A 218,298-nucleotide genomic window follows, 5' to 3' on the forward strand; every position below is an offset into this window, starting at 1 on the left:
TGGTGACTTGACGGTATGTGGAGTCCCTGTGGGTTGAGTAGAAGTCTCATTCATCATTTTTAAGTTAATTGAAAAGATGGATGGAGCTCTTGTCCTACTTTTGCTTTTTTCACTATGATTCAAATCATTTGTTTTCTTAGTTCAGATATAAAGAGGCTTGCTCCTTTCATCTCCCACTTCCATAGAAATCTTACATACCATTATGATGAGAATTGACATTTTCGCAATTCAAGCTAATTTTTATTTTAAAAATGTTTCAGGAGCCGCAGAGCCAGGTCATTGACATGTCTGCATTGTGGCTGCTTCTGGGCCTCCTTGCCCTGACTGGTGAGCGTGGTGCATTCTTCTAAGCGACCCTGGAGGGGGAAGGATAAGCATAGCAACATAGTGGTACTTCTCATACTTGAAACTGCAGCAGAAAACATTATTTTTCTCCTGAGCTTTCCAATAAATCCCTGAGTTAGGAAAAGCCACTGATAAGCAGCCTCTCCCCAGATGCTCCGCAAAAGATAGGATGGGGTCTCCAGAATGTGGGGTGGGCTTAAAACAGTGTTGCTTAAGATCAGACTTCAGATATACACTCTTGACAACTGCTCGTTGTCTACCACAAAAATTATGTGATACATTCATTGAATTTATTTATAATCTATATATTTCCATAGAAGAATTGAGGTGGTTGCCATAAAAATATTAATGTAATTCAAATAGAAAACCAAAGCAATATCAAGGGAATTAAGGAGATGTGACTAAGCTAACCATTGAGACTGACATAGTTGCTGTGATTGAATTTCAGCTTTGGTCCTAAGGTTCATTGCCGCTGTAGCAAAAGGGAAAAGTGCTTGGTTTTTGATAAATAAAAGCAGGAAACATAGTTCCTCAGGAGAAGCTAAACTTTTCCTGGCTCTAAATTAAAAACATTTCTCAGATGGGGTTTTATATTCATTCATTTATTTATTGATCCATTCATTCAACAAATATTTAAAAATTTCTACAAATGCTAAGCACTGGGAATAGAAAGATCTTGGAAGACCCTATGATGTGGTTAGGGAGAAGTCCACAAGGCAGGAAGCCATTAGTGATACAACCAACCGCAATATTAAAGGTATTTGTCACCAATCATAAAGATAATCGGTTGGCTTGCTCAATTTTTGGTATACTCGTAAAAGACCAGGTTTTTCATTTCCACATTTCTTTCAGATTACTCCTCACAACTTTGTAAAGTAGAAGTATTTACGCCAAAATACTAGTTTCTTCAGATGCAAACCCCATGAAGCTCTGAGGAAGAAAATAAAACCTTAAAATGCATTTATGTAAGCATACAGGACATATATGATAATATGCAAGAGATATATTTCCAAAGATCTGCAAATCATTAAGGTTTGATGATGTAATCAAATTTAGTCAAAGAATAAAGTAACTTGAAAAGCGTAATCTACGAGAAATTCTCATAGGCTTACAACAGTGAGACGATTCTCACAAGGACTAAGCTCCTGCCGCCTGCAGGTGTCTTGTTACTGGCTCTCATGCGCCCACCTCCTGGTGTCAAGAGAAGGAAGAACCTTCTCATCACTGGCCTTTGTGAAATCCCAATAGAGTTTAAAACCACTCTTTCCCTTCAGTGACAACTAGGATGACAGAGGCAGGTGGAAGGAGGTGGAGAGGATGAAGAAAGAAAGGGAGGAGTTAAGAGGGAACCCCCATGTTAAGAGCTGGTCCCATGCCTCACTGCATGTGTACCCCTCTTTGCAGTCATAGGCCCCCACCTAGAAGTGCCCCTGAGAGAAAGAGAAGCCAACCATAAGTCCCAGTTTACAAGCAGCTTTACTTTGGGCCTGGCTTTATATGTGTTTCTCCAGAGCAAACATAAACATCTCCTAAATGAGTTAGGAGTATTTGAACGAGAAGTGCTGAGAGTTCACGTAAGATGTAAGATGAGAACTACTTTATAGGGAACAGATAATCTCTGATTTGTTCCAAGATAACCCAGAGACTTGCAAACGGTATAATTGCTCCAATAATTCCTCTCTTCTGCAGGATAGGAAATGCCAATTTAGTATCAAAGTGGTTCCTGTGATAATTTCTTAGCATAGTGTTAATTTTAAATTTCAAAAGAGTTTCAGTTGCAGAGTGAAGTTCATGTTGTTATTGATTTTATTACAGTTATTTTTATTTATGTCATTTCATTCATGGAAGAAGAATGATGAGGATTGTTCTAGTTCCGTGCCTTAGGTTGAACTTTTCTCAACCTACAGACTCGTCTGAAAGCAGCGATTGGGGATGCTATGGAAACATCCGAACCTTGGTCACCCCTGGGGCATCTTGTGGGATTGGAAGACGCCGTGGCCTGAACTACTGTGGTAGTTATACCCCTTACCCACTCCTGCCCTCTCAACATAGCCTCTGGGTTCCCACTGTTCCCCACAAGCCCCATGCTATCGGTGGTGGAAAGAACTTTGGACATGGAGTCCAAAGCCTTGTCAGAGTCCTGGCTCTGCTTCTTGGACAAGTCACTTAGCTTCCCGGAGCCTCTGTTGAAAGGGGGATAACAGTACGGTATTTACTTTACAGTGTTGTCGTAAACTCTGATCAATATGATGTGGATAGGAGTGCTTTTTAAATAATAAAAATGCTTAGAAGGTAAAGCTAGCCAGGTAAATTAGTATTCGTTTTCATTTTGCTCAGTAGACTTATTGTTTCATAAAGGTTTAAATTCACATTTTTTTTTTAGTGTGTCATTTAAGATTGGAAAGGTGGGCAATTGTAAACAGACCCGTCAAGGGAAACTATTCAAGGACTTATAGGGTTTGGGAGAATTTCTCCTTCACATCATGTGCCTGCTGTAGCCAATGGGCAGGAACGTTTTATTGGGCAACCTTGTCTGGAGTGCTTAGGATGGGACCAATGGTGCCTGTGCCCATGGAATTGTCCTGGGTGGGCCAGAGCAGCCTCTGAGAGCCCAGCTGAGGGGCACTGGTGGCCACAAAGGATGCCTGCCTGAGGGCATGCTAACTCAAGCTCACAGGAGGAGAGTCCTAATCTCAGGTCAGAGAATGGCCACTAGAGTTTTAAGACCAAAATTTGGGATTCTCAGTCCTAGACCACTACCCAGATCCTTGGAGTATACTTTGTCTCTCTCCTTGAGCTCCTGTTTCAGCGTAAGTCACACAGGGCTGCATCCTTCCTTCTCTGTTTGCTTTAGGAGTTCGTGCCTCCGAAAGGCTGGCTGAAATAGACATGCCATACCTACTGAAATATCAACCCGTGATGCGAACCGCTGGCCAAAAGTACTGCGTGGATCCTGCAGTGATTGCTGGTGTCTTGTCCAGGGAGTCTCAGGGTGGCAACGTTCTGGTCAACGTGGGCGACATGGGCGATAGGATTAGGGTGGTACAGGTAACTCTCCATTAGTTAACATGACATGTGGCCATTCTGCTGTAAGGCACAACTCCAAGGAGGCACCTTTACTATTTCTTTTTTTTTTTTTCTTTTTTTTTTGGGGGGGGCAGAAATGATGACATAGCTCCATTGCACACAGAGTGAATGAAGCTTCCTGGAGTTCTGAGAGTCACAGTTCTGCCTCAGAGAAATGAGTGGCAACATTTCTGCTTCATTTTGAGCCATATCAACCAGGGTACCATACTGTGGATTTCCAATAAGGCATGGGTCCAGGGGAAAGATCACAGATTAAATCTTTGCTCAGTTATTTTGTAGCCATTGATTTATTCAGTGATTTTGAATAAATCATTTAATTTCACTGGGCCTCAGTGAAATTGAGGCCCATTATAAAATGCCATTCTTATAATTCATAATTATAATTATAATTCATAAGGTTCAATAAAATAATGCAAAAAAAATACCTAGTATGTGGTAGGTTCTCAACAAATGTTAAATTCCTTTTCCCTTGTCTTTTTTCTACCCAATTCTTAGTTCTCAAGATCAAGTTTTATTCTTGCATAAAACCTGCGTGGCATCACTTGTCAGAGAGAGACTTCCAGGGAACTGGTCATTAACCCCACTGTTGGATTAACTCTGCCCTGGGGAATCAGTGATGGCAAGGCTGAGACTGAGGCTCAATTTTTTTTCCATTGTATCTCACACTGCTGTTGTTGAGAAACCTGAGTATTGCAGTCATTTTTTAAGGTTTTAGGAAAATTTATTTCTCAGTGATCTCTTTAAATTTGCTTCCCATGACAACTTTGTATTATGCTTTCTAATTTTTAAAAGTACTTTCAAATGCTTTATCTTATTTGGATTTGGGGACCCATCTAATAATCTGACCAGATGGTGTTGGGAGGGGCATGTAATCCATCCTTAATGAGGGAGAAGAGGGATGAACAAGGAGGGAGTCACTGCTGCAAAGTCACATGCAGCTGGATGGTGCAGGACTGGGACCAAGAACAGTGTCTTGGGATGTTGGAGCTGGCATCATTTCTGCTGTCCTGTTCTGCCTCCTTTGTAAAATCTGATTTTGAGGATAAGGATGAGTCCATCTCCTTTGAAGATGAAATAGGAATTCTCCAGATTCAGACATTTCTCCCAAGTATGGTGAAACCCACACAGAAGTGGTAATCAAAGGTGTATAAGAAAGGTTAGTCAATTAAGTGTGGGATGATATATATATGTGAATAGTTAGATGTCCCTTTAGACATTCAGATCATCTGGAAGGAAAATTATAAATACAGACAGAAAAACTCCTTCCTGGCCTGTTTGGAGGGTCTGCATTTGTGGCATTAAAGGAGGGCATCAGACTGGTATCTACACTAACTCAGCCATTAACTCAACCTCTCACCCTGATGTTGAAGCTGCAATGAAATGTCTGTTTGTCCCTTCCATAGCCGAAACCTTGCAACTACTGTTTTTTTTTCCTTTGATAAGAACACTTAACATGAGATCTATCATTTCATCAGATTTTTAAGTGTACAATACAGTGTTGCTAGCTATGGGCACAATGTCATACATCAGATCTCTAGAACTTACTTGTCTTGCATGACTGACATTTTATACACATTGCTTAGCAACTCCCCGTTTCTCCATCCCCCCAGCCCCTGGCAGCTACCATTCTATTCTTTGCTTCTATGAATTTGGCTATTTTAGATACCTCATGTAAGCAGAATCATGCAGGATTCATCTCTCTGTGACTGGTTTATTTCACTTACATAATGTCCTCAAGGTTCATCTATGTTGTCGTATACTGTAGGATTTCCTTCTTTTTAAAGGTGGAATAATATTCCATGGTATATATGCACTACATTTTCTTTATTCATTCATCTGTCATGGACATTTAGGCTGTCTTCATCCCTTGGCTACTGTGAATAGCTCTGAAATGAACATGGGATTGCAAGAGATATCTCTTTGAGATACTGATTTCAATTCTTTTGGATAAATACCCAGAAGAGAGATTGCTGGATCATATGGTAGTTCTAATTTTAACTTTTTGAAAAACCACCATACTGTTTTTCATGGTGTCTGCACCATATTGCATTCCCAGCAACAGTGCACAAGGATTCCAATTTCTCTACATCCTCAACAACACCCTTTGTCTCTTTTCTGTTGCTTATAACAGAATACCTGAAATTGGGTAATTTATAAGAAATAGAATTTATTTCTTACAGTTCTGGAGTCTGGGAAGTCCAAGGTTGAGGGGGCACATCTAGTGAGAGCCTTCTTGTTGGTGGGGAGTCTCTGAAGAGTCCCAAGGTGGCACGGGGCATCCCATGCCAAGGGGGCTAAGCATGCTAGCTCAGGTCTCTCTTCCTCTTCTTATAAAGCCACCAGTTCCACTCCTGTGATGACCCATTAATCTGTTAATCCATGAATGGATTAATACATTCACGAGGGCAGAGCGCTCATGACCCAGTCACCTCTTAGAGGCCGCAGCTCTCAGTACTGCCACATTGGAGGAGATGAACATTCAAACCATAGCACTTGTCTTTTGTGGTTTTGACAATAGCCATCCTGACAGATGTAAGTAGTTTTACCATTTAATCCTAATCCCCAGGGGGCTGAATCCCCATTGTTTCCACCACAGGTGGAAGGAGAAAAAGACAAGGGAAACTAAGGAGCAGCACTGAGCTGTGCAGCTGAGTCACCCTCCCACCTTGCTGACTGGCTCTTCCTCTGCCTCACCCTCTCCAGGACGCTGGCTTGTCTGCGCCCACATCCTGGATTAGTGAGTCCCAGGTTTCCCAGAAGACTGAGATTCTTACTACTAGAATCAAAGAAATCCAGAGGGAGTTTCCAACCTGGACCCCTGACCAGCACCTGAGAGGTACGTGTAATGCGTGGGTCAGCCGTTTCACAGCACGGAATTAATAGGGATGTGTGTAGTATGTTGCACCAGATTCCCTGAAACCACAGTTGCCTCTTGATAGGCAGTTAGGAAAGAGAATCGAAGTTAACTGCGGAATACCCTGTAGCAGTGAAGGGCTGCTAGGCCAGCAGTGTTAAGGAACCCACGGGGGGTGGGGGGGGTGGGGGGGGTGGTTTCACTGTTGCTCACTGCATAGAAAGCCAGTTACTGAGACCAGGATTGTCAAGGAAGAAAGGATTTGTTACAGTTGAACATATCAACTGGGAGGTGGGAGGTATGGACTGCCTCAAATCCGCCTCCCCGACCAACAGGGTCAGGAGGTTTTTGTGGAGGCAAAACGAATACTGCACTGGGGAGCGAGCATCATTGCCTGTTTGGGGTGGAGTGCAGGGCACGCAAGCGCAGTGAGAAATCATGCTAGTACATACATCCCATGATCAAAAAATGGCAGATAAGTCCTTCCCAGGGTGGGGATTTTAGTATTATAATGAGCTAGGGGTTAATATTGGTCATTCTTTCAGCCTTGTGCACCATCTGTGGGGGGGTGTGGCTTATCTTGTCTTCTTTGGACAAACAGGTGGTGTAATTATCTCCTGGCTGCAAGGAGGTTCCGCCATTTCTGGGAAAGAAACTCAAAGGAATGCATTAGTACAACACAGTTACAAATTTTTGGTCATCAAATCTTATTGAGAGCTCTCTATTTTCTGCCTACTTTGAAACTGTACTTGCTAAGCTACCAGACTTGAGATAAAACTCACTGTCAAGACCACTTAGAGCAGCCAGCCCTAGCCACAAGATGAACACTGAAAACTCATTGGAAATATGAGGGAACTGAAAACACTATTTAAAAAAACCCACTTTCTTATTTATGGAGCTGGTTGCAGCATTAATCTATCATGTGCATTTCAGGTGGACTCTGTGCCTACAGTGGGGGTGCTGGCTATGTCAGAAGCAGAGAGGACCTGAGCTGTGACTTCTGCAATGATGTCCTTGCCCGAGCCAAATACCTCAAGAGACACGGCTTCTGATGCTTCAAGCCAAACCCAAGCTCATTATCACATATGAGGCCTCTATTGTTACATAGATAAAACTAGCCAATGGGACCTCTAACTGCAAGTCTGAGTTTGACCTGAAGGTCATCAGAGTAGCATGAATCACATTAAAGGAAGAATTATAACCTGCATTTTGTGATCTTTGGGGTGTGTGTGTGTGTGTGTGTGTGTGTCTGTGTGTGTGAGAGAGAGAGAGAGAGAGAGAGAGAGAATTAAGGGCTATTTCTCTTTAAAGGTATTTCTATGGACGTTACCTATAATGTGAGTTTCTCTGAAATGAATCCTAGACCTCACTGGCTAGTGCTGCCAGATTTAGCAAATAAAAATACAGGAAGCCCAGTTTAAATTTGAATTTCAGATAAACAACAAGTAATTTTTTAGTATAAGTCCCATGCAATATTTGGAACACATTTATACTAAAAAATTATTCATTGTTTACCTGAAATTCAAATTTAACTGGTATTCTTCTATTTTATCTGGCAACCCTAACATTGACTTCTTTGATAAAAATCAGAGTTTCAATTTTTTTTTTTTTTTTTTTGAGACAGAGTCTTGCTCTGTCGCCCCAGCTAGAATGCAGTGGCATCATCCTAGCTCACTGAAACCTCCAATTCCTGGGCTCAAGCTATCCTCCTGCCTCAGCCTCCCAAAGTGCTAGCATTACAGGCGTGATCCACCATGACCAGCCCAGAGTTTCAAATTTTAATTGAAAACTTTTGGTGAGAAAAAGAATAAGATGGTGACCAGCCGCATCTGCTGCATGAAATACTTTCAGGAAAGTCACTTGCTAACTTTGCAGCATCATCTTAACCCTAGGTTTGTCTCTCTGTCATCTAAACTACCTCTTCCTTTCCTTTCCTGAACCACAGAACTTTCTCCTGTGCCCAAGCTCCCTAGCTTCATACCGAAAGTAGCTAGAACTCATCTAAACGATTCCCTTGTTTGGGGGCACATAAGTCACCAAGAGAACCAGGCCACAAGAGGTAATTCATTAGTTAGAGCTGACCTCAAGAACACTGACTGTGTATTATACTGGTAAAGTATTGAATTTGAGGGTTTGTACTTTGTAAAAGTAGTTAATGTCCCATTTTACCAATTGTACATTATCAGCACTTTATAGAATGTCATTCTAGAACAAGTGTCATCATTTCAAGCAGGTTTAGTCTGTCCCTAAACAATTCTTTGAAGCAGCTCCTATGTGCTCAGCACTGTCTGAAGCACTACACCAGAGTCTCTGCCCCCAAAACTGTCAAATTATAAAATGTAACTGGGGGTAGCAGCCCACACAGAAGAGAAGAGAGCCAAACACACACCTGTGCACAAGGTACAGACACAAGGCTGCACCAGGAGACAGTGCCAGATGCTCAATACTGTGTCAGTGGCCCCTGCAACCTTCTGGTGACCTTTGGTGCCCTTCACCTACCCCGGGGCCACTTCCTTCTTGGTCTCCCAGATAAGTAGTTTAGGACAAAATAAGCTAATTTCTCTAAAGAAGAAATAAATAAAAATGGGGGGGGGGGCGAGGGAGGGATTTTGGAGGATTGAGGCCTGAATTCACACAAGAGACCAGGCCATTTATGAGGTGCTGGATTCTCCCACCAGCCCCAACAGGATGAACCATTTTTATTCCCTTGAACAGACAAGAGAAGTGCCAACCAGAGTTGTTGATAGTACAGTCAGCCCTCCATAGCTGTGGGTTCTGCATCAGTGGATTCAACCAACTGGGTATCAAAATATTAAAAAAAAAATTGTGTCTCTGGAGGCTGAGGCAGGAGGATCACTTGAGCTCAGGAGTTTGAGGCTGCTATTATGATGACACTGCACTCCAGCCTGGGTGACAGAGCGAGACCCTGTCTCTAAAAAAAAAAAAAAATTGCATCTGTATTGAACTTGTACAGACTTTTGGGGTCATTATTCCCTAAGCAATACAGTATAACTGTTAGGGTGTGAGAGCTACTGCACAAGAGTATTGAGAAAGATCTCTCCAGGCAAAGATCAGGACAGAAAGAAGTTTATTTACTTTTCCTTAGGCAGAAAAGGGCCAACACAGAAGTGAAGGAGGTAGAGAATGTTGGCAGAGAGAACCAGGTATTCAGGCTTTTTATTTAGGGGTGGAGGTTTATGGCTGCAGCCAGATTAACAGGGTACTGCTGCATCTGCTTCGTTCTTTCTTCTCTGAGGCAGGACGATGACAGAAACTGCAGCAGTATGTTGAAGTCCAAGGGTTGGCTCCCCTGCCTTTCCTTGGAGGTGAGATTATCGTGGGAGATGTGACTCTGCCCTCAAGATATGGCTGAGGCCTGGAGCTTATTGTCCTGCTGTTCACTCAGGAACTCTGTAAAAGCAGATTCTCAAAGCAATTTTGAAAGAGAAAGATTTACATCTCTTTTCTGTCCAACTCTTTTCGGGAATTGTGCAAAACAGAACTCCTGTGGGGTGCCTGTTGGCAAGTGAACTCTTAGGATGGATCTTTAACTGTTACTAGGAAATTGCAGCATTAGATATTTTCCTGTTAATTTTTGCAAGGCTGCCCCTTTCGATAACAACTATTTAGTATAGCATTTACATTTTATTAGGTGTTACAAGTCATCTACACATGATTTAAAGTATACAGGAGGATGTGCATAGGTTATGTATTATGCCACTTTATAACAGGTACTGGAGCATCTGTGGATTTTGGTATCCATGAGGGTCCTGGAACAAATCCCCCATGTATACCAAGGGATGACTGCAATTCATCAACAGAAACTTGCCTTAGTCACAAACCTGGTAAAGGAGAGGATCATAACCCAAAACCAGATTTCTTCAGTGGTAAAGCCTATCTTTTTAAGTTTTTATTTTCCCCTAAGTGGCACACATACATAATTAGATGATTGACACATGCAAATATATATGTGCAAATATGGTGGGGTGTTTGGGTGACCAACTGTCCTGGTTTGCCTGGAACTAGTGGGTTGTCTGGGACATGAGACTTTTAGTGCTAAAATTGGTAAAATTCAGCTAGAAAAGTGCTGGGCAAATTGGCATGAACTGGGCACTCTAGCTTGGCGTTCTCTTTCCAGGAGGTATTTGAAGATATGTGAGGGCAGTTTTCTCCCCTCCCTCCCTCCTCTTCACTCTCTTTCTTTTGTTACCGCCACAATGCCTGGGATAGGGGCTCAGGGGTAGACTTTACTGCCAAACATTTTGCAATTTGTGATGGGCGGATGGTCCTACCCAGTAAAGGACATACATTTTTTTTTTTAACTTCCTGAGTTATCTTTTTGTCAGCTTTACAATCTAGAATTTTTTTTTTTTCAGAAATCTGGGAGCCATCCCTTTGAAATGTAAACACCTAGGAAGACAGTGCCTCTGTGTCCCTTTCACTGTGGAAGTTTAGCCTCTGGGTACCTTTCTGTTTTTATCTTCTTAGTCATTTGCTTGTTACAGAGATAAGAAAATTTTTATTATCCCTTCTGATAAAGGTGAATTTAGAATAAATCATGAAAGAATGTGCAGCAAATGGTGCTAAGTATTCTTATAGGAGGACAGGTTACTGTTAATTGAGAACATATGTATGTAAGGCAGTCTAAAAGGATGGTTGACTGTATAAACAGGGTGGAATTTCTTTCTGTATTTATAATTTCTTTGGAGATGATCAACCTTGTCCATGGTACTCTGGTTGATGTTTATTCAATAATAAAACTGCTTTCCTTCTTTTTGATGTTTTATGGAGATATTTAAATTCCCCAACAATACAAAGAGGGAAGAATATTTCGATAAAGATCACTAAACTCTGGGCTGACAGTCAGCTGAGTGTGTAGGGTACTGGTGTCCCACAGTAAGCCTTAATTACACAAAGTTGGGTTTTGTTTGTTTATTTATTTTTAAGTGCAAGCTTTTCATCTGGATCCCAGAGATTTCTTCCTAGAGACTGTGAATTACATCACACAAAATGGTTCTGTCCCAGAGCAGATACTATGCAAACTCTATTCACAGCCGAGTTGTGTAGTTGCCTGAGATTACTTTACTTTTTTGAATAACTTTTTGTTGCCTATGGAGTTAATAATCGTCCTTTGCTTGCTGTCTTGGTTTTCTCTGTACTTATCACTAGTTCAACTCTAAATCTCAATTGGTAGTTCATATCAAGGAGTTATTCAATTGTTCTTCATGAAGAGCTCTTTCCTGGAAACTTCTTACCTGCTCCTGTCTCAGGTAAGTCAGAAAGCTCTACAAGCATCCTGGGAGCCCCTTCCCCATCATTCCTTTGCAGCTCTCCTATGTTACATCTTCTATTTGTCACATCCTTTCTTAGCTTACTCCTTTGTTTTTATGGAGCACATCCTCTGGCAGCTTTCTGAGGAGACTGAATGAGAGGTAAGTTTTTTGAAACCTTTCATGTCCAAAATATTTTTTTTTAAAAACTTTTTTTGTATGATTAAGATTTTTTAATTGAGACACAATAATTGTACATATTTATGGGGTACATTTGACATTTTGATACAGACATACAATGTGTAATGATCTTTCTATTCTCACATGAATTGGTGATTTAGCCTGGTACAGAATTCTAGTTTAGAAATAATTTTCTTTTGGAATTCTGAAAGGATTGCTCCCTTGTTAATCCTTTATATACGATATTTCCCCTCCTCCCCTTTAGAAGATTGTAGGATCTTCTCTTTGTTGCATTGTCGACATTTTACAATGACATGCTTTGGTGGGATTCTAATTTTATCAGAAGAGCAACACCCTGGCCTGGCTCATCCTACCTTTGGGAAGCCTGTTTTTCAGACATCTCCCAGTTTCATCCAACATTAGTACTCAGACTTACAGCAGTGGTTTCATTTTCCTTAGGGAGACAGGTGAACCATCTGTCAGTCCTGAAGGGAAACCTTGCTTGGCTCCTTAGAGGAAAGACTTCACCTCTACCAATGTTTTCCCACTTTTCTCATTGACACATGATTCATCTCTTGATAATTCGTTTGCCTCAACTCACAGAGATCCAGGACTCTGGAATTAGGCAAGCTAATCCTGGGAAAAACACCGTGTTTATGTGGTCTCAGGGAGTCTACTGCTGCCTCATTTGATGAAGCTGCATTGGGACATCTTATTTGAAACAACCCAGGAGAGAAAACTGTTTGTAACTGTCCTTAGAGCCTGCTGTGGCAACACAGGCTCTAAGGACAGTTACAGACAGATTAATTACAGCCTGTCAGGCATTGTCCTCGCTTAAGCTCAACAGAGTGAACCCACAATGCTGCTGAAAACACCCAAGCATTTTTAAAAAGGCTTTTGTTGCTCTGATTTTCCCCTCGGTTTCTGCAGGAAACAGTTTACAGTTCATGATTTTTCATTCATTCCTAAGCACAACTGGGAAGTCCTCCTGGAGCGTGTTTCTCCTGTGGGTGATGTGTTGCCCCAATGTCTCCACCCACGGACCAGCTAGCACGATAATGATTTCTCACACCAACACCTACCTTGCTCCATCTAAATGTACCTCTCCTGGCCGGGCGCGGTGGCTCACGCCTGTAATCCTAGCACTCTGGGAGGCCGAGGCGGGCGGATCGCTCAAGGTCAGGAGTTCGAGACCAGCCTGAGCAAGAGTGAGACCCCGTCTCTACTAAAAATAGAAAAAAATTATATGGACAACTAAAAATATATATATATAGAAAAATTAGCCGGGCATAGTGGTGCATGCCTGTAGTCCCAGCTACTCGGGAGGCTGAGGCAGGAGGATCGCTTGAGCCCAGGAGTTTGAGGTTGCTGTGAGCTAGGCTGACGCCACGGCACTCACTCTAGCCCGGGCAACAAAGTGAGACTCTGTCTCAAAAAAAAAAAAAAATGTACCTCTCCTGCTGCCGTTTTCTGTGTCATGTCTCTGCTTTCTAACTAACCTAAGAAAGAGGGAAAAATAGTGAGAGAGAGGGAGAGAGAGAGAGAGAGAGAAAGAGACAAAATTCTAAACCCACCACTGTGCTAATATGAATTGTAGTTTGCTTGTCTATAAAGTAGGAAAAAACTACCAAGAAGCAGTCAAATTTTAAAATACATTTAGACTTGCAGTTGAGGAAAATGTTCAAGTTACCTCAGATGATGGTGATTTGTAAGGGCAGTGAGTGAGAGGCTGCCTCAGCAGAGGGTGAGTAGGTAGCATGAAGGGTTGGAATGTTCTTCCAGAGATTTTCCCTAGTGGCTCAGGAGCAGCTCTTGGTGGTCTGTCTTTCTTGAGACTCAGGAAGCCTCTACTCTGTATTGACAACAACCACTTCTCACAGCAGTGGACTTTCTGGTTACTCTCTGGTCTCCTGTCTGCCCACTCGTGGTTTCTTCTGCCTCATGGCTTCCGCCTTCTCTCTGTGTCTTTCTGCTTCTGGCTATTGTGCTGTATTTGTCCCCCTCTGTGTCTAACATTCAAACTCTCCAGTCACAGGTTCATGGATTACTCCCCAGCACAATTGCCCACAGAATTTTCCAAACCCGCCCTTCCCCCTGACCCACATAAGTCATTCTCTGAGATGTGTCGGGGTAGAGCGACACCCCTATGTGTTTATCGACTTGGTTTTTCCATGTGCTTTCTCACTTCATTTCCAGTCCACAATCATCTAGTACCCATGGCATGCCAAGTACTGCACCCAAAACCAGGGGTATAAAGATAACTACGACAGAACATGAATCGACAGTCTATTGGTGACACCACCTAGAAAAGAGAATTGAAATACCATAATGCATTAGTTTCCCAGGGCTGATGTAATAAATTACCACAAACTGGATGATTTACAACAGCAGAAATTTATTCTCTCACAGTTTTGGAGGCTGGAAATTTGAGATCAAGATGTCAGCAGGGCCATATTCCTGAAGGCTCTAGGGAAGAATTCTTCCTTGCTTCTTCCTAGCTTCGGATGGTTGCCAAGAGTCCCTAGTGTTCCTTGGCTTACAGACACATCACTCCAATCTCCACCGCCATCATCACATGGCCTTCTCTATGTGTCCCCATGTCTTCATGTGGACTTCCTTTAAGGACACCAGTCATCGGATCCAGAACCCACCCTAGACCAGTAGGACCTCATCTTAATTACATCTGCAAAGACCCTATTTCCAAATAAGGCCACATTTATTCACAGGTTCCTGGAGGACATGAATTTTGGGATGCCTATGTTCAACCCAGCACAAGTGGTAAGGAGTATGCTGGTGGGTGGGGGGACCAAGGAGGACACTTCCTTTCCTCCTCCCCAAATGATGGCTACTTGCCAGGTTGATCTAGTCACAGAAAGTCGAGCCTGACCAAGCAGTGCAGGAGCAGCTGTGATGGTAATGAGGAGCTGCTATTTGTTGAATGGTGGATATATATGGCAGACACAGTGATAGCTTCTTCCTACAGAATATTGAATTTAATTCTCACAAAAATACTAAAAATAGATAATAGCATTCTGTTTTTGTATATGAGGAAATAGAGGTCCAGAGAGGTTAATTGTTCAAGGTCAAATGGCCAGTTAAGGGAAGAGCAGGGCTTGAGTTGAGATCCAAGACAGATACTTCAAGGGAGCCCGGAGCTGATGTGACCTGGTATAATTGTAATTTGAATTACCCAAAAATATCCCCTCCATTGATATGAGAAAAACCTATATTAGGTCACTCCTTTGCCTTAGGACATTAAAGGCTCATGTCGACAATCATTATTTGAAACTGTCCAGTCCAATATGGTAGCCACTAGCCACATGTGGCCATTGAGCACTTGAAATGTGGCTAGTTTGAACTGAGAAGTGCTGTAGGTCTAAACTATATAGGCTTAGTACACAAAAGAAGATTGTAAAATATCCCAATTGTTATATGGATTACACGTTGAAATAATATTTTGGTTATATTGGGCTAAATACAATATGATATTAATTTCCCTTTTTCAATGTGGCTAATAAAAAATTTAAAATTAAATGTGTGGCTCACATATTTCTATTAGACAGCACTGGTATAGAAAGTCTCTGAACATAGAACACCAAAAAGGTATATTTTCCACTGGGACTGGGGGTGGATGTTTTAGAGGAAGTGGACAAGTGCTGGCAGTGTCGAAATTAAAGTGGGCCTCAGTGGCATTGAAGAGGGATCTTTGGGCAGACAGATGGCAGGTGAGAGCATTAATGCCTGGCTGTTGGAAATGTCAAAAGAAATCATGGAATCCTGGAATTTCAGGGCTTAAAAAAGGCATTAAATCATCTGTTGCAACAAATGATGGAAAGGAAATGCCCTGGACTCAAAATCTGAATGTTTGGGTTCCAGTCTCAGCTCCATCATTTATTGAATGGAAGGTCTTGGGCAAATCACTTAATCTCTTTCCAGCGGGAGAGATAAAACCTTCTTGACATTTCTTGGAGGGTTTTTTTTCAATTATTTTAACTTACTTGAAAGCTCATTTAAAATTCTGAAGCACTGTACAAATACAAGATACTAAATAGATGTTGCCTACTTTACAGTCCTGGCTCGGCCCAGTTCTACAGAGAGTTGTTGATAATTTTCAAAGTGGGTAATTAATTTATAGATAATTTGGCATTGAATATATTATTATTATTAGTTATGCTTATGTCTGTATGGAGAAGCAAGAGGAAACAAAGATAAAGAAAGCCGGTAGCTCCTGTTTTCCTCTTCTATTTTTATTATTATTTTCTATCACTGGTACTACCTCCTAAGGGAAATTTGGATGAGAGTTCTGGAACCTGGCAAAATTAATTAAATCAGGCTAAGATGAATAAGACAGAACAAAACAAGCTGTAGAATGATGTTTCGGCCGAGATACTCACTCTGCCCAAGTAGGCACCTTCCTTAGTTGGCCCTTTTCAGAGGGGATAGCAGTGCAGTGCTGCTCTCTGCTGTTACCTGTGTGTCATGACCAGAGGGGGCCATTTACCCATTTGTCCTGAATAGCCAATTCTCTGGCCCCAGGATTGTCAGGAGCCAGAAGAAGCTTGGAATATCCCTGAGGCATTCTCACCCCTGTGCCAGGCACCAGAAAACCCACTGAGCTTGGGTCAAATCTGGAGGGCAATTCCTGTTAGCTGTGATTCCTGAGACATCCTCTCTCCATTGCTTGTTGCTGTGCTGGGCCTTCAGGGAGGACAACATTTTCCTGAAAGTCTCTATTGCTGTACAGAAACTCAGAGTCTGGCCCTTCAACCCTCAATTTAACCCTAAAAAATGTGAACAACCGGTTTGAATGTCCCCACCAAAACTCATGTTGAAATTTAATTGCCAGTGTAATGGTGTTGGGAGATAGGATATTTAAAAGGTGATAAGGTCCTGAGGGCTTTCACCCACATGAATGTATTAATGCCATTATCTCAGGAGTGGGTTAGTTATTGCAGGAATGAGCTCCTGATAAAAGGATAAGTTCAGCCTCCATTTACTCTCTGTCTCATGTGTTCACTTTCATCTCCTGCCCTTCTGCTGCGGGATGATCCTTGTCAAATGCTGGCACCATGCTCTTGCACTTTCCAGCCTCCAGAACCGCTAGCCGAATAAATTTCTGTTCATTATAAATTACTCAATCTGCGGTATGCTGTTATAGCAGCACAAACAGACTAAGACACCATCCCAGTCACCAAGGGACCAGAATTCGGGAAGATGTCCTTGCAGTTCTCATAAAACCCCAGGGGCCCAGGGCCATCTGAAAGGAAGCCCTACATGGCAGTCATCTGTGGGATCAGACTTGGCTAAACTTTAGAGAACAAATAGGATTCTTTAAAAACCTAAAGAATTTTAAAACAGGCAGGACAGGAAAAAAAAAAAAAGAACTTTAAAACAGCATTTCTTTCTGACAATTAAATTAATACAAGTTCCTTGTAGAACACTTGGAAATTTCCTAATGGTACTGTGATTATGTCCCTGTTAATTATTTGATATTTTGTTTTATGTTGAGCAATTCCTTTCTTTCTTTTTTCTTTTTCTTTTGTCTTTCTTTTCTTTTCTTTCCTTTTCTTTTTTGACATATGACTAACAAAAGACTAGGACCCAGACTATAGTATATTAGGACTCCTGTTTTTAAAAATGAGAAAAAGGCACAGACCCAGTGAAAAGTGATCAAGAGATATAACCAGGCAGCTCAGAGAAGGCAAAACTGGAATAGCCAATAAGCATATATGTCCAAACTCAATCAAGGAAATGAGACTTTTTCCGCCCAATTTCAGTCTGATAACAGTAAACCTTGGTGGAGATGTGGAGGAACACTCATACCCTACTTTAGAGGCTAAATGTGGGATAGCCTCTTTGAAGAACAATTCTGTAACATCTTGTACAGTTGAAGATGCAATTCAGCTTATTTTCCATGACTGTATATGCACACACTTAAAACAAAATTGGAAACATTCGTTAATACCATTTAATAACTTGCTTAAGTACAGAGCTTAACAGTATATCATGAACATCTTTCTGTTGTTAAACAAGAAAACTTGTTATTAAAAAGCTTCCAGCTGAGACTCCTAACTTCTGCTTCCTGTCTGTGCTGTGAGGGCCTCTGGCCTGATAAAAGGTCACCAGAACCTCTGCACATACAGCAGGGGATCACCCACTCCGCACGCTCCTCTGCTGTCGGCAGGCACGTGGCATAGCCCCAGGCCCTGCATGCCTGTGTATTCCTCTCACCACCCGTCCTCCAGCCCCAAACGATCCTGCCCTTGATTTTGCTCATGTTACTAAGGAGAATGAGTAGGAAAGATCCACAGTGGATTCTAGTTCTCCTAGAAATCAAGACAGCAGGAGGCAGGGACAAGGGAGTGAGCAGGAGCTTGGGAAAGGGCCAGCACCATGCAGGTGGAAGCTCACCTGCTAGTGTTCATGTGGCCGCCGTGGGTGGGGTCAGACATCAGGTAAGAGAAGGTAAGATGGGGCAGAAACCCAAAACTTAAATCCTCCCACTGGCCTCCTAACAGCCCCTACTTTCTTCCCTTCATTTCCTACCCACCTTCAACTCCACATGCCATTACTTCAACCATTCCCTTGTAAACTGCTGCTCACTTGTCCCTGTGTCCTTGTGTGGCACCTGCTGCACTGCATCTCGGCCCTGGATCATTCCAGCCCTCTGCTTTCTCCGTGACTATGCTTAGGTCGCTGGATCAAAACCTAGCGTTTCAATGCCTCTAACCACTTATGGGCTCCAACCTCAGCCAGTCCATATCTGGACCCCACTAATCTTTTGGGCTCTTGTCAGTTCTCTCTCCAGTTCTCCAGAGTGACTTCCCCACATTTTCTCCATTCCCTAATTCCACATAGTTTTTTTTTTTTTTTTTTTTTTGAGACAGAGTCTCGCTCTGTTGCCTGGGGTAGAATGCCGTGGCATCAGCCTAGCTCACAGCAACCTCAAACTCCTAGGCTTAAGCAATCCTTCTGCCTCAGCCTCCCAAGTACCTGGGACTACACGCATGCGCCAGCATGTCCGGCTAATTTTTTGTATATATTTTTAGTTGTCCAGAAAATTTCTTTTTATTTTTAGTAGAGACGGGATCTGCTCTTGTTCAGGCTGGTCTTGAACTCCTGACCTTGAGCGATTCTCCGTCCTCGGCCTCCCAGAGTGCTAGGATTACAGGTGTGAGCCACCATGCCCGGCCTCCCTAATTCCACATAGTTTTTACTCTGACCACATGGCTTTGATGGCCTATTTCACAGAGGAATTGGGAATCAGTAGAGAACTCCCTCAGTTTTCTCCCATCAACTGTGTTGCTATCTGATTTTTTTCCTCTTCCTGTTAGGATGGAAGAGGTGGTCCCCTTCCTGCCTTCAGCCAATCTCTACTCTTATGCCTTGAACCTTATCTGATCAGATGACCCTTCTGTTTCCTGTATCCTCAACATCTTCTACAGCATTTGGATATGTTCAAGTCACCCCCAACGTAGACCGTAACAAAATGGCCTGGTGCAAGTCCTTCTCCAAATACCGCCCTAGCTCTTCTCTCCACCCCAGGCATAATGAACAACTGTGGCACATTATTTGGAAATCCAGACTTCTAGATAAGTGATTGCTTGGGGTCGGGGGTGGAGGAAAGAGAAATTGGGAATGACTGCTAATGGTTATGAAGGTTCTTTTTTGGGGAATGAAAATGCTGTAAAATTGTGGTGATGGTTTCACAACTCTGTGAACATACTAAAAACCATTGGATTGTACACTTTAAGTGGGTAAATTGTGTGATATGTGAATTATATCTCAATAAGCCTGTTTTTTTAAAAAGCTTACTTTTAGAACAAAAGATACACTTAAGGGATATTGAGAGTCTCTTTGTGGTAATGGGACAGTTCTGTATCCTGATTATGGTGATGTGACTTAGATCTCCACATGGGATAAGTTTTCACAATACCATACATCCTCAAATATAAAGAAATAAATATTTTGCAAGGAGAATATATAAAAACTGGGGAAATCCAAATAAGGTCTCTACCTAAGGGAATAGTATTGTACTAATGCTAATGTTCTGGTATGTACTATGGTTATGGAAGATTTTGTCATGGGGGAAGCTGGGTGAAGGGTACATGGGAACTCTGTACTACTTCTTGTGAATATTAAACTATTTCAAAATAAAAATGTTATAAAAATTAAAAAAACAAAAATCCAGACTTCTCTTTTTTCCTTCCCAAACCACAAGGAGCCCCCTTTTCAAACGAATCTGTTCCTAGACATGGTTGAACAATCCAGAGATGGGCACCTAACCCAGCCCAGGTTAATGGGAATTCTTCCCTGATTTGTTTGTTTTTTAATCTGTATATTATTCCATTATATTGCTGTACCGAAAGTGCTAATCCATTCTTCCATCGATGAATTTTTTGGAGTGTTTCCAGTTTTGAGCTATTATGAATAAAGTTGTGAGGAAAATTTTTGTATAAGTCTTTCAGGAGACCTTTGTTTTCATTTCTCTTGGGTAAATGACTAGAAATGAAATTCCTAGGTCATAGGGTAAATGTATGTTTAACTTTGTAAGAAACTGCTAAACAGTTCTCCAGAAGAATCATGCCATTTCACATTCCAACCAGCAGTGTAGGAGAGTTTTACTTGCTTCATATTCTCACCAGCATTTGATATTAGTCCTTGATACAAGTCTTTGGTTTTAGCCTTTTTAAAGAGTGTGAAATACTTCCTTGTTGTGGTTTTAATTTGCATTTCCCTGATGTCTAATGATGCTTAGCAATTTTTCACGAGCTGTATTGGCTGTTTGTATATCTTCCTTTCTGAAATGTTGGTCAAATATTTGACATTGGAAGACCAGTGATGCAAACTTGTAAGTGGTTTCTTCAACAGGGAACGGCATCTTACCTACCATATAGTATATTAAAGCCAAGACAAGGAAAGCACTTGGAAGTTCAAGCCTGGCATTGAAATACCTTGGAGTTAAATTGAACTTTTTAGTGGAATTTTGTGGAGGGTTCCCCTTCTGCCTTCCCTCCAGCCATTGGCACCAAAGCATCTGCATTCTTAGGCAGCTCCTTCATTCTATAGGTTTCTAAGCTGTGCAAGAGACACTTGGGCTGTAGATACTTGTCTGACTATTTCTGATACTGTCCTTCCCCCGTCCCAGAAGGCAGGCTGCGGAGCCCCAGCAATAGCCCTTGCTTGTCCTGCCATGTTTCCTTCATGGCTGAAGCGAGGCTTCACCTCCTATTTCCTGTCCTATAAATCAACTCATGACTATTTTTCCTGAGCACATGGATAAATAAACAAATGAATAAACCAACAACCAGCTAAGCCATCAGGACCTAAGCACAGTTTATAACATGTTTGTACATATGTAATTTATTTTTATCTCCAAAACAAAGCCATGGGGCATTATTATCACTCTGTTTTACAGATGAGGAAAATGAAGGCTCAGTGAGGTTAAATGAGTTGCCCGTGGTCATCCTCCTTGGCTGCTCCTCCTGAGAAAGGAGAGTTGTGGCTGGGATTCACAAATAACAACGTGGCAGAGACACCCAGTGTATTACCACAGACTCGTGGTGGGCGGGGGGAGGGTGAGGATGAAGAGGGAGAGGAGACCAAGGGGCTAAAGATGCTTAGCCTCCTTTAAATCCCAAGGGAGCTGACCTGGGATAGCTCAGGGCACAGCCCTTTCTGTGGTCTGACTTGAGGAGTCCCTCAAGGAACCCCCACCAAAATCTACCTCCTTGGGCAAGCACGGTGCCTCAGTTTCCATCACTATTCATCTCCTCCTAATTAGGGCAGTACTTCTTAAACTTTCCCATGGAATCGCTCCAGTGGCAGAGGAACATAAAGACCACTCTAGGGAGTCAGAGTAGAGCCCCAAGAGGAAGCTGGAAGACAGATTTGTTTTGAACCTGATGTGCTATCTTAAACATTCATGTAAGCTATGTGCAGTGGCACAAACCTATAGTCCCAGCTACTTGGGAGGATGAGGCAGGAGGGTTGCTTGAGCCTGGAGTTTGAGGCCAGCCTGGGCAATATAGCAAGACCCTGTTTCTAAAAAATAATAATTAAAATAATTTTAAATCCATGCAGATTTCACATTCTTTTCCATAATAAAAGTGTGGATTTTTAAAATGTATGTTTTATCGTAAAAATAATGACCCTTTACAGAAGTGTGTGTCATCATCCCGGTTTCCATCTCCCCTGGCAGATTGACTCATTTCTCACTTTGAGAAAACAAGACTTAAGGCATTGCAAACCCTGGTTAAAATTTTAAATTGTACCTGAAAATGGTATCACTTTAAGTCTCTATCGTTCATTAATACAACTGTGTCATCAGATTAACCTAAGGGAGAGCAGGACTCTACGGTTAGGAAGCTAAGAGGGAGCAAAAGGAAAAGTTGAATATTCTGTGGAATTGTCAGAAGCAGTTGCCTCTAGGCTTGGGCCTGATGTCACAGTAATGGGCACTTTGGCGCAGCAATGACCCCCCAGGCTGTGGCCCCACCTAGTCTCAAACTATAAGCAACAGCAACCAGTACCTGGACCTGACAGTCTCCTGAAAATCATGATAAAAAGCCTCTGGGTTTTCAATTTATTATATTTGTCAACCATTTACATTATTTTGGAAAATTTTGAGGCTACTCTTGACATATGCAAAGTTAAGAACATTTTTTTTATTTTTGAGATAAAGAGTCTCGCTGTATCACCCAGGCTGGTCTTGAACTCCTGAGCTCAAGAAATCCTCCCACCTCAGCCTCCTGTGTAGCTGGGACTACAGGTGCAAACCACTGCACCCAGCTTAAAGTTAAGGACTTTCATTAGCAGCATTTATATCTGCCACGATTTAGGCAGCCTGCCCGGGAAAACTGTAACTATGGCTGAGACTAACAAGCAAACAAACAGCATCTCTACCTATGTTGTCCTTGTCAATGTGAAAAAGGTTGATGATCAGAATCATAAATTCAAATTCTGGGCCTATGTATGATAACAGTCTTCTCCTATTTGCTGGTTGCAAGATAGGAAAATCGAAAGAAAACACAGCATGACTTGCCTGGCATTTATGATTTTGGTGAGAACGAAAATGCACTCCAAGTTTTCATGAAAAATGCTAAAAACTGTAATACTGTTTGAAACTATTTAAACCTCCCTGCTCAACCTCCCGTATCTATTTCCCTCTGGATGCAGGACGGGCTTGGCTCACCAACTCCAGTGACTGCTGGAGCCAGACCTTAGCGACCGGCTGCCCTTCTCCAGCCTTTTCATTCCAGAGATGAGAAAATGACACCTAGCCTGATGCCAGCCCAAGGTCCCCAACTGCCCAGTGGCAGACCTGAGACTGCAAACTGGGTCCTAGACTCCCAGGGCAGGGCTCTTTCTGCTACGCCCTGCTTTTGCAGAGACCAACCAAAGCAAGCTGTTGTTGTGGAACCTGCACACATCCTGTCTTCGAGTCTATTACTGAAGCCACTTAGATGTTAGGGATGATAGGAGTCCTCACCACTAAGGTCAGGAACCCCAAATGCATTCATTAGGACTCAACAGAGGCAACCAGAGATTTGCTGTACTGAAGAGTTTTGAGGGCAGGGGATGAGGTCATAGAGTTTTATTTGTATAGCATGGACATTGCTTGCATATAGATCATGTTTTTATTTTGGGAACTGGGGGACTGATGGATATCATGGCAGGAGCCAGGTCCCCTCAGTCCCTTCTGGCAATATCAATACAACTCACACGCGGTCACTCTTGGCATCCCTGGGATGATGAGGAGAATCATTCAGTAAATTTCTTTTAAATGTGAAGAGATTTCTAAGATCCTCATATGATAGTACCTGCACTTAACCACCCACTGGGGCAGTGGGGGATAGCAGTTGAGAGTCAGGCTTCAGAGCGCAACAAACTTAGCCTGTGCCCCTTACTAGTGTTCTACTAAGCATACTGTACAAGTTCAGTGCACATTAACTACATTATTATTACTGGTGGAGAAAATATAAAGTGTCAGAAAGCCACTGTGGATTTAATTAACTCATATTAATTTGTGTTTTAGAAATTACAACAGCACCCACAAACACTTCAAAGATAGTAGCATAAATATCTGCCACTGGTGTTATATATTCAGACCACAAACAGTGCTTTGTGTGCAGATAGATTTGGACTTGTTACAATAATTGCTCTGCAGGGTCATTGATCCACAGTGCTGGTACCTCTGATATGGTGGAAGAGCTTGGATTTTGTGATCTTACAGACCTGGGTTCAAATCCTGGCTCTGCCACGTGCTAATTGTGCCATCTTTGACTAGTTGCTTAACTTCTCTGAATCTCAGTCTCCTCATCTCTAAAGTAGGTGATAATGCTCACCTCACAGGGCCACTGGAGGATTGTAATATAACGGCCATAGGAATCTGGCATAGGATGGGTGTCAAATATTATAAATGTTCATTTGTTCTCTCACAGTTTGAATGAAACAGAATCATCCATGTGAGTTTGAAAACAATCACTTAAGTTTCTGAGGCATGGACATTAAGACCCTTATACCTAGAGGGTCTTGTAGCCCCACTATCCGAAAGCAGGGGGAGAAATAAAGTATTCTTCACCTTCTACAGTGCTTTAATGTCCTTTTCACTTTTTCCTCCAGTAGCGTTTAAGGACAGCTTCAGCCTCCACCTACTTTTAATTCTTTCTCCATTCCTTCTCCCCTTCTTGATCTTTCTCATTGCACTAGCCTGAAAGCCTCACATAAGTGGCCCCACTCACCCCGCAGTCGGGTGGGCCATGAGCACATCAGTGTGGTGTTGCCACTGCCGCCGGTGATAGCCTGTGTGATTCGAAGGGCTGCCTCCGGGCAGCTGGGCCCCTGCGCAATCCCTTATTAGAGAACGACCCTGACTGCAGCGCTGATGGTGGCGATGGGGCAGGCCCTCCATGACTCGTTTTCCTGAGAGTCAAGGCAGGAATCATTCCTAGGCTCAGGACACGCCCACCCCTTTGCCAAACAGAAGGCTGGAGGCCACCACAAGGCGGCCTGTTTTAGGCAGGAAGGCAGGGCAGAAGTGAGTGCCAGGAGACAGTGCAGGACATCAGCGTGGCGAGGGCATGTTCTCCCAGAAATCGTGGTTTGTTCCTTGCCAGGGAGCTGCAACATCCCCTGCCCACTGCTCAGCTCCCTCACCCCTGCTTCACTTGGCGGCTGCGTGGGAAGATTGTGCGCCGTCTGCGGCACTTCTCACACTCGGGGAAGGATCCAGGCCAGACTTACTCCTCCCCTCTGGGAAATGTGCTTTGCCTGTTTCAAGAATGTCCCTTCCATTTCCTGTTTCTAGGGCTGCACATTGTGCTTCATCTCTTCTTTTGGACATAAGTGGGAAGAAATTTTCATCCCTGGCCAAATCCTGTTTCCCATGTCCTCAGAAAGTGTGGGCAGAGAGCACCCATGTTGCTACCCACCGGCTTTGTGATGATCTCCTAGAGCAGGCAGCCACACTTGCCTCTGTCAGAAGTGTCGTGGAGCAAGGAGCCAAGTGCACCTACCATGATCACGGGACATGGTGGTGTGAGATCACATGACATATTGGTCTGGGGACTGTGGGACACTGGAATGGGAAACAAAGAACAGGAGAATCAGCATTTTAGACAACCAATGAAGAATGAAAGTTACTAGTATTTCCTGTTTATTTGTCTTTTTTAGGCTGATTATCTGTTTCTTATTCTCAAATTTAGAAGCTATTTGCTTAGTACAGTTTTAAATATCCATCAAATATATGCCTCCAGAAGAACGTGGGGGTTCATTAGATTAATTAATTAATAGTGGTTACTAAACTCTTTGAAATCCTTTTATTAAAGGGGCCACCTAAGTCCAAAGGACTATTATAATCAGGACTAAGGAGGTCAGTGGTTTAAAGAGAGGGTTTTAAGCCATATATAAAGCTCCTCTAATGATTGTACAGGACAAAGGTAAGAAGCAGGTGAGTCTACGTGCTGGTGTTTAAAAGCTTCCTTCGTGGTGGTAGACCCACACTGAGGTCTACTCAGTTGAAGCCAGGTGCTCAGTGATCTACTGACTAATTGGATTCGCCAATTGCTTAAACCTAGGTTACAGGACAAAGGCCACTGCTTTGTGAAAGCTTGAAGGGCAGGTTGCTGCTGAGTATAGAAGACCTTCTCAAACAGAGAGGAGATTTTCTCTGTGATCTTGCAAACCAGGTTAGTGCTGGCCCTCTTGTATCTTGTAAAATTTATAAGCTACCTTTCCAATGAAATCAAGAAAAGAGTTGATTGAGGAAGAAATGGAGCAAACCTCTTCTAAGTCATGTTCTCTGATGCTCCTCTTGGTATTTTGTTGCTGTTTTGTTTTGTTTTCTCTATGGAGACTGTACTATCAAGTGTGGGGTTGGGGAAGTGGCTCATGTCTGTAATCCTAGCACTTTGGGAGGCTGAGGTGGGAGGATTGCTTAAAGCCAGGAGTTCAAGACTAGCCTAAGTAAGAGCAAGACCCTATCTCTATGAAAAATAGAAAAATTATCCAGACATGTTGACACACCTGTAGTTCCAGCTGCTTGGAAAGCTAAGGCAGGAGGATCACTTGAGCCCAGGAGCTTGAGGTTGCAGTGAGCTACGTTGACACCACTGAACTCTAGCTGGGTGACAGAGCAAGATCCTGTCTCAAAAACTAAATGAATGGAACAAGCTAGGTGCAACAGCTTATACCTGTAATCCCAGCACTTTGGGAGGCCAAGGAGGGAGAATCACTCAAGGCTAGAAGTTGGAGATAAGCCTGGGCAACATAGTGAGACCCTGTCTCTACAAAAAATAAAAAAATTAGCCAGGCATGGTGGCCCATGCCTGTGCTCCCAGCTACTTGGGAGGTTGAGGTGGGAGGATCCTTTGAGCCCAGGAATTTGAGGCTGCAGCGAGCTATGACCATGCCACTGCACTCCAGTAGCCTGGATGACAAAGCAAGACCCTGTCTCTAAAAAAAAAAAAAAAAAAGGAATGGAACACAATTGTGGGATCACCAAGCTTAGAGATGGGATGGGAATGTATGAGGTAACATTTGTAAGATGTGCATGGCTCATGTCAATATGAAATTGGATTGAACTGAGTTGGGAGTTTATGCTTAGGAATGAGAGTGATCCAACCATGTGCTGAGTCTTTGAGAATACTATCTTGGAACTGGAAAATAGATGTTTTTTTTTTTTTTTTTTTGAGACAGAGTCTCACTCTGTTGCCCAGGCTAGAGTGAGTGCCGTGGCGTCAGCCTAGCTCACAGCAACCTCAAACTCCTGGGCTCAAGCGATCCTCCTGTCTCAGCCTCCCGAGTAGCTGGGACTACAGGCATGCACCACCATGCCCGGCTAATTTTTTTCTCTATATATATTTTTTTTAGCTGTCCATATAATTTCTTTCTATTTTTAGTAGAGATGGGGTCTCACTCTTGCTCAGGCTGGTCTCGAACTCCTGAGCTCAAACGATCCGCCCACCTCGGCCTCCCAGAGTGCTAGGATTACAGACGTGAGCCACCACGCCCAGCCTGGAAAATAGATGTTGAATTGGAAATAGTTTTAAATTTTTTAAAAAATCAAAGCAACTTTAAAAAACTTTCAAGTTTTAAAATTAACCAATTTCTATTTCAGATCAGAACATGTCCTGTATGATAAGAATCCCCACCATGCTACCCTCTGTTGTGTTTTGGGGACTTATTGCCCTCATTGGTAAGTCTCTGTTTGATGTTTGGCATTGTTCACAGGGTGTGCATGAAAACATTCAGCGCAGTCCTGAATCAGAAAGAGCAATGATTGCATGTAATGGAAGAGTGGGCTCTCCTGACCAGGTTGGCCATTAATCAACAGTTATTTCTATAATTAAGAGAGTATTCTGGCCGGGCATGGTGGCTCACGCCTGTAATCCTAGCACTCTGGGAGGCCGAGGCAGGAGGATTGCTCGAGGTCAGGAGTTCGAGACCAGCCTGAGCAAGAGCGAGACCCTGTCTCTACTAAAAAAATAGAAAGAAATTATCTGGACAACTAAAAACATATACAAAAAATTAGCCGGGCATGGTGGCGCATGCCTGTAGTCCCAGCTACTTGGAAGGCTGAGGCAGAAGGATTGCTTGAGCCCAGGAGTTTGAGGTTGCTGTGAGCTAGGCTGACACCATGGCACTCTAGCCTGGGCAACAGAGTGAGACTCTGTCGCCAAAAAAAAAAAAAAAAAAAGAATGTATTCTGCTTACCAAGAAGGTGAAGGCAATATCAGTGAGAATTTTAAATGATCAAATATTTATTGATCTGCTTACTTCCTGTCTGACAATGAATCTATTATGCCTGATATATTTTTTTGAGACAGACTCTTCCTCTGTCACCTGGGGTAGAGTGCCATGGTGTCAGCCTAGCAACCTCAAACTCTTGGGCTCAAGTGATCCTCCTGCCTCAGCCTCCCGAGTAGCTGGGACTACAGGTGCACACCACCATTCCTGGTTATTTCTATTTTTGTAGAGATGGGGTCTCACTCTTGCTCAGGCTAGTCTGCTTGATATCTTATCAAGAGGCATATGGAACAGTGCCTTGGAAGGCAAACATATGAAGAGAAAATTGTCACTGCTAGGCAGTAGATAAGAGTTAAATGATTCTAGATAGAAAGAAAAAAAAAAAAAACACTAGTCTGGGAGGAGTTTAGGAGGAAGAGCTCACATCTAGCTAGGATGTTCAGACCTGAGAGGCTTTTTGGGAAGACATGAAAGTTGAAGAATTCTTGATATTTAATAAGAAAAGGGACGAGTTTGCTCAGGAGTAAGGACTTTGGTAAAGATGCAGAAGCAGAAATACATGAAAAGTGTTTGGGGTACAGTAAGCGGGTCAGTAGGACAGAATAGAAGGGGATTTCTGGGGGGAAGGCTGGGAAGGTAGGCTGGTGAGATGGTAAGGGACCTTGAATAATTAAGAAAAATGAAGAGCCACTGTAAGCAATGTTAAGTAGTCTTTACTCGTAATGACTGAGAAGAAAGTGTTTCTAAAATGTTTAATTCTAAATTTGGAAAAGTGAGGGTACTTAAAAATAATTTCCAGTTACTTATGGTGAAAAGAAGGGCAACAAAGTTTTAAATTTTTACTCCTTTTTAAATTACTAGGTGGAAGCAGAATTATATAGCCAGTGGATTAATTATGAGCTACTACATTAGCTGTGTATAAATGAAAGGGGACTCTAGTTTTAAAAGGGCCTGTGTGTTTATGATGTCAGCACAAGTAGTGTAGGGTTCATGGTCATATTCCAGTTCCCTTAAAGCAGTGGTTCTCAAACTTTATGCATAAAAGTCAACTGGGAATGCTGGTTAAAGTGCATATTCTTAGGCCTTATACCTAAAGATCCTTGTTCAGTAGATCTGGTATGAGGAGCCCAGTAACAAGCATTTGTAATAAGCATCCCAGGTCACTATGATGCCTGTGCTCTGTGGGGCACACAGCCAGCATGGAAAAGGCTGCCTCCCCAGTAAAAGGATATTGAACCTGTCAATATACAGATACTTGACCCAGGTAATTTAGATAATCCCTTTCTTTCTTGTTCCTTCATCCATCCACTTATCCATTCATCTGTCAATAAATATTTATCTTCTACTTTGTGCTAGGCATTGTTCTATTTGCTAACGAGGATATGGCAGAGAAAAACATTGAGTCTCTGCCCTTATGGAGTTTATCTTCTAGTGAGAGGAATAGGCAGGAGGGGAGAGAGAGAAAGAGAGACAGGAAAAAAAGGAAGAGAGAGAGGAAGGAAGGAAGGAGAAAGATAGGAAGGTCAGGTAGTGATATAAATAATATAAGGTAATGTGGGATAAGGAATGAAGTATGAGTGTGTCATCTTTTTAATATAGGTGGACAAGAAAGGTTCTCTGATAAGGTAACCTAATATTTTTTTATTATAGAAAGTTTCAAACATATAAAAGGGAGAATTGTATAATAAACTCTTATTTATTCATAACCAGCTTCTACAGTTTTCAACATTTTGCCATTCTAGTTTATCTATCCCTCACCCCTACCTTGTTTTGATATGTGTGTGCATGTGTGCATGTGTTTGGCTGCTGGAGTATTTTAAAGCAAATCTAAAACATAAAAACATCTCACTTGTAAAATTTTTTGTTCTATCTCTAACATATAAGGATAAGCTCTGGCACAAAAAATATTCCTGGCTCATCTCAAATATTTCCTGCCCCAGACCAGAAATCAGCCAGAAATTATCCTGAGGAGTTCTGGTTCCTCTTAGCAGGAAATGGTATTTAGGGACCACAGTTTGAGTGCTAGGGGTGCCCCACTGCTATGAGTTGTCATTCCTTTCAGGTCTTTTCAGTGGAGAGAACTAGAAAATACAAAGTTTCTAAAAGAAAAACATGTGTTCATACAGACATTTCATATTCATATTTAAGAATACAAGCGTTTTACATTAGTTTTGTATTTGAAAACTCCTGGTTCTAGTGACATTAGCATTATCAATTGTTTATATAATAGTGTCAAAATAACTATGACAGTATTACCAGCCAACAATGAGACTGTGAATATAGTTTAAGATTTTCTTGTGACTCTTTATGTTCATGGGATGTATTCTATTAGTGGTATATACTTACACTGAAATATTTTAAAGTCACTTGAGATAATTCTTCTCTATATGTTAATTAAGCTTTCAACTTGATGTATAGTTAGGTTTATTGGTTTTTCTTTTTCTTACAATTCCTTTTTTTCCTATTTAACTTTTAAAAGGATAGGAACATTTACATGGTTCCAAAATAAAAACTATGAAAAAGGTAATGTAATCTAATCTCTATCCCTGTTCTCTTACCTTCCTCTTATCCCCTCCCATAACTAACAATTTTTATTTGTTTTTAGTTCATCCTGTATTATTTCTTTGAAAATATGAGCAAATTACATACATACACAATTGTATTTTCTCCCCTTTCTTACACAAAGAATATGATTCTATAAATACTATTCTGTACCTAGAGACAATTTTACAGGAGTATATACAGAGCTTCCTCTTTCCTTTTTACAGTTGCATAGTACTCTGTTGTGTGGATGTGGCTTAGTTTATTCCATCAGTCCCTGCATTAATGACATTTGTGTTGTTTCCAGTCTTTTGCTGTTATAAAGAGTGCTGAAACGAACAGCCTATTGCAAAACTGCCCTCCACAGCAATGTATGAGACTGCCTATTTCCTCACAGCCTCTCCCAGCATGTATTTCCAAACTCGTGGATTCTTGCCAATTGAAGAGTTGGCAAATGCTGTCTTAGTAATGTTTTAATATGGTTTTTTCTTCTTTTGAGTGTGGTTGAACATCTTTTTATATGTTTAAGGACCATTTTGTTTTTTGTCTGTGAACCATCTATTTCTATCTTCTGCTGCTAAGGTGATATTTGAACACAGACCTGAAGGCAGCGAGGTGGTAAATCACATAGATAAGCTGGAGAAATAGCATTCTAGGCAAAAGGAACAACAAATGCAAAGGCGTTGAGGCAGAAAGGATAAGCACAGAGAAGAATGTGGCTGGAGGAGAGCGAGCAAAGGGAAGAAGTTGGAAAGGAGCAGCGAGCCGGATCAGGTAGGGCTTGGAGGCCACAGGATGGACTTGGCCATCCTTCTAAATGGGGAGAAAGCCATTGGAAGGCTAAGAGAAAAGACGGGTATGACCCCATGCATGTTCCCGCAGGATCTCTCTGGCTGCTGGGTGGAGAATAGGCTGCCCAAGTGGAGAGAGAGGTCAATTAGAAGGCTGGAACAAGAATCCACATGAGCAATGACGCTGGTTTGGACCATGGTAGTATCACAGGAGTGGTTAGATTCTGTTTTTTTGCATCAAACATTTTAACAAAGATACTTTCTTATAACAAATACTCATAGTCTTAAGGTACAAGTCAACAATCCTTGGAACTGTAGGAACAAACTTTTTAACATTACAGACAATAATGGACCTCCTTTAGAAAAAGCTCTGTATCTATTTTAACAAATAGACTTTGACTTTTAACAAATAGACTTTGAATAAGAATTAGATTGGATTTAAATTCTTTTTTTTTTTTTTTTTTTTTTTTTGTTGAGACAGAGTCTCACTTTGTTGCCCAGGCTAGAGTGAGTGCCGTGGCGTCAGCTTAGCTCACAGCAACCTCAAACTCCTGGGCTTAAGCGATCCTACTGCCTCAGCCTCCCGAGTAGCTGGGACTACAGGCATGCGCCACTATGCCCGGCTAATTTTTTCTATATAGATTTTTAGGTGTCCATATAATGTCTTTCTATTTTTTTAGTAGAGACGGGGTCTCGCTCAGGCTGGTCTCGAACTCCTGACCTTGAGCAATCCACCCGCCTCGGCCTCCCAGAGTGCTAGGATTACAGGCGTGAGCCACCGCGCCCGGCCTGATTTAAATTCTTTTGGTAAATTGAATTTTTTTTCCTAATTTTATTAGACTTAGCAACTCAGCTTCACAATAACATGATATAAAATAAAAACATATTTAACTTGTTATGGTACCCTTCTTTCTTGTCTTTGTAAACAAAGGCAAATTGTTAATCTGGATGTTTATATCCCCAGAAGTGTTTTAAAATTTCTCTCAAGGTTCCTGCTTAAAAATCTTGTGGCAATTTTAATTCTGATCAAGACTGCACAGCCAGGCGCAGTGGCTCACACCTGTAATCCTAGCACTCTGGGAGGCTGAGGCAGGAGGATCACTTGAGGTCAGGAGTTTGAGACCAGCCTGAGCAAGAGCGAGACCCCATCTATATAAAAAATAGAAAACTTAGTGGGCGTCATGGCATGTGCCTTTAGTCCCAGCTACTTGGGAGGTTGAGGCAGGAGGATCACTTGAGCCCAGGAGTTTGAGGTTGCAGTGAGCTCTGATGATGGCACTGCACTCTAGCCCGGACGCCAGGTGACAGAGCAAGATCTTGTCTCCAGAAAAGAAGACTGTAACAAATGCTATAAGAGTTGAATTTTATAATCTTTTACATGATATTTCAGAATTAAGTGCGGTATTAATACAAAACACAAAAGAAAAGGTTGGAGTAGAGTGGGAAGGGGGAACTTCTGTTTTGTCTGATGAGCCAATAATGGCAACAAAGGCTTTGGGGAGGAACAATCTGTGGCCCTTGCCTTTGGTTTAGTGATGTTTCTTATAGCAACTCACTCAAGCAATATTTTCTCCAAGGCTTCATGCGAATTATCATTCTGCCTCTCAGGCACTTGCAGGGGCTCATACCCTTTCACTCGCTCAATGAGCCCTCACCTGCATCCTCGCCTGTACCGCGGCTGCTACGGGGACATCATGACCATGGAGACTGCAGGGGCCACCTGTGATTTAAACAGTTTGATTAGCTGCGGTAAGTGAATAGCAAAACGAATGTTTGGCTTTCCCCGGTCATCATTTTAAGATTCTTTCTTGGGAAATAACTTAATTTTGAAAAGGTATAATCATCATGGTGACAATGTTATCAAAATTAAAAATTAGAAAAAAACAGAATCCTGACCAACCTAACAACTCACTTCTTTTCATTTTTTCCCTCGTTTGTTCTAAACTTTGTCCAGATGTGTTTATTTCTACATATTGAAACTACTGCTTAAATAAAATATTAGATTCGGGCTTTGATTTGTGTTGGTGGTTGTGTTTACTTCATGTTACAGCATGAGCACTTTAAACAAGCCCCCTTTGTAATCTTGTTCCAAAGTCGTCTTGGCGATGTCATCCTAGTATGAGAGTCAAAGCTGGAAGCAACCACAAGGTCACATCTCACCCCACCCTCACGATTTACAGATCAGAGCCCCAAGGCTCAGCAGGGAGGAGACACTTCCAGTGGCCCAGAGCCAGGTATTGGCAGAGCCAGGCTAAAACTTGGATAAGCTGACTCCTAGCCCAGGGGACTTCCCAATGTGCCAGTGTGGCAGAAATTAGGAGAACCTGAGTGGAAGTGGCACCTGTCTGCGCTGTGGACCTGCCTGGGTTTCTGCAGTCAGAGAACAAAAGGACGTCTTAGAATGGTTGTTCCAAGCCGTGGGCAGCAGTCAGGGGCTGTGGCTTAATTTAGCAAACTTTGAAAAAGGGTTCTCTTCTGGAGTAGAAAAAAACACCGCTCTTGTTTTCTTTTTTCCCTTTTGTCTTAGGGATCCGTGGTTCTGAAATGTTTGCTGAGATGGATTTGAGGGCCATAAAGCCTTACCAGACTCTGATCAAAGAAGTGGGACAGAGGCATTGCGTTGATCCTGCCATCATTGCGGCCATCATCTCCAGGGAAAGCCATGGCGGAAGCGTCCTGAGAGATGGCTGGGACCACAGGGGACTTAAATTTGGCTTGATGCAGGTATTTAGCTAGAAACTTGCCATCAGCCCCACTTCACTCTTCCTTGCAGAAGCTCACCCCAAGCTGGAAATCCATCTATGGTGCTTCCATGCCCCAAACACCCTGGATCTGGCCGTAGGTGCTACAGCATAATGTTCTGGGATTTCTGTACCACATCATTAGGGTTTCATTCAAGGCTTATCAGTTATCAGGTATCTTCAAAAAAGTATTTTATGATTTAGTAATTATTAATACAATTCTATAAATAATATGCAATTTACTTAAATTGAGAAAATCTTATAAAGGGCACTATCATTACAGGTGTCCTCTTGGGGTTCATGAAGTAGTAAATTTCATCTCTATGGATCAAAACACTGTAAAATTGAGCCCTTCTTGAACCAACATGTTCCTTTGAGTAAACTGGAGGAAGGGGATCCAAGTATCTGGATATTTACTTCTAGGCTCTATTTTAAATTATCTGTAGAAGCACAGACGTCTAGCCTTCCCAGTTAGAAATACATTTTTACCTGAATTAGCTGGATAATTATTTTTTACTACAAATGTCTATACTTTGGGTACTTCAAAATTATTTGTTTTGAAACCACTTTATTGACTGGTTGATTGACTGTATATTAGAATACTTAGCTAAAACTATGCCATGTCCACTTCTCCTAAACTGTACTTTGTTTCCCTTCTTCTCTTCTCTATGACAATAGAATTGACTCTTTAGGGCTAAAGGAAGGGTGCTGAAGCCAGTGTAGGTGAACTTGACCACAAGGAGGAGAAATTAGGAGCAGCAGAAAAATGTGTTGCTTCATCCAGACGTTGACATTATTATCTGAATTTTCTAGCTCGATAAACAAATTTACCAACCTGTTGGTACCTGGGACAGCAAAGAACACCTTTTGCAAGCTGTTGGGGTTCTTACAGACAGAATTAAGGCAATTCAGAAAAAATTCCCCACATGGACTGCTACCCAACACCTCAAAGGTAGGCCATATTTTGAGTGCTGTTTAAATGAGCAGTGTGAATGAGACCACTGGCGGCCAGATGTGCCCTGGGCCTCCTTCGGAACATCCCCATTGGGTCAGCAGTGGGCCCGGGAGGAGCTGTCTAGATGATGCATTAGCATTCTTTGAACCACTGAGTTACTGTGAGTGGTCTTCCTTCCTCAACTTCCATTTCCCCTCTGCAAGATGCTGGGGTTCTTATTGCATCTCTCATCACTTACTGAGTCATTGAACAATACCTTGAGAGTTAATGCAATAACTTAGAAGAATATGTTTGCCTTCCTCTCATAGGTTTTTTCCTATTGTAAAAAACTGTCAACAGCTTTCCAAATTGTTTGAACAAACTTTTACTCTGTGAGCATTCTCAGGGCTTCAGGTAACATGATATGTCCAAGTAGAGACCACTGGCCCCCTCAAATTCAGCATCTCCCATATGGAATTAACTCACTAGCCTCCCACTGTAAATTTGCTCTTTCTTCTGCATTTTACAGGCACCATAATATAACTAGTCATTCCAGCCAGAAAACCAGACTGTTTTCTTAGGCCCTCTGGTTCCTTCTCTTTATATCCAATCATATAAATTACTATTAAGTTTACTTCCTATAGATCCATGGTATGTTTTCCACACTTTAATGGCCTTAATACGTAGAACAAACAGTCTCAATTCTCTATTTCAAGGTCCTTGAAGGCAGGGATCAAGACCAGGGTCTTTTTCTCTTGACCTCACAGCAGAGCACAATTGTGTTAAACGAGTAAAATAGCACGTGCATGTACACACATGTACACACGTGTATGCTACATGCTATAAAGAAATGAATGTGTCTTGGGTATACTGCAGTCAGTATGGCACCTCTCCTGGCACACAGTAGGTATTTAAAAATATTTATTGAATGAATAAATTATAGAATGAGAGAACAATATGAGCATTCTCAGACTGAAGATTTGCTGGGGATCTAGTTCTGCCAGGCCTGTACTACATAAAAAGCAAATCTGACTCTTGCAGCAAGCAAAAAAAAAAAAAGAAGACTTTTAAAAAGGAGAAAGAAAGCAATCTGGAATTTCCCTAGTGATTCTTGGGGTAGCGTATACTTTTAGGAAGGGAGGAAGAAGGGGGAGGATTTGGGACTACCTGCTTTGGAAGATTTGCCTGCGGGGCTGACATCCTGAGAATGCTCATATCTTATTTTTACTGAAAGTTAATATTTGAGCCTAAACCTCTGTGTTTCATTTCAGGTGGTCTCTCAGCTTTTAGATCAGGAATTGAAGCCATTGACACCCCAGCGGACATAGACAATGACTACGTCAATGATGTTCTTGCCCGAGCTCGATTCTATAGACGACAGGGCTACTAGGCAAAGCTCTGTGAGTGGGCCAGGTTGGCAGTGTGCTCAAATGGCTCCCTTTGAGAGTTTGATATGGATGTGTTGTACCCAATGCTGGCAAAAACATGGTTAAAATTATGAAAGAAAATTCATTTCTCAATTTTCTTAATGAAAGTAAGCATTAAAAGAAAATTCACCCAGTTCACAGTACGGGTCCCATGAAATGTATGTAGTCATACATATAATTGCTTTGTAGTAAATACGAATGTCACAGCAGGCAGCATCTACATATTCCAGGGAGGCCTCATTTTAGCTCAGGATTTCAATGCCCACCTGCTCCCAGTCTACCAGAATTGCTAACAAGAAGTTCAGTGAGCCCGATTGGAGTCTTTGTCCTTTCCCCAGTATCTACCCAAATCACTAGGGCTTTACTTATGAGAAGCTCCTGATTCATAAGCCAGTAGTTCAGGGATGATGGAGCACGCAGGAATGGAATTCTGGCTCTATAGGTAGCTGAGAGCCAGCGGAGGTGAAGCTGATCTTCAAGTGTTGCACATCAAATCCTTCAAACCCACAGCAAGCTCCTGTGTCTTCTTTTGTTCGTGACGATCCAGGGACTGGCTTCTTTTCTTCTATTTTTCGGTAGTTGCTTCCACAGACTCTCTTTCAGGGAGGTCTGCTCCCCACAAAACATGAGTGAAGATAAGCGTATGGGATCCAAATTAATCATGCTTCTTTGGTTACAAGCAAAAGTAACCACTTCTGGAAATTTTAAGCAATAAAAGGAAATTACTGGAAGGCTATCAGAAGGTTCAGAGAATCAACTGAGAAGGTCAAGGAGATGAAGAGAAACCAGGCACCCCTGGGGGCTGGGTAGCAGGAATCAGTTAACCATACTTTATAGCATCCTCAGTGAGTGAATAAATTAACACAATCACTAGTGCCCTCATAAATGAACTGCAAACACCTTTTCCCCATCCCTTCCTCATTCTGCTTCACTTTCATGGTGCCAGGAGGGAGACTCTGATCTGCTTATCTTGGGTCATATACACACCGACCTGTTGGCAACTTTGGTACTTCGGTCTTGCACAGACTACCCACAATGGAGAAAAGACAGTTCTCTAGAAGGAAACCATGTGCTGTTTTGTGGCCTTCGCTTCCACAGTCAGGAGAGGACCCACATAATAATGTGCAAAGCTGACAAAGTCCCTGATGACAGGGCCTCTGCTGGGCCTTTAGCTCCCTTTGGAGATGTTTAATGACTGTTTCTGCCCATCACTTCTCTTTCTGAGAAGGAATCAAAATCATACTCACCTAGCTCTGAGCTCCTGTGGAGAAAGCCAAGTAAACTCTTCTCTGCCCAGCGATCTCTCAACCCAGCCTGAAGGTCTGACCCAGGCAGAACCAGGAATCCTTGTTTTCCAGGGCAGAGGCAATGGTGAGTTGGTGTGGCAGTCCCGCAGCACACAGGCCAGCATCTTTCATGATTGGTTGAGGCCCATGCTGTACCAGGTGTTAAATATTTTGATTATCATTCCTGCATGTTGGCCATCCAGGAATTTCTTCATATGTCCACTTTGCTTAAGAAATGTTTCTTTTGGGTCCCCCCCCACAAGCATATATTAATATTTCATCTAATCCCTAGCCACTTCAATGTCACTACCACAACAATAAAGTACATCCAGATGATATTATTTCCAAGTAATTTGAAAAAATAAGAAATAGAACACTCCTTTATTCCCTGATTCTATTCTGCCAGTGTTCTCTTTATGGGAGGGATGCCAAGAGATGCTCTATGGGGAACCCCATACTGAAGGTGTCTTAGTTTGGTTCCCTCCACAGCAGACCCTGAGGCAAGGGTTTAAGTGCCGGCAGTTTACCCGGAAGGTACAGGGGACACTGGTATGAAGTGGCTTTGTGATTCAGGCAAGGGAAGACAGCCAAAAAAACGTGTCCTCAAGCCAGCTACCACAGTGGGCACCGGAGATCAACTTTGCAGAAAAACTGCTAGGGACGGTGCAAAACACAAACCTCAGAATTATTCTACTCAAGGACAAGGAGACGAAGTATTTATACATGAATTCCTCAGAGCTACTGGTTGAAGGATCTACCTGCAGGGGTTGGGGAGAAATTGTTAATTCCTTGTTACTCTTGTCTGCCTTGCAAGTAGGCAGAACACTTTTCTGCATTTCCAAGGAATAGGGGCTGTAAGCTCAGAGATCCACATAGTAGCGGATGGAAATCAACTGGGAATTCTAAAAAATCCACAGATATGGAGGGTACTGACAGCATCTGCTTCACCAGGGGTAGGTACCCCTGGAAGGTTGGGAATACCCCTCTAACACTGCTTGTTTTCATCCATGATTTAACAACCTGGTAAGAATAATCTGGAAATAACACACAGCCTTCACTATGCCTCATGATTTCCATGCCAAGCTTCTCCACAGCCTGTTAGAATTACTAATTAGATACAATAGGAGTGGCCCAGTCTTCATCCTCTTCCCAGTGTCAAAGATATTACATGCAAATGCGGCACCATTTAATATTCTTGTATCTTCAGTTTTCATCCTATTGTGTAAAATATCACTTCTTTTAGTTGTCCAAAAACTGGGTTTTACTGGAGGATGAAGATCGTCTTACAAATAGTTTTCAAAGCAAAAAAAATCTAAAAATATTTCCCAGTCTGGACTGGAATTATATTCTCATACTTTCTTCTTCTTGGTCATCAATGCCTCACCTGCTAAGGGGACTGTGACATAGTAAGAAATGGGTGTGTGGTCTCTGCAGCATTGTGCAGAGGAAGCAAGGGAAGGAAGTCTCAGCTTCTACACCTGTGACCTCTAACAGTGCTCTCCGCACTGATGTGTAAGTCCTGTGAGGTGCTGGTGCCTCCTGCTTTGCAGTATTAGGGAGACAATCTCCAGAGTACAGTGTCCGTCCTTCCTCATGAAACAATCATGTAAAAGAGAGGCAACCACTTCACTTAGAGGCTGTTCAAACATACCAATTCAACAAACTTTCACCTTAATTGCATCAACTCCTACATCCCCAACTGTATCCTCCATTAGGACCTCAGCAGGTTTTGGTTCTACAACACTAGGTAGGGGAAATGTTCCCCAGTGAGACATAATGTCCATTCCCATAAAACTTTCAAGTAAAGGAGATGCAACTTCTTTACCAAAAGGCGGTTTACCTAAATTTCAACTTTCATGAGCCTACCAACCCTTATATTTTAATATTCTCTCAATCTAACTGTAGCCTGCCTCAGGGCTTACCAGTGGGCTTGGGTATCACAGTGCATGGGGCTCCCGTACCAAGGAGTCCCGAGAACTTCTCTTTCTACCCCTAACATTTTATCCACTCGTGTGCATAAGGCTTTGGGTCCCCATCCAAGAGATTCTGACCCTTTTGTCAATCTTTATCTTGATTAAGCTGCCTAACCACTGTCCCAGTGACTGCTGGTCAGGTTTCTCTCTTTGCCTTGTGACTTTTCAAATTTCTCCAAACTGGAGTGAACAGACTAGACTTGTTCGGAGCCCTTTCATGTTGAGGGACCAGCACGGGGTCCGTTTGTTGTCCCCAACCTTTTGTAGTGCTGTATTAAAAACTTTGTTGTAGTCTATCAATGTCTGTTTTATTTATCCCATTTACTTTATTTATTTTTTTTTGAGACAGAGTCTCACTCTGTTGCCCAGGCTAGAGTGCCGTGGTGTCAGCCTAGCTCACGGCAACCTCAAACTCCTGGGGGCTCAAGTGATCCTCCTGCCTCAGCCTCCCGAGTAGCTGGGACTACAGGCATGTGCCACCATGCCCAGCTAATTTTTTCTACATATTTTTAGTTGTCCAGCTAATTTCTTTCTATTTTTAGTAGAGACGGCGTCTCGCTCTTGCTCAGGCTGGTTTCGAACCCCTGAGCTCAAACGATCCTCCTGCCTTGGCCTCCCAGAGTGCTAGGATTACAGGCGTGGGCACCATGCCCGGCCGAGACCCCGTCTCTTAAAAAAAAAAAAAATAAGGTCATACTGAATTAAAGTGGGCCTTATCCAATGACTGGTATCCTCATAAGAATAGGGAAATTTGGACAAAGAGACATAGGGGAGACACAGAGAAGAAAGACAAGTGAGGATGGAGGCAGAGACAGGAGTGATGTGTGTATGAGCCAAGAAATACTTAGGAATACTAAGGATTGCTGGCAATCCCCAGAAGCTGAGAGAGAGGCAAGGAACAGATTTGCCCTGAGAGCCTTGAGAAGGAGACAATTCTGCCAACCCCCCCCCCTTTTTTTTTTTTGAGACAGAGTCTCACTCTGTTGCCTGGGCTAGAGGGCTGTGGCATCAGCCTAGCTCACAGCAACCTCAAACTCCTGGGCTCAAGCGATCCTACTGCCTCAGCCTCCCGAGTAGCTGGGACTACAGGCATGCGCCACCATGCCCGGCTAATGTTTCTATATATATTTTTAGCTGTCCATATAATTTCTTTCTATTTTTTAGTAGAGACGGGGTCTCGCTCTTGCTCAGGCTGGTCTTGAACTCTTGACCTCGAGCGATCCTCCCGCCTCAGTCTCCCAGAGTGCTAGGATTACAGGCGTGAGCCACCGTGCCCAACCCTGCCAACCCCTTGATTTTGGACTTCTGACCTCTAGACTGTAAGACAATACATTTCTGTTGTTTTAAGCCACTCCGTTTGTGATACTTTGTTATGGCAGTCCTAGGAAACTAATACACTCCTCAGTTCATAATAATGTTGTGTCTGCTCTGGATATACCTTGCCATCATCATACTTGATATATATCCCAGATAAAGATCTTGATATCACCTGACACTTTATGGGCTAAAAATTTCACTGACATAGAAAAAAAAAAACTGGAGCAGAACCTATTAAAGTTTAGATAGATCTTACTAAATCTTTCCCCAAACTCTGCCATCATTCCTTGAAGCCAGAAGAAAAGAAAGGACTCAAATCCATAGCTGAAGACTTTATATCCAAACTCCTTCTTACACCCTGTACTAGCTCTTACAACTCTCATGTCATGCCTGCACACAAAGTGGATGAGGATATATACGTTTGTTCGAGACCTCAGGGCCACCAACAAAATCCCTCACTTCCCAGTAGTACCTAACACAAATGCCCTCCTGTCATTAATTCTGCCTGGAGGCACTTGCTTTACTGCAGTAGATCTTTGCTCTGCCTTTTCAGTGTACCTCAAGACCACGACAGCCAGTATCTTCTTGCCTTCTCCTGGAGAGGTCCACAATATTTGTGGATATATTCATGCCCCGGGGGACGATACATGCCTTAGAGAGTCACCGAAGCCTCCTCTACTTTGTTCAGAGAAGACTGAGGCCTGTAAAAGACATTCCATTTACTTCCTCTCAGCATTAACAGAAAAGGAACAAAAGTTGCAAAAGATAATTTACAATTTTGCAAAAACACAGTGCATACATGGGGCATGACCTATTTAAGGAGGGGAAAATATTTTCTCCCGATGTACTAAAGGCTATCTAAATATATCATAGAGCACTCACAAAATGACAGTTGAGAGGACTTCCACTTTTCCTTGTCTTAGGCCAACAGCTGTCACTGAAAAACGTGTTGATGCTTCTACTGAATTAATTCTAGGCTCCTTGCTTGGTCTCATGATTCCCCATGTAGCTCAAACACTACTACTGACTGAGAACACACAATACTTTTCAGCCAGCCAGTTAACCTCTTATGAGAGACTGTTACTTTCCCCTTTTTACATTATTATTTATTGCTGCAAACCCCTGAATCCTGCCACTCTCTGGCCTTATCAGATGAAGCGGAACCTCATTATTGTCATATCTCAGTTACGGACCTTTCTGTATCTGTCATTGAGAACCTCAACATCATATGATTTGTTGACAGATCATACCTCAAAATAAAACCGGAGGTTATCAAGCAGAATATGATATCCCTAATTATAGCTTTCCTTTAGAATATAGTCCCCTATCTGAGGTAAAATGAACCCAGACAGCAGAACTTGTTGCACTTACTACATCGTGTCAACTCACCAAAGACTAAAGAGCAAACATACCTACGGAGAGCAGGTATGCTTTTGGAGTAGTTTGTGACTTTGGAATGCTTTGGAAACAAAGGATGTTTCTTACCTCTGCTGGCATTCCCATCAAAAACGGATAAGAAATGAGCGGAACTGTGAAAGGATGCATACTTCCTGGAGAGGTGGCTGTTATCAAGACTGAGATCCATACAAAAGAGTTGATATGAAAGCAAAAGGAAATGCTTGTTATGCCAAACAAGCAGCCTCAACCAAAGTTATAATACGAACTAAACCCTCTAAGGAGAAATCGCTGGATGGATTCAAAGAAGCCATTATGAAATATTAACGTTTAGCCCCTTATTCAGAAAAAAAGTAATGAGGGAAAATCTGGTTGCACCCTTCACTCAGGTAATCTTAGGTACTCCCAAGATGGCTGCTTGGTGGCACCAGATGATTTCAAAATGAGTATTGGCTAAATTTCTCTATGAAACTACGCATGTGGTCCAGAAAATATTGGTCACTATCTTAAATTAACATTGATGGGGAAACTTTGAAAAAGCAGCTGAGGTTATTTTGGGGTCACATGTCACCTGCCAACAACATAATCCTAGAAAAACTGTAAAGCTAAGACTTGGTCAGCAGCTGGAGCCTCAATCAACGGCCCTTTGGACATCTTCAGATAGATTTTTATCGTTTCCACCCCCCACGGAATTTGATGTGTTTTAGCTATTATACATCTATATTTAGGATGACTTGAAGCATTTCCTTGTCAAAAAAGCTACAGCCCTTATAGTTGCTAAAAAAGCTGTTTGATTTTGTTTCTAGCCTGAGGCATACCAACTTTTATATCAAGCAACAAAGGCAAACATTTTACTGGGACCATTATTTTTAGTCTCTCTGTAAGGCGTCACTCATAACCCAAAACTACACCATCCTTACCACTCACAATCTGGGAAGTTGGGAGAACCAATGGCATCTTTAAATTAAAGTTCACAAATTTTTCAAAAACCTTTGAGCTCCCTTGAGCAAAGGTATTCCCAGTAGCCCTTATGGCCATGTGGTCCACTCCCTGAGGGACACGTCACTTAGTGCCCTAAAAATGAGTATTTGGAAAGCTCATACATCTAGGAATTACACCTCTAACACCAAACCTGAAGTCCATCCTCTTCAATATAAAGCTTTCCCCCTCCTGCACCTGCCTTTAGAATTTTGCTAAATGCAAGGCAAATGCACTGTGAATGGGTAATTATACCTCAGCCTGAGAACTGCACAGTAACAAGGAGTCTAGAGCTCTCCGAGATGAAGGTCTGGATCATCCTATTGAAGAAGCAACCCAGGCCAGCTGAAGTACTGACTGTGGGTCAGGTGAGCCTTGAATGGGTGGTACGTAGAGGGAGACGGTGAGTATCAACTATGGCTTTGGGATCAACTGAGGCAGCAGGGGCTGGAGTTTGTCCCAATCACCTTTCATTTCTAGGTTTTACTCTAAAAATTGTGACCATTTGCCATTGACATGGAGTAAATGAAAAATAAAGAAAGATGAAATAAAAGTTGTGACCAGTTACCATCCTAGATATTCAGTGGAATGAGCTTACGGTGTAGAAGCAGCAGATCTGAGTGGTGCAAGAAGTGGACCATCATAGATGCTGTTAGTATCTCACCCATGCCCCCATGGACACCTTTGTCATGTTTTATGCTCAGCAGCTTCCTGATCCCTTTTACTCCCAAGAGTCAGCACTGGAGTCTCTTTGTCAGAGGGATGCCCTCTGGAGCAGAAATATCCCAGAGGGCCTGGGAATTTGCCACACACACCTCCAGCCACAAACCTTAAACAATAACTGATGGGCATGGGGGTTCCAGTACATTAGCTTCTTTGCCTTGATCATAACAATGTGACCTACACTGTCTCTGGAGCTAGCTGTGAAATTGAGTCAAAGTTAAAGGGGTTGCTTGATAATGTGCCCTTTCCTTTTCTTTCTTAAACTCCTTTCCTTCCCAGGTGCATTCTTCTACAACATTTCCCCCAGAGAACATTCTTAAATCAATTACTTGCACATAAACTTTCATCTCAGAATCTACTTCTAGGGAACCCAATCTAAGACAGCTGAGGACAGCTGAAAGTGTGCGGTTGCTAACCACGGACCATGAAATACTAACACAGTAAGAATTTGAATAACAATTCCCCAAAGGAAAAAATAATCACAAAGTTCTCCTCATCTCCCTAGCTGTGGGAGGTGGGTTGTAAGGATCGCTGAATGGGAAGAACTGGAAAAGCTTTTGCCATATGGAGTTTTAAAATTGTTATCACTTTGGAAATTTTCCTTCTCCAGGTGAGAGTTACAGATATTCCGGCTCCCAAGAGGCAACAGCTCCAAGAGGAAATAAAAACTTTTATGATGCTGGCCAGGTGTGGTGGCTCATGCCTGTAACCCCAGCACTTTGGGAGGCTGAGGTGGGAGGATGGCTTGTGCCCAGAAGTTCAAGACCAGCCTGGGCAACATGGTGAGACCCTGTCTCTACAAAAAAAAAAAAAAAAAAAAAAAAAGAGAAAAAAAGCTGGTCTTGGTGTCTCCATACCAAATGCCTGGTATGGAGAATGACTCCTGAGTACACCCTTACTATTGCAATGTCCCTGGTCCCACTGCTGCCTAAAAATCTGTCCCTCAAGCAAATAACGGCAGTGCTTTCCTGCCCCTCCTCTTCATTCTGAAATGAAAGTTACTTTATTAAGAGAAGTACCTTTACTTTGGTAACAAAGGCAGGAGTATGTTTAGAAGGCTATCACATACTTACATATACAAGAATGTGTTATTGGTAATTCAGGCTATTGATGTCGTCTCCTTTATACACCCACTACCTGTTATGATCCATCACTTACTACCTGCAAAGTATAACTCTGGAGCTGAAAATAGAATGATAGTCTGTTTTTGAATAAATCCTAAAATGCTTTCATTTCATACCTTTGTTCCAAGAAGAAAAAATTTACACAGAGCTGGGTATGCTTTGCCCAAGTAGAGTACAATAATAATTTAGGGCAAATTAGATTTGCAATTAGAAAATAAATACCATTTTGGTATTAAATTTAGGAATAAAATGAACCCAGGTCCACGTATGTATTTATAGTCACTAAAGCACAAAGCAGCCAGTCTAGCTGTGCCCAGTGTTTCCTGACTTTGGCTGAATCTCTGTTCTCTAGCAGAACAGACTGTAAGCTCCTGAAGGGCAGAAACCATCTTTCTGTCAGCTTTGGATTTCTCCAAGTCATAGCACAGTGTTCACTCAAAGAGGTGAATTCAATTAAACTAAGAAAACAATTTTTACAAAACAGTTAATCACAATGGCTAAGTTGGCAGCAGACTTGAACCTAGATGTTTAAACAATGCCATTCTTACTCATTTGAGAGTGAAACTATAAGAGGGAACGGGCCAGGCACAGTGGCGCATGCCTATAATCCCAGCTACTTGGGAGGCTGAGGCAGGAGGATCACTTGAGGCCAGGAGTTCTAGACAAGTCTGGGCAACATAGTAAGACCCTATCTCTACAACAAATTAAAACGTTAGCTTGGTGTTGTGGTATGTCTCTGTAGTCCTAGCTACTTGAGAGGCCGAGGCAGGAGGATTGCCTAAGCCCAGGAGTTTGAGGTTGCAGTGAGCTATGATGATGCCACTGCACTCTATACCAGGTAACAGATGAGACTCTGTCTCAGAGAAAACCAACCAACCAAAAAAAAAGAAAAAAAAAAAGAGGGAAAGGGGAGAGAATTAAATTGAATTAAGCTTTAAACTAAAACCTTCAAGTCTATAGTAAGGAAGAATCACAGCAGATTTAGTCAATGAAAATCACTGGTATTTGAAATACATTTTAATGAAAATATTCTCATCATTTTTAAATAAAAATGACTTGCATTTTTAAATCTGAAGCTACTCTGGCATTAGGACTTAACTGTTTCCTGCTCAACAGGTTTCAGATGCCACTGCACTACTAATTCCCCAGTGCTCTTGAGGCATGTGTTAGACATGTCTTCCTCTGTTGGAAGTCCTTGTGGCAACTTCAGTGGCTTGATTCTGCGACATAAGAAAATGCATTTACATAGGTGAATTAAGTTCTAGTGCTCCGTATCACTGTACGATGACTACAACATATTACATAGTTAACAATATTACACAGTTTCAAATAGCTAGAAAGAGGATACTGAATGTTCCCAACACAAAGAAATAAATGTTTGAGATGACAGATATGCTAATGACCTTGATCTGATCAGTATACACTATATGTATTGAAACATCACTATGTAGCCCATGCAATTATTATGTGTCAATTAAGAAAGTAAACAAAAAGTTTTTTCAGAATATTAAAAAATAAGAAAATGCATTTCTAGGTAACACAGTTTAAAACTGCTGAGATAGGGCAGTCTACTACCTAATGGCGGGTGAGGATCATGGCAGCCTACACACAGGTCCAAAAGGGACCACTAAAGCTGAAAGGCATCACAGAGCTCAGCGTGACCAAGTGGAAAAAGAAACAGAAGGACAAAGGTGAAACTCCTGGAAGTGATGGGAATGAGCAAAAAGAATGAACAGGAGAAGTGGTGTGGCCTGGGCAAGCGGACCCCAACACAGGTGGCCTTTGAGAAGATGCAGGAGAAGCGGCAAATGCAAAGGATTCTGAAGAAAGCATCCAAAACCCACAAGCAGAGAGTGGAGGACTTCAGCAGACATCTGGATACATCCAGAGAGCATTAGGACATTCCCTAAGTCAGCTGGATGAAGTAGCGTCCTGGCCCTGGGTATAGAGCAGCATCGAGGCAAAGCAGAAGGCCAAGTCAGGGTCATATCTGGTCCCTCTGGTATTTTCCAGAAACAATGCTTTATGCACACCCTCACATCTTCTGCTGTGACAGTGCTTTTAGAAGCTATGTGATCTCATCCTAGAACTTGATCAAAGTAAGACCGTCCTTTTAAAAACAAACAGAAAATTGCTGAGATAAACAACAAACCTTATCAAATGTTTAACCACTTTCAGTTTTGCATTCACTGAAGGGATATTCTTGTGAACTTGAGGGGTATGTGCCTATGAACAAAAGAAACAACGTTATGGATCAATTTAAAAAACAGTTCCATGTTTCAATAAAGTGTTAAATTGAAGGCTCATTCTGTCTAAAACTTACAAATAAGTTACACTAAGTAATACAATTAAACACAAAAAATTATAAACATATACCTTAAAGTTTAAAAAATGTAAAATTTAAAGCCAATTTACACAACACTAAAGATGACTGAAATAAGTTGTATACTTTTTGTAATCCAAGCATCTTTATTGTATCTTTTTCCCAATATGGACGTCTTCTTGTACTTCTTATTCTGGTAACAATATGTAGTTTATGAGGGTTCTGTGGATCCCCACCGTACTTTTCATGATCTTCAGGTGAAGGCTGAAACACCTAGAAAGGAGGAATTATAAATGGTAAAGTTTCAACTTACACAGTTTCTATGTACCTCCCATTTTTTATTAAACCACACCCCCCATGTAATGATCTCATCCTTAATTAGTATATAATCCTCAACTTCAAATTGAACATTTCTACCAGTCTGATTATTGAAATAGATGGAGTCTAAGAATTTCATATAGGCAAGGATTATTATTATTTTTATTTTTTAACCTGTAGTACAAAGCAGGAGCAACTAGATGACACTAAAGAATTCAAATGCCAGGAGAATGTGTTAGCACTGCTATGAGATGGGCACTGGGCTGTGGGTCCCTCTCTATTCTCAGAAGGTTAGGAGTTGACTGTCAAGTAGGGGAACACGTAAGTTAAAAATGACAGTAAACGTGTATTACGAAAATGATGTACAAAGTATTGGGGTAGGTGTGTCAAAGAGAAGGTGAGAATACGTAAAGGAACAGTGTGAAAGACCATGAAATATTTGGGAAAAGCAAGTGGTTTAGTGTGGCTCACACAGAAAAAACATAAAAAAAGCAATGCAGTGCATGAAGTTAAATTATGCTCAACTATGCCGAGCCTTTAGAAATTATGGTCATGGTTTAAAAGGCTGAGCTACAGTAGCTGTAACAGAAAAGGGACCAATATGGGGACTTTGGACAATAAAATAGCTGGATTTGTGGTGGGTGAAGAAGGTTGAGCTTGGCTCAGATGCTGCTAGTATGGGAAATCAGGTGAAGGACAGTAGCATTACTGACATAACACAGGAGAGGCACCTTTTTGTTTGGCTGGTTGTTCAGAAGGAAAGTAAGATGAGTTGAGTTTTGTATATGTTTAACATAAAATACCTATGAGTTACCCACATAGCAATTTCTAGAAATCAGTTGAGAATAGAGGAGTAAGTTCAGAAGACAGGCAGGGGCTGGAGATATACATCTCAGAGTCATTTCTAAGAAGTTTAAAAGTTTTCACATTTATCACAGCTGATGATCAAAATCACTTCCTTGCACATTTTAAATGAATGCCAACATATCTATCCTTCACTTCCAGAAACAGAGTAAGAAACGTGGAAAGATATAAGACAATATAGTTGTGGCAAGGACAGCAGTGGACACACCATGACTTGAAAAATAAAGACGTTTCTGATAAAAGAACACTGAACACATTAAAGGTATCAAAGTAGTCGATGGTAATACTATTTTATCTTTTTAAAAATATCAATGGAGAATGGTTGTTACCAGGGGCTGCGGGGAGGGGAGATTGGGGAGTTACTATTTCATGGATAAAGACTTTCAGTTTTACAAGATGAAAAGAGTTCTGGAGATGGATGGTGGTGATGGTTGCACAATGTGAAAGTACTTAACTATCACTGAAGAGTACACTTAAAAATGGTTAAGATGGTACATTTTATAATATGTGTATTTTGCCACAATAAAAAAAATTAGGGGGAAAAAAACCTGCAAACAAACAAAAAAACCTAGGTTTTACAAAGCTAAACATAGTCTTTACCATACAATCCAGAAATTGCACTTCTAGGTATTTACCCAATGAGTTGAAAACTTATGTCCACACAAAAACCTGCACATGAATGTTTATAGCAGCATTTTTCATTATTGCCAAGAAAATGGAAGCAACCAAGATGTCCTTCGATAGGTGATTGCACAATTAAACTGTACATCCACACAATGCAGTATTATTCAGCAGTAAGAAGAAATAAGCTATCAAGCCATGAAAAGACATGGAGGAGACTTACACACATATATTATTAAGTGAGAGAAGCCAGTCTGAAAGGGCTTACATATTCTATGATTCCAATTATATGACATTCTAGAAAAGGCAAAAGTATAGAGTTAGTAAAAAGATCAGTGGTTGCCAGGGGTTGGGAGGGAGGGATGAATAGGTGGAGCACAGGTGATATTCAGGGCAATGAGACTACTCTGTATGACACTGTAATAGTGGACACATGACATTATGCATTTGTCAAAACCCATAGAACTGCACAACATAAAGAGCGAACCCTACTGTAAACTATGGTCTTTGGTTAACAATGTGTCAATGTTGCTTCATCCATTGTAACAATCGTACCACACCAATGCCAGCTGTTAATAATAGGGGAAACTGTGTATGTTGGGCAGAGGGAACACATAGGAACTCTGTACTTTCTCATCAATTTTTCCAAAAACCTAAAACTGCTCTAAGAAATAAAGTCTATTAATTAAAAAGAAAAAAAACACAACAAAAAACAAACCAAAAGAAAATGAAAGCAAAAATCAATGGAAGGCTTCATCAGTGTTTTCTGAAAGAATGACAGGTACATACAAATCTCACAGAAAAAGCTGAAAGATCCAAAGTAGCAATGATCAATCCAGAAAATGAAGAGTCATATGGTGAGAGCGTGCCTGAGTAGGAAGACCTACTGTTTTCTCAGGACAGTGGTGATATACACACACACACACACACACACACCACAAAAACCATAAGCAGGAATAAACAGACTCTGAAATAATAAAAACCCACTCCTGTGGAGACCAGTGGCATAGGTAACAAAACACGGTTTTATTTTTAATAATTATGAGCTACATAAATACCATGTTTTAAACTGTGCACCACTACCTACAACCACACATAATTTAACATAAAAGCTTTCAATATTACAAAAATAAGTACCTTTTAAAACATGTTTAAAAAAAAAAAACAACATACCAAAAAAACCAAAACAAAACAAACAAAAAAAACAACTTTGTTCTTACTTTATCTGGAATTCTTGACTTGGTGAATTTGTGACGAATCCAGTCTGTACAAATCAGAGATTCTGCACCTTTTGTCACAGTCTAAAATATGATATAAAGCATTTATTTTTTTAGAACTGCCTAGTGCAAAAATCCATACTCACCAATCGTCAGGTGACAAAAGGCTGTTCTAACCTAACCTATAACTGTTAAAGGTTTATTTTAGCACCTTAGCTAAATGAATACATCCCATATAACCACTAACATATAAAACTAAAAGCACATAAATATAGATTTCTAGACCATGCGTTGGTAACCTTTCTCTGTAAAAGACCAGATAGTAAATACTTCCAGCACTGGAGCTATACAGTCTCCACTGCCAAGACTTGAGTATGCCATTATAGGGTGAAAGCAGTCACAGATAATATGTAAACAAGTGGGTGTGGCAGGCATGTTTCAATAAAACTTTATTTACAAAAAAGGCGGCATGCTGAATTTGGCCTGGAGGCCATAGTTTACCTACTCTTGCTCAAGACAACATTCAAGAATTCACCTTCAACAAGATAATGTAAAGGAAATCCAAAATGAGTTTCCAATTTTCTAAGTCCTAACAATGCCACCACTTCTAGTTCTTATCTCTTGTTCCTGCTGTACATTTCTCCAATCCTGTTTCTCTCAGGCTGCCGAAGAGGGATTCATTGCTAACCTTTCATACCAGGATACTGCTCTGTGGATGGGCAACAGGCATTCCCTTGTAGCCTTCCCTATATTTCAGAGATGGCATAAACAACTACAGATTAGGCAGGAGGGAATGGGGGTAGGAAACACTGGGCTTCTAATCCTGGTCCTGCCACCTACTATCTGTGACACATGGGACACTTACCTTCTCAGACGGTCAGCTTCCTCAGTTCTAAAATGGAAATAATACTGACCTCACAGGATTAATCTGAGGTTAAGATGACATACGTAGATATGCGTCATCTACTGCCAGTAGCAAGTCTATATCTACGCTCTGGCCCTTAGGAGTAGATTAGGCTGCACTACTGCACTCTTTAAAAGAAAGTCTAGAAGGAAATACATGAAAATACTAACACTGATGGTCTCTTGGAGATGATTTCCTTCTGCTTTTCTATATTTTTCTAACTTTCTACGATTGAAAATATACTCCTTTCATAATTGAAAGGGGAAAAAAACCCCTAAAACTTTAAGAAGATTAAGGCAGATCAAGGGAAATCAACAATAGCCATTTTTTATTGTCATGTTCTCCAGAAAAAGGTCTTTTTAGAATCCAAATCTTTAGGGATAAAAAAGCAGATAAATCATAAATAAACAAAATTAACCCCCACCATTAAAAAATTTATAAAAATAGGAATTTATAAAAGAATTTAACTTGCCTATGTTTTGTAATTAGAAAAAAATTCATAAAGAATAATTCTCAAAAAGAACACTTACCTGTAGTCTGCCTAAGGGCCTCTGAACTACTTTGCACAAAATCCCTGCCATAAGTGCAGTGATCTATTCTCTTTAGAGGCTGTGAGAAATAGAAAATAGATCCATCAGTCAAACATGTCTTGGAAATGAATAGGAAGTTAATTATGTGGTCTGGAATTCAATTCTCCTAATTCCTAGTACAGTGCATTTTCACTATATCATAATACCTTTCTGTTAAGAAGAAAACTAGAACTTTTTTGCTTATATTTTTTAACTTTTCTTAACGTATATCCATTACTTCTATAACTTAAAACGGTTATGTTTATTAGACACAAAACTACAAAACCATTACAGCCTACAATACTGATTTATACCAAGGGCAGAAATACTAGGTTCATGAACTACATGTGTATCTTGGACAAGTTACTTAATTTGTGTGTTTCAATCCCCCCCACCCCAGAAAAGAAAGAAAATAATACCTATATTGTAAATGAGTTATTCTACAAAGCACCTAAAACAGTACCTGGCACATGTGAAACCCTCAATAAATGGTACATTTTATTATTATAAAATTATTAAACTATTACAAGGCTAATAAGAATATTCTAACACATGAAAATAGGGTAAGTGTTACATTTCAGTGTCCACCAGATTCTAGCTCACTTAAACTCTCACTCAAGTCTTTCCTGTGAGGTGGACAAAGCAATTGAGTTGTGGGAATCAATGCAAGATGTCAGCTGAAAAGGGGCAGACCTAACAAAAATTCCTCAGCAACTGAACCAATCTAATGCTAAATTATTTTACCATACTTTTTCCTCTCAAATTAGGCATTATATGCTAATCCAATTCATTTAGCTTCACACTTTTAAAAATCTTTCTTAGATTTCAACAAAATCCTCCTAATTGGACTTCTGGCTTTCACTGCAGGCAAGATTTGGCACGTTCAGGGTACTATGGCTGTAGATTCTGCTTCCATTTCCATTCCTCTAACATCTTTTTTCCTTATCAGCAGTAAGTCATCTCATTAAATTCTATATCAGATAATGTCACTCTGCTCAAAATCTTCGAAAGAGCCAGGTTTTTAGAGGGGAAGGCTAGAATGATCCATGTATACCCAATTAGAGTTGGAACATGTTTAGCTTAACATGGATATTGACAGATATAGAAATAATTATGGATGTGTATGTATACATGGGTTAGCTCTATTAGCTGGGAGGATCTAAAAGCAATTGCATCCAGTAGCAATGAGCACACCCAGCACCCAGATCTTGGTTTTTAATAGCATTCTCTAATAAAAAGAATCAGGGCTTCTTGGAGAAATGGCCAATTATGTCTGAAGCATTCTGTAGTGCCAGAAAGGTATTACTCAAAAAAACAAAATGATGGGAGTATGTCAAAGGGACATAGGAGCCAAACTGAAAGAGCTCCCAATGGCCAAAGCTGGAACAATTTAAGCAAGAAAATAAGTAATGAAGTACTGGCTTATAACCCAAACAAACAAACAAACAAATAACCATAAGCCCATACTGATATACATAAGTTAATAAATTAATGAGAGAATAGAAACAAATACCCCATACAGAAGGATTCAAAATAATTTGTGTAGATATTCTCCCCTAAAGAAGGTGGAACTGCTGGGCGAGGTGGCTTGCACCAGTAATCCCTGGTATTTGGGAGGTTTAGGGGAGAGGATAGCTTGATGCCAGGAATTCAAGACCAGCCTGAGCAACATAGCGAGACCCTGTCTCTAATTTAAAAAAAAAAACCAAAATATAATAAAATCGAGCAAAACCACACATCCTATAAGTGCAGGCTATGCTTAATGACTTTCTCCCAAAGAGTACAGTATAGAAAAGGGGAAAATTAACTTTACATTAGAGAAACCTGGCAAACACTACCTCAGCCAGGTGATCAAGGTTAATTAACATCAAAAGTCAAGTTGATAGCATGTAGCCTTAATATGATGGAATGAGAAGAATGGCATTTCACCTCTATGGTCTTCCTCCCCAAAATCCACCCCACTCTAAGAAAAAACATCAGAGAAACTCCAATTGGGGGACACTGTACAAAATACTTGATTAGTACTTCATCAAATACCTAACTGCCTCAAAACTGTCAAGGTCATCTAAAAGGAGGAAAGTGTGAAGAACTGTCACAGTCAAGAGAAGCTTGTCTAAGGGAGACATGACCATTAAGTGTAATGTGGCATCCTGGATGGGATCCTGGAATAGTAAAAGGAAATTAGCAAAAACTAAGGAAATTTGAATAAAGTATGGGCTTTAATCAACAATTTATCAATATTGGTTCATCAGCTGTAACAAAAGTACCATACTTACATGATGTTAATAAAAGGGGAAGCTGGGTGTAGCATATATAGCGACTCTGTACTATCTTCACAACTTTTCTGGAAATCTAAAATTATTCAAAAATAAAATTCATTTATGAAAAAGTTAAAAACCTCTAATGCCTTTCCACTTCAATCACAGTGAAAACCAAAGTCCTTAACTCCCCACCCCCCACCCTCCCACATCGCCCCCCCCACCTCCAGGACTCCATCTCCAATTATACTGTCTCGATCAAGCTTCTCCCCCTTGCTTAACCTGGTACTGGCCAATCAGGAATGCTCCCTTTGGCTGTTTCCTCTCCTGGAATGATCCTGATACTCACATGGCTAATTCCCTTACCTTTTTCAATTTTTGGCTCAAATCTCAACTTCTCAATGAGGTCTACCCTGATCACATTATTTAACATTTTCATCCACACTACAATTGTCAGCACTCCCAATCCCTTACTCTACTTGATTTTCTTTCCATAGCACATTATCTTCCAACATAACTTATTTGCTAGGTTTGTTGTTTATTGTCTGTCTCCACTAAATAGCATGTTAGTTCCATAGGACAAGGATTTTTAGTATTTTGTTGTTTGGAGTCTTATATTCACAAATGTATCCCAAATATCTACCTAAAGCAGCACTGCCCTGTAGTAGACACAATATATTTTTGCTGAACGAATGAAGTTTAATTTACAGACTTCAGAAGGTGTGACAGGCAAAAGTTATGTTTTTAGAGACGAAGTCTCACTATGTTGTCCAGGCATGCCACTGGCATTGAATTCCTGGCCTCAAGCGATCATCCCACCTCAGCCTCTAGACTATAGGGTGCACTACTGCTCCCTGGCTCAAAAGTTTTGTTTCAATAAAGTAAAAGTTATTATTTATTTATTTATTTATTTTTTTGGAGACACAGTCTCACTCTGTTGCCCAGGCTAGAGTGCCATGGCGTCAGGCTAGCTCACAGCAACCTCTAACTCCTGGGCTCAAGTGATCCTCCTGCCTCAGCCTCCCGAGTAGCTGGGACTACAGGCATGCGCTACCATACCCAGCTAATTTTTTCTATATGTATTTTTAGTTGTCCATATAATTTCTTTCTATTTTTAGTAGGGACGGGGTCTCGCTCTTGCTCAGGCTAGTTTCGAACTCCTGAGCTCAAATGATCCACCCGCCTCGGCCTCCCAGAGTGCTAGGATTACAGGTGTGAGCCACCGCGCCCGGCCAAAAGTTATTCTTAATATTTATACACATAATTCTTGGACCTTTAAACAATTATACTCCTACTGTACAACAGCTTTTCTCTTGCACAGCTGCAATAGGAAAATATCAGGTTTGATCTCATTTCTCTTTTTAAAAATGTCTATGAATGTGTATGTATACACAGAAAAACTCTGGAAGGCTGTCAGAAAAAAACGTTAACATACCCCTGGACCGTAGGCTACAAGGGCAATTTTTCCTTTTCGCCCATACCCCGCTAAAGTCTGGTAGGTTTTTTTTTTTTTTTTTTTGCCTTTTTACAATGACTATGCATGCAACGGTTCTTTTAAAAAAGCTATTTCTTTTTCTAAAGAGACAAAACATATATCTAATTTAAAAAGGGGGAGAAACACTACTGAAAATGCAGACCATAGCATTTCCCTTGCAATAAACCGAGATCTGTGAAGGCAACAATTGAGTGAGTCTCTTTCCTCAACTCCTAGTGCCTCATAAAGTAGTAAGTAGGCAGCCTCACAACTGCCCCTTGGCAAAAAAGGCAAAACAAACAGCTTTGGGTAAATGGCGACCAAAACATGGTAGCAAAATCACAGTTTTTAGTAAACTAGCAAATATGTGAATTGCCAACTCCAGAAGGTTTGCACTCTAAAATGCAGCAATTTAAAAATATGGCAATTTTGTGTCTTCGTTTTAAAAAATTAAGTAACACTGATCCTCAATGGGAACCTTAAGTTATGAAGAACGGAGAAGCAAAGAAAATGCCAAAACAAAACAAACCTTGAATTTCCCTTCCCAAGCTGTCCAGCCTCAGCGGCTTCGCCTTTGAGCTCCAAGAGTCAGAGGTCAACAAGCCGCGCGGCCCTAGATCCTCAGAATTGGGAAACAGGATCTGGTCGGCCAGTGGTTTTTCCGCAACCAGTAAGAAGGGATCGAGAGGCAGTCCCTATTAGGTCGCTGTGACCTGCCAACTCACAACGGAACAGAGAAAATCAATCAGCATCTACAGACGGTTCCCAGATACATACTCCTGGCGAAAAACGCAATACTTTCGTCCACTCATTCCCCACTCACCAGCGCGCGCTGGACGTTCAACCTGAACCTTCCCACCTAGGGGAAGCCGAACAGAGAAAGAATGGCCAAGTGCGACACTCAAACCCTGCCGTCGCAGTGCTTGCGATCTGCGAAACTGGGCATTTTAGTTCCGGCGAAGTCTCTCCCACTGAAGCAGCGCCATAGAAAGAGAGCGCAGGCGCGTGCGCATCACGTGACCGCTTCCCGGAAGCGCAGCAAATCCGCCCACCTTCAGCCTGGATGCGGAGGGGAGTGCCTGGAATCATGGCGCAGTCTGGGCTTGGGCAGGATCCCGAGAGTACTGCTGCAGTCACCGTGCTAAAGCGGGCGGTGGAACTAGATTCGGAGTACCGGTACCCGCAGGCTCTGGTGTGTTACCAAGAGGGGATTGATCTGCTCCTGCAGGTTCTGAAAGGTGAGCAATGAGCCTTGACTGGGAGGAGCTGAGGAAAAGGAGCTGGTTGTCACCGTGTCTGGGATGGAATGAGAGAGTTAAAAACGATTCTTTCACACGGCGAAGAAGCAGTCAGTTGCTGAAGATGGAATAGATCTTTAATAGACTAATGTCATCAAGAAAATGGGTGTGTGTGTGTGTACACTATGTTAGATTTTAAAAGACTTAAGACACATAACCAAATGTAATATGTAATCCTTGATAGGACCTGAGTTTGAATGAACTTTAAAAGACTTTTAGATCAATCTGCAAAGATTGAATATGGATTGGGCGACATTAAAATTATTAATTTTGTTAGGCAATGTGATTTTTTCTGGAAAACTGTCTTTAATTTTTAGAGATGCACACTAAATCATTTTGGAAAGAAATGTCATGATGTCTGTAATTTAATTTTACTTAAGAAAAAAGTTGATATGGCAAAACATACTAACAATTTTTAAAATTTGGGTGCTGGGCAATAAGGGTGTTAGTATACCATTATTCTTACCTTTCTGTTTAAACATTTTCATTAAAAGTTAAAAAAAATCGGCCGGGCGCGGTGGCTCACGCCTGTAATCCTAGCACTCTGGGAGGCCGAGGCGGGCGGATCACTGGAGCTCAGGAGTTCGAGACCAGCCTGAGCAAGAGTGAGACCCCGTCTCTACTAAAAATAGAAAGAAATTATCTGGCCAACTAAAAATATATATAGAAAAAATTAGCCGGGCATGGTGGCGCATGCCTGTAGTCCCAGCTACTCGGGAGGCTGAGGCAGTAGGATCGCTTCAGCCCAGGAGTTTGAGGTTGCTGTGAGCTAGGCTGACGCCACGGCACTCACTCTAGCCCGGGCAACAGAGTGAGACTCTGTCTCAAAAAAAAAAAAAAAAAAAAAAAAGTTAAAAAAAATCACATAGCGGTATAAGAAGAAGAAAAGTTTTTATTAAATGAATGTACCGAAATTCGGTGTGAGAAATATGCAGGATTTTGAATGGGGACAGTGAGACTTTACTATTGTCAGGTCAGGCCTCTTGGCAGACTGTTGTCCTGCTTCTTTGGCCCCTTGCTTGGAAGATTCACAAGCATGGCCGGTGTGATAGAGTGACCACAGACAGGAAGCAATTCCATACAGCTTTTACTGAACAAAAGAAGGGAACTATACAAAGTGAGAGTATGTTCCAGAAAGGAATGGGTCAGTCTCTACTAGTGGAGAAAGACCTTGAGGACTCTCCGATGGTTTCCTTTTATTGCCTCTTCCGGGGGAGGGCTTACTTCAGGTGTGGAATGTTACCAGATGATTGATATACATGATTGACAGGTGCTCTTATAACAGAGTTGTAGCACCACAGGTGTGGATGCCTTAAAACCTCAACTTCTTGCTCTTTTCAGTTGTTAGCTGCATTTTCCTGCAGTCCCTTCCCCAGCTTCACCACCCCTAGGAACTGCCCTCCTGGCCTGTATCTGCCACCTGCAGATTTGGTCCCTGCCTAATACTATAAGGTAGTTATTCAATGTTGAGAAGTAACCAAATTCCTTAGTGCCCAGCACAACCACTGGCTCATAGTAGACACCCAGTAATTATATACTAAATTGATAAGGCCAACCCCTGCTCCCCAACCCCTGGAGCTCCCAGTCTGGCCCAATCTGGGGTGGGGAACCTGCGGCCTCAAGGCTACATGTGGCCCTCCAGATCCTAGAGAGTGGCCCCTTGGCTGAATTCAAACTTGACAGAACAAATCCCTTTTGAAGATAATGATTATGATGAACATGACAGCAACAATAAGTGTAGCTATCCTTTAGGAGTACTGAGTGCCAGGCACTCTGCAGAGCACATTAAAAGCATGATCTCGTTTCATCCTTACAATTGCCTTGTGAAGTAGAAGTTGGTGGTATTCTCATTTTACAGCATAGAAAAGTAGTTAGCGCTCAAGTTTTGCCACTAGGAGGTGGTAGAGCCACAGTTGGAGCCCAAGGCCTTAATGAGTGTCTATACTGCATCCCCAAAAGAGAGTGTACAGTGTTCCTCAGGTGGACCAAGTCCTGGCTACTCTAGGAATCTAAAGCAGGAGAATCATAGAGGTTCAGCTCTAGTGTGTTTCACTGATCCTGTAGAGGTTACAGAGACAGTGGCATGACAGAGACAAGACCCCGAATGCAAATAACTCTAATGTAGGGAGTAAGTACCAGAAGAGAGATATAGACATGTGCAGTGAGGATAAACAGTTAAAGGTCATTTGGGAGCAGAAAGGTAGAAGTGGTGTTTGATAATGGGCTTTGGAGGAAAAAGTAGAATTTTAGAAGTCAGAAATTCAGATAAGACTATTCAAATTCTGTCTGTGCTGTTTTACCACATAAGTGGTTCACCTGATTCAGTGTGTATCTCAAGAGGGAGACTGAGAAGTAAAGGGTAAAGGTACATAGGGGCTTGGATCACATGTGAAAGGCCTTGACTGCCAGGAGATTTTAACTCATTCCATAGACAAGGAAAATCATTTAAGGTTTTTACAAAATTAGAGTACAAAATTTTTACAAAATTTCAGGGCTTGCCTCTCTTAGGAATATGTTCTTCTCTCACAAACATTTGCATGGCATACTCCCTCTGCTCCCTTCAGATCTTTACATAAATATCACCTTCTTTGTGAGGCCTTCTCTGACCTCCAGTGTAAAATTGTAACCCCATCCCAGCACTCCCTACCCTTTTTCCTTGCTTTAATTTTATTTAGTAGCACTTATCACAATCTAATATACATGTTTTTACCAATTTATTTTTATTCTTGTCTTTCCTCCTACTTGAATAGTAGGGGAGAATTATGTCTGATTTATTAACTACTGTATCCCAGTGCTTAGAACAATGTCTGGCATGTATTAATAGTTCTCAATAAATATTACTTGAATAAATGGCTGAATGTGGCAAGGGTGTAAAATAAGTATGCATCTGTAGAGACTGAAGTCAAACAGACCAATTAAGGTGCTCCTGCAGGAATCAAGATGAGAGTTGAGTGCAGCCATTATGGAAAACAGGATGGAGGTTCATCAAAAAATTAAAAATAGAACTATCATATGTTCCAACAATTCCACTAAGGGCATATATCCAAAGGAAATGAAATCAGTGTGCTGAAGAGATACTTGCACTCCTGTATTTATTACAGCACTATGCACAATAGCCAAGATATGGAACCAACCTAGGTATTCAACAGCAGATGAATGGATAAAGAAAATGTGGCATGCATATACAATGGAATACTATTCAGCCATGAAAAAGAATGAAATCCTGTCATTTGTGACAGCATGGATGAACCTGGAGGACATTATGTTAAGTGAAATAAGCCAGACACAGAAAGACAATTACTGTATGATCTCACTCATATGCAAAATCTAAAAATGTTGATCTCATAGAAAGTAGAAGAGTGGTTACTGGAGGCTGGGGAGGGGAGGGTGAGAGGTTGGTCAATGCATACATAGTTACAGTTAGACAGGAGGAATAAGTTCTGGTGTCCTATTGCACAGTAAGGTGGCTGTAGTTAATGCATTGTATATTTCAAGATGGCCAGAAGAGAAAGTTTTGAATGCTCTCACCACAAAGAAACAATAAATATTTGAGGTGATAGACATGCTAATTACTCTGATTTGATCATTACAAAATGTATATATGTATCAAAAAATCACATTTTACCCCATTAATGTGTACAATTATGTGTCAATTAAAATAAAATAAAAATTTTATAAAAAGATGAGAGGTGATACGCACCTGAATGAATCAGGGAGGCGATACCTATATTAGGATAAGGATGTTGAATTATTGGCATTGGCACATGATTAGATGTGGAAGTGAGGTTCTAATGGGAGTCAAAGGTGGCTGTAAGCTTCCAAGACTGGAAAACGATGGTATGATGATTGAAGTGTGCGTCTACAGTGTCAAACACTGCCAGCTGATCAAGGATGATGACTGAGAAAGGACTGCTACATAATTTAAAACAGCAAAATTGAGGAAAGGTGGTTTTTTGGCTTTGTTTTAGCAAGAGGATGGGGAAAATGAAGTATGTTTATAGGCAGTAGCAAAGTGACAGTGGAGTTTAAGAAAAGAGATATTAGATAATGTATGGTTCTCAAGGAAGCCCAGAGTAAAGTATATGGAAAGGAGTGTGGAAAGAATTACGTAGATGATAACGATGTTGACAGCTAACATTTATTGAGTATTTCTTACATTCTAGACTCTTCTATAATTAATTATCTCAACAACTCTCTAAGATACTATTATGGTTTCCATGTTACAAATGAGGATACAGAGAGGTTGAATAACTGTTCATGGTCACACAGCCAAAAGTCAAAAAGCAGGTTTTGAACTAAAACAGTGTGACTCCAGACACTTTGCTCTTAACAATTATTTATAGTATCTCTTTGTAAAGAGACCATAAATACTTAATCCTGAAAAAAAGACAGGACAGTTCAAGGTTTTTGTGTTTAGAGGAGCATATATCAACCTAGTAGAAAAGTATGAGTTTTCATATCATCTTAGGAGAAGCAAATAGGGTTCTTCACAAGAGATTTATGGATATATTAGGACTTTCTTATGCTATGGTCTTATAGGCATGAGAAAGTTGGAGTCTTAATGATAATAACCTTGGCAGTAAAAGGACTGGAAAGGGAAAGATTTGAGTAATTATACTGCTATCAATAAAATGTTGGGAACAAACCTAAACACTCATGGGTAAGACAGTGGTTGAATAAACTATGGTATATCCACACAATGAAGTACTATACTTCTGTTAAAAAGAGTGAGGAAGATCTTTATGAACTGATATGGAGTGATTTCCAGATACATTGTTAAGTGAAAACTACAAAGGACAAAAGGTATCAATATTTGATATGCTATCGTTCATGTAAAAAGAAGACTGAAGAAAATATTCATTTGTTCAGAAGAAATACAGGAAGGATAAAACCAGAAACTAATAAGATTAATTACCTAAAGTAGAGTAGGTGGGAAAGGAGTAGAAAGAAGGGGCAAATAGGAATGGGGTAGCAGACTGAGGAGTGAGTGATACCTCTGAATTATTCAATTGCAATACATTAGGAGAGGGAAGAAAATAGGTAACCTATGTATCTTTGGAATATAGTATTTTGACTGTATTCTGTAAGGTTAAGACAAAATGAATAGTATACAAATATTGTATTTTAGTTGGCAAGTTTGTTTTTCACAGGGGTGCCAGTTAGGAATTCTGAAACTATTTAATATGTATACTGGGATAAATAAGTAAATATATTGTGTATAATAAAAGAAGTTAAAAAGAGGGAAAAGGGGAAGGCTAGAATGAACACTATGGAACCAAAGTTATCAACATAAACTCATGGTTTTTAACATATATTCAGATGGATAGAAAACAGAAATAAATATAAATGTATGTGTGTTAGTAAACTTACATATACTTCCTAGCTGTGTTGACTGAGAGGGTTTAGAAGTAGTGGTGAGACTCTCCCAGTAGCAGTGGGCACACCTGCACCCAGAATTCGGTTTCTCAATACCATTATTCAATAAAAGGAACCAAGGCTCCTTGGAAAAATGGTTGAATCCAGGGCTGGGGCAGAAATATACAAGAGGAATTTAAAACATCTTTCATCAAAAAATAAGGAAGTACTCAAAAATGATGGAGGTACATTGAAAGGACACAGGAATCAACATGAAGGAGGTGTCAAAGCCAAAGCTGATAAAATTTGAGCAGGAAAATTATACTGTTGGATTATAACCCATAGAATAAAATAAATATTCATGAGTCCATACTGACAGAAATAGGTAACTGAATAAATAAATAGATTAAGAAGGGATGATGGAAATAGGAAACCACCATTTTGCAAACATCACAGTCATAATTGTTGCAGGCAAGGACCATTAATGGATGCTAAAATTAGTGGGAGAAAGAGATGAGAAACAGGATATCTCCCCACAAGATACTTATTAATTACAAAGGAGAAAATAGTGATTTTACAGTGGACAAATCTGTGAACTTAACCAAGTGATCAAAGTTAATATCATCAGTAAAAAGACACATCAACTCATGTACCGACTGAGAAAGGCACATCACTTCTGTGATTTTTCTTGCCTTAGTGTATAACCTCAGTCTAATCAGGAAAAAACATCACACAGCCCAAAATGAGAGACAGTCTACAAAATAACTGACCCACACCCTTCCTAAATGTCAAGGTCATAAAAGACAAAGAAAGACTAAGGAACTTTCACAGATCCCAGGGGACATAACTAAATGCAATGTGGAATCCTGGATCAGAAAACAAACTTTCACTAGTGGGAAAATTGGTGAAATTCAAATAAAGTTTTAGATAAGTTCATAGTATTGTATCAATGTTAATTTCCTAGCTCTGATAATTGTACTATGGTTTTGTGATATGTTAACTTTCGGGGAATCTGGGTGAAGGGAACTCTTACCATTTTTGTAGTTTTTCTGTAAATATAAAATGAACTCAAAATAAAATGTTTTTTAAAATGAGATTAAAAATGAAATTATTATGGGAAGTATAAGCAATGTTGGAAGGAAGGAAAGGAAGGAGGGAGGGAGGGAGGGAGGAAGCAGAAGTGATTTGGTGATTGATTTGGGAGGATGAGGCATTGCGGGTAAGACTTTATTGATTATGTATATTCAAAAATGACATTTTTTTGGTAGCTGTAAAAATGACCATTAACTATAATGGGGAGGTCTGGAAGAGAAGCTGATTTTGTGGAAGATAAATAGATACCCTTTGCTATCTTTTAATTACACTAGAATTTCAACTTGTGGGTAATTAGGACAAAATAGTGCTCAGACTCAAGTTTGACATGTACTAAGCCACCTTTCTCACCCCACCAGCTTTGGTTTCCCAGAGGTAAGGCACAGTATCAGAGTTCCTACTCCTACACAAAGCTGCTTCAGATGCATAGTGTAAAAATGAAGGTCCTGTATGTTCAAGCCAAATTCGAGCCCATCATGTGTATATTTTAGGACTGAGGCAAACCATGCTAAAGGATAAAAAATGTATAGACAACTTGGGAAACTGGAAATAATGCCGGAACTAAATAGAAAAACTGTTTTGAAACTTGAGAATATATATTTTTTCAATTTATAGGCACCAAAGATTATACTAAGAAATGTAATCTCAGACAAAAAATTTCCAACTACATGGATAGAGCAGAAAACATAAAGAAATACTTGGATCAAGAAAAAGAAGGTAAAGAGGCTGTTTTAGAAAATGTATCCATAAACTACTGTCATACAGTCTGTTCGCCCACTGTTTCGGGCTCCTGCCCTTTGGAGCTCTGTGTGGTCTAGGCCGTTTGTCTTGGGAGCTTACAGTTTTATTCTGCATTTCTATCCCCCTATACAGGAGTTATTCTTAACCTTTTTTTTCAGTTGGGGGGTGGGGTCAGACACCCCTTTGAGCATCTGATGAAAGCGATCTACATAGTGCAGAATTTTACATGCCATTTTAAAGGAATTCACAGATGTCCATGAAGCTCATGTGTGGACCCCAGTTTAAGAATTACTATAGAGAAATGCTAAATGTAAATCCTGAATTTTATTTGTATTTCCCCTTATGAAATGACCAAAATCATGAAACTAGCTAAAGAAACTTGTGGCACTTCTCTCAGATTTTCTTGTGAATCAAAGTATTTTAAGAGTTAAGTATTCCTAATGATTAGAGGTGAGGTAGGTATTATTCCCTATTTATTATTAGTTCCCTACTCATAAGTGTCTGGTTTATAAAGATCTATATAAAAGGTCATTGCCACGCTTAACTAAAGTGCACATTGCTGCTGCTTTCTATAGCCAAATATACTACTGCCTTCAAAAACCAGTGCTCCCAGCCCCCAGCTGTTCCTTTCTCTCTATCCTTACTACAACCACCTCTTCTAGTATTCTGTACCAATCCATACCCTGGGGTCCCCACTGAGGTCCTCTGTTGAATGGGAATAAAATTGTATTTCCTTCAACCCAAGTTGAAATCTAGAACAAAATTTGACTCCAGAACATTGATGAAATATAGTACCATCAGCATTGTGGTTTGAATACATTGAGTTAAATTAATCCATGTGGCTAGCTTGGCTTAAAAACTGATGCATAGTTGCTAACAATATCTCTTTGGAAATATTTGGAACAGAATCCAAGCTTCTGATTTTTAAATGAAATGTAAAGTGCAACACCTTAAAAATTAGGAAGTATCATTAGGGGTCATATTTTTAAAAAACCTTAAAGGTCTCTGAAATTTATTCAGTAATTATTCTGAATTAACAAAAACAGTGGAGCTATCCCATTGATCCTGTGACATCTCTGTGTTTGGCTTGGGTTATTAAGTACTAAAAATTTCTACTTAAGACTCTACAAGTGCCAAGAAAGATTTCTGAACTCTATTCTACTGCATTTATGCTTTATATACTACTTTAGCTATTAAATTATAAGACACAAAAAGACAAGTCTGAAGAGAAGGACCGGATAGCCACTCAAGTATAGCTCTACCCATGGAGAAAGGAAGTTATCAGACACCTTTATACATACAGCCCTCCCTTGAATAAACTGCCTGGTCTATAGGATCCAGCTCAAAAACTGGTTCCAGGAAATCTCCTGACTTTCCCCCTTGCCTAGCCTCTATGAAGGCAGAAATCACTCACGGAGTGGTTTGCCTTATTTACCTTTGTATGTGTAGCAAAATGTATGGTATATAGTAGCAATGTGTATGGTATATAGTAGGCAGTTAATAAGAATTTACTGAGTGAATAAGTTAAAAAAATTAATTTGCATCTGATTCTGATTAATCAGTATACATGAAAAATAAAATGTGTAACAAGTGGTCACTGGTTTTATTATTGAAGCATGTGTTTTGTAGATGGAAAATATCACAAGCAAATTAAAATAGAAGAGAATGCAACAGGTTTCAGTTATGAGTCACTTTTTCAAGAATACCTTAATGAGACAGTTACAGAAGTTTGGATAGAAGATCCTTATATTAGAAATACTCATCAGGTATGTGAAATGTACTAAAATATAATGAAGTATTATTTTAAGTGTATTAGTTAGTAATAATACATCCTAATGTCTTTCAGCTGTATAACTTTCTTCGATTTTGTGAGATGCTTATTAAGAGACCATGTAAAGTAAAAACTATTCACCTTCTCACCTGTCTGGATAAAGTAGGTATTGAAAGCACCTACTCTTTCTTAACTTCTTTAGCTTTATTCAGTTACAAGATGTAGGTCAATCAAGGAAAACCTGGACACAGTGCTTTAGCTAGATGTATTTCTTTGGGAATTAACTTATTACCTAACAAAAGGCATAGCAAATCTTGAGAAAAATGTTACTGATCTTAGGATATTGACCTTGTATTTGGCCATTTTGCTAAATGCTTTCATAGTTTAGCGCAAATAGTTTGTCAGTTTAATCTTTTGGATGTTCTAGGAAGCGATCACACTGCCTATTTACAATTTTGTCTCTTTACCAATTATTTTATCTGGGGGATAGTAACATGATATGATAGGGGGCATCTGTATCTTGATTTGATGTAAATAAGAATGCTTCTAAATAACTATGATTTCTAGGATTAATTTGAGAAGATGACAGTCCCACCTGGATGACTAAACATCATTACTAAAATACATGTAAGGAGAGAGGGTGGAGTTGTATTATGTTCACATTAGGAAAAAAAACATTAACTTTGATAAAAACAATTGCTCTTTAAACTATTTCATGTTCTTTGGTTGCTTATTTAGGATAACAGACATTGAAACTAGTATAGAACATTTACATTTTACATTTACATTAATCCACCTATGATATATGTTGTATAGCTTAGGGATAATTTAAAATATGAATAACTGAGGCAGAAAGTTATATTTTTGCTATTAACAGGGCAGTAAGAAAGAGTACCAAATTAGCAGCCTGGAAGAAATAAAAGAGTCACTCAGCAATCATGGAGTGCTGTTGGAAATAGAATACTCTTCTTCAATACATGACCGAGAAATTAGGTTAGTGTACAGTATATTTTAATTTTTATGCAATTGAAATATACTTTTAAAATTTCCCTCAATAAGTTTTATATAATTGCATATATATTACATTTAAATATGTGAATTTCAAATAAAACTCAATTTTAGTAACTTCTCACTTTTGAGAAGAAAAAAAACTTAGTTTACTTTGTCCTGTGTGTATGAGTTTAATATTTCTTTTTTTTTTGAGACAGAGTCTTGCTCTGTCGCCTGGGCTAGAGTGCCATGGCATCAGCCTAGCTCACAGCAACCTCAAACTCCTGGGCTCAAGCGATCCTCCTGCCTTAGCCTCCCGAGTAGCTGGGACTACAGGCGAGTGCCACCACACCCGGCTAATTTTTTCTATTGTTAGTAGAGACAGAGTCTCGCTCTTGCTCAGGCTGGTCTTGAACTCCTGAGCTCAAGCAACCCTCACACCTTGTCCTCCTAGAGTGCTAGGATTACAGGTGTGAGCCACCACCCCTGGCCTAATATTTCATAATGGAATAAAATTTACATGTTCTGTGTCATGTAGGAGCAGGGAGTATTTTTCTGTCTATTCAACTGTACATACAGTGTTATAATATTGGGATAATTTCTAATGAAATTAATATTTACTTAATGTGGTTTTATTTCTTATGGGTTATTAAATATTCTAGTAGGCATGATAATATGCTGAGTCTATAAGAAAACAGTATATACGGTTATTTCAGTGATGTCTTCCCTTTGTTTAGCACAGTGGTTTTCATATGTTTATAGCAAGGGCACCCTCAGTTTTAATAAAAACTTAAGCACAACCTAAATATTCAAAATAGGTGAAAATGCAGCTGCTGTAGTTAAAGCAGAGGTCAGGGGCCAGGGCTCTTCCTGCTGCCATTCCCCATCTCTAGGTAGTGGAATTCCTGAAACACCACTGCTCTCCCTGAATATACTTTGCAACCACTTGTTATCAGAACAGGAAAGTTTTATCAACAAGTTGAAATTCAAGAGTAAATTTTAATTGTTAAATTATTAGCTAATCAAATGAACTCATTGTTTCTATGAGTTTGTTTCATTATAGACACAGCCCATGATTAACCCCAGTTTTGATTCAACTCATGCTAGTGGAGGAAGTGGTTTTCTTTGTTGGGGGAAATTTTGCTGACACTTAATACACTACAGCTTTAATAACTGTCTGACTTAAATGAAATGTCTTGAATATAACACTATATACTAATTTCAATAGGTTCAACAATGGATGGATGATTAAGATTGGAAGGGGACTGGATTATTTTAAGAAACCACAGGTAGGATATAATTTTATGAGTAAATGTGTAACACTGTTTTTATATCATTTTGAACAACACTCTTCTCTTCTCTTCTTAGGGTAATTTTTACCTTGGATATTGTGATTTTGATTTAAGACCATGTCATGAAACAACAGTGGACATTTTTCATAACAAGCACACAAAAAAAATATGATGGGTAATAGCCTAATTTATATATTTCTACTTTAAGGGAATATTGGATTTTTAAAATTTTGAACAGATTTTTATAATGTATGTATTTCACAATAAACTTTCATTTCTAATAATTTATGGATCCATTGTTCAGTTGTGGGAACAATCCTAAATATTTCTGTAAATATATTACTAAGTATATTTACAGTTTCTTTTCAAGTAATACAGCTAATTTAAACATTTTTTACCGGCTTTTCTCTTATTTGGCTATTGGAACATAAGTCAACAAATAATGAGCATCTATTATGAAGATGAGTTGAGTCTTAACCTTGCCCTTGGGGGTGTTTTGAGTTTAGGATGGAAAATCGTCATGGATTAGCATGCTCTTAAGAGACAGATGGGCTTGCGGGTCTAATAACCAGGAAAAAAAGTATTCTGTTAAAAAATGGGAAAAAATACAATGTTAATTTTGTTAACAATTAATTGTCTTTGGCAGACATTTGCCAACATTCAGTTGTCTAATATTAACTCCACAAAGACAAATCAAGCCATTTAGTTATCCAGATACATTTTGCAGCTCATTTACTTTGGCTGGCATATTTGTGAAGCCTTGTAGCTTAGAGTCAACTGTTCTGGGTAAGCTCATCTATCCAGATGCCAATTGAGTGGTTGGGGACAAAGAATAGGTTCCATGGAGACAGGCTAGGGGTCAAATGCTAGATGTAGTGGGCAGTCCATAAGCTTAAAGAACAAGCTAAGCCAAAGTCTGTAAGAGGAAAACTTAGGTACCAGTATTCACTATTGGAGAGTGCACATACAAACATCACATCTGGAGACTATTCAAGCAGAATTAAATGGTGTGGGAGCCACAGGAACAGAGTAGGACAGAGTGGTCTGGGCAACCTTGCACATTAGGTTTATGTTTTGCCTTTGTGGGTCAGCAGGTACACAATTGAGTTGGCATAAAAGGCCAGGAAGGGCTTCCAGAACAGTTCTTGATGTTTTTCTTTGATGTTTTCAGGTTCAGGTGCTGATAATGCTGAATTTGAAAAATTTTAGACTCAAACCCATTTTGCTAAGCTTTAGTGTATGGAAATTTAGGGTCTCAGGAGAGCACCTGGACAATTGTTGGACCTGGTCAGAAGTTCTTTTCTGCAAACTGTCTTAGTGTATCTTGCCAAGTACCCATCGCCACATGGAAGTGGCTTTTCATTCAGGTGAGAACATGTGTTAGACCTCTTTATGGTCATGTTAAAATAACAATTTTGATTTCTAGAGCATATGAATCTGTCACTATAGAGAATCAGCAATCCATAGCCCTGTGAAATTGACTTTAATCCAACTCCTAAAAATCCTGGCTAAGACAATAATGATACTTAAGGAAGACAGTCTACAGACATGTTATCCATTATTCTGGATATTTGGAGTTCTATTCCCAGATCAAATTAGAGCACCAGAAGGCTACCAGGTACACGTTTAAGTATATCAAGAATTGTACAAAAACTTACGAACAACTATAAGCTTTATGGAAGGATATAAAAGAAAATTAGAATAATTTGAAAAGATATATTCCTGAGTGGGAAGCTTAATGTCAGTTCTCCCTAAATTAATGTATTAAATGACAAGAGACTAACACTAGGAGACTTGCTTGACCAGCTATGAAGATATGTAGCTACAATTAACTTTCTTAAAAATATATGGGCATAGGAATGGGCAAATAATCAGTGAGACAGAATAAAGAGTCCAGCAACACATTAAAGAGAGAGAAAGTGAATGTGTGTATATGTGTATTTAATATATAATAAAGGTGTCATTTCAAATTAATGAGGAAAGAGTAGATATTCAGTAAATGGTTGGAAAAAAAATAGCATTAGGTCTCTACCTTACTCCACATAAAGAAATAATTCTAAATGACTTAAAGAGCTAATTAAATGAAAAATCCTTTTAAAAAAAAACCCCACTAAATGAACTAAGCATAACATAAAACCTAGGAACTGTCAAGGAAAGGAAAGAACAAAAAATATCATATAAATATTTAAAACTTGAGTAAAGAGAACCATAAGCAAAGTTAAAAAACATGAAAGATAAAATTTACAACATACAGAAAAAGTTAATATTCCTAATATATAAGTAAGATGACCAGATTTTTGGCAGTGATCTTGACCTGACCTCCTTTAGCCTCCCCAAGGACTTGGTCCTTGAGAGCACTCTCTCCTGCTTTACTGCATTGTTCCTGCCAGTACACATCCCCAGCCAGATGCCACTCTATTTTTTGTTCTCCTTCATGAACAAACTTCTTGAAAGAGTTCTTCTCTCTATACAGGTTTTTCTTATTGCCTCACTAGCTAGTCACACTTCAACACACTTTAATCTGGCCACTGCCCCAATCACTCCACTGGAATTGCTTTTGTTAAGGTCGTGACCTCCATACTACCATATTAACCTGATGTTTCAGGAGCATTTGACCCAGTTGGCTGCTCCCCTCTTGAAACTCTCAATTTTCATGAAACATAATTTTCTCCTTCATCCTACCTTTTACATACTGGAGTTCCCCTAAACTAGGTATTAGGTAGTAACCTCATTTTTTTCAGTTCACACACTCTAAGTGATTGCACCAGTAAGTGCTCTTAGTAAAAAGCAACAAAAATTGCTACTACCTAATGTAAGCAAAAAAAGGAATTTATTATAAGGATAGTAGGTAATTGAACTACAGACTGAGACGTGGAGGCTTTGCAGTGAAAAATCACATCTAGAATCACAGCCCAGAACTAATCAGATGATACTCTTGCTGACCCTGATACAAAAGCTGGATGTGGTATCCTGCGCTTTACATCACTGGCATGGGACACTACCACTGTCTGCCTCACTGCCTTTGTTACCCAAGAAATTCAAGCTCCTGGCACTACTGCCAGGGAAGTGTTCTAACCATCCCAGGTTTTCTGCATCATTAGCTTCTGATTCAAAGTCTGGAGCAGGTGCACCTGATTGGCAGAGCTTAGGTTATGTGCCCATGCCCTCACTTCGAGGGAGGCTGGGAAAACGTATAGTGAAATTTCTTTCCATGGAGGGAAATGGACTCTAGCTCCTACCAAGTCTCATGAGGTAGAGAATTCCCCAAGCAAGCATAAGGGTATTCAGATGCTAAATGGTTTAAATTTAAAATTTTAATTATAAAACTCCAAAATTATCCATTCTCATGACTTAAAATACTATTTATATGCTGTCAACGCTAAAATTTACAAATTAAGCCAAGACTTCTTGGAGTTTTAATTCAACTGCCTATTTCACATTTCATATGGCATTTCAGAAGCACACAAACAGTATACCCCCACTGAAATTTTGATATACATGCTCACACTCCCCATGTTTACTCCCAACCATCTAGTTACTCGAATAAGAAACCTAGGAGTCATTTTGACTTCTCTCTCTCGCTCTCTCTCATCCCCATATGCAAACACTTAAAAAGTTCTGCGGACTCTACCTGCAAAACATGCCTTGAATCTGTTCCAGGTGTTGCTTCCTCACATTTCTTCTGGAATTTGAAGCCCTTAACACCCTTCACCTGATGATATCCTTGCTCTTGAGGAACAAATGGTATTACTGCACCAAAGCACATCATATCAGGATTCTTATACTTTTCTCAGAAAATAATTTTCATGTGTTCCAACAAGCATGTTTAAAAATATGCCCATGAGAAATCTCAAAATTGTGTTTGCTTGGTACTTAATATTGCTGCTAAAAAAATAAATGCACCTGCCTCAAATGAACAGCTAAACTGCCAATTATGTTAGTCCCAGGAACAACTTGGAAAGTAAAATCCCCTTCACTCCACCCTGACTCTAAGATAACCAGTTGTAGGCAAACCCCTGTGTGTCCATTCCTCCTGTTCTTCAAAATAAAGAAAAAAAAAAAAGGGTGGGGGTGGAATGGATCCATTCTGATATATGAAAAGAAAATAATTTATAAAAAAGAAGACTGAAATCAATTTGGTGATATTCAAATACTATATTACATTGTTTCAGGTAAAAAGGTCTCTCAGGGTCCTGAAACGCCTGTGTTTCAGGCTGAATTATGCTTCCCTCCCCTGCCAAATTCGTATGTTGAGGTCCTTACCCCTAGTACCTCAGAATGTAAACATATTTGGAGATAAAGTCTTTAAAGAGGTAATTAAGTTAAAATGAGGTCTTTAGGGTAGACCCCAATCCAATATGACTGGTGTCCTTACAAGAACAGGGAATTGGGACACAGATATGCATGCATCCAGAGGGAAGATCATGTGAAGACATGAGAATGTGGCTGTCTACAAGCCAAGGATAGGTCACAGAAGAAATCAGACCTGCTGGCACCTTCATCTTGGACTTCCAGCCTCCAGAACTGTGAGAAATTTCTGGGAGTGTCACGGCATCTTTAGCAAACTTATACATACTGCCTCATTGTTTCCTTTTTTAAAGAACCAAAGTTAAGCGCTGCCCTATAAATAGGAGTCATCTCTAATTTTCAACAAGTGGGTAAATACACTGCCCACTTCTTTCCATGGCAACTGCCAGCAACATCTCTTGCCTGGACTCTTACAGTAGCCTCCCAACTAGCTCTCTGCTTCCTATTTTGCCTTATACCAATCCATTCTCCCCAGAGCAGCCAGAATAATCTTTATAAAATGTCTTCTCATTGCACTTAAAATAAAACCAAGTTCTACTTTACCTTATCAGTCTCTACATGACCTGGTCTCTGCTTATGGCTCCAAATTCATCTTGCTCCATTCTCCCCTTTGTTCCCACACTTGAATCTGCCTGTATCTCCTTCAATGCCTTAAATAAACCTAGCTCTTTCCTGCCTTAGGGCCTTCCTATATGCTGTTCTGTGTGGCAAATTATCCCTTACCAAAATGGCTACAATAAAATCTCCCATTCCAGAAGCTCTTGTTATAATGACTTTGACATTCCTCCCATGGAAAAGTGGGAGGAATGTCACCTCCTATTCAATTTTAATGTGCTTGTGACAACAGAAGTGATACTATGTTAATTCTAGGGCTAGGTCATAAAAGGAAACGTAGCTTCTGCCCTGCTTTCTTGGGTCACTAGCTCTGGGAACCCAGCCACCATGGTGTGAGGAAATCCAGGCAGCCCAAGCAGAAAGGAACTGAAGCCCTTAGCTCACAGCCCCAGCTGAGCTCCCAGCCAGTGGCTAGCACCAATGCGCTAGCCATGTCAGTGAGCCATGTTGGAAGCAGATGTTTCTGGCCCCAGTTAAACTGTTCTAGCTAATGCTGTTGAATCAAATGGGTCATAAGATCAATCTTTAAAAAAGGAGATAAAGTGGAATATAAAGTATCAGAGAAGTAAACAGTGAAGGATAAGCATTGTACTGTGAAACTTTGTTAGGTACATATCAATGTGTGTGTGTGCGCTGGGGCACAATGTAAAATATATTTTTTACTCCAATTTCACTCTAGTTTTTAAAAGTTTGAAAGCCACTATACCAAACTGTCAATTCCTGAGGTCAGAGACCATGTCTCTTTCACTGACCATGAACATCCAACTACTAGCACAGTGCCTGGCACATAGGAGGCACTTAATATATAGTAAGTACTGTAGAAATAAAGAGTGTGTGAATGAGTGAACTGCAGAGACAGGAAAGGGCTAACAGCGATGTTACTCTTTGAAGAAGTTTGGCAATGGAGAGAAAAGGAATCTTGAGCAGGAGAGTTTTGCGAAAGGGGAGATGTGAATACGTTCATTCACTATACTTAAGGATCCAGTAAAAGTGGAGAGAGAAAAAAACGCAAGATAAGGAAGACATATAAGGGATGGTTTAAGGCCCAAACGCAGGCAGGAGAGGACAAAATCCAGGTTAAAACTAGAGGGATTAGCTTGAAGGAAAGGGAGATATTTCCTTCTCTTACACTAAATGAAAAGAGAAATGTTGAAGTAGAGAACTAGAAGGGCTCATTTCTGAAGTCAACTCTCAAAAATTCTAAATCAAGGTTTCTGACAAGAGTAGTGGAATTCTGAGCTTGAGAAGAGTGAAAACATTTTGGAATAAGCCCTTTCAAGAATAAGTCAATCAGAGATGAAATGAATCTGACACCAACAGAAAGAAGATACACAAATTGAAAAGTATAAATATGAAATTGGGCTAATCTGCATGAGATTTCTGCCCCCCCACCAGCGTTGCCTGCTGGAAAAAGTAAGAAATCAACTGTTTAGATTAAAATTAAAAGTGGCTATGGCAGAAGGCCAAAGGGGAGAAGCAAATGAGAATATTGGTAAGATAAAGAACAGTATATTTACAGTATAATTCAGGCTGGGGTAGAAGGAAAATAAAGCAAGGAGAGATTAAGGAGGGGTTGAGGGCTTAGAAAATTGCATTGGGCTTGATTTAGTGGGATGGAATGGAAAGCTAAGAAAATATAACTAAAAAGGGAGACTTTTAGAGTTTAAGATATGAAAGGTGGCAAGAAATCTGGGTTATATTCCCTAGAGGTAAGAAAAACAAAGAACACTCTGAGGTCACAGTGTCTAATATGATATACATCCCCAAGACAGTAAAAAGGAGCAGAAATGTAAGTATGTGCCAGGTATTAAAATCAATGAGGAAAGAAATAGAGGTCAGTAGAAAATACGGACAAGGATAGGTGACAAACAATTTCAGATGGGGAGAAGTTACTGAAAGAGACTAGGCTTTTTTTTTTTTTTAAGAGACATACAATGTACATGTATGAGGAATTTTATTTTCTAATTGAAACTGTCAGTATTAAGAAATTTACTTGGAATCACATTATTCCCTTAATTTTTTCACAGAGAATATTCCATTTACTGTGTAGTTCATGGTCTTGTGGACATGTTCTAAGTAATATATTTGTTAGCATGGTAGCTTCAGTTGGGCAAAATTTACTGCCAATGAGACTTGAATTTAATTTGTCACATATTTCCAGCGGCAACCAATGATCAGGTGCTTCAATATTACAGATTTCAATTTTTCCATTCTTTATGTCTATGAATACTTTAATTTCCAAGGGTGACTGTTCATATAACACATGGAAGGAAGTAGTTACATTGAACTTTGGAGTTTTGCCATATATCCACTCCCAAGTTTGTAGTTCTTTGGCTTTGCTATTTATTCCAGGAAACAGTGTCTCATCTGTTGGATTTATTAGGTTAATGTGATTATCAATGTGATGGTAAGCAGCATACTCTGCAGCAATAGCATTCATCAGTACTTCGCAGGTCAGAGTGGGATCTTTTTCCAAAATATTTTTTACTAAGGAAGGTATGCTGGCAGTGGCATTGCTCTTGATCCCTTGGTAAGGGCTCCTTAGCAAAGAAGATAAGAAGGTCCCATCAGTACTACATAATAAAGTGCAATGGTGATAAGCAGTAGTCCTGCCAATCTTAGAGGCTGTTCCTGAGATTTTAAACTGTCCATCAAGTAAAAGATCAAATCTTTTGGTAGCTTGCACATCCAGCTGTGGTTGGACAGCATTCAGAGCTCTCACAACTAATTTCAGATTTTGCATTCTATCATACTTGTTTTTGGTTGTAAAGAAAGTCAAGTTGATATTACCCATATCATGGTAGACCGTTCCTCCTCCACTTTTCCTCCGAGCCAGTTTTATACCTTCTTCTCTCATTAGATTCAGGTTACATTCCTGCCAAGGATTTTGATGCCTACCAATTACAACAGAGGGAGAATTTCTCCAAAAGAAAAGAATTGGTTTGCCTTCTAGATTCACATGGTCATGGATCCAGTCTTCTACAGCCAGATTTTGATAAACATCATTGGAAATCGACTGTAGAATAAGCCCACTTTTTACTGTGTTTTTAAAGCCAGCTGCTGGGACCTTGCAGTTAGAAAGTAACTGGAAGCAATTCTTCATTGAAAATGGAATCGGCATGCTTAAAAATGGAAGACAAACAAATTAATTCATTGAAAAGGGAAAAATGAAACTCCATTTTCTAGCAATCAATTATTATTTAATCTAAATATCTAATTCTGTAAGTATCTAGTTGAGTTGCTTTTCTTGCCTTTTAGCTTTACCATTAATCTTTAGCAACTCTATAACAGAATATTCAAAGGCAGTAAAGGAAGACAGATTTCAAATAATTTCAGTTGAAATGGAACAAGGGCACATATTTTCCAAACAAGTCTGCTGCAAATATATTATGTAATATATATCAAAGCCAAACAAATTATTCTGAATTCACAAGTAATGCATGTTTCTTGAGAAAAATGAGAAAATACAGATAAGCAAAAAGAAGAAAATAAAAACATCCATAATCCCACCACCTAGAGATAATCACAATTAACATTTTGGTGTATACCCATTTTATTTCTGTGCATGTATACATATACACACACTCACTCTCTCTCCCCCCAAAGTGTAATCATCCTGTTATTTCAAGCAACATTAAATCTATTTTTACATCAGCTTTAATGATTATATAGTATTCCATTGTTAAATACACCAGTTTACTCAGTCTCTTAGTCTGTAATTTTAGGTTTCTAGTTTTTCTGTTATTAACAATATATTCAAGAACATCTCTGTGGAAGCTTTAATTACGTCTTTACAATACTTCTAAAATAATTCCTATTTGACTTTGGGATATGTGATTTACTGGCAGCATAACTTTTATTTAGATCAATATCAAATTAGGATGAAGCCCTGATGTCAGGAGAGGCAAATGGAGTATGTAGGGTTACATAGAAAGACTATGAACAAATTCATTATATTTGGACCCTTTACACATTATTCATGTTAGCATTGCTAGTGAAATACTAAGTGGCAAAAAGTTGAAAATACTAGCTATGAAAATGAACTATTTTGACTACTTATGGTCTTAAATAAACCATTCTATTCTATTTCTTAAGATGTTTGTAATTTTTCTTTAGGTTGAAGAACTGGGAATGGGTTATTAAAGTCTATAAGCCAAATTCTTTAGTTAAGTAATGTCTAAAAATGCAATTCTGAGGTTAAAGAGTCTTCATATTTTTATCACTCTTGTTATATGCTACAGAAAAGTTGAACCAATTTACATTCCCTCTGTCTAGAAATGTCTGGAGAGTTTTTGTTTTTGTTTTAGACAGACAAGGTCTCACTCCGCCCAGGCCGGATCACAGCACACTGTAGCCTCAAACTACTGGGCTCAAGTCATCCTCCTGCCTCTCAGCCTCCAGAGAAGCTGGGACTACAGGCATGCGCCACCACACCCAGCTGGTCTGGAGAGGTTTAACAGAAGACTGGATAGTTGAACTGAGTCTCCAAATCTGACAGTTTACCAGGTAGATGGGAGTAGCGTATTCCAAGCATATGCAAAGGCAAAGAGTCATGTAATGGTAAAGCATGTTTTGGGGACTCCCTCCTAAAGGGAAGAGTTACTAGTCTAGCTCCACTGTGAAGTTTATGGCTACATTGCCCCAGGAAGCCTCTGCACCCAGATTGCATTACTTTGGTTAATCTCTGTCTTTGGTTCCGTTTGACTAACTTTGATACAGTTCCACATTTATTCAACAAATAATTATGGAGTGCCTACTAGTCACAAGGTAGCAAGGGGATAGAGGAGGGGAGGAGACAAATTCATGTAATCCTAAAATATTTGGCCTTTTTAAAAAGCAGTTGGGATCCACTGAAGTGTTTTAAGCAGGAAGGTGTCAGCTATTATACAAAACTGCCTCTACAGTGTTGGGCATAGATTAAACAAAGGTTAGACTAGGAACAGGGAGCATAGTTAATAGACTAATGCGGTTGTCTAAGCTAGAGATAATGAAGTAGGGTAGCAGAGAGAGAGAGAAGGGAATGGATATGAAAGGTGGACTAGTCCTTGCCTTCAAGGAACTTTTAGTATCTCCACAATCTAGTGGGAGATACTAAAAAGCAAGTAAGGTAATAATTAAAATATAGTGTCATAAGTGCTGTGATAGGTGTAAATACATTAGAGGGCCACCTAACCCTCTAATTAGTGGACGTGACATTGAAGTTGAGACATAAAAGGGGTAAGGAAAAGTTTCCAACAATGTGCAACAGCATGGTGGAAAAGGAGACAAGACCCATGCAAAGAATTTAATTCCACTGGTTGGTACTTACAAGTGCAAGAATGGGGAGTTGGAGATGAGAAGGCAGGAGCAATAGAAGTCCAATTATGAAGAGGCTTAAAATCCATATTAAATGCTTGAACTTTACCCTGAGATCCATGAGGGAGGTGCTGAACAATTTTAAGAAAGTGGAAGATTGGATTTATACTTTACAGACATCACCTAAACATAGAGGATGCACAGTACTTGGTTACTGGTTGAATGAGGGTCAGAGAGAGAAGTCAAGGATCACATCCTTCATGATATTATAAGCCTAAACCAGACTGCCAGAATTCAAATACCAACTCTATCCTTTGCAGGTTGAATGACCTAAGGCAAATTAGTTAACTTTCCTATGCCTCAGATCCCTTATCTGTAATATGTGGATAATGACAGGTCTGATTTCATATTATCGGTATTAAATGAGCTAATACATGTAAAGTGCTTGGCACATAGAAAGTACACAATATGTGTTAGCCATTTTATTAATAGTGTGCCTTGATTTCTGGCCTGGCAAAGAGATGGAAAGAGGTGAAATTTCCTAGGACAGGTTTCATAGGAAGAGGAGGTATGGGGTGAAGATAATTGGTTCATTCTGACTGTGTTGAAGTGTCAAATGATTATTGAGCAGTCAATGGGACAGAGCTCAATAGATGGTAACAGGCCATGGTAGGGGACTAGATTGTCCAGAGTTAGTTCAGTGAGAAGACATAAGAGCCTCTGACACAACTCTGATAAAACCCAGAGCAGCAACATTTAAGGGATATGGAGAGAAAGGAGGGAGAGCTCCTAAAGAAAGCTGAGAATAGAAGAAAATAAATTTTTAAAATATGGCATTACGGCTTCAAGGAGACAAGATGCTTAACAGTGCCAAATGCTCAAGATTGTGCAAATGAGGGTTGAATGGATCTGTTAAACAACATCAAGAAGGTTATTAGTGATCTTGGCAAAAACCAGATGCGTTGAGTAAATCAGAGGCCTAAATGAATATATTTTAGTTGTGAAGTGGAAAAGCTAGGGCAGTAGTTAGAAGGGAATGTGGAGTTAGGAGAGGATTTAAGATGCAAGAGACCTAGCATGTTCAGAGGCTGGTAGGAGAGTCAGCAGAGGAAGAGAGGGCAACATTGGTGAAGGGAGGTCCCTCAGAAAGTGGTGGTGTTCAGATCCAGAGTTCATGTAGGAAGGCAGCCTTTGACAGCAAAAGGGATCTTCTTCATTGTGATCCAAGGGAGAACCAGTAACAAATAGGTGTTGTGGACAGTAAAGTCGATGTGGTGTCTGTGGATGTGGAGGATCTCAAAGACCTTGTGAAATATCTTTCCCTAAGGTTAAGGCTCTCACTCTTGTCTCCATATGCAATGTGACAGGATAGCAAAGAAGAGCTTAAATTTTAGCCCTGGCTCTGCCACTTACTAAATAACCTTAGGCAAGTAGTTTAACCTCTAACTGCTTCTATTGCCTCAGACCTCACAGAATGGCTGAGAGCATTAAGTGAGTTAATATGCATAAAGCATTCGTGTCTGGCAAATATGTGCTACAATAATAATTGTTATAAGTTACCTCCCTTTCCCTCCCACTTGTTATATGACAAGTGCATACTGTTCTTGTTATATAACATGTATTCCCTCAAGTGTACATGGTTTCCTAACCAAGACACACCAAAGTGGCATTTACCTTGATAAATTAACTATAGCCCAAGATACTGACTTTGGCCAAAAATCCAATCATCTTAGAGTTGCAGAATTGATCCAATTCATGTATTGATCCAATGCATGTATTTTAACAGTGCTCAAAATGTCTATTCATCCAGGCATTGTATATACAGTGTGAATGAAACACAACAAGGCATTAATTCAACAAGTTTTTCACCTACAACATGACAGATATTGTTCTTGATGTTTGGGATTCAAAATGAGACAAATAAATAATGGCAATAAGGGTTATAAGAAAAAGTAGAGCTGAGAAAGAGAGGATTGGAAATGTATAGGTGAGAGGAATTAGGCTGCAATTTTATTTTTATTTATTTTTTCATTGAGACAGAGTCTCACTCCATTGCCCTGGGAAGAGTGCAGTGATGTCATTGTAGCTCACTGTAAGCTCCAACTCCTGGGCTCTAAGCGGTCCTTCTGTGTCAGCCTCCCGGGTAACTGGGACTACAGGTATGCACTGCAATGCCTGGCTGGTTTTTTAATTTTATTTTATTCTCTTTTTCTTTTTGGTAGAAATGGGGTCTCACTCTTGCTCAGGCTGTTCTCAAACTCCCGAGCTCAAGCAGTCCTCCCACCTGGGCCTGCCAGAGTGCTAGGATTACAGGCATGAGCCACCACACCTGGCCTAGGTTGCAATTTTAAACAAGATTGTTACACTAGGCATCATTAAAAATGTGACATGTAAGCAAAGATTGAGAAGTTAGGTAGAACACCTGCTATGCGCCAGAAACTGTTCTAGGCACTTGAACACATAAACCAATACACAGGCCTCAGTGAGAATGTAGCATTTCAACTGAGCCCTGAAGGATGAAAAAGAATAACACAAATAGTGAGAAAAAGTGAAACCAAAGGGATGCCAAAAAACCTGAATGCCAGTTTACTTATTTACAAAGAGAACTATAGGCCATCAAACAAATATTCAGATAAGCTGGTCCAACTACTCACTGTAGGACTACTGACAAATCAACTTAGCAGAAGTTTGCTTGGTGAATACATAATCAGAACAAAAGGACTGAGCTATATTATTTCAATGTCTGATAGGATGGGCCTTGAGGAAAAGAGCTCCTCAACTCCGGAGAGCCCAGGAGAGATCCTACCCTTAGGCAGGGATACCCTCTCTCACCTAGGAGAGGCTTCTATTCAGCTGGGACAGGTGTGCCTCTCTTTTTTTATCCTACGCTCCAGTAGCAGTGCAGACCCCAGCTGAATGATACACATTCTTTCTTTAGTTGTCAGCATAGTGTCAAGCCTTTGAAGGCCTGCTAAAATTTTGTTTCTTCAAAATCACTTTGCATATCTCCACTCTCACCCTTTAATTATTAATTTTACACTTTTTCCTCAGAAGACATTCTTATTTCCATGTTCTTGGGGACACTTTATTGCCAAACATGCTTCTCCATCACGCAGCAGAGAGAAAAGAGAACAATTCCATCTATCTTACTAGGCGGGCCCAGCTTCTTCATAAAACCTTAGCAAAACGCTATTTTGACCCCTACCCCCGACAATACATAACTTACCCAGAACCTAATTATGGTCGCGTGCATGTTTTACTTCGTCTTTTTGCCTCTCTGTGGGCGTGCACGCAGCTGGCATCCAACCTAATTTACAAGGTTTATTTACCCTCCCTCCTGTGTTCGGGATCAACCGTTCCTAACAGTGAAATGAGGTCGTTCTAAGTGCTGAGGGCAAACTGCAGGGCCTTCAGCACCGGCCGCGGTGGGCCTCAGGTCCCAGCCCGCCGCCCGAGGGAACCAGCGCGCGCACCGGAGCCCACGGTCGCCGGCCACGGCCCGCAGCATCCCGGTTAAACCCGCTTCTGGCTTCACTCACCTGCTGCTTCCAGTCGTGCCCAATGCCTCTTGCGGACTCGTGCGAGAGAAGTATGCGTCGGCACCCGACACGCGGCAGGCAAAGCCCGCAACCAGGCCCCACCCCAGGCCCCGCCCCCTGAGGCCCGGCCGCCGGAAACGCCGCGAGGAGGCGGGGCCACGTCGGGAGCCCGCCCGGCCTCCGTCTCGCCCGCGGGGTTGCTGCGCGCCCCCGGGCCGCAGGGCTCCTAAGGGTCCTTCGGGGCAGGTCTAGCCAACGCAGAAGCAGCTTCGAGGCAGGGACGCAGGCCATGTACCGAAAGTCATAAAGCCCCGGTTCAGATGGGAGTTCCCCGCGTGACCCCTCTGAGATAATGGCCACCCCGGGGCGAAGGTAGGAGAGGCGAGTGTGCCAGGTTGGGGAGGCATTTCGTGGAGCGAGTTTAGGGGGAGTCCTCAGAAACCCAGAGCAGCCAGGTCACACGTCGGGCAGCAGTACCAGCAAATACTCTACTGAGCATGTAGGCATTCCGTTGGGTCTTTATTTACCTCCTCCTCATAGTCCAAATGGCAGGTGATTCCACTTGAAAGGTGAGAAGATTCACATCAGTTTTGAAAGACGAATTGGGTTTAAAGGAATAAACATTGATATTCGCAATACAGAGATGGTAATAAGTAAGACGGAGTGGATCTGAAAACATTAAAGCTAGTGATCATTACCACGTGGGATATCCCTCATTGCAGTTGTTAAGAAAGACCTGCGGCTCAGCCAGGTGGGAAATTCCTCCAGCAAACAAGGTAGCACGGTAATAGTTTCAGCTATTACTGCATAACAAACTGCCTCAAACATTAGTGGCTTAAAACCACGACTTATTATCTCTAACAATGTGTGCTAAAGTTGGGTGATTCCTTTGCTTGTTTCACCTGGGCTTATTCATGTGGCTTCTTTCAGCAAGCATTGGCTGAACTGGGCAGTCCAAGATGGCCTTCTTCACTCTTTGGCAGTTGGTGTCGCTGGCTGCTGGGGCACCTTAGTTAAGGCCTAACCTCCAAGCAGCGCTTCAACCTCACTCTATTGGCCCAAACAACAAAGCCAGCCGAGAGTTCAGGGATGGGATAACCGACCTCACCTCTTGATGAGAGGAGCCCAAAGAATTTGTGATCATCTTTTTCAGTCTTTCACAGAAATCCGTCTCATTCAGTTAGAATAGAAACCACCAAGACTTGCCTCTTGGAGTAAGAAGCTTCCAGCGTTCACAGTTTGGTGATGCCGATAGGGTAAATGACTAGGGCTTCATAGAAAGCTACAATAAAGACACAACGATTCCTCATTTATTTATTATTATATCTTTGAGGTCACTGAGCTAATCTTTCTTTCTTGTATTATGCAGGTGGGAATGGATTCTGTTCAGAGTTAATTGTTGGAGGAATTTTCCTAGTTATTCGTAATAGCTACATGATATTGTTGCTCTCTGCTTATATTGCTTTTTTTCTAAATTCCATTTCTCTGAAATCTGAGGTGGTACAAATCAGATTTTTTTCCCCTAATTTCCTGCTGAAGTGGTTATAGAGAATCCCATTCCGTCCTCCCTGCTCCAAGACTTCTGTCCCTTGATTATTTTTACTTTTACTTGTTTAGCTTCTCCACTGAACCTTTCCAATGATACTCAAATATGCTGTACTCTCTCCCATCTTAACAGTCCTTTAGGGACCTCACTTATCTTTCCACTTTTCATCCTGTCAACTACCCTTCAGAGCCAAGCTTCCTGAAAGAGTCATTACACATCCAGTATCACTTCTCATTCATTTTTAACATACTCCAAAATGGCTTTTTTCCCCATTATTCCAGCAAAAGTGCTTTTGCTAAGGTCACTGTGACATTCATGCTCCTAGAGTCAATGGACTTTTCAGTTCTCATCTGACTATTCAGTTGACTACCCGCACCTGGAAGAACTCCTGTGAGCAACTTTGACATTACCCTGTCTTGGTTTTCATCCAGCCTCACTGTCAACTCCTCAGTCCCCTTTGCCAGCTGCCCTGCTCTGATCAGCCCCTAAATGTTAGGAGTTCCTCAGGTCTTTATCTCACACTATATGTTCTCCTTAAGCAATTCCCGTGGCTTTAAATAGCATTTCTGTATACAACTTAAAAATTTATATTTTAAGTTCCACACACACCACTGTCTTAGAAACCTGTTCTGTCCAAAAATCTTGCTACTGAGCTCACTGTTTCCCCCAAGGAACCTCCATGCATCTAGCTTTTTTTTGCTTGAAACCCTTTTTTCATCCTCACTTTCCACTTCCAAACCACCGCTACACCCTGCCAAACTTCACCCTGCCAACTCTATCCCCTTCTCTCCACCTTGATAACCATTGCTGTCATTCACTTGGACAACCATGTCACTGCAAAAGTTATAAATGTCATGTCCCCAGAGAAGCCTTCTTAGTTCCCACAATTAAAATCATGTTTATGTGTTATGCCTCCTGTTGTGTCTCTCTGAACTCTTTACTTTTTCTTTATGGCACATCACAATTTGCACCTTGTATAATTACTGTATAATATTGTCTTTTCTGGTAGACAGACAGAAAGCACTATCAAGGCAGTAGCTATTTTTATTCACTACTATATCTCCAGCACCAAGCACAGTGCCAGCCTAGATGAACAAATGGATGATTTGTGTATTTTTTGCTCTCCCAAAGAATTATGTCAAAAAGCATTGTCTTATTGTATTCAATAATTTTTTTATTCTAGTCTAAATATTCCCCACATACATTTGTGTAGTATCTTTCTGATTTGTAAAATATTGCCTCCCCCAAAAGATGATGCCCTTTCCTCTTTGTTTTTCTTTAATTAATATTAAGGAGATTATGCAATTGGGCATTAGAGGTAGTCATTAAATGTTAAAGTACAGTAACATATTCATGTGTCCAGATACAAAATGATTTTAATTTCATCCAACATTACTTGGGACAATACTGCTGTTTCAAACTATCAGATATTTTAATAACTGATACATACAACAAGGTTTTTTAATACTAGACTGTTTTTCTCATATTAAATATTGGTGGGGCCGGGCGCGGTGGCTCACGCCTGTAATCCTAGCACTCTGGGAGGCCGAGGTGGGCGGATCGTTTGAGATCAGGAGTTCGAGACCAGCCTGAGCAAGAGCGAGACCCCATCTCTACTAAAAATAGAAAGAAATTATATGGACAGCTAAAAAATATATATATAGAAAAAATTAGCCGGGCATGGTGGTGCATGCCTGTAATCCCAGCTACTCGGGAGGCTGAGACAGGAGGATCGCTTGAGCTCAGGAGTTTGAGGTTGCTGTGAGCTAGGCTGACGCCACGGCACTCATTCTAGCCTGGGCAACAGAGTGAGACTCTGTCTCAAAAAATAAATAAATAAATAAATAAATAAATATTGGTGGTATAAAATGGGGGCATCTGCAAGATAAACTACTACACTTGGAAAGAACTATTTTCTAACTCTAAAATGTAATCAATGTGGCAGAAAATAGTTTTAAAAAGATTTAAAATGTGAAATGCTTCTGAAGATATGCAGTTTACCAGTATTTTACAGAGTTTATCTGTACTGATCCTTTACAGAACAGAGATGCAAAATATAGGAAAGTAAAGTAACCAACAGAAAAATTCCCAGCTGGATATGTAACATACAAAACTGGTACACAAGAAATTATATGAAATATTGATGTCAAATTGCTTGGACACTTTTTTTTTAAAAAACACTTGTTAAAGAAATATATTAAAATCAGAATGTTTTGGTGCCATATAAATACTGCTATTTAAAAACTCTGGTTTTTAACAAGGATAGAATATAGTATCAGGGAAATCTGCTTTGAGTTTTAGAAGACTTTTCGTCCCTAAAGCAACTGCCTTTTGAATATGCATAATCAAAAAATGCAGTCTAAGATGATTCATAAATAGTGAAAAATAAAGCAATAGTCTTCCTTCATTTTGTTAGGTTTTCCTAATAAGATTAAGTTCTTATTCAACACCACCTCGTAATCAAAAGCAATTTTTGGTTTCTTTGGTAATATGTACAAATTACTTTATTCCATATCTGTCACTTCTATTCCATCACTTTCAATAACATACACCACCGAGCCCAAGGCTTTCTCTGAAAGAGATCCCGTGCCAGTCCCTTCAATCCTTGTAAAGTTTTCTTGGTTTGTGTCTTCTAATCTTATTTTCTTGGTGTTTTGAAATAACTGAGTAACTGGTTCCAGCCTGCTTTTCTCAGTCCCTTGCATTAAGTGATCGTCCACTTTTGAATTCCCATGCATGGCAGACACCTGAGTAGCAGATTTACTAAGTGAAAATCCCATTGCAATAGCTGAACAAATATCGAGGTAGTTTGAAAGTATCTTTTTAAGTAGTGGAAACGTTTCTTCAACTTGATTACTGGAAAAAAAAAAGATAGGTAATAAGCGAATACAACAGGAATTTCAACTAACTTCGTGGCAATGTTTATAGAATGAAATGTCATGGAGATGCTAACAATATAAAGTAAAATTGCCTTCCAACTTTCAGTGTATACATTTTCTTTGTGGGAAAGTTTGCAGGTTCTATAGATTCCTTTGAAAGTCTTTTTTTAAAAGAAATTTGCCCAATTTTATGTTTTATTACTTTTCAGAAAATAATAGAACTTCTCTTAGTCTTTTCTATCATTCTTGCTAGCAAAACCTTTTAATTCATATTAATGGATTAAAAAGAAATTACAGAAGGCCAAGAACTCTGCAAAGTGTTCTGCAAAAAATAAAGATATCCAATAAAGACACAGTACTTGTTATTAAGGAAGCCCAATCTGTTAAGAGAGAGGAACATGCAAGGAGGCCTCGGAAAGTTTCCCAAAGGAGGGGTGTCTAGGTCAGGCTTGCACTTTGAAAGATGGGCAGAAATTTTCTAGGCAGAGTTAACCAGGATGACAGAAGGGTCAGGCTCCTTGCAGTGCTAATTGGAGAATAATGTTCTGCTGAAGATGCTCTACCAGCAACCTGAGAGCTGGAGCAGACTCCACCAACGTGAATGAAAGCACTTGCCCACTTTTTAGAATGTATTATTTCTTTAATATTTAGCTACTGTGGTATTTTTTGATAGTTTCCAATTCCATACCCATCAAGCCCTAATCATTTATTGACTGAAAATTTCGAAAGAATCATCTTGAAACCTTGTTTATCCGTATTTGTGATTATCAGTGTTTATAACAGAACAGAGTCCTGGGCCTACTATAGTATCCTAAATATAGTAGTTATTCAAATGTTATTAATATAACAATTAGATAAATAATATAGATTTGGCTTTCTGGGAATCAAATACAACTAAGCTAAATTTTTAAAAGATCTCTGGTGAAATTCTAAAATGTAGGTATATCTCTTTTTTAGATTTGGAACTGGAAGATTAATGTTTCTTCTTCATAAAAGAAATATCCAGTACTGCCTTCAAATGAATAAAATTGAGTTTATTCTATTCTTTGGTTTCTCCTCTTTAATTAAAAAGGAAACAGTTCTGTCAAAAATGTATAACTTGAATCTAATCTTGAGTAAACAAACCCAAATTGACAGACATTCTGTAAAACAAATAGTTTGTACTTAAAAATGTCAATATCATGAAAGATAAGAGAGGCTGAGGAAATGTTTCAGGAGGCTAAAGATACATGATTTCCAAATGCAATAAATGAGCCTGAATTGGGAGAGGGGATGTACTATATTATAGAAAGATCATTACTTGGACAAGCAGAAAATTTGGAGATGAATGGTTTATTAGATAATAATACTGCATCAATGTTAAATGCCATGAATGTGATAATTATATTGTGGTTATATAAGTGAGTGTCCTTGTTCTTAGGAAATACATGCTGAAATAGGGGTGAAGGATCATGTCTGCAACTTGCTCTCAAATTGTTTAGCAATACATAGATACAGAGAGAAAGTAAAATATGCAAAATGTTAACAATTATTGAATCTAGCAGGTAAAGGATAAAAATTTGCTTAGCATATTATTGCTGCATTTCTGTAGGTTTACAACTTTTTCAAAATGCAAAATTGGAAAAAAGTTTTAAAAAACACTAACAAAACTCTATAAAACAACATATGGCATTTGAAATCAATAAGCAAATAATGCTAACATATAATTATCAATTTGCACATTAACCTTCAATCTAATAGAGCTACTGAAGAGGAACCAAATACAATAGGGTAGATTTGGCCCTGTGAGTCTCACCTTAACTTCCCCAGAGTCTTGAGGACATGAAGGTGAACAGGTCTATTAGGAGCATCTTTGGACTGGCACTCAGGTTGCCATTTAAGAAGAAATCTTGAATGTACATGGAAGAATAAAAGTCCATAAAGAGCTAAATTAATTTGGACAAAAAGAACATAGAGGCTTGCTTTACTAGATATTAAGATACGTTACAAAGTCAAAGTAACAAAAACAATCTCATACAGGAACAAATAAACGATCAATAGAACATGACAGAGCTGCAGCTTAGACCTAGGTATGTTCAAGAACCTCACATATGGTACAGGTAACACTATAAGGCAAAGGAGCTAGAGCAGACTAAGTTTAATATGATGGTATTTTGAACACTGGCTCTACTATGTAGACAAAAGTAAAGCAGGATCCTTATATACAGAAGTGGAGTCTAAATGCATTAAAGATTTTACATGTGAATGGTCAAACTACAAATGCAATAGAAAAAATGTAGGACAATGTATTTGTAACCTTTGGGTGGAGAAGGATTTCTTGAATAAGACCTAAAAAGCTTAAAAAATGGGAAAATAGATGGATTTAATTACTCATGATTAAGAATTTCTATTCAATGAAAAAAAACAAAAAGATAGACTGGCAGGAGATATTTACTATGTCCAAGCTGACAAGAGATGTAATAGCTAGAATATAAAAAGAACTCCTCAGAATATAAAAAGAAATCCCAGCACTTTGGGAGGCCGAGGTGGGAGGATGGCTTGAGGCTAGGACTTTGAGACCAGCCTGGGCAACACAGTGAAACCCCATCTCTCTCTAACCAAAAAGAAAAAAAAATCAGGCAGGTATGGTGATGCATACCTGTAGTCCTAGCTGCTCGGGAGGCTGAGGGGATGAAGGGGAAGGATCACTTGAGCCCAGGAGTTTGACATAACAGTGAGCTATGATCATACCACTGCACTCCAGCCTGGGTGACAGAATGAGACCCTATCACTAATTAAAATAAAATAAAATATAAAATAAAACAAAATAAAATACATAAATAAAATAAAATACTCCTACAAAATAGCAAGGAAAAAGAAAACCCCAATAGAAAAATGGGCAAAGGATATAAAGGCATAATCTGCAGACTAGGGAATCCCAAATAGATTAAGAGTACATAAAGAGATATTCAAATTTACTAGCAATTAGAGAAATGCATGTTTACAAACAACAGAATGGTAAGAATTTAGAAAGGCGGATAGTATCAAGTATAAGGAGAATGTAGGATGGCAGGAAACCTTCTGCACTGCTGGTGGAGTATAAGGAGAATGTAGGATGGCAGGAAACCTTCTGCACTGCTGGTGGAGTCATTCTTAACTCCTCTTTATTTTATATTCCACATCCAATCTGTCAACGAATTCTGTTTCTACTTCCACCCTTGCCCATCCCTCCCTAATGTATATTCTTCAAGCAGTATCTGGTTTGAGCCTTTTAAAACACATGCCAGATCACATCAATCCCATCTCAGAGCAAAAGCCAAATTCTCTACATATCCAGTCCCAGCTGTGGTAGGTAGAATAATGGCCCCCAAAGATGTCTATGTCCTAATCCCCAAAAGCTGTGAATATATGTTACACGGCAAGGGGAAATTTAGGTTGTTAATCCACTGACTCTTTGGTGGGAAGATTATTATGGATTAAGTGGGTAGAACTAATGTAATCAAAAGTCTTTATATGTGAAAGAGGGAGGCAGAAATTTTGGTGTTAGCCTGATGCAATGTGGGAAGCACTTGACTGGCTATTGTTGGCTTTGAAGATAGACTGGGACCCAAAGCCAAGGAATGTGGGCCTGTAGAAGCTGTAAAGACAAGAAAATGTGTTCTCCCTAGAGCCTTTGGAAGGAATGCAGCCCTGCTGACATCTTGATTTTAGCACAGTGAAACCCATTTTGGACTTGTAACCTCCAGAATTTTATGAGAATAAATTTGTGTTGCTAAAGCTACCAAGTCTGTGACAAATTGTTACAGTAGCAATAGGAAACTAACATACCAGTGAACACCCTGTCCTATCTTTCTCCCTCATTCTGCCTCAGCCCTGTGGCCTCATTGCTGTTCCACAAGCCTGTGCTATGCCAAACCCTCTTCTGCTTCAGGGCCTTTGCAGTTACAGTTTCCTCAATCTGAAGCAATTGTGAATTGCAAACAACTTCTGTTGGGATAATTAGTGACATGGGGGCTGAGAATATAAAGAGCTAGTAGACTTCTGCTTCTGGCCATGGTGGAGTAACAGAGACCAGATTTATCCTTATGCCTTAAGCATCTTAAAAAAACAGACAAAACACATGAAACAATGATTTTTAGACACTGGACAGTAGGTAGTGCAGGAGAGTGATCCCTGAGAGAAAGGAATAAAGTAAGCCCTATGAGTGCTCATTGCCTGGAATTTTCCAGCCTCAACATGAGGAGGAAACTAATTTTTAAAAATGAACAGGAAAAAAAAAAATAAAATAAAAAAGAAGAAAACAAAAAAATTAACAGAGCATCAGTGAGCTGTGGAACAACATCAAGTAGCTTAACATATGGAGTCCCGAATTTTTTTTTTTTTTGAGGGGACCAGGAAGGGGACAGGAAAAAAAAAAGGCAAAATAGAGGTAAGGGACTAAAAAACTCAGACCTTAGAACTCCACAGAAGGTGTCTGTCACAAGAGAGAGAGAGCAGGGACACTATACAGGGTTTAGCTGGGACAATATGAGGCACATACCACTCCCTGGGCTTCCATAGAGGGAAAGACATTTTTACATTTTCTCAGGTTAGAAGAGGAATTCAACAGCCTTTGACAGGAAAAGAAAGAAAAATCTTTACACTCTCTTTTGGTCTTCAAATGATATTTTCCCTAAATTCTTTCCAAAGAATCTTCAGTAACATCTAGGTGGCATACGTAAGTGCTTAAACTGTTCTTATTCTGTCCCTAAGGGAAGTACTTTCCTACTTCGTATATTAATAATCCCCCAACCCCTACCCAAGTCTTCAACTCCAAATTATAGTTTTAAAGTTAGTACATTATATCCTATTTGTTTTCAATAATGCTAGATAATGAGACTCTTGTGTTCAAAATAATGTTAGTATCTAAAGAGGTGACAAGATTATACATTATTCTCCTTAACATAACTTTTCAGGATGGTCTTTGACAGCCCATATTTGTTAATTATTTTATCAATTAGGAATAATTATATTTCAGAAAAGATATCCTCCTTGGGTCCTCTAATCTCTTTCTCTAAAATAACAGGAACATTTGATTTTTTAGTATCTAGTTAATATGTACAAAGTATGTATCTCAACATAAATGCTACAAAATATGAGAATGTGAACAACACAAACTGATGAAAAAATCAGAAGAGAGATTGGAAAAACAAGGGACCTATATATAAATGTACTTTTATGAAGAAATTTGTTGTGACATAAAAATTGTATATCCTTGCCAATGATATCTTGTGGAAATAAATGAGTACTTACCTGGCAAAAACAGGAATACTCTCCTCAAATGTGAGCTTACTTTTGAAATGCACAGACTTATACTGGATCAAGATCATCAGAGGATTGCTGTAAAAACCTAATACCTGTGTTATCTGTAGGAAAAGACAGGGAGATAACGTCACCATTATCGTTCAGAAGCTCTTGGGTTATTTAAGAAGGGTGGAACATGTTAGATGTTAAGAAATATTTAAGAAGACAACTTTTTTCCAAGCCAGGCTCCAAAAAATTGGTGGAATAATGCAGTGTTCAGTCTTTTTCACTAAAAAGCTCATTTCTGCACTTTAAGGTAACAGTAGTTAATTTTAACATAGTTGGATGGCCAAAAACATTACACTGGTTAAGTTAAATGAATGTTCTCAGACTGAAGGCTCCTAATTGAGAAAAGGCAAGTTTAAATGGTATTAAACCCCAAAACAATCAATACATGATTGAATATCAAGTGAGATTGTATACCCTTTCCTTTTTTTGTCAATCATCACCAGCTTTTTTTCTGGAAAGAGTACTTGCAGAAAGACTGACATGTGATGAATGAAAACCAGTCAGGAATCTGCCGGTATTTCATTGCTAGTTCTGCCGCTTCCCAATTCAACCCTGATCCTGCAGAGCTCATCGAGGCCATGGCTCCACAGGCTCCCCACACTGCAGGCTGCCCGCGCTCACCCGGACAGGCCGGCACAAGACAGGACTTGCTTGGAAGGCTCACCTCAAAAAGGGTCCCTGGCTGCGGCAGGAGCTGCGCCCAAGAGCAGCTCTGGGAGTAAGTGGTTCACTGAACGTGCGTCCACAACAATGTCTTCTCCCTGGGAAAAGTGGCACAGAACCACCTCTGCGCAGCAAGCAGGTGTTCAAGAGCTGAAAGAAGACGGCGTGGCGAGAGACCGCCCTGCACATGCGCGTTCCATCCAGGTGCGGCAGCTTCAGGCTGGGAGTAAGAAACACTTCGTGGGAGAAGGGGCTCGCGACTGGTTACTAGGAGACGGGACGCTCGCGGCGGCAAGGCGCTGCGTGAGAGTGCGCCTGCGCGGCGCGGATGGGCCTGGAAAAGGCCCGTCCCAAGCGCCCTGTAAAGCAGGCAGGTAGATGTACGCGTCGCTAGGTGCGTGGTTGCGCGCGCACGGCTTGTAGTCCCCGCGAGAGGGCGTGTCGAGCCTGGTACGCGTGCGCACGGGCATTGGGGGCGCGCGGGACGGAAGCGGAGCTGAGGCGCCAGGGAGGTGGAAGACGAGCCCCCCCTTAGGTACAGAGCGTGAGGGCGGGGCCGACGGCGGCGCCGGCCGGCGCTAACCGCCCCGGCCTCCTTCCAGTGGGGTCCCGCCTTCCTCCAACTCCGCCAGGGCGGAGCCAAGTCGACTTGAGGGTGGGAAGGGAGGAGAAAGGGGCGGAGGATGGAGACGGGGAGGGAGGCGGATCCCAGGCGGAGGCCGAAGCCCAGCAGTCGCAGGGATGAGCTTTGGGGAGGACAGCGGGCCGAGAAGCGTGGGGAGGGACCCGGAGCTCCAGGTAGAAGCAGCGGAGATGCGCCGGGTTGGGGACGGTCTCCTGGAAGGCAGCTGCAAAGGGGCGGGTGTGGCAGGTTTGGGGCTGTGGGTGCTCGGAGGTGGGTATTCGCCGCCTGAGCTGCTGTGAGGGGCTGTAGCGGGCAGAGTTGCGGGCCGGGGAAGCCCTGCAGGAGCAAACTTTGCCCTTGTTGTTGTTTCTTGGGGGTTTAGGGTTGCGCCCAGTTCCTATGGTGACCGCTTCGCTTCCTGCTTGGTTGTTGAGGGGGACTTTTCTGTTTAGAAACGCTCTGGAGTGGAGTTGAGAAATTTGGAAGTCAGAGATTTGGGAATTCAGCCTGGCTCTTCCTGACTTCCATTCTCTCACTTGTGAGCCTCTTCTTTGTAGGCTTTGGTGGAGATCCAAGATTACTTAGACAGTTGCGTGAAAATCTCATATAAATAAGTTCAGTAGAAATTGTACACAGGAAAGGCAGGGTAAGCTGGCTTTTGTTTGAAAAAAATATTTGAGACTTAAGTTGGATAACTATGTGGTCATGGACCTGATACCTAAAAATGCATCGGAATACTTTTCCCCCACCCAAATAAAATCAAGGATCATGGCTTCAGGAAAGTTTCCATAGATGACAGTGTCCCAGCATTTTCCTTTTTCAATTCAAGGCCCTTATATCCCCAGATATTAGTTGTTTTAATTTTTCTACTGGTTTTCAGCATTTCAAGTACACTTCGTTTACCTGTAAGGAAATGAATAGAATAAAAATTGGTTTGTAAGTAGAATAAAATAGATTAGTTATAAATATAAAAGGAGGGTGTCAATTCAAATCTGTTTCCAGGACAAAAGGAATTCTTGTTTTTATTTTAATTCATCAATGAACCAAACTTTAGTCTTAATTCGGTGGAACTAGGAAAGTACATTAATGAAATATTTATTTTAAACTCTAAGCTTTGGCATTATTTAATGGCAGCTTCCATAATATTTCTCATTTTGGTTACCTTCTGAAGTAAAATCACTACTTGCAACCCAAAATATAATCAGGTTTGTAGATTCTCTGGTTTCTCTTTTCTGTCGTCTTTTTCAGTTGCTTGGACCAGCCTAGGATGATTTGATTTTAAAGTCCTCCATATACAAAGGCAGTTAGAGCAGGTGTTATTATTTATCCCTTTTCAAATTACATGTTCCTTCCTCTCCCCAGGGATAGCCACTTCCTTGTTTTTTTTCTTATAGTTTCACCATGTTTGTGTGTGAACATGAGCATTATAGTTTGGCATGTTTTTTGAACTTTGTGTAAATGGAATTACACTGAGCATTTATATCTTTCTTCTTTACTAAACATTGTTTCTAAGGTTTATTCTTATTGCTTATAGTATTTAGTTTGGTGATTGTTTTAGTTCCATTGTTTAATAGTGTACCACAATTTAGTCTACTGTTGGTGGACATTATGTTTTTACAATTTTTGGCACTTATGAATGGCAATGCTATGAATATTCTTATATGAATATCCCAGGAAAATCTTTTGAAGTAAGCTACTTAGTAAGGTAGGTCTTTTTGTCTTAGTTGTGCTATAACGTTGGTCTGTTGTATTATGAAATTACTTTAGTCCAGAAAATCTTCTTGAAAACAACTCTTTAACCCTTTTTTATATTTCTGAGAGAGCTTGATAAACAACACTACTTCTCCTAAGGCCATTGTTTTATGCTTCTTTGAAGAGACAAGTTATTTTTTTACACTATAGTCTGGATTGCTGAAAAAAGAAGAGCTTTGGGTGGAAGAGAAGGGTTTGGATGGAATGGATGGAGAGGTTCTTTTTCTTAAGAAAGGTTAAACAGTGTGACTTTATTATTTTGTTTAAAGTGAATTCCCAAAATATTTATTCACTTATTTTTATTATAAATATGAAATCCTCTCAAAATTATTCATAAAATTTTGTGTGGGTTTCCACATGCTTCTGTTAGTGAGGCTATTCCTTTCTATTTCAAAGTGTCTATAAATCTAAATTTTTGGAGGCAGTTTTTAAAAAAAGAGTACAAAAACCCAATTCTAGTTGAGCTTTTGTAGAATCAGATTTCAAAATTCCACAAAAGTACTCCAGTGTTTTCCATTATTCTGTCAAAATATTCAATAGACATTGTTAAGCTCATATTATGTGCCTTATATTTTGCTCAACACTGATATTTTTTAGCATATGATCTTATCTTCTGTTTCACTGAAAAATTTAAATTATACCAGACAGAAATTTCTTCAAATTTCTATCTAGTCTTATTTAAATCTTCACTTATCCTTGCTTTTCTCTTTCTTGTCTCAGAAGACAATGCACACTCTTTTACCTGGGTTTCCTCTTATTGCCTCAGCTTTGTCCATCAATTAATATTAACCTATGTCTTAGGAATCTTCATTGTTTCTATACTGTAGGACTTCTTCACCTGGAGTCCAAGGACCTTAGGGAATCTTAAATAACCTGAAATTGTTTGTGAAGGTGTATTTGCATTTTTCTAAGGAGAGAACCAGGGCTTTTGTTTGATTCTGAAAGGGGTCCTTGAAGTAAACAGAATTAAGAAATAAGTTTTTCTCCTCTTTTAATGACCCTTCCACAGCCTTGGTTTTCCTCTGCCTTTCCCTCTATCTCTCTTCCTCTTACAATCATGCTTCCTAAAAGAAGTTTATATTTTCTGTTTTTTCATTCATTAGTCCTCTTCAGACTTGCTTCCACTCTACCCCCCCACTGAAAACTGCTTTTTTTGAATCATCCAAATTCATTGTTTTGAAATGTTTTATATTGAGTCCCAACTTTGTGATGGTCACTTTTAAGGCATTAGGAATTTAATAGTGACTAGACAAAAGCCTAGATCTTTAAGTTCTAGTAGCAGGAGACAGACAATAAACAAGTGAGCAAGTAAATGATATAATTTCAAGTAGTGATAAGTACAAATATCCTAATGGGAGAGTGACTGAGAGAGAGTCTACTTTAAGTAAGAAGTCAAGGAAGACCCTCTAACATTTCAGCCAGATAGCTGATGGTGAGAAGGGGCCAGCCATGCAGAAGGCTGGGGAGAAAGTGTTCCTGAGAGAGGGAAAGCAAGGCAGAAGACTTGAAGTGGAATGAGATTGGTAAATGTCTTAGTCTATTTGGACTGCTATAACGAAATGCCATATACTGGGTAGCTTATAAACAAAAGAAATTTAATTCTCACAGTTCTGGAGGCTGGGAAGTCCAAGATCAAGAAGCCAGCAGATTCAGTGTCTGGTAAGGGCCTGTTTTCCTGGTTCATAGACAGTACCTTCAGACTGTGTCCTCACATTTTGGAAGGGATGAGGGAGCTCTCTGGGGCCTATTTTATAAAGATCATGCCTAGTCACCTCCCAAAGACTGTACCTCTTAATATGATTACTTTGGGAGTTAGGATTTTAACATGAATTTTGGGAGACAAAAACATACAGACCAGAGGAGCACATTAGAAGAATAGAAAGAAAACCAATAAAGCTGGTGAGTGAACAAAGAAGAGAGCACTAGATCTTTTTAGTGAAAGCAGGGGCCAAATCATATAGGGCCTTAAAAAGTTTGGATTTTATTCTAATTGCATTGGGAAGTCATTGGAGTATTTTTGAGCAAGATAGCATTATTTTAAGTGATTGATTTGATTTCAGTGTGGAGAACAGGTTGTAGGAGCAACAGTAGAAGCAGAAAGACCAGTAGGAAACTCCTGCAGTGTATTCTAGGTGGGAGATTATGGTAATTTGGATGAGGGAGGTGGTAATAAAAATGTAGACAAGGGGATGGATTTAGGATATATTTTGGAAGTAGAACCAACAAGGCTTGCTAATGGATTAGATGGGAGTAAAGGAAAGAGAAAAATCAAAGGTAATTCCTCAGGTTTTATTTTTATTTTTTTTATTTTTTATTTTTTGAGACAGGGTCTTGCTCTGTCTCCCAGGCTGAAGTACAGTGGTGCACTCATAGCTCACTGCAGCCTTGAACTTCTGGGCTCAACCAATCCCCCACAACCTTGGCCTCACAAAGTGCTGGGATTGTAGGTGTGAGCCACCACACATGGCCCAACTCCTCATTTTTTTTTACCTTGGGAAACTGCCTGTGCAAATGATGGTGCCATTTGATATAAGAAGACAGGGAAGGAACATAGTGGAGAGAGGGTTGAGATCAGGGTTGCAGGTGGGGGAATTAAGAGGTCTGTTTTAGACATGTTAAAGTTGCCATGGCTGTGAACATCTCATAATTGCAATATAATATGTTAAGTGCTCCAATAGAGGTATGTTCTTAGTTCTTGTAGAATGGAGAGTGGATCCTAAGTCTTTTGGGGAGAAGCAGAAGTCAGAAATACTTTTTTGTGGCCCTTTTCTCAGTATCCCCTTTAGTATCTATGTGCATTGCTCTGATGTGGCAGTAATCATGCTGTACTGTAATTTCTGATATATTTGTTCTGGACTTCCCTAGACTGGTTTAGGGTTGAAATTATAGGATTCTGTTTGTTTTCCATCTTTTTATCCCCAGAAGCTAATATTATTGGTTCATTCTTATTTATAGCTATTTATAAATTTGTTTAAATGAATACATGTGACTGTGACAGTCTGATGGCATGAACTAAAACCGTGACAGTAGAGATAGAAGAAGTGTAATTGAGAGAAGCTTTAGTGAAAAGATCAGTAGGACTTGATAGCCGATTATATAAGTGGACTCAGTGAGAGGAATTAGCAATAATAGTAAATAATATATATAGAGCTTTTCATGTGCCAGGCACTCTTCTAATGCTTTAATATATATTAACTCATTTAATCATCACATAACTCTATGAGGCAGGTGCTATTATTTTATAGATGACGAAGCCATAGCCAGAGAAGTGATTTGCCTAAGGTCACTCAGCTAAGAAGCATTGAACTAGGATCATGAATGTAGGCAGTCTAATACCAAAATACATGCTCTTCAGCATTCTGCTATGTAACTTCCCAATTGGGAGCGAAAGTACTTCTCACTTGCATTCTTTGAGATCTGTACAGGAACACAAGTTTCATTCTAACAAATATTACAGGTCACAGGAATGTGAAAGATGCTCAGGTGGCCTGAGGCTGGGAAACTGGCAGGCCAGGCATAGGAATTCAGATAGTAATTTTGCAGTGATATTGCCTCCAAAGCTAGAGGAAAGGTGGCAACTCCAACACGATTGCTCACAATTGCCAGGTGGACTCATGTCCTCTTCCTATTTTTAGTTCCTAGACTGGCCTGATAATTTTTTGGAATTCCCACTTGACTGTTCAGTTTGCCAAAGAGAAGAAGGAAAGTTCAATTTTGCCTTCTTTAGCACACTGCTTCATTATCAACCTCAAGAAATTTTTATTGACTCTTTCTTATTATTAATACATAGAGAACTCTGTGTAGGTTGGTGGAGATACAGAACGTTTTCAGACATTTCTTGTTCTTAAGATTCTAATAAATGTGTGAAGACATATCCAGAAAAAAATAAATACCTACATAAATTGTTCTATAATCAATGTATACAGAAGTCTCAATGAAGAAGTGATCATTATATAATGGAGAAAGAAAACCTGGAGAATGTGGATTTCAAGCTGAGCCTTAGAAATGTCTTTATTTAAATGGATAAAAAGGGTGAAGGCAGGGCTCATGAGCAGGAGATAATATCTTCTGCGTGTATATATTAAGAATGTGTAGACTAGTGGATTTTTTTTTTCTTTTTTAAGGACAGGGTCTTGTTCTGTCACCCAGGCTGGTGTGTGCAGTGACATGATCATAGCTTGCTTCAACCTTGAACTCCTATACTCAAGCAATCCTCCCACCTTAGCCTCCTGAGTACCTAGGACTACAGGCATGTACCACCATCCCTGGCTAATTTTCAAATTTTTTGTAGAGTCAGGGTCTCGCTATGTTGCCCAGGCTGGTCTCAAACTCCAGGGCTCGAGTGATCCTCCTGTCCTGGCCTCCCAAAGCACTGGGATTTCAGGTGTGAGCCACGGTTCCCAACATAGATTGTCTTTAGTAGAGGGTTCTTGGAGATATCAAGGAGATAAGTTTGGAGAAGTGGGAAGGAACCAAATTATGAAGAACTCTGAATGTTGGGCAGGTTTAGATTTTAATTTAATAGATCCTTGGTATTCAAACTTGTCCTTGTACTAACCAAATTGGGATCACAAAGTGGCTTTTTAGAAATGCAGAATCTCAGGCCTATTGTAAATAAGAATATGCATTTAAACAAGATTCCCAGGTGATTTGTATGTTCAGTAAAATTTGAAAAGCCCTGCTATAGTGAAGAGTCATTTTATTCTGTTCTAAGTCAAATGTTTATAACCAGGAACACATTCTTCAACAGAAATTATGTAAGAAATAGTAGTACTTCAGCCTAGCCCATAAAGTTCTAAATTATTCATAATTTGAAATACTCTGTGAGAGCTAATGCTGAGGTTCCAGTTGAGGCAGTAACTGTTGGAATAAAGAACAGAAAAAAGCAGATTTGTGTCTTGTTTAGGGGAAGGAAAAAAAGGGAATAAATCTGTCAGCCTGCTTAAGTGCTGAATTTCACAGGGTGTGAGACAATGTCAGTAAATACCCTGAGTGAGAGTTTTGGAGAACAGCAGCTATGTGGGTTTTTTTGTTGTTTTTGCTGTATGTTTGTTTTTAGAGACAAAGTCTTACTATCTCCCCGGCTGGAGTGCAGTGGCACGATCATAACTCACTGTGGCCTTGAACTCCTGGTTTCAAATGATACTCCCACCTCAGCCTCCCAAGTAGCTGGGACTACCAGCTGGCATGTACCACTATGCCTGGCTAAATTTTTTTATTTTTTGTAGAGACAGGGTCTTGCTATGTTGCCCAGGCTGGTCTTGAACTCCTAGGCTCAAGTGATCCTCCTGCCTCAGCCTCTCAAAATACTGTCATTACAGACATGAGCCACTGTGTCCAGCAGCAGCTATGTTTTGAGGAAAGATCTTGGATGCTTGTAGCAAATTCTCTTTTAACATAATTAACATAATGGTATCCTTGATGCAGGGAAAGAAAATAATTGTTTCCGTAAGTTACACAATCTCTAAGATACCTTGTCAAGTAAAACAGCACAACACAGAATAGTATGTATAATGTGCTGAAGTGAAAAATCTTTAACATTTGTTATTTTGAACATGTGTAAATATATTTGTAGTCAAAATTCCTAGATATGATATTATTTGAACAGAAGCTATGTGCATTTGTAAAATAGATTTTATACAATTATTCTCCATAAATATTGTATCAATTTATACTGCCACCAGTGATGTATAAGGATGCTGTGTTATCTATCCAACTTATTGATCTTTGCCGTTGTGATGGTTAAACAGGAGTATCTCAGTCTTGTTTTAATTTGTATCATTCTAAAGGGTAAAACTGAACATCTTTAAATATTTTTAAGATCCATTTCTATAGATGTCCATATTCTTTGCCAATTTTCTATTAGAGTATTTCTTTTTCTTTTTTATTTATAGGACTTATTTATGTATTAGGGAAACTAGCTCTTTGTGATATGGGTAGCAAATCTTTTTGTTAGTATAGAATAGCAACAGCAAACATGTAGCTAATGGCTACCATGTTGAACAACACAGGCCTACAGGTAAACAGTATTTGCTACTGACCCATAGTTCTGTAGAACCATGATTATCAAGGGGTTAGGACAGGGCATATCTTCTTTGAAAAGCATCTTCAATATCACAGTTTTATATTTGGAAAACATAAAAAGCTTTATAACAAAATTTTAAGGAAGTAACCTTAATGAAATCCTCTTGGCTGGTGGGAAATGGTTAAAAACAATAGAAAACATATCTAAGAATATTGTATATTTTCAAAATTTATTGATTATTGTGAGAAATCACAGAGCTGTTTTAAACTGAATGCTTCTGTATTATTTCTCATTCTTTCCACTAGGTTACCACCAAAGAACATGATTTTGGTCTAGGGGCTCCAGTTTCTGAAGCTGAAAAATACCAGAATACTCTCCAGCTAGAACAAGAAGTGAGAAACCAAGATAGATTCATCGCTACACTTAAATTACAGGTTACCTCTAGTTACAGCATATTTTCCTGAATTAATTTGGGATGAGAGCATATTTTAAAACAAGAAGATGGAGAATAAATAATTACTAATTCAGAGCTTGTTTAACTCTTATGGATCTAAAATCATTCAATTTTTATCTTAACTATTTTGATAAACATAGCTTCAAAGTCAGTGAGTGCAAACCATGTGCCAGGTGTTGGGTCATGTGTTTTCAAGTATATCATCTTAATCATCTCCAGGCTTGTGAAAAAATGGATGTTATTTCCATTTTCAGACATGGAAGCTGAAGTTCCAAGAGGTTAATTATGACACTAGGCTAACGAGTGACAGCTAAGATTTGTCTGAACTTTAAGGTTAGCTAGGATTTGAACTCGATTCTCTGAACTACAAGTTCAGTATTATTCCTGTTCTCCTGGTTCCTGACATGTGGTATAGCTATTAATAAAGGCTATTAATAGGCTTCTTTTTCTAGAAAGGGACAGTAGTCTTACTTTTTACTATTCTTCCCACTAAGTGTGGGTTAAAACTCTGAACATTATTCATAAAACAAAAGTTAAAAGACTCCAAAAGGTGGAGAGAAGAAGGAACACTGGCTAGGAACCTCAAGAAACAAAGAACAACATGTTAATGAGTTCCTGGATTTCTTTTTACCCTATGTATCCCGGACAGGGTGTTGGAAAAACTGTCAGTGGGAAATGACAATGGGCACAAACAAAAAAGACCCCAGAAAAGCCATCCCTCCTAGCCAAAGGACCAGGAAAGGGGCAACCTAGCAAGGCAAACAACTTTTAGCTGATAACTGCCCATTATACTACAGAGGAAGCTATAGCCCCATTCCTGCCAGCATAGGCCAAGTAAAAAGCCTTGACTTCTACTCTCGCCACTCTCTAACAGGAGTGCCAATTGTGCCTCACCCCACATTTTCCTACCAACCCCCACCAGGGTGATTTCAAAGAAGGCTAAGTGGGGAACAAGGACTTTTATTCTCACCAGGGGATAAGGAGGCCCTGAATACCATGGTGTCAGGAAAGACCACATGAGAAGCTAAGATGTCTACTCCCACCCTATAGTGCTGCCCCCACCCAAGAGGTGCTGCTTCTTGCTGGGGTGGTGTCAGAGGAGACCTAGTGCAGAGACCACCTCTCATCAGTAACAAGTCTACCCACCCATGTTATCAATGAAGGTCACATGGAACAGTTACGAGGCGCCTCTATTCCTCCCAGGTATGGTGGTAACAGCAGAGGCCTTGTGGGGAGCCTGAACTACCCATGCATAGCAGTAGCTAGGAGCCCCACCCTCCCCAGGTGTTAACAGAGGCCAAGTAGAAAAACTGGACTTCCACCCCCACCTAGCAGTAATAAGGCAATGTCCCCCTTTTTTAGCTGGAGTAATGTGTCATAGGAGGTCTCCTAAAACATAAGATCCATAATCTTTTTTTTTACTTACAAACGCCTTTTATTCAGTTAACGGACTGCAGGAAGCAAATGAGCTCATAGACTGTTGCACAAGTGAAAAATCTGACTTCCTAACAGTTCTTTTTTTTTTTTTATTTCAGCGTATTATGGGGGTACAAATGTTTAGGTTACGTATGTCATAGTCTTTTGATATTAGATCTTAATAAAAAAAATCACCTGTCATTCCAAGAATCAGGAAGATTTGAGAAAAAAATCAAGAGAAGTTACCACTGAAATGAAACAGATATTATAATTATCTGGCAAGGATTTTAAAGCAGTCATATAAATGCTTTGACAAGCAATTATGAGCATGCTTGAAACAAATGAAAAAATAGAAAGTCTCAGCAAAGAAATAAAAGATATAAAGAAGAACCAAGTGGCAATTTTAGAACTAAAAGTAACTAGTCAACACAAAAAGTTGTGCATAAATATTTATAGCAGCTTTATTGTAATTGCTAAAACTTAGGAGCAACCAAATTGTCCTTCAGTAGATAATTGGATAAGCAAACTGGTATATCCGTATAATGGAATAGTATATAGTGATAAAAAGGAATGAACTATCATGCCACGAAAAGACACAGAGAAACTTCAAAAGTATACTGCTGTTGCTGTGGCCCTGAAAAGGCCACAAACTGTATGATTCCAACTATGTGACATTTTGGAGAAGACAAAACTAGAGAGACCATAAAAAGATAAAAAGAGCAGTGGTTGCTGGGGATTGGAAAGAGAGGGGATGAGTAGATGAAGCACAGGATTTTTAGGGCAGTGAAATTGTTCTATATAATATAGTAATGGTGGATACATGCCATTCTGTATCTTTCAAAACCCACGGACTGTACGTCAAGAGTGAACCCTAATGTATACTGAGGACCTTAGTTAATAATGTATCAGTATTGTTTCATCATTTATAACAAAGGTAATTTGTAAGTCCACTAATACAAAGTGTAAATAATAGAGGAAGCTGAGGGAGAGGAGAGGAAGGAGGTATGTGGGAACTCTGTACTTCCTAGTCAATTTTTCTGTAAAACTAAAACTGTGCTAAAAAAAATTCTATTAAATACATATGAGAAAATATTTCTATCATATATCTGATAAGTGTTTAATATTCAGAATATATAAAGGACTGCAACTAACATCCCCCTCAAACAAAATCCAATTCAAAAATGAGCAAAGGACTTGAATAGACATTTCTCCAAAGAAGATGTACAAATGGCCAAACAAGCAGATGAAAAGATGCTCAATATCACCAACCATTAAGGAAATGCAAATCAAAACCACAATGAGATGCTACTTCACACACATCAGGATGGCTGTTATAATGGAAAATAATGAGTGTTGGTGAGGATGCAAAGAAATTGGAACACTTGTGTATTACTGGTGAATGTAAAATGGTGCAGTCATGAAAACAGTTTGGTGGTTCCTCAAAATGTTAAAGATAGAATACCGTATGATCTAGCTTTTCCATTCCCAGGTATAAGTCTTGAAGAATTGAAAGCAGGAACTCAAATAGAAAAATGTAAATGTTCATAGCAGTATTATTTACAATAGCCAAAAGGTGAAAACAACTCAAATGTCCATTAGCAAATGAATGGGTAAACAAAATGCGGTATATACTTAACAATGGCATATTATTCAACCTTAAAAAGGAGTGAAATTCTGATACATGCTACAACATGGATGAACCGTAAAAACATTACACTAAATAAAATAAGCCAGACACAAGAAGACAAATGTTTGATTCCACTGAAACCTACAATAGGCAAATTCATAGAGACAGAGTTATTGTTTGATGGATACAGAGTTTTTGGGGGAAGATGATGAAAAAATTCTGGAAATGGGTAGGGATGGTGGCTGTGCAACATTGTGAATATACTGAATGCCACTGAATTGTGCACTTAAAATGGTTAAAATGGTAAATTTTATGTATATTTTGACACAAAAAGCTTCAAAAAATACAGTAGCAAATTAAAAACTCAACGTTCTCAATAGAATGGAGAAGAGAGAGGAATGGAACAGTGAATTTGAGAATAGGACCAATAGATTGCTACCTTAGAGAGAAAATAGATTGATAAAAAAGTGAGCAGAGTCTCAGGGACAGGTAGAACTATAGCAAAAGATACAACATTTGGGTCATTGGAATCCCAGAAAGAGGTGAGAGAGGGTGGAGTTGAAAAAATATTCAGACATAATGGCTGAAAATTCCCTAAATTTGGCACAAGGATATAAAACAGATTAAAGAAGGTAAGTGAACACCTAACAGGACTCACCCAAAGAAATCCACACCAAGATATTTCATACTGAAGGTTTTGAAAACTAAGGAAAGAAAAAATTCTGTAAGCAACCAGAGGGAAACCATGCGTTACCCATAGGGGACACCAATTCAAATGATAGCAGATTTTTTTCATCTGTAAGCGTGGAGATAAGAAGGAAGTGGTGCAACATTTTTCAAGTACTCGAAAAAAAGAACTATCAACCTAGTATTCTGTATTCAGAGAAAGTATCCTTGAGGAACGAAGGGAAAATCATTCTCAGATGAAGGAAAACTAAGAAAATTTGTTGCCAGCAGAGCTACCCTAAAAGAATAGCTAAAGGAATTTTTTTTTTTTAACCAGAAAGGAGGTGATAAAAGAAGTAATCTTGGAACAGTAGGAAGAAAGAACAGTGTATATTAAATAGATTTAAAAAATAGGTAAATGCAATAGAATTTCCATTTTTTTTAGTTTTCAAAATTATGTTTGTCAAATACGGTTCTCAATGCATGTAGAGGAATTCTTTAAGACAATTATTAATAGAGGAGAGTAAAGGGATATGGAGGTTAGGTTTCTCCCCTTTCACTTGAACTGGTAAAATGTAGGCTGTGGTAAGTTATGTATATATAATGTAATACCTAGAGTGACCACAAGAAAAATAAATACCAAGAGTTACACTCAAAAACACTATAAATAAATCAAAATACAATTATAAAAAATGTTCAGGTAACCCATAGGAAGGCAGCAAAAACAAAACAGAAAGGAAAAACAGAGAACAAGTCACACTTAAGCCTTAACATATTTAAATAATTTCATTAACTGTAGTTTAAATACACTAAAAGAGACTGGCATAATTTTTTTTTTCTTTTGAAGGAAGTATTTATTTATTTATTTTTTATTTCATCTTATTGTTATGGGGGAGACTGGCATAATTTATTTAAAAAGCATGACCCAGCTATATGCTGTCTATAAGAAACTAATTTCAAATATGATACAGCTAGGTCGAGGGTTTATAGACCTGAAAACCTCTCAGGTTGACACCAAAAGTGTGATTCATGAAAGAAAAAATTGATAATTTAGACTTTATCACAATTTAAGGTTTTGCTCTGTGAAAAACCTTGTTAAGATGATGAAAAGACCAGCTACAAACCACATATCTGCTAAAGGACTTATATCTGTCTTATCATTTGGAGGACTCAAAATTTAAAAAGCAAACAATACAATTAGAAAGTAAGTAAGAAAATATTTCACAGAAGGATGTGTGGTTGACAAATAAGCATGTAAAAAAGATGTTCAACCTCTCTAAACATCAGGGAAATGCAAATTAAGACCATGATGAAATAACAATATAGCCATAAGAACAGCTAAAATAGAAGAATAGAGACAATACCAAATGCTGGCAAGGATGAGGAGAAATTGGATCACTCCTCATTCTTGGTGAGAATATGAAATTGTGCAGCCACTTTGAAAAATAATTTGGCAATTTTTTTATAAGACTACACATATATTTGTGGTACAACCCATTAATTGCACTCCCGGGCATTTATTCCAGAGAAATGAAAACATATCTACTGAAAAACCTGTTTTAAGTTGTTGATAGCAGCTTTATTTGTTGTAGCCCCAAACTGGAAACAACTGGTTTCCCTTAATTGGTGAATGGTTAAACTGTGATAATCTATACTATGGAATATTAGTCAGCAATAAACAGGAATGAACTATTGATCCACATAACCACTTCGGTGGATCTCAACGGCATTGTGCTGAGTGAAAAAAAATCTCAAAATATTACATATTGTATGATATTTATTTAACATTCTCAAAATGGCAAAATTGTACAGATTAGTGGTTGCTAACCGTTGAGGGTGGGGAGGGACAGGATATAAATGTAAAAGAATAGCAGGAGAACAGTCTTGTGGTGATGGAACAGCTTTGTATCTTGCTGTGGTAGTTACAGTGATCTGCACATGTGAGAAAGTGATATAAACACTATATACAGTGTATCATTGTCAAATCCCTGGGTTTGATATTATAACTAAGATGCAACTATTGGGGGAAACTGGGTAAAGGGCACATGAGACGTCTCTATACTACATTTGCAACCTGTGTATCTTTAGTTATTTAAAAATAAAGTTTTTAAAAAACTACATTTTCTGTGCCTATCAGAAATTTTACTTGAGCTTTTGTATTAATATAATCTCTAACTACAACTCTGAAAATTATAGGTATTCTGTCCATTTAACATGATATTCAAGAGGCTCACATTTATTTTTTTCTGAAGTCAGGTGCATCTCTTAGGACCAAGAAAATATGGTAAATTGTCTAAGATTACGTAACTGGTGAAGAACTGGAACAGGATTTAAACTTAAGTCACATCCTTTCTGCTGCTCTAGACTGCTTCTTCTAAAGCATTTTTGTCTTGGAATTGAGTAAAAGTAGGATTTGATGTCAGAAGTGAGGGGAGTGTTTATTTATTGATAATTTTGTTTACTCATTTAACAATTTGAGCACTATGTGTGAGATACATAATAAATTATACAGAAATAAGATATACCTCTTTTTTTTCTTTTTTTGAGATAAGATCTAAGTTACTTAGAATTTAGTGGAAGGGACAGGGAAATGATTTTAATATACTAGTAAGATACTAAGATAAAGCTATTATATATAAGAGGCCTCACGGGAGCACATATGGGAAAGGAGATGCATTTAAACTCTCCTGACGCAGTGGGAGGTTAACAAACATTTTCAGTGCACTCTTGTTGCTGAAAAATGTGACACAGTAGAAGCCACGAACAAAGACAAACAGCATGTAGATAGATAAATTGAAGTTTATCTGTTTACCCCACATCCTCTGGTTTGTTTAAAAAAAAAAATGAAAGCTGAAATCAGAGTAGGGGAAAATAAACAGTGAAAGCCTGGGATGAGAATAACAAACAGATCATTGCACATGGTTTCTGTACAAGTTGATAGAAGAGGGCTGCAGATTTGGCTTTAAAATTCCCAGAGGCAAAGGCAAAAAGAAATATTGGTTAAATAACTTATGGTCATTAGAGTATTCAAAAGGAGTATATATTTCCCTGAAATTGGGGACTGAGCAAAGTTTTCCCTGAGGATTCTCAAAGGCAGTTCTGTGATATGTAGTATGTAACATTTCAATAACTTCCCTAAAATAAGTTTTTAGATGAGTTCAGTGAAATTGTTTCTCATAGCATGTCTGGAGCTTAAGAGGATGGTGAGAAGTTAAGCTGGACAAATGAGTAGAGTTGGGGTCATAACTGTCATTTTCCCCTTTTATTCTCAATATGATGAGGTACCATAAAGTTACGGGCATGAAATGAAATTTGCATTTTTGAAGAATTTTTAGCAGTATATGGGAAAAGGACAAAAGAAGAGAGTAGGAGGTATTGCTAAAATTCAGGCCAGTTGTGGTAAAAGACTCAACTAAGGAAATAGCACATTTATAGTTACTGTTTTTGTATTTTTAAAATTTTTCAAATATTTTGTTTGCTGGTTTTGATAATTGAAACTCTTTAAATCTCATAAGTTAGTGTGCCTTACAAAATACCAAAGCAAATTTTGGATTAAAATAATGACTTATTGTGCCCCTTGGTGTGCTATTTTTTGGATATAATAAGTGGCATTGTAGCATATTTAGTTAAAAATAATTCATGACCTTCAGGATATTTCTTATATAAGTGTTAAATTATAGATAAAGTTTATATTTTTAAAGACAACTTTGTTGATTTTGATGGCTTAGAAGAAGATATCTCTACTGTTGTTTGAAAAGGGCCAGGTCAGGGCAAGAACAATGTTAGAACTAAGAGGTCAGTGATTTAGCAATTTTAGATGCTCCTAAAAGACTAAGGCTTGACTTCTGTTTTTATGCATCCTCTACTGGGTAACAACACAGTGTCTTGAACACAGTAGGTGCTCGGTATTTGTTAAATACACATTGAGAAGCAAGTGCTATGGAAAAGTATTTGTGCCACCACTTTATCTTATAGATATTTCTGTTATTGCACTTAACATATTGTATCTCCACAAGTAAACAAAAAATTCTCTGAGGGCAGGTACCTAATCTATCCTTGTATCTTTGGAATTTAACATTGTTCCTATCATAATCGTTGTTCAATGAGTCTAATGATTTTTTTTCTTTAAAGGCATTTGGATACCTTCATGATAGAAAAGAGCCTTCACCCATTGATGATTTGATAGAGGGCTGTGAGGGAAAGCTGTGATCCTCCACATTAGTCAGCAAATACTTGATTGATTTGGTATTTAGCTTAGTCAAGTAAGTTACTGATATGTTCAAAAGGACTTTTCTAAAGAGTTAATATATTTTGATAATAATTAGAGATTTCTTTCTGAAGAATCTTAATGATACTAATCTATTAAAATTAATTTCAAAACCATGGTTTCTTTGTTGCAGATATAAATATTTGGCCATTTTTCTAATAGCATGATTAAACATCAATAGTAACAGTTCTATTTTTAATAAACTATAAATTGTCTTGAAAGATATTGCTATAAAAATTAAAAATTTTCGTTTAGCATATTTTTTCAAATAGGTAATACATTCACATGGTACAAAATTCAGAAGGCACAAAAAGGTATACAGTTAAGTCTCCTTGCCAGGGGAGCACATCTCCCTTTCTGATTCCAGTTACCTAGTTGCTCTCGGAAGCTAAGGAAATCTTTTAATGTGATTATTTTCATTCTAATTATAACAGATTGAAGATCTCAAACAGACAAATCATGACTTGGAAGAATATGTTAGGAAACTCTTGGATAGTAAGGAGGTGGTAAGCAGTCAAGTAGATGATTTAACCAGCCACAATGAGCATCTTTGTAAAGAATTGATTAAAATTGACCAACTAGCAGAGCAACTAGAAAAAGAGAAGAACTTTGTGGTGGATACCGCTGACAAGGAACTTGAAGAAGCAAAGGTATTAGATTTACTACTGATTAGGATTTTAATTCTACTTTAAACTTCATGTAATTAAATGCAATGGAAAAAGTGACATTCTTATTTTATAATTTGAAAGCTTTTTGACTTGACATTATATTTATGTATCTGTTCTAAGGATTAAGTTACATTATTTCTCATGTTTTATTTCTTTTAAAAATTTCACACACATAATTTATTTCATACCTTTAAAAAAGTTTTTTTTTTTTTACCAAACTAAAAGTAGAACTACCATATGATCAAGCAATCTCACTGCTGGCTATATATCCAAAAGAAACAAAATCAGTATGTTGAAGAGATACCTGTATTTCCATTTTTATCACAGCACTATTCACTATAGTCAAGATTTGAAAGCAACCTGAGAGTCCATCAATGGATGAATGGATAAAGAGAATATAGTGTGTGTGTATATATACACACAACAGAATATTATTCAACCATGAGAAAGAATGAAATCCCTTCATTTGCAGCAACATTGATGAGCCTGGAGGATGTTATGTTCAGTAAAATAAGCCTGGCACAGAAAGACAAATATCGTATATTGTCACTCACTTGGAATCCAAAGAAGTTGATCCTATGGAGGTGGAGAGTAGAATGGTGGTTACCAGAGGCTGGGAGGGGTAGAGGGGAGAAGATAAAGAGAGTTTAGTTAATGGGTACAAATATACAGGTAGATAGAAAGTATAAGTTGTAGTGTTTGATGGCATAGTAGGGTGAATATAGTTAATAATTTATTGTAGCTTCCAAAATAGCTGGAAGAGAAGATTCAGAATGTTCTCAACACAAAGAAAGGATAAATGTTTGCAGTGATGGATATCCCAATTACCCTGAGATGGTCATTACACATTGTATATGTGTATTAAAATATCACATGTACCCCATAAATATGTACAGTTATTATGTGCCAATAAAAAAGTCAATTTAAAAAATTTTTTTACCAAAATTTAAAAATTCTATGTAGTTAAATTTGCCAGTCCTTTTTTTTTTTCCCTGACTGCTGGGTTTTGATTATTGTTTAGGAAGGCCTTATCATCTCAAGAACTACAAAAATATTTTCTAAAGTTTTTAAAATACTTTTTAATAGTTTTAATTTTTAATACTTCTAGAATTTCTTTTTGTTCTAAAATTAGGTAGGGTTGACTGGTTCTTTCTCCACTGATTTGAAGTACCATTTTAACAGATACTAAATTCTCACATATCTGTGAATATGTTTCTGGACTGTTTGCATTGATTCATTTGTGTTTTTGTATGCCACTCCTTATTTTAGTTACTGTAGCTTTATGATATTTTGATGAATGTTTTATTTATTGATTGAGTTAATACTCTGCCATGAAATTTAGAAACTAAGGATTTAAACACAATTATAAAATGAAGAGTTTCATTTCTCTTTGCTGCCCAAAGCAAGGTAGCATATTTGAAGGCCAAAAACAACCTGTTGAATTTAAAATGATCGTGTGTGAATGAGCTTATTTATCTTGATTTTAATTATCACCAAATTAGTAAATTGGGTCTATAATAAGGCATTTTCCCAAAGCTAATTGTTTTTTGTTTTTGTTTTTGTTTTTTTTTTGAGACAGAGTTTTACTCTGTTGCCCAGGCTAGAGTGCAGTGATGTCATCATAGCTCACTGCAACCTCAAACTCCTAGGTTCAAGTGATTCTCTTGCCTAGGCCTCCCAAAGTGCTAGGATTACACGTGTGAGCCACCCTGCCTGGCCTGCTAATTGTCATTACATATTTCGTAAACATTCCTTTAATGTACCAAGGCTCCAATAGTATATATTAAAGTGCTTAATAAATGATCAGGCTGACACCATGTTAGTGAAGGTGTTGCTTGCTACAATAATTTGAGATATAAGAGCCCAGTTGATGAATTCTAGGATTATATGTGTTTTTATAGAGAAATCTTACAATTTAGACTGATTAAAGTATAAGTAAGTCTAAATTAGTAAAAAGTTGAATAATGAAATATCTAAATACATGAAGTTTATTACTTTAAGGACACAATCTTCTGTAACAGTGTTGTCTGGGCGAGGTCCTTAGAACTACTAGAGAGAGTAGATAAGAATGGTTTGTTTTTAACTTTTGAATTATTTATCTTTTTTTTTGTTGTTGTTTTGAGACAGAGTCCCACTCTGTTGCCCGGGCTAGAGTGCTGTAGCATCAGCCTAGCTCACAGCAACCTCAAACTCCTGGGCTCAAGCAGTCCTACTGCCTCAGCCTCCCAAGTAGCTGGGACTACAGGCATGCACCACTAGACCAGGCTAATTTTTTATATATATATATTTTAGTTGTCCACCTAATTTCTTTCTATTTTTTTAGTAGATGGGGTCTCGCTCTTGCTCAGGCTGGTCTCGAACTCCTGAGCTCAAACGATCCTCCCTCCTCGGCCAGCCTCCCAGAGAGCTAGGATTACAGGCGTGAGCCACCTCGCCCAGCCTGAATTATTTATCTTCTAATGGTTGCTACTAAAGTATTTGAAGGACATTTAAAAGTAGCTTGAATATTTTAAACATTTTTCAATATACTCTGGTTTGTATTGTTTCTTTAAGAATACTTATTTTTCATTCACAGTGTAATGGTAAATTGAGTTCAGTCTTTATCTTAATTATGAAAATTATCAAAATTATAGAGTTTTATGTGTTCCTTGCTTTTTTATTCAAATTAAAAATTAACTGCACTCCTTCCCAGACTGAGGGGAGCCAAGTTGGCCGAATTCCAATGATGAGAATGCCCCTTTTAGAAGTGATCAGTTTTAGAGGATTATTAATGTCTGTGTTCTAGAGAGAGTGATTACTATGTCAGAGTGAACTCTCATATCAAAAGGAAGAATTTCAGGAGTGGAAAACATTTAAAATATAAGAGTTGGGATTTACCTACAACCAAAAAATATTAAATTCATGATGGAAATTTTGCCTGGTTCAGAAAAGAGTATTTCAGGGAAATAGATATCCACATGTGGAATGTTGGATATATTTGGTAATTGGAAAGCTATTTGAAGAAGAGGTGGGCAGCAGTCTTAAGAGTAGAGGTAGCATTGCTGATGCAGGGAAAACATAGGAAACCTAATAAAAAGAGGAAAAAATGGAAATAGGTCAGTAAGTGAATGTCCCACGGTAGAATGGGGATTAGAAACATGCTTGACCAACACTCAGGATATGAACACCGATGTGTGTTGTTAATCATCCTTAAGCCACTGGATATGAGTTTTACATTTATATTTACTGGGGAGAGATTCCTTGCCTAATTTGTGGGATGGAACTTGAAATGAGAGTTTCTAAGTTTCTAATTTGCCGAGAAAAGAGTGTTTGGGTTCCTATAGTGTTGGAGATTATGCTCTAGATATATGGAGGTAGAATCTGAGGCTAAAGCTACTGTTAGTTTGTCTGGAATTGAGATAGATAATATTAAATTTATTTACTGGGAAGAGTTTATATTTAGTTTTATGTATTTTTTAATTTTTTTTGAGACAGGGTCTTGCTCTGTTGCCCCAGGTAGAGTGTAGTGGTGTCATCATAGCTCACTGCAACTTAAAACTCCTGGGCTTAAGTGATTCTGCCTCAGCCTCCCAAGTAGCTGGGACTACAGGTGTGTGCCACCACACTCAGCTAATTTTTCTATTTTTTATAGAGATGGGGTCTCTCTCTTGCTCAGCCTGGTCTCCAACTGCTGACCTCAAGCAATCCTCTTGCCTTGGCCTCCGAGAGTGCTAGGATTACAGGTGTGAGTCACCATACCTGGCCTAGTTAGTTTTATTTTTAAAGGTTGACAGAGTAACTTCTTCCATCATTTATTTCATTAAAATGTTTTGAATATTTGCTATTGTCTATTGCTATGTAACAAATTATTCCTGAACTTTAATGGCTCAGACAATAAACATTTATATCTCACAGATTCTGTGGGTTGGGAATTTGAGAGTGCCTCATTAGCTGGGTGGTTCTGGTTCATGGTTTCTCAGGAAATTATGATCAAGATGACGGCCAGGCTGCAGTCATGGCTTGACTGCTACTGGAGGACTTACTTCTGAGAAGACTCACTCTGGTGGCTTTTAACTATTGGCAGGGAGGCCTCTGTTCCTTGCCAGGTGAAGCTCTCTCTAGGGTTGCTGGGTGTATTCTTTGTGGCAGCTGGTCCCCCTCCACACCCTCCAGACAATGATCCAAGAGAGATAACGAGGAGGAATCCACAGTGCCTATTATGACTCAGGTTCAAAAGTTATATACCATCACTTCTATTTATTTTCTTCATTAATTAAGTATAACCCACAATCAAGGGGAGGTAAATGAAGCTTCACCTTTTGAAGGAAGCAGTATTAGAAATTGTGGACATCCATTACAATGACCACAGCTATAGGCCTCCATTTATCCTCTCATTTTGAGTTATCATTCATGCCTTCATACATTGTTTCCCAGCTAATTGAACCTGATTTTTTGAAATGTGAAGCAGCAGGATTGTAATTTTACCATTATTAGTTTCTTTATACAGTTTATATTTTTAATTGACATAGGGGCTATTATTGGACTGGATCTCTGATAGCCTTTGTCATTGTCAGTGTCTTTGTGATTCAAAAAATATTTCAGAGCCTTCCATGTGGAAGACATTGTGTAAAGCCTATTTAAGTTTGCACCCCTCCACACGTACATTCTCTCTCCCTTGCTTGATTTTTCTCTGTAGCACTTTCCTATTCCTTTCCCACTCCCTCCCTCTGCTCCAGCCACACTGGCCTCCTGACTATTCCTTGGAGCTTATCAGGCATCCTGTTACCTTAAGATCTTTGCTATAGCTATATCTTTTGGCTGGAATGTTCTTCTCTCAGATTTTTCTATGGTTGACTTCCTCCCTCCTTTAAGTCTTTGCTCAAGGTCAACTTTAAATGAGGATCCCCTGATCACCCTGTTTAAAATTCTAACCTGTTCCTCTATAAACAATCCGAATATTCTTAATTCTGCCGATTTTTTTCTAGTGCACTATATAATTTGTTAGGTTTATTTTTTTATCATCTATTCCAGCTGAAATGTAAGGTCCCCAAAGATAGGAACCTTTTTCTGTTTTTAGGAACCTTTGTCTGTTTTGTTCACTTTTTTATCTTAAGTGCCTAGAACATGAGTGCGCATTGTATTTTTTTTTCCAGTGATTCAATCACTAGCTGGCATATATTTTGACTATTATCTTCTTCTTCTTCTTCTTTTTTTTTTTTTAGAGACAGCGTCTCATTCTGATGCTGGAGTGCAGTGGTGCGATCATAGCTCATTGCAGCCTCAAATTCCTGGGCTCGAGCAATCCTCCTGCCTCACACCCAGAGTAGCTGGGACTACAGGTGCGCACCACCACGTCTGGCTAATTTTTTAATTTTTTTTGTAGAGATAGGATCTTGCTATTTCCAGATTGGTCTCAAATTTTTGGGCTCGAGCAATCCTCCTGTCTCAGCCTCCCAAAATGCTAGGATTACAGGTATGAACCACCACACCTGGCCCTAGTATGAGTTTTTATACTTAATTTAATATGGAAATCTTTACACATTATTCAAAATAGACTCATATATTTTTAGTGTCTACATAATAGTATAAATTAAAACATTGAAAATTGTCTACTCAAAACTATACATAAGGTTATTCAAACTATACATAAGTTATGTTCCAAATAATAGCACCCCTTAATATTTCATAAACTTAAATACGATTGTTAAAGAACTCTCAGAAGAGATTTTAGTCTAAAGAACAAATGAAGTGACATAATTTCAGAAAACTCAGATTTAAAATATAGCAGACAATATTTGTGGTGTTCTTTATTTTTTTGTGTATATCCAAATTTCCATCTGATAACATTTTCCTTCTGTCTGAAGAATTTCCTTGAACACTAAAAAATATATAGCAGGCAAGATCAGGATACATTTGAATTTAGAATAATAAGGGAAAGGTTGATGAATTGAAAAAATATATTCCTTAAACTCATGCTAACTTTTAGCAAAGAACTTTACTGCTTTGCATTAAAAACTTAGTCACTGTTTTCTAGGAACATACAATGTAGTCATGTGCTACATATATGACTATGGGTAGCTATATTATAAGACTGGGGAGGTTCACTGTCATAAAATTATTAATACAAAAAGTATTTTGTGAGTTGCATTAAACTAAGCTATTAAAACAGTTCAGAGATTGGCCGGGCGTGGTGGCTCACGCCTGTAATCCTAGCACTCTGGGAGGCCGAGGTGGGCGGATCGTTTGAGCTCAGGAGTTCGAGACCAGCCTGAGCAAGAGCGAGACCCCACCTCTACTAAAAATAGAAAGAAATTATATGGACAGCTAAAAATATATATAGAAAAAATTAGCCGGGCATGGTGGCGCATGCCTGTAGTCCCAGCTACTCGGGAGGCTGAGACAGGAGGATCGCTTGAGCTCAGGAGTTTGAGGTTGCTGTGAGCTAGGCTGACGCCACGGCACTCACTCTAGCCTGGGCAACAGAGTGAGACTCTGTCTCAAAAAAAAAAAAAAAAAACAGTTCAGAGGAGAAAGCAATCTTTTCTGAATGGGATAATTTGGGAAACCTTGTATTCCAGTCATTCTTTTATCACTTCCCTATTATCTTCAGAATTATAATTAATATTAATATTTTTTCCAGTTTGTGAGGAATAATTTAGTAAAATATAATCAGTTAATATTTTGTATAAAACATTGGATAATTTAAAGGTACTGCTATATTTCATCCTAGGTGAATTATATTTCATCTTTTAGCATCAAAGGTAGGTAAACATAAGGGGTAGGTTATCATTTCTTCTTTAAAATACTCACTGTTTTTATGTTTTTATTTTTAAGTGGCTCCTCTTTTTTGATGCTCTTTTTCCAGTTAAATGAGTTTAAGCATCTTTAATATAACTAACAATTTTCTTGAAATGTTTTTCAGATCGAACTCATTTGCCAGCAAAATAACATAATAGTATTGGAAGATACAATAAAAAGGCTTAGATCTGTAAGTATGTTTTTCGTAAATAAACAATGAGGGATCATTTTTATTCAGTTAGTATGATGCAAAAAATTATATATAAGTTTTGGCTCTCAGGCGTTTTGTGAGCAATAAAAAATTTTTATTTTCTAAAATCAGCACCTGCTGCTAGGGATACAAGGTATCCCTATCTGTAAGAATAATGCTTTACTTGATTCTTTCATCACTGCTCCTTTCTTTCCTAGTGGGAGAGAACTTTTGGTTGGTTTTACTAATGCTCTTAGCTATTACTTGATTTAAAGTGATGACCTTGAATGATTTATTTTTCAAAATACAAGGTGCATTTGTCTACACATTAACTTTTATTCCCCTTAGTAATAATGTTTATATATGTGTGTTTGTGTGTGTGTGTGTGTGTGTGTATTTTTTGTTTGTTTGTTTTAGTTTTTTTGGTTTTTCTTTGAGACAGTATCTCAGTCTGTTGCTTGGGCTACAGTGCAGTGGCGTCATCATAGCTTACTGCAACCTCAAACTTCTGGGCTTAAGCAATCCCCCTGCTTCAGGCTCTTGAGTTGCTGGAACTACAGGCGTGAGCTACCACACTGGGCTAAGTTTTTTTAATTTTTTGTAGAGACAAGGTCTCGCTATTATCCTGGCTGGTCTCAAACTGTTGGGCTCAAATGATCCTCCTGCCTTGACCTCCCAAAGTGCTAGGATTATAAGCGTGAGCCACTTTGCCCAGCCTATAATAAATATTTCTAGGTCTTAAATTTTGTTGCTTAATTTCAAACCATATGTTTTATTTATCTGACAATGTAAAATGAAAACTGCTCTGTTTAAATATTTTATTGTTATTTAAAATATTTAAAACACTCTGAAAGTATATCTGTAATTTTCTCCCAATAAAGTCTTGTTAAATAAATGTTGTGAAAAAATTGTTTCTAAATATATTAAAGTGAATGGAAATTCACAGAAATGTATTGAAAGTGCACACAAGTATGAAATATCCAGCATTCATTTAATTTATTCATTTACTGAACAATTACTGAACAAAACTTCGGTGCTTTAACAGATGCTTTGATAGTAGCATATAAATTATTCTAAAGCAAATTAATCCAAATTCTAGGACTAGTACTAGATCTCTGGACATTTCTGACCTCTGCAAAATTTCTTTACCATTTTTTCTCCAAAACTATTGAGTAAATTTAGGGGTGCTTTCAGTTAAATAAAAATAGAGCATACCCAGAAATTCTGCAAAAGAAAGATATCTAATTGCTTTTTTAAAATTATTGATAAATCATTTATTCATTGAATTATTCATAAATAATTTTTAAATGTTCTATTTTTAAAATACCAAATTTAATATTTTTAAGGATCCTATTTGTTTTCAATTTTATTTAGAAAATGATGCTATACTTTAGCTTGAAATAATGGCCTAATTTTTCCCTCCTTGACAAGATAATTTTAGAGACTGAAAAAGCACAAAATAAATCTCCTTCCAGACTTGATTCCTTTGTCAAGACTTTAGAAGCAGACAGAGATTACTACAAGAGTGAAGCTCAAAATTTGAGAAAGATGATGAGAAGTAGATCTAAAAGTCCAAGACGCCCATCTCCCACTCTCCGGGTATGTTTGGAAACATACAAATATTTTGGAGTTTGTTGCTCAAACACTGACTTTTATTCTTTGACTTACCTAATCTGGAAATAATTCATTTTGATTGGTGTGAATTGCTATATCAAAGAGGTTGGGAGAGTTTCTTTGATTGCATAGTAGACCATCAGTATTGGGTCTTCATCCCCAGCATAAGTAGTACTTGGGAAGTAATCAGACAAATGTGGAGCAATCTGGAATGAAGCTGTTTTAAAAAGGTGATTTTGTAACTTGTTTTTCTTAATTTCCTTTCATTATATAGTCTTGATTGCTTAAGTAGAGATGGTATACTGTCATCAGTAGCACTTCTCTGTCAGTATCGTATGTCAAAGAAGAATTTCAAATCCCTTATATAATAATTGTAGGGTGCAAACTGTGATGTAGAACTTTTGAAGACAACAACAAGAGATCGTGAAGAACTTAAATGCATGCTGGAAAAATACGAGCGTCATTTGGCAGAAATTCAGGGTAATGTCAAGGTTCTTACATCTGAAAGAGACAAGACCTTCCTTCTATATGAACAGGTAAACTTATTTATTAATAAACAAATTATATAAGCAGTAATATTCAGTTCTAGAGGGATATAATTCTTCTTTAAGTTCTATGAGAGTGCTTAATCTAACATTTGGGAATTATATTTGCTCTTAAGATATTCTTAAATATATTTCCAATACAATAAGTGCATGAGTACACATATATATGTTATCCCCATGCCCCCAAAAAGATCATATACATGCATAAAAATAGTCTGATTTTTGGAATAAGAAATGGAGAAAGTGTTAAATGAAGGGGTGTGGTAAGTTCAAGGTAAAAAGATCAGGATTTGGGGGTTAAAAAAATATTAACAGATCACTTTAGGAATTACCATATAATTTGCCTAATTTTAGAGAATAAAATCAGTGTGTAGTTTATCTCTACTTTCTAGCTTAGAATTGTGTAGCTTTTATTAATCAAATAGCTTTTTTACCCAAGTATTAAATCCCATAAGTCACCAACATAGTTTCTTTTGAAAGTATCAAAAGTTTTAAAGAATTATAGCTACTATATGCAGGGTTCTAGGCTTACTACTGTAAGGGATAGAACAACGATTGATAAGATGTAGACCTTGTTTTCTATAAATTTGCAGTCTAGTTGGGGAGATGAAACATAGTTTTATATTTATTTTTGTTACTATATGGTAAGTGGTCTAGAAGATAGTATAAGACATCAAATAAGTGGGCATTTTTCTTTATGGTGACCAAAGAAATCTTTGCTAGAAGATGTGAAGTTTGAGCCCTGAGGAATGAATGGGGTTTTTATTATTCTGAAAGGGGCCAGGAGGAATGGCATGAGGCAAGGAATAAAAGCAGGAAAATTAGTAGTTAAATAGATAGGTTTAAGACTAGAATAGAGTGTATGTGTCTGCGGAGTAAGGGGGAGCTAAGGCTTGAAAGGTGGATTGGACTAGAGCAGGAGTCTACAAACTTTTTCTGTAAAGTCCCAGATGACAAATATCTTCTGCTTTGCAGGCTATGTGGTCTCTGTTGCAGCTTTTCAGCTCCATTATTGCAGGATGAAAGCAGCTGTAGGCAATACGTAAATGAATAACCTTGGTTTTGCTTTTATAAGCTTTAAAGTCTTCTTTATAAAGAATAGCTTTCTATTCTTTATTATAGTAAAACTTCTATTTATAGACACTGAAATTTGAATTTAATATTATTTTTACTTTTTATGAACTGTTCTTCTTTTTGTGATATTTTTTGCCAGCATTTAAAAATGTAAAAAAAATTCTCAGCTTACAGACCTACAAAATCAAGAGGCTGGCTAGATTTGGCCTGTGAGCTGTACATAGTTTGCTGACTTGTGGACTAAAATGGTGGGGGCTGTTCAATGGGCTTTATAAGGGCTTTATGTTTTGCTTTATAAGCAACGGGCAATCTGGTTTTGTTTTTGGGGGGGGGGCGGGCAGGAGAAGTATGATCAAAGTAGCATTTTTAATTTTAACCTGGTGGCATTTTTTGTTATCTCTCACATAATCTTTCTATATTCCCTTCTTATATGACAATTTATTGGAGGAGGGAGAGACCATGGACTCATTAAAAGGCTATTACAGTAGTCCATATATAAGGCATTAAGGGACTATAAGCAAGGGTGCTATCAATGGAAATAAATATACGGACAGATGCAAAAGACATTGAGGGAAGACTTGACAAGATTTGATTTTAGGAAGAAGGAAGGATGAATGGAAATGACTAAAATTCTGTCTTGAATGACTGAGATCATTGTAGTTATAAAAGAAGAAATAGGAAAGTCATTGGTGTTTTGAGGGAAAAAATGTGAGTTTGGTTTCAGACAGAGTTTAAGATGATGGTGGTACATTCAGGCAGTAATTGCCATCAGGCAATGTGAAATGTGGGAGTCAGTGGAGAAAGGAGAGAGCTGAATAGATAGCTTTAGAAGTCATCTGCTTAGAAGTGAGTTTTGAGCCTTCAGAGTGGATGAAGTCTCTGAATGAGAAAGCTATACGTAGAGGAAAAGAGAAGTGAAGATGTAATCCTCAAGAGACAGAGGGAACCTTTGAAAGAGATAAAGAACACAGAGAACTAGGGCAGAACAATGCTATAAGCCCAAGGGAGGAAGGAATCTCAAGAAGAGGAGTGTTGAAAACAAGGTCAAATATTGCTGAAATATCAAGGCAAATGGGAACTGAGAAAAGGCCATTAGATTTGGTAAGGTCGGAAGATGGTGGGGGTGGGAGCCAGGTTGCCCTGGGGTGAAAGAGTGGGTGCTAAGAACTATTGGCAATGGGCACAGACCATGGCCCTCTCTTATTTTGGTGTGTCAAAGGAAGAAGTGACATAGGATGGTAAATGGGGCAGCAGGATCAAGTGACAGGTTTTCAAGATAAGGGACACGATTGAAAGCAGTGGGGAAAAAGCCAGTGGAGCTCTTAGAAGACACTTTAGGAGATGAGGTGAGAGGAAATAATTATATTAATAATTGAGCCAGGGAGGTCTTAGAAGACATTTTAGGAGATGAGGTTTGGGGTTCTGGTGAAGGCTTAGCTATGGAAATTAGGAAGTAATATATCTTCCTCTGAGACTTGGAGACTACCTGAATAGACAGATCAAAATCAAGAGGAAATAAGATAAAGAGACTTATGCAGCAAAGTAGGATATGACATCATCTGCAGGTGTGAAATAGATTTGGGACCCAAAGATGGTTGAACAGGTGTGCAGAGAGTATGTTGGGTTGTTAGTGAGGATTGGTGGACCTTTCTGCGAGGGTAAAAAGTAGCCAGGACATGGAAATGGTATATACACTTATATAAAGAAAGACTGAAACACTGTAATAATATTCATTAAACCAGTATTTTACCCAAATTGTGCTGAATTCAAATTTATACTGCAGAGTAGATAAATGGAGTATACCAGATATATTTCTTAGCAAAACATTCTCTGTTGCAACGACTTCCTCCAAATTAATTTTATTTAAAATTTTTGGTAAAGTGAACTTCTATTTAAATACATTCATTTGCATTTATTTGTATACAATAATTTTAAAATAAAAATTATACCCTTACCCTGCTGCATGCATATTAATATAGGCTTGCATTTTAACTGGCTGGATAGAGGACAGCTATATTTATGTTTTTTTTATATGTTATTTATATTTATATTTTAAGGCTTGTTAAAACAAAATTCTATGTGCTTAAATAATAGGCACAGGAAGAAATTGCCCGACTTCGACGAGAAATGATGAAAAGCTGTAAGTCTCCTAAATCAACAACAGCGCATGCTATTCTCCGACGAGTGGAGACTGAGAGAGATGTAGCCTTCACTGATTTACGAAGAATGACCACAGAACGAGATAGTCTGCGGGAAAGGCTAAAGGTTGGAAAGAATTTTATCTATATGAACATATGTGAAACACAAATGCAGTGACGTTGAAAGTACGTTGTCTTGTTTTTGTTTTTTAAACAGATTGCTCAAGAGACAGCATTTAATGAGAAGGCTCACTTAGAACAAAGGATAGAGGAGCTGGAGTGTACAGTTCATAACGTAAAAAAAAAAAACACTTTTGGCTATAAACTCTCAATCTCAATGGCTTTCCTTTCCCTTTTCCCTTTTTACTGTGTTCAGAATTCTTTTATTTTTCTAAAATAGTGTGTGTAGTCCTAAAATACTTAAGGTGGTATGTATGCTATAAATTGTCACTTTTTCACTAGCTTATTTCATTCTAAAAATGTGAGTAAAGGTTTTTTGTGTTAGGTTACAAAGTGTGTACTTTTAAAAAAGCCATTAAGGATCCAGTCTCAGTGATTTTAGCAACTTTCTCATCTTCCTGTTTTGTTAAAGATAATATTGCCAGGTATAAAGAAAATGGCTTCTTCTTCCTAATGAATGGATAGGGCAGAGAAAATTGTGATGAAATAAAAATTAATGAGCAAACATATTTAAAGTGAGTTTAAATGTGAAGCATCACCTTTTTACTAATCAAGGATTTGAGATGCTCTGAATATATATTGAAGATGTTGTCACTATATAAACAGAAATGAGGGCATTTAACTTTCTGTTACCAAATTTAATTGAATAGATTTATAAATTCACCTGTAATATTTTGTTATAATAAGTTAAAAAAGCACTATACAGGAGAAAAACAATTTTTATAATCCCATTTTATATGTGTAATTTATTAATGTTGGACAACAAATAAATCCTTTTATAAATAGGATGTGTATACTATAGTCAAATTGAACCAGACTGAAAAATGTGGACTGATATACTGTGATAGGCTTTATAGAAAAGCTACACAGTGGCTTGGTCTTGGTCCTATTACACAATATACCTTGTCCATAAAACCTCCCACAGTGTTCAGGTCTAATCTGATCATCTCATTATGTAAATCTTGCCATAAACCAAAGTTTGTACAGAGGAAATATGTCTCTTCAGGAAGATTACTAAGGCTTTTTTAGTTATGGCAATAACCTTGTCATTCTACTTGTATAGCTTGACGATGAACGTATGGAGCAAATGTCAAACATGACTTTGATGAAGGAAACCATAACCACTGTGGAAAAAGAAATGAAATCACTAGCAAGAAAGGCAATGGATACTGAAAGTGAACTTGGTAGACAAAAAGCAGAGAACAATTCTTTGAGGTAAACTAAGTTACCTTTAAACAACTAATAGTTACTGTAACTAATAGCTCACTTTTTGTAGTGTATTTTATAATGAAAATTAAGTTATTTGTTGACTTTAACTTCTGAAAGGATTATTATGAAACAGTTGTAGAAACTTTAGCACACATTGAACAATTTTCCCCAAATCAATCACAGATTGATAATGCCAAACTTAACTAGGAATTGTAACTAAGTAATCTTACCTTACATTTGCAAAAGGCCTCAATGTTTAGCTGAAATAGCTTTTACAAAGTCCTTCTTGGGACAGAGCATATTTGACTTTAGTATTTGATTGTTTAGTTTACCTTTATAACTTTAAATTCTGTTCTAGGACATAAATAGTATAAGGAAACACGAGGCACAGGTTTGCCGGTTGCTTACAAAAAGGGTGGGTTAGAATATAATGAAAAGCCATAGCAGAGAAATAGGGACCATGTGGTAGAATATGTATTAATTGAATGTTAAGTACTATACTAGCCTTTTCTACATACTAATATGGTAGCAGAAGAAACATCGATACAGGCAATAAGTTTGAGAGAATGAGTTTCTGAAGACCTCTACATTAGTGGTTTTACTTTTAGTATCTATTGATGTGAGAAATGGAAGTTCTACAGTTTCAGTAAGGTTGAATTTCAATGTATCTATGAACATTGAAAAATAATAGCTTATATGAATGTGAAATAAATTATTAAGTCTACAGGTAATGCTTGGTCCACATATGAGTTCTCAGAGTCTTTCCTTGATTTTTCTGGAGTCTGTGGTGCATAGATTGGACTCACTTGTCAAGGACAGATAATCAGTCAAATTCTTTCCCTTATTTTTTCATTTCCTATTCATAAGAATATTGCAAGCTCAGATAAAACAAAAATAATAATAAGATAATATGATAGCAACAACAAAGAAAACCTTGGAATAGAGAAAAGTGTGAAGAAAATTTAAATAACCCATGATTTTATAACCCAACGAAAATTACTATTAATGTAGTTATGTTTCCAACCAGAAATTTGTCCGTTTTTGTGTATTACGTAAGCTTTCTGTGTAATTGTGATCAGCCTCTATATAGTTTTATATTTGACTAGTGTCATTTAATTATATACTATAAAGCAGTTTCCCAGGTCATTGGAAGTCTTTTGAAAGCATTTTAATAATTTATTAAAATATTCTAATAGATATATAATAATTTTGGAAGGCCGGGTGCAGTGCCTCATGTGGGGGAGGCTGAGGTGGGAGGATCACTTGAGGCCAGGACTTTGAGACCATCCTGGGCAACATGGTGAGACACCCCATTTCTACAAAATAAAATATATACATATATATATATATTAGTCAGGTGTGGTGGTATGCACCTGTACTCCCAGCTATTGGGAAGGCTGAGACAAGAGGATTGCTTGAGCCCAGGAGTTCGAGGTTGCATTGTGCTGTAATAGGGCCACTGCACTCCAGCCTGGACGACAGAGCTGTAATCTCTCCCCTGCCCCACCAATCCCCATGCAACCATTGATTTTCTTTCTGCCATAGAGATTTGTTTGAATTTTCTAAAATTTTATATAAATGAAATCATGCAGTATATATTCCTTTGTCAGACTACTTCCACTCAGGATAATTATTTTGAGGTTTATTCATATTGTCATGTTTAATCAAGAGTTTATTCCTTTTGATTGCTAAGTAGTACTGCATTGTATGGATATACACATAAACATTTTGGTTGTTTCCAATTTTTGGCTATACCAAAGCTGCTAAGAACATTCTGTATAAGTCTTTGTGTGGACATACGTTTTTATTTCTCTTGGATAAATACTTAGGAGTAGAATAGATGAGTCATATGATGGATATATATTTCACTTTTGAAGAAATCATTAAACTGTTTTCCAAATTGGTTGTACTATTTTATTTTATATTCATACCAGCAGTGTCTGAATGTTTCAATAGTACTTAACCTCACCAACGCTTGAAGTATCTTTTTAATTTTAGCCATTTTAATAGGTATGTATTATGGTTTTATTTTGCCCTTCTGTAATGACTAATGACTTTAAGCCTCTGTTCATGTGTTTGTTTACCATCCATATATCTTCTTTTTTTTTTTTTTTTTTGTTGAGACAGAGTCTCACTTTGTTGCCCAGGCTAGAGTGAGTGCCGTGGCGTCAGCCTAGCTCACAGCAACCTCAGACTCCTGGGCTTAAGCGATCCTACTGCCTCAGCCTCCCGAGTAGCTGGGACTACAGGCATGCGCCACTATGCCCGGCTAATTTTTTCTATATAGATTTTTAGTTGTCTGTATAATGTCTTTCTATTTTTAGTAGAGACGGGGTCTCGCTCTTGCTCAGGCTGGTCTCGAACTCCTGACCTCGAGCAATCCACCCGCCTCGGCCTCCCAGAGTGCTAGGATTACAGGCGTGAGCCACCGCGCCTGGCCCATATATCTTCTTTATTGATATGTCTGTTCAGATCTTTTGTATACTTTTATTGAGTTTATATTATTAAATTATAAAAGTTCTTTATATATTCTAGATATAAGTCCTTTATTAGGTATATGTTTCGTAACTATTTCCCTTTTAAAAAAACAGAAGTTTTTTAAGTGAAGTTAATTGATTTAAAAACTATACCCAGCATTTTGTGTCCTTTTTAAGAAATCTTTGTCAAGCCAAAAGTCACTGAAATTTTCTCTCATTTTTCTCCTAGCAGTTTTATAGTTTTAGCTCTTACATTTACATCTATGAGTCATTTCAAATTAATTTTTGTATATGGTTCAAGGTACAGATTGAAGTTCACTTTTTTGACATATGGATGTCTAGTTGTTCTGGCACCATTTGTTGAAATATAACTTTAAGTATGTATGCTTTGAACAATCTCTCTACATTTTTCGTACCATCCCAACCCCTGATAACCACCCTTCTACTCTGTTTCTGTGAGTTTGACTTTATACGTTCCACCTGTAAGTGATATCATTCAGTATTTGTCTTTCTGTGTCTGACTTACTTCATTTAGTATAATGTCCCCCAGGTTTATCCATGTGTCACACATGGTAGGATTCCCTCCATTTTTATGACTAAATATTCCCTTGTATGCAAACCACAATTTCTTTGTTCATTCATCCATCGACAAACATTTAGTTTGTTTCCATATCTATTGTGAACAATGCTGCAATGAACGTGACAGTGCATATATCTCTTTGAGATAGTGATTTTATTTCCTTTGGATATATACCCAGAATTGGGCTTGCTGGATGATATGGTAGTTCTATTTTTAATTTTTGGAGGGACCTCAATACTATTTTCCATAATGGCTGTACCAATTTACATTTCTGCCAGCAATGTATAAGGATTTCCTTTTCTCTACAGTTTTGTCAACACTTGTTATCTCTTGCCTTTTCGATAATAGCTATCCTCACAGGTGTGAGGTGATATCTCATTGTGGTTTCAATTTGCATTTCCTTGATTTTTTAGTGATGTTGAGCACCTTTTCATATACTTGTTGACAATTTGTATATCCTCTTTGGAAAAACATCTATTCAGGTCCTTTGCACATTTTTAAATGAGATTATTTGTTTTCTTGCTATTAAGTCATGTGAATTCTTGCTGTTAAGTTGTATGAATTCCTTATATATTTTGAATATCAGATAACCAGTTTGCAAATATTTTCTTCCATTTATGGTTCGTCTTTTCATTTTGTTGATTTTGTGCTTTGCTCTGCAGAAATTTTTCAGTTTAATATAGTCCTGCTTGTTTATTTTTGCTTTTGTTGTCTGTGCTTTTGGTTTGACATCCAAAAAATCATTGCCAAGATCAGTGTCATGGAGCTTTCCTTCTATGTTTTCTTTTAGGAGTTTTATAATTTCAGGTCTTATATTTGATTCTTTAATCCATTGTGAGCTGATTTTTGCCTATGGTGTAAGGTAAGGATATAATTTCACTTTTTTGCACATGGTTGTTCAGCTTTCCCAGCACCATTTATTGAAGAGACTCTCCTTTTCCCATTGTGTAGTCTCGGTGCCTGCCAAAGAATAGTTGACCATACATGTGTGGTTTTATTTCTGGGCTTCTGTTTCATTTCACTGGTCTATGTGTTTGTTTTTATGCCAATAGCATGCTGTTTTGATTATTATATCTTTGTAGTATAATTTGAAATCAGGAAGTGTGATGCTTCCAGCTTTGTTCTTTTTGCTCAAGGTTGCTTTAGCTGTGTGGGATCTTTGTGGTTCCGTTGAATTATTGTTTTTTATATTTTCTATGAAAAATGCCATTGCAATTTTGATAGAGATTGCATTGAGTCTGTAGATCAATATGGGTCATATGTACATTTTGACAGTATTATTCAAATCCATGAACACAGGATATCTTTCCATTTATTTGTGTCTTCAGTTTCTTTCATCAATGGTTTATAGTTTTCAGTATACATATCTTTCACCTTCTTAAATTCCTAAGTATTTTATTCTTTTTGATTCTGTTGTAAATGGGATTGTTTTCTTAATTTGTTTTTCATATAGTTTGCTGTTATTGTATAGAAATGCAACTGATTTTTATATGTTGATTTTGTGTCCTGCAACTTTATTGAATTTGTTTATCAGTTCTAAAATTTTTTGTTGGAGCCTTTAGAGTTTTCTCTATATAAGATCATGTCACTTGCGAAACAAACGCAATTGTACTTCTTCCTTTCCTGTTTGGATGCCTTTTATTTATTTTTCTTGCCTAATTGCTCTTGGTAGCACTTGCAGTATTATACTGAATAAAAGTGGTGAGAGTAGCCATCCTTGTCTTGTTCCTGATCTTAGGAGAAAAGCTTTTAACTTTTCACTGTTGAGTGTGTTAGCTGTGGACTTATGATATATGGCTCTGCCCTGATCTTGGTTATTTCCTTCCTTCTTTTAACTTTGGGCTTAGTTTGCTCTTCTTCTAGTTTCTTGAGGTATAAAGTTAAGTTGTTTATATGAGATCTTTTTCCTTTTTTAATGTAGGTGTTTATTGGTATATACCTCCCTCTTAGGACTGCTTTTGCTGCATCTCATAAATTTTGGTGTGTTGTGTTTCCATTTTTATTTGTCTCAAGATATTTTTTAAATACCCTTTTGATGTCTACTTTGATTCATTGATTGTTCTAAACCATGTTATTTAGTTTTTACATATTTGTGAATTTTCCAGTTTTCCTCATGTTACTGATTTCTAGTATCATACCATTGTGATCAGAAAAGATGCTTGGTATGATTTCAGTATCTTTAAATTTATTAAGACTTGTTTTGTGGCCTAGCATGTGATCTATCCTAGAGAATCTTCTGTGTGTACTTAAGAAGAATGTGCATTTTGCTGCTATTGAATAGAATGTTTTGTGTATTATCTCCTAGACTCATTTGATATATAGTTCAAGTCCGGTATTTCCTTATTGACTTTTTTGTCTAAATAATCTATCCATTGTTGAAAATGTGGTATTGAAGTTCCTTTCAATATTATTATCTTTCCCTTCAGATCTATTAATATTTGCTTTATATATTTAGATGCTCTAATGTTGGCTATGTATATGTTTATGGTTATTACATTCTCTTGATGAATTGACCCCCTTATCATTATATAATGACTTTTGTCTCATTTTACACTTTTTCACTTAAAGTCTATTTTGTCTGATATTAGCATCTGTCAGAGAACAGTATACCTGTCTGCTCTCTTTTGATTTCCATTTGCATGTAGTATCTTTTTCCATCCCTTCACTTTTAGTCTATATGTGCCCTTAAAGATAAAGAGAGTCTCTTGTAGGCAGCATTTAGTTGGGTCCTGTTTTTTTTTTTATCTATTTAGTCACTTATGTCTTTTTTTTTTTTTTTTTTTTTTTTTGAGGCAGAGTCTTGCTCTGTTGCCTGGGCTACAGAGTGCCGTGGCGTCAGCCTAGCTCACAGCAACCTCAAACTCCTGGGCTCAAGCAATCCTCCTGCCTCAGACTCCTGAGTAGCTGGGACTACAGGCATGTGCCACCATGCCTGGCTAATTTTTTCTCTATATATATTTTGTAGCTGTCCAAATCATTTCTTTCTATTTTTAGTAGATGGGGTCTCGCTCTTGCTCAGGCTGGTTTCGAACTCCTGACCTCAAGCAATCCTCCCGCCTCGGCCTCCCAGAGTGCTAGGTTTACAGGCGTGAGCCACCGCGCCCGGCCTTTTCTTTTGTTTTCTTCTCTCTCTCTCTTTTTTTGAGGAGGAGGAGAGAGGAGTTTATTAATATGCGGGCAAATGTGGACGTTGGAAGACTCCCATCTCAAAGTCCCAATGTCCTGTTTCTGAGCAGAAGTACAAAGCTTTTAAGGGTTCTGATCAATCCCATCTTCAGCTAAGATAAACTCATGACCTCTGGTTAACCCCATCTTCAGCTAAGTCAATCTTGAGACCTCCACCTGGATTCATCCCATCGTTGGCTAAGACTATTTCTTGACCTCTGCCTGGACAATTCCCTTAAGCCATCTCCTGTGTCACAAAGAATAAAGGACACTGTCTTGCCCCTACTGACCACTGGCCTGAGGCAGGGATAAAGGTTTTCTCCAAAAGGGGTGAGGGTGTTTTGAAGAGACAGAAGACATTTTTACCTGTTTTTAGGCCATTCTCTCTGTTACATATTCCCCACTGTCAATTTTATCCTTCCGCGTATCTATGGGAGGAGGGGCAACGTAGTCATCAAGGTACTTCCTGTTGAATTAGGACGATGTTTTAGATGGAAGGTACAGACTGTCAGGTGAAAAATGGCATAAGCAATAACTATAACCAGGAGGATTGACAAAGTGAAATGGCCTGTCACCTTGCACACAATATCCAATACAGGGCTGGGTTAGAAAAGGAACATGGGACCTCTGAGTGCAGAGCTATTTTGTACCCTGTAGATGATCCAAGAGACTGACTTCTGCAAATTCAGAAATTATGTACAGAAATACTTGTACCAAATGAGATTTCGGATGATACACCTAACAGTAAGACAGATTAACAGAAGAGGTGATAGCCTGGGGAAATCCTCACTAAGGAGTTATCCCTCTATCCTATAGGCAGAACAAATCACCAGAGAAAGATTAGCAAAAATATCAATATTTTCATTTTTTTTCTTTTTCTCAAACAGATACTTTAGATTGCCTTAAGGCTGGTCCCTCCACTGGGGGCTACACCTCTTTACTTTGGTATAATGCACCCAAGGTTTCACTTCTGACAGTTTTAACAAGATGTGAGTTGTTAGAGGCACTTCATAGGGTCGCTTCCACTTCTCTGCTTCCAACTGAGGCAGGGACCTGAAAGACATAAACTCATGGACAGTGGTTAGCACCTGACCCACTCATTTGACATATTGTTTTACTCTATATTCTTTTACTCGTGGTTATATTACCATACTTACCTCAGGGTGCTAGGAGGGGTCTCTTACAAACTATTTCTTAGGGGCTTAACTTAAGCCGGTTTCTAAATAGCTACCTTTGTGCAGAGGAGAGCAAGTGGCAATATCATATCCCACTTTAGTTGGGTTTCCTGTATCAGTTCCAGAATGCATGCAATTTCTATTCTAGGTGTAGGGCTTTGTTTACTTGCTGGATTACCTCTGCAATGAGGAGCTGGATATGCAGCGATCACAGCAGTGGTACTGCCACCTGGAACTTCAGCTCAGGAAGCTGAGTTGCAGTTATTGAGAGGAAAAAGGTAAACATTTATACAGACTCTTAATATGCTTTTATGATTATGCATGCTTATAGTGCCATTTGAAAGAAAAGTGGTCTCCTGATGACAAGGAATAAGAATATTAAGTATGCCACTGAAGTAATGGCCTCGATACAGGCCATGGCTGAGCCCAAGCAGGTGGCCAGCATGGCAAAAAGAAGTCAGGCCACTGGCAGAGCTGCTAAGGAGGCCGATAGAGGTGATCTGTTCCTTGGGGCCTTGATACCCCAGCTAGTTTTAGACCCCCTTAGAAATTAAAGACTGGGGCTCTGACATTTGGGATGGCACAGCTAAATGGAGATAGAATTCTCATAGACTCATCTCCTACCCAAAGCTTTGGTTTGGCCTCTTATGAAGCACCTACATGAATACAGACATTGGGAGCATGATGCCTTGATGGATTTGGTGGGACCTCTTTTAAAGGACCCCATTTACACCTAACTGTTTATGTGCTTGGGGCAGTCCAAGGACAGAAAGGGGACCCACTAGACAGGGAGCCCAACATGTGGGGAACCACCCTTTCAGTCATTGGCACTTTGGCTCAGATGCCTAGGCTTGTATTGGTAGATAACTTTTCAGGTTGGGTAGAGGCTTGTCTTACCTGGAGGAAAGAAAGGAGCATCTAAGATTACTGGAATCCTCCTGGAGAAACTCACTCCAAAATGGGCTCCTATCAGAAGCTCACAGGGTCTTTGCTGAGTTCCTGCACGCATACAGGAACAGGCCTCGGGCGATGGGATGACGGGCATCAACAGTCCAGGGAAAGAGGCCAAGCAAATGGAGAATAACATGCTGGTGATGGAGGCTGTGGACAGACAGCTACAGAGATGGCTCAGCAGGTCCTTCTCCTACAGGAAGGACGTCAGCAGACACCCCATTGCCAACGGAACCAAGGAACACGCTCCAAGGAGCCCTGGACATTTTGCAAGAGTGATAATAGACCCTCTTTTCCTTTTCCTTTCTTTTTCTTTTCTTCTCTGTAATAGCCATCCTAACAGGTATAAAGTGATAGATACCTCATTGTGGTTTTGATTTTCATTTCTCTGAATATTATTGATTTTGAGCATCTTTTCATATATCTGTTGGTCATTTGTAAGTTTTTGGAGAAATGTGTATTCAAGTCCTTTGCCCATTTTTTAATGGAGTGGTTTGTTTTCTTGCTATTGAGTTGTATGAATTCCTTGTATAATTTGGATACTAACCCTTTATCAGATACATGGTTTGCAAATATTATCTCCCATTCTGTAGGTTGCCTTTTAACTCTGTTTATTGTTTCCTTTGCTGTGCAGAAATGTTTTGTTTCATGTAGTCTCACTTGTCTATTTTTGCTTTAACCTGTGCTTTTGATGTCACAGCCAAGAGATCATTGCCATGACCAGTGTTATGGAGCTTTTCTCCTATGTTTTCTTCTAGGAGTTTTATAGTTCCAAGTCTTATGTTTAACTATTTAATCCCTTTTGAGTTGATTTTTGTGTATGGCATAAGATAAGGGTCCAGTTTAATTTCTTTTCATGTGGATATTCAGTTTTACCAGCTTCATTTGTTGAAGAGATCTCATTACCCCATTATGTAGTCTTGGTACCCATGTCAAAGATCATTTGATGATAAATGTGTGGGTTTAATTCTGTTTTCTTTTCTTTTTTTTTTTTTTATTCTGAACTCTTTATTTTTTTTCACTGTCCATATGTCTGTCTTTATGTCAGTACCATACTGTTTTGATTACTGTAGCTTTGTAATATGCTGTGAAATCAGTAAGTGTGAGGTCTCCAGCTTTGTTCGTCTTTTTCAAGATTGTTGTTCTTTCTCAATTTAGCTAAAGGTTTGTCAGTTTTGTTGATTTTTGTGGGCCTATTGCTTGATTATCAACTTTTTCCATGGACCTATTTTTACATATTAATGCCAGTACAACACTCTTGATGACCTTAGTTTTTGACATCTTCAAATTAGGTAGTGTTAATCCTCCAGTGTTCTTCTTTTTGAAAGTTGGTTTGGCTATGCTAGTTCTTATGCATTTCATTTAAATTTTAGAATCAGCTTCACAACATACAAAAAAAGAGTGCTGGGAATTTATTGAAATTGGGGACAAATGATAACAAAATTGAACCTTTCAACTCATGAACACAGTATATCTCTCCATTTATTTAGGTCTTTAACTTTCCTTAGGAATGTTTTGTACTTTTTAGCATACAGGTCTTGCTCATCTTTTGTTGGATTTACCCCTATGTATTTCATATTGTCTGATGCTGTTTTAAATGAAGTTTTAAAGTTTTACTTTCTGATCATTTATTGTTATATGAAAATTCAATTGTGTTTTAAAAATGAACTTTTTATTTTAGTACAGTTTTAGATTTACAGAAAAATTGTGAAGATAATAAGGAATTTCTTTATACCTCATGCACATATTTTCCCTAATATTAACATCTTACATTAGTGTGGTACGTTTATTACAATTAATGAACCAATACTGATAAATTTATTATTAACTAAAGTTCATAATTTATGCAGATTTCCTTAGTTTTTTCCTAATGTCCTTTTTCTGTTCCAGGATCCCATCCAGGATACCACATTACATTTAGTTGTCATGTCTTCTTAGGCTTCCCTTGGCTATGATAGCCTCAGACTTTCCTTATTTTTGATGACCTTGTCAATTTTGAGGAATACTGATCAGGTATTTTGCAGAATGTCTCTCAATTGGGGTTTGTTTGATGTTTGTCTCACGATTAGACTATGGTAATATGTTTTTGGGAGGAAGATCACAGAGATAAATGCCATTCTAGGGTACGTATATATCAATGTACCCTATCAAGGCTATCGATGGTACATACAGTCGATGTGATTTATCACTGTTGATTTTGATCTCTCTCTCAACTAGCATTTGCCTTTTACAGAATGTCATATATTTGGAATCATGTAGTATGTAGCCTTTTGAGATTCAGGTAGCAATAAGTATTTAACGTTCATCCAAATCTTTTGTACCTTGATAGCTCATTTGTTCTTACCACTGAATATTTTTCCATTGTCTGGATGTATCACATTTTGTTTATTCTTGCACCTATTGAAGGATATCTTGTTTGCTTCCATGTTTTTGGTGATTATGAATAAAGCTGCTATAAACCTTCATATACAGGTTTCATTGTGGACATAAGTTTTCACATCAGTTTAATAAATACTTAGAAGCATATTTCTGGATCATATAGTAAAACTGTATTTAACTTTATCAGAAACTGCCAAACTTTCTTCCGAAGTGGCTATACCATTTTGCTTTCCTACTAGTAATGAATAAGAGTTTCTGTTGTTCCATGTCCTTGCTAGCATTTGGTGTTTTCTTATTTTTGGATTTTAGCTATTATAATAAGTATGTACTGATATATCATTGTTATAATTTGCAGTTTTCTAATAACAAATGATGTGCAGCATCTTTTTATATATTTATTTTCCACTTTTATATCTTCCTTGGTAAACTGTTCATTTAAATCTTTTACCTATTTTTAACTTTTTATTTACTTATTATTGAGTATTAAGAGTTCTTTGTATATTTTGGATATATTTTCCTATCAGATGTGTTTTGCAAGTGTATCTTCCCAGTCTGTGCTTTGTCTTTTCATTCTTTTAACAGTGTTTTTTTTTTTTCCTTTTTTAAAGAGCAGAAATGTTTAATTTTAATAAAGTCCAACTTATTAGCTTTTTATTTCGTGGATTGTGCTTTTGATGTTATATTTAAAAACACATCACCAAACCCAAGGGGACATAGATTTTTCTCTTATGTTTTCTTATAGAAATTATGTAGTTTTAAATTTTACACTTAAGGTCAGTGATTCATTTTGACTTAATTTTTGTGAAAGATGTAAGGTCCGTGGCTAGGTTTTCATATGGACATGCTAAAATTGTTCTGGCACCATTGATTCACCATTGAATTACCTTTGCTCCTTTGTCAAAGTTCATTTGACTGTATTTGTGTGGATCTATTTCTCAGGTCTCTATTCTGCTCCATTGATCTGTGCTTATATATTTTTTTTCTTTAAAGAGATGAGGTCTCTCTATGTTGCCCAGGCCAGTCTTGAACTCTGGGGATTAAATAATCCTCCCACCTCAGCTGTGTTTATTCTTTTGCTAAACCATGCTGTCTTGATTACTTGGTTTTATTATTAAGTCTTGAAAACAGATAATGAGAGTCCTCAAACTTTGTCATCTTCTTCAATATTGTATTGTCCATTCTGAGCTTTTTGCCTTTCCATATATACTTTAGAATCACTTTGTCAATATTTATGAAATAGTTTGCAACAATTTTAATTGAGATTGAATTGAATCTATAGATCAAGTTGGGAACCATTTACATCTTAACAATATTGGATATTTCAATCAGGGAACATGAAATAACTGTCCATCAGATCTTCTTTGAATCTTTGATCAAATTTTCTGCATATAGATAATGTATGTAAATTTTCAAAAGTTCTAGGCCACATTTATGTCAAATATTTCTTCTGTTCTATTATTATTTTCTTTCTTTTGGTATTTCACATACATCCACAGTTCTTGGATGTTCTGTCTTATTTTTTAATTCTTTTTTCTCTTTGCATTTCCATTCAAGAAGTTTTTATTGACTTCTCTTCAAGCTCAATGATTCTTTTCTTCAATAGTGTACATCAAAGGGCATTCTTTATTTCTGCTACATTGTTTCTTATTTCTAGCATTTCCTTTTGATTCTGTCTTAGGGTTTGTATCTCTCTGCTTATATTACCCTTCTGTTACTGCATGTTGTTTACTTTTTCCATTGGTCCCCTTAAACTAATTTATTATAGTTATTTTAAATTTTCTATTTCATAATTCCCACATCTGTGTCATACCTGAGATTGGTTCTGATCTTTCAGAATGTTTTTTTCTTGCCTTTTGACATGGCTTGTGGTTTTTGGTTAAAAGTTGGACATGTCATATTGGGTTTCAGTAACAAGTAAATAGGTCTTTAGTGTGTATGTTTATGTGAATATGGCTAAGAATTGAGTTGTATTCAATGTTTCCTGTAGCTGTAGGTGCCAGAGGTTTCATATTCCTCTATTGTCCAGATTTTTGTCTCTCTTCTTGATTTTGGGCTTCCCTAAGTACTCCTCCTTAGTGAGAGCCTGCATCTTACAGTTCTTCACAAAGAATTACAACTAAAAGAACTGGAACCTTGTTGGTGGTGGTGGTGGGGAGGGGCATGGTCTATAGTCTTACACTTAAATCTCAGTATTTTTTTAGTGTCTTTAGGCTGTGACATTCAGAAGAGCTTTTCAAGTGTCATAACTTTGGTTTTTTATTCCCTTAGGTGAAACAGGAAGGTTAGAGGGGGGCTAAAGTGGGAGAAATGCCCTTCTCCAGCTGAGATAAGGCTGTGTGGTAAAGTCTGGAGAATAAGCATTTATTATGAAGAATTCTCTGGGCATGATTTCACAATATTTACTCTTCCTTTCCACCCGTCAGAGCCACTAGGGGGTCTTTCTCAGATCTCAACCATGAGAATCTGGTAGGGTTCCTGGAGGTAAAACACACTGAAGTATGGGGTCCTCTCCAAGATTGGCTCCCAGGAGTGTCTCACTGTCTTGGCAAGACCTTCTCACACTCAGCCACCAGTAGTTCATCAAAGTTATCATTTGAATGTTCCTAACCATTTATTCTTCCATCGGCTTCTGCTTCCAATGAATAGATCTTAGCTGTGACTCTCTGAATTTGCCTGTCCATTCAGATTTTGTGGTAGCGATTTACTCTGAAACTCAGTTCCCTGATGTGTCTTTGATTTTCAGTTTGTTTATCTTTTTTTTCCTTTTCTTTTCTTTTTCCTTAAGAGACAGGGTTTTGCTCAGTCGCCCAGGCTGGAGTGCCGTGGCACAATCATAACTCGCTGAAGCTTCAACTCTTGTGCTCAAGGGATCCTCCTGCCTCAGCCTCCTGGGTAGATGGGACTACAGGCATGAGCCACTGTGCCTGGCTGCCTCTTTCTTTTTGTAAGGATGAGAATGATGGATTCCAAGCTCTCTTTTTTTGTTTTTTTTAGAGATAGGTTCTCATTCTGTCACCCAGGCTGGGGTGCAGTGGCATGATCATAACTCACTAAAGCCTCGAACTCCTGGGCTCAAGAGATCCACCTTCCTCAGCTTCCTGAGTAGATGGGACTTTCGGCATGAGCTAATTTTGGCTAATTTTTAAACTTTTTGTAGATATGGGATCTCACTACATTGCCCAGGCTGGTCTTGAATTTCTGATCTCAAGAGATCCTCCTGCATTGGCTTCCCAAAGTCCTGCGATTACATATGAAAGCTACTACACCCAGCTCCAAGCTCTTTACATATGGGCTGAAACCAGAAATCCTTAAACTGATTTTTATATATTGATCTTGTATTCTACAACCTTATTAAATTTACTTTTTATTTCTAGTATGCCTTTTTTTTATATTCCATTGAATTTTCTACATAAACAATTATGCTATCTGCAAATTAGAACAGTTTTACTTGTTTAGTCTGGATGCCTTTTTTTTCTTTTTCTTATCACCCTGGGTAGTACAATGTTAAATGGAATCCAATACAATGTTGACTAGAAATGGTGAATAAGTAGACATCTTGTCTTGTTCCAGGTCTTAGTGGGAAAGTATTCAGTATTTAATGTGATGTAAGCTATAGGTTTTTCATGTTAGGTTGAAGAAGTTTCCTCTATTTCTAGTTTACTGGGAAATTTTTTCAGGAATGGATATTGTACTTTGTCCAATTCTCTTTCTGCACTTTTGAGGTGATCACATGGCCTTTTACCTTCAGTTTAACCAAATTATAATTTTTTTAACCATTCTATTTTTAAGATGCATAGATTATTGCTGCTTTTTGCTGTTTTAACTTATGATTATTTTATTCATCTTTACTTATTTTTATTAGGATTAATTCCTAAAAGTAGAGTTTCAAATAAAATGAGTATTTTTAAAGGTTTTAATATATTTTTCAATATTATTTTTTAGGACACCTTTATTGATTTATATTACCTACCAAATTGTGAATAAGAAAGCATATTTTGTTATGTCTTTAGGAGCATTAAATATCATTTTAAAAATCTTTTCTAATTTCATAGAAAATCACATTTTAAATTATTTTAATGATATAAGGATTTTAAAAAATATATTGACCATTTATATTTCCTTTTGTGTAAAATGCCTATTAAAATCTTTTGTACTTTTTTTTTGGTAGAGAACTGCTATTTTGTTAAGGATTTTTACGTCTATTTTTATAATTTATATTGACTGATAATTTACCTTTCTTGTGGCTTCTTTATCATATTTGGTATCAAGGTAATGTAAACCTACCCTATAATACTCTTTCCAATTCATTTGTCTTCTTTTTTTACTTGGAAGAGTTTGTATAAGGTTGGAGTTGTAGAACTTACCAGTAAAGCCATTTGGATTTCAGCTCTTCTTTAAGGGACCATTTTATATCATTTATTTAATAGATAAAGGAATAATTTGAATTTTCTTCTTATGCCAGTTATTATATATATTTTTGGCATTGTCCATTTTGTCTAAATTTTTAAAAAAGTCTCACATAGTGTTATTTATAGTATCCTATGAATATTGAGACACACGGTATCTGTAGAGATTTCCTGTTTTTCTGTTCTGGAATTGGTGGCTATTATTAGTCTTCTCAAAGGACCAACTTTTTGCTTTCATTATTATTTCCTTTCTTCTATTTTCTTTAGATTTCTTTTCTTTTGCTAATTTCTTAAGATAAATGATTAAATTTTTATTTTTCATGACTTTTTTCTAATATAAACATGTAAAGCCATAAGTTATCCTTAAAGTACTTCTTTACATATATCCTATAAGTTTTGACATGTACTCTTTATAAAATTTTTCTAATTTCCATTATGATTATTTATTTTATGCATTGATAATTTATAAGCATGATTTTAAATGTCCAGAACCACAATGAAGTTTAATTATTTTTTGTGATTGATTTCTCGCTTAATTACATTATTTTGTAGAACATACTGTTAGATTTCATTTTTCTGACATTTGTTGACCTCTGCTTTATGCTTAGTTTCTGGTAATGTTCTGTGTATTTTTGAGAAGTTATAAATTTTGAAAGAGTTGGGAGCAGTGCTTTGTATTTGCCTACTAGGTTTGTATGATGTTATTCAAATGTTTTATGTTCATACTAAATTTTATGTCCACTTCATATGTCTGTTACTGACAGGTATGTTAAAAATTTCCACTATGATTGTGGATTTATCTCTTCTTATAAAGCTGTCAATGTTTTCCTTATATATTTTGAGAATATGTTATTAAGTACATATAAATTTGGAATTTTTATATTACTAAGTGACCTTCTTTATCTTTAGTCATGTTTTTTACCTTTTTGTCTGATATTAACATGACTACACCAGATTTCTTTTGGTAACTATTTTCATGAAAAATATTTCCTGTCCTTTTACTGTGATCCTTTCAGTAGTATCCTTATGTTTTAGACATCTTTCATAAACAGCATATAATTAAGTTTTTAAAATTTAATCTGACATCTTTGTATTTTAACTGGATCATTTGGTCCATTTATATTTATTATATTTACTGATATCATTGGGTTTAAATCTAACATCTTATTAAATACTTCTTGTTATTGTCTATTATGATTTTTTTCTATTTTCTTGTCTTCTTTTGGATTGATATTTTTAAAATCATTCTATTTTTATCTATCAGCTTAGAAATCAGCTTAGAAGTTATAAACTCTTATTCTTTTATTAGTGTTTACCTGCGAGATTACAAGGACCTTAGAATACTAATTCTATTTAACCCCTTCTCAACTTACGTGCCATTGTTGTCCAAATATTTTAATGACACATATATGTATATGTGTATGTAAACTAAATAAGATGCCATTATCATTTGCTCAGTCAATATTTGTTTAGATTTGCCTGTACATTTATCCTTATCATTGCCCTTTATTCCTTTCACCACCTTTGAATGACCTGGGATCCTTTATTTTCTGTCAGAAGAATACCCATTAGAATTTCTTTTAGAATTTTTTTTGAATTTTACCTTTTTTTGGGTTCTATTATATATTATTAGATTCAGATCATTAATATATAATAAAATGTGGTCAGTTTGATGAATTTAGTCAATTGTGTATACCTGTTTAACCACAACTTAAAAAAAGATAATAGAACATTTCTTTTCTTCCGGATAGTTTCCTTATTCCTCTTTCCGGTCAATTCTCCTCTTCCTCATTACCTGACACTTACTACCGTAGCTTAATTTTGCCTGTATATGGGTTTCATACAGGCAGTACCCACTTTGCATGGTTTCTGTGTGCATGAATTTGGTTAATAGGATTTAGTAAAATAATATCAGTTCTCCATCAACACAGTTCAAATTTCAGTTACCACAGTATATTAACTGTGAATAATTGCGTGAAGTACAAATTTAGTTGCTAGCTCCTTAATCTGTAAATCACTACGTAAATAACAGATGTCAATCATGACCAGTGATCAAGCACATCACTTCTTTCAAAGTCTGTTGGTGATGGTCAGAGACATGTGTTAATCAGTTTATGCATAGACAGCAAAGCCAGTTGTTATGTTGCTTCCTTGTCTCCCGGTAATAAACATACATGACATTTTATAAAATGGATAATTAAAAGGGAGAATTGGCCATAAAAGTTGAAAATGCAACAAAGAAACAAAGTTATAACACTGGAAGTAGAGTTTGAGTCAAATGTAAATGGAGTTATAGAAGAAATAGCTGAGCATTGGAATTTTACACTGCTGCTATTCAAGAGACTCTAGAGATGCAGCCAGGAGAATTTAATAAAGGTAACTATATCAACATCAATCTGGAAAAGGATAAAGGTGGCCCAGTGGAAATGAAACTGGCAAAACCAGCACATTAAAGGAATTCTCAAAAAAACACATTTACACTGTATTTTGTTGTTATGGGAAGAAGGCAAGCACTGTTCCAACTACTCTTGATAAGCTTTTTATAAAGAAATAAAACATGTTAATTTTCAGTGTATCTAATATTTTAAATTACACTGTACTCAATAAATATTAGTTTTAATTTTTTCATTTCTCTATACATTCATTTATAAATGACAGTAGGAGAGTTAAGTTTGACAAAAATATTTAAAAGTCATGGAAAAATATAATTTTTCCCATTGATTATTAAAGATTGCTTTGCATGATCAGCTTGTACAGTCATTTTTGAGGTCCTGCATGGCTGTCAAAGCTGAGACTGATTGACATATGGACTGATACAATGTACTTTTTGGCATCTGGCTTATTTCTTTCAACATAATGTTTTTTAAAGTCATTCATATTATCACTTATAAAAGTAGTTCAGTTTTTAAAAAATTGCTAAGTGGTAGCCCATAGTATAGATAAATCACATCTGCTTATTCATATTTTGTTGATGGACATTTGGATTAGTTAGCCTTTTTTGGCTGTAAGGAATGAGACTTCTGTAAAATTTTTGCACGTCTTTTTGTAGACATTTTATTTTTTTGAGTAAATAAAAGTGCAATTGCTGAGTTACATGGTAAATGTATGTGTTCAAGTTCATAATAAATGACCAAACGGTTTTCCACACTGATTTTATAGTCCTACTGGCAATTTATAATGCAGCCCATCTTAATCAGGGCTCTGAGAATTGGGCTCTAATTTGCTAAGATATCCATTGTACATACAGTAGTCCTCCTTCATCCATGGAGCATATGTTCAAGACGCCCAATGGGTGCCTGAAACCGCAGATATACTGAGCCCCTCTATATGCTGTTTTTTTCTATATATATGTACATACCTATGGTAAAGTTTAATTTATAAATTAGGCACACTAAGTGATTAACAGTGGTAACTCATAATAAAACAGAACAATTATAACTATTTACTATAGTGAAAGTTATGTGAATGTGGTCTCTCTTTCTCTGTCTCAAAAATATTTTTGGTTGACCATGGGTAACTGAAACCACAAAAAGGAAAATCACAGATGAGAGTACTACTGTACTCAATTATCATCTCTCCTGGAATTCCTATGAATCTAACATAGTATTAGCTTTGTGATGTCCTTGAGAGAATTGAGAAAATAGTCACTGAAATAATTTTATCTAGTTCTCAATTCTCACACAGAACCCTACTTGAGAAATATTGTATGAGGGTTTTATTTGCTCCACATTCTTACCAACATTTGGTGTTGTCAGTCTCTGATTTTAACCATTTGACTGGACATGAAGTGGTATCTCATTGTGGTTTTAATATGCATTTTCTTGATTCCTAACGATATTGAGTGCCTTTTTGTGTGCCACTTGTATATCTTCTTTAGTAAAGTATTTTATTGCCCATTTTTTGCCTGATTGTTTTTAGTTTTTATTTGTAGGAGTTACTGTGGATAGAAGCCCTTTGTCTAAAACACGTGCTATGAAATTTTTTCCCAGGCTGTGGCTTTTCTTAATTGTTTTGGTTTTTGATAAACAAAAATTTTTAGTTTTGATGAAATTCAGTTGTTTTTTTTTTTTTTTGAGATGGAGTCTCACTCTGTTGCCCAGGCTGGAGTGCCGTGGCGTCAGCCTAGCTCACAGCAACCTCAAACTCCTGGGCTCAAGTGATCCTTCTGCCTCAGCCTCCTGAGTAGCTGGGACTACAGGCACGCACCACCAAGCCTGGCTAATTTTTTCTATATATTTTTTAGTTGTCCAGCTAATTTTCTTTGTATTTTTAGTAGAGACAAGGTCTCGCTCTTGCTCAGGCTAGTCTCGAACTCCTGAGCTCAGACCCTCAATTTTTTTTGTGCCCCTTTGTAGTCTCTCCCTCACATTACTTCCACCTACCACCTCATCCCCAGGCAACCACTGATCTGCTTTCTATCATTTGCAATTAGTTTGGGTTTTCTAGAACTTTATATAAATGGAATCACATACCATGTGTTCTTCTGTTGAACTATTTTACTGAGGATGATTATTTTGAGATTATTCCATGTTGTGTGTATCAGTAGTTTCTTCATTATTATTGCTGAGTAGTTTTCTGTTATATCAGTGTACCACATGGACATTTGGCTTGTTTCTAGATTATGGCTTTAAATAGAGCTGCAAAAACAAGTCTGTGTGTGGATATGTGCTTTTATTTCTCTTGGGTAAATACATGTGTATAAATAGAATGGCTGAGTCATGTGATAGATAATATGTTTAACTTCTGTAGGCACCGTCAAACTGTTTTCCAAAAGTATTGTACCCTTTTATTATATGTTACCTCTATCAGTGTTTGAGAGTTCTAATTGCTTTATATCCTTAGTAACACTTGATATTATCTTTTTAATTTTAGCCATTCAGCTGGGTGTGTAGTATCTCATTGTGGTTTTTCATTTGTTGGTTTGTTTGTTTTGAGACGGAGTCTCCCTCTGTTGCCTGAGCTGGGAGTGCCGTGGGGTCAGCCTAGCTCACAGCAACCTCAAACTCCTGGACTCAAGCGATCCTCCTGCCTCAGCCTCCCTAGTAGCTGGGACTACAGGCGCATGCCACCTCGCCTGGCTAATTTTTTCTATTTTTAGTAGAGACGGGGTCTCGCTCAGGCTGATCTCGAACTCCTGAGCTCTAGCGATCTTCCCCCCTCGGTCTCCCAAAGTGCTGGGATTATAGGCGTGAGCCATCACGCCCTGCCTCTCATTGTGGTTTTAATTTGCTCTACCCTAATGACCAATGATGTTGACCATCTGTACATTTGCTTATTATCCACCCATATATCTTCTTTGGTGAAGTGTCTGTTCAAATATTTGACCATTTTTAATTGGGTTATCTTTTTATCATTAACTTGTAAGACTCCTTTATATAGTCTAGCTACATGATCTTTGTAAAATGTATATTTTACAAATATTTTCTCACTGTGTATTGTATCTTTTCACAATGTCTTTTGGAGTGCAAAGCTTTCAAGTTTTTTGTTTTTTGTTTTTTTTTTTTGAGACGGAGTCTCACTGTGTCACCCAGGTAGAGTGCAATGGTGTCATCATAGTTCACTGCAACCTCAAACTCCTTGGCTCAAGTGATCCTTCTGCCTCAGCCTCTCAAGTAGCTGGAAATGCAGGCAAATGCCACAGTGCCCAGCTAATTTTTCTATCTTTTAGTAGAGACAAGGTCTCACTTTTGCTCAGGCTGGTCTCGAACTCCTGAACTCAAACAATCCTTCCACCTCAGCCTCCCAAAGTGCTGGAATTAAAGGCATGAGCCATTGTGCCTGGCTTGTCTTTGACTTTAGACAGTTTGACTATATTGTGCTATGGAGAAGACCTGTTTGGAGATCTTGGGGCCTCCTGTATCTTGATGTCTAAATCTCTTTCTAGACTTGGGAAAGTTTCATCTGTTATTTCATTAAATCAGTTTTCTAACCCTTTTGATCTTTCTTTGCCTTTTGGGACCCCAATATTTGAATATTTGGCTGTTTTATGGTGTATTACGGTATCTCGTATGTCACAAAGGCTTTGCTCTTTCTTTTTTATTTTTTCTTTTTTTTGTCTGACTGAATTATTTCAAAAGACCTGTCTTGTAGTTCTGAGATTCTTTCTTCTGTGTACTTAAACACATTTATTTCTCACTTTCTGTTTGATAGTACAGCATATGCTAGCACTGGTGTTAGTGGGTCCAGGCAGCAAATTCTTGGGCCTCCAGGCTTTCTCAGGTGCTGGGAATGGCAGTGATGCACTGGATGTGTGGTTGGGTTCTTAAGCCCCTGGGCAGTGGCATGGTATGGGTGATAGCACTAGCAGTGATGAGACGACTGGGACCCCTGTGGTCTGCCCTGGTGGTGGTGGTGGCTGCAGTGGGTTAGGCAGGCTGGTCCCCAAACCCTCAGGTGGCACATGGTGGTGAATGACAGTTGTGGTGATAGTGGTAGTTTGAATGAACCCAAATTCAGAACCTTGGAAGAGTGCTCAGATGCCACCAGTGGTGGACTGGGCTGGGTGATCCTCAGGCCCCTGGTTGGTGTGCTCTGGTACTGTGGGGGTGGAGCCAGGCCAAGCTGTGCCTTCAGGTCCCCCAGTGGTGTATAAAGATGCTAGCTGTGGTAAAGAGGGGTGTGGTGAGCTTCAGGCTGCTTGTGGAATGTTCAGGTGGAGGCAGCAGTGGCTGGGCTGTGCTTTGGCCCTGCTATTGAGGATGGTGGAGTTGCTTTGTCTGGGAGCAGCTGTAGGCAGGGCTTCACCTGTGCCTCGGCCTGTAGCAGTCTTCATCTGTGTCAGTTGCAGGCAGTGGAATTTGTCCTTGGGGCATGTGAGAATGCATGGCCACCTCTCTGTGTGATTTTTCCCCCACACTGCCGCCTCTGCCTCAGTTGCAGCGCAGAACATGGTCTGGTGTGGGCTAAGCTTCCAAAGTGATGCTGTGCTGCCTCTGCCTACAACTTAGGAGCTTATAGGACCCAGCATGAACTCACTCTCTGGAGCAATGTCTTTGCACAGTTTCTAGGGAGCTCCCTGTGTTAGTATTGGGGTCCACAGGGTCAAAGGGCTATCTGTGGCTAGGACTGTAGGAGTCTGTGGAGGGAATGTGGACCACGGGGGGTCTCTCACTTACCCTTTCCCTGCACTGAGAATCTCTCCTGACTCCTAGCCAATCCCAGCAGAGCAGGCTTCCTCACTTCCTTCCCTTTCCTTGCTTTAGGTGTTTCCTATCACTTGTCTGTTGAATTCCAGTGTTCTGTCTTGGATGATCTACTTGAAGTGTAGTTATCTACTTAACTATTTTTGTTCGTCTTAGTGGAGGAGGCGAGTAAGAGATGCCTCTAATCAGCCATCTTAAAGCCCTCCTCTGCTCATGAGTTTTGTTATTTAAAAAGTTTAATGATGGTTTAATTCCCTGAAGTTATCTTTTGTTCTTTTCCAAATCTATTTTTTTCTTTTTATTATGTATTCTATTAAATATTTTATGTCTTTGTATTTAAACACATATATTTTATATTTCATAGTGCTGTAACCTGAAATTCTTGAGGATTGAATTTAATTTGTGTGTCTTTCAACTCCTACTAAGGTTGGATTGTTTCTTTTTTTTTTTTTTTTTGAGACAGAATCTCACTCTGTTGCCCAGGCTAGAGTGAGTGCCGTGGCGTCAGCCTAGCTCACAGCAACCTCAAACTCCTGAGCTCAAGCGATCCTCCTGTCTCAGCCTCCCGAGTAGCTGGGACTACAGGCATGCACCACCATGCCCGGCTGATTTTTTCTATATATATTTTTAGCTGTCCATATAATTTCTTTCTATTTTTAGTAGAGATGGGGTCTCGCTCTTGCTCAGGCTGGTCACGAACTCCTGAGCTCAAACGATCCGCCCACCTCGGCCTCCCAGAGTGCTAGGATTACAGGCGTGAGCCACCGCGCCCGGCCGGATTGTTTCTTAATGTGTCTTTTAGTTTTGAATTGTGCAGTCATTTTCAACAGGCCTTTATCTGGGGTTTAGTTTTGTGCCTGGGTTGATGGCGTGTTTCTAGAGAAGTTTAGCCAAGTGTCACAGATTATATGACCCACCTGGAACCAAATTTTATTTCGATTTCTTATCTTGAGATTCAGAATTCCCAGGGAAGACTTGTTACTATTTCCCCAAGCCTAGTAAAAATTCACAAGCTATTTTTCTCTAGTCTGCCCTTGCTGCTAACAATACAGCTTTCAGTGCCTTTATGTGGGAAATCTTATTTCTATTCCTTCTGTTGCAGATATCTCTATGGCCTCATCTTTTTTTCTGAGTTAAAAGACAAGACCCTAGGCTACTGGGACAGACAAACCCCAACCGTAGCTAACGTAACATCAGTTCTTAGTCTTATTGCTGTGATTTTTCCCTAGAGGACTTCCCTTATACGTTTTTATAAGTTTTGCTATACATTTTAAATGATATTTCTTACATTTTAGTCAACATGTCTCGGTGTTTTGCGGTGAGAATACTTTCAGTTTGGTTTTTCATCTTTTTTCATATTCCAGAAATCAAATTGTTTATTTGTCTAGTGATTATGAACTCCATGAGGGCAAGGCCAATGTCAATCTAGTTCACTATAGCTTTGTCAACACTTAGTGTTTGGTATGATACTAGACACTTAATATATGTTTGTGGAATTAATGAAGTGCTGTTCATTACAGATTTATTCATAAAAGTGAAAAACTAAAACGAACCTAGATGTCTGATAATGGAGTAGTTAAGTACATGGTAATATTTACTTAAAAGTAAATGGTTATTACCCATATAATATTTTTCAGCCAGAAAATAATGATTTAGAGGGCTGTATTATAAGACTGAAAAATATTAAAGATTAAATATAGGTAAGAAAAATTATGATTCAATTTTGAATTTGTGGTATGGTAACTTTAAAATGTGCATAGCAAAAAAATACTGAACACCAAAAATACTGAACACAGTGAACACCAAAATGCTAATAGTAGCTTGGCCTTCATTTTTCAAACTTCCTATAATGTGCTTTTGTAATAAAAATATTAAAAAGAAAAAAAGCATATTAGTGTTCTTGAAAGTTTTTAGATTTAAAAATACTTAAAGATGACAAAACATAAAAATTTCAGAATTAGTTTTATTATTAAAATGTTTGCAGACTTTTATATGAAAACACAGAAAAAGATCTTTCTGATACTCAGCGACACCTTGCTAAGAAAAAATATGAGCTACAGCTTACTCAGGAGAAAATTATGTGCCTGGATGAAAAAATTGGTGAGTTTTTCTCTCCTGATATTTTTTATTAAGTCTGGTAGAAAAATATGTTTTCTTATCTTCAGTTATAACATAGACAAACTTGTAAATAAGCCCTTAACTTAAAAGTTTATGAACCTAAAATGATGGGAATATGCATTTTTCCTTGACAATAAATTTTTTTAGTTAGGCTTAAGACCTTGATTACTTATAATTTAAGTATTAACTTAAAATTTGTCAATGAAGTAATAGCTAAACACACCAGCAATAATTTATAAATTTATGATGGTTACTTTTAAATTTATAATTTTTTGGTATAATATTCTAGCTTGTCCATAGCTGTTGCAATGAAATAGTACATATATAGTACTTTTAGTGTAAAGTGTATATATTTTTGGCTATGCCTATGATATTACTTAGGTTTATAGAGAAGATTACTTTTATAAAGTCTCCTGTTTATGTTTTTTATCAGTGATCTGTATGAAAACGTGGTCATAACTTAATCTTATAAGGTAAAATTTTTGTCAAGGTGATAACAGAGCCTTTTTTCAAGCACGGGAAATATTTTTCACATTTGCTATTATGTAGTTCAGAAATATCTGGCATGAACAATTAGGTAGATGGAGGTGCTATTTATCAAGATGGGAAATATTAAAAGAGAAATGTAAAAGGTAATACTGAAGGAGAACTTCTTTTTGGATATTTTAAGTCCAAGTGAAGATGTAAGGTAAGCAGTTGAATATTTAAGTTTGTATCTCAGAAGAGAAATCTAAGCTAAAGATATATATTTGGGACACATCAGTATATAAATGATATTTTAAAACCATGAAATCACCTAGGGAAATATAGAGAATGAGGAGAAGAGGATCCAGGACTGAGTAAGAAGAAACCAAAGAAGTAGGAAGAAAACCCAGAAGTGAGTGTTATTTTGAAAGGCAAGAGAGCAGAGTGTTTTAAAAAGGGAGGGTATGATCAATTGTCAGATACTTTTGAGAAGTGAAATAAGATGAGAATAAAAAATATTGATTGGATTTGGCACATTGGACGGTTTGGTAACACTAACCAAAAAGAGTTTGAATGGAGTGTTGGTTATGGAAGATAGAGTGGGTTGAGGAATAAATGGGAAGTGGAAATGGAAAAGAATAGAAAAGTCTCCAAAAACTTTCTGAAGAGGTTTGGCTATTAAAGCGTAGCAAGAAAATAGGGTGGTAGTTTGAATGAGATGTGAGGTTAAGGATTTTTTTTTAAGTTAGGAGATACTAGAGCTACTTTAGAGATTCACTGATTGATTGCCATTGGGAATGAACTCATATATCACAACACCCAATACATGTGGGTTGCCTCAATGGCAGTACTGCCTGCAAAAAGAGACATGATGTATTCTCCAGTATTTGTAGATCATGCTCTTGGCAAATGACAGTATGGTAGTACTTCCCTTAGTACTGCACCTTGATGGCCCTTGGCAAGGATTAACTTAGCAGGGATGAATGTAGAAGTTCTAACAGAACTCCCCTTGTAGAGCTCTAGACCAGTGGTTCTCAAACTTTCATGTGTGTCAGAATCACCTGAAGAGCTAATAAATATCTTTGGAGCCAGGTTACTTCATGTAGGCTGGGACCAGAGCTTTTGTGTCTATACCAATTTCCTTTAAGTAATTCTGGTAGTTTAGAACCTCTGCTCTGGACCCGTGATTCTGAAACCTCAGTATACATTAGAATCATTGTGGCAAGGGAGGGGTGTAGTGCTTGGTTTGTTTTTTTTTTTTTTTGAGACAGAGTCTCACTCTGTTGCCCAGGCTAGAGTGAGTGCCGTGGCGTCAGCCTAGCTCACAGCAACCTCAAACTCCTGAGCTTAAGCGATCCTCCTGTCTCAGCCTCCCGAGTAGCTGGGACTATAGGCATGCACCACCATGCCCGGCTAATTTTTTCTATATATATTTTTAGCTGTCCATATAATTTCTTTCTATTTTTAGTAGAGATGGGGGTCTCGCTCTTGCTCAGGCTGGTCTCGAACTCCTGAGCTCAAACGATCCGCCCACCTCGGCCTCCCAGAGTGCTAGGATTACAGGCGTGAGCCACCACGCCCGGCCGGGTGTAGTGCTTGTTAAAACATAAATTGCTGTGCCCACCCCCAGAATTTCTGATTCAGTAGGACTGGGGTGGCAGCCTAAGAATTTGCATTCCCCAGGCGATGCCAGTGGTGCTGGTTGAGAAACCACAATTTGAAAACCACTTTATACCAGTCATTTAGGCCTTTGACATTGACATTGACTTGCAAGAGTTCTCAGAAATCGAACCAAACTTCCTGGGATGATTTTCTTTCCCTAGGAATTTTTATAACACTACTTTAGAAAAGTCAAAATTAGAAGACATTTGACTACAAAGATGATTTAATTGAATATTTTGTTAAGATCTGTTACTCACCAAGTTTATATACAAGTTATTTACCAACTTTATATACAGTAGTGATTCTAGGCTAGAGGGAGGGAAGGGGGAACTAACTAGCAGGGAGAAAGGCCACAGTTTGTTTTGATATTCCACCTACTTCATCTACCCACTCTCTCCTCTCCTACCGCACATGCATATCTACTTTGAGAACTTGTGATATAGATCTTTCCTTTGCTATTCTAATTCAGTAGTATTGTGCTTTTATATTTGAGTCATTTAAAATTTTCTGATTCATTGTAATTTTTGATCACTAACAACAAAAACCATTTTTTATTTGGATATAGTACTTTTATTTTTAGTCATTGAATATAATATAGGAGAACTTACTTTGAAAAGTATTTCATTCTGCTTGAACTATTAAAAAGGTTTTATCTTGATTAAAACAACACCTTTATGATTACATATTTAGATAATTTTACAAGGCAAAGTATTGCACAGCGAGAAGAGATCAGCATTCTTGGTGCAACCCTCAATGATCTGGCTAAAGAAAAGGAATGCCTGCAAGCATGTTTGGATAAAAAATCTGAGAACATTGCATCCCTTGGAGAGAGTTTGGCAATGAAAGTATGTTCTGAGAACTGTGGTTTACAAGAAATTTTTAAATGAAATGTTTAAATGTTAAACTGTGGCTTAAAAGAACTTGAATCTGAATAAAATAATAAGATTTTCTCAAAATTTTTTCTAGAGAGCTGAAACTTTAAAATTTGACTTTGAAATATTTTAAGATAGTCTTAGGAAGTATGTATACAAATCTACTGGCTAATATTTTAAATTGACTTTTCTATCATGAATTAGTGATTAACATTTACTGATGATAACTAATTCAAATATCAAAATGTAAAGCATGACAAACTGGTAAGACTGATTTCTTTTTAAAAACATATTTCCAGGTAGTCATCTGGAGAGGCAATATGTTTATTCCATTAAAGCTGCCATTGTAATGTGTTCAGAACTAGGAGCACATTTTTACATAATCCTGAACCTTTGAAAATAGATCATGTGGGGCTGGTGAATAAAGCTGCATCCCACATTTTGTTGTTGTTGTTGTTAAAATGTTGCCAACACTGCAGAAAGATATTGATGCCCCTTTCTACTGCATAAACTGATTCTGAAGGCAACTCCTAAACTGTTTTTCACAGATGTCTTAAGCAAAGACAGCATTATTGGAATAAAGTCTTTCCCTTATCAATGAATTAATAGAGGAATTATAAAGGAATTAATTCATTGACTTATGTGTTCATTCATTTAATAAACATTTGTTGACATGTACCAGGTATTATGTTACAAACTGAAAGTGAGTGGCCTGCCTTCTAAAGCCTGTGGTATAATAGAGAGGTAAAGATGTTATTATGATAGAATATGGTAAGTTGCCATAATGAAATATATATAATGTGTTATTGGAGTGTGGCAGAACTATACCTGCTTCAGCCTGGGAGTTGGATTGGGGAGGAGGAAGATCTGGGAAGCCTTCCAGAAAGTGACAGTGCCTCGGCTGCCCTGAAAAATGAGTAGAAATTAGCCAGAAAAAGATTTAGGAGAAGAGGACAGTGAGAAAGGGTGATCCAGACAGGTAGAACAGCTTACATAAGAGCCTAGTGGCTTTTATGAGAGCATTTCATGAGACTTTCTAATAGTTTAGTATGGCCAGAGAATAGTTTGCAAAGAGATAGGTATGGGAGGGCAAAAGATGAGATGGGATAGAAAAGCAAAAAATCATAAAAATACATGTGATGTTGAGTGTGGACTATATCACCATGAATATAGAGGGTCATTGACATAATATAAATGAAGTGTTAAAATTAAAACTTTAGAAGAAATATTCTGGCACTTGTAAATCTATGTAAAAGGTGGATTATAGGGAAATGAAAATAGTGACAGGGACACTAGTTAAGAGAACAGTGATGAGACCTGTATTAAGATAGTGGCAGCATCAGTGAGAGAAATAGATCTATTAAGGAAGTAAAATTTACAAGATGTGGTTTCTGGCTTAGGAACCACATTTATATTTCTATATATGAAGTGGGAAACACAAGAAATAGAACAGCCTTAGAAAGGAAGATTATTGACATGCTGAGTTTGAATTGTTTTGGGGGCACATAGGTGAAATATTCACAGGCTCTTGGATTTTTAGGCTTGGAGAAAAAAATTGAAGTTAATAAATTTGGGAATCATGAGCATAACTGAAGTCAGGAAAGGGCATGAGATAATAAGTACTTGTTTACTTGTGGAAAAGCCTGACTCAGTAGTTTTGAAATTTTATGATTTTTTTCAGTGGAATTTTGCTTCTCATTATATTCAAAACATTTTTTGAATAGTTAAGCATGCTTACCTTTTAAAACACTAACATTTAGAAACAAAATTCTTCACCTTTCTGAATCTCATTTTCTTCTGCTATATCTAATATTTCACATTTCTTCCATTCTGCTAACTGTAACAAACGTTATCTTTTCTGCCCAAGTAATACTGAGTTACAAGTCTATTTTAAAATCGAGAACATTATATAAGATTTTGTGACAGTAAACATATCCATCCTCTGAAGGGAAAATATTAATAACTGTGAGACAGCATTAAGTAGTCAAGAGAGGAGATGTTCTCTACAATGGTAATTCAGAGCTGAACTAACAAAGGCCTTTCAGTGAAAAGTGATACTGTTATATGGACATTATAGAAATAAATTAATATGGAAAAGTCTGCGTTATAAGAATAAGGTGAAATTTATATGGTGTTTATCGTTTAAAAAGATGTTCTACTACTTGCTACCAATTAAAGTTAGAAAACTCAATAGCAAGTTCATAGATTTTTGAGTAAGAAAAGAATTATTTATGTAAAGTTTTAGTTTTTTTCTTTTTTCTTTTTTCTTTGACCATCCTGTTAACTGAATTAACAGTTAACCTGAGTCTGTATCCCTGACTGGACAACGTATGAAGCTACACAAAAAATATGAAATATTTATTAATTAAAAAATTGTTAAACATCGAACTTTTACAAGGAATGTATTGTACAATGTATTGAGGTTGTACAAAGAATGATAGTACATTTGAGGAATGGAGGTATTAGGGTCATATTAAGAGAAAAACAGGCTAAGAAGATATATTATTGGATTCAACTCCATTAATTTTGTTGCCCTGGATACTTTATAATGTTCCTAGAGAATCTTACTTTCAAAGTGAACTTCTGATAAAGGAAAGTCCTTTGTAGGCTTATAAAACTTATTTCAAGCTTAACAAAGTAATGACTTTCAGAAGCACTAGTTCAATTAGTTTTTCAGAATTTCTTTAGAAATATATTATGTTTCAAAAACATGTAAACATTCCACTTTAAGCAGTATTTTTTTTTGTTTGAAGTTTTCTTCCATTGGCTTGTCCTTCTTAAAGGGGTTTAACTGTTTTTTTTTTTTTTTTTTTTTTTTTTGAGACAGAGTCTCACTCTGTTGCCCAGGCTAGAGTGCCATAGTATCAGCCTAGCTCACAGCAACCTCAAACACCTGGGCTCAAGCAATCCTTCTGCCTCAGTCTCCGAGTAGCTGGGACTACAGACATGCGCCACCATGCCCAGCTAATTTTTTCTATCTATTTTTAGTTGTCCAGCTAATTTCTTTCTATTTTTAGTAGAGACAGGGTCTCGCTCTTGCTCAGGCTGATCTCGAACTCCTGAGCTCAAATGATCCACCCACCTAGGTCTCCCAGAGTGCTAGGATTACAGGCGTGGGCCACCGTGCCTGGCTGGTTTAACTGTTTTTCCTAATGGATATCTTATCACTGTCAGATCTGAAGTCTGTGCCATTCTATCAGAAAGTAGAATGGGAAACTGGAGCTAAAAATATCCTGGAGAGAAGCATATGCATAAAGAAAGATAGCGCGCGCACGCACACACACACACACACACACACACACACACCCACACCCTCTCCCATGTGCAAAACTCTCTCTCTAAAGAGACAGGAACAGAACTGGCTAGAAAATATAGGTTTGGTTTTTCTTCCTTTTACTTGGTTACTAAGGATTTGACAATCCAAAGGGCAAGGTGAAATCTAATTATTAGTGAAATAATAATTTTCCTACTTTTTTAGGACTAATGTTAACTCTGAGTATCTGTTTATAGTTAGATTAGTTCAAGCCCAGGGAAAGTTTTAAAAGGAGATGTGGAAATGGTATTGAGGCATTAGGATATTCAAACCTGTTTCAGCTTTGAATAACTCCACTAATTTGACTCCCTTGCCACACATTTGAAAAGGGAGAATATAAATAGTTCATTTGTTTATACCTTTACTCTAAGCCTAATGTTTACCTCCTTATTAGCTCCCACCTAAATATTAATAGTATACTTTTATAAGTAGTTTCATTGGAGCTTTTTGAAGATGCTGTTGCTGGTTAATTTAAATAATACACTGAAAGTTATTCTCAAGAACTAAATTTACTTATACATTATTGACTTCCCTGAGTTTTATAACATGAAGAATGTGAGGAAGTAAATCAGTTCTGTTCCCAGTATAGAACACTCCAATGCCAAACCATTGGTTTGCCTCTAAAAACAGGGTGGGTAACTGCACAAAACATCTTTTAACAAAGTATTTGATATGCTGATCTCATATCATTACACCTAAGTGTAGCCCTTACTTTAATGAACATAATCTGTTGCTTTTACCCAGTGTAATTATTCACATTGATATACTAGGCTTTGAAATGTGGAAAAGAAGAATAGGATGTAAATGTTTAAAACCAAATGTAAATCTAAAGGGGAGAGGAAATTTTCTTTTTGTTTTATTATAACAAAAATTTTCATTCAGTCTTAAAAATATCAGTTTAAGATAATCTTTTATTTAATACTTATATTACTTTTCAAGGAAAAGACCATTTCAGGCATGAAGAATATTATTGCTGAGATGGAACAGGCATCAAGGTAAATCATTCATTCAGCAAATATTTGAGCACTATGGGGGGCAAAGTGCTATGTTAGGTATAAAGATAGAAGAAACGAGGCTTAGTGTTATATATAAGGTGATACCTCTCTAATGTTTAAAGGAGGCCTAAGTCTGTCTAGGGAAGTAAAAGACAGGATGGTGTTTGCCAAGTAAAGGGAAGGGTATTCAAAGTAGAAATAATATTAGCAAAGAAACTCAGATCATGTTCAAAAGCCTCTTGACCTACAAGTAGGTGTGTGTTGTTGGAACCCAGAGTGTAAGAGGAGAAGTGAAGGGAGGAGAGGCTAAACAGGCAGGAAGAGGCCTGTGTTAAAGACAAGTGAATCTTGATTTTATATTTTGGGCAATAAGAAATCATTAAAGAATTCTGAGGAGGATTTTACTTTAGAAAGATTACCCAGACATAAGAAGTGGTGGTAAATTGGGGTTTAGGAGTTTAACATCTCTTCAAATGTTTTCATACTAACTGTCCATCTTCTGTCTTGTGAGAATTTGTTATTCTGTTTAGTAAAATGTCTCTTCTTATGTACTGTTTGATTTTTGGAATAGACAGTCTACTGAAGCCCTCATTATGTGTGAACAAGACATTTCCAGAATGCGTCGGCAATTGGATGAAACAAATGATGAGCTGGCTCAAATTGCCAGGGAAAGAGATATCTTGGCTCATGATAATGATAATCTCCAAGAACAGTTTGCTAAAGCTAAACAAGAAAACCAGGTATACTTGTTTCTGGAATCTTTTCTCCAGGGGAAAAAAAGTATATTTCTTCTGAGGGACAGCCCTCATTTCATTTTGTAGAAAAGCTCAGACAATGGAACTAGCCATTTTTTTTTTTTTACCTTTAGAACAGAATATGCCTCATAATTTCTAAATGAAATTCTCAAACATAAAGTGTTAAATATTAAAGAAAAGACAGAACAGGGATTTAATGGATTTGTATTAAACCTTAGAAAATACTTCCTTATTGAAGGATAAATATTTGAATAAATCAACAAATAAGGATAAAAACCTTCAGAAACTTTAAAGAAAAGGGGGAGATTTATTTGATGGACTATGTATTATTCTGTTTAAGTATGAATGTATGGACTGTGTCACATTCTTTGGTCTGCTTTAGCTCCATGATTCTTTCTAGGAAAATTCCTGTGTATCAATATTGTCTCTCTAAGGCAATATATTTCAGTGTGATGTGCTATTCTCATTTCCAATAACATTATTTTAACTTAAACATTAAAAGATTATATTTGGAAACTTCTTCCCTCCTCAGAATTCTTCAGTCCAAATGATTTCTCCCCACTTTGTTATCACTTTCAATGTGTTTAGTTTGCATCATACAAGTCTGTATTCTTTAACTGTTAAATATTTTTGGTTTATATAAACAGCTATGAAGATGCAGTACTCTGTTAATTATAAAAAATTATTTGAGGCATTAAAGTACTTTGTTCAAAAGTTAATGAATAATGGGATCCTGGAAGAGAAAAAGGACATTATATTAAAATGAAGGAAATCTGAATAAAATGTAGACTTTAGACAATGTGTTAATATCGTTTCATTAATTGTAACAAATGTACCATATTAATACAAAATGTTAATAATAGAGGAAAATGAGTATTACGTATATGGGTGCTCTCTGTACTATTTTCGCAACTTTTCTGTAAATCTAAAATTATTCTAAAATAAAACTTTGTTTAAAAAATTCATGAATAACAATAAAGACCAAAAGATGTGAATTTAGTCTATCCTTGTGTACTCTATTTACCAGTTAGAGCAAATAGACTAAAGGTGGATATAACTTGTATTCATGAAAAACTAGAAATTAGTTTCTATTAATAGTTTTTGATTAGTTAAGAAGTAGAAACTCATTATAGAAAGTCTTTTTTTCTAAAGAAAAAATTAAAAAACCCAGAGTTAGTTGCTATTAACATTTGACATATTTTTTTTTACTGATTTTCAATGCACTTAAAAAATTTTTAATACTACTTTCTATATGTGCTTTTTAATGTAGCTGGGATGAAACCACATACCACTTTATATCATGCTTTTTTCCTACATGAGGAGACAGTACAGCCAAGTATTTAAGGCTCACATGGGGTTGAATCTCACTCTCTAGTTGTGTGATCATATAGTTTAACTTATCTGAACCTCAGTGTATCATCTGTAAAAATGGATAATAAATGAAACTATGCCTGGATGGCACTTACCATAGTGTACAGCATATCACTCAATAAATATTTTGTAGCTATAATTAGCTTACTGTAATATGATAAGCATTTCCCTGCCATGTTCAAACATCATAAGCATTTTTTATAGTCAGAAGACAATTGATATCATAACAATTTACATATGTTCAGAAATAGTTTTTTCCTTCATTTGGGTTATAGGCCCAAAGTAGAGGAGGGATCTATCTGTGGACCACATGTTAAGAACCAGTATTGTAAAAGATTTGGAAAGCAGAAACTTTAAAAAAATTTATCCTTGATATCACAGTTTTTTGCAAATTGGGATAATGAGGTATTTTTGTGTTTAAGCCTGATTTTTTCACTTAATATAAATGAACATTTTCCTCTGTTACTAAAAATTATTCCAAACGTTTCTCATGGATGCATAATATTCTATGTGGTTCTACCACTATGTAGATACACTGTTACTTACTGCATCATTCACTTAATGTTAAATATTGTCACTACAGCATAATGTCTTCATGAACAGTCTTCTCATTAAATTTTATTAGATTTCATTTCAAACTGAAGCAGCCTTATGAGGTTTCTCTTTAAATTTTTTTGAAACCATTTTATTTATTTATTTTAGAGACAGGGCCTCGCTCTGTTGTCCAGATTGGAGTGTGGCAGCATGATCAGAGCTTACCACAGCCTCAAACTCTTGGGCTCAAGTGATCCTCCTGTCTTAGCCTCCTGGGACTATGGGCACATGCCACCATGCCCAGCTAATGTTTCTTATTTTTTGTAGAGATGGGGTCTTGCTGTGTTGCTCAGGCTGGTCTCAAACTCCTGGCCTCAGGTGATCCTCCCACTTCAGCCCCTCAAAGTGCTGGGATTACAAGCATAAGCCACTACGCGTGGCCTTAAAAAACATTTTAAATGGACATTTCAAATATAGTGAATCTGCATGTACCGTCTCCCACCTTTGGCAATAATCAACATTTTTTCTTTCTTTTTTTTAATAAGCATTTTAAAATGTCTTGATACATCACTAGATAGCTGATCACAAATTTGCTTTTTCCAAATTTACCTTTATTCCAACAGTATCTGGAAATGCCCATTCCTTACCATAACTGAATAGCTTTAAATCTTTACTAATTCGATAGGCAAAATTATAATTCATTGTTTTAAGTAGCGTGTCTTTGATTACTAGTAAAGTTTAATTTTTTCAAGTGTTATCTACTGATGCTTCCATTTTGTGAATTGTTTGGGTCCTTTTCCCATTCGCTGTTGGGCTCTGTGTTTTCTCATTGTTTTTATATGAGTTTTATACATTAGGTATATTAATTTTATCTTATTTGTTGTAAATATTTAAACATTTATGATGTTTTTGAGATATAGGATTTTTTGTTTTTTGTAATCAAATCTACCTTATTTTCATAGGCACTGTCAAAAAAATTGAATGACACTCATAATGAACTTAATGACATAAAACAGAAAGTCCAAGATACTAATTTGGAGGTTAACAAACTGAAGAATATATTAAAGTCTGAAGTACGTATATATTTTTTTCTCTTTGCTCATGACACCTCCAGTTTTCACTAGACTTAATTTAGTACTTGATTCCATTCATAGGAACAGGTGAATCAAGTCTTTCTTTAATACATAGCATATTTTAGTTTTACATTGGTGGATTAACTATATGTTTAGAAATTTTCAGAAAGATGGCTGAAGAAATATGCCCCTGTTAGTTTGGTACTCAGCCACTCTCTAGGTCAGAATAATCTTCCTAACTGGATGAAGGACAAGGGCCAGAATCAATTTGGCCTCACTTATATTTGAAAATGATGGAGTTTTCAATTATAAACCTCTAGCAAAACAGGCTCCACCTGATTGTGTAGCAGATCAGAATTACCCTGTTATGAGGTATCTGTTTCTTAGGACCAGCTTATAGATGGCTCTCTTCTGCACTTCTCTGTTAGCACCTGTTTGACCAAGTGCATGTATGCAATATCAGATAATTCCAAATACACGTGGGTACGTGTGTGGCAACACTGGAATAAACAGGCCACTTGACCAAGGATGTTAGATATATCCATTAGGTAAACTATGTAAAATGGTGTAGGTGGATTATTATAATATGTGTGGTGTACCACTCAAACTATTAATGGAAACAACCCCCCCCAACTGTTTATTTTATTTAGCATGTCATTTAATGTCAGTCCACAAACATATCTTGACCATACATTTATAGTGTGCATAGAACTGTTCAGGGCATTGAAAGAGAGGAGATTCTAAGGACTCCTAAATTCCAATACTTGCTTTCAGGTAGCAAGGCAGCAGCCTTATGTAGGCAAAGCAGGTGGTTTTCTACACTTGATTTTAAGGTACCAGAGATGTAATACCATAAATGGACAGAAGCTTTGGAATCAGATTCTGGCTCCTCTTCTTATTAATGGACTTATGCAGGCTACTCAACCTCTCTGAGTCTCTGTTTCCTATCTGTAACTGGGAAGAACACTCAAGTAGATAAGATAAAGTATTTAAAACACTTAGCACAGTAAGCCATCTGAATCTGTTATGGAATAGGTCATAAGTAAATGAATATCCAGAGCACCATTTAATGGAGTGAGCTTTCAGCCAATGTTAAACACTTCTCTTTATCTCCCTGCCTTATTGCCCAGCTGTAAGGCAACTTTAAGTGAATGACGTAGACCTGAAATTCTACCATTAGAGATTAGAGCTTTTAGATTCTGGAATTATACTTTTAAGCTTCTCTCAGCTTTTAGCATCCTAGTGTGAGTTTGTTTATGAGATTGCCTTTCACAACACTGGATGGTTCCAGGCACCCACCGAGAAAATGAACCATTTTGGTAAGGAGAGGCCATTAAGAAGTGTGGAGCACTTCATTCATTCATTGTGCAGTGTGTCAGGTGCTGGGTGCCAGAGATGAAAAGCTGAGAGGAAACAGAATGGCTCTCCAGGCAGGAGGAACAACATGAGCAGAGGTATAAGGGGAAAAAGTAGGTACTGTAGCTAGAGTACAGTGTATAGGTGGGTGATAAGGACCATCTTTGAATCCTATTTTTGGGATGCTTTTGTTAGAACTAAAGCATGGAAGTTATTTGATAGTTGCCTTTTAGGAAGATTATTCTGGAGATCTCAGGAAGAATAAATCAGATGGGTAACAAAATCAGAAAGGAGGAGAGCAATTAGGAGTTGTATTCATAATTCAGGCAGGAAATGCAAAGGATTCCCTCTGAAGCAGGTGGAGTGTTGCAGTGGATGATTAGTGGGAGCTGTGAGTGCAGGATGTGGAGGCACCATACAGAGGTGAAGAGGTACTGAAATCAGGGAACGGAGAATATCAAAGAACAGTTTCACTTTCTTTACAATGTTGCCTGTCTCAGGCCCCACATTGCTCTGGCCTCTGTGGGGGAGGTGTTACAAAAAAGGGTAAATTATGGGTTTCTTGTTGCCAAGAGGGAGGGCCACTGAGGAGGAAGGCAGGAGACACATTTTATGACAATCCTTTTTCACTTTGAACCATGTATTACCTGGTCACAAAGCTAAATTTAATATTTAAAAAATAGTTCCTGTATTCAAGAAATACAAGGTGTTATCGGGGAGACAGTACATTTACACCTAACAACATCAAGCTGTAAGGCAGTTCTAAGTGAATGAGATAGGCAATAAGTACTACAGAAAGTTAAAGAGGATAAAGATTGAAGTAGGTAAAATTTGTATATTGTACCATGTACCTCCCAAGTACATATTCTGTAAAAAACTATTATTTTTAGTTACAATCATGGAAAACACACATCAGGTTCCTACTGGTACATTTGGAATATCTGAATCTTGAAAGCTAATAAAGTAGTTTAGCATATTAGCTTATTGATTAACAGACTTAGCAAAGATTTTTTCATATTAGAGGCCACAAGGTGGCGATATTAGCTGAATTTCAACCAGTATTCAGTAATCATAATTGTTAGAACAAGAATCTGATTTGAAAGGCTTATAAGGAGAGACATTATTGTTTGCTATTTGGTCTTTTTATTTTACCCAGGCTTTCTGATAGGGAAGTGTACTATTTATTAACAAGTAGGAGAGAAAGAGATCTAGTGCCTTTTTAAAATTAATTACTAAGATTATAACTGATTTTTTTAGAACTAGTTTGCCAAACCATAGTTATAAAATGTGTTTTAAAAAATAGCCTAATAATGATTAATCAGTATAGTATATTATTTGTGAAGCTGATATTTTTTTCCCTCTAGAAATAAGATCCTACTTCAGTCAATCTGCTCACGATAGAATTTTGAAGGCTTAAAAAAATCTGATTTATACTATATGCCAATTTATACATGAATGCATATTTATGGCTAGTGTTTATTGGCATAGGTTTGATATTTTATTTATGAGAAATTTCAGGTAAGTTACTAGACTAGCAGGTAAAAGTGAATCTTAGAACAGCTCATGATTAGGAAAATTAAGACTGGGACTATGAATGATAGGCAGGAGCCAGACAGGAAATATGCCAAACCAAGAGAATTATCAGAAGCTGACACTTCAGATATGTCAGCTGAGAAGCTCTATAGTCCGTACAACCCAGTAAGTTGGTCAGGAACAAGGGAATCCACAGATATAAGAGGTCAGAGGCTCAGAAACCAGAGCAGCAAGTAATCAGTAACAGATGTATGGGAAAAGGAGGCAATGGAGGATTTTGTTTGAACAGAAGGAAATAAAAGAACATATTGATCTGGGTCCTGAAGATAAGAGTAATTTACTTATGTTTACCAGTGGGATGAATGTGACTCAGGAGGTAGGGCAGATCCTGATCTCACTCCCTTTTGTTAATTACAGGATGATCAGTTTTCTAAACTAAGAATATAGATAGGTTTCCTCAAGGTTATATAACAAATACTCCTTATAACACGTGAATTCCCTGTGACCTGGAAATTAATTTGTATCATACGTTGAACATTTTAAAAAATATTTTAAAGTAATAGCTAAGATTTGCGTTTCAGGAATCTGAGAACCGGCAAATGATGGAGCAACTCCGAAAAGCCAATGAAGATGCCGAAAACTGGGAAAATAAGGCCCGTCAAGTAGAGGCAGAAAACAATACCCTCAAACTGGAACTTATCACTGCTGAGGCAGAGGGTAACAGATTAAAAGAAAAAGTAGATTCCCTCAACAGAGAGGTTGAACAGGTAAGTTTGGGAAAATATGCTTATAATACATCCTGCATCATATTTAAAAGAGTTTTGTTTGGCTTTCCAAAAATTAATATATTTTCTGTAATTACAGCTATATAAACAAGTACTTAAATTATTTAAACATGCTGTAAATTGTAGCATGCTAGCCATTCTCCCTCAGGTTCTCCTCCAATATCTTATCTACCCTGCAACCAGAACAATTACTCACATTTGTTAAAATTAGGAGCTATTTCAAACATAGAAAAAAGTGCCAAAAAAGGTAATATATCAGACAAACATATCCCCACCTCCCAGATGTAAGGATGCTAATAACATTTTGTCACATTTGCTTCAAATGTCTCTGTTGAAAGAAAAAAAACACTCTTCATACTTTCCCCTCCTCTCTCTAATTGTTGGTGTATATAACTTTCATGTCAGTATGTCTAATTCTTTTGCATGGATTTATGCTTTTTATACATATTTATCACCTGCAAACAATGTATAACATTGTTTTGTATTTTTTAAGTTTTTATTTGTGATAACAAACTTACTGGAGATACTCATTTGCAACTTGCCCTTTTTGCTCAATATTATAATTTGGAAATTTATTTTAATATATGTAGTGTACTAGAAACAGTTGTATGTATTCATTGTATAAATATTTTCTTTTAAAATTCATTCCCATATTGAATGAAATTTAATTTTTTTAATTTTTTGTGTAATAAAACACTGCAGCAAACCTTTTACATTTCTTCTTAGTCTTATGTCTCCCTAGGTTTATACATGGAAGTGAATAACTAGATCTAAGATATGTGCAAGCTCAACTCTCCTAAGTATTGTGAAATTACTCTCTAAACTACCACTTTCCCAGTAGAAATCATGAGTTATTTTCTCAAATATTAATCAATACTTGATATTATCAGACTTTTAAATTTTTCCATGCTTTTTGTTTTGTGCTTCCTTGATTACAAGTGAAATTGAGATCTTTTCATGTTTTTTAGCCATTTATTAATAGGATTCCTCTTCTATGAATTTTTTCTTGAATTTCTCTTGAATGAATTTTTCATAAACTTTGTCCATTTTCTATTGGATAGTTTATCTTTTTCATATTGATTTAAAGGAATTATCTCTATATTCTTGATAATAATCCTTTTAAAGATATTATAGTTATCCTTGTCTATGACTTGTCTTTTCACTTTACTTGCAACATAGACATGTTAAATTCTGATACACTCAGAATTATCATCAATCTTTTTCTATATGGTTTATGCTTTTATGTCTTCTTTAAGAAATCCTTTACTATCCCAAGGCCAGAAAGAGATTTTCCTACATTTTCATTTAAAAGTTCTTCTGAAAGTCTGAAAGTACGTGGAAATTTTGCACTTTACATTTAGGTCTTTAACATATTAACTGCCATGTGAGTTGTGTTTAACTCATGCTAGTTTTGCGCCCGGGGCCTTGTGAGGCATATGTAACTCACACATCTCTTTACCTTGGGAGCTGTGTAGTGCGCAGGCAATTCACGGTGTCATGCTATGTGTATATGTTATGTGATGGGTGGCCCCCTGGGCAAAATCCTTGGTTCATGAAAATCTTATTGATGCTCTCATTGTTACAATTAATATTGACAATCTAATTACATATAACTCACGCATAGAAGACAATAAAAAATAACAATTTTTTCATTAAATTAGAAAGGATCATTTTGTTTTCAAAGTTTTTATTATATTTTTGTAATAAAACACCATAGCTCCAAGGAAAACTTTTTTTTCTAGTGGGGCAGTCAATGTGTTAATCCACTTGAGATTGATTTTTTTTTGTAGCTTCAAGTACAGATATAACTTTTATTTTTATGGATAAACATCTATCATTTTTTCTTCACTGAAATGTAAGTCTACTTTGTCATAAAAACAAATTCCCATGCATTCTGCTTCATTGGTCTATTTATCTGTCCCCATTGCCAATAATACACTCTTATAGCTACTATAGTTTTATGTTATCTTGATATCTAGGAGAATTAATGTTCTAGGTGTGGGCCACTGTGCTTGGTCCCCAGTATCATGTATTAAAAAGACTATCTTTTCCCACTGTGTTTTTTTAGCACATTTGTCAAAGATCAGTCGGCTGTAAATATAATAGATTTATTTCTGGGCTTTCTATTCTGTTCTGTTAGTCTACATGTCTGTTTTTATGCCACTGCCACTTTGTTTTAATTACTATAGTTTTGTAGTATATTTTGAAGTCAGGTAGTGTGATGTCTTCAACTTTGTACTTTTTACTCAAGATTGCTTTGGCTATTCAGGGTCTTTGTGGTTCCATATGAATTTTAGGATTGTTTTTTCTATTTCTGTGAAAAATACTATTGGAATTTTGATAGAGATTACATTGAATCTGTAGATCACCTTGGGCAGTATGGACATTATAACAATATTAACTCTTCTGATCTATATATATAGGATATTTTTCCATTTATTTGTGTCTTCTTCAATTTCTTTCATCAATGTTTTATAGTTTTCAGTGAACAGAACAGGTATTTTCCCTCCTTGGTTAAATGTATTCCTAAGTCATCTTTTTTTCTTATGCAATTGTTAATGGGATTATTTTCTTAATTTCTTGTTTGAAAATTTCCTATAAGTACTGCTTTAACTACATGCTACAAATTTTGATAAGTTGTATTTTTATTTTTGTTTAGTGTAAAATATTCTAAAATTTCTCTTAAGATTTCTTCTTTGACCCATGTGTTATTTAGAGTGTTGTTAAGTCATCAAATGTTTTGGGATTTTGCATCTATCCTTCTGTTTTTGATTTTTAGTTCAATTCCATTGTGTTCTGAGACTGTACTTTGTATGATTTCTGTTCTTGTAAATTTATTCAGATGTGTTTTATAGGCCATATATAATCTATTTTAGTGAATGTTCCATGTGAGTTTGAGAAGAATATGTTTTCTGCTGTTGAAAGTAGTCTATAAATGTCAATTAAATCCAGTTGATTGATAGTGCTATTCAGTTCAAGTGTATCCTTACTGATCTTCTGCCTGTTTGACCTATCAATTACTGATGTATGGGTGTTGCATTCTCCAATAATAATCTATTAATATATATTAATCTATAATAGTAGATTTGTATATCTCTCCTTGCCATCCTTTTTTTTTTTTTTTTTGTCTCACATATGTGGACATGCTCTGTTGTTAGGAACATACACATTAAGGATTATTGTGTCTTCTTGGAAAATTAACTTTTTTTATCATTATGTAATGCCTTCTCTTCATTCCTGATAATTTTCCTTGCTCTGAAATCTACTTTGTCTGAAATTAATATAGCTATCCCAGCTTTCCTTTGATTAGTATTAGCATTTTTATATTAAAGTGAGTTTCATATAGTTAGGTCTTTTTTTATACACTCTGAGAATCTGTTTTAATTGGGGTATATAGCTCATTCACATTTAAAGTGATTATAGTTAGATTATTATTTACCACATTTGTAACCATTTTCCATTTATTGCCCTATTCTTTGTTTCTTTTTTGTTTTCAGTTCTTCTGCCTTTTCTTGTTTTAATTGAGCATTTCATATTATTCCATTTTGTATCTTCTCTTAGGATATTAATTATATTTTTAAGAAAAACTTTTTTAGTGGCTTCCCTAGAGTTTGCAGTATACACCTACATCTGATCTAATTCCATTTTCAAATAACACTATACTGCTTTGTGCATAGTGCAGGTACTTTATAGCGCGGTATTCCAAATTTCTTTTCTCATTTCCTTACAACATTCCTATCATTCATTTCACTTAACCATAGTGTTATAATAATCCAGTATATTGTTGGTATTATTTTGAATAACCTGTTAGCTGTTCAATCAATTAAGAATAAGAAAACGAAAAAATTTTATTTTACCCTTATTTGTTCCTCTCCTAATGCCCTTTCTTTCTTCATGTAGATATGAGTTTCTAACCTATGTCATTTTCTATCCCTGAAAGACTTCTCTTAACATTTATTGCAAGGCAGTTCTACTAGCAATAAATTCCCTCAAATTTTGTTTGTCTGGGAAAGTCTGTTTCTCCTTCACTTTAGAAAGATAGTATTTCTGGATATAGAATTCTAGGTAGGTGTTTTTTTTCCTTTAATACTTTAAATATTTCATTCTACTCTCTTCTTGCATGCATGATTTCTGAGGGAAATCTGATGTAATTCTTATCTTTGGTCCTACGTAGGTAAGATGTTTTTATTTTTTCTTCTGGCTTCTTTCAGGATTTTCTCCTTGTGTTTGATTTTCTGCAGTATGAATATAATGTATCTGTATATCTTTATATTTTCACTGATCTAGCATATAAGCCATGCACATTTTAATTGTTACAGTCTACCTTCAGGTAATATATTACTTTACAGTACACTTTTGTTTCTTCTCTCTCATCCTTCATCCTACTGCTCTTCCATTTTACTTCTGTGTATATTATAGATGCCATAGTAAATTATTATTATTTTTACCTTAAAAATTATCTTCAAAGAAATTAAAATATGAGATAACTGAAAACCTTTTTATAATTCAACTACATATTTACCATTTTGGTGCTCCTAATTCTTTTGGGTGGATCCAAGTTTCCATCTAGTATCATTTCTTTTTTGTAAGAAGAATTTTCTTTAAATATTTTTTCTAATGGAGCTGTGTTGGCACTGAACTATCTCAGATCTTGTTTGTTTTCGAAGTGTTTATTTCCCCTTAATTTCTGTTTTTGGAAACAAGAGAATTTCGACCCTCTTACCCTCTCTTTTGTCTAAATAGTAGTTGTTTTAAAGCCCTTGTCTAATACCATTATCTCTGTCAATTTTAAATCTGCTTACATTGACTGATTTTTATTGTGATCATGGGTCACATTTTCCTACATCTTTACATGTCTGGTATTTTTTAAAACTGGACATTGGACGTTGTGAATTTTACTTTGTTGAATGCTAGACTTTGCCATCTTTCTATAAAGAGTGTTGGACTCCTTACTTGAAGACCAACTGATCCTTTCAAAATTGTTTTTAAGCTTTGATAGAGCATGTCTAAAGTAGTCTTTTCTGTAGGAAAAGACTGTGACCCTTCTGGGGTCTCTATTAAATGCTCAGCTCGAGGTTGTTCATTAAGGACTTTCCACTCTGGCAGCTTCAAACTTTGATGCCTCCTCAACTGTGTATCAGCTATGGGATTGTTTATTTTAGAGCTACCTGGTTATTCTTTGCCCAGCCTTCTGGAGTTCTGCTCTATACGTTCATGGCTTAGTTAGTATTCAACGATACGTTCAAGGAGACCCCTAGGCAAATTTCTGGAGATCTTTTTTTATGTAGACCCCTCATTTCTGGAACTCTGCCCCACAAATTTCAGAATCTTGTCTCTGTTTCTCAACTCAGCAAACCCGCTATGATTTGACTGGAATTTTCTTCCCTGAACTGCAGTCTGGAAAGTGTCTGCACAGAAAGCTGGGTGCTCATAGGACTCATCGTGTTTATTTTCTTTCTCTCAGAGATCACAGCTACATGTTGTCCAATGTCTGGAAGCAATTGTTTCTTGTTCTTTTTCTTTATTTAACCAGCTTTCCAGTTTACAATGGTAGGATACATTCAGTCCCAGGTACCCTGTTGGGGCTGGAAACAGAAATATGGCATATCTTTTTTTAATTGTTTCACTTTCAGCTATTTGTCTTTAATAAACATCATATAGCTTGATTTTTAAGAAAATCTCATGTGAGAATATTTTTCTATTAACTGATAAGTTTAATCCATTTTAATTTGTATTTACTAGTACACTTAGGTTAATTACTATCTATTTATTATATGCTTTCTATTTATCATGACTGTTTTTTCTTTCTACTTTTTTGTCCTGTGTGTTTATTTTCTTTACACACTTCCTACCCTACTGCTCATTGGTTTGGAAGTTATACATTCTTTTGGAAGTTAAAATTACAATATGCATATTTAACAAAGTCTGCTGTTAATATCACCAGTCCTCCTCCTAAACAGTACATGGACCTGAGAATATTTGAATAATGAGTACAACAGCCTGCTCACTAGTTTACACGCTCACTTGCACTTGTTCTCTCTCTCTCACACACACTCTCAATCTTTCATGATACTGTTGTGTACTATTTTAGTTCCACTTTGTTTTTTTATATCCTTCCAAATAAGTTATTGTTTTCTCAGTCAGTGCTTGTTTGTATCTACCGATATATTTATAAAATCTTTGCTCATTCTTGCCTCTTGCATTCTGTTCCTTCTTTCCAAGTTCAGTTCCTTTCCTGAAACTATAGTACTTTCTTTCAGCAAAGATCTGTGAGTTAATTTTCTCAATGTCTCTCTGAAAATGACTTATTTTACCCTCAGTCTTGAGAATTAGTTTAGCTGAGAGTATAAAATTCTATATTGAGAGCTGTTTTCCCTTGGTGACTTTAAAGATAACTTTTGTCCTTTTTGATTGAGAAGTTAGTTTTCCTTCTAGTTGGTACTCTTTCTTTTTTATTGTATAAATTTATGGGGTACAAGTGTAATTGTGTTACATGCATACATTGCCTAGTGGTGAAGTCAGGGCTTTTAGGATATCTAGCACCTGAATAATATACATTGTATCCATTAAGTAATTTTTCATCATCCACCACATTGCCACCAGCCACCCTTCTGAGTCTCCACTGTCCATCTTTCCACACTCTCTGTCCACGTGTACACATTACTTAGCTCCTACTTATAAGTGAGAACATGCAGTATTTGTCTTTCTGTGTCTGAGTTATTTCACTTAAGATAATGGCCTCTGGTTCCATCCATTTTGCTGCAAAAGACATGATTTCATTCGTTTTTATGGCTGAATAGTAAGTATTGCATTGTGTATTAAGGTTTTAGCTTCATTGTTATGTCTAGATATGGATTTGTTTTTTTCTGGCTTTGGTTTTGTTGTTACTTTTCAATCAGAGTATTCATGCTTTTTATTAGTTCTGGAAAATTCTCATGTTGTTTTTTTTGCATATCACTGCTTCTAAATTTACTATGCTATCTCCCTCAATTCTTATGCTTTTTAAATCTTCTCCTTTTAGTCACCATGTTTATTAATCTTTTTTATCATAGTTTCCATATATTTATATTTATATGCTATAACCTGTCTTGTAGTTCATTCTTCCCTCTTCAGTTGTAACAGTCTGTTCTTTGATGCATTTATTAACTTTTTTGTTTCAGCTACTACTTTTCTTTCCAGAGGTTTTATTTGATTCCTTTTCAAATCTTTTTTTCCACCTTATTCTTGTTTTTAAAATTCCTTCTTTAATGTCTTTAATACTTTTTTTTTTTTTTTTTTTTTGGAGACAGAGTCTTGCTTTGTTGCCCAGGCTAGAGTGAGTGCCGTGGCATCAGCCTAGCTCACAGCAACCTCAAACTGCTGGGCTCAAGCAATCCTTCTGCCTCAGCCTCCCGAGTAGCTGGGACTACAGGCATGCGCCATCATGCCCGGCTATTTTTTTTTTTTTTATGTATATATTTTTAGTTGGCCAGATAATTTCTTTCTATTTTTAGTAGAGACAAGGTCTTGCTCTTGCTCAGGCTGGTCTCGAACTCCTGACCTCGAGCAATCCACCCACCTTGGCCTCCCAGAGTGCTAGGATTACGGGCGTGAGCCACCGCGCCTGGCCATGTCTTTAATACTTTTAAGCACACTTTTCCATGCCTTCTAAAATATTTTGTTCAATAATTTGAAGTTCTAGAAGTCTCATCCTACCATGTTGCTTGGACTGTCAGTCATGGTGGGTTATGTCCTCCTGTGTTTCACTGTAAGCTCCTTTTAAGCAGGACATTTTCTCTCTTATGGAATGTTGTGTGGCGTGAGTGTGGTAATGTCCTTCCAGGAGAATGGGTTTGCTTCTACGAAGTGGCTCTGGGTCATCGTTGGCATGGGACATACTTTATGTTAAAGTTTAGAATTTGGGATGGGTAGTATAAAGTCAGACTCCAAAATTGAGTGAAGTTGGGCCTAAGGTTTCAGTTTCTCACAGAAGACATTTTTTATCTGTCTAGAGACTGGGTCATGATAAATTTTTATAGTCTTTCTGTGAGGTTGAATGGATTTTTTTCCCTAGAGCCTCCTTTCATTTAGTGTACCACCTTCAACTATTCCAGAATATGTAGCAGTCTCAGTCTAACTCTCCTTTAGTCCTAAATTTGTGTCTCCTATCCTTGCTTGAATGTTGAAACATAAGCCATTAACTGTTACTGGATCTCTCTACCCTTAACTTAGCTTCAGGCCTATTTGTTTCTGTCCTGCTTTGGCTTTATTTCCTCTGTTCTTGTCAGTGAGAATTTCTCGTTCTTCCCTGCAAGCTCAGTTATGAATTGCAAAAAATACATATTTTTTGTTTTATTTTATCCAGAAGGTTTTCCTCTTAATCAACCATCTTACTATTCATAGAACCTGAAACATCAAGAATGATCATTTCAAAACAAGGCTGATCATATCACCTCCCTATTAAAGATCTCTCAGTAGGTTTTCATTGCACCTAGGATAAAGACCAAAATTTCAACATGGCTCACTAGGCCCTGTCTTCTAAGTTTTGTGTATCTTTTCAACTGTGTCTCCTAACACACTTCCTTTTGGACTCTCAGCTCTGGCCACATTAGCCTTCTCTCAGTTCTTGGAGCATGTCATTCTCTCTGTCTCCACAGGACCTTTGTACTTAGCATTCCTTCAATTTGAGAAGCTTCTCTCTCCAACATGCTTTAATTAATATTTACTCACTGTTAAGATCCCAGCTCAAGTGTCATTTACTCAGGGAAGCCTTTCCCGACTTCCCTTTCTCAGTCTAGGTCAGTTTCCTTTGTTATATACTTTTTCTCCAAAAATGTTTTCCTTTTTTCCCCCCAGGTTGTAAAGATGAGAAATCTCCAGGAATATTTTCTGAATATATATTTATTCATTCATCTGTGTCATTATTTGAAGATATATGACCCCTCCAGTGGTCTGGAAGATTTATGATAACAGATACAGTTTACTTACCATTGAATATGTGTCTAGGCACGGTGAATGGAACATAAATATACTCAATAAATACGGGATGGGTGCATGGATGGATAGATGGATGGATGGATAAGAGGTTGATTTGAAGAATGAGTAAGGAAGAGTGAGTGAGGAAGGAAGGAAGGGATAAAGGGAGAAAAGTAGGAGTGAATTGTGGCCAAATAACTTATTCCAGGAGCAATTTTTATTGCTTTAACTTATAAAAGCACTTGTAAAAGCACATAAATTTCTTTGACTCTCAGTTCTGTTATCTTCACATGATAGCAAACAAATACTTCTCTGTAGGTGGAAGTGCGCTTACATAAGGCATTTTTCTGAAAAAAAAAGAGGGAGGGAGTGGAATTATCATGAACATTTGAAAGCATTTATGTAATTTGAATCTAATATTTTGGTTTAAAAAACATGCTCTTATTTCCCATAATGTGGATCTGTGCTTAATTTATAATTGCCCTGTGTCTTTTTTCCTCAGAGATATTAGTGTTAGAGAGTTATCGGTCATCATTTTATGATACTATGATTAATATCAACATGCCAATCAAGAATTGGAAAATAGATGTTGTAAATGAAACAGTAGCTAACGTTTTGACTTTAACAACAACAACATTTGTATCTCAGAATAATTAAAACTGTGGCAAATATAGAGAGAACTATAGATTGAACATCAAACATGTATATCTCAACTAGCTCTGGAGCTGGAGACCTTTAAGTGGGATAGGTGTTTTTCCTAAGTACATTAAAAATAATGACCAGTTGACCACCTGCTCATGGATTTTATGTAAAAAAATTTGAAACCTGAATTTATCTTTCCTAGGGTGTTTTGCACATACTATTACCACCTATATCATCTAAAACTTCTTATAGCCTAAATGCACTACCATTAGATTTGCCTCCCTTTATTTTCCATGTTGTAGTTTTTTTTTCCAGTTTAAAAAATATGTGTGTATATACACACACACACATATATATGGAAATAATAATCTTGTCCTTGCAGCACTTAAATGCAGAAAGGTCTTATAAGTCCCAGATTGCTACCTTACATAAGTCTGTTGTAAAGATGGAAGAGGAGCTTCAGAAGGTTCAGTTTGAAAAAGTGTCTGCCCTTGCAGATTTGTCTTCCACAAGGGAGCTCTGTATTAAACTTGACTCAAGCAAAGAACTTCTTAATCGACAGCTGGTTGCTAAAGATCAAGAAATAGAAATGGTATGTAATATATTTTTAATAGTTTCTTTAAAATTTGCTATTACTGTAAAGTTAGTATAATTTTAGAAAAATAAATTCTTTTTAATATAGTATTACATCAAACCATGTCTTTCAACTTTATATTTTATTTTTAAACTCCAAGAGGTTAATTTATGACAGCTGGGTCCCAAACAATTCAAGAACGTAACAGAAACTCTTCCTTTGACCATGTAATTTACATTTAGTTTTATCCAGAAGAATTGTAAAATGTATTGACATAGCAGTCAACAAAGAACCATGAGGTTGAGATTTAGTCAGTTAAATTTTAACCTTAATGATAATTCTTTTAAGCTACATTTATTTACTAATGGGCTGTTTTCTTTTAGATTGTGACTCAGTTGATTGTATCTACTTTGTGCCTGGCATTGTACTTGCCACTGAAGATACAATGTTCACAAGATACAGCCTCTTGCTCTCAAGGACCTTCCCATGTTGACATACAAATAATCTGGGGTGAATGTAATACTAATAAGAGATACTATAGGTTTTATAGAGGAAATTCTTATTAAGCCAAGAGGTGTCTGGGAGGAGTTCAGGAGGAGGCACTACTGAGTTTGGAAAGGATGAGGCATCCCATTCAGAGGGGGGAAGAGCAGCATAGGCAGTGATATGGAGGTATATGTGTATTCTTGAGTGATTAGTAAAATAATTTGTATTGGCAAGTGTACCGGGCACAGGAGGAAGTGGCTGGGATAACTCTGAAGATGGAGCCCAGATGCTAAAGGGATATGTACAGAAGTTGCATAGTATAATTGAAATATCAGCAAATTTTGGTCATGTTCACATTTCTGTTATTACCAAACCCTATTGAACCTCTTAGTTTGTTAGTCTACTGTTTGATTATGCACTTAGGAATCGTGTCTAGTTTGTAAGAATTCACTATTAATGTTTTAATGAAGTGGTATATGCTAGAATTCTCAGGCTCTTCTTCAAATTATTTTTTATTTCAGCAAGACCTTTTTAATGATGAAAGTAACTCATGAATAGATGCTCACTATAAAAATTCAAACAATACACCCTTTTAAAAAATTTTTTTCACATGATGTTTTCAGATTGGAAAAGTCCTACATGTTGCTGTAGCAACAACCACATACTATAAAGCTGAAATACCAGAAGATAGCATATCAAAGTTTATAAAAATAATATGCCGTGATCAAGTAGGGTATATTCTAGTAATCTTCTTAAAGTTTTGAATTCATTGCCCTTAGCAAAACTATATCTAAATCTTGATAATGATTTATATTAATTTTTAAAATATATTAAGGATGTTTACTCCAAATTTTTAGCCTATTTCCTATTCCCATAGTACTTTAAAATACTCCTGACAATTAATCTTTTTTTTGACTTGGAATTTAATTATTTACATCTATATCTTTATCTCCTCAATTAGCTGTAATCTCAAGTGCAAGGACCATCCTATGTATTTTTTTATTTCTTCAGCTAACTGTGCATATAGGGGCACTCGAATACTTTTTTTTAAATAAATTAAGCTTTTGATTTTGAGATAATGGTAGATTTGGATACAATTGTAAGAAATAATACAGAGATAACCTGAGTACTCTTTACCTGGTTTTGTCTAAAGCTAACATCTTGCCAAACTATATATACTGCAGAACTTTAATATATTGACTATTGACATTGATTCAGGCAAGATTCAGAACATCTCCATCAGAATATCCTTCATGTTGCCATTCTGTAGCCATATCCACTTCCCTCCTATCCCCAACACCTCCTTAACCCCTGGCAACCATTAGTCTGTTTTCCATTTCTATGATTTTATCATTTCATGAATGTTATATAAAATGGAATAATACAGTATGTAACCTTTTGGAATTGGCTTTTTTTAACTCAGCTTAATTCTCTGGAGATTCATCTAGATTGTTGCATGTATAAATAGTTCATTTGTTTTTCCTGCTGAGCCATATTCATGCTATTGGTGTAACACAGTTTGTTTAGCCATTGAAGAACATGTGGGTTATTCCAATTTGGGGGTATTACAAATAAAGTGACTATAAACATTTGTGTATAAGTTTTTGTGTGTTTTCATTTCTCTGTAGATGCCCAGGAATACCATTTTGGGTTCATATGTTAGATGCATGATTAATTTTTAAGAAAGTACCAAACTGTTTTATCAAGTTTCTGTACCATTTTGCATTCCCACCAACTGTATGAGTGATCTAGTTTCTCCACATCTTTGCCAGAATTTGGTGGTGTCACTATTTTTTAATTTAGCCATTCTGAAATGTGTATAGTGTTATATCATGGTGGTTTTAAATTTGCATTTCCCTAATGGCTATTGAAATTGAAATTTTACTTGTGTGGTTATTTGCCACTTGTATATCTTCTTCAGTGAAATCTCTCTTTATGTCTTTTGTCTGTGTTCTCATTGGATTGATTGCTTTTTAAAATGTTCAGTATGGAGATATCTTTATATATTCTAGATACTAGTCCTTTATCAGCTATGTGGTTTGCAAATATGTTCTCTCACTATGTATGTAGCTTATGGTTTTTATCCTTTTAACAGGATCTTTCTCAGATAAAAAGTTTTAAATTTTGATGAAGTGTAATTTATCAATTTTCCTTTTATGGTTTCTGCTTTTGGTTTTATGTCTAAGAATTCTTTACCGTAGCTGTAGATCCCAAAGATTCTTCCTAGGTCTTATTAAAAATGTTTTATAGTTTTATTTTTCACATTTCTTTTCATGATCCATTTTAAGTTAGTTTCTGCAATCTTGATTACTGTAGTTATATAGTAAGTCTTTAATTCAGGTCTATCTATTCTTTTTCAAAATTGTTTTAGCTAATCTAGTCTCTTTGACTTTCCATATAATTTTAGAATAATCTTTCTATATCTATAAAAAAATCTAACTTGGATTTTGAGAGGAATGAATTAAACCTATATATGAATTTGGGGAAAATGTGCATCTTTACTATGTCGTGGCTTCTAATCCATGAACATGGTATGTCTTATTTACATATTCTTTGCTTTTATTAGCTTTGTGTAGTTTTTAGCATGTAATTTTTGTATGTTTTGTTAGATTTTCATCTACAAAATGGAAAGAAGTTCTTCTTTTGAACTATTGTAATTGGTATTCTAGTTTTAATTTTGCTATCAATGTGTTTATTGCAGTATATACAAATACAATTGATTTTTAAATGTTTATCTTGTATCCTGTAGTCTTGCCAAATTCACCTTCTAGTTCTAGGAGTTTTTCTGCAGATTCCTTGAGATTTTCTGTGTAGACAACCATGTTATCTGAAAATAAGGACAGTTTTACTTTTTTCTTTCTGAACTGTTTACCTTTTCTTGCCTTTTTTCACTATTTAGTACTTCAGTGCTATGTCAAATAAGAGTAGTAAAATTGGACATCCTGCCTTCTTTCCAATATTGGGGGAAGGCATTCAGTATTTCGCTATTAAGTAGACTGTTACCATATTTCTGAGAGTTTTTATCATGGATGGGGGTTGAATTTTTGTCAAATACTTTTTCAGCATCTATTGATAAGATCATTTGATTTTTCTTCTTTAGGCTGTTGATACAGTAGATTAAATTGATTGATTTTTGTATATTGAACCAGGCTTGCATCTCTGAAATCACTCAGATAATTTTAAATAACAGAGGGTAAAGATCCATATTGCCACCTTTACTCTTCTATAAAAAAGATTTAAAGCACTGGGCTTCTAGAACCTTAAGTCTTAGTTTTCTTTGCTTTTCTTCTTTAAAAAGTATATTTATTAAGATATATTTATGGAGATATAATTCACATATCACATAATTTACCCTGGTCTTAGTTTTCTATCTTCAAAATAAATCAATATAGTATATCTATTAACTAACTCTTCTCAAAAGGAATTTTGAGAAAACATGAATTCTATATATCTTTCCCTTAATGTTCTTTAATACTTATTTTATGGATGATTTCCTTAGGAATACTATTAAGAGCGCTTTGGAGAATCTCATATAATTTTAGAATGAATGAAGCAAAGGATTTTTAAAAGTGTGATCATCATCCTAGGCTGCAGTGGGTTTCAGAACCTAAAACTAGAATAAGGGACTTTTTCCCACTGTAGACATTTTGTTACATTTCCTTCTATCTTTTATTTTCCTAGTTAGAGTTGTGTGTTCTTCTGCATATTTGCAATAATAGTATATTACAATTGATGATCCTACTATTTACCATTTCTGTATAAAGATTTTTAAATTATTTATAAAACAATATGGAAAATACTACATAAAACTTTTTATCACATTTTGCATTATATCCTTAAGATGGATTCTTAGAAGTAGAAATTTTGACTTACAAAAAGCAATGCTCCATAATTAAGAGGAAATTATTAGCTTCATGATATCAAAAATCAAAACAATAGAGCACTTAAAAGTTGAATAGAGAACTATGGACAGCGACAGCTAAGAAGAGCCTTCCTGGGGTCAGAGCAAGCCCCAAAGACTTGTCTCAAAACTATCCCTACTACTATGAGTTTGACAGAGAATAGAATAGTGGTGACCAGGGGCTGGGAGTAGGGGGAAAATGGAAATAGTGGTTTTAGTTGAACTGAAAGACATTTTTCTCCCAAGTGGTCAATTATAATAGTAATGTCTAGATAAATTTTTGATTGTCATGACCAGGGTAGGGAATGCTAGTGGCATCTATTGAGTAGAGGACAGGGATATTGCTAAACATAAGTAAGCATCATATAAGTAAATATAGCCTGAACTAGAAATAGCATCTTGTCTTAATTTCTATTTCTTTGATTACTTGTAAGGGTAAATTTTTTCCATATGTTTACTATTTAGTTATATTTCTTCTTTTGTAAATTTTCTGATCATATCATTAGTTCATATTTCTCATCAACTTATGAGTTATTTATATTAATATGTAAAGATATTAACTATTCTTTACTGAGTCTATTTTCTTCCACTTGTTTCCTTTCAAATTTTGGTTAAGTTTATATTGACTGTCAAATGTTTATTTTTTATGTGGTCAAATGTATTTTTGCATTGTATCTAACTTAGAAAGTTCTTCCCATAACTACCTACCTATTCCCCTCTCTCGTAATCTCATTTTTATTTATTTTTCTCTATTGTAATTTTAAGCTTATCTTTTCACATTTAACTTTTTTTTTTTTTTTTTTTGAGACACGGCCTTGCTCTGTTGCCTGGGCTAGAGTGCAGCAGCATTATCATAGCTCATCGCAACCCTCCAACTCCTGGGCTCAAGCAACTCTCCCACCTCAGCCTGCCAAATAGGTGGGACTATAGGTGCACACCACCACGCCCAGCCAATTTTTCTATTTTTTGTAGAGATGGGGTCTTCCTGTGTTGCTCAGGCTGGTCTTAAACTCCTGGCCTCAAGTGATCTTCCTGCCTCAGCCTCCCTAAGTCTTGGGATTACGGGCGTAAGCCACTGTACGTGGCCTAACTTTTTTAATGTATAGAGAATTTATTGTGTATTATGAGATAAAGAATAATTTTTTCTGAATAGTAATGACTATTCTTCCTCCTTTTGAAGAAATATTTGGTGTGCAGAGCATATTTTAGACTCAAAATAATCTTCAAAAAGGAAGCTTTCCGTAGGTTTATGCAAGAGAGGGAATGTGCAGTTATTCTTTGTATTCCTTAATTATGGAGTACAATGACATTCTATGAGGTAATTAAGTGTTTGTAACTCACCATACTCAGGACAAAGCCATAGTCACTCATATCAATATGTCAGTCTTGCGGAAGTATGTATAAATATCAGAGCTGGAAATGGAAATTCATTGCAGCTTGGGATTAATAAGCCTTTACTTAAATTCATGAATTTTCTGATACAATCAGATAGATGAGGAAAGTGATGCCGTGTGTGTATATGTGGTATGTATATTTGGTAAGAAGGACACAAATTCAAATCAAATTAAAAGTGGTTGTCAATTTATAACATACTACAAAAATTTTATGAGTCCCTGATAATATATGAATTAAGTAAATGAATAAGTGTAGATATCTTCCTATTGTTATACAGATGGAGAATGAGTTAGATTCTGCTCGTTCTGAAATAGAACTCCTCAGGAGTCAGATGACAAATGAGAGAATCTCCATGCAGAATCTAGAAGCTTTGCTGGTGGCCAATCGAGACAAAGAATATCAGTCTCAGATAGCACTTCAAGAAAAAGAATCTGAAATTCAGCTTCTTAAAGAACACCTTTGTTTGGCAGAAAATAAAATGTGAGTTGGTTAGCAATATAATAAAAAACATTTCTTAAATCTATATGCTAGAATTTTAAAGCTAGAATTTAGAAAATTTAGCTCCCATAATTTGCCATTTATTAAACTGAGGATCAGAAATATTGTGGTTTGCATAAGATTACTTATTTCTATTATGCTTTTTATTATCTAAATTTAAGTTTAACCATTTCTATTGATGGTTTCCAACAGAGTCTTGGATATACTATAATGTCTTATCTAAAATATTACCCTTAGGAAACATAACTAGATCAGAAAAAAAAATTAGGCACTCTGAAACCAGAAGTTGTTTTATATTCATGGACCCTCCTTGTGTTGCAACCTAATCTTTCCATTTGCCACGTTAGTATTTCCTTATGTACCTATGAGTGTATACTGAGTACCTGGAAGAAAGCCTGCATTTACAAAATGCTGAAGATGTCCTCAGATCCTTGATTTTGTTTTTGGACTCCTAGCACCACTAGTACTTTATTAGAAGTCCCTTGCTTTCCTGGAGGGTTGGGTGGACATGCCTTTCTGGTTAGTGAATGTTTTATTATTAAATTTGGTCACCTCTCACAAAAACTGATGGGGACCCTTGGCCCCTGTCCTTATCTGTACCATTTACAACCCTGTTTTCATTTAGCCTCCATTCTGTCCTCATATCTGGGTCCAGGGCCTGGGGAAGAATAGGAATCATGGTCTTGGTTATCAGCCACTTCAAGGAGCCCCCAACCATGCAAAGGCTGCAGAGCCAGGGCTGTGACTGAGTCATTCTTTTCAGTTACTATAGGTGGGCTATTGTGATATTTTCAACTGGTTTTGCCGGATCACTTTCTCAAGGTGGTAGGTGGAAATCTACCTTAGTGAAATATGCCAAAATTCCCACCTTAAAGGGTACACTTTAGACTGGCTGGTAAGTACTATCACTTAGAATTAGTTAGCATGAGAAACATTTGTGTTCTTAGTCTCTAAGGTTTAGATTTGAACAGTCTATAATGCTGTCCTGAAAGCAAGCAAAGAGGATAGAATGGTTTATGCAAGCAGCATTTATCTGTCATTATCTTCCTTATGATATTGTGCCTTATCACAGGGTTTTTGAGGTATTTACTGTTCAGCCTTAAGGAAGATCCTTAAATTGAAGAGTTTTTGTGTTTTTAATAGTATATATATCAAATATCATTATAAGTATATATAAGGCACTTGGTTAAATTGATATGTATAAAACAGACCATATTAATCATGCTGCTAGTGAATTCTAGTGTTATTTGATCATACTATTACTTTACATTAATATAATACTTCAAATACCTTTATAAAAATGATTTGCAGCAAATAGTATAGATAGATGACATATAATATTAACATATACATAGGGAAACTGAGACAGAGAAGATTTACCTAATTAAATGGAGCTGAGATTGCTTAGGCTTTTCAAGTAGGCTACTTTTACACACTTAGTGCATCTAAAATTGACATATTTTAGATGTACTAATAAATCTGTTCATAAAAATCACAATGTGACTTGGATCCGGCTGAGAAACCATTGCCAATATGGTTTAATGTGTCCTAGGAGTCATAGCCATATTTTAAGTTAAATTAGCTATCACTCTTATCTTCTTTTATATAGGGCCATCCAGAGTAGAGACGTGGCCCAGTTCAGAAATGTTGTAACGCAATTGGAAGCTGATTTAGATATTACCAAAAGACAACTAGGGACAGAGCGCTTTGAAAGGTAAGTTTATCTCTATGCAATGTTCAACCTGGAAAGCTTTGTTTTTTAGATAACAATAGGTTTTAGTTATTTTATGATGGTTAGATTTTAAAGTATGTATTTAACTACAGTTTTATGATAGATTTAATAATTTTGCTGTATGTAAAATTTAAAAACATCACTATTTTGCTTTAGGGAGAGGGCTGTACAAGAACTTCGCCGCCAGAATTACTCAAGTAATGCTTATCATTTGAGTTCTTCAATGAAACCAAATGCAAAATGTCATTCACCAGAACGTGCTCACCATCGATCTCCTGACCGAGGCCTAGATCGATCATTAGAAGAGTAAGGCAGTTTAAGGATCCATTCTCTTGGGACCACATAGCAATATAGTACAGTGAATATTTGAGGGAGTAAGGAAACTCAGTAAACAATCTATCATTAATAGTAATATTTAAACATGATTACCAAGAAAAATTAATGTAAAAGTAAAAGATTTTGATAGAGTTTTATACAAGTACTATACTAAAGTGAAAGATCTTTAATATTTTATCTAATGATTATAAAAATTATACTTTAAAAGTCTGATTTTCTTTTTATGTCTACAACATAAATTTCTTTCGTGTACTTTTATTACGAAATGGTTATTATAGCAGTATAAAATATACTTGTTCTAGAAAAGCAATAAGTTATTAATTTTTCAGAGGAAAATATTTTAGGTATATTCCTATATGCTACAAATTCCATAAAAAGCTTTTTATTTGGAAATGATTTCAACTTTGCTGGAAGTTACAAAAATAAAAATAATTCAAAGACTGTCTGCATACACTTTACCCATACTGGGTAAAATTAAAAAATTTTACCCAGGTGTTTTATCATATACACATGTGCTGTCTCACGCACTCATACTCTTGCATATGCTCCCTCTCTCTCACTGCACACACACGTACATATTCACTTGCATGTGCACACACATGCTCACACACATTTAAAATATAACCAAAACCTTGGATTACAAACCATCCTCACATGTTTCTTCCTTGTCTTCTTCTGTTCTGTATTTGTTATGTTCTTTCTTCTACAGTGAGAGCCCAGGCTCAACATCAACACATTTATACATCAGTGTAGTTACTCATTTGCTAAATCCCAGAATACATCTAAAATAGTTTCAAAATTTCTTCACCTATGTCTCTACAATAAACAGACCAACTGAAAAAAAGTTCAGGATCTTTTTGCAGTTCTTCCTTCCTCCTCCCATACACTACCTTTCACAAGCCTTGAGGACAATATAGTCAAATACTGAATACATAAATTACTTGGATCAATTCTTTTTTTCCCACCTTTTACCATGGTTATGATATTCACTTGAAATAACATTAGATTCATTTGTTTCAATTTGCTTTCATTTTTCCCCTTTTAGTTTTTTCCTTGACTTAATTTTATTTTTGAATATGTATGTTGACATAATTTTAAGAGTCAAAATTCTGCAAAAAGTAATAATCAGCCTTCCATCCCATCACCCATGCCTCCACCTCCTTCCTTTGTGGTTTTATGCTAATGATATGCAGATATATCTTTTTATTATTTTTCCTTTCTTATGCAAAAAGTAGCATAATATATACGTTTCTTTACACATTGCTCTTCTCACTTAACAGTATGTCCTGGAAATAACTCCATACTGATTCATAGAAATTCTCCTTATTCCTTTTTACAGCTATATAATACTCCGTTTTGCGGATATCCCATAGTTATTCAACCAATCTCCTATACTTGGACATTTGTATTTCCAACAATTTTCAAATACCAACAAGGCTGTGATTAATAATCTTGTGCATATGTATCTTCGTATTGTTGGAGAAATATCTTCAGAATAAATTCCTAGAAGTGGGATTGCTGAGTTGAGGAAGTTTTGTTAGTGCCAAATTCCCCTCCCTTTTGCATTCCCTCCAGCAATGTGTCAGAGTACCTGTTCCTCTACAGCTTTACCAGCAGAGCATACTGTCAAGCTTTTGAATCTGTGCCAGTATATGATGGGTGAGAAATGGTATTTCAATGTAGTTTTAATTTGCATTTCTCTTATTATGAGTGAATTTGAATATCTTTTCATAGGTTTAAGGGCTATTTTTATATCTCTCTTTCTGAATTACCTATTCGTTTGTTCTATTTTTCTAATAAATTTTTGGTCTGTTAAAATTTTTTAAAATTGAGAGATTAGGCCTTTATCAGTAATACATGCTACAAATATTTTCTTCCATTTTTGTCATTTGTCTTTTAATTTTACAGTACTGTTTTTTCCATGTATAAGTTTTTATTTTTATGTAGTCAAATTTCTAAATCTTTTCCTTTAATGTATCTGGTTTTCTATTCATAGAAAATCTTTCTACCCAGATAGTAGAAGAATTCATGAATGTTTTCTTTTAGCACTCAGGCAGTTTTACTTTTTACATTTAGATTTCTGATCCATTGGAGTTTACTGTGTGTGTGGTTTGAGGAATGAATCTGATTTTATCTTTTTCCAAATGAACCCAGTTTTCCCAAGATGATTTATTGAAAATACTCATTGTCCCAGTGATTCAAGTCTTTCTGGACTTTCTGTTTCTATTCCGTTAATCTGCCTATTTATATGCCAGTTCTACACTATTTTAATTACAGAGGCTTTGTGGTATGTTTAGTTCTGCAGGACAAATCCAGTGATGTGCCACTAAACTGGCACTCCAAAGGGGAAGAGGGAGAGACCTATCTGTAGCACTTGACAATTTATGTGATGTAAATACTCTAACTGTGGCCAGTTTCAAGCTGCCAATGGTTTAGCCACTAGATCACAAAATTATTCAAAATTTACAATCAGCTGTGAGTCACCTCCAGCACAGCAATGGGCTAGTGGCCGCTAAGAGCTCTTCCTTTTAAGTGTTTACCTGTATTTTCTTGTGAGTTTATTTTTCATATGAAGTTTAGAGTCAACTTGTCTAGGTCCATTTTAAAAAGCCCATTGGAATTTTTATGAGAATTATATTAAGTTTATAAATTAAGTTGGGGAGAACTGACATCTTTATAATGTTGAGACGGCCTAACCAAGAAGAAGAAATGCCTTTATTTGTTCAGATTCACTTTTTTATCTTTGAGGAATGGCTTATGGTTGAACATTTCTTGTTAATTTATTCCTAAATTTTACATTTTTGTTGCTATTATAAATGGGATTTTTTCCCCATTCATTATATCTTCAAAAAATGTTATTGATTTTTGCATGTTGATTTTCTATGCTGCTACCTTTGTTAAATTCTTTTAATGTTTCATTAAGTTATAGCTTTGATTCTCTAGGCTTTTCAAGGTATACTATCATGTCATTTGTAAAAATAGATAGTTTTATTTCTTTTCCTGTTTTTATGTCTTAAACTGTATTCTCTATGCTTTGAAACAATTTATGTTAGTTTGGGACTATCTGATCTCTAAAAATCCGGTTGAATTCACCTGTGAAACCACATTGCCTTTGTTCTTTTTTTGTAGTGTACTTCACTGATAACTTTGTATTTCTTCTTTGGCAATTGATCTTTTTAAGCTTTCTATCTCTCCTCTGCCTAAAAAATTCATTCCCTCTCGGTTTTTAAATTTATTTACATAGAAGTGACCAATGTAGTATCTTTTAAATTTTTAAATTTCCTCTGTATCAATAGTTGTATCCCTGCTGTCATTTCTTATTTTTATGTGTTCTATCTTGCCATCCCACACTTTTTTCTGTATTAACTAGTGATTTGTTTACTTTGTTCACTGCTTCGAAGAACTAGGATTTTCATTTATTGATTTGGTCTACTATTTTTCTTTCTCTTATTAGTTTCTATGTTTATTTTTATTATTTCCTTCCTTGTGCTATCTTTTTATTTGTTGGGGTTTTGTCTAGCTTTTTGAATTGGGAATTTAATTCATTTATTGCCATTCTTTCTTTTTATTTATATAGATGTTTAGGGCTCCGTCTGGTTACTGCTTTAAATATATGTCATAGATTCTGATAGGTAATGTTTTTATTATCATTATTTTCAGAAATTCTAGAATTTCTGTTCATATTTCTACTCAAGAGTTATTTGATGGAAAATCTTTTAATTTTCAGTTGAAAGGGATTTTTGTGTTTTAGTTTCATTTTAAATTTCTAATGTAACTGCATTGTGATTAGAAAATATTGTCTATAACATTTCTGTTTTATGAAACTTCATGTTTTCTTCGTGCTTTACTATGTCATCAATTTTTGTGATCAATTCATGGGCACTTAAGAAGATATATTCTTTCTTATAGGAATATAGTATTCAATATATAGCTAAAAGATTTGCCTTTTTGATTTTATGTAGATCTTTTATATCATTATTTAAGTTTTGTCCACTTGACCTGTTTCATACTAAGAGTGGTGTTTTAAAGTCTCCTATTATTAGTATTTTTTATTTCTTCTTGAATTTCCTATAAATTTTGCTTTATGTAGGTGGTTTGTTGTTTTATTTGTTACATAGGTATTCTGAACTGTCATTCTTCATTGTGGCTTTTATACAGTGTCCATTTCTGATGCATTTAAAAAAATTTTTTTGGCTTGACTATACTTTGTCTGGTATTGGAGTTGCAAATCTTATTTTCTTACTGTCTCTGTTGCCTGGTAAATATCTTTATGTTTAGCTTTTTTGAATTACTGCATTTTAAGTGTATCTCTTGTGTACACTGTGATTGAGTTTTGCTTTATTAGCGCCATTTTGAAAATCTTTTTTTTAATGGGTGAGTTAAAATCCTTTGTGTTATTGACATGACCATTATATTTGGTCTCAATTTGGTCATATTATGTTATGATTACTGTCTGTAAAATATGTGATATTTGTTGTGTTTCTGCGTTTGGTTTGTCTCTTTGCTTTTTAACAAATTTCTTTTGGTATTTAGGAAGATTTTATTTTGTTACCTTTCTATTAATACTTTTAACATTCCCTTAATCCCCTTTATTCTTAACCTTTTGCTGTCAGTTTTAGATTGTGTCCTTAGACTGTCCCTTATTTAGACTATAGACAATGTACTGAATTTACTTTCCTCTAACCACTGCTCTGTTTCCTGTCCCTCTAGTTTTGCTTTTCCCAGGCTACATATAAATGGAATCATATAGTATGCAGCCTCTAGTTGCCCATTTTCACTCAGCATAATATATTTGAGATTTATCCACGTTGTTGCGTGTTTTAGTAGTTGTTGCATGTTCCTTTTAACTGCTGAGTAGGTAAAAGTATGGATGTGCCACAGGTATTTTTAAAAAAATGATTACAATCTCACAGGTAGTTACAAAAATAGTACAGAGAGTCCTACATATCCATCCCCACTTCTGCAGTGACGCTACCTTACAAACCAGGAAACTGACATTGGTTCAATATGATTAACTAGTTTATAGGCCTTATTCAGATTTCACTAGTTTTTAGATGTACTCATTTGTATATGTGTGTAGTTTTCTTTTCTTTTCTTTTTTTTTTTTTACAAACCACATACACTACCGCTGAAATCAAGATACTGAATTGTTCCATCAGCACAAAGGAATTCATTCCCTTGTGATAACCCTGTATAGGTGTAGCCCTGTCCTCCTCCATCCCTATCTCCTAGCAAACACTAATTTCTTCTCTATCTCTCTAATTCTGTCATTTTGAGAATGTTATATAAATGAAATCATACCCAATATGTAACCTTTTGAGATTGACCTTTTTCATTCAGCATAATGCCCATGAGATCCATCCAAGTTGTATATATCAATAGTTCAGTCCTTTTTATTGTTGAACAGTACTCCATGGTATGAATATATTAATACCACAGTTCATGAAAACTTAGTGGAAAAAAATACATTGTATCTGTTTTTCTTCACAGAAGCTGGGGAAAAATCCTAAGTTTTGCTAAAGTAATGCTAGAATACATGTTACACATGTTTAAATAGTTGAGTTAAAAATATTAATCTACATAATTTTTTCTCTCTTATAGGAATCTTTGCTATAGAGATTTCTGACATGTGAAAAGATTCCTCACATCCTTGGGAAAGGTCAAAGTTACAAACTGATTTTTTTTTTGCTATATGATTGCATTTATCTTTTGAATGCTTGACAATGTTGAATGTATTTATAAACTTTATGTCTCTGAATCTCTGTTTTCATGTGCCATATCGCAGTGATCTGAGATGACTTATAAAAACAAAAATGCATATGGCTCTTTCTATTCATACAGTAATAGTGAGTGTAAAATCTGCTTACTTCACTATTAAACACTGTTCTGTTAACTATCCGGAGTAAATAAAGAACCTTATAAAAACAGGGAAAAGTGTTTTTACAAAACTGATTTCCTTTCCTTTCTTGGTATCTCAAATAATTGGTTGGTTAATTTTTTTTTTCTGATGCTTTCATGGCTGGAGAAGTTGTGCCAAAATGGGCACAGATTACCAATACTGGCCTGCGACCCAATATTCCATTTTGGAACCAACCTGACATAAATTCCATGCTATAATCTGATTTCAAAGCAGCAGAAAGTAGGAGTGTGTCAGGGTTTTTAAATCCATGATATTGGACTAGTTAACATACATTTTCTACAATTGTGTTTACTCCTATTTTTAGAAAGGTAGGTGATGATATATATCTGTCAAGAATGTAAGACTTAAAAATCTGTATTTTTAATAATTTTTCTTTAAAACATTAAAGTACTACAACCAACTTAATTGCCATTTTATTTTATTTTTGCCTGTGGCAGCTGTCTGTAATCTAGAATAACAAATTCAGTGATGTTTCCTTTTTTTCTTCCGAAATATCCTATATCTCTTACCTTATCTGTCCATAGGCTTTGATTTAATGTTGATATTAGAGCCTGAATGCTACTGTATTTTACTAATATAAGCTATTTGTATTCTTGCCATTTTAATAAAAAAAAGTCCTATCATTAATAGTGTTCATATGATGTAGACAGTTTCTCATTTTATATAGTCACTATTCAGTATGACTAAAGTGATGTAGGGTAGTACCCTGATTCAGGTTTTGTTTAATCATTAGCACTGTGACACTTGATTATAAATTGATGCTATATATTCACTTTAGTTTGATTTTTTTAAAACCTTTAGCTTTACTCATCTAGTTTAAGCCATTACAGAATGATAAAAAAACAAACAAACTAATAATTTAGAACAAGATGCCCTTTTATAAATATTTTAAAGAATAATATACAAAAAAGTTATTCTTGCTAATATTAAATAATATATTCATATATTTACAAAATTAACCTTTGCTAGGTGACTCAATAACCTTAGCACCAGGTCATCACAACATTAATTTTAGTCTATCCGACTAGAAGAACTGACAAAGAACTGAGTGTCATTTGTCATATGCACTTAACACATGTTACAGGGCAGTACAGGCAGGAAGAAGAGCATAAGAGAAGAAGCAGGAATGAAATATGTAAGATTTTCCATACTTGATTAAAAGTATACTGTACTTGTACCATTAATTAAAGAATATTTTAAAGGAAAATATGTGATAAGTAGAAAGGGGCCAGCATTATCCAAACATAGGAGAAACCTCAACTGTATTATATGTTAAAATTTCAAAGAAAAGATTTTTTATGGTAATATTCAAGAACATTTGTTATGTTAAAGAGATTATAATTACTTGATATAAATATTTAATAGCCTATTGATATGGTAGAAGCTGCCTAATACAAACACAATACAAACTATACCAAACATATTTACCAAACTTTCCCATACTCTGGTTTCTGTTCAGAGTGTATAAATCTTTCACCTTTTATCAGACATATTCTTTCTTGATGACAAATCTGAAAAAGAGCTCTCAGCTTTCAAGTGTCATGTTCAGTACAAAACATCCACTCCTGCTGAAGTAAGGGTGTTGTGCAAGAGAATTGTTAACCCTCTGAGTAACTTAAATCCAGAATTTGTTCTATAAAAATCCTATTTTGAAGTTCCAAGCATCACCAGGATTCTCTTAGTCTTGTCTTTTCTTTGGTTTATCTGAGCCATCATCCAGCTTTCTGTTGAAAGTAAAAGCAAGACATTGGAATGAGGATCCATTCTGAAGTTCATAAGCTATAGTTTCAAAAGGAGCAGATGTTACCTTTTTTATCTTTAGTATATTATAATTCATCCACGTTATTACAGTTTAGCAACAATAGGCATAATGAATTGATTAAATATGTTCTGATAATATTAGCTACTAAAAATATAGATTAGAATCAACTAAAAATGTTAACGCTATAAAGAAATTTTCTAGCTGGGACTCTGTAAGAGTATTGGCCACAATGATTACAAGTGATTCACGCTGGAGAAACAAAAGAAGAAAAGAGAATGTGAGTGGAAGACACGGGGTTTATAGTCAATTATGATTCCTAAACAGTTAGTGCTTCAAAATTTATTTGAAATTATGCATCCAAGTACCTAAAATGCTTTAAAGTATCACTCTCACAAGAATCTGCTATTTTTTCTTTTCTTGTCTTCCTATACATTTTCCCGTAAATCCTTGCTATGGTCTTTCATAGAGTCTCCTCAGCTCCCCAAATTCTACGCTCAAAGTTGCATTCCTTACATAACCAGTAATAGTTTACAGCTCAGTTTTCCAGCCTTATTTATTTTCAGTAAGGTAGAATGAGAGCTACCAATTGAGAAAATAATCTTCAAAATTCATGTATTTGTGGTCTTCTCCAAACAGCTATCATAGCAAATCATAGGCCATTTAATGGCACAGACTATTATTCAAAGCGAAATTATAAGCTATCAGAATATAACTTTTTAGATTTTTTGTTAGTTCTGGATATCTCAAGTGAAGAAAAACTCTGGCTTCATATTACCAAAAAACAAGCAAACAAAAAAACTTCAGGATGATTAGACCACCTGTGTAAGCCCCTTAGATATATTAATTCTTTGCACCTTGGTATATTTCTACGTAAGCAGGGTAAGTTTGACTAATCTTTAAATTCAAATAATTTCTCACCTATTAAAAACATTTAATATATTCTTCATAAGAAAGATTTATATTAAATAAAGTGAAAAGCATCATTACCTTAAGATTTTATGATCCCTACAATATACTCAGCCTGTCAATATTAATTTCCTTTGAATAATACCATTCAAAACATCTTATATCACTGACAAAATAATACATGGTATATCAACCTGAACTCACCTCTTTCAATAACTTCTTCGCTAGAAAGGGTATTCTTAGTCTTTTAAGGAATGAATATTTTAAATGAGTGTATTACAGTTTAGAAAAAGGATATTTTTGTAATCATAAGACTACAAAACCAGAGGATCAAACTAATTTCCTTATGTGTTCCTTAATGTTTGAGTTTTTTTATTAATTTCAGAATATTATGGGGGTACAAACATTTTGGTTATATAAATTGCCTTTTTACCATTTGAGTCAAAGTGTGACCATTACCCAGAGAGTGTGCATTGTACCCATGAGGTGTGAATTTACCCATCCCCTTTTTCCTCTTCCCACCTGCTTGATTTCTGATAAATGTTATTTCCATATGTGCATATAAGTGTTAATCAATTAGTTCCAATTTAATGGTGAGTACATGTGGTGTTTGTTATTCCATTCTTGTGATACTTCACTTAGAAGAATGGTCTCCAGTTCCATCCAGATTACTACAAGAGGTATTAGTTCACCATTGTTTTTTATGGCTAAGTAGTACTCTATAGTATACATATATCACATTTTATTGATCCACTCATGTATTGATGGGCACTTGGGTTGTTTCCACAACTTTGCAATTGTGAATTGTGTTGCTGTAAACATTCAAGTGCAGCTGTCTTTTTTATAGAATGTCTTTTTTTCCTTTGAGTAAATATCCAGTAGTGGAATTGCTAGATCAAATGGTAGTTCTACTTTAAGTTCTTTGAGATATCTCCATACTACTTTCCATAGAGGTTGTACTAGTCTTCAGTCCTGCCAAGAGTGTATGAGTGTTCCTATCTCTTTGCATACACACCAGCGTTTGTTGTTTTGGGACTTTTTGATAAAAGCCATTATCACTGGAATTAAGTGATATCTCGTGTGGTTTTTATTTGCATTTCCCTGATGATTACAGATATTGAGCATTTTTTCATGTGCTTGTTGGCTATTAGTCTATCTTCTTTTGAGAAGTTTCTGTTCCTGTCTTTTGCCCACTTTTTAATGGTTTTTTTTTTAATTTTTTCTTGCTGAATTGCTTAAGTTCTTTATAGTCACATGTTAGAAGACTGAAACAGGATCCACATCTCTCAACACTCACAAAAATCAACTCATGATGGATAACAGACTTAAACCTAAGGTGTGAAACTATAAGAATTCTAAAAGAAAATGTGGTCAAAACTCTAAACATTGGCCTAGGCAAAGAGTTTATGGATAAGACTCCAAAAGCAATCACAGCCACAAGAAAAATAAATAAATGGGACCTTATCAAATTTAAAAGCTTCTGCATAGCCAAGGAAACAATCATTAGAGCTAATAGACAACCTACAGAATGGGAGAAAATATTAACATGCTATACATCTGATAAAGGGCTGATATTAGAATCTATAAAGAACTCAAGCAAATGTTTCTTTTAATAGAATTCATAGAAATAAACAAAATTTACAACTGCATGATGAACATGCAATTAAAAATATTCAAATATTAACAATAATTTAGCACCTTCTATGTGCTGAGAACTATATAAGGTACTCTTAAATACTAGCTCTTATTCCAAGTAATACTGTGATTCATAGTTTGAATTAATGTGGAAGTAACATCTGTAGGGAGGAAGATGATCACATATTGTCAGATGGTAAATGTGCTTCCTTAAGATGCACACTGAAATGTGCATCATAAGGATACTCATTTGATTTTTGATCTATAAAGGACAATTTTATAACCTCTCTGGATTCAATTCAATTCAGTATGGGAAGAATCATATCCACATCACTTTCTGTTTGGAGAACTAAATATTTTTGTGTGATAGACTAAGAACAGCTATATTTATTAAATAAGGAAAGTTAAAATAATAAAGAAGATGACAAAGAGTAGAAGGTGCGATGAAAGGTTGATCAGTTTACAACAAAAACAGATCATCAGTGGTAGCTGATAGAGTAGACCCGGAAGATATAATACATGATAAGTAATGTCCAAACAGCCCGATAACTTCACAGATGCCACTAGGCTATACAAAGGTATACCAATCAAGAGAATGCTTAAGTAGGCTGCATGTCTTGCCTAAATCTAAGGTGTGAAACCTTAAGAATTCTAGAAGAAAATGTTGGAAAAACTCTTATAGGCATCGGCCTCGGCAAAGAATTTATGAGGAAGACCCCCAAAGCAATCACAGCAGCAACAAAAATAAATAAATGGGACCTAATCAAATTCAACCCAAAGAAGAAATCCCAAAAGCATATCATAATAAATTTAGCAAAAATCAAAGACAAAGAATACTCAAAGCAGCAAGAGTAAAGACTCATATCACATTCAACAGAGCCTCAATACAGTTTTCAGTGGATTTCTTATCAGAAACCATTCAGGCCAGGAGAAAGTGGGATACTATATCAAAAGTGAAGAGAAAAAAAAAAAAACCCTGTCAGCCAAGAATACTGTACACAGCAAACCTATCCTTCAAACATGAAGGAGAGATCAAGACTTTCCCAGACAAATTCTGAGGGAATTCATTAAAACTAGACTGGTTTTAAATGCTAAAGGGAGTTCTTCAATCTGAAGGAAATGGACACTAATGCATAGCAAGAAAATATCTGAAGGTATTAAACTCACTGGTAAAAGAAAGAAAATAGGCACACTCAGAATACTCGAATACTGTAATTAGAGTAAGTAAACCACTTGTATTTTAAGTATGAATAATAAAAGACAAAACTATTAAAAACAATAACTACAACAGTTGGTTAAGAGGCAATATAAAAAGATGTAAATGGAAATATCAAAAAGTCAAAATGGGCAAGGATAGTGTAGAGTTTGTTACTTTTCTATGTGATTAAAGTTGCCATCAGTTAAAAATAACCTGTTATAACTATAAGATGTTTTTTGTAAGCCTCATGGTAACCACAGAGCAAAAACCTATAATAGATATACTAAAAATAAATAGCACAGAATCAAAGCGTAGGACTAGAGAAATCACTTAACCACAAAGGAAGACAGTAAGAGAAGAGAAAAAGATCTACCAACAACCAGAAAACAACAAAATGGCTATAGTAAACCCTTACTACTAGTAATAACCTTGAATGTAAATGGATTAAATCCTCCAATTCTCAACCACATAGAGTGGCTCAATGGATTAAAAAAACAAGACCCAACTGTATGCTGTCTACAGGAAACTCACCTCACCTATAAAGACACACACACAGACTAAAAGTGAAGGGATGGAAAAAGATATTCTATGTAAGTGTAAATAAAAAAATCAGTACTAGTTGTTATATCAGATAAAATGGACTTTAGGTTAAGAACAGTTAGAAAAAGACAAAGAAGGTGATTATATATAATGATGATAAATACAGCAAGATAATATAATAATTGTAAATATATGTTCACCCAATGCCAGAGCACCCAGATATATAAAACAAATATTAATAGACCTAAAGGGAGAGATTGCACAAAAAATGCAATAATAGTAAGGGACTTCACCCCACTTTCAGCAATGGACAGATCATTCAGACAAAAAAAAAACAACAACAACAACAACAAAAAACAGAGAAGCATTGGTATTAAAACATACTGTAGCCCAGGCACAGTGGCTCATGCCTATAATCCCAACACTTTGGGAAACCATGGCAGGAGGATGGCTTGAGGCCAAGAGTTTAAGACCAGCCTGAGCAACACAGTGAGAATTCATCTCTACAAAAAATTTAAAAATCAGCTGGGCATAGTCATGCACACCTGTAGTCCCAGCAACTTGAGAGGTGGAGGTGGGAGGATTGCTTGAGCCCAGGAGTTCAAGGCTGCAGTGAGCTGTGATTGTGCCACTGCACTCAAGCCTGGGTGACACAGTGAGACCCCATCTCTAAAAGAAAAAAAAATGCACTGTAGACCAAAGGGACCTAACAGACATTTACAGAACATTCTATCCAACAGCTGCAGAATACACATTCTTTTCATTAGCACATAGAATACTCTCCGGGATAGACACATGTGAGGTTACAAAACAAGGCATAATAAATTTTTAAAAATTGAAATCATATGAAGTATCTTAAACAACATGCTCCTGAACAAAAATGGGTCAATGAAGAAATTTCAAAGGAAATTTTAAAATTTCTTGAGACAAATGAAAATGGAAACAATATACCAAAACCTACGGGATATAGCAAAAGAAGTTCTAAGAGGGAAGTTTATAGCAATAAACACCTATGTCAAAATAGTAGGAAGATTTCAAATAAACAATCTAATGCTACCTGAAGGAACTAGGAAAGCAAGAATAAACCCAAAGGTAGTAGAAGGAAGGAAATAAAGATCAGAGCAGAAATGAAATTGAGACTAAAAAACAATACAAAAGATCAACAAAATGAAAGTTGTTTTTTTTTAAATATGAAATTGACAAACCTTCAGCTAATTAAGGAAGAAAAGGGAGAATACACAAATAAATAAAATCAGAGATGAAAAGGAGACATTATAACTGATACCACAGATTATAAAAAGTACCATTAGAGTATATTATGAACAACTATACACCAACAAATTGCTAAACCTAGAAGAAATGGAGAAATTCCTGGACACATACAACCTGTCAAGATTGAACCATGAAGAAATAGAAAACCAGAACAGACCAATAGTGAGTAATGAGAGTAAAGCAGTAATAAAAATTCTCTCATCAAAGAAAAGCCCAGGACTTGACCACTTTGCTGCTGAATTCTAGCAGTTAAAGAACTACTACCAATTTTACACAAACTATTCAAAAAAATTAAAGAGGAGAGAATACTTCTAAACTCATTCTACAAGGCCAGCATTATCCTGATATCAAAACCAGACGAGGATACTACAACAACAGAAATCCATAAAACTATAGGCCAATATCCATGATGAAAACAGATGTAAAAATCATCAGGAAAATACCAGCAAATTAAATTCAACAACATATTAAGATTATTCATCATGATCAAGTGGGATTCATCCCAGGGATGCAAGGATGGAGTAAAACAAAGTGGATCTCTGGATTCCACAGTGGGAAGGAAGAGTTTTTCTTTTTTCTGGAAAACAATGTCTTTGTGACCAGGATCCCATAGGGTCAAAGACCTGACATCTGATATGCCAGATATATTGAGAAAGGCTAGAAAAAGTCACCTGTAGGGATAAGGAGGGGAAAAGTACTTGATCCTAATTTTCTATATTTTGTTAGTGGAAAAACCTAATAATAAATAAATAATAAAGTCTTAGCAATACTTCATAGAATGCACTTTTATTGTAAAGCATTGTAACCGTACAGAAAAGTACATAATACAAATGTTTCATGAACTCAATGAATTGTCATAGAAGAAATACCCATAAAACCATCACCTGAGTGAAAATATAAAACATGCCATGTCTCAGTAGTTCCCTTCTCTTCCTATATCTCAATCCCTACTCCTGTCTCCTCCATATAACCAGTGACTTATAATTTAGTTTTGTGTATTTAGAGATTTTTATAAATGGAATCATATATTATTTTTACTTTTATTCACTCAATATTTATGACATTTACCCATGTTGATAAATGTATCTATATTTTGAGTTTGTTCATTTTCATTGTTGTGTACTATTCCATTGTACAAACATGACACTATTCATTCTGCTGGTAATGGACATTTGAATTGTTTCCTGGTTTGGACTCTTAAAAATGGTGCTGCTGTGAACATTTATATGCATGTCCCTTGGTGTACATGTCCACACGTTTTTGTTGGGTATACATTTAGAAGTGGAATTACTGGGTTAAAGAGTATGCATATGTTGGCCTTAGTAGGGAACTCAAACTGTTTTCCGAAGTGATCGCACTAATACACACAGCCACCGGCAGTCTAAGGGAGTTCACATTGCTCCACAAGCTTAGCATTGTCAGTCTTTTTAAGTTTTGCTATGCTGGGGAGTGTAAAATGGTGTCTCATTATGGTTTTAATTTGCATTTCCCTAATGACTAATGGGGTTAAGAACCTTTTCTTTTTTCTTTTTTTTTTTTTTTTTTGAGACAGAGTCTTGCTTTGTTGCCCAGGCTAGAGTGAGTGTCCTGGTGTCAGCCTAGCTCACAGCAACCTCAAACTCCTGGGCTTAAGCAATCCTACTGCCTCAGCCTCCTGAGTAGCTGGGACTACAGGCATGTGCCACCATGCCCGGCTGATTTTTTTTTTTTCTATATATATTTTAGTTGGCCAGCTAATTTTTTTCTATTTTTAGTAGAGACGGGGTCTTGCTCTTGCTGGTCTCAAACTCCTGACCTTGAGCGATCCACCCACCTCGGCCTCCCAGAGTGCTAGGATTACAGGTGTGAGCCACCACGCCCGGCCAGGATTAAGCACCTTTTCAGATGCTTATTACCCAGTTGATATACGTATTTGTGAAGTTCCTATTCAAGTTTTTTACCTGTTTTTTTAATTGAGTTTTCTCTTAAGTTATAATTCTTTATATAGTATTCTTTATATACTAACAAGCTCATTGTTAGTAACATGTGTTGCAAATAACCTTCCTCTGTGGCTTGCTTTTTTACTTATTTAATGGTGTCTTTTAATAAACAGAAGTTCTTAATTTTAAAAATGTCCCATTTATGAATGATTTCCTTTATGGGTATGCATTTTTTTCTGTCATATATAAGAAATCTTTCCCTAGCTTAAGGTCATAATTATGTCTCATATCTTTTATGAACTTTATTGTTTTGCTTGTAAATTTTAGAGCTACAATCCATCTGGAATTGATTTTTATGTATGGTGTGAGATAGAGGTTGAACTTTTTTTCATTGTATATAGATATTCAGTTAACTCAGCATCATTTATTGAAAAGAACACCTTTTCCCCACTGCTGTGCATTACCACCTTGTCCTATCAAGTGTTGAAATATGTATGGCTTTGTTTCTGGGCTCTCTATACTATTCTGTTGGTCTATCATTGTTTTAATTACTTTATCTTTACAATAAGGTCTTGCTAGCCTCTAACACCGGTCTTTTCATGTTATTTTTCTTATTCAAAAGTATCTTGGCTATTTTTGCTTTGCATTTCCATATAATCTTTAAATCATTTAGTGGAATTCCATACAAAACCTATTAGGAATTTTATTGTACTGTGTCAAGTCTACAGATCCATTTGGAGAGAATTGACATCTTTGTAATACTGAGTCTTCTAGTCCCTGAACATATATTCCTCTGTTTGATTTTTCTCAGTAATATTTCATAATTTTCTGTGTTAAGATATTGTTCCACAAATTTTTAAATATTTGTTATTAGGTATTTAAATTTTTGATGCTTTTATAAATAGGTATGTATTAAGATTTATATATTTTAATTGTTGACATATTTTTATTATACCCTTCTAGTGAGGGTGAAGTGGCTTTGATTTGCATTTCCTTATGGACTAATGACGTTGAGCATCTTTTAATGTATTTATTAGCCATTCACACGTCTTTAGAGATATATTGTTTAAAATCTTTGGCCTACGTTTAATGGGGTTACTTGTCTTTTTATTATTGAGTTGTAAGAGTTCTTTATATGTTCTAGATACAAGTCCCTTATCAAGAAATCAATGCCTAACCCTAGTCAAAAAGATTTATTCCTATTTTCTTCTAAGAGTTTTATAGTTTTAACTCTCACATATATGTCTGTGATCCCCTGTGAGTTAATTTTTTTGTATGATGTGAGGGAAAGATCCAAATTCATTCTTTGACATGTGGATATCCAGTTGTTCCAGCAACATTTGTTGAAAAGACTATTCCCTCCCCCATTGAATTGTGTTGGCATTGTTGTTGAAAATTAATTAACCATAAATGTGAAGGTTTAGTTCTGTAGTATCAATTCTATTACCTAGATATATATGTCTATGCTGTACCAGTACCACACTGTCTTGATTTCTATAGCTTTGCAGTAACTTTGAAATGGAAAGTGTGAGTCCTCCCTCTTTGTTCCTTTTCAAGATTGTTTTGGCCAACTGCAGGTTTCTTATATTTCCATATGAATTTTAGGATCAGCTTGTCAATTATTGCAAAAAGACACAGCGAGCTGAGTTTTTGATAGGCATTGCATTAAATGTATAAATCAGTTTGGGTTGTATTGTCATCTTAACATTAGGTTTTCTGATCCATGACCATGGACTAGCTTTTCATTCACTTAGGTTTTCCTGAATTTCTTTAAACAATACTTTGCAGTCTTTAGAGTAAAAGTCTTGTACTTCTGTTGTTAAGTTTATGTCTATGTATTTTATTATTCTTGATGCTCTTATACATGGGCTTTTTTTTTAATTTAATTTCAAATTGTTTATTGCCAGTGTCTGGAAATATAATTGACCTTTTTATATTGATCTTGTGTCCTTCAACCCTTCTGAACTTATTCCTTAGGATTCTCTATTTATACTATCATGTCATCTACAAATGTAGGTTTACTCTTCCTTTCAAATCTGAATGCCTTGTATTTCTTTTATTTGCCAATTGCTCTGATTAGAACCTCCAGTGCAATGTTGAATAAAAATGGTGAGAGAAGATATTTTTGTTCTGTTCTTGATCTTAGGGGGAAAACATTTAGCTTTTCATTATTTACTCTAATGTTAGCTGCACGTTTACCATAGATGCTCTTGATCAGGTTGAGGAAGTTCCTTTCTATTCCTAATTTGTTGAATGTTTTTATTATGAAGAAGTATTGGGTATTGTCAAATGGTTTTTAAAATTTTTGTATCTAATGAGATGCTCATGTGGTATTTGTCCTTTATTCTATTAATATGTTTTATTGCATTGATTGGTTTTCGTATGTTAAACCAACCTTGCATTTCTGGTAAATCCTACTTGTTTATGGTATATAATCCTTTATATATGTTGCTGAATTAATTTTGCTAGTATTTTATTGAGAATTTTTGCATCCTTATTTATAAGGAGTATTGATTGGTCTGTAATTTTCTTTTCTTGTGATATCTTTTCTGATTTGGGTATTCAAGTAATACTAACCTCATAGAATGATCTGGGAGTGTCTTTCCAGGAATTTCTTATTTCATCTAGGCATTTAGTTTGTTGCCATACAATTGTTCATAGTATTCCCTTATAATCATTTTTATTTCCATAAAGTTGGTCATGATCCTCCCTTTGTCATTCCTGATTTTAATTATTTGGGTCCTCTTTCCTTTTTTCTTGGTCAGTATAGCTAAATATTTGTCAATTTTGTTGATCTTTTCAAATAACCAACTTTTGTTTTGCTTTATAATATTCATCAAATTTGGAAATTTTGAAGCCATTGTTCCTTCAAATATTTTTTTCTTTTCTTTTCTTGACTCTCCATTTGTGACTCCAGTAACATGTATGTTAGAACATGTGATGTGGGCCTGCAGGTCACTGAAGCTTTGCTCAATTTTTTTTTCAGTCTAATTTCTCTATGCTTTATTTTGGATAAATTCTATTGCTATGTCTTCAAATTCACTTTTTTTAATTCCTCCACAGTGTTTAATCTGCTGTTAACTCCATGTAGTAAATTTTAAATTTCAGATATTATAATTTTCACTTCTAGAAGTTTCATAAACCACCCCCACACACACATATACACAGTGTCACACTGAACAAATGAACAGATGAGACAAATAGAAAGCAAATAGCAAGATGATAGATTCACTGAAGAGAGAGAGATATATATATACACACACACACACACACACACACACATATACATAGATCTTTCTCTTCTTATGTTCATGTTCATGTTTTTCTTCAAATGTTTGAGCACAGTTATAATAGTTGCTTTCCTTGTCTGTTGGCTTTTTGATCTCTATAAGTTCTGCATCTATTTCTATTGGCTGATTTTTTTCTTCTGAATATAGGTCACATTTTTCTTGGCATGACTAATCTTTTATTGGATGCTGGACAGTCTAAATGTTATGCCATTGAGGGTTTTGATTTTGTTGTCTTTAAACAAGGCTGCTCTTTGTTTTGAAAACTAAAAACATATTTAGAAAAAGAAATTTTTATGTGCACTGACCTATTGCACTTAAAATTTTTCCTTGTACTAGATTAAAAAATCTTATTTCTGAAGAAAGAAAATATTTTAAATTCTTTTTCCATTCATGGATATTGTTCTATTGATAAGGGTGTTTTTCTATAATAGAAGGCATGTATTTCTGTTCACCCACTGGAAACCCTGTGCTATGTATTCACATAGACTTATAACTAATATGAGGGGTCTTCAAAATTTCATTGAAAACGCATATTATGAAAAAAACTATGCATGGATGTCAAAATGTTTTTGCACCACAATGAACTTGTTTTAACTTGTTATAACCTGTCTGAGCAAGCACTGTTCCAGTTTGAGAAACTAAGAATAATAACAGCCCCTTTCAGAGCAACATGAATTCTGCTAAAATCAATGCAAGAACAAACACCAAATTTATGGCAAAGTTTGGATGGAAGAATAGTGAAATAATTGATGCTTTACATAAAGTTTATTGGGGGAGCTGGGCATGGTGGCTCATACCTATAATCCTAGCACTCTGAGGGGCTGAGGTGGGAGGATTGCTTGAGCCTAGGAGTTTGAGGGTGCTGTGAACTAGGCTGACAACACAGCACTCTAGCCTAGGTGACAGAGCAAGACTCTGTCTTAAAAAAAAAAAGTTTATGGGGACAATGCCCTAAAGAAATCAGCAGTTTACAAATGGATAATTCGTTTTAAGAAAGGATGAGATGATGTTGAAGATGAAGCCTGCTACAGCAGACCATTCACATCAAATTTATGAGGAAAAAATTCATCTTGTTCATGCCCTAATTGAAGAGGATGGGCGATTAGCCACAGAAACAATAGCCAACACCATGGACATCTCAAGACATCTTCAGCTTACACAATTATGACTGCAAAATTAATGTTGAACAAATTTTCCACTCAGTGGATGCCAAGACTGTTGTACCCAGATCAGCTTCAGACAAGAGCAGAGCTTTCAATGGAAATTTTAAACAAGTGGGATCAAGATCCTCAAGTATTTCTTTGAAGAATCATAACAGGAGATGAAATGTGGCTTTACCAGTATGATCCTAAAGACAAAATACAATCAAAGCAATGGCTACCAAGAGGTAAGTGGTCCGAAGTAAAAGCAGACTGGTGAAGAGCAAAGGTCAACAGCCAACATCATGCTGAATGGTGAAAAGTTGAAAGCATTCCCTCTAAGAACTGGAACAAGACAAATGTGCCCACTGTCACTACTTCTATTCAACATAGTGCTGGAAGTTCTGGCCAGACCAATCAGGCAAGAGAAAGAAATAACGGGTATCCAAATTGGGAAAGAGGTCAAACTATCACTTTTGCTGACAATATGATCTTGTATCTAGAAAACCCCAAAGACTCCATCAAGAGTTTCCTGAAATTGATAAATAATTCAGCAAAGTCTCGGGTTACAAAATCAATGTACACAAATCAGTAGCATTTCTATACACCAATAACAGTAAAGCTGAGGGTCAAATCAGAGACTCAATATCATTCATAATAGCTACAATGAAAATAAAATGCCTAGGAATATACTTAACTAAGGAGGTGAAAGATCTCTATGAGGAGAACTATGAAACACTGAGGAAAGAAATTATGGATGATACAAACAAATGGAAAAGTATTTCATGCTCATGGACTGGTAGAATCAACATTGTTAAAAAGTCCGTATTACCCAAAGTGATTTACAGATTCAATGCAATCCCCATCAAAATACTAACAGCATATTTCACAGATCTAGAAAAAATAATTCTATGCATCATTTGGAACCAGAAAAGAGCCTGCATAGCCAAAGCAATCTTAAGCAAAAAGAACAAATCTGGAGACATCACATTACTAGACTTCAAACTATACTACAAGGCTATAGTAACCTAAACAGCATGGTATTGGTACAAAAATAGAGAGATACAACAATGGAACAGAATAAAGAACCCAGATATAAAACCACCTACGTATAGCCAACTGATCTTTGACAAAGCAGACAACAATGCACACTGGAGAAAAGAAGCCCTATTCAATAAATGGTGCTGGGAAAATTGGACAGCCACATGTAGAAGAATGCAACAGGACCCCTATCTCTCACCACTCACAAAAATTAATTCAAGATGGATAAAAGACTTACATGTAAGGCAGAAAACCATAAGAATTCTAGAAGAAAATATAGGGAAAAATTCTAGATATCGGTCTAGGCAAAGAATTTATGACTAAGACCCCAATGGCAATTACAGCAACAACAAAAATAAGTAAATGGGACTTGATTAAATTAAAAAGCTTCTGACAGCTAAGGAAATAATCAACAGAGCAAATAGACAACCTACAGAATGGGAGAAAATATTCACAAACTACACATCTGCTAAAGGTCTAATATCCAGAATCTAATACAAAGAACTCAAACAAATCAGCAAGAAAAAAACAAAGAAATCCATTAAAAAGTGAGCAAAAGACATGAATAGAAGTTTTGCAAAAGAATATAGACAAAAGGCCAACAAACATGAAAAAATGCTCAACATCACCAATCATCAGGGAAAAGCCATTCTTGTTAGAATGTCTTTTATTAAAAAGTCCAAAAACAATATATGCTGGGGTGGATGCAGAGAGAAAGGAACACTTATATACTGTTGATGGGACTGCAAATTAGTACAAACCCTATGGAAAACAGTATGGAGATTTCTCAAAAAACTGAAAGTAGATCTACCATTTGATCCAGCAATCCCACCACTGGGTATCTACCCAAAGGAAAAAAGGTCATTGTATCAAAAAGACACCTGTACTCAAATGTTTATTGCAGCACAATTCACAATTCCAAAAATCTGGGAACAACCGAAGTGCCCATCAATTCATGAGTGGATTAACAAAATGTGATATATGTATACCATCGAGTACTACTAAACCGTAAAAAGGATGAATTAATGCATTTGCTGCAATTTGCAGGGAATTGGAGACCATTATCCTAAGTGAAGTATCTCAAGAATGGAAAAAAAAAAAAACATTACATATACTCTCTAATAAATTGGAACTAACCGAAGGGCACACATGTGCACAGAGGAAGTAAAAGTCATTAGAAATCAAGCAGGGGAGAGGAGTAGGAGGGGAGGGGCAAAAACCCACCTAACGGGTACAATGAACACTATTCAGGTGATGGACACATTTATAGCTCTGACTCAAGCCATGTAACAAAAACATTTGTACCACCTTAATATTTTGAAATAAAAAAGAGCAATCATCATGGCAACAGTTTTTTGGGGGTACTCAAGGCATTTTGCTTGTTGACCTCTTGGAGGGCCAAAGAACAATAACACCTGCTTATTACGAGAGTGCTTTGAGAAAGATAGTCAAAGCTTTAGCAGAAAAACACCCCAGACAGCTCCACCAGAGAGTCCTTCTCCACCACAGCATACTCCTACTCATTCCTCTCATCAAAGGCAATTTTGTGAGAGTTTCTATGGGAAAGCATTAAGCATCAACCTTATAGTCTTTTTTTTTTTTTTTTTTTTTTTTTGCTTTTTATACCACTTTATTCCAACCTGAGCACCTCAATATAAAACTAAACACTGGTGAACCGTTTTCCTTACTAATTCTGCATTATCATAAATGTACAAGTTCTCCTAGCAGTCCAACACTTAAATAGATTAAATCATCTCTGAGACATGGTCGATTTCATATAATGAAAATACCTAAAATAATTAGTGCAATATACCAAACCAATCAAAATAAAATGAACTTTGGAAAACAAGGCTGCAAGATTGTTACTAACATATTGTAATACTTATGTTACAAATTACGGGTACATTGTTTATTATCAACCTTATAGTCTTGATTTGGCTCCTGACTTCTTTTGTTTCCTAATCTTAAAAAGTCTTTAAAGGGAACCCATTTTTCTTCATTTAATCATGTAAAAAAGACTACATTGACATGGTTAAATTTCCAGGACCTTTAGTCCTTTAATGATGGCCTTAATGGCTGGTATCATTTTTTATAAAAGTGTCTTGAACTTGATGGAGCTTACACTGGGAAATAAAGTTTATACTTTTTATTTTTATCTTTTAATTCCATTTTCAATGAACTTTTGAAGCCCCCATGTATATATATTTTTATAAAGAAATTAACAGAAGTGTATTTATTATAAGAGAAAAAAATGCCCATTTGATTTAAAATAGAAACAACTAGATCATGTAGAGGATGGTGGTTGAAAGTGCTGACTTGGGAACCAGTAGGACCTAAATTTACATTCTGGCTATGATACTTACCTTTTAAGCTTTGTTTCTTCAGATGTCAGTGCAGATCAATGAAGAATGTAATGAGACAATATGGTTATAACAGGCTTGGTACTGTGCATGACGCATTGTGTAAATGCACACTAAAAGAGTGGCTGTTATTTAACACAAATACAACTGAAATTTCAATACAGCAATACCAAATAACACTATATGTAGTGAATAACTTTAAAAAAAGTATTTTTTTTCAGTCTTTCATCTACCAAGAAGGAATGAAAACTAGGCTATTAGTTTTCTGCCAGAACTCCTGAATGTCTGAATTTAAACAGTTTAATCTTCCCATTTTACTCTTAGGAAAACTAAAGTTCAGGAAGGTTTTGAAACTTCCCCACAGATAGACAACTACCTCAGGGCTGAGCCAAGTCCAGGACTGGGGCCATTTTCCCCAGTGCTAACACCACTTACATTTATTGTGCCCTTCAATTTAGGAGGCACCCCCTCATGCTCCATGCCCGTGTTCATTACACTTCACTATTCATCCGATGGAGATGGTCTCTCCCCTCTACTCGTGGAGTCTTGGAAAATTTTTCAATACTTGTTTCTCAGACCCCCCAGTGTTTCCACAGAAACTTTAAGTCAAAGAAAAAAATTATAGGAAGAAAACCAGAGTATGTTTCCCTGTCTTGTCCCTCTGCAGGCCACACATTGGTAGTCACAAGAGGAAGGGTCATCTGTCTGAGAATTCCCATGCTGCCTTGTCACTTCAACACTAGAGGGCTCAGTCGCAGTTTTATTCTTTCAAGGGGCATGGAATTGTTAGAGGTTTACTCTTTTTTTTTATTTTTTTATTTCAGGTTATTATGGGGGTACAAAAGGTCAGGTTATATATATTGCCCATGTACCGCCCATCCCCCCAAGTCAGAGCTTCAAGCGTGTCCATTCCCCAGACAGTGCGCATCGCACTCATCAAGTAGTTATACCCCATTCCCTCCCCCACCCCCAGTCTCCCCGAGTCAGCACATTCAAGCGTGACCATTCCCCAGACGGTGCGCAACACACTCATCACGCACAATTCACAATTGCAAAGATGTGGAAACAACCCAAATGCCCATCAATTCATGAATGGATTAGTAAATTGTAGTATATGTATACCATGGATTATTACTCAGCTATAAGAAATAACGGTGATATGGTATCTCTTTGGTTCTCCTGGAGAGAGTTGGAACCCATTCTATTAAGTGAAGTATCCCAAGAATGGAAAAACAAGCACCACATGTACTCACCAGCAAGTTGATTTCCCTGATCATCACCTAAATGCACATTTGGGAATGACACAAATTGGGTATCAGACTGAGGTGGGGGATGGAGGAGGGGATGGGTGTATACCTACATGAAGAGGTTTACTCTTTAATGAGCCTCCTTTGAAGAAGGAATGGCAAGATTGGGCTAGCCGTTTTGCATTGCTGTCTTTCAGAGGATGAAGGGTAAAACCAATTCGTTTCACCTTCCAGGCTTCTTCCTTCCTGTTTTCTTTTTTGTAAGGTTATTATCTTAAGGTATGTAGATACTATAAAAGATAAGAGAGATCATGTGAGGAAGGAAATCAACCAAAAAATTCAAAACAATCCATTGAAGATTAAAAATTAAAACTTGGGGCTGGGATGGGAGAGGATACATTCATTTTACTCAGCTGGTACATACAGTGCGACTGTCTGCAAAAATGGGAATGGGAGAAATGTATTGTCTCACAGTCCTAGAGGCCGGGAGTCCTAAATTGAGGTGTTGGCAGGGCTGCTTCCTTCTGAGCATTGTGAGGGAGGATCTGTTCCAGGGCTGTCCCTTAGCTTCTGGGGGTTTGCTGGCACTCTTTGGCATTTCTTGGTTTGTAGACACATCACTGTGATGTCTTCTCTCATGCTCCCCTGGCATTCTCCCTGTGTGTGTGTGTCTGTGTCCAAACTTTGCCTTTTTATAAGGACACAAATCACATTGGACTAGGGCCCACCCTACTCTAGCATGACTTCATCTTAACTTTTACCCTTTTCCAAATAAGGTCACATTCTGAGGTACTGGGGGTTACGACTTCAACATATGAATTTTGAGGGGACACAATTTAACCCTTAATACTTTGCTACAGTAGGTCTGGAGGATGATGAATCCAGGGAAAGTTTAATCCCACAACTAAGGTATGTTTCCACTGAATGAGCTGTGTGATCCCCCACGGACTCCCACTTGGGGATCACAGACTGGTCAAAGCTTGAGCCCCCATCTGCATGAGCACTGGGAATTGTTCAACTTACAAGTCCCTGGTCACCCTTTGCCCAGCCTATGGAGTTTCACTCTATGCATGTGCAGCCTAGTACTCAACAGAGACTAGATTTCTGGAGCTGTTTTTCCCCATGGCTTTTTCCTTTCCAGTACTCTTCCCTCCAGATTCTGGCTTATTCTGCCTCCCTGAATTCTAATTTCAATTTCCTTAACTCAGTGAGGCTGCCTGACTCTGAATCCTTTGTTTGTCCACTCAGTCCAGAAATCACCTTCAGGCAGAAAGCCAAGGTGATCTTAGGATTCAACTTACTTGTTTCCTTTTTCTCAGGGATCACAGTCCTATGCTGCTGGTAGTTCAATGAACATAACTGTTTCATATCTTTTCTTCCAGTTTTCTAGTTGTTAAGTATAGTACTTACATCATTGTACTCAAGAACAAAAGTTCAGAATAAACTTTGAAAAATCTCTTATTTTTAAAACAAAACAAGAGAGCTATATAGACTCTGTATTGTGAGCTATAAACTCACTTGTGTTGATGTAAATCCACAGCTTTGTCTTTAGAGCGTTGAATACTGGGATGTGCAGCTTGCATATCACAACTTAGCTAAAAGGACTGCAGAGCCATCTTCCCAGAGGCTCACAAGGGCTTACTAATGACATTAATCACAGGTCCTCTCCCAGTCATACCCCATTTGTGTATGAGTGAGCAGGAATATGTTAGTGTAGCTAACTCTGTTCTCAGGCTGCAGTGGGAAGATGAGCCATGGAGACAGGAGGATGGCATCCCTCAGCCTCAGGCAATCCCAGAGAAGCACGAGAGTCAGCTTCGCCATGCGCAGTTCACACAGCTCACTGGTTTTAGCCCCCTGGGCTAATAAGAAATACATTTAAGTTTCTACCAAGCATTTGAGGTCAGAACCACCAAATTATCTTAACCTGATTATCAGAATCTCTTCAAGTTCTTCTTAATGGAGAGGGAGAGAGGTAACGTCTCAGTGCATGTGAGTTAGGCCTCATACTAACTGCTTTGGGGTCAGACCCAGCTGGGTCTGCATTCCGGCTTCCCCACTCATTAGCTACTTGAACTCTGGCAAGTTCCCTCTGAGTCTCCTAATTCCTGAAATGGAGATAATATTTATCCTATAGGCCTTTTATGAGTGTTAAGCAGGAACACATGTCATTCATGAAGGCCTGCTATGCAATTGGTTTACTGGCATGTTGGTTTACTAGCTGAGGTTTATATAATGCGTATGTTTGAATGAAGGCTGGGGAGGAGGAGACAATAAAATGGGGCTTTGCTACAGAAGGCAGGTCTAGGGCATTTGCTTCATAGGTCTTTGAGCTGCAAGAGGACTCCTAGTGCACCAAAAACAAGCTTCACCTACATCACAATTTCACATAGGGTCCTCTTCTGTACAATTTTGCATAGAATCAACACTGATGAGGCAATAGGCAACTAGATACAGTTGGTGAAAAATCTGTATATATATGAAATAAACCACAGACTCTGAGATGTTTAGAATAGGAGGAGATAATGGAGATGGAGGTGAAATTATTAACCATTCTTTGGAGAGTTATGTTCACAGAGGCCATCGCATTTCTTTTCAACAAGTCTCCAAATCTATCTGAGGCTTCATAGGCACAGACAGTGGATACATCATTCCCACTTTCCTATTTTTCCATGGAAACAGTGAAGAAATTATTCCACATCTTACTTTCACTCCAAACACTATTTTTAGTGTTACCATTTGCTATAGAAACATTCGCTTAGTTCTTTCTCCTGAATGTCAGAGCATTTCTGATGGTGACGAGGAAGAGCTGCTCAAGCAGTTTTCACAAGACAGTATGTGTTTTGGGACCAAACAGCTGCTTTCTGAACATACTTTCTGTTCATAACTCAGCCACAATCAAGGAACTGCCCAAATATTGACCATTATAACATGTTTTGATCTTTAAGAAAACCCTACATTTCCTTTTCCTTTATAATCTGTCAGATGAATAAGATGCTGCTTTCTCATCAAATTAATAAGAATGTAGCTAATTTGTTCTAAGATCAGTTGTCTGTCAAAATTTTGCTGGCAACTACCAGAGACTAGGGAGGTGGCAGAGTCAGACTGAGAGGTGGGCTTCTCTGTCAGGGCGGCAGCAGGGGCTGTACACACCCTCCCTTGGCCATCAACGGTGACCTTGGGCCAGTCACTCTCTCACCCTCCAGAAAATAAGGCTAAAGAGCATGATCTCTAAGATCCTGGGCTGATCTAGCCTTCCAAATCTGAATTCCAGTCACGCAGCACATCGTGCTGGGGAGGCAAGACAAGCCCCAGGAAGCTCCATCTAAATGAAAATCGTGAACGGCATTGGGCCCCCAGCAACACAGCAGTGCGCTCATTGGCGGAGATTACCACTCTTATTCAGTCCCTTACATTTATACTCCCACATTTGTTCTCCTTGCTTCTAAATTAGTCAGTGTAAATTTAAAAGATTAGCTGGTTTAAAGCCACATTTGCAAAGGGAGTTATGTGGGCCAGCCCATAAATCAGATACATGCTTGTCTCATCTCTCTGCCCAGAAGAAGAGTAGTGGTTTGGACTTCCTCTTTATAACCATAATTAAAGTTCTTGTTTCTCTCATTTAAGATATTATTTAATATAAACAAAAAATGGACATTGGTATGGGTATCGTTCCACAATAATCTTCCAGATTCATCCACAGTCCAGGAAGCTGACACTGCCTTTGGACAAGCAAGTAATAAGTGTCACTGGAGAGCGTAAAGGTCAAGCAGGAAATTGCAGAGTTTTATGGAAAATAACATTGTTAATGTTAAAAACCAGCAAAACTCTGTTAAATAACATACTTTTTTTAAACAAGAAAGAATTAATAATAAATCCTATAAAATTTGGACAGGTTAACACTGAAAATGTTTTTGAGATACCAGAAGATACTGTGATGGACATTGCTGAAGGATTTATAAATTGCTGAAAAGTATTTACATGACTGCCCAAGACTCCAAAATCTCAGACTGTCAATGTTTAGCATTTGTCAAAAAAAAAAAAAAAAAAAAAATGTGTGTGGGTGGGTGCCTAGAAGAGCCTTACCTTAGAGTCTGAATCCCATTAGAGTGGTCTGAATCACAACTGCCATTTAAAGTACTAAGTTTATCCAGCCAGGATTCAGCCAAGGTGTCTAATGGGCCTCTGCTATAAACTGTGCCAGTGAGTAGGAATGGAAAAATGGAGGTTCCAGCAATAAGACTAGGGAAATCTAAAATAAATTCGGTATTAGTTTCTTATTGTTCTGGTAACAAATTAGCACACATTTAGTGGCTTAAAAGAATGCAAATTAATTGTGTTACAGTTCTGGAGGTCAGAAGCCTGTTATGGGTCTCATTGGGCTAAAATCAAGGTGTCTGTGGGATCGTGTTCCTTCAGGAGCTGTGAGGGGAGACTCCGTTTCCTTTCTTTTTTGAGCTTTTAGAGGCTGCCCACTTTCCTTGGCTTGTGGCTCTTCCGCTACCCTCAGAGCCAGCAGTATTGCACTGAGCCATTCCCACCCTGTTCTCTCTCTGGTCTTCATCTGCTTCCCTCTTCCACTGTGATGTACCCTAGTGGCTACACTGGGCCCGCCTGGGTAATCCAGGAAACTCTCCCCATTTTGAAGTCAGCTAATTAGTGATCTTATACCTGGTAACTCTAATTTTCTCTAACGAAGGAAGCAAAACCATCTGTTCAGAAGAGAATATGGTGGGGACCAGGAACGTACTGTGCATGAGAGCAGTTAGGGCCAGTTTTGCTGTGGGGAGTGGCAGAAGGAGCTGTGCAGGGACAAATGAAAGTATGTACAGCTGTGTCATTTGGGCCTTAGAGCCGTAGACACATCCGTACCCTATGACTCAATCAGAGCCTTAGGCCCATTCATATCTGTTGACTCAGGAATTCCTCTCTGGATCTCTCCTAAGGAAATAAATGCAAACAAATTAGGTACTCAGATACTTGTCAAAGAATTTTGTGTAATACCCTCAAATTGGACACCAGGCAGTAGAGAAATGATAAAAAATAAATTATGATGTATCCACACGATGGAATATTAGCCAGTTAGAAAATTTATATTTATGAAGATTTCATTATCATATGGGAAGATATGTGTTATAATGTACTTGAAAAAATAAGGATACAAAATTATGTATTTGTTTTAATTGCAACTTATGTAGAAGCCATTTGAGTTTGCAGGCCACCTCAAATGCCTTTTTATAAAAGAAAGACTGGAAGGAAAAACAATAAAACAGCAACAGTGTTTCCTCTGGGGTAGAATTATTGATGATCTTTCCTTCTTTCTTATTTTATGTACCATTGGTTTGTTTTTCGGAGAATGATTAAAGGTAGTAAGGCCCAAATGAAGTTGGAGACTGTACATTTTTGTAGTTTTGGTCTGCATGATGCTGTGAGTTTCTTTACCATCATAGAAGGGCCTGGCTGTAGGAACAGAGGCTGAAAAAACAAGTTGCAGACTGGGAGAAGATGTTGGTGTGTGTGCGCATGCTCGCTCCCTTTCTGTTTCTCTCTTCCTCCCTCTCTCTCTCCATATATATACACAAACACACACACATATATGTATATACACATGTACACACAAACATAAATATATACAAATACATATGTATTTCCAATAAAGGAATCCAATTTAGAATATATGAAGAGCTCCTACAAATATATATATATATATATATATATATATATCTTTCATACATATATGAAAAAGATAGCCCAGTAAAGGATCAAAAGACTTAAATAGACACTTCGCAGGAGAGGATATCAAAATAGCTCATCATTAGTTATTAGAGAAATGAACATTAAAACCACAATAATGTATCACTACAACACCCACTGCAATGACTAAATTAAAAAGAATGACAATATCACATATGCAAGGATGTGGAGCAAATGAAATGTCTACATGAATGGTGGTAATATAAATTTGTTCAACCATTCCAGAAAAATGTTTGGCAGTACTTGCTAAAGCTAAACATATATACGTCCTGTGACCCAGAATTCTACTCCTGGGTACTACTCAGGAAAATTGAGTGCTTGTGCCTAACAAACAACATCTATAAGAATGTTCATAGCAGATTTATCATAATAGCTCAGACCTGGAAACAACCCAAATGCCCAAGAAGATGCACAAGGTAAGTTGCAATATATCCATACAAGGGAATACTACACAACAATAAAAGGAATGAACACATAGCATGGATGAATCTCACAGACAATGTTGAACAACAGAGGTCAGATACAAAAGAAGACATACCATATCAGTCTATTTATGTTTGTTTCTGAGGTCTTACATCAGGCAAAATTAATCTATGGTAATAGAATAGTGGTTAGTTTGGGGTTGTCACTAACTGCAAAAGAGCATAAAGAAACCTTCTTGGAATGCTGGGAATATTCTAGATCTTTATGTGAATGATGGCATGGAAGTAATAATATGTGAAATTTCAAAATAAACACTTAAGATGTGTGTTCTTTAGGTCAGTTACACCTCAGAGAACAAAAGCAAAATCAATTTCTCCCTGCAGACAAAGAAAAAAACACTACCAAGATTTACCCAGCCCTAAAACAATAAGATTTTATGTAACTTATCATCCATGATAAATTTCTAATAAACTGTAACCTCCCAGCCTCAGCCAACACTAAGCCAGAACTATTGTGTTCCCACCTCACTAAACCTGAGATCACTTACACCTTCCTATAGATCAGTAAAACTGGACAGATAGGATATATAATATTTAAGAAGAAACATTCCACCAGGGAAAATACAGAATGTCTTGAACTTATTCTGACATAAAGCCAGTTGATTTTTTAATCTGCCACCTATTTTACAAAAAATGTTGTAAAGATTTATGAGAAAATATTCAGAACCACTGAAATAAAGGTGTGATAATAAATGCAGAGCCTCATGGCTGTTATGATTGTCTTGAAAATAGTTAATTACTAGTTAAAGCCAAAATGCACACTGCTGCTTGTGTGGACAAAAATGTACCTGCCTGGATGTTGTGGTGACAGATGATGCTATGTAAATGACAGGTGAGGAAGTAGGAAAAATAAAAGAGAGCAAACAGGTGCTCGATGCCTGTCTAAATATTAATAGAATTTCATAGAATTAGAACAAAGCATCAACATTAAATGATGTAGATAAGAATCTATAATCCCCAGACCATATTTGAAAACTCATGTGAAAAATGGGATTATGATGTACCCTCTTTCAAATCTGGAACAATTAAGCCCAATGTACAGGAAATGCTTAGAAATACCACATAATAGTCAAGAGCTTTGGAGTAATATATGAGGTCTCACTATGTTCTTTGGGAAAATTCCACTAAATTTCTGAACTTCAAAAAGTTCCCTCACAGAAGTTTAAATGGGAATCTTTGGAAGCAGCTAACACATAATATCTTATATGTAATAGGTACCCAATAAATGATGGGATCATGATTGTATTTGCATATTAGGAAGACCCCTCTTCGTGGGTGGTACTCTTGGAGGGAGTGGGTGCAAACCAATCTTATCTAAATCTAAGCAGTAAAGAGATGCCATCTTATGTCTAGGATCAGAGATCAGTGTCATTGGGCTGGGGTGGGTATGGGGTGTTGAGAGAGTTCATGCCTGGTAGCTAATTTTCTCTGGAGAAAGAAGCCAAACCATCTGTTCAGAAGAGAATATGGTGGGGACCAGGAACATACTGTGCATGAGAGCAATCAGGGCCAGTTTTGCTGTGGGGAATGGCAGGAGCTGTGCAGGGGCACAACAATGATGCTCAAAGCAGATACAGACCCTGTCTTCCTGCAGATTGTGCTGTGGTGCAGGTCTCCAATATGAAATCAAAAACTAAACCACTACAAAGGTAATATGTACTCTACAGAAAAGAAGAGGTGCAAGAGAGAAATACAGATCAGGAAAAAAGACCAAAGGAAGAGACATTTAAGCTAAGACCTGAAGGGTGAGTGGGAGTTAGCCAGGTGAAGCGTGGGGTAAAACATTCCAGGAGAGGGGGCAGCTTGGGTAAAGCCCTCAAGGTGGGAAAGAACTTGGGATGTTCATGGAACTAGAAGAAGTCCCACGTGGCTGGAGTGGAGCCAGAGGGCGGTATTGAAAGTAGGCCCAAGAGATGGGCAGGAAACAGATCAGGTCCCCTTAGGGGTTTGGAGTTTAACCCACCTGCAGGGAAGCCAGGGAAGGGTTTTGAAAGAGGGAAATGACATGGTCCGATCTCTATTGCTGGAGGAAGATGGGAGGGACGGTGGCAGGGATCTGGGCCCTGATGGATAGCCAGCCTGTGGAAAGCTCCTTGGGGGTAGGGTCCACGTGGCCTCTGGCAGTGAGGCAGCTCAATTTGACCTCTGCCACCAAGGTTCACCTGGGCAATGGGACTGTTGTCATGAGAAAAATGGCATTCTTCCTAATTGGTTCTTGGCTCACCCTTGGCTCCATTCTTCTACCCAGGCAGGGATATCTGTGCCTCTGGGGCCTGTATTTTCTGAACCCAAATGAAGACAAGCAGATAGAGCATCTTATGAAGACCCAAGAGCAGAATCCTGGGATGAGCACTGTCCTGAGGGTCAGTGTCCATCCTAACGGTGCCCCCACTACTGGCCTGGGTTAGGAAGCCTGTGGCCTTTGGCTTAACCCTTTTCACTCCATTAATCTGGCTTGACTAAGTGAAGACTCAGGACTGATTTCTAGTTAAGTCTTATTAGTCACGATGATGATGGTGTTGGGATTGAGTGAAGGAGAAAATATAAATATTTTTAAATATAAATATCAAAAATTTAAATACTCTTGTTTTCTGAGACCCCAAAAGATGACTCTTCCTAATTGTGGGAAAGGCCAATTCTCCTTTTTGTCCTAAACTGAAAAGCTGTTTTCAGTTTGCAGGATGAGATGCCATTTTCACAAAGGCAGCCCTGCTCAGTATTAAGTGAGTTCAAACCCTGGCTCTGCCACTTACTACCTATGTGACCTTGAGCACAGCACTTGCCTTTTTCATGCTGAGTCTCCTCATCCATGGCATGGAGGTAACAGCAGAACCTTAGCTGTAAGATGGGGGTAATGGCAGGTCTTATCTCAGGGTTCTGCTGGTGAGTGAATGATTTAAATGAGTGACTATTTGTAAATGGCTTAGAACAGTGCCTGGCCTTTGATAAAAATATGTTACACTGTTGGGACTGCAAATTAGTACAACCACTATGGAAAACAGTATAGAGATTCCTCAAAAAAATAAATGTAGACCTACTATTTGATCCAGCAATCCCACGCTGGGTATGTACCCAAAGGAAAAGAAATCATTTTATCAAAAAGACACCTGCACTCAAATGTTTATTCCAGCACAATTCACAATTGCAAAGATATGGAATCAACCCAAGTGCCCATCAATTCATGAGTGGATTAACAAAATGTAGTATGTGTATACTATGGAATACTATTCAGCCATAAAAAGGAATGAAACAATGTCTTTTGTAGAGACTTGGATGGAACTGGAGACCATTATCCTAAGTGCAGTATCCCAGGAATGGAAAACCAAACACTATATGTTCTCACTAATAAGTGGGAGCTAAATGATGGGAACACACAGGCATAAACATATACAAAGGACATTGGAAACCAAGAAGTGGGAAGGGTGAGAGGAGAGGTGTGGAATAAAAATTTACCTATTGAGTACAATGAACACTATTCTGGTGATGGGCACACCAAAAGCCCTGACTTAAGCATTATACAAGGTGTCCATGTAACAAAAACATTGTACCCCCTTAATGTTTTGAAATTTTAAAAAATGTGTTCCCAGGTGAGGTACAATCAGAAGCAACACACTCTTCTTTATTTTGGCTTGTCAGTGAGGTTCTCCTTCCCTGGAAGGGGGTGTTCAGGGATAGCTCAGAGATTTTTTCTGGAGCCCTGGGAAACAACCAACCCCACACTCTTAGCTTTATGGTTGCCTATGCATGCTGCAAGAAACTCTACATGGGGTCTATGTTTCCTTTGCACCTTTGGCAAAGCCTTACTTGAACATTTTAGTCTTTTCTCAACCTGGCTTCAAGGTTTGGTCCAAGAGGCATTAAAGAGATAAAAAGCTTCCTTGACTACCACTTGGCAGGGCCTTGGGAACCAGAGTTCTCAGCAGGAAGGTGAAAGTCACGGGGTGGGGGAGGGGCATTCTTCCTTTCCACATTTTTTTTTTTTTTTTTGAGACAGAGTCTCACTCTGTTGCCCGGGCTAGAGTGAGTGCCGTGGCGTCAGCCTAGCTCACAGCAACCTCAAACTCCTGGGCTCAAGCGATCCTACTGCCTCAGCCTCCCGAGTAGCTGGGACTACAGGCATGCACCACCATGCCCGGCTAATTTTTTGTATATATATATTTTAGTTGTCCATATAATTTCTTTCTATTTTTAGTAGAGACGGGGTCTCGCTCTTGCTCAGGCTGGTGTCGAACTCCTGACCTCGAGCGATCCACCCGCCTCGGCCTCCCAGAGTGCTAGGATTACAGGCGTGAGCCACCGCGCCCGGCCCTTTCCACATTTTTAAAGCATGAAGGTGCTTGTTCTACCAGGCTCCAGATAATTTCCCATTTTCCTAACCTATTCACAAAGTTCCCCACCACTTTCTATTTTGGGTGTTGACACCATGTTCTCAGCCTTCGCTAATCACCAAGAACCTTGGTTTTTGTCCTCTCAAAATCTCCAGGAACTTCAAAAGCCACCCACGGCACACAAATAAAGCCAGAGGCTTAAGATATTCTGGAAACAAAATTCTTCCGTTGACAATTTATGGAGTCAATAAATATTTAGTAGTTACAGCAACAAAAAATAAATGTCATTTTGAACAGCAAGGAGCAGAGGCTCAAGGTGGGAGAGGAAAGAAGGGAGTATAGTTTTGTTGTTCAATTTAGTTTTAGGATTTTGAAAAAAGCAAACACATGCACACCTAACAAACTCATTGTCTCTGACTGTCATGAGTCATCACCTGTCTGTTGTGAATGCAGGTTATTAATCTGGGGAGCTATAAGACTGATTCACTATTTTTGTTCCTTTCATACAGGGAATTTAAAACACTTAACCATCAAAAGGGGCTTTTAAATGAACAGTTTATGCCCGAAGGATTACATCAAAAATTTAAAAAGGAAACTTCCTTTTATATGCCCAAATAAATGGGATCTGTCTTCAGCCTCTTTTCCCTTCCCTGTATTTGGGACTTTGATCCCGTTTAAAGCCAGAGGTGGAGAGAGCTCCTTCCGGGGTTTGGCGCCCGCTCTGCCGCGGGCAGCTGCGCCAGCGTGGGCTTTTCTGGACTTCAGTGTCCGCGTCACAACCACTAGCTCCACCGCCTCAGGGTGTGGCGCGGGTTCCCAGTGATTCCCCACGTTACAGCGTGGACGTCGTTGCTAATTCAGACGTCGGGTAACACTTGAGTGCATTATCTCTTCCAGCTGGGGCAAGACGACTTATGCGAACGCAGTCGCGGCCTCGGTTCCCTCCTGGGACACAGTTCAAGTCCATCTTCCTTCCCCCGCCCGAAAGGCGCCCTGCCGGGGAGGGGCGGGCACCGGTGGTGGAGGGCGGGAGCGTGGGCGTCCTGGGCTGTGCAATCCGCAGACTGAGGCTCGTGCGAGGGCGCTGTAGTCGATTAGCTGAGCGACCACCCAAGGCCGCTCCCTAAATGCATAGTCTGCGGAAATGGACCAGCCCTGTCTTTAAAAGAAAAAAAAAGGGGGGGGGGGAGGCTGAGAAGTCATCAGCAGCCTTTCTTCCCACACTTGCCGGTGTCACAACAATGATTCACCTCAAGACGGGGCGGCAGCTTCCCTAATTAGCCTGGAGACGCTCCGGACCCACACGGTTATTTAAAAAAAACAACAACAAACTTTCATTTTTATTCAAATGCACACTTCCTTCCCACGACGCCCACTCCCTCTCGGCCTCAGGCCTGCAGGCCGCCGACTTCTGAGGCGGATCCGGAGCGCCCCACGCCCGGAAGCCCCCAGGTGACCTGGGGGTCGAGGCTGGAGACAGGGTCCAATCCCTCTCCCCGAGGGCGCGCAGATGTCCCCCCAAGCGTGGGTGTTTCGCCCTCCCGGAGGGTCGCTTACTTCTCTACCGCCCCCCGGGTCTCCGGTGCACCCCGGCCCGCCCAGCTGGGGGCCGCCAGCCCTGGAGCCCCGACAGCGCCGCCGCGCGGGCGGGCAAGGCGGGGCGCGGGGTGGGGGTGGGGGGCCCGCCGGGCGCAGAGGGCAGCCCCGGCCCGACCCTTGGTCGCCGTCCCGCCCTCCGTCTCCCGCGGGGCCGCCCAGGCAGGCTGGCACCTGCCCCACGAGGTCTCGGCCGGACTCGGCCCGGCCGGCGGCGGCGGAGGCGGCGGGAGCGGCGCGCCGCGGGGGAGGTGCGCTCGGCGGCCGGCGAGCCGAGCAGAGCGGAGCGGCGGCCGCCCCCGCCGAGCCGAGCGGAGCCGAGCCCAGGCGGCGTGCCGGGAGCTGGGAGCGCGCGCCGAGCGCAGGGCCAGGGCTGGCCGCGGAGGGTCGTGCCCGCGCCGGGGTCCCGCTCTCCCGCCGAGCCCGGCTACCGGAGGCCGCGCGGCCACCTGCTGCGTCGCGCCGCGAGCCGCCGCGGCTTCGGGTGGGGGCCAGGCGCGCACCCGGGCGGGAGCAGCCTCGGCTCGCCGCACCCGCGGACGGTGCTCTTCTCTGCGCGTCTCGCCGAGCCCGGGCCAC

General features: G+C 37.6%; 7 protein-coding genes and 1 pseudogene across 13 annotated transcripts; 5 read left to right on the plus strand and 3 right to left on the minus strand.

Annotated features, from left to right (window-relative positions):
• Positions 1-284: 284 nt before the first annotated feature.
• Positions 285-7,338, plus strand: LYG1 (lysozyme g1). Its single transcript, XM_069495164.1, has 5 exons — positions 285-327; positions 2,253-2,357; positions 3,200-3,393; positions 6,136-6,268; positions 7,220-7,338. Exons 1-5 carry the CDS (start codon positions 285-287, stop codon positions 7,336-7,338), a joined length of 594 nt encoding a protein of 197 aa, XP_069351265.1.
• Positions 7,339-27,390: 20,052 nt separating this feature from the next.
• On the plus strand, positions 27,391-36,381 carry LYG2 (lysozyme g2). The gene is made up of 5 exons (XM_069495031.1): positions 27,391-27,433; positions 32,925-33,065; positions 33,844-34,040; positions 34,871-35,009; positions 36,263-36,381. Exons 1-5 carry the CDS (start codon positions 27,391-27,393, stop codon positions 36,379-36,381), a joined length of 639 nt encoding a protein of 212 aa, XP_069351132.1.
• Positions 36,382-46,233: 9,852 nt separating this feature from the next.
• On the minus strand, positions 46,234-56,728 carry MRPL30 (mitochondrial ribosomal protein L30). 4 transcript variants are annotated; one of them, XM_069494477.1, is made up of 8 exons: positions 56,586-56,728; positions 56,292-56,475; positions 54,307-54,382; positions 51,992-52,070; positions 50,561-50,641; positions 47,664-47,810; positions 47,367-47,440; positions 46,234-46,434 (listed from the first exon to the last, which is right to left on the minus strand). In XM_069494477.1, exons 4-8 carry the CDS (start codon positions 52,040-52,042, stop codon positions 46,302-46,304), a joined length of 486 nt encoding a protein of 161 aa, XP_069350578.1. In that variant the 5' UTR covers positions 52,043-52,070; positions 54,307-54,382; positions 56,292-56,475; positions 56,586-56,728; the 3' UTR covers positions 46,234-46,301. The 4 variants fall into 4 exon arrangements, with proteins under 4 accessions (XP_069350578.1, XP_069350577.1, XP_069350580.1 ...); XM_069494476.1 differs by having other exon boundaries at positions 56,292-56,482; XM_069494479.1 differs by lacking the exon at positions 56,292-56,475.
• Positions 46,809-47,142, plus strand: LOC138400174 (protein FAM32A-like; annotated as a pseudogene).
• A 48-nt stretch (positions 56,729-56,776) lies between the features above and the next one.
• Positions 56,777-68,585, plus strand: MITD1 (microtubule interacting and trafficking domain containing 1). 2 transcript variants are annotated; one of them, XM_069494765.1, is made up of 7 exons: positions 56,777-57,000; positions 64,123-64,224; positions 65,878-66,014; positions 66,095-66,181; positions 66,897-67,012; positions 68,238-68,298; positions 68,378-68,585. In XM_069494765.1, exons 1-7 carry the CDS (start codon positions 56,826-56,828, stop codon positions 68,471-68,473), a joined length of 774 nt encoding a protein of 257 aa, XP_069350866.1. In that variant the 5' UTR covers positions 56,777-56,825; the 3' UTR covers positions 68,474-68,585. The 2 variants fall into 2 exon arrangements, with proteins under 2 accessions (XP_069350866.1, XP_069350867.1); XM_069494766.1 differs by lacking the exon at positions 66,095-66,181.
• Positions 68,586-75,163: 6,578 nt separating this feature from the next.
• On the minus strand, positions 75,164-82,130 carry LIPT1 (lipoyltransferase 1). The gene is made up of 2 exons (XM_069494780.1): positions 82,059-82,130; positions 75,164-76,346 (listed from the first exon to the last, which is right to left on the minus strand). The coding sequence occupies exon 2, from the start codon at positions 76,343-76,345 to the stop codon at positions 75,224-75,226; it is 1,122 nt and encodes a 373-aa protein (XP_069350881.1). The 5' UTR covers position 76,346; positions 82,059-82,130; the 3' UTR covers positions 75,164-75,223.
• A 3,978-nt stretch (positions 82,131-86,108) lies between these two features.
• C19H2orf15 (chromosome 19 C2orf15 homolog) lies at positions 86,109-86,409 on the minus strand. The gene has a single exon (XM_069495351.1). The coding sequence runs from the start codon at positions 86,382-86,384 to the stop codon at positions 86,109-86,111; it is 276 nt and encodes a 91-aa protein (XP_069351452.1). The 5' UTR covers positions 86,385-86,409.
• A 6,246-nt stretch (positions 86,410-92,655) lies between these two features.
• TSGA10 (testis specific 10) lies at positions 92,656-187,881 on the plus strand. 3 transcript variants are annotated; one of them, XM_069494328.1, is made up of 20 exons: positions 92,656-92,927; positions 101,185-101,313; positions 109,744-109,959; positions 116,879-116,944; positions 118,420-118,543; positions 118,936-119,094; positions 122,272-122,442; positions 122,533-122,610; positions 123,559-123,710; positions 147,964-148,079; positions 150,915-151,069; positions 155,349-155,404; positions 155,976-156,144; positions 159,027-159,137; positions 162,608-162,793; positions 172,791-173,000; positions 179,042-179,244; positions 180,872-180,976; positions 181,151-181,300; positions 186,932-187,881. In XM_069494328.1, the coding sequence occupies exons 5-20, from the start codon at positions 118,493-118,495 to the stop codon at positions 186,954-186,956; spliced, it is 2,097 nt and encodes a 698-aa protein (XP_069350429.1). In that variant the 5' UTR covers positions 92,656-92,927; positions 101,185-101,313; positions 109,744-109,959; positions 116,879-116,944; positions 118,420-118,492; the 3' UTR covers positions 186,957-187,881. The 3 variants fall into 3 exon arrangements, with proteins under 3 accessions (XP_069350429.1, XP_069350431.1, XP_069350430.1); XM_069494329.1 differs by lacking the exons at positions 92,656-92,927; positions 101,185-101,313 and having other exon boundaries at positions 109,811-109,959; positions 118,376-118,543; positions 186,932-186,956; XM_069494330.1 differs by lacking the exons at positions 101,185-101,313; positions 147,964-148,079; positions 150,915-151,069; positions 155,349-155,404 and adding an exon at positions 109,174-109,304.
• Positions 187,882-218,298: the final 30,417 nt, after the last annotated feature.

This window comes from Eulemur rufifrons, chromosome 19 (assembly GCF_041146395.1).
Source record: "Eulemur rufifrons isolate Redbay chromosome 19, OSU_ERuf_1, whole genome shotgun sequence".
NCBI lineage: Eukaryota > Metazoa > Chordata > Mammalia > Primates > Lemuridae > Eulemur > Eulemur rufifrons.

Coding starts and splice junctions, on each gene's coding strand:
- LYG1 (XM_069495164.1), top strand. CDS start 285: ATGTCTGCATTGTGGCTGCTTCTGGGCCTCCTTGCCCTGACTG. Junction 328..2,252: donor GGGCCTCCTTGCCCTGACTG/GTGAGCGTGGTG, acceptor CTCAACCTACAG/ACTCGTCTGAAAGCAGCGAT. Junction 2,358..3,199: donor CCGTGGCCTGAACTACTGTG/GTAGTTATACCC, acceptor TGTTTGCTTTAG/GAGTTCGTGCCTCCGAAAGG.
- LYG2 (XM_069495031.1), top strand. CDS start 27,391: ATGCTACCCTCTGTTGTGTTTTGGGGACTTATTGCCCTCATTG. Junction 27,434..32,924: donor GGGACTTATTGCCCTCATTG/GTAAGTCTCTGT, acceptor TCTGCCTCTCAG/GCACTTGCAGGGGCTCATAC. Junction 35,010..36,262: donor TGCTACCCAACACCTCAAAG/GTAGGCCATATT, acceptor GTTTCATTTCAG/GTGGTCTCTCAGCTTTTAGA.
- MRPL30 (XM_069494479.1), bottom strand. CDS start 52,042: ATGGCAGGGATTTTGTGCAAAGTAGTTCAGAGGCCCTTAGGCAGACTA. Junction 50,642..51,991: donor GGCCCTTAGGCAGACTACAG/GTAAGTGTTCTT, acceptor ATCATATTTTAG/ACTGTGACAAAAGGTGCAGA. Junction 47,441..47,663: donor AGATGCTTGGATTACAAAAA/GTATACAACTTA, acceptor TTTTGTTCATAG/GCACATACCCCTCAAGTTCA.
- MITD1 (XM_069494765.1), top strand. CDS start 56,826: ATGCGGAGGGGAGTGCCTGGAATCATGGCGCAGTCTGGGCTTGGGCAG. Junction 66,015..66,094: donor ATATTAGAAATACTCATCAG/GTATGTGAAATG, acceptor AATGTCTTTCAG/CTGTATAACTTTCTTCGATT. Junction 68,299..68,377: donor ATTATTTTAAGAAACCACAG/GTAGGATATAAT, acceptor TTCTCTTCTTAG/GGTAATTTTTACCTTGGATA.
- LIPT1 (XM_069494780.1), bottom strand. CDS start 76,345: ATGCCGATTCCATTTTCAATGAAGAATTGCTTCCAGTTACTTTCTAAC.
- C19H2orf15 (XM_069495351.1), bottom strand. CDS start 86,384: ATGGGATTTTCACTTAGTAAATCTGCTACTCAGGTGTCTGCCATGCAT.
- TSGA10 (XM_069494328.1), top strand. CDS start 118,493: ATGATGAGAAGTAGATCTAAAAGTCCAAGACGCCCATCTCCCACTCTC. Junction 155,405..155,975: donor GAGATGGAACAGGCATCAAG/GTAAATCATTCA, acceptor TTTTTGGAATAG/ACAGTCTACTGAAGCCCTCA. Junction 159,138..162,607: donor AGAATATATTAAAGTCTGAA/GTACGTATATAT, acceptor TTTGCGTTTCAG/GAATCTGAGAACCGGCAAAT.